The sequence below is a fragment of the Myxocyprinus asiaticus genome, chromosome 3 (assembly GCF_019703515.2).
Source record: "Myxocyprinus asiaticus isolate MX2 ecotype Aquarium Trade chromosome 3, UBuf_Myxa_2, whole genome shotgun sequence".
Taxonomy (NCBI): domain Eukaryota; kingdom Metazoa; phylum Chordata; class Actinopteri; order Cypriniformes; family Catostomidae; genus Myxocyprinus; species Myxocyprinus asiaticus.
In genome coordinates, this window is record NC_059346.1 from 12,690,634 (window position 1) to 12,978,991 (window position 288,358).

General features: G+C 37.6%; 5 protein-coding genes and 1 pseudogene across 13 annotated transcripts; 3 read left to right on the plus strand and 3 right to left on the minus strand.

Moving 5' to 3' along the window:
• The first annotated feature begins 14,938 nt into the window (after positions 1 to 14,938).
• On the plus strand, positions 14,939 to 34,272 carry LOC127424093 (E3 ubiquitin-protein ligase CHFR-like). Of its 8 annotated transcripts, none has more exons than XM_051668878.1 (18): positions 14,939 to 15,049; positions 16,270 to 16,403; positions 18,962 to 19,061; positions 20,347 to 20,456; positions 20,610 to 20,669; positions 20,836 to 21,003; positions 21,715 to 21,891; positions 24,600 to 24,771; positions 24,934 to 25,088; positions 25,406 to 25,568; positions 25,804 to 25,946; positions 28,235 to 28,351; positions 28,447 to 28,530; positions 28,637 to 28,707; positions 30,464 to 30,551; positions 30,662 to 30,769; positions 30,946 to 31,018; positions 32,345 to 34,272. In XM_051668878.1, the coding sequence occupies exons 2-18, from the start codon at positions 16,292 to 16,294 to the stop codon at positions 32,385 to 32,387; spliced, it is 1,944 nt and encodes a 647-aa protein (XP_051524838.1). In that variant the 5' UTR covers positions 14,939 to 15,049; positions 16,270 to 16,291; the 3' UTR covers positions 32,388 to 34,272. The 8 variants fall into 8 exon arrangements, 7 of the variants coding, with proteins under 7 accessions (XP_051524838.1, XP_051524871.1, XP_051524849.1 ...); XM_051668911.1 differs by having other exon boundaries at positions 14,949 to 15,049; positions 16,273 to 16,403; XM_051668889.1 differs by having other exon boundaries at positions 14,954 to 15,082.
• LOC127424087 (uncharacterized) lies at positions 34,080 to 66,625 on the minus strand. The gene is made up of 7 exons (XM_051668862.1): positions 66,498 to 66,625; positions 51,949 to 52,880; positions 45,799 to 45,850; positions 45,324 to 45,459; positions 42,807 to 42,958; positions 39,830 to 40,012; positions 34,080 to 38,822 (listed from the first exon to the last, which is right to left on the minus strand). The coding sequence occupies exons 1-7, from the start codon at positions 66,576 to 66,578 to the stop codon at positions 38,217 to 38,219; spliced, it is 2,142 nt and encodes a 713-aa protein (XP_051524822.1). The 5' UTR covers positions 66,579 to 66,625; the 3' UTR covers positions 34,080 to 38,216.
• A 2,872-nt stretch (positions 66,626 to 69,497) lies between these two features.
• Positions 69,498 to 175,731, minus strand: LOC127418614 (palmitoyltransferase ZDHHC8B-like). Its single transcript, XM_051659256.1, has 11 exons — positions 175,480 to 175,731; positions 86,414 to 86,535; positions 85,602 to 85,759; positions 85,318 to 85,490; positions 84,842 to 84,944; positions 84,461 to 84,552; positions 82,638 to 82,770; positions 82,289 to 82,400; positions 81,919 to 82,028; positions 74,833 to 75,893; positions 69,498 to 72,451 (listed from the first exon to the last, which is right to left on the minus strand). The coding sequence occupies exons 1-11, from the start codon at positions 175,581 to 175,583 to the stop codon at positions 72,292 to 72,294; spliced, it is 2,328 nt and encodes a 775-aa protein (XP_051515216.1). The 5' UTR covers positions 175,584 to 175,731; the 3' UTR covers positions 69,498 to 72,291.
• A 1,472-nt stretch (positions 175,732 to 177,203) lies between these two features.
• Positions 177,204 to 188,405, plus strand: LOC127418759 (activating signal cointegrator 1 complex subunit 2-like; annotated as a pseudogene).
• A 274-nt stretch (positions 188,406 to 188,679) lies between these two features.
• Positions 188,680 to 202,297, minus strand: LOC127418762 (RING finger protein 215-like). 2 transcript variants are annotated; one of them, XM_051659574.1, is made up of 11 exons: positions 202,186 to 202,297; positions 198,337 to 199,038; positions 198,188 to 198,259; positions 197,999 to 198,084; positions 197,784 to 197,838; positions 197,556 to 197,660; positions 196,623 to 196,739; positions 195,817 to 195,966; positions 195,586 to 195,688; positions 192,771 to 192,811; positions 188,680 to 191,617 (listed from the first exon to the last, which is right to left on the minus strand). In XM_051659574.1, exons 2-11 carry the CDS (start codon positions 198,565 to 198,567, stop codon positions 191,567 to 191,569), a joined length of 1,011 nt encoding a protein of 336 aa, XP_051515534.1. In that variant the 5' UTR covers positions 198,568 to 199,038; positions 202,186 to 202,297; the 3' UTR covers positions 188,680 to 191,566. The 2 variants fall into 2 exon arrangements, with proteins under 2 accessions (XP_051515534.1, XP_051515523.1); XM_051659563.1 differs by lacking the exon at positions 202,186 to 202,297 and having other exon boundaries at positions 198,337 to 198,477; positions 198,952 to 199,377.
• A 1,475-nt stretch (positions 202,298 to 203,772) lies between these two features.
• On the plus strand, positions 203,773 to 221,644 carry LOC127418547 (protein HIRA-like). Its single transcript, XM_051659128.1, has 25 exons — positions 203,773 to 204,052; positions 204,730 to 204,792; positions 204,962 to 205,072; positions 205,465 to 205,555; positions 205,742 to 205,836; positions 205,927 to 206,022; positions 207,581 to 207,741; positions 207,916 to 208,083; positions 208,302 to 208,415; positions 211,453 to 211,523; positions 211,640 to 211,745; positions 211,896 to 212,111; positions 212,330 to 212,415; positions 212,503 to 212,679; positions 213,301 to 213,468; positions 213,600 to 213,801; positions 214,026 to 214,124; positions 217,183 to 217,331; positions 217,415 to 217,576; positions 217,680 to 217,738; positions 217,891 to 217,996; positions 219,851 to 219,973; positions 220,105 to 220,268; positions 220,370 to 220,458; positions 221,014 to 221,644. The coding sequence occupies exons 1-25, from the start codon at positions 204,016 to 204,018 to the stop codon at positions 221,128 to 221,130; spliced, it is 3,030 nt and encodes a 1,009-aa protein (XP_051515088.1). The 5' UTR covers positions 203,773 to 204,015; the 3' UTR covers positions 221,131 to 221,644.
• Positions 221,645 to 288,358: the final 66,714 nt, after the last annotated feature.

Consider the following 288,358-nt stretch of genomic DNA (forward strand, 5'->3'; position numbering starts at 1 on the left):
GCTTACCATTCCAAATCAAGGACTTCTCTATGCTATCAAATTGCTTGAAATAAGAGAGGGGGACATCTACAGGGAGAGATTGTAGCAGGTAGTTGAATTTTGGAATACAATTTATTTTAATAACATTAACCTTCCCAATCATAGATAAATGTAATGAATTTTAATGCATGTAATTGCATTAAAATGCAGGCACATCTCATAAATCCATCCACTCTGAGGCTGTTTGTGAGAGATTAAATGTCCATCATGTCTAAAAATGGCAACCGCTCTGTGCCCTGTTGTTGTCTTCCCCTGCATGTGCACAAAATCTCACATTAATTAACGATGCTCTTTCACCTGGTATCCATTTCTCGTCCTTCTGTGCCTTCGTTTGGATTCCTCATTGTTTTCTTTCCCAGAGAAATATGCCTAATACCTACAAGATGTGCACCATCACAATTGGTGCGTGCCTTGGCATAATGTCCTTTGTTGTTACCAAATGGTTTTTTTAATGAAAAGTTTAAGAGGGGCATAATTACATATCTGAGGCTATTATGAAATCCAATATTACAATTAAAGTAATTTTATTTGCTTGTAATCTCCCTTCACCAAGTCTAATAAGCATTGTAAAAGGACAGGCAGGCTTTGAATGGTGATGCATTACTTAATAAAGCTAGGCTAAGGGGGGGGGATTTGTTAGTCTGTGATTGTGTAGACTCACTAACAAATTAGTGAACTTGGCAGAAATGTTACAAGAAGCTTATTTTAAAAGAAATGTTAAAAAGCTCCCCTGCTGAAAAGTTGACAGCCTACTAGTTGTCCCCTCCAGACAAAAGAGTGGCTTGCTAAAACCTCTAAAATGGAAAGATCACATTAGCTGACAAGCAGAACCAGCAAGGACCTGCTACTTCACTCATATATAACCAGTAAAACCTCCTTGGTCAACAAGAAAGACCATGCAGGTCAACTAGCTTCTCCTGTTGAGAACCAGCACTAACCAGCATTAAAAAAAAATGTATATGGTATTTTAGGCAGAGCCTCTAGGAGAGTTCTGCTGAGAAAGAGATGAGCTCTAGCCCTGGTACGCATGCGCACCAAATTATAAACAAATGGCAATGAGATTATGCAAAAGCTGTTTTCCCTAGAAACGACTTCTTTGTGGGGGTAAAATGGTCCATGTGAAGATACAAGTGAAATGGAAATATCCGGAATAATATAAGTGTCAAAAAATAAATAAATAAATAAAAATGGTTACTACTTGCATGTACAGCGAATGCAAATTATAATGTGAACGCATGGGCTTGTGAATAATGTGGTAATCCATATCTTCAAAAATTGCATAGAATGTTTCATCCTGATAAATAATTACTAAAAAAGTAAGTAAACATTCAAAAATATATCGTAAATCTTAGAGGATTGTGTCCTGAAGGCCTATCTGTAATTAAACTGCCATAGACCAACATCTACCCCTGGTGGTTGCTACGAAGATCTACAACTGCATGGTAACATGGAAATTAACTTTTTTTTCCCTCAACATCACGATTTTAGGTTTAACTTAAAGGGGAAAACGTCAGCTATGAAATATGTATAACAATTATACAACAGTTAGAAAATATGATTTCAAATACACTGCAGTTAATGCTTGAAATGTCATGGCAACTACCTACATAAATCTTTCACATACCAAACCTAAGTGTCCTCGTGCTTGTAATGTTATGTTAATTTCTATAACACCATTGCATATCTGAATGAAAATTATATTACTGTAAGTGTCTACCAAAGCAGTGAAAATTAAGAGTTTATAAATAACTGAAAGAACTAAACTGAGGAATATACACTATAAATCACAAAACCATAATCAATCTTTTTATAAACTGAAGGGAACTGACTTTTAGTCGCATGAACCTGCCAGGTTACACATCCCAGATTTCCACAGTGTAAAGTGCAGGGCTTCGTGATATGGCAAAGAATGAATGTGAACAGATAGGCTCTGACATTAAACTGCCCGACTCCTTATCAGAGCCAGACTGCACAGACATGTTTAGATCCCTCTGAGACACTCTATTCAATCTAGAGAGGCCATGAAAAGCTAATTGAAAGCTGGCTACAGGTACTGCTGCCAAAGCAAATGACCACAGTCTCGCACCTTGCACACACTGACAGTCTCTCTCTCTCTCTCTCTCTCTCTCTCTCTCTCTCTCTCTCTCTCTCTCTCTCTCTCTCTCTCTCTCTCTCTCTCTCTCTTTCAATTTTAAGTACTTTATTAGCATGATTGTGTTTACATACAATATTGTCAAAGCATTAATACACAAAACAGATAATGACTAGACAAATAATAATAATAAAACAGTAACAAATAGCAATACATATAGAATTAAAACAAGGTGCCAGGTAATGAATAAAATAAAATAAAAACTATAATATAGTTTTACAATATAAAATAAAATAAGCATTTAACAAGACATTATGAACATAAAAAAATAAATAAATAAAAATACTGTGACTGAAGTACATTAAGGCAGTAAGTGCACTTCAAAAATGAATTTTGCTGCAACTGATGCATGATTGTCCTCCCCCAGTAACACCTGCATTTGATCGGTTTCTGCTGAACTGGAAAACTGTGGCATGAGGTTTGAGAGTTTTTCAAATTATTTCTCTCTCACCTCTGTAAATTTCTCACAGTGAAGGAGAAAGTGTATCTCTGTCTCGACCTCACCAGTGTCACAGTGAGCACAGACTCGTTCTTTCTTTGGAAGCCATGTTTGTCTGTGTCTGCTGTTTTCTATGGCCAGACTGTGATCACTGAGCCTGTATTTGGTGAGGATCTGTCTCTGTTTTGGATCTCTTACAGTGTAGAGATATTCTGCCAGATTATACTTTCTGTTTAGGGCCTGATAACATTCCAATTTGCTTTGGTTTTTACTTTCATTTTCACAGTGGTTCAAATATGACCATTCTCTCTCTCTCTCTCTACATGCAGAGTTTGGTGCTTTTCTCTGTATCTGAAGTATGCTTTTACAAAACTCTGCATGTAGAATTTTAATTGGATGCTTGTCCCATTTTGCCCAATCTGGTTGCATAAGTGGATCCCACACCTAGCTGCCATACAGTGCAATGGGTTCAAATACTGATTTGAATATTCTGAGCCAGGTTTTAATTGGGGTATCTGTGTTAACTGATTTTTTGATGGCACAGAAAGACCGTTTTGCTTTCTCTCTGAGTTCAGTCACAGCCAGGCAAAAGTTCCCAGTGTAAGTAATGGTTAGGCCTAAATATGTGTATTTTGTGGATTGTTCAACAGATTTGTTTTCAATTGTGAATGGATTATTTTGCAGAGATCTTTATTGAAAAATATATATTTTTTATTTTTGACTGTCAGGGCAGGTCGGACAGAACCTTTCTAGCAGAAACAGGTGCTGCTGTAATCCTTCTTTTGTGGGTGACATTAGAACCAAATCATCTGCATATAGAAGACACTCAACCTCTATATCCATTAGAGTGAGACTAGGTGCAGGGGACTTTTCGATTTGTTCGTCCAATTCATTGATATATATATTACATAGTGTGGGACTTTAAGACTTATTGCTCCATTGTATATTTATTTTTTATTTATCTGTTATATCTTTTTTTATGTCACTATATGTATCTATGCTTAAATGTATATGTTTGTACTGTATGTATGTATATATGGTTGCATTGTCTTTGTACTGGAAGCTTCTATCACCATGACAAATTCCTTGTGTGTGTAAGCATACTCTGCAATAAAGCTAATTCTGATTCTGATTCTGATTCTGATTAAGTTGCATCCCTGTCTCACTCCACGCCCTGAATGAAGCTTTCTGTTTTTCAAGTGCTAATTTGGATGGAGCATTTATTATTTGTAAACACTGATTTGATCAAATCATAAACTTTTCCTCCTATGCCACTTTCAATTAATGTAAGATATAATTCCTCATTTTATCATCATTTTTATGTCTGTATTTGTCAATAAGGGTATGCAAAGTAAAAATATGGTCTGATGTCCGGAATTTAGGTATGAATATAATTTGACTTTTGCTAGAGACAATGTGTTTTGTAAGGAAGTCAATAATTCTTGAGTTCATTATGCTGCATATGCTGAATATTCAACCCAGTCTCATCAAAATTCGTTCATATTGTATGAGTTGGCTATTTCGTATGATTTCATATGAGTTCGTTTGTAATTTGTAAGATCTCATCACGTGCAAATGCCCGGATGTCTAACGTGGGAGCAAGCGCGAGTTTGGCGCTAAGGATATGCTTATTAATATTGTGCCCAAACCCCTTATCTAAACCTAACCGATTAGTAGAGTGTGTAAACATGATAGGAAGCTGTTGTGTGTGACAGGAGCAAGTAACTGAGATGTATGAGATGTAAATGATGTCCAGCTACGTCATTGGCTGTAGTGAAAGTCGTACAATATCATACGAATTAGCCAAATTTAGAAAAGTCATATGAATCCTTACGATTTCGCCGTGAGAGTGTGTAGGAATATTGGGCTTATGAGTCCTTGGTTCCAGATCTCAGGGAAGTGATCCACGCTGAGGATTAAGTCGGTTAAGTTTTAGAATGGCCAATCTAAATTTAGAGATTGTGTATTTAAAACTGAAGTATGTAACTTTTTCAGTGTTAAAATTATTTCTCCTATCCCAGCTTAATATGCAGAGACAACTATTATTAAGCCATTCATAGGTTAATTTTCTCAAAAACTGTAAACACGGTGTTTCTCGTAATGATGAAAAAAATCATAATAATGCAATCTGCTCAAAAGTACAAAAATATGTGTACGGTGCTCATTGGTAGGGAAAACAACTTGCGTCATCGAAAAATAGGTTCCAAGGCACACTTCGTTAATTAGATAAAACCACCATTATTGGATTGGTTATTTCATTGTAGAAGCGATTAAAAAATTAAAAACTTTCAGCAATAAAAGAAAGAAATGTGGATTGCAGACCTACGCGTATCGGCACTACTTTTTTCTTTCTTTTTTCAATTTAGATTTACAGGGACAGTGCACATCAATAAACATTTCTGCATACAGTGTATGTGCCAGTTTAGCAATTACAGCTAATTTTCAACTGTAGTCCCTGGGCAGGTATTCTATTAAAAAGCAGGTATAAAAATGGCAATAATTCTTAGAACCCAAGTGAAAATAGACATCATAAAACAATCATACATACATACACAAAAAGAACAAATATCTTATAAGCATTTTTGATTCACAATTGATGACAATTATAGAGTATGATCACACTGTTGATTTTCTTTTAACCATGATTTTAAAGTGCAAATGAAAGAGCGATAGGTTTTACAAGCCCTTATATGAGTAGGCAAAATATTCCAGGTCTGACTTGCTCTCACAGCAAAACTGGACCATCCAAAAGCTGACCTTCGCATACGTACTTCACAGTCCCCTCTAACAATGGATCTGGTGGATCTACATGACACGTTATCCTTGTTTAATAAAATCTGTAAAAGAAGGAGGAGCTAACACATGCAAGATTTTATATACAAGAGAAGAATCTGTTAATGTAATTAAATTACCCCAGCTCAATAGATTTTGAATAGACTGACAGTGATGATATCTATTTGGCTTCATGTCCAGCACCTTGAGAGCCTGATGATATACTGATTGTACATATTTAAAAGTACACAAGTACATATGAGGCTTGGGCCCAGCTAGTTAAGCAATATGTCAAATATGGGATGATTATTGCATTAAAATACAATGTTGCTGCTTTTGTAGTCAAACAGTTTCTGATTTAGCGAACATTTGATAAGTTAAACTTTACCATGTTTATAACTTTCTTAACATGCATTTTGAATGTAAGGTTAGAATCCACAGTGATACCGAGATACTTAAAATGAGAAATTACTTTTAACTTTTTACCCAAGACATAAACATCTGATTCAGAATCATTGGTTTGTCTCTTGGTAAAAAAAACATACAAACTGTTTTCTGTACATTGAGGTTGAGACAGGAATCACTAAGCCATTGTGCAATACATGCCATCACAGCAGTGAGTTTACAGGCGGCTTGTTGTTTAGTCTTTGCATACACATAAACCACAGTATCATCTGCATACATCTTTACCTCACATTCACTGCAAACAGTGGGCAAATCATTGATGAATAAACTAAACAAGAGAGGTCCCAGAATGGATCCCTGAGGTACACCAATATCACAATGAAGGGCCGGCGACAACTCTCTAATTATCTTTACTCTCTGGATCCTTCCGTCCAAGTATGATTCTGTCCATTTAATTGTCTTGGGTGCAAAATTAAACCTTGACAACTTTGTAAGAAGGATACTATTGTCAACTGTGTCAAAAGCCTTTCTTAGATCTAAAAATACGTCTCCCACAACTCCACCCTCATATAATGGGTGGCCAGATAAACTTCCACCAAATGTTTTAGGAACACTGTATCAATCCCATATACAGTACATCCTTTGCTTTTGAGTGCTTAAGGGAACTTATTAACATCCCAGCCTTGGACTCACTAATCTCGAATACTGGTTGGCTATAATTTACAGGTAAAACATCTTATGTATGGTGGGAATGGGGGTTAACTTTTAACTTCACAGATTCCACAAAATAAGAAATAAAAGATGTAGCTATTTTAGCTTCATCTGATATAGTGAATCCATTCACATAGATTCAGAAAACTGCTTTGCAAACAAAGTCTATTTTTGCAATTCCATTTAGAAAGCTGTTTGAGAACAAAGTTTATTTTTGCAATTCCATTTAGTGGCACTATTAGCACAGAAATTACATACTTCAGCTTCAAGCATTTCATTTAAAATGCCATCAGGTCCACTGGCTTTTTTGGGTTTCGATGCTTTTAGTTTTTGTTTTAATTCTATTTCAGTTATTTGGTAATCTTGTGGATTTTGGTGATCTTTAATGACTGTTTCCAATTTTTTCAGTTTTTCTTGTATTTCGGATTGTTCTGGACTGATGGGTGTGTTTTGATATAGTGTTTTGAAATGATCTATCCATTCATCTCCATCTTGGATGGCCAAATTGTCATGAGTCATGATGCTTTTTATTTAATGCATTCCAATTGTCTCAAAAGCTGTTTGAGTCAATTGACTTCAGTTAAGTGGATTTAGTTTTGGAGATTTATTTTGTCTTTGTTTGTTCAGCGTCTCACAAATGAAGTCCTGGTTTTCTGGGGCCCTGTGTGTTTGATTTGATATTTGTCGTAGTCTTTTGCTTATGTTTCTGCAGTCCAAATTAAAGGAGTCATATCATGAGGAATAACATTTTCCTTTTATATATTTTGACATATAGTATTAGGAGTCTTTCTACTATAGAAACATACTGTACATTTCAGAACTCAAATCTTAATCCGCAATGCAATAAACCAAGCAGCAAAAACGGTTCGTTCCCTTCTTCCGCGACTACCCTCCGTCAATAGGGGTACATTAATTCATGACCGCCTCTACAGTGAAATATATCAACGCCTACTTAAAATCATCACACCTTTGGCCCCACCCACTGGTGCTCAGTTCGTACTCAAAGAGAGAGCAGGACCTACTGTGGCCTCACTATTTCTGAACACCAATGGGGGCCCATCTGGACTATTTTGAATTATTTTCATATATTTTTATGCACTAGACTGACATCTTTGTCCTTTTGATATATATCTTGTAACGCTTTTAAAAGATGCGGTGTCAAGTTACAACTCTGAAGAAGAGAAGCAGTTCGGTTTAATTCAGCTGCTCTGCCTCTTGCTGTTTTTGGCACAAACGCATCATGGACACATTCCTTTACCCATCTGTGCTATTTCTAATTGTTGATGTATGAAAACAGATGGATGTCTTTGTGATACGTTTCCAGTGATGTGATGTTGTATGTGTGTGCAACTAGTTCACACTGTGCTATGTGTGTGTGTCATGTGGATGTGTCTTCATCGTATTTCAGTGTGGATTGTATGTTTTTTTGGCTCATGTCAGCATGGATTGCTTGTGAGCCAGTCATAATACGATTCAAGCTTTGCAAAGCAAATAATATTGATGGATGTTTAAAAAAAACACTTGGACCCGATGCAAAACAGTAAACCGTTTCATTCATGAATATTTCAAATGTCATAACTGTTTGGTAGTTTATGGTGCTGAGTGTTAAAAATTGTGCTTGAGATGAGCAGTTTAACTATTAAAAAAAGAGCATTTCATGACCCCTTTAAACCATTTTTGTTGTTAATCTTTTGTCCTTGAATTCAGTTTCTGTTTGGGTAGATTAGACAGTTGGGCCACGTTATTAAAAATAGTAGTGATGTGTTTTGTTGCCAGATTTACTCCTCCTTTACTGTGGGGGTATGTGTGAACTAGAAAAGAATTTAGGTGGGATTGAATTTCTTGTTTGTTGATTGCTTTTTTTAATGTGTCTGATTTGTTTTTGTCCCACTTGAAATGTAGTTTTATGTTGTACAGCTTACTGGGTTTCGGAGGTAGAAGTTTGGAGTCTGTCCATTTTAGATATGCCCTGATTTGACTGTGAATGCTCTAAGATAGAAGGGGTCCAAATCTGTTATGACATCATCTACTGTACTTCTGCCAAGTGCTGAGCTATAGGTGTCCCCTCTTAACCTACCACTGACGATGTACAAAGCGAGAAGGGAATAACTGCAGGCATTGCTCCAAAAAGGGGTGTGAGTTCCAAATCGCCATTAAAGATATAGGGAGCCTTGAACCTAACCCTTTCCCTAACCTTAACTGTCAGTGGAGGTGACGCCCCCTTTTGGAGTTGGTGCAGCCCCCTTTTGGAGTAACCCTGCCCCATTCTGGGGTAACTCTGCCCTCTTTTGGAGATTCCACCCCCATTTGGAAGTCTCCAGCCTGCAAATATACCTACTTGTACAAAGCAGGTGAGTGGCAGTAGTTCCTTCCCATTTTTATTTGTCATTTTGTCTTAATTGTTCCTAGGAGAGAGACAAAGGTAGTTAATATTTTGGTTGTTACTGATATAATTCCAAATAGAAAAATGTTTTGGGAGTTGATAAATAGATATTATTTCCATTTTAGCCAGATATCATTTCTTCATAATTTACCTTGTGGCCCTGTGTGACCCTTGGGAGTTTTCTCGGGGTGACTGCCACTTGAGTTCTCCATTGCCTGGTGGACAACCAGTGGGCAGGTCTTCCTTGTCCCATGTCTCCTGAAAAATTATAATATCACAATTTTGGATTTCTTTCATAAATTCTTTTCAGTCCAAAGGTTGAGGATCTTAGCCCTTTGATGTTCCACTTAGAAATAACAAAATATTCATTTTGTATCATCCTTCTAATCCACTGGCTTGATATTGCTAAAAAGAGTAAATGCCTATTATTTTAAATTGTATTAAGAGGAGAAAAAACTAAAACATCTCTTGAAATACTAGCTTTGATGTTGTTTATGGTTTTTGGGGTGGGAGTCTTTTCTGGTAAGCAGAGTGGACACAATTGTTTTTGCATCTGGAAAAGTATGACTGGCTTTGGCAATCACAGACCTACGTAAACATTATGGCAAACCGTTCAAGCTGGGCTCTCAGGTCATTGGTGCCAGTATGAATTATAATGCGGCTTGGGGTGCCAAGGTGATCCTTTGATAGAAGTTCAAGGGTTTTATTATTAGTCAGACACTATAGTTTAGCCACGTTATATTTGGGGAACAGTCTTTTTTCCTCTAGGAATTTTCCATTGTAATCCATCAGAAAATAATGTCGGCTTTCTTTTTTCCCCTTTTCTTTATATTTGGGTGGAGTGGGCTCAGGTGGGCATTGTTTCACACATAGGGAGCTCTGTGTTGCTGGTAAGGTTGGCTCTGGTGATGTGTGTGTGTTAATAGTCTCGTGTAGCCAGACCTATGACTGCGGCATAGATCTGGGGTCTATATCCGCTTCAGTTGTCCAAGAACCGCACTTTTATACAGGAAAAGCTATCTAACTGACATTTAAAGCGACCAATCACAGTCGATTTTGTCATAATGGGGTGTTTAGGGGCAGGATTATTGTAGATGTATCATACCATAATAAAAGACAGACATGGGGAAATGAATAATTTATATAATAGCACGTGAGTCTCCACGAGCGATTGCACAGAAAACACACGGGAGAAGAGCATAAAATGTGTAGAGAGTCAAAATAAAGCACAGAAATCCTCATTATATAGAATTTCACAGACTTAACTAAGTAAACAAAGCAGAAATTGCAGCTCTGCTCATGGATATCTGCTTCACTTTCTGCTACATGCCTCAAAAGAAACTGAATATCTTTAAAAGATTTGTTGTCACTAACCTGGCAAACTTGGTAAAATTCTGTGATTATTTCGTTCTCAAACACGCTCATTCTATTAACTAGGGACTAAAAACGAAATGTTTTTCATTTCGGTTCGTTCTGAGCAAAAACTGTATTTTTTCGTTCCGGTTCAAAAGTTCCGCATCCTCCTTTCCAAATGGTTACCAGTTAGAACAAAATAAAAGAATGGTTAATAATGTTCATTTTAAAATGACAGTACTCTGCGCTAAGGGGTAGGTGAAATACCAATTGTAGTGTTGCCAGGTCTCACAAGAGAAACAAGCAATCTTGTCTGGAAAAACAAGCTTAAAATAAGCCACTTGCCTCAAAATATACAAAAAATTTGCGATTTATCACAATAGAAATCGTAACAAGCATACAGTTAATTAATAGTTAAGTAAAAATGTTATTAAAGATCTGCTTCTGAGTCAAAACCCAGCAGCATCAAATCTGTATTAATGCATTATATCTAACAATAATTCAATGAAGACTTGGATTCAACTGAGAAAAGTACTTTTTACATCTAATAATGTTTTCCTTATATCTGAATTAGCCATGCACGTATATGTAGTAATTATACATAGTTGTTAAAAAGGTCTTCATTCACAGAATATGACATCCACAACGGACAATTAGCCAAAGAAATGTGTGATGCAGCAGTTTCCTTCAGGTTCAAAGCACGTTTCTTTTTTTCTTTTTTTGGGCAACATGAAGTGGTGTAGTTCCAAAAATATACTGTAAAATATACCCTTTGGCCTTTAGTTTCATGAAGAAATTAGTGGAACAAAACTGGTTTCCAGCATTTAAAAATAATGCTTTCACTCCAGAACAATTGAAAATTACTTTGTTCCGGTTTTCAGTTACGTTCTGTTAAAAATGTTGTGCGTTTTCGGTTTTCGTTTTCCGTTTTCATTCCTTGAACAATTTTTAGTCCCTGCTATTAACGCGGAACCTTGTGAACACATGTCCTGTGTCCGTCTACTCGCTGAAGTTCTATCGAACCAGCCAATCAGATTTGAACTGATTAATCAAGAAAACTTTTCCAGTTTTATGTGCTATAAGCATCAGACGGTTAGTTCACGGACTGTGGCCACTCACTGAGACTGAGACTAGTGTGTTAACAGAGATGCCCTGTGGGTTAAATTTAGGTAAAACTGGTGTGAGGGAAAATGGGGCCGTGAGGAGCTGTAGCTGATCTCCGAGACTTTCCATCTCTCTCTCTCTCGCTCTCTCTCTCTCTCTTTCTCTCTCTCTCTCTTTCTGCAAGTTTCTCAGCCAGTTTAGAGATCTAATTTTTGTTGTTTTCTTTCTCTTGTTGAAGATTCATCACTAGTTCTGTCAAAGTTGCCAGGTCCTACTTGCATGCATCCCTGTCTCGCTGGAGCTCTTTAATTTGGGCAAGGACTCTCTCATGTTCTTTTTTTAGCACTGACAGTTGACTTTGAATGACTTTTGCTGAGTCTTGTAGAAAGTCATTTTGGAGGGTTGATTCCTTCATTTGTTCCAACTCCATTTCAAGTTAGCTGACGTGGACTTTGAGCAAGGTCAGGGTAATATAGATGTGTGAGGAGACAGTGGCAGACAGCTTTTTCTCCTATTGTTATGTGTCTCTTCCACCAAGCTGCTGTGTGCCATTTGTTGGGGAGGGCCTTGTGCATTTGTGTGTTGATGTGGAGGGTCATAGCCAGATTTCTCTTCAGCTAAGGTTTTAAGGGAATCAATTTTTTTTAAAGTTCTTTATGTTGCTTAGTACCATAATGGTCCAATTTTTATAAATGTTACTGGCATACATCTGGGGATGCCTATCCTTCAGTCACTTTATCCATGACTGTGGCCTTTTGCCAGGAGATGATGTCATCAGATGGTACCCAACCTTCATTGCGTGTTTCAACCCTAAACCTTAAGGCCCTCCAGTTGGCGGGCCGGCAGTGGTGGCCAAATCACTGCCCATCTGCTGACCTCCAGCTCATGTCCTCCCTTCTATTCCATAGCCCACAAGAGGCCCGTTCTGCTGCCTCTCCTAGTCTTCTTATCCTTTCCTACTATGCCCAAGGCTGTAAGCATCTTCCACAATGACTGAGCTGGGAATCCTCTACATCCAATCTCAACTGGGAATAACCAAACCTGCCAAACCTTTATCCCTACATTCTTGGACCATTTCCTGATACTTGGATGCTTTCCTTTTAATAAGCCTTGTCACACTCTTCCTCCCATGGGACAGTTAGTTCAATCATAATGATCTTCTTTGCTTGCTCCGATCATATGACCATGTCTGGCCTCAAGGATGTTTAGTCAACAGGATGGAACTGCAGCTTCCTCCACAAGTCCAGCCTCATCTCCCACCCTTTTGCTCAAGATGTCGCTTTTGGTTTTGACGTGAAGCTGAGAGGGACTCCGAGCCACAACTCTTAATTTTAATTAACCTCACCTCTCTTACTTTTAATTTCCATCTATTGCATATACCTAATTTCTCTGCAGAAAGGTGGAGGGATATAATGGCTTTATGTCAGGCACTGGGTCTGTGAAATATATTAAGTTGGTGACCTCTCCATTTTTTTAAAGATCAGCAAACAGTGTCTCTGGGGTTTCTTTAAGCATTTGTTGTTTGAATGTCTTTCTTTGGGGTTAATTTTTTATTTTTATTTTTTTTTTTACCTCAGGAGGGTAGAGGAGCTGGTAGTCTGATGGAGTTGAGCAGTTGGGGAGGAGTGTTGAATTCTTTGATTGGCTCATGTTGAGGGGTTCAATTGCATAAAGAAGAATGTAGCTCTCTGATTTGTCAAATGAGTGGTTGGATCTGCTTTTGATTGGTCTCTGATAAGATCTCATTTCTGCAAAAAATATACTACGAGTACAACGAAAAACCCCAAATAATGCATGCAGAGCAGAATTAGGACTGCACCCACTAATAATTAAAATAAAAAAAGAGACATTAAATTCCATACCTACCTAAAAAATAGTGATACACAGACCCTCCATCACAAGCGGACCCCAGAGGGAAGCCCCCTCAGCGGGTTGGTCTTAGAGTTGACTTTACAATCCAAAACATGTCCAGCTGACCCCAGAACAAAACCCCAGCTAGACAAAATCTAATTATTAAAACACAAAAAGAAAAATATCTAAAACATCGGACAGAAGCAACAGCTCAACAAAGTAAATTGGAATGCTATCTGTCACTAAACAGAGAACATAAATTGGCAGAATACTGGAGCACAGTGATCAACCCTAAACTAAGAAAAGTCCTGACCGTGTACAGACTCATTGAACATAACCTCGCCATAGAGACAGGCAGACAAAGACAGACCTGGCTACTAAAAAAAGACAGAATGTGCCCCAACTGCAATCAAAATGAAGTGGAAATAGAACTGCACTTTTTAACAACAAGCCCTAATTATGTACTAATTAGGGAAACATTTTCCCCCACTTCACAACCCATCACAAAGATACAACAAAAGGACATACTATCATACCTACTTGGAGAAATCCCAGCAAGCTCAAACTTAGCTGCAAAGTATGTCAAGTCCTGCCGTGACAAAAGGACAACCAGCGAAACAGGACCACAACCGGACAATAACTGAAACACTGTGCAACATGCATAAAATAGCAATCATAACATAACAATCTGCTTTAATTTACACATTTTATTACTACTCTATTTTATTGTATTTTTACATATTTTACTTTAACTGAGTGCACTTGTGTGTGCATGTGTATTCATGTATTGTGTGTGTGTGTGTGTGTGTGTGTGTGTGTGTGTAATGTTACTATGCTTTGGCAATGTAAGCTTCTTTTTTACCATGCCAGTAAAGCTTCATAAATCTTGATTCTAATTTAAATGGTTACATTCATGGAGGATGGAGGGGAAATCACTGGAGTGGAAAGCTATGCTAGTTAATTAGCATGATTAAGCATACAGTCAAGAGGACAAACCCAAGTGGATAATCGATTAAAAAAAAAAGTAATCTAGTGTGGATCATTCCTCCCTCTGTTTTCCATGGTTTGATCCTCTCTTGTCCTGTTGTCCGAAGTAATCCTTATTTTGTCTTCATACTGTCCATTTCATTCTCTTTTAAGATTCAACTAGAAATAGGCATTTTACTCGGTTTAAGAAAATCAAACAAGTCAAATAATCTAGGAGATCTTGAAAGTCATGTCTCCTCTCATTAAAAAAAGCTGAAAAATCAAAGGAAATTGAGACCAGTTAATTTAGCATATTTTACTACATAGATTTTTAGCACACTTTCTCTAATACATTAATATAAAATTTTACCAAAATGTAATGTTGGTGTTGAATAATAAACAAGTTCAAATTCATCAACTAGCCAAATAAATATGAATCCAAAGTCATATTTATTCATTCATTATTTAACAGCTTCTGCAGATTAGAAGCTCTAAAACAATCAATTCAAGATGTTTTTCTTCTCCTATGGTTTGTAGTTTGAATTAAAAAGAAATTATCAAAACTTTTTTTTTTCTCATTTCAATCTAAAAGTCCATCCAATAACACTAATAACTTCTCGGTTAGTCCCTAGCAATAGAATGTCTAAGCATCTCCTGTCTAGACACCCTTCCAGACAGGTTTTTGTTCAGGGCTTTCACATGGTCCAGACAGAGGCATGGTGACCCCCTGCCAGCCTCCATTCCCACAGATCTTCCCCTCCACACACTCCCCCCATCTCCTCTACCAGCTGAAGCCAGAAAATGCCACTGCTGGCCAGGAAGTGCCCAAGAAGATAAAAATCGAAAGCACACAGCGGATTAAAGTCAACAAGCGGTAATGCTGCGGGTGGACTCGGGCTTCGGTTAGGTTAATATCTTTAATGTAACATAATCCTAATCTAATTTAGAGATTAGGTCTGTTGTTTTTTGACGGGTGTAAACAATGTGATCGCGAGCTAGCGACTCGCAAGCGTTAGCAGCGTTTCACGTAAACACTGCGCCGTTTTTGTTGTTGACTGGTTCTCTGAAAAGTAAAGTAGAAAGCTATAAAACAGTTGCTTAAAGAAAGGAAGAAACACTCAGTTCAGTTCGCAACAATTCGTTTATCACAGTGTGCTTTTGCTTTACATACACATAGCTTGTCGAAAGCTTCTGTTAGCTGGTTAGCACACGGAGTTCTCCGTATTAAAGGAATGTTCCGCGTTCAGTACAAGATCAGTTCAATCAATAGCGTTTGTGACCACAATGTTGACCACAAAAATATTTGAAATACGTTCGTTCAACGTTCGTCCCTCATTCATTAAAATAAATGCTGTTGCAGTTAGGCACTTACAATGGAAGTGAATGGGACCAGTCTATAAACATTTCAACCACAAGACGTAAATATTATACTTGATAATATGAGTTTAGTGTGACAAAATCGGGGATTTACCAGATTACAACGTTTACGGCGTTATGCCATCATAACAAAGTTGTTATATTGGATAACTTTACACAGATAAGGTTAATAAGCAATGTTATTACTCTCAAATCAAGTTGACACGTATAATGTTTAAATTTTGTTGCCATACATTTGAATCTGTGTGTATTTTGATGTTTATGGACTGGCCCCATTCACTTCCATTGTAAGTGCCTTACTGTGACCTGCAAGTTTTGCTTTTTATACAGGGGAGAAGTCGAAATATTTTTTGGTGGTAACCAACAGAATGCCACAAATGCTGTCAATTGAGCTCAACTTTAATAGAAAATCTAGCAGTATTATTATTTATTTATTTTTTTGTAAATACTGCTGATTTTTACTTTTTTAGTCAAAAAGTAATTCACACCATATTTAAAGTGCATTTCAAACTCTGCTGGCTGTCATCCACACCATCTTTTCCTACTAAACACAGATAGTACCAGGAAACGGGGAGTTTTCTTAAAATTATTATTGCGTCATAAGCAGCAGCTGTGTGAGCAAATGCCATTGCATTTATGTGTATTTTTATGATGTAGCCTAATTGGTTTTGTGTCATTTGTTTAACACATGTCCATGTGGCGTCATCCGCTGTCTAGCAGGTGAAATACAGCAGAGGAGATGGCGTATCAGGGCAGCGGGCAAGCCTGGGGAAAACTGGTGAAAGTGGATGCATCTCCAGACTCTGAAATATTGCTCATAAACAGAGAATGCACAGTGGGGAGAAGAAAAGGTGCGATGTGACGTTAAAATGTTTGATGATATTAATTGCTCAGTCTTGTGTGTTTAGAGGGAGAATATGAAATCTTTTATTTTAAAAGGGATTTTCCATTTGGTTTCTTTTTATCCCTCCTCATTGTTTCACATATCTTATTATCTGAGTTCATACAATTTTAAAACTATTATTAGTTAGCCTTTTTATGGAGGTAATCAGTCTGAAGCAATGTCTACACATATTCATGCCTTTCACAATACTCTCTTTAGTTCAGCAAATGTACCCCCTACCAAATAATAACAATGGCATCTATTGAAGACATGCTCTTGGAATATTAAGTAGTTTTTTGTGTGTTGTGGTGGTGTGCGGGGCAAGGTTGTATCCCTTTGACACTGTCGGTGTCTGTCTGGTTTTGAAGACTGTCTGTTTTCTCGCTTTAATATTAATTAATGTGCCTGCTTTGTTCTGGTGCTTAGAGTAACATTCAACATTGGTTATTAGCTGAAGGGATACAGTGCATTCAGACCCCTTTATTTTTTTCATATTTTGTTGTTGCAGCCTTATGCTAAAATTCTTTAAATTATTTTTTTTTTCACATCAGTCTACACTCCATAACCCATAATGACAAAGCAAAAACCAGATTTTTGATAACTTTGAAAATTTATTAAAAAGAAAAAAAAAATGAAATATCACATTGACATAAGTATTCAGACCCTTTTCTATGACACTTGAAATTTAGCTTAGGTGCATCCCATTTCTCTGGATCATCTTTGAGATGTTTCTACACTTTGATTGGAGTCCACCTGTGGCAAATTCAATTGATTGGACATGATTTGGAAAGGCACACACCTGTCTATATAAGGTCTCACAGCAGAAAATGCATATCAGAGCAAAAACCAAGCCATGAGTTCAAAGGAACTGCCTGCAGAGCTCAGAGACAGGATTGTGTCAAGGCACAGATCTTGGAAAGGCTACAAAAAAATTTTGGGTGCATTGAAGCTTCCCAAGAGCACAGTGGCCTCCATAATGCTTAAATGGAAGAAGTTTGGAACAACCAGGACTCTTCCTAGAGCTGGCCACCTGGCCAAACTGAGCAATCGGGGGAGAAGGGCCTTGGTAAGAGAGGTGACCAAGAACCCGATGGTCGCTCTGGTTGAGCTCCAGAGATCATGTGTGGAGATGGGAGAAACGTGCAGAAAGACAACCATCACTGCAACACTCCACAGATCTAGGCTTTATGGCAGAGTGGCCAGATGGAAGCCTCTCCTCAGTGCAAGACACATAAAAGCCTACTTGGAACTTGCAAAAAAATCAACTAAAGGACTCTCAGACTGTGATGAAAGGAAGACTAAACTGTTTGGCCTCAATTCCAAGCATCATGTCAAGAGGAAACCAGGCACCGCTCATCACTTGCGCAATACCATCCCAACAGTGAAGCATGGTGGTGGTAGCATCGTGCTATGGGGGTGTTTTTCAGCAGCAGGACTGGGGGACTGGTCAGGGCTGAAGGAAAGCTGAACGCAGTAAAATACAGAGATATCCTTAATGAAAACCTGGTCCAGAGCACTTAGGACCTCAGACTGGGCCGAAGGTTCACCTTCCAACAGAAGACATCGCAAGAGTGGCACAGTGGGACAACACTGTGAATGTCCTTGAGTGGCCCAGCCAGAGCCTGGACTTGAACCCAATCAAACATCTCTGGAGAGACCTGAAAATGACTGTTCAACGACGGTCCCCATCCAACCTGACGTAGCTTGAGAGGATGGTAGAAAATCCCCAAATCCAGATGTGCAAAGCATGTCGCATCATACCCAAAAAGACTTGAGGCTGTAATCGCTGCCAAAGGTGCTTCAGCTTTTAACGACTTAATGGTCTGAATACTTATGTCAATGTGATCTGGTTTTTGCTTTGTCATTATGGGGTATGGAGTGTAGATTGATGTGAAAAATTTAAAGCATTTTAGCTTAAGGCTGCAACATAAAATGTGGAAAAAATGAAAGGGTCTGAATACTTTCTGAATGCACTGTAAGCTTCGTTACTTTAATAGGGTAATAATATTTCATTCACATTATATTGCATTACACTGCACTTTAAAACATTGTACCTTGTTTATTTTAAGAGAGAAAGTAAAGGGAAAGGAAGACAAAGGGCTGGGATACAGTGTTTGATGAAATTAGCAACATTTCTAATTAAAGTCAAACATGAAATAATGTTTACAAGTCATTTTACTTTTATAATGTGACATATTTCAGAGAGAAATAGGATATTAGACGAGAAAACAATGTAGGACGGGACTTCATTTTATTGATCAGGAATTTATTGAATCGTGAAAAGTTGTCTACATGATATATGGTTGAAAATGTTAGAGGAACTTGTCAGCTGAAAAGGAAAGTCATACAGGAGGATTACTACATTTTGAATACAAATTACAGAGACAAAAACATTTTTTTCTTGCAATAGCATACATTGATAAATAATTTACAGTAATACCTGGAATGTGCTTTATGAAAGTTAATAGGGTACATTTTTTCTATCACAAAGTTTATCCCAACCTTACTGACATTTTTTGTTTGTAGGCTGTGACCTCTCATTCCCTTCTAATAAACTGGTCTCAGGGGATCACTGCAAAATCACTCAAGATCAGAACTCAGGAAAGGTGTGGCTGGAGGACATGAGGTATGGTCACTTTTTTGACATTCATTTTAAAACTCCCTTGTAGTAAGATGCCAGAAGTTTCCTTTAGGGCATACTTCCTAATTGCACAGACTTGCAATATTAATGTTATATACAGTGCAAGGGAATGTAATGCAGAAGAGGTAGTATACGTTAAATAATATAATTGGCTAGGTTGTGTATTGCATGTAATTATAGTATAGTTTTATCTGTTCATGAGATGGATAGCCTGAGGGAAAAAACTGTTCTTGTGCCTGACGGTTCTGGTGCTCAGTGCTCTGTAGCGTTGACCAGAAGGCAACAGTGCAGTCACTTCACCACCATACTTGACATTGTAAGTGCTCGCTATTTAAAAATGTTAGTTGCTCTGACTTTAATGGCATAAAAGTTGACTTACTTGATTGTTTTAAGTAATCTCAGCTTTTTCTACAATAGATAGTTCAATCAACTTGTAATAAAAAAAATCTTTTAAACTGAAGTTGGATTTTTTTTTATAGTGTAACAGGATATGGAAACCCTGGAAGTATCAGGGAATTTTCAAATGACCAGGGCTGGATAAGTAATGGAAAAAAATATTAAGAAATAAATAATTAAATATTGGAAATTTCCAAAGTGAATGTAAATATGTCTGTATACAGCACAAAACAATTCACTGGCTAGAAATTGTTCTTTGTGTGTTTAATCTGGCTTTTAAAAGTAATGCAACAGGTTGTGTGTCTCCACAAGTAGACACCAATAAAAGCTTTGGTGGTCTGTTGGTAAATTGTTTTTGTTTGTTTTTTTGTTCAACCGAGTTCATGCTAATTATACTAAGTGACTTCTAATTCCATGAGTAAGTGAATTAACTTAATGACAAGCTTGGCTCTACGGCAAATATATATCCAAGACATTTAATCGCTACAGTTTAAAGTCTTTGCTTTTGTGAATAATTAATTGTGATTTGGTTAATTGTAAGTAGTCAGAGATACACTAGTTGATGTTAGTCTGTAGTGATTTTAAGTCTCATGTATTTGAATGTATCCGAGCTTACCATAATTGCAGCTGTATTTCTGTCCAACTAATTAAGTGAGTGTGTCTTTTAGAGAGTCGATATGCAGTGTGTTTTACAGAATGTGTAGTCAGCATGATGTACAGTCCATTCTTCACTGTCACTAAAAATAAATGTTGCCAAAAATGAGTCAGTTTTAAAAAAAGTAACTGTGGCGATGTCAGTTACAAAGGGATGTAAACAGAATCATACTTTATTAACTTCCTGTTTGATGATGGTCTGTGTGTTTGTTTACATCAGCACCAATGGAACAGTGATCAACATGTCCAAACTGGTGAAGAAACAGGCGTACTTACTGCAGAACGGTGATGTCATTTATTTTGTGTACAGGAAGAACGAGCCAGAACAGAGTGCGTTTGCTTTTGTTTCTCACAATTTTTTTCATATTTGTTATGAAATTACTGTTACAAATTCAGTTGTTTCCAAACAAATTTCACACCTTGGATTCATCTGTTTTAATGTGTTTGTTTTTGCACTAGCCACATATATTTTCTGTTTTGCAGACATTGCTTATGTGTATCAGGCCATCATGCCACAGAAAAGTGCCTCACAGGATGTTGAAGGTAAACAAACCTTGAATATAATTTTTTTTATGCAGATATAAAACTTTCACTAAGCTTCCACTTGTTGCATAACGTATAATTATGGGTCAAACGGGCGTGAAACAGCATGAGTAAATTATGACAGAATTGTCATTAAGATCCGGTTTTCTCTTTGTGATATCCGCAGATGATGGGAGAGAAGAAGAATCTGATCTGACAGAAACAGAAAGTGAACCAGCACCAGTGGAGCCAGTTATTGTAAAGCCTCTACCTCAGACTGGGCATGAGGAACCCCAGCCATCTACCTCCACCTCTACCTTCCACTTCTTCAACATGTCCTTATCTACCTGCTCTGGTAATTGCTGTAAACACTGTATGTGCACTTTCTTGCAAGTTGCCTTATATGCTGCTGTCTGGGGTAATACATGAGTCATCTTATTTGCAGTGAGGTTTTAAAATGTACAGTGCTGACACTATCAACGAAAGACCTAGGGAAGCTGGACTTTCAGTAGACTTTGCCATATACCATTGATGAAAAAGATTATTTGTTGCATTATAAATTATATTATCAGTTTAACATTTCTCACAATTTCTCAGTATTTGATATTTCCCCTTTTTGCTTAAATAATAGCACGCACAATAGCTGGCATTATACCCTGTCATCCCAGCATAATTGGAAAATGTTCCAAAGATCATCTTATACAAGGAAATCTGTCCTATTGTACAGAGGAGGTCAATGGTCAATGTCAAAAATTACTTGCATTTGATTAGTGACCTAGAAATAGTGAAGAATCTTTAATAATTGAAAAATAATCCTAAAGCCTTGTGCTTATTTCCAGGTTTAAATGTGATTTAAAACCCCAGACATTCAATAAGGTCTCAGCCTTTTTAGACCTTATATATATTTCTATATATGCAGCATTTAGCAGAAAAACGTCAGTTCTTTGGCCAGTTTCCCTCTTGAATCTAGAGGTTTGTATCGTTTGAGTACGTTTATGTAGTTGAGAATGAAATCTTGCTGTCAGTGGTGAGGGGAATATGTGATGACTGTAATACTCTTTTGCAGGTTATGAAAATGAAAAGCATGTTGAGTCATCAAGCTGTTCCCACAATGCCCCAGCAGGCAGCCCAAGGGAGGCAGTCATGAATCACCCCTGCCTGAAGAGAACTTACTGGACTGACGGAGGGCAGCAGATGCTGACAGAGATGGAAACAGAGAGGAAAAGAAGAAAAACTGAGAGAGGTACATTATAGGGCTGGGCGATAGGACAATGTAATCAGATATCGGCGATGTCTTACAAAGATCCCATTTCCAATTGCGGACAGACAATGATCGACAATATTGGAAAATGGCAAAACCACGGATCTGGGAAGTCGCCATATATATTAAACAGTGGCCAGGGTGTGAAACTAGCACCCGCCACCTGCAAAATGCAACGAGGCTGAATCCAGTTTGCAAACTCCTCGTCCAAATATATTTCATGAGCGGGTAATTTTGCTCATCTGCCCGCAACAGGCGGGCAACCTGTAAGACATCTCGGAGTGACACATGACAAGAAATGCTGTAGTCACAAAGACACACTTGAAGAAACACACTTTATTATATTTTTAAGAACAGACAAAAGAAAAGCCATCATTGCTTGTGTCTGATTCGCTGTTTGTTCAGAGGCATGCAGCACGAGCCTGTCATGTGTAGCACATGCATGTAAAGAGTTTTCACTCTTTTTTTTCTCTGTTTCATTCATCTGAAAACTGTTTGCGAGAATAATGTTGTCTATCAGAATGCTGCAAATTATCTCCGATCATCTCAGGAGGTGCTGTGAGTTTAATTCACTTTATTTCTATTGGTTAGCATGCATTGTAAACGCAACTCTGCAGGTTCAGTAATATATATCTTTGTATTAAAGAAACAAAGACAAAAGTGATTAAATCATAAAGTAGTACAAGACACATTCACCTTGAACCTAAAATTTAGTTTTCTTTTCTTTAGGCAGCATTAACTGTATTACCAAAATGCAATACAAACACAAATTCGATAAGAACACATTTGGCAGCATTATTTTGGGAACACAAGGTCATTTATTAGGCTTATTTATTTGGATTATTATTGTCTTTACATTTATAATTGTCTTTCGTTCTTAATCTGTAGCACAATTAGTCATTTTCCATCTGTGTTGACGGATGCTTGTGTGATGGCAAATGGAGCCATTGGAGACAGTAAATGTTTGGATTTGAGAGCAAAATCAATAAAGCAAAAAACATTCACCGAGCCTTGGCAGGGGGGTTGACAATGTAATCGGATATTGCGAGATTTTTAAAGACAATTATCGCTAAAATATTTTTTACATATCGCCCGGCCCTAGCACATTAACACTGTAACACACTTTTGGTGAAATTAATGCAAGAAGCATTGTAAATAATGAAAATAACTTTTGGATGCCGCTACATATGATTCCAGGAATTGTTTTTCTTTGAGTCTTTAAAGAACTCATGTGTCTCACTTTCCTCCTTTCTTTCAATTTTCAATGGGCTGTATTGACATTACAGTAAGGGTACATTACCAAAACCGTAGCAGATTATAATAATAATAATATATTTTTATAGCACTTTTGAGTGATTTAGCAAAAATTGTGGCACCAAACCATGTAATGCCTTATATCTAATTAATTACATCTTAAAATCGACACTTAAATGAATTGGTAACCAATTCAAAGAAGCTAAAACTGGAGTAATATGATTTGAAGAACTAGTTCATGTCAAAAAGTCTAGCTGCAGCATTTTGCACTAATTGTAGCTATTCTAAAGTGCGTTGATGTAAAGTTGAAAACAGAGCATTACAATAATGAAGACAAAACGAAATAAACGCATGTATAAGCTTCTAAAACTCAAGACATGTCGAATGTGGGAAGTGTTCCTTAACAGATCAAAACAAGACTGAACTAACCTCCTGATGTGATATTCAAATTTAAATTTGTGTCAGAATAAACACCCAAATTTCTCACCACCTGCTGAATATTTGGGACCACCTGTCTAAGTGCTAACTCAATCTGACTTTTTTTTTTTTAATCATGACCGATTATAACAACCTCTGTTTTATCAGTATTTAACTGAAGAAAATTACATGCCATCCACATTTTCATATCTGCTATACACGCTTGAAGAACATTTAAATTAGTCAGATCATTGGGATTTAATGAAAAATATAATTGCAGGTCATCTGTATAGCAATGAAAATTAATATTGTATTTTTTGAATCACAAAACGAAGCGGTAACATAGAGTATATAGTGAAAACAGTATTGGCCCTAACACTGATACTTGTGGAAACATATTTCCTATTCGACAAGTATGAAACAAACCAGTTAAATCAAGCAACACTAAAATCCATTATCCTCTGCCATCAATAAATTATTGATCACCCTAAGAAGGGCAATTTCTGTACTGGGGTTTTCTCTAAAACCTGACTGAAATTTTTCAAAAATATTGTTATCCACTATCTCCAATAGTTGCCGAGCTACAGCTTTCTCTAATATTTTGGAGATGAAAGGTAATCTTGAGATTGGTGTATAGTTATTTGGAACCAAAGGATCTAATGTGGGATTCTTCAGAAGTGGATGAACTGTTGCAGTCTTTAACTAAAAAGATTAGAATATTTACTTAAATGATTTATGTTATTACTGTCATTTTGGAAATTAGATATCTAGGTCGCATTTCATCTCAAAATCAAAATTAATATTTTTAGACAAAAAATGCAGACCAAATATGTTTTTTGAGATTCAGCTGGGTATTTAGATTTACCATGATTTTTTTCTTAAAACAAACTTTGCATCAAAAAACAAGGAGGAATTTTAATTGTTTTACATTGTGTTGATGTTCCATTCTAAAACAAGAACACTTGTAAATCCAACAATTATTGGTTATAGTAACTGAAGGTTCTCTGTCTCTGTCTCAGATGACCTGGATAGATTTGGATCTGCTCACAGTGACTCCGCTGCTTCTGCAAATGTTCCTCAGGCCACTCTCAGAGTAGTGGGGAAAGAGAAAGCAGAGGGAGCCAAAACGGACAAGATGGAAGAGTCCCTCACCTGCATCATCTGTCAAGACCTGCTGCATGACTGTGTCAGGTCAGTCCTGTGTATACAAATGACCACCTAAATCCTAATGGACATTTTGGCAGAAGACACTTTTATTTGTTTTCTTAATTGAAACTTATGCAAATCCTTTAAGAAGGATTTTCAAATGGCGTGTGATGGCTGATTAATTTTAATTTGTATATTTCTGTACAGTCTTCAGCCTTGCATGCATACATTTTGTGCTGCCTGTTATTCTGGTTGGATGGAGCGCTCCTCACTCTGCCCTACCTGCCGATGTCCCGTGGAGAGGATCCGTAAAAACCACATCCTCAACAATCTTGTGGAGGCATACCTGCTTCAACACCCAGGTAACACTCATCATAAATAGCTTCCTGATAAGGCCTGCTCACACTAGTTTGATGAAACTAAATGACACCAAAGTATAAAAACAAAACTGCAGGAAAATTATTTACACCAAATGCGATGCTACATTTCCATCATACTCTAAATGAGAAGATCTTTAAGATCCAAACAATTGACTTGGCCTCTGAATATAAGAACAACATATCTTCACTGTACTATAATGACCGAAATTACATCTATTTCTTCCTATTTTACTCATACCCATATCTATTGGTGTTTGTAAGTGTTCTCACGTATGTCTTCATTTGTTTTTATGTCACAGAGAAGTGTCGCAGTGAAGAGGACTTGCGCAGCATGGATGCTCGGAATAAGATCACACAAGACATGCTGCAGCCGAAGATCGAGCGCTCATTTTCAGACGAGGAAGGAAGTTCAGATTATCTGTTCGAGCTTTCAGACAATGACAGTGACACCTCTGACATGAGGTCAGCAACTTTGCACCTTTTATTCTTTCTCTTTTTAAAACTCTTGTCACTGCTTTCCGTTTTAGTGCACCATATGCATCAGACGTTAAAGGAGTTATGATTACCTCATTTATAAAGTAGCTGATTTCCAGCAGATTCTACAGAGAGTTTAAGTGTTTGATGAAGCCGACCCTACACATCTACAAGAGTGATTTGGCTCATCCACATAAACGTATGTGTTTGTGTGTGTTCACAGTCAGCCCTACATGATGTGTCGGCAGTGTCTGGGCTATCGGAAGGAGCTTTGCTCTGCCCTGTGGATCTGTGAGCCCGCTCAATCAGAGGCGCCAGCTAAAGTGCCTGGAGATGAACCCTCCACATCCTCTGAAACCACCACAGGTTATTAACGCACGTGCTTTAGTTTACACAGTGCACTCATATAATAATGTTTAATTTATATAGCACCTTTCCAGAGCTCAAGGATGCTTCACAATCAAGAACAAATGCAGTTGCATATAGCAGATATCAGATCATGCAAACAGTTTCAATCCAGTACAAGTAAGCATACAAATACAGTGAGCAGTACATGAAGCATATACACATTATGACTGATAATATTGAGAGAACAAATATGTTTTGAGCTGAGTTTTGTATTCAGAGATAGAGATAGTAGTTCGGAGTGCCAGGGGAATTGAGTTCCATATCTTAGATGCCACAACTGAAAAAGACCTGCCGCCCATTGATGAAAGGCAGAATCTAGGAACCAGAAGAAGTTCACACCCAGAAGATCGGAGTGAGTGAATAGGAATATAGGGAGAAAGTAAATCAGAAAGGTAAGAAGGAGCTAGACCGTTGAGTGACTTAAATGTAAGCAGTAGAAATTTGTATGCAATACGGGATGCGACAGGTAGCCAGTGAAGGTTAAATAGGATGGGAGTAATATGTGCAGATCGTTTAGTGTAAGTTAGTACTCTCGCAGCAGAATTTTGAATATATTGCATGTGGGAGATAGAGTGTGCCAGTAGTCCAGAAAAAAGGGCGTTACAGTAGTCAAGGCGAGATGTAATAAATGCATGGACTAATGATTCAGCACCTTTCGGGCTAACGTAGGGATGAATTTGGGCGATACGATGTAGTTGGAAAAATGCTGCTTTAGAGAGTTTGTTAATATAGGCATCTAGGGTCAGTGAAGGGTCAAGAATGATACCTAAGTTTTTGACTGTGGCAAATGGGAAAATTTGAGTAGCATCAATGTCACAGCTAGGGACATTAGTTAGATTTGTGGTTGTGGGAATCAGGGGACCTGGCAATATTATATTGATATCATTTAGTATATTGCAATCATTTACTTTCTTGTTTCTCGTTAATTTCTCATTCAAATGCTACACTTCCTGCTTTACTTAATCGTAGAGCCAAAGAAGCAGCATAGAGCGTCAGTGTCAGTAAATAAAATAAATAACTTGAGGCAATAGCATACCAGAGTGGTTCCAGAGTGTTTATCATTACACAAAAAAACCTTGCAGTCTAGTTGTATGGAGAATCTGTATGTACATCCTTACAAATGAGAAAAGTTTGTAGACTTTTAATAGGGAAGTACAAAACTAAAAATTTTCATAATCGACTAGTCGTGTTAAGGGTAATAATGTATAATAATGCTCCGTAATGTTCACATCCCCGATCAGACGTGTTTCAGAGGGATATACGGACACTGTGTAGCACTACAACATGGTGACTAAGGGATATTCAACAGATAAACATGCTAAATATCTATAACATCTTATTGCACAAAACTATCAAAGTAAGAAATAATAAAAAAAAAAACAATAGCAGAACAAAATCACTTCTATGCATTCTGAACACAGAATGACGCACTTTAATGGAACTTTAGGGCGAGCCTCGCTCCACATTTAAAAGCGCAGAACTGCAAGATAATATTGCGGGTACATATCTAGTTCACAAAATAAAGCAGTTTAAAAACTTTTTTACCACAACTATTTATTTAAGCAGTGTCAGACAGAATCAGCAAAAGACTTTAGTCTTTCCACAGCACCTCACAATTACGGGAACATTACTCACAGCAGAGGATTACATGTCTGACAGTATAATATATCCTTTGCTCATTCTGCACTTTGCTCTGAGTGATCTGTGTCCATGTTTTTTTTCTACAAAAAATATTTAAAAATTGTGAGAAATTAAACAAAAATAGTAATTCTTGGCATTAGGATATTACAATGACATTTAAGTGCCACATTAAAATAAGAAAATAAAATATAAGCTTTTGAGAATAAAGTTGTAATGTGTTGAGAATAAAGGCATAACACTGAGTGAGTGAAGTAAAAATATTTTGAGAGAATAATCACAATATGACGACTTTATTACTGCTTTATTTTCGTGATGTTACAACTTTATTCTCAAAACTTTACTTCTGTAATGTTGCGAGTTTCTTCCTCAATCTATTTTTTTTTTTTTTTTTTTTTTTTTTTTTTTTTTTTTTACTTGACTAAAACGCTGTTGTTGAATATTAAAGTATTGTGAGGTAAAAATAATTACTTTAAAATATCGATATGTTCCCACCACCTTGACAGCAACAGACACAACCAAACAATTTACACATACTGTTTGCAACATCAGAATTCCTAAGTCACTATACTAATGTTCCTCTGTTATCCACTGTGCCCATACTACAGCTCCTCAGGAGTTCAGGTGTCCTCCTCAGGGCAGTCACCTCATCTGCACCTGCTGCCTGCAGCCCATGCCTGACAGACGCGCAGAGCACCTTCCCCCACAGATGTCCCCTCAACATTGTGAGTGGCCTGACAGCTGTCCATCAATGATCTCAGGCCTCATGGAGTTACCTGATCATTTGCTTTAGCTTCTGTTCTTTTGACCTGATTTGCAGGTATGGTGTGCCAGAAGCCTTTCTGTCACGTGTACTGGGGCTGCCAGCGGATCGGTTGTCAAGGTTGCCTAGCACGTTTCAATGGTAGGTTTCTGAGAATGCTTTTCCTTCAGCTAAAATGCTGCATAAAATTGGTTGAACACCTTTTATTTCTTGATCGTTTTATGATTATGGTTATATGTCCTTACAGAACTTAACCTTACTGATAAATGTCTGGATGGAGTTTTAAATAGCAATCAGTACGAGTCAGAAGTTCTTCAGGTATGTCTTGTTTATGTGTTTTTTTTGGGCTTTCTGGAGCTTAGTTCTCCAGTACTCTGTTAATTACAGTGCTTGCAAGGTGAGCATTGTATTTATATTCCTCAAACATTTTCTTCTTTTGCTGCTGCTGCTCCTCCCTCACAGTTTTTGCAATTAATTCAGCTTGATCTGCTTAATCTACAGTCTCCAACAGGGACTAAAAACTAAATGTTTTTCATTCGGTTCATTCTTCGCAAAAATGTTATTTTTTCATTCCTGTCCCAGCGTTCTGTTGCCTCCATTACAACTGGTAACCGTTGAGAATGAAATTAAAGAATGGTAATTATGTTCTATTTTTTAAATGACTGTACTCTGTGCTAAGGGTGGGTACCAGTTGAAGTGTTACCAGATCTCTCATGGGAAAAAAAAGGACCTGGTCTTTTCCCATGTGGGGCAATTATCTGCACTGAATTCAAAACGAAGTATACAGTAGCCTATATAAAATAACGTCTTTTCAATAAATGTATTCTCTCCTGTATGTATGCACACACTGCTTGGGTGTGTTTGGACTAATTGTCATCTTATGCTGGCCGAATTATTTTATTTTAAACATGTAATAATTATTTATTGCATTTTAATTATTTATTTTAATTACAGATCTGCTTCTCAGTCAAAACCCAGCAGCATCAAATCTGTATCAGTGCATCATATCTAGCAATAATTCATTGGAGACTTGGAAACAACTGAGAAATGAACATTTTACCTCAATATTTTTCCTTGTTTCTGGATTATCCGTGCATGTACATAGTAATTCTATATACAGTAGTTGTCTAAAAGGTCTTCAGCACATCACAGAAGGCTACATCCATAACGTGCATTAATGCAGCAATTTCCTTCAGAATCAAAGCACATGCTTATCATGTTTAATTAAAAATACTGAAGTCTCATTTTTTGGGCAACAGGAAGTGGTGTTATTTCTGAAAATTAACTGTAATAAACCATTTAGACTTTGTTTTCATGAAGAAAAGAAAAAAAAAATCTTAATGAAATTAACCAGTTATTAACTGTTTACCAACATTTAAAAATAATGTTTTCACTCCAGAACAATTGAAAGGGACTTTGTTACAGTTTTCAGTTATGTTCTGCATAACATTTTTGTTTGTTTTTGGTTTTCGTTTTCATTTCGTTCCTCGGAACGTTTTCAGTCCCTGGTCTCCAATCAAAGTTTGTTTTGTAGATAATTTCAACTTTAGGTGTGCTGTCTGTTTTTTTTATGCTTTATACTTTTTCTAAGAAATGAAAGATAGTAGTTTGGAATTCTCTCTTTGACTTACATTGCTTGAAAGTTCAGTATTCGCAATTCTCAACCGAATGCATGCTGTGCAACCACAACAATTGTTGTTGTTCTTTTCTTTTTAACTCTATTTAAGCGACAGAAGTTGAGTTGTGTGTTGATTCTCATGCCCAGCCGACAGTATACAAGATGTGTTCAGTGTGTCATAATAACTGCAAAGCGTCTCTGATGATGCACCATTCCAGTTACAGAGAACCAAAGCCAAAAACCTAAACTTACCTAAAACTTAAACACTACTCACACTACTTCCTTGCAAGCACTGGTATTTTCTACTGGAAATGCAAATCAGTTTTATCTTTAGCCTTTATCATTTAGCAGCAAGAAACCACCACGTTTCAAATTCAAGTTTTTGTTAGTGTCTTGTAGGATTTGAGGTAATACAGACAGATCTTTACTCAAAGCTGTTCCCTGTCTTCGTGGCAGAATTATTTGACTTCTAGAGGAATGACCTGGAGGCATATGCTACAGGAAGCACTTCAGGCAGTACAGCAAGGCCGGTACCATCTCTCAGGTATAAGTTGAGACTTCAGCTGAATCATGCTGAACTGTACTGTTCATTAAAATTGACTTCAACTCAGGTAAATGCCCTGTTCTAACTCTCTCTTGTCTTTGTATGTACAGATTACAGAATTACTGCCAACTCCTTCCTGTGCTACTGCTGTGGACTTTGCACTTTTAGAGAGCTCACATACAAATACAGAGAGCACATTCCTCCATCAGAGCTGCCAGGTAAAACTCACATATATTAAAGGTGACACACAACAGAAAGTACAGCCATGTTTAGGTCAAGTGTCTCTCTGCTAAAAGCAGACATCAAGTCAGATCTGTAAACCTTTAGATTTAATGGGAGATGAGAAAACTGAGAGTGTTATTTCATGATGTAAGTTTGCTGTTTTTATTCACAGATGCTGTGACTGTCAGACCAGACTGTTACTGGGGACGTAACTGTAGGACTCAAGTGAAAGCACACCATGCCATGTAAGTGTCTTAATGGTTACACTGGCTTAATGCTTATACTGCAACTACCATTGTCAGGTTTGTATGTGAAAGTATCTTGATTCACTTTTAGTTAGCGCTTTCATCAGCAGGGACGTCACCACTGACTTGATGACTTGTTGGAATGTTGGAATGAACAGAACAATTGAATAGTATTGCACATAATGTCATTCTCTGCAAAAGCTTGTGCAGGCAACACTAACCAAAATTTGGAGAAAATGTGTGAACACTTCTGTACCTTAAAAAAAAAAATTAATTGGTGTCGCTTTTTTGCACGGAAAAATTCACACAAAACAATTCTTTGAATAGAACTCTGCTATGATGAACATGTTTTTAATTTCTGAGAGTTCAGAGTCATTTTGATATTATTTTGGGGGTTAATTTCACAATTGTCAAAGTGGTATAACTGTCCAGAGGCAGAAAAATAAATAAGCATTAAAAGTTGAAATCCTTGAAAAAAGAAATGATGGCCTAAGTCATTTGGAATAATAATGTATCATATTTGTTTTTTTTAATTATTATTTATTTTTAAGAATTTATTTTTAAAATATAAATTTTTGAAAAACTTTTGTTTGAATAAAATCTGATATTTAGATTGTTTTATGAAAGGCACATTTTGTTCAGTTCAAATGGAGTAACACTTAGAAGACTTTTTGATATTCGTGACTCAAAAATTCATATTTATAAAAAAAAAAAAAAAGTTTTATCTTAAAATATGTTTGAAAACAATTTTTTTTAAATTAATGATTAAGATGAGTACACTCGAGTCTTAACTTACCTTTAACATTTTTGCATCACTTGACCTTTTTTTCCCATAATGTTTTTCATTATTAATTATGTTTTGTAGAATATACTTGTAAATGTTTTTCAAAAATTTATGAAACCATCATGGATGCAAATATTACATTCCAACAAATTTAATATATGTTTTAAACTACATTTTTAAAACATTTCTTATTTTTATCATCTCTGACAACCTTATTTTAAAAACAATTTTTAAAGGGCGTAACTAAAAATACAATCTTTTTTACTTATTAATTACTGCCTCAAACAAAACTCGAATTGATTTCAAAGTTTCAAAACATGAGGTTCGCATATTCTTCTGAACATGTAATACTTCAATCCACCAGTAGAGGGCAGCTATTAAACATTTATGTAGTGTCAGTCTGCACTGCAGTACTACATTATAGATCTGTTTGGACATTTATAACGTTAATCAAATTAATTGGCAATATATCTTTATCATTCTCAATAATTCAGGTGATCATAAAACCATAATCATATTGTTTTCTCTTTTTTTTTTTTCAGGAAATTCAACCACATATGTGAGCAGACCCGCTTCAAGAACTAAGATTATTGGAACAGTGTTCGATTCAGCAGCGGTTTTTGTAAGGTTGAAAAGCTCTCTGGCTTCGTCATTATTCCAGTTTCTCACGAAGTGATGTCTTCTGGGTAACAAACCTGCAGTAAGAAGGTGTTATACCTCTTTACTCCTCTAGATGGCAGTTTGTAGTCAAGCCATTTACATATGCAAAGTCAATCAGCTGTAATAACCCAATTATTTTCGAGATAAACAGGTTGAGGTATGGCGTCAGCATATAGAAATACTTTATCTTGATCAGCACTTTGTTTCATTCCACTATGCTATTGATGTTGTTTCATGTTGCATCTCTAGTTTTAATTGTGAAGCATGACAAAGCAGGCAATCAACACAGTAGCTGATGCACTGTAAAAAAAAAAAAAAAAAAAAAGTACCTTTCATGCAAAAAGCTGTTTTAGCTTGAACATTGTACAGTATACAATTAAGAAATCTTTTAATCAACTAACCTTTGGTGCCTAAGAAATGACTGTCATATAAAAACTAGTGGTTCCTTTAATTTTTGGGTTTTCACTTTACAATAAGGTTGTATACATGAACAGTAGTTAATGCAGTAGGTAACATGAAATAACAAAGAATTGTTTTACAGCATTTATTAATCTTGGAAAGTACATTTTTCTCATAGTTCACCCAAAAATGATAATTCTCTCATCATTTACTTACCCTTATGCCGTCTTAAACTTGTATGACTTTCTTCTGTCTAACACTATTACAAAGACTATTTTGAAGGACATATAACATGTTTTTGTCCATACAATGCAAGTCAATGGGGTCTAAAACTTTCAAGCTTCTAAAAGGACATAAAGTCTGCATGAAAGTAATCCATACGGCTCAGATGGTTTAATCCATGTCTTCTGGAGAGATATGACCCATTTTGGGTAAGAAAACTGAGAAACTGACCTCTTTGCACACGTCAAGCGCGAGGAAGTGTGAACGAGTTTCTCTCGTGATCGCTCCAAGGAGACTGTGGATGTCAAGAGTTATTGTAAACAAGGATGTCAATTTTGATCTGTTTCTCACCCAGAAATGATCGTATTGCTTCAGAAGACATAGATTAAACCATCTAAGTCATATGGATGACCTTTAGTTCTTTTTTTTTTTTGTTCTTTTTGGAGCTTGAAAGTTTTGGACACCATTGACTTGCATTGTATGGACAAAAACACATTATGCATCCTTCAAAATATCTTCATTTGTGTTCTGCAGAAGAAAGTCATACGTGTTTGAGACAGCGTAAGGGTGAGTAAATGATAAGATAATTATTTGGGTGAATTATTCCTTTAAACAGATGTATATGTTAACATTGCTTATTGTAACATGAACTAACAATAAATAGTTTATTTAAAAACATTAACCACAATTAAAAAATGCTGTATAAAATTATTCATTGTTAGTTCATGATACCTAATGCATTTACTGTAGTAATGTAAACAAATAGAACCTTAATGTAAAGTGTTTCCATTTTTGGTGTCTCTCTTTGTAACACTATTATAGTAACGATTTGCTCAAGACTTGTTTTATGCTATTGAGGTGATGTAAGGTTGATGCATGTTATATAAAAGGGATGTTTGTGGTAAAGATATTGACCAGTATCTTTATGACAGTGCACTAAACTATCAATGCTATTGAGTATTCAGCATCACTGGCTGCTCTTTTCTTTTTTCTGGCTTTTTCTTTTTTTTTTTTTACCATTAAGTGCATAAGCCATGTGAAGTTGGAGAGAGCAGGTGTGTATTTGCAGGGCTGTTCTGAAGGCATATGAACACAGTGCAGAAAGATTGTTATAATGCAAGGCTGCATTACACTGCAGGGGATAATCAAGTCAAATCTGATTTATAATAAAGTCTTAGATGCTTTCCTACATCCTGTTATGACTATAGCATTTTGCTGTTGGAAAAACACTCAGCGCTCTCCCATTTTGGAAATGGGTGGAAAATTGTTTTTAATTCTTAGTGTCGATAAATGCAAACGAGGCCAGTTAGCTAGTCAAACAATTTTTTATTTTTTTTTAACCTGTATTTGCGGTTATATAAATAATAGATATTAGAGTTTTCCTTTAATGAGATTTCTTTTGTTTTTGGGGGGGGCTATAGGTAGATTTGGCCATATAATAACGTGTTTTTTTTTTTTTTTTTTTTTTTTATATTTTTTAAATAGCCTAGGGCTGCAATTCTGACCTACTAAACCTCTCTGAATAGCTGTATTTCAGTTTGTATGGTTTAAAAAGTTTCGAAAAGAGTATAGTGTACGGATGCCACGATCAGTGTTAAAAACATTTGAGGCCTGAGGTGTCAAGCCTACAAATCCTTAAAGTTCAGAAAATTATTATTATTATTATTTTTTGGCTAGTTTAGGAAGGTTTCTTTTAGGGATGGGCATTTAGAGTAATTTTGTAGTACTCTAACACAAAAAAAACGAGTAATCAATTACTTGAAATTTAGAATTAAAATTCAGCCTTTATTTGTTATTTATTTATTTTTTAATGAAAAAAATGACCACTATGCATAAACTACAAAAATGACAAAATAATGACAGAATTAAAATTTTTGCGTCAACTATTCCTTTAACAACATCATGCAAGATTATTATGGCAAGATTGAAGAAGATTGAAGATATGGTGAGAGAAGCATTTTTATTGTTGACCATGGTAGGCAAAGGCACAAAGGAAGGTCAAATTGCAATATTTGAGTAGTGTTTTTTTTTTTAGACAAACATTTAAAGCTGAATGAGTACTCGATTAATCGGTTATTCGTGCATATCCATAGTTTCTTTAGTATTTAGTCAAAGGCATCGTCCCTTTTTTTTTTTTTTTTTAACGAGCCAATAGGCTTTAGTTATGTCACAGCCATGAACTATGAGTTGCAACTTGCTAGTCTTTTGCCAGGGGAGGGACATTCAAGTTACAGTCAAATACTCTCTAGAATGAGAGTCATCCAAGTTTTTGGTCTTTTTTTCTTGGAACAGAAAGACTGTACATTTTAATAAAAGGTCATTTTTTTCAGCTTTTAGAGAGAACAGTTCTAAGCTGGTAGACATGGACTAAAAGCCACAAAGCTCAAATTATAACTTCATGGGGGCATTAAAACGCACAAAAACCATTGTGTGTCATTTATTTCCAAGTACCTATCTCATTGCATTGTCGTATTCCAGAAATCTTGGAGGCCAGAGACCTTTAAGGGAACAAAAATGATGTTGAGAATTGGAGGAAAGCCCCTTGTAATTGCCATTTGCATGTGCAATTTCTAATATGTTGTCCTTCACACAATGGCATTCCTCAGAGGCTCAGATTAGATTTCCACAAACCCAGAGGCCAATCCTCTTCTACCCTCACCCACAGCCTCAACTGCTCTTTAATGAAGGTGGACATCAGGGCTCGGCGCACTAAAACCACAGACACTAACCTAATGGCACCTGACAAACAGCCACATTTGCCAGATTTGCTGCACTTCATTAGTAAATGTTCTGTCCGTGAAGTTGTGATTTAAAAAGACAGTTCAGCCTGGCGTTTTCAGTTTATCTGATTGTACAATATATGAACCGTTTTAGTGTTTTAGTGCAAAATCCTACTCTCTAAATTGTCATTTGTCTATACATTATATGATGTATAGTGTTTTATTGACACAAACATCAAGATATGTGAAGGCAAAGGTTTTAAAATGTTTTAATGTTTTAAAATATGTTCTCAACAGTGTTGGGAAAGCTACACAAAAAAGTAATCCACTATTAATAATTAATTCTAACATTTTAATTGGAATACTTTACTGATTACTTCCGGAAGTAGTTGCATTACTAATTAAAACAATTCCTAAAACACTTGTTTTTTCACTCATCAAATTCAAAATAAGGTCTATAGTTCCTCCTCCATGTTTTCCGTACAATGTCTTGTTAGTGACTCTTTATCTGTAATAGAAATGCAAACAGATGGTACATTTGAACATATTTCATGCTTAAATTGAGCCTACATAATATTTTAGAAATATGCGAAACCCAGATAATGTACTTAAAAGTAATTTATTGAAAGTCTACAACTGTAATCTGATTACAAGAATACAAAATGTAATGTTACACTACTTTTTAGACAAAAAGTACAGTAATTACTTTGGAATCTGATTACACCCAACACTGGTGCTCTATGAGGCTTACTCGTGTTTCGGGAGCAGAACAAATTTCGGAGAAAATGTAACTCAACAATTCAATGCAACTCTTTATGCAAGAATGGATTTATGAATTGAATTCTGCTCATGTTTCATGAATAAGGCCCAATAATATTGCTTTAATATCCAGATGTCATCTATACTTTAAAGTCTGTAAAATACCCTGTTAATATCGGTTGGCTGATGTACTCACAAACCACAACTGAACTCTTTATGAACTCTTAATATCTGCAGCAAAGGCTCAATGGAAGGGTTTAGGGATTTATTCTGGACTGGTCCTGGCTGTTAGATAAGCTCTCGAGGCTGTGTTGAATGGGAAATGTTGTACTCCACAGCAAATATTTACTCACTTGGGGTGGGAAGGAAATCAGTTTGGAAGGTTTTTTTCCTTCTTTTTCAGAAAATGGGGTGTTTGTCCCACCTCATCAAAGTTTAAACTTTAGGGTTCACTGAGTTTTTGAGTAGTTGATAACTATAGGGAAGCACATATAATAGCACTGTTCAAGTTTCATAGAGTTGATTTGGAGCTTGCTGTGCCTCCTTTTTTAGTAATGCTTAAAAATAAATCTGTTGCTCAGACTAAAACCTTGTCTGATTTACTGCACTAATAAAAAAAAGACATGCATCAAATTATCGTTTCGTCTTTTGTAAGTTTTGTCTGCAATATTTGAGTTTGTGTTCATACAGCATCTGAACAATTTCACTAATATTTATTTGCATTGTGTTAGTTACTGCATTTTAAAAGTTTGTATAGTGATCAGTTCCCTTTATATTTCAAGAGCAAAATCAATACACAGTTGACAGTATTACTGCATTTTTGTTTTCAAATTACAATTGAAACACTGTTGCAGCATATGACATTTTAAACATTATAAAAATATGATTGTATACACTTTCAATTATTGCATCAGTGCAAATTAAGCAGCATAGATGATTGCCACAAGGCACATAGTAATAAGTGAGATATAGGTGGAAAAACAGTTGTGATGTCATAGAACTGTTCAGTCAAAAACAGTTGGAAAAAGTCTTTTTAACCGTATAATTAAAAAGCATATTGGACCCATGGTGAATTGCAAAAAAACAAAAACAAATCATGAATGGAAGTTGCAAGAGATGCCAAGCATCTTTCTACCAGACCTGCTAATTGGTCTTTTACATGTTGCAAAGAGATTAGGAACAAGCCGTATTGTTCATACAGCCAATCTAAGGAATTTCATAATGAAAGTAACAATACAGTCAGCCTACAACTTCTTAAACTCCCACTAGTGAGTGAAGCATTAAGTGTTCACGTTTAAACATTTATCATATACATATGCAAGTTATTTCAAAACAATTGCAAAATATACTGTTAGATGTTATATACTTAACAAATGAACTGTGCGAATACAAAACTGATGGCTCGGAAGAACAATAACAAGTGCTTTAACAAAACAGAATTTTTATCAATCACGGCAACATTTATAATAAACACCTCCAAAAATCAAACACCTGCTTCATGACTTGCTACCAGAAGACATTGAGAGCAGCTCATAAGTGAAAGCCAATCAAATTTCAGTCCTGCTGACATCATCTATTGGCTGAAACTGCTTGACACTGGTTAAAATAGCAAATTGCTTCTCTACATGGCAGACTTTGTATTTCCGAGTCTCTGTTAACCTGAGAGAGTGGAAGAGCCCTGCTTTTCAAGAGGTAACGCCCCACCATGGCTTGGGCCTCGTCCACTCACTAATGAGTGATCTGTTGGTTGGATGTTGGGGATCTGGCTTTTTGATAGCAGTGGCATTTTTGGGCCTTCACACGTGTGCCCATTGATTTTCAAAGGCTTTTTGTGATGTTCTGCTAATACGAGAGGCTGACAATCTTCCTCTTCTGAAATAGCAAATACTGGGACAGTGACATGGACATCCTCTGCACTTAATACTTCACCCTGGGCTTGCTGTTGGCCTGAGGTGGCACTGGTGGTCTCAGTGAGCTGGTTTATGGTCATAATTCCATTAACAATAGCGGCCACTTGTGGCTTGGAGGATTCGGAGGCTCCAGAGAGGAGGCCAAAACATGGTGCGTTGAATCGGGTGCGTCGGAGGTTGCTGGTAGAGTTGAGCCGCCGTTGTCGCTGTGCAGGTTGAGTCAGGGGGTACGAGGCATTACTCATGAAGGAGTCAGATTGGCAGCTATGGTCAGGGCTCTGAAGTGGAGTGTCAGAAAGGACCTTTGCCATTCTACAGTTGTGAGCATCAGTAGATGCACTTGGGAGTCCCTGAGGGCATAAAAAGTCACATAGTTACACTTAGACTGAAGCACAGTTTGCTCGATGAATAGGTTTAAACTGATCTTGTAAGGGATAGTTTATCCAAAAAATAAACACTGTCATTTTCTCACCCTCAAATTGTTTCTAAGCTGTATGACTTTGTGGAAGAAAGTCATACGACGGTGAGTAAATGATGACAGAATTGTAATTTTTGTGTGAACTATGAACTATGAAATGGTTTTTCGAACACAAATTTCTGTCCTGTGTTGAAATAATTCCTGTTGAAACAGGAAGCTTACATATTGAAAAATTATTTTTTTTACCCTTTAAGCTCTGAAGGTGTTTTTAAAGATTCCCTGTTTCAGTGGCATGCCCAAAATTAAAGGTTTATAACTCCAAAGAGCAGTTTTTTTTGGTCTAAAAAACCCAAAGAGGGTAAATTGTTTGGTATCATTTTAAAGAAAAGTTTTAATTTTTTTTTAATGATATAGATGACAAATATATGATAAATTATTAGACTCTCAGCCTACTGAAGAAACTACTAAAAAAAAAAAGAAAAAAAAAAAAAAATCACCAACAAACTTGAAATGTTGAGCTTTTTTTTTCTTACTTTTCTGATTTTACATTATATACTGTATCTCTGGGTGTAAATAAGGTAGCTCCAAAAATTATCCTATGCCTTTAAAAGATTTGGAATAGGACGCACGAGCCACATGGACTTCTTTTGGGTCCTTCTTTAAGCTTTTAAATTAGTCACTATCAATTGCCATTGTATTTAAATCAGCAAACAGGACATTGATTAACATTAATGAATATAAACATAATTCCACATAAAGTCATGAAGGTGAGTAAATGATGACAGAATTGTCATTTTTAGGTATATGTAGATGACCTCAAATATCAAACCTAATAGTCATGGACTAAAATCCAGTCCAATTTTGTTTTCATGTTGTCTTTAAATCTCTCACTTGTGAACTTTTAATAGTGATCAAAAGGTCTTATGATTAAATACTTACATGGTCCACCAGTTTGGTAAAGGGACTGGTGGAGTTCCAACTGCACCATTTCTTATGGAGCTGAGGAAGTGGAGGAAGGAGATCCTGGAAGGTTCGGACGCTCCACGCTCGTGGTCGTGCACTATTGGCCGATCCAGTGCGACTGGGTCCCGTGTCACTGTGTCTCAAGAAACGCTCGCGTTGCTATGAGAGACAACAAATTAAGAGATTAACTTGTTCTTTTTAATTGACAAAAAACTCTCAGTGGTGGAATAAACTTACAACATTCAACTAAACACCTGAATCAATCACACACAAAAAAACCTCTTTGGGGGTTGCACTTAACTAAATTTATATATTTAAAATAAAGTCTTTTCTCGGTTGTCTGTACTTACACTGCTCTAGAATTGTACTATTGGTATAAAATTCGATTCCGCTTGTTTTATTTCATTATTATTCTCAATTGTAAATCATTTTGGATAAAAATTTGGACCAAATGAATAAAAGGTAAATGTAAAAAATAGACAGAATCAAACTGCCTTCAAAAGGTTCTGCATTTTTATAGTTCACTTGCATAATTCTGGTTTCACGGTGTATGGACATTTAGGCTGAGTATTTGATTAACAACCCTAAAGGCTAACATTCTTTTTAAATGGACATAAATCATGTTACTTCACATGCACATTCATCTGCAATTTTCACTATAATTCTACAAAGATTACACCAGTCTTAATTAGAATGTGTTTGCCAGTTACATCAAGTATAAACATTCACAGGAAGTAAATATTTCCAAATATGTAAGAAAAGACATTATTTTGAAAGGATTACTACGATACTATTCTAATGAGCTTGATAATACAATTGGGCAGGAAAGTGGCTTGCAAAGTTCCCATAGCAAACTTGTTGAAGAATTCACTGGAACAGGAACAAAGACTTTGGGGCTTCATAATGGTACAAAACTCTTGAAGTAAAATTACATGGAGAATATACCTGCATTAGTGTATATTAACTTCTTAAATAATGCATGTGGGGCTGTGGCTTGGACCTTAAACTTTCTGTTCAATAATATCCTGCTACTGTAAAGTCAGCGAAGCTGTTCAGTGAGAAAGTTCCTTACAGGGTTGCTTTAGTAGGATTACAAATAATTTACAAAGAGTCCCAGACACTATGGCAGAAATTGAAATCTATACGGGTGTCACAAGTAAAAACTTCTAAATGTATCAGTCAGCTGTTAATCAGGCATAAGCAAAGCATGTGGTTGAGTATCAGAAAGTGTTTTCTAATTGGTTGGAGTTTGACAGTTCTCACTCGTGATCTCTCACAGCTCTGCTTTAGACAAATATTACGAAGAATTTAATCTCGAGCTGTTCTGGCATTGTTATATATTTCAGCCAAGACAATATCAAACTGTCTGGCTTTGGCCAGAGGCAAACAAGGATAAAGAAACTCCAGCACCAAACAGTTAGTGGGCACTCAGTTGGACACAACAGAGATGCAGGTTTCTGATTCCTCTAAAGCCTCTTGGCAAATTGTTCATGCCACATTTCAGAGCCAGTTCAGCACAGACCACACGCACATACACTCGCACAGAACGAGAGCGCTGGAGCTAAGAAACTGGCTATGGGAGGAAAGCATTCATTAGTCAGAGCTATTAGCGGGCCAGCTCAACCTATGGCTGCCAGAGTCTCTGCGTCCCTGCAGTCTCTAGCGAAGAGCCACTTTACACACCACAAAGCTTGGCCTCCATCAGCGTACTACACTGCTATTCATGCTGGGAACAATTCAGTTTAATGAAGAATGCTTGAAACTACCGAGCAAAAGTAAACAGAGATTACAAAACCTTTAAAGTATAAAGTGATAAATAAAAGCTACATTTTTAAAAAACATAAAATTAGATCAGAGTAATACAGTGGCTCCAAAAAGTATTTGGACACATTAAAAATGCATGAATTTAAATGGATTAGATAACAAAATATCCAACCAAGTGGCATTTATTTTAAAGACAGACAGCACAAGGACACTTTTAAAGCAAAACATTCCACAAAAAGTTTGTTAGGTTCTAAAAATAATTGCAAAAATGGCAGAAAACAAATGAATACAAAATAAAATGCTATACAATGCAAGATCTTTTCTCAAAACTACCTTCATATTTCTGAGCCATTTTTGCAATTACTGTTAATGAACTGGTCCCAAGGTCATTTTAGTGGACTTATGTCAGTCAGTTCCTCTCAAGTTCACAAAGGTACGCAAGCAGAGAAAGTTTGAAAACAAGAAAGTTTAACATATATATAGCTATTGTTTTATCAGTAACACCTTACAATAAGGCTGTATTTGTTAACATTAGTATTAGGTATCATGAACTAACAATGAATATTTTATTATTGCAACTACTTGGTTAATGTTAATTTATGAAAATAGAATTGTTCTTTTTTCAATCATGTTTGTTCAAAATGCATTAATGTTTTTATTTTAAAATAATATTACTATGTGTTGAAATTAACATTAAACAAGATTAATAAAAACTGTATTGTTCATTGTTTGTTCATCTTAACTAATGTAGTTAACTAATGTTAACAAATATATCCTTATTGTAAAGTGTTACCATTTTATAATCATTTAACATATTTTTGTGGAATGTTTTGCTTGAAGTGTTATTGTACTGCCTTTCTTTAAAATAAATGTCACTTTTTTTTTTCTTTTTTTTTTAATCTAACGAAATAACATACTGTACATACATTTTAAATGAGGTTTAAAAATACCAAATACTTTTTGGGATCACTGTATACATCATAGTTTTATATCAAACACAAAAATCAGAAACTATTTATAGGGGATATTGTTAATCTTGAAATTACTGGGCCCTTATTTTCTAAAATGTAAAACTACATTTCACACAAACCTATAATTAATTCATGTCATGAAAGGATATCTGAAAAACACAAAAACAATGTTATAATTTTGTTTGTTCTAAAAACACCTATATTTACTGTCTACTCACAGTGTGTGGAGAGAAGTGCAGTTTAACTGAAGCGGGTGTAGAAGCTATCACAAAAACTTCATCTGTGCCCAGCTCTACTTCTGTCAGGCCACTGGAGAACATCTCTAGAGCAGCTTTCTCTGATACATCACATGCTCCATTGATTGATGACCCTTCAGAATGACATAGGATGTCATATATCATATTAAGGAAATTACTGTAAATGCAAAAGTTTCAGCAGATGTAAAAGCTGAATAACATTGAAGTTCGCATTTGTGATGGTGTCTCAAAAACCTCAGCTTAGTGACCTGGTGCTTAATTGCAGGTTAAACGAGAACATTTAAATTCTGTAGCCATTATGACTGGGTTAAGACAAAGAGAGGGATTTTACACTTTAGACTTTTATGTCTAATGAATTCCCATTACGATAGTCACTATAATAAAGAGACATAACATATGTGGCTGAATTTAGGATTTCTTTTTGTTTCATAATTTCATTTGAAAAGATCAAATAAATCTTCATTTACTGGTGAAAAAATCATTTTTTCCCACCTCCCCAAGTACAAGGGCTATAATCATCATAGGGGGAAATATACACTCACTGAGCACTTTATTAGGAACACCTGTACACCTAATTACTCGTGCGATTATCTAATCAGCCAATCATGTGGCAGCAGTGCAATGCATAAAATCATGCAGAAACAGGTCTGGAGCTTCAGTTAATGTTCACATCAACCATCAGAATGGAGAAAAAAATTTGATCTCAGTGACTTCGACCATGGCATGATTGTTGGTGCCAGACGGGCTGGTTTGAATATTTATGTAATTGCTGAACTGCCTGGGATTTTCACACACAACAGTCTCTAGAGTTTACTCAGAATGGTGCCAAAAACAAAAAACATCCAGTAAGCAGCAGTTCTTGCGGATGGAAACGCCTTGTTGGTGTGAGAGGTCAACGGAGAATGGCCAGACTGGTTATCCACCCTGTACAATTGTAGTGAGCAGAATAGCATCTCAGAATGCACGTCGAACCTTGAGGTGGATGGGCTACAACAGCAGAAGACCACGTCGGGCACTTTATTAGGACGACCATAGTGTTCCTAATAAAGTGCTCAGTGAGTGTAGTTTTTCAATGGCCAATTATTAAACTATTACACCCAATCCAAAATATGTGGTTACAGCCTTGCAAAGCACCAATAGGTATTTGTCATAACTAACCCCAAGCCTAAACCTAGTGCTACATTATTTCAACCATGTCACAGTAAGTGTAAAATTCATATAATTTGAAATGATAGAGTAGTATCACTTAGCTTTGGTGTTCCTTGAAATAAATCAGGCATTAACCACCAAATCATAACTAAAACTTCGGGGTTGAATTTTACAGGGTTAAAAGTCAATGCAAAAATGGCTAACGGTCTTAACTAGCAAATATCATCACATCACACATTATTCACAGCCAATATTTTGTACTTTGTCAAGACAAAAATATGTAAATCTGATCAAAGTTTTGTTTACCCATAACAAAGTTTAAATGTTTCACAAGGCCAATTTGGTCAAAAAGACTTATCATGTCACAGAAACCATTATTTTTAAATGGGAGAAATGTCACAAAAATAAGGGGTTAAGAAGAAAGTGAGGGACAAGGACAAATTCCAAATTTTCTCAAAAAAAAAAAATGAAATGAAAACCGAGTGAATTCTGGTAGTATCACTCAGTTTAGATGTGCTTTAATAAATCACACATCATACTGTATCTACAATTGAGGAGTTGAATTTGGGTTGAAGGTCAATGCAAAAATGGCTGATAACAGCCTTAACAAGCAAATATCATTGCATCTCATCACCTTACTCACAGTCAATATTTTGTACTTTGTGTCAAGAAAAAAACTGATCACTGATTTTTGATGGTTAAAAAGACTTTTATGATATCAGACATACCATTATTTTCAAAGGGGAGTAACAATTTGTCTGTTTCAACAGATACATTTGAAACAAATGTCATCATAATGCTTCGTGTTTGATTGTTTAATTTTTTTATTCTTTATTTCTTTTCTTTCATCAAACTGTGAACTTTTATTCAAACCAGATTCATCAAAAAGATTTTAACTGACAACTATTATTACATTTTGAAATTATTTCCATGTTGCTTGAATGTATGGGGAAATTAACTTTTACACAAGCTTCATCCTAATGGAGCTCTTGTAATCTTGTAGTCTTGTTCTTGAATTAATTTAGTCTTTTATTTGTTCCTAGAAAAGACTAATTAATCTGAATGTATAGGTTCAGACAGGGGACAAATGAACTCATCAACATATTTACGGAGAGGAACCCAGTGTCCCTGTTGACTAGGACTGTGTCAATGGAGAGAACAATAAATCTGGGAGTGAAGGAGAAAGAGGGAGAGAGAGAGAGAGAGAGAGAGAAAGAGAGAGAGAGAGAGAGAGAGATGCAGGGTTGTGTTCAGGGATTTGAGGAAGTGATATGGTAGAGAAAAAGAATGAGACAGAGAATTAGAGAGGGATAAAGAGATATTGAGCACCTGTGTGGGACAGACTGTGGTGGAGGGAATGGTTGTTGTTGTCGTTCAATGTACTATGCTGCTGCTCCAAGTGATTAGAAGAAACCATCTGTAGTTCACTCACATCTGCAGCTGAATTCATCACTCCTTCTGGAACCTACAACACAAAACCTGAGCATGAATTCTACATGAGCTACAGCAATGATTTCCAACCAGACATACATGGAAAGTTTTCAGTTTTTCTTTGTTAAACCTATAAAACATAAATTACGACTATAAAATATTGTCAAAAGAAAATGATTCAAAACAATTTGTCTTGTGATTTTTTTCAGTTACTTGTTAAGAAAAGAAAACAATAATAAAGGGGTACTTGAGCCTTACTGATGGGGGCTGTGTGAGTATGTAAGACAAAAAAGGTTTGGGCTACAGTATAAACTCATAAAGTTGAAATACTCTTTGAACAGAACATCACTGGTCTAATTTTTTGACGGTTTACCTCTGAGCTGATGGACGAGGAAGCATTGGCTCCTTTTGCACAAAGTTTAGGTCTGTGAAAACAATAGAGCACAACTAACATCAGTTTGTTTGGGTTTATTTATTTTTATTGGTTCATCAAGTGTTCCATTAAATAACTGTTTACTTCTCTCAGCTCAACAACATTCCAATATCTGCCATGAAATCTGACACATATCCAAACTCATGTCTGTTGTATTCATAGAACATCACAAATTAATTTTGTAGGAGTGAGTCGAGTTGCTTTGTAAAATATGTGCCACATAAAAACATCAAAATACATTCTGTTGGTGAAGGACCATAGATCACTATTTTTATATTCAATTTCTTGAACTGGTTTACAATTGTTAAAAGCCAAATTTTAGTTGGAATGATGTAATAATTTATGTTTGTAATACTAAAAAACTGAAACTGGTCCACAATGGCGCTGCTAACATCAGATATTAAAATCCATCTCAGGGTATCCCATCACAAGCGGACCGCCCAGACAGATGCATGTGTATTTATGTTGAGGAAGTTACTGTACTTTGAAAGTGTAGCTTCCCAATTTACTAGCTGCTCATAATTTAAAGTAGTTATATTACATCAAGCTACTCTTTTTAGAGAGAGGGTGGTTTAGGGGAGCGTGTTTGATTATTCCCACTGCTCTATTGCCGTGTTCGCAATACAATCTGACAAATGTAGCGTTTTGTGACACTACAGCGCTACTTGTTGGAAAATGTAGCTGGTTACTGAAAAGGCAACACTTTTGTGAAAATAGCTTAACTACTATCATGCTACTGAAAAATTTAGTTCAGTTAGTATCTAGCATCCTTAAAGATAATCCTTTCAGAAAAACCTCTCAGTAACTTTGGCCATCAAAACAAACAGCATTCAGTGCAGGGAGTGTCAAAAGCCACACACTCATTCCAAATGGATCAACAAAGAATGAATCTTACAAGATGGATATTTTGATACGTTATGCTTGCGTTTAAACAATTGAAACAACTTTGTGGACAACAGGTCTCTCCTTTTCGCTGTTCTTCCCTTTCGCCCCGCTTCTTATATTTCTTCCTCTCTATTGTGTAGCTGCACTTCAATTCTGTGCATTCAGATTAATGCCAGGTGCGGCAACATGAACATGCTCAGGTATGAATACGTTTTAACATCAAAGTGTTTATTGAAAATGGAGAACAAAGACTTGGTTAAAGCAGACAACAATAGGGAAAAATACCTTCAGCTGTGTCAACACCTACTCAACCAAGACTTTCACATATACGGACATACCGTATATGTGACATCTGAATTCTAAAGACAACTAGTGTCAGACTAATTGCCTTTCTGACAGCTATTTGTAACAGAGATAGCAAGTATGTGAAATAACCATCCTGATATCAGTGACTGGCGATATTACATGGTTCATTACAAGTATAGCGCAAGTTTCGAGGTGAAATGTCCACTGTGAAGTGCTAAATGTTAAATTTTCTCCCAAACAGATGAGGTTTTTAAGCTACTGTAATTGCTCTATCCAGTTTTAAATCAACAAAAACTACCTCCCTACCCTAAACATTCAACCTAAACCTAACCAGTGGTGTCATAAAAAGCAAATGTGGTATGAAAACTGCAATTGCTGAAGCAACATCATTTTGAGGTGACTCTTTCGGAGGACTCATACCTCAGCCCTTTGCATTGAAAGTGCAACACTCTATCAGTTGAGCTATTGCACAAATCGATCGCATGCAAACAAGCTTATAACTGTAGTTGGTTATAAAATGTAAGCCTTAAAATATATTGCCTTAGAAGCCATGCACTATAGTAAAAGTGTTTTGATGTCATATGTGTTCATTAACTGATATTCTGCACTTTTACTCATGATTTGTGTGAAAGGGAATAAAAGTAATTGTTGTAGCACCTCTAGTGTTCATTTCACCAGAAAACGAACAAGCCAGGTAAAAATCATTTAGCAAAAACATAGATAGTAACACGATTCTAAGAGTCCAGGTTGGAAATGTAGGGCCCTATGATTTCCGTAATCCAGTCATAAAAAACATGGAATGTCCATGTTGAGCAGGTATATCACCCTATAGCTCTAGACTGGTTGCCCACTAAAACCAAGCAGGGTTGAGCCTGGCCAGTACCTGGATGAGAGACCTCCTGGGGAAAACTAAAACCTCATTCACACTGGGCTTTGATCCCGATATATCGGCAGGATCAATGCCGGAGAGCCTTCTGTGTGAACGCAAGCTGGTGCCGGAATGCCTGAAAATTTGATCCCGGAACTGATCCTGGCAATGTTACTAGAGTCTGATCCTGGGATCAAATTTTCAGGCATTCCGGCACTGGCTTGCGTCTGTGTGAACAAAGGCTGAGCCGATACCGTGAAGGGGTGAAGACGTATTTATCATGCAAAGTAGAAAGTTTGTGTGCAGAAAGGGATTCAACAATTTTACTGTCATTATAAAAAAACATACGGCTGTCATAAACCATTGCCATTTTTTTAATTTATTTTTTTATTCACGGCATTGTGTGACTGGACTTTCTGATTAGTTTTTTTTTTAAATATACAAGTAAATAAATTAACGTTTCCATTGTAATAGTTAAATAAGAACAATCGACTACATTTACAGCTTCACCAACCTGACATGATAAAATAAATGCATTTTTCATTCAGAGCACAGCACACCGAATGTCGGAACTTTATTTCACACTCATATATGGTGCGGTTGAAGTCTGTGATGTAGGAATACTTTGGGTATTTAAAAATAATAATAATGGTTACCCAGTTTGTAAATTGTGATGAAAAAAAGTGCCGTCTCATACAGGGAACAATCCAAATCTGAAGTAGAGGAGAGCTGTGGCTTTGTTGTGTATTCATTGTCAAGTGTCAAATTACTGCTATATTATACATGACAAATTTAATAAATGACTTTTATTGACATGATATTTTAGTTAATCTTCTATTTATTTTAATTAGATCAGATACAGTTGTTAGAGGGGGATTTTACGCCGTAATATGATCATGTTACAATGTGGGGCACATTGTTACATTTCAGTTTCCTTTTTTCCAGGTAGATGGTGTAAAAAAGTCAACGCCGTATTCATAAAGCAAGACTACATATTTGTACCAGACATGTGTAAAATTAATGTGAAAAAAGAAAAATACTTTGAACCCCAATTGTATTTACACAAACTTAAGAAAACCAAAAAGTGTTAGTTTGTAACCCGCTCTCCCCTACAACCTCTGTAAACAACATCATTCCACAGAATTTTCGAAGATGAATGCAGGCAAAGTAAAAATACAGTAGGTAGGCTAAAGACCACCTTACATAAGAAACAACCAGATACAGTACACTTTTACCAGCTTTGAAATGAGTCAATATAGCTTTTTAGGTGACTAGCTCACCACAGCGCTTGCAGCCTTACAAAAGGCCAACTGTTTGTTCATACATTTATTTCTTAACCCTATAAAGGGCAAGAACATAACGGTACAGAAAATAAATGTATTGATATTTTCCAACACATTAGGCTCCAAATGATACATTTCTGTTTTTCTCCAAAAATAGCTTTTATTTTCAATTTTACAGCTTGTAAAAATCATGATAAAAAGAAGACATTTGCTTAAGGCAACAGAAAAAAATGGCAGTGCTAGTCCAAAAAAATAAAAAAAAATAAATAAAAAATAAACGGCAAATGAATAATCATTTTTGTGCTAATGTCTGAAGGGAAAAATAGTATCACTTTCACTTTCAAACTTTAATTGGCATTGGGAGGCATTTCATTTGGTAGACAGCAGCCAATAACACAAAAACAATTAACATCAGACAAAACAAAAATTATCTTATGAGCTATTTATAAAAGTAAGCCTAACTGCCAGAATAAAATTAATAAAATTGGCTATCATGCAAATCTTATACAGGGACCAGGGAGATTAAATTAACTGTCAGTTTAGTTTTACCTTACGCAATTTATTTGTTTACAAAAGAATGAAAGAGCGGGCTTCTCGAGAGAAAACATGCGGTTATCAGTAAACTTAAGATGCTGTACATTAGACGTCACATCGTGATGTCACTTTGGTCCTTACGATTGTCCCAGGATGTGTGTGAATGTGAGCTCAGATTACAGGAAAGCCTTTGCAGTGTGAATGAACAAATTTTGCAATCCCAGAACAAATTTTGCCGGAACAACTTTTCCCAGGTTTAAAACTGGGATCTCTGTGTGAAAGGGGCTTAAAACTGCTGCTGGAAGAGGTGTTAGTGAGGCCAGCAGGAGGTGCTTTCCCTGCAGTCTTTGTGGGTCCTAAAGCCTCAGTGTAGTGATGGGGACACTATACTGTAAACAATTTCCCCATTGGCCCTTACCAATCATGGCCTTTTAATAAAACCCAACAATGAATGGGCTCTATCACTCCTTCCTCTCCACCAATAGCTGGTGTGTGGTGAGCGTACTGGCGCACTATGGCTGCCGTCACATCATCTAGGTGGATGCTGCACACTGGTGGTGGTTGAGGAGAGTCCCCTGTTCCCTATGTAGGGCGCTATGAGCATAGTGTCAGAAAAGTGCTACATAAATGTCAAATTAATAATAATCATAATTCAATTTGACATCTGGGATAAAAATGAATGTATTAATGCTTGAAATTAAAATTTAGATATGTCCTTGTGTGATTATTAAACCACAAAAGGCTGAGATTTAATTAAATAAACATACAGTCTGAATGTGCTGCACACTTCCAAGGGAATGTGTGAAGTTGGCCACTCATACACTGAAAACACTTCATAAACATCACATGCGCTCTTTGTTTGTAATAGATGACATACGGCAGAGCGTGCATTAACCTTGAAGTGCGCAGCACATGCAGACTATAAATTTATACAATTAAATCGCAGCCTTTTGCGATTTAATAAGCTCATTAGGCCATATAAAGAACTGCTTAGATGTGAAGCTGTTGTCAAAAACATACAAACTCAAAGTACCTTTTTCGATTTTCTGCCAAAATAAAAGCTTTATTTAACTAGAAGTGAAACTAAAGAAATTGCAACAGAAATATAACACTACTGTATCGTAAAATGTAACATTCAATGTAATAATAATAATTATTAAAAAATATATCAATGATAATTACATTATATTTAAGCAATATCTCACAAGCAAGGGTGCTGTTGCATTGAATAAAAGTTTTCATTAATGCTGTCATTAATAGTGTGATGCTCTACTGTGCAGCACTGTATTTTACAAAGAACTTGAATGTTGTGTTTTAGATTGTGCTTTGAGGATCTGTTTAGAAGCACTAAATTTGATAAATAAAATGTAATGGTGTTTAAAAGTAACTGTTTTGTTTTTCATTTGATTAAAATTAAAATTCTATGGGGGCCTGGGTAGCTCAGTGGTAAAGACACTGGCTACTACCCCTGGAGTTCGCTAGTTCGAATCCTAGGGCGTGCTGAGTAACTCCAGCCAGGTCTCCTAAGCAACCAAATTGGTCCGGTTGTTAGGGAGGGTAGGGTCACATGGGGTAACCTCTATAATGTGGTTCGTTCTCAGTGGGGCGTGTGGTGAGTTGAGCGTGGATGCCGCGGTGGATGGCGTGGAAGCCTCCACAAGCGCTATGTGGCAACGCACTCAACAAGCCACGTGATGAGATGCACGGGTTGACAGTCTCAGACGCAGAGGCAGCTGGGATTCATCCTCTGTCACCCGGATTGAGGCGAATCACTACGCGACCACGAGGACTTAAAAAAGCACATTGGGCATTCCAAATTGGGAGATAAAGGGGAGAAAATAAAAACAACAACAAAAAAAACATTAAATTCTATGAATTCATTTGATAAGACAAAATGTTTTTGAGGAAAAAATAAAACGGAATTTTGAACGATTTTATAGGACCTTAGAAATGACGAATATTATAATATCAATAATATCTACTACACTACATGGATAAAAGTATGTGGACACCAAAACACCACACCCATTGTTGAACTTTTAATTTAAAAATCAAAAAAGCATAAATCCATCCCTTTGCTGCTATAACAGAACCACTCTTCTGGGAAGGCTTTCTACTAGATGTTGTAACATAGGATTCGATAGGATGTTTTAGCTGGGTTTTTAGGGTACCTGCCAAAAAACATTCACCTGTAGAAGAACCTTCTAGTCTTACCTGAAAATCACACAGAGGGTGCCAGCAAGGGCCAGAGAAATCACGACAGCTCCACTTACTGCACAGAGCAATGCGCCAGTGCTGCCATCTGAGGTCAACACCGATCTCTGGTGTCCAGTTGTGGCCACATGTGTTTGATTCTGGTAATGGAAGAGCAGAGCGAAACCACGACCCCAGTGGGTTGTGGTTATCAACTCCATGATGACCTCCATCATCTCATCGTCTGACCCAAACACCAACTGGCTGCTAGAAGGGCGTCTAGAGCCACAGAATCGTGAGGAGAAGGTGATGAGATCAGATATATAGAGGACATCATAGGGACAAGCATCAGTTAAAGGTTGTTGGGTATCAGGGCTCATAGTTTCATCCATTTCTGTAGCTGTACTTGGGCTTGCAGAGACAAAGTGACCCATTTCATCTGTAGGGTCACTACCTGCTCTGGATGCCTGTGGTGATGCAGAATTCCTGACCTTATCGTCCACTGTCTGAGCTCCAGATAATGAAAGAGAAGGTTGTGAATCTAAGGGTACTGCAGACAGGGAATCTGAGAGCGTTTTGGCAGAATTGGAAACTTTGGTCATCTCTATTTTGGTGGACTGCTCCGGGACAACCACTTGCTTGACTTCCTCCCTGTGGGCGGAGTGGGGTTCTTTGATTGGACTCCCCATGCTCTGACTAATAGCAAGGCCTTGTGATAGCAGTGTACCTTCATCGTTCGGTACCTCTTCCACAATGTCTGCTGATGTGGTAGGACTGTTGTGACTCTCAAAGACATCAAAATCAAACATCTCCATGATCAGCTGGTGGCCGGCGGGCACAAAAAACTGCCAAACACAGTGAGTGCCAGATGAGTAGTTATACGGGAAGCCGGGTGACAGAATGAGGCCCTGTACATCCACAACATCCACCTTGGCTCCACAGTCAAAGTATACCTAAAGATCAAAGATAAAGGAATTAGAGAAGGTATTTAACGGAAAATAAATGACCCCAATGCATTTAACTATATGGCACAAAGTTTCAAGCTAGCGCAACCAGTCATTACCAGACAATTTGAATGATGTATGACAATATGGACAATGTTGGTGTGAAAATCAAAACAAGATGTACAATATATGATTTACAATAGATCAAAGTCAAAGGGATGTTTGCGTTGAAGCCCTGATATGATTTAGCCTTGCATGGGAGTGAAGGAAAGGTATAAAAACTTCCCACAATGGAAATTTACCAGCCTGATCTCATGAAATTCCAAGACTGTGGTGACATTTTTGGAAAATGACAATACATGGTGCATTACACGTATCACGGCATTTCCCAGGTGAAATGTCCACTGTGAGGCGCTAAAAGAGAGTTAAATGTTCTCCGAAACAAAAGAGGTTTTTAAGAGAGGTGCTTTAAACCGACAAAACCTACCTCCCTACCCTAAACCTTAAACCTAACCGATAGTCAAAAAGGCTAATGTGATAAAATGCAAGACAAAAAACACAAGTTGTTGAAGCAAACACAGCATTTTGTAGTGATTTTATGGCACTTTTGGCTTACGTGTCAACTTATACGGTATTCTGAATTCGTACCCATGTTCTTCATGATCCAAGTGCAATGCTCTATAGGTTGAGCTACTGTGAAACTTTAATGCAATTGAATAAGCTTGTAAATGTAGTTGGTTATGTAATGCAAACGTTAAAATGTATCGCCTTATAAGTCATGCACTATAGTAAAAATGTTTTGATGTCATAAGATAGCACTGTGTTAGGAACAGGTTGAAAGTGTTTATGAACTGATCTCATGAAAAAAGTAATTGTTGTTTTAGTGCCTCTGGTGTTTATTTCACCAGAAAACAGCCGTGATACGTACAACCAACCACTTACAATATTTCTGTGCAAAAATGTAGGTATAGTAACGTGGTTCTATAAAACCAGGTTGAAATTTACACAACCCTTAAGTTTAATATGATGAACATGTTCAGCACGTTCACAAATTATAAAACACTCATAATCAGTAGGAACACAGCAGATAGTTCAAGGAAAATGTAATTCTTCCCAGAACCTGCACTACAGGGTTTATACGGTTTTAAAACATCTTATTAGTCTGTTGTAGTTCTACCATTTAAAGTTCAAGAGGATGGCATGAGTTCAGCAAACCTAGAGGAAAGTCCTTCATGCTGCTCCGGTTCATTGGATGCCACATAAACATTGGTATACAATTTTGGCAAATGTTACTGGTCTGACGGTAAGTTGCCTAGATGCTAGAAAACTGAGTAAAGAAACAGCATTGACCCCATTTCAGCTCAATAACGCCACACAGCTGGAAAGGAAATCCACTGAGCAACAAAACTAAATATTCTGTTGAGAAAATTAGCTTTGTCTGCCTCTTCCAAACCTGAACTATTCAACCATTCCTCATTCATTAGGTATCAAAGCTGGATATGCTGGCTGCTTTGCTAACCCCAGGAGATATTTCTTCAGACATGCTGTTCGTAATATCTCGCAGGTGTGCAGGATAAGGGGACCTCGGTATAATTGGTGGCAGATGGCAATCAGGAGCAGACCACTTCGAACCAGACCTTGGCAGGGGCTTGTTTGTTTATTGGGCTTCCTGTTGGCACTGGTTCTGGACTGTGGGAGAGAACAAAAGAACTGCAAGTCCTCAACAATGCCAGACAGGTAACAACCCTAGCCCCAAGTGATGGCATTATGATACACAGCAAGTGAAATTAAAGCCAACTTAAAGTAAGAATTGACCCAATTTGCTCTCTTAAATGAATAGTTGACCCAAAGAAAATGAAAATTCTGTGATTATTTAATCACCCTAATGTCACTCTAAAACAGTATGACTTTCTTTCTTCTGTGGAAAATGCAATTTTAAAAAGTCTTCACAGTGTAATGTAATGTAAGTGAATAGTGGCTTAGGTTGAATAGTGTCAAGTTCAGGAAAATAAATACACTATTAAAAGCACATTATAAGTAATTGATACCACTCATGCACTGTATTCCAAGTGTTCTGAAGCAATACAATTACTTTTTGCGATGAACAAAACGAAATGTCGTTATTTACTTTCAAATCATATTAATAAAGTAAAGCACTTAAATCAAATATGGAGGCTACATCGATAATCTCAAACCTGATTGGTTCTCATTGTGTCTTGTGACCAAACGTAAAGACATATGTTGCACGTTTGGTCACGAGACGCTACATAAGTAAATAATGACAGAATTTTCCTTTTTTTGGTGAACTATTCCATTAATACATGTTCCTGGTCTTATTGTGCATGATTCATCAGTAAACATTCCAAAATAAGGGTGAAAAGGAAAAAAACAAAAACCCTGCATGTCTTCGTAATCATTTATCGAAGTTGAATAACTTGCTCAACCCTTGAAACACCTTTCCTTTCTTACTGGCATCTATAGCCAATAGCGAAATGGCCATTTAGGCATTGTTTTAAGCTACTGTTGTACGTAATCAGAGACTATTTATCAGAAACATGTTACTTCTATTAAAATGAACGGGCAAAATTTGAACGCCCACCGGTCAATGGATGTAGAAAAGGAAGACCCGCCTTACAGGTAAAAGAGCCAACCACCTTTTAGATACAAACATCACGTCAATCAACTCCAGAACGTGATGTGCAATAGCTAGACAAGCCAGGAATTTAAAAAAAAAAAAAAACGTTTTTTGCGTAATCTCAGCTAAAGCAGCACAATTTATGATTACAGTGTTGTCAGATTTTACTGCTGATTTGAAATATGTCCTTTTATCGTAAACTGTTTTGGAGATTTCTGTCTTTTTCCATTCAAGTATATCGGAGCTGCACTTGTCTGCCACTTGTTTACATAGAAAAATAGCTGCCCAGCCTGACCGAAGGTTCCAAGGATGGCCGCCAAGTGGACTGACTTGCTAAAAAGACTTTGGAGTGGAATGGAGTCTCTCTAAAATCTTGTCAATAGATAAAGCAGTAATAAAGGTTACAGCAACAATAGCAAATAAAAATTGATTTAAAGAAGAAACGTTACCATTGGGATTAGTTGAGAGGGGGTAGTTTGACGTTCAGCCTTTATGTCCCTGTCACCATCTTGTTTCCCAGGAGGCAGAGTCTCAAATAAATATGGCCTGACTTCTACAAAAAAATTGTATCCTCTCCACAATCGACTGCAAACTTGCATTCAGGTCTGCCCACCTTCTGGTATGTAATCCCCAATTTTCACGATCCAGTGACTTCGTAATTTTGTCCCAAACTTTTTTTTTTTCTCATTGAAAATCCTGTTCACTTAGAAATACGTCACATTATGGAAGTAAAATGGGTTGCGAATGCTGTTTCGTGTTGGTTTAATAAAATAAATTTGCCACAAAAAAATATGTAAATAAACAAGGCTGCATGAGGAAAAGTTTTCTGCATTGACTGCATTGCCCACCTGTAGCATTCCATAGACAGTTTATTTTAGCAACATTTTTGGTCTGCTGATCCCCAAAAAAACCAACCCCAAAAACATATCTGTTTTTAGGACAAAATCAGTGCCAAAGCCCCAATAATGGACAAAACAAATAAATAATATTAAATACATCAGATCAACATGGCCCTAAAAACGTTCTTCTCAGAGATCAGTTGGCCAAAGCCTCACGCTGTCCAGGATTTACCTCGAGTTCATTTGCTACTACACTAGTAATTGCATGGCCGGTCAAATTCCACTTAATGCGGGGATGTAAAGTAAGCCGATTTCAGGGTAACACTACAGGAAAACTAAGCAATGCACACTTGTCACAACTGGTCACAAGACACATGAGAGCCAATGGCAATTTAAATGAGTGTGAGATTTAAGCGTTATGGCAGAAGGGATGATTATCAGTGAATAAAGACTACATTTTGGTCTGTTCCATACACAAAGCATTGCATGGCTACAGAAGATTTGGACCAAAGAGCATGATAAGAATGGATTACTTACATTCTGGAAAACAAAAACAAACAAGCAAACAAAAAAAAAAAAAAAACAATTTGGAATGCCCAATTCCCACTACTTAATAGATCCTCGTGGTGGTGCGGTTACTCACCACAATCTGGGTGGCGGACAACAAGTCTAAGTTGCCTCCACTTCTGAGACCGTCAATCCGCGCATTTTATCATGTGACTCGTTGTGCATGACATCGCGGAGACTCCGCATGTGAAGGCTCATTCTACTCTCCACGATCCACGCACAATTTACCACGCGCCCCATTGAGAGCGAGAACCACTAATTGAGACCACGAGGAGGTTACCCCATGTGACTCTACCCTCCCTAGCAACTGGGCCAATTTGGCTGCTTAGGAGACCTGGCAGGAGTGACTCAGCATGCCCTGGATTCAAACTCACGACTCTAGGCAAGGTAGTCAGCGTAAATACTAGAATTTTCAGTCATTTTAACATTTGAAAGTTTAGTCTTGGGTAAAATGATTGCAATCCTCAGAAAAAGTCGAATATGACATCAGAGTGACATTTGAAATATGTTACATGAGTGTTGTTTTGAAAATGCTATTAGCTAAGTAAGGATGTTTAACTGTTTGGCAGCTTCATAAACACATATCTAATGTTTCACTCCATTTAAAGTGTGCTCAACCCATTTGTGATTCAACTCAACTACCCATCTACAAAGATCTGCGCTTTGGAAAACCATTTGTTTCAACAAGTCCAACACAATCTCTTTTAATTCCAAAAGACAACAAAAAAGAAAAGATTGGCAGTGATTTGCGCAGAGATTTTTTAGGTGCCTCCCTCTCTGAACGAATGGAATTGGCTCATTAATGTGGGTCCACCATAATACTGGACTATCTGCTGGTACCATGCATGCTAGACTTCACATGAATGGTGTACAAAGTACCACAGTGTGGACAAGGAAATGGGACATTCTTATAATGCCAAACATCCCAGCGTTGTTACATCATAGTCGTGCACTGGCATGGCGTAATTAGTAAAGCTGTTTTTTCTCTCATAGGGGACATTGGAAGGTTTTGCCGTTTGGTTAAATAGCATTTTAAATTTAAACGGGCGTAATAAGTAGAAGACATTTACACAAGGTTCCTCTGTTCTTTGCGCCCCACGTGGTATATCAAAAGAGATTTGACACACACTTCTCCACATGGAATAACTTTGACAAATCATTGGGTATCATAACAAGTTTTCACTGCCAACTACTAATAGCCAGCTCTCAAATTGCTTTTATATCAAAATAAGGAGTTACTAACTGAAGTTAAAAGGGCTTCACTTGTGGTGCTTTGAAATAATATCAGTCTAAAACAAAGCTCAAACAAGCCTACAGTTTGTGACCATGTAATATACGTCTAGGGATGTCCTCGCACAATTTACCACACTATATCAATACTAGTTCATATAGCACAACATAATTCAGGTGTGAAAAATCTAAAAAAAAAAAATAAAAAAAAAATCTCGCCTCGGTATACTTGATGTTATAATGCTTAAAAATATAAGCTTGACAAATGATGCCACATAAAAACACTTAAAACTATAGTTTAGACTGTAGTGTTGTCATGGTACCAAAATTTCAATACCAGTGAAATTTCACAGTTCTCGATACCAATTTCGATGCCACAGCAAAAATATGCTAATATGATAATGTGCTATTGAAAACACTAGTTTAGTTATTTTTAATAATTTAATAATTATTTGAATATGTTTTAAAGTTTAATTTAATTTAATAATCAAAATGGTGCCTAATCATTTCATTCTTAAAATGTTTAATAAGTGAAAATAACTGATATCATTGCATTTTTTTTTGCCAAACTTTTATTCAACAGCTGTCTTGCTTGTGATAAATCGATTATTTATTGTTATTATTATTATTATTAATATTACAGAGAATATTACATTTTACTATACAGTTGTAATATATTTTTATTCGATTTTTTATTTAATTTCTTCCATTTCAAGCATCTAGCTTTTATTTTGAATCGTGCTTTTATTATGACATGTGTTTTTTGCCAGAAGCTTCACTTTTCCGGATAAACAGTTCGTGGCCCGGTGTGATCACTGAAGACTTTTAAATCATGTCTGAATTCTCATCTCTTTACACTGCCCTTTGAGACTGACAAATTAAATGTAGGACACAGTTTTGGAGTGTTTGTATTTTAGACTACTGGTGTTTGTGTAAGTGGTAATTTTGAAATGTTATGTTTTAAATTATACTACTATAAAGCACTTTGGTCAACTCTGTTTTAAATGCTATATAAGTTGAGTTGAGAATAAAGCGCAAATGCTGTGATTTATTTATATAAATAGATAGCTTACATTTTTCCAACAATTGTTTATAGAGCTGTTGTTTCTGTCTCCTAGAGATGAACGTAGGTGCAAAAAGTGCAAATCAATCCCAGAACAACACCAAAGGACCTTGTGAATATGTTGGAGGAAACAGGTAGACAAGTATCTATATCCACAGTAAAACGAGTCCTATATCGATATAACCTGAAAGGCTGCTCAGCAAGGAAGAAGCCACTGCTCCAAAACCACCATAAAAAAGCCATACTACAGTTTGCAAATGCACATGGGGACAAAGCTCTTACTTTTTGGAGAAATGTCCTCTGGTCTGATGAAACAAACACTGAACTTATGTTTGGAGGAAAAAGGGTGAGGCTTGCAAGCCGAAGAACACCATCCCAGCCGTGAAGCGTGGGGATGGCAGCATCATGTTGTGGGGGTGCTTTGCTGCAGGAGGGACTGGTGCACTTTTCAAAATAGATGGCATCATGAGGAAGGAAAATTATGTGGATATATTGAAGCAACATCAAGACATCAGCCAGGAAGTTAAAGCTCAATGATAAATGGGTCTTCCAAATGGACAATGATCCCAAGCATACCTCCAAATTTGTGGCAAAATGGCTTAAGGACAACAAAGTCATGGTATTGAAGTGGCCATCACAAGGCCCTGACCTCAGTCCAATAGAACATTTGTGGGCAGAACTGAAAAAGCAAGTGCGAGCAAGGAGGCCTACAAACCTGACTCAGTTACACCAGTTCTGTCTGGAGGAATGGGCCAAAATTCCAGCAACTTATTGTGAGAAGCTTGTGGAAGGCTACCCAAAACGTTTGACCCAAGTTAAACAATTTAAAGTCAATGCTACCAAATACTAACAAAGTGTATGTAAATTTCTGACCCACTAGGAATATGATGAAAACATAAAAGCTGAAATAAATCATTCTCTCTACTATTATTGTGACATTTCACATTCTTAAAATCAAGTTGTGATCCTAACTGACCTAAGACAGGGAATGTTTTCCACGTTGTTTTCTATTAAATGTCAGGAATTGTGAAAAACTGAGTTTAAATGTATTTGGCTAAGGTGCATGTAAACAGGTATGTTCCAATATAAAACCATCTAATTTATTTTTTGTATATTTATTTATTTATTTAAAAATTATATATTTATTTTTTATAGAAATTTAAGAAAGAAAAGAAAGAAAGAAATTTTTGAGGGCATGTTCCAATATAAAACCATCTAATTTATTTTTTGTATATTTATTTACTTATATATATATATATTTTATTAATATTATTATTATTATTATTATTATTATTTATTTTATGTATTAATTACTTTTGTGTAGTTTTATTCAATTTGAATGACTGAATCTATTCCTGCTTTAAACTGCTGGTACAAACAACAGCTCTTGAATTAAAAAACAAGCCTCAAATGTGCTCCTAACAAATTGTAGCCAACACATTGCATGAGTGCGAGTAAAACAGTGCCAAATAAACTCACAGCTGTTGCTGGTAACAACAGATTTCACAGTAAGGGCTGCAATGTGACAAAAACACCACGCTAAAACTTCCACTCATATTTGATTTGTTTTGCACATCTGTCCCTTCTTTCCCCCTTAAAATAAACATGGTACTTCAAAATCCTTCCTACTTCCATTTTTACAGAAATCATTCTCAGTTTTTCTTCCCAACATTAATTGCCCTCAGAGGCTTTAAACAACAGAAATATGTGACTCAATACGTAACGTGAGAAGTCAAATAACCTAATAAACTGAAAGTTCATATCTAGTGACTCTATTCCTGGTCTGTTTCGTGCTTCAGATTTCTTTCACAACAGAAAATTCAGAGAAAATATGAGCTGACAATATGACTACCGAAATTGTGCGAGCAGAAAGCTTAAGCCCCTTTACCACACACACACACACACACACACACACACACACACACACACATACACACATTCGCTCAAATGCACAAACACCCCTGTGAGTCCCTCATAAACATCCTATGGGCCCCTGTAAGGGGGCTGGGAGAGGAGTATTGGTTGTGTAAAGTGAGACTGTTCTAAGCACTATCGAGCCCAGAGAGCCCACGATGATGTTACAACCAGTTTCATCAGTCATAACCATCAAATGGACAGTGAGCTAGCAGGACAGGAAGATGACAAACACACCACTGTTTCAACTTCGAATTTTGATGAAGGGACCAATGCTAGCTGTTGTGCAATATCTGACACAGCCCAAAGAAACTGCCTTTCTTCAAACCCATAAAGCTTTGAGACAAGTAATAACTGAATATTGATGGATGAATATGATTTAGCTTTAGTCATCTCCTCAAAAGTAATGGAAGGCTAGGCAAGCAGTAGTAGTAGGCTAAGTGAACAAGTAGTTATCTTAAGACAGGAAACCTTTTTATAGCTCAGCTAAATTAAATACTCAAGTACAATATGCTGAAATACTCAATATGCCACTAAGTTTGATAAATCATTTATACAGTATATGATATAATTTAAGATGCCCACCCTTTCATAAACACTTTGCTATTTGTTGTTTCTTATTTCTGTCTTGCACTGTAAAATCTAATTATGGTAGTTGATCTTACTTAGTTTTTTAAGGCAATCGGTTTGCATGCAGGTAAAGGTATTTGGCTCAAGTAAACTGAACTTAATTTTTTTAAGTAACTTTAACTAGTTACAAGTAAACTTAACTCATCTGTGATTGAAGTATTATTGTTTTTTATATATATTTATATTGAGTTATAGCACATCTTATGCATTATAAGGGAAATTATGACTGAACTCTTGGTTAGCCATATCAGAATCAGAATCAGAATGAGCTTTATTGCCAGGTATACTTACACATACAAGGAATTTGTCTTGGTGACAGGAGCTTCCAGCGTACAACATACAAAACAGCAACAAGACATAGATAATAATAAAAAGTAATTAAAAACTGAGTAAAAATTGAACAGAAAAAGTATATATAGAATATATATATATATATATATATATATATATATATATATATATATATATATATATATATATACATACACACACACACACAAAGTCATCAATTTCAAAAAAAAAATTTGTAATTAAATTTTAGTTTTATAATGAAATAAATTAATATGGTGGCACAATTATATTTTTGTCTATAAAACTAATTTCAAACATTTAAGCATACGCCTTCAGATCAAAAGATTTTTATGATCATGAGAAAAATTTCAGTCAAGTGTTTCAAAACTTTTGACCAGTAGTGTATGTATATATATACATACATATGCCACATTGGATATCAGTACTCCTAGTGCACATAAATCTGCACTTTTATAAAGTACAATTGAGTAAAGAAGAATGGCTTACATTGAACAGGCTTCAAGTTCACCAGAGGAAACACTACTCACCCTTATGGTGACTTCACACAAATCACAACTATTAACCAGCTACAACAATACAACAACAACAGTCATAAGAATTAAAACTATATACTTTTTAAATAACAATCATTACTTTTCTACATAAGTTCCCTTGTTTTGACCAAACATACATCATTATTGAAGCGCAAGGGCTTATGAGTATTCCACACAGCCGCAATTTTGTACTTGATAATTTTTAGTTAGTAGTACTTGAAGCCAAAGTTTAAAGAGCGTACAATGTATATTTGAGTTATGATTTCAAAATGACATTTCATATACTGTTCAGTTAGAAGCACTTAAATGTTTTATTAATGACAACTTTAGGATTTAGAGAGTAACAGTCACTTAATTAAAACTAGTAAGAATAGTAAAAACTTAAGCTTAAGTTGCGTAAACTACTTTTTACTATTTGAGATAACTATTAGTATTTAGGCTTTTCATTAATAACTCAAATGTGTCCTGAATACTACAAAAAGGCAAGCTGAACTAAAAGAAAATAACATTTTAAAATTGTAAATTAAATGGTAAGACTCTTCCGAGAAATATTTTTGAAAACATAATCGATTAAAGGAATGTTCCAATATCAATAAGCTAAATCGACAGCATTTGTAGCTTAATGTTTATTGCCACAAAAATAATAATAATAATAATAAATAAATAAAAAATAAAAATAAAAATAATAATTCAACTTTCCCCCAGCTTTTCTTTAAAAAAAAAATAAAAAAAGCAAAATTCTGAGTTACAGTGAGGCACTTACAATGGAAGTGAATGGGGCCAATCCGTAAAAATACTCAGAGTTTCAAAAGTATAGCCACAAGATGTAAACAATATGCGTGTTAGTATGATATTAGCGTGATAAAATTGCTTTATAACAATTTCTCTATAAAGTTAGCCTATATTCAATTTTACAACTTGGTTGCCATGATGACGTCACCCCATAAACCCTAAAACGACCATAAAAACAACAGTTTAAACAACGAAACAGTTCAAATAATACACAAGTTTTAACAGAAGAATTAAATGCAAGTGGTTTTATAAATTGATAAGCTTCATATTTCTGCCTTTAAACTCTCCAAAAATTGGCCTGATTCACTTGTAAGTGCCTCACTGTTACCTTGATTTTTGCTTTTTTATAAGAAAAAGAGGGATGAGTCAAAACTATTTTTGTGGTAATCAACATTATGCAACAAATGCTGTCAATTGTGCTTAACTTGTATTAATCCCAGAATATTCCTTTAATTCTCATTTTTCATCCAAATGTTATTTGGCGTTTCGGTTGCATCAAATCAGTAAAGAATTTTGATTCTCAGTCAGTTTTACATCAGGGTGACCCTTTAAATAATAGTTAAACAATTATTAATAATAGACAATAATAAACAATGACAGTTTTCAAGAGTGATCCTAACAATAATATTTCATTTTCATAATCATTCACACTCAGACCAGATAACTCATTTGACAATTTCTGCAGCATTTCTGAGGGTTGGTCTCAACAAATCATTTAAAATTGGTTACTGTGAAAGTCATATTTCCAAATTCACACAAAATGTGCTTTGTTGGCCAGGAAATACACATTGGTCAATTCCCATTTAAACTAAGTGAAAATCTCAGAATTGTGTGGATGAGATGCAGCATTATTTGTGAGCTGAGGTTAAATAATTAAGAATCATTCACGGAGTTGCAAGTTCTTTGCATATACAGTACACAAATACATGCATACATGGAGGAATTTCAGACCCACGCAGTGTTTTCCAAATCACAAATAAGAGCAATTAATTCTCCAAAATATTGATAACTAGGCAGCCCTTTACTGCGGCTGAGAGCAAACCCATGACAAGTATCTCAACCTATCATATATGACACGATATGAAGTTTATTAAAAAGTTCCTCTGGTTGGGAGGGGCACGCAGCAAATTCCAAACTTGATTAGTGCAGCTCCGAAAATCAAGTTAATACAAAAGAGGACAAAGAGAGCATTTAGAGGGGCCAGATAATTGCTGAGACGTTGAGCACCTCTGCACACACTCAGTAACTCAGTAAGCTTCGCACATCAACAAAGCAATAAAGCCTTTGTTAGTGGCTCACAATTCTCAGAATTCTGAAAGCTGCCTCATTCACAGAGAGAGTCGTGACTGAATCTGACAGCTTGTCACCTCAGAGAAATAGCCCTTGTCCTCATGTGGCACGGCCGTCGTAGTGACCACAGATGTCCTGAACTTTCCAGCCCAAAAATAAAAAGACCAGTTAGTGCATTGTACTACAAATGTATTTGAGGTAACATGATAATGTTCTACAGTCTCTGCCCATATCTTAGTATGGTTTTAACCCTGCACTGTATATCGATCAATACATGATAGCCATGCCTTGAGAAAGTAATACGTACTTGTGAAAGAAGGCATGTGGAAATATCCACCGAGCAATGTGTTTAATTGCATAAGTGGAGCATGTTTTCCACAGGAATCTGGTAATCACCTCAAGTAAGCCTCCCCTCAACAACATATTTCCCAAACTCTCTGTTTCCAAGCATGCGAGGAACTACGTAAACAGTTTACAGCCTCCATAATGAGGTGATGACAATGATTCTGACCTGTAATATTGACTTGTGCACGCATTCAAAAATTGCAAATCATTTAATGATACTCCAGGTTATTGAGGTAGATTGCTTGCATAGAGTATGCAAAGGAGCTAAACTGGAGATAATACAGTATAAATGTCATATTCTGTAGTGCAGACCGGGACTGTTTATAAATGGATCTGAATCAGTACTGGATGGATTGCAAGCTCTGACAACAAGCAAACCTTATTTGTAGACTTCTGTCATATTTCATTTTAATTGCAATAGTCTTCTGATAATGAATGTGCAAACAATGAGGCAATCAGATTCTCAAAATGACAAAGTTTGCTCAGTTAGCATAGCTTATGGTTGGTTTTAGAGGCTTTGGGTCACCAACATGTATGCAAAATCACTTGGGGTATTCCAGACAGATATGCTCCTTTATAGGGCATATTTCTTAATTAATTATCCAGGAATTATCCAGGATAATCCAGTAATGAATGTGCTCAGCCTCAGAGAAACCACATGTAAAAAATTACAAATACGTACGAAAAAGATTTTATTTCATTTTTAATTTAATTTAAATGTAATCGCATATGATAATTAAAAGTAATGTTATTACTTAATTTATTATTTTATAATAAATATATATTGATACATAAATATTAATAAATATATAATATTACAATGTAATATTAGATTTATATTGTATAATTAAAAAAAACTTAATAATTGCCTTTATTTAATTTTTTTCGATTTTTTCATTTGTGAATAAAAGCATGAATTCAAAAATATACTTTGCAGATGTATAATTGTAATATACACGACTGTAATATTGCAATGTATGATATTGCATATTTTATAAATATAAAAGTAATTAATTTTTTATAATTACAAGTTTTTTTATTTTATTTTATTATTTATTAATTGTATTTTTCATTTGTGAATAAACGTATGAATTCACAAATAAAAAATGCAGATGTATAATTGTAGGATAATATTTGTGCATAGCTACTTGAACCACATAGCAAACGGAACCATCTGACGCGGAACCGCTGGCCCGGGCTGAAGTGACCCCGCACAGCCGAACTTTCTGCCAGAACCGTGCGGGGACCACACAACAAGCTGCTCCACATTTCACACAAAACACACACCTTCCCCGCGCTTCCGAAATAAATACACGTAAAACCAATGGGAAAAATGTGTTTAAAGTAGCTTTAATTACTATATAATCTGTATTGTTTACTATATCTTATATAACATTTTGCAACATTTGACAAGCCGAAACAAATCGCAAACAAACACAAGGGACAATGGGCTGCTGCCACAACACTTGTACTCACTTTTTGCGCGAAACATCCAGTCACCCACAGAAGGCAGACTGTCATGTACACCCACGTCCTGGTCAGTCTGCGAAGCCCCATTTTAATCACTTCAGCTCGGGCAGAGACGCTCTCAGGACTTGTCCTCTCTCCCCATTCACCTGAGGGAACGCGGAGGCGCGCGTCTACATAGAGCGTGGACACGCGCGCAGCAACCGCAGAAGTCTGGCGGTGCGCGTGCACGACGGCGGAGATCAAATAGACATCAGCGAGGAGAGAGAAATGGGAACAATTACTATCATTGCACAGCGCTGCTGGGGGTGGAATTACATTTAATGTACCTCATAATATCCTAAAATTCAAGAGATTATGTTTTCATTTAGGCTACTTTAGTTTTGTGGGGCCTTTCTTCGTCTCTCTGATATTAAGGACAGAAGTCTTTAGAACCAGTGGCACTTTAAATATTTGTTGAACTTAAAATTGAGTATGCCACAAATTGTATCTTGTGTTCTTTGTACTTGTGATGGATTTATACTATGGTCTGTTTCTGTTTATAACTTTTGTTTACAATGGTGTGTAAAGTGTAATGACATTAACCAAACATTACTATTACTAGAATTACTGTGTTTTTTGAACATGGTATGATGGCAATAGCTTGTTTTTGTTGTTGTTTTGTTTTTTTGCACATGTACCTTTATAATACAAACATAATACCAATAACCAGTAATTTTGCAATTAATAATTGTCAGTCTGTCTGTCTATCTACACTGAAAAAGGGGAAGCAGCTGCTCTATTGAAAATACTAAACCAGCACACTTGAAATCAACTTAATACATTTATGTTTGAGATGAAAACATAATTATATTGTGTAGAGTCAAAGTGATATTCAACACCTTCAATAAAAAGTGATACGATCACATTGCTATAAAATGTTCAAATGGATTCAGACTTCTTACGGGTGGTGTTCACTCAACTGATTTTTACTGCTTGCTCATTTAACTTATTTAAAGGGGTCATGACATGAGGAATAATATTTTCCTTGATCTTTTGACATATAAGAGGTCATTGTACTATAAAAACATACTGTAAGTTTCAGAAATGAAAACGTCCTCCTTAATAGAAAAAGAGCATTTATTTAAACCAAACTGCAAAAACGTCTCGATTGGAATTTGTGGAATTGTGACGTCACAAGGACTAAATACATCTGCATATGCAACGCCTATTTTTCCGTCATTGCACCCTTGGCCCCGCCCACTGGTTCTCAGTCAGTCACACAGGTGAAGAGGAGAGAGATGGGGCTGTTATGGGAAATTCATCCAAAGTGGACTTACACAGGACACCATGTGCCTGTCAGGATTTAAATGTTTTTCTATATAAACATGCACAGACAGATGTCTTTGACAGCTTGATATATATCTCCGGCCGCTTTTAAAAGATGCAGTGTCAAGTTACAACTCTGAATTGGAGAAGCTCTCTGTCATTCAGCTGCAGCCTCTTGCTCTGTTGAGCATCATGGACGCGTTCTTTCGCCCATCTGTGCTATTTTTAGTTGTCGGTGTATGAAAACATGATGGAATGATACTGGAAACTGGATGTGGGTGTGTCTTCAGCGTATTTTAGAGTGGATGTATGTTTGGCTCATATCATACCAGTTGTAATACGATTCAAGCTTTGCAAAGGAACTGTTCTTGAAGGATAGGGCAGTTAAAAACACTTGGACGCGATCGCAAAAACCATGAGTAAACAATTTAATTCATGAATATTTCATACGTCATTACTATGTGATAGTTTATGGTTTATGGTAAACACCCTGTTTACACCGGTCGCGTCCGTTGATGCTATGCAACACCTTGAGGCTGTCTACCTCGGGCGGGTCGACACTAACTTTCGAAACTGTTTATTTTTGTTGTTGTCAGAAGTAGTGCCACCGTGTGCAGCACAAAATGGAACGGGACATCTGTTTACTGTCGCCGCAACGGACGCTTCCATGGTAGACAGCATCATTGATTATAATGGGTTCTATCGCTTTTGACACGACTCTCACATACGGTGTGTAGATGGGGTGTGCGTGAGATTAACAGTTTAATATATTCGGATGCAATGTGTTGGATGTGCGTAATGTGTAAACCCTGCCATTTAGTTTTATAATGTTTTGGTTCATTTTCTTCCGACTGAGTTTCAAAAATGTCTCTATTCAAGTGGCTGCACGGTATTAGCCAATCAGAACAGTTGGCATTTACGTTGATGTTTTAAGGAGGCATGTATGCCAAAACCGAGCATTTCAGACAGAGGGCCAGAGACAGGGGGCAAAATTATCATATATTACTATATTATGACTGTTTTAATGCAAAAAAAAATAAATAAAAAAAAAATACCTTAACATTCTAAGTGGACCTCAGGGAAGATAATAAAACTATATATAAAAAAAAAGAGCATTTCGTGACCCCTTTAAAATTAGATAATGCAACACAATTCTTTAGCATTTGGTTTCAACTTAATTTCATTGTGTACAGTCTATCTATGTTCACTTAATCCAATTGTTTTGGGACTGTCAATAATATTTGTTGCATCAATGTTTTGCTGAAGCCGGGCAGGTGATTTCCTGTTCCCAGACTTGTGTTTAATGTTCTGTTATGTTGCGATTTAGATGAGTTTCTGTCATGTTTAATTTTTTTGGAGGTTACCATTGTGAAGAAGAGTGGAGCTAATGGCAGCTCGAGGTTGGGTACATTACTAAACTCATTTTCATTGTGTGGAACCAATGTCTCGTTTTGTCTTTTCTGTCTGTCTGTCTACCTAGTCCATGTCCTGCTTTTTATTGTTCAAGGCATTTGACAGATTTAGACTTTGCACACTTTATCTAACAAGCTAAAATCGAAAAGTTATCATAAAAAAAAACAAAAAACAAAAAAAAACATTCTTAAGCACACAGTTTTAAACATACTGAAATCTTTTTATCTCCCGCCAGCACACTAACTGGTTATGATGGACAGTGGAATGAATAAAGATAAGGCAAAAACGAATGTTCCAGTTATATTTATTCTGTTTATTTTTTCCTTTGATGAACAAAAATAATCAATGTACTGTACCTTGATATGAAACTATAATGTCTTAATTTCATCTGAACAAAATTACTTCATAACACAAAAAAGTCCCATAGTTGTTCTTTTTCTTAAACTGTACACAGATGATGACGCTGTGCCAGACAGCGGCAGTGAATAACACAGAACTCCTCCATCAGGAGTGATGGTGTTATATGGCCTAACAAAGTAAAACATTCACAGAAATGGAGCCCACCAAACTGTGAAGGCCTTTTCATACCCAAATGAATTGTATGTACAAGCTGTTAAAATGGAAAAAGTATTACGGCCCTTTTCACATGGATCAAAATCATGTTTGTACTCTGTCAGTGCGTAAGTTTTATAGTCTGTTAGACATCCAAGGCAGATCTGTGAGAAAATCACTGAATTCCTTGAAAAGACATTTGATGAGCAGCAGAGAACTTTGGGTTGCTCCCAGTGCTTCATCAGTCTGCAAGATCACACAGTTCTCTTTCATATATGCTCTCAATAATACATAACACTTCACTACAAATTGCTCCTTATGAAATTGTTATGCTTTAATGACCACCTAACATCATGAAACAGGCCACGGTGTGCTGTTTGTCAAAAAATAAATAAAAAAATAACAAATAAAAAAAAACGCCCATTTCACCTGTGCTGCTCATTTTAATGAAAAATAATAATTACATTTATTGAGCAGTTGGTATCTTCATATAGGCCTGTAACTATTAAAATTCTAATCAGAATGTTTTCAAATTCAAAGCTCTGTTTATTGAGAAAAAAAACACATTTTAAAATCACTCTACAGTTCAATGTTTCAATGTTTAAGTAATGACTTCACAATCATTTTATGTTGGTTGAAGATTTTTGGGGTAACCTTTTAATATTCTAATATACTGTATGAAAAAGAGGAAACACTCCCTCATTCTGCATTTGATATTGTTACAATTACATTGAATTTTGTCTCAAAATATGTGAAACCCTTGAACATGAATCAAGCAGGGAGAACATGTAAATATGGCAAGCAAAAAGATATTTTTAACATACGACTTTATCATACTTTTATTTGCAACTGATGTTAAAAGTGAAAGGAAAGGTGAAACTGAGGTTTTCTGAACTCCCCGTTCCATTATATCTTGAATTAAACTTCCCTTGCCTGTTATTATTACAAGAGCATGTTGGATATTCCAAAACTGAAAGATGTGAAAGGGACATATAAGAAGCAATGAGCAATTAATAGCTTTTACTTTTTTTTTTTTTTTAAAGGACCAGTAATCACGTTTAATATGTATTCTATTATGACAACTTAAAAAACAAAAGTGTAAAACTATCAAATGGATCCAGCATTTCAAATTTCAAAAAGGCATTTTCACTTCGTGTATAATTTTTTTTAAACTAATTTTCCAAAACTGTTGTACGTATAGCAACATTGCTTCATTCTCTTACATCATTCTTTTACTAAGATCATAAATCTTAACCAGACTTTCAAAAACTTTCAAAAACTCAAAATGGCAATGAATACTAATTCATTTATACATATAAATTATAAAATATGAAAGAAAAAAAATTACAAACCCACTTCTGATTAGAATATTTTTTTTTCTTTTTTTTTTTTTTTTTTGATAAAAATATCGTAATATATACCAAACTATTGAAGGTTGGGTTTTAAAAAATAATAATAATGCAACTTGGAGATTGTGGACCTTAATTTCAGTACACCTGGATCATTCATCTTTAACACAGCACTTCCTTTATGTTATAAAAGATTTTTAAAGTGTTTGTTGAAAGACAAAGAATTTAACTGTAAAACATGGCATATGGCTTTAACATGTGGCCGGTACTGATCGTATTCACTTCTATATCTTTTCCACTATAAAACACTTTTCCAAAGTAAAACAAAGTTTAAAAGAAAGTTTTAACAGACTGGTTATAATGGCCAGTATCCAGTCAACATACTGAATTTTCTTTTTTCCCCCCAGTTTCTTTTTAATATTACATATACACATATATGTTTATTTCTATGGCAGCTTATAGTTTTACATGATCAAATATCTCAATGATCACCATATTCAAAAAATAAAGCTTCTGTGAAGGTTTTTAAAGTACAGAAGTGCTGTTATGGTTAGTTTGGAGTCAGATAGATTAACTGGCAAATTATTTGAAATGAAATGAGGAAAAACCCTGATTGTTAGATCAGTAAAATTATAGAAATACAGTTATAATGGGTTTACTGGCATCTACAAATACTGTACAACCACAGTCAAGTGTGTGGAAAGGTTACTGAGACCAATAGATCAGCATACTGAGCACCTTTGCATTCAATAAGTGACCTTTGACCTTTTATATACAAACAATTGGCCCGGACACTGTACATATTCAGCCCTTAATGGTGTATTTTTTAAATATCAATATTAGGCTTTAAAACCAGTATTTTCTGGAGTGTGTGTGTGATGTCCTCTGATGACTGACACATACAAAAACACACAATGCTCCTTGGTCGAAGTGGCTCCTGTTCTATTTTACATGGGGCCACACGGAAAGTTGCAGGACCGTCTCTTTCAGATTAGAAGCGGCCAATGCAAAACGTTCTCTTATCAGACCTGCCAAAGACTGTGTGCCTCCTGATTGGTCAGTTCAAGTATCATTTTAAAGAACAGTAAAAGGAAAGAAAAACTCTTTCCTTGAGCACAAGTGGAGGTGGTGTTGCTATGGCAGTGCTTTTCCTCACAGGGAGTGGCTCTTCTACCAGTCCATCAAACGGAAATCTCATATGTGGTTCCACCCACGCCTGTGACCTTTTTGACATTGGTGTGTCTGCTGGGACTCAGTGGAGTACCAGTAGATGTCCCTAGATGGCAGTCACGTGCTTGGCCCTTTAGTTGCCCATTGAGTTTACCTTGACCCAGGTCCTCTCTATGTAGAGAAAATATCAGAAAAGAAGTAAAGATATTTGAGGTGTGCATGCCATGGTCTTGGGCCAATAGTTCCAAAATCCTATTTTTGCCTTCATTCTAATATGGACTGAATGAGTTAAAATAGCTTAGCTTAAAGACTTAAAGAGACAGAACAGAAAAATGTTAGAAAGGGTCAGCTATGTTACATGTAGTCTACATATTATTAACATTATTATGTTATAGAAAATATAATGATATAGGTAGAGTGGGTCAAACCATAATACCTAATGTTAGTCATTCTTAACAAAACCCTCTACCCAGCTGTTCTGGGTTCAATACAAGTTAAGCTCAGTCGACACAGAGTTTGTGGCATATTGTTGATTACCACAAAAAAAAAAACAATTGGTGCCCATTCTTTTCTTTAAAAAAATTCAAAAATTGAGGTTACAGTGAGGCACTTACAATGGAAGGGAATGGCACCAATTTTTGGAGGGTTTAAAGGCAGAAATGTGAAGCTTATAATTTTATAAAAGCTTATATTAATTCTTCTGTTAAATCTCATGTATTATTTGAGCTGTAAAGTTTGAAGCGTTATGTCGTCATTGCAACGAAGTTGTAAAAATGGGTATGACATTACAAAGAAAAGATAAGTGACTTTAACAAACTAAAAGCAACACGTATATTGTTTAATGCCTTGTGGCTGTACTTTTGAAATGAGTATTTGAACATTTATGGATTGGCCCCATTCACTTCCATTGTAAGTGCCTCACTGTAACCCAGATTTTTGCTCTTTTGTTTTTTGTTTTTTTTTAAGAAAAGGAGGGACAAGCCAACATTTTTGTGGTGAACAACATTATGCCACAAATGCTGTCAATTAAGCTTAAAGGGGTCATGTGATGGAGAATCTAATTTTCCTTGACACTTAGACATACAGTATGAGGTAACTGTTCTATAAAAACATAATGTAAATTTCAGAACTCAAAACCTCTTCCCCAGTCTAAAAAAAGCATCTATAGTTATCACCCTACTGAAACATCTCGTTTATAAATCTGTGTTTGTGACGTCACAAGACATTGCTTATTTGTTTTTATACATTCCACAATATGCGTCATCGCACCCTTGGCCACGCCCATTAACGCTCAGTTCGAGAGAGCAGGAGAGACAGCCCTAGTGTGGCTAACTATTCCTGAATATCAAAGAGAACCCATCTGGACTATTTTTGAATTATTTTTGTATATACGTAAACATGCACTACACAGACGTCTTTGACCACCATCATGTATCTCGCCGCTTTTAAAAGACGCAGTGTCAAGGTACAATTCTGAAGAGGAGAAGCCATTCTCTTTCATTCAGCTGCTCTGCCTCGTTGTTTTGAGCATCATGGACGCATTCTTTCGCACATCTGCGCAAAGGAACTGTTATTGAAGGATTGGGCAGTTAAAAACACTTGGACCCAGTCACAAAACAGTAAGTAAACCATTTCATTCATGAATATTTTAAATGTCATGTCTGTTTGATAGTTTATGGTGCTGAGTGTTAACAGCTGTGCTTGAGATGAACAGTTTAATATATTCGGATGCAATATGTTGGATGTGCGTTATGTGTAAACCCTGAAATTTAGTTTTATAATGTTGTGGAGCTTTGTTCATTCTCTTATGACTGAATTTCAAATATGGTTGTATTTGAGGGGCTGCACAATGTTAGCTAATCATAACAGTGGCCGTTTACGCAGAAGTTTAAGGAGGTGCTTATGCCAAAACCGAGCATTTCAGTCAAAGGACCAGAGACAGGGTGGAAAATAATAGTATATTATACATTATGACTGTTCTGGTGCAAAAAAAAATGTTAATAACATTATCAGTGGACCTCAGGGAAGATAATTTTTTAAATAAAAAAATAGCATTTCATGACCTCTTTAACTTGTATTGAACCCGGAATAATCATGATGCAATCAAATGTACCCTAGAAATAGATGCCATGCAAACAAAGTCATAAAAAAGCTCATGAATCTGGATGAAAAGGCATTCAAAGTGAAAATGAAAAATGAAAATGAGAGCAAATTTATTTGTGTAAAAATAAAAATACATGATCACATGGTTTTTTCTTCTCTGAATAAAGGCAAAAATAACACAAGAAACATAAGCTTAATTCATGCATTTAAAGTTATATAACAATCTAACTAATAATAAAGAAACCTTTAATTTATTGAAGCACAAAAAAGAAGTACTAAAAAATTGTAACTGTCTTTACATTGCACACGAGTGAAATCTCTTTTCAAAAGTCTCTTGACCCTATTGGATCAGAGAATACATAACTCATCTATCTTATTTAGTCTATACACCATGCACCTTTATTCAGCCTCTGTGCTGACTGGCTAAAAGTGGATGCTATACGTCATACCTTGTACCCAGACGTGGCGAGTCTGCCCTCTCCAGGGCACTTATGAAGGTGACCTTCTGATGCGTGCATGAGGGGGAACGGGGTACAACTGTCGGGGAGTGATGGGCATGGTGCATGGGGGAGCGATATTGGTGTTCCGCTGTTCTGCCCTGCATGTTTCCCCCATTGCTTCCATCAGTGTGGAGAGATGTAGTGGAAGATTTCTGCACTCTTGTGAGCGAGGAGGCTGAGGAACGAAGAACAGGAGTTCGGGGACCATATCCCACCACTCCAACCCCCATCAAGTTATCTCGAGAGCCACACACAGGTGGAGTGGGCTCTCTGGAACCAGGCCCTCTGGGGCCATCAGGGTAGCACGCCCCAGGTGGGAGTCCATAGGCAGCTCCACTGCAGGTTTCAAACACACCCGAATCGTTGCCGTAGGCCACTGGTGTATGCCGGTGCATGAGCTTCTCTCTCTCCTCAAGCTCTTTCCTCTCCTGAATGGATGCCATAATGGTTTTGGAGAGGTTGTCATAGCGGACGGGGGAGGGGTCTCGCTCATGGTCTCTCAAAAGTGGTGACTGCCGCCCGTACATTGCTCCTACATGAACAGGGCTGTAGGAAGGTGGGCCGGCATGCCGTTGAAGCTCAGGCCCTCGCACATGGCACATTTTAGTGGGCAGATAGGGTGAATGGAACCCCATGGAGGGCACTCCCGGGTGAGCAGCACACTCGCCCACAGAGGGCGTTATACTGGTGGTCAGCAAGCTGTCATAGGAGAGACTGCCATTGCGGCCGGATAGTGTTCCAGGGGAAAAGACCCCTTTGTGAGGGGTGGAAGTGACTGTGTCAGGTTTGCTGCCCCCTAGAGGTACACGGTCAGCCCTGTTTACTCCCTGTTTAAGACTGAACGAGCGAGATGTTGTGCTGAAAGAGTCCAGCTGGAACGGGGAGGACTGGTATGTTCGATGGAGTGGAGTGCTGCGGTAGTCCGGCAGATCCAGATTTGGTTCCGAGCGGTAATCATGACCTCTCTCTTCTAAAACTGCTGAGGGCTTAGCATTCTCAGACATTACAATCTGAGGAGAGGGCAAAACATTTTTAGAAAAATGGCAGCAAAAATTTACCTGATAAATGATTTGTTTTTAAATAACAGAAGAAACTAAGTCAAAGTGAAAACCTGTTTACAACCCATTTTACACCAGAGCAACATGCCCGGTTTGGTCGTGACAACCGAAAAAAAGTCAAAAATTTCTTGCAGTCTTATGGCATGGATATTTTGAGTTTTGAGTGCACAACAAATTCTTAGTTTAAATTTAATAATAGTGAAATTATTATTGTTTTACCCCCAAAAGTGCAGTTACCAATATTGCATATTCTGGTTATATGAAATACATATTCAACAGTAAACATTCATTCTGAGTTGGGAAGCAGATGTAAACTTACTGATATTAAGAACAATCTGTAATCTGTAAAAAGTTAATTAATATATAAACAGGGTTCATACAGGCATCACTGAATGAAAATCAAGTCAAGGACTTCCAAGTACTTTATCCAGCACCAATTTTTCATTTTCAAGGACTTCACAGAAGTAAAAACTAGGAGCTTTCATATAATTCTGAGTTCCCAACTTTATGTATTACGCATTACGAGTGATGTGAACAATATTTACAAGTCAAAAATTTGCAATTAAAGTAATTCCGACATGGCATGAATGGAACATACTAATATATATATATATATATATATATATATATATATATATATATATATATATATATATATATACACATATATATACATACACACACACACACACACAGTATAGTGAAAATGTATAATTTATACAGTATAATATATATATATATATATATATATATATATATATATGTATGTATATATATATATATATATATATATATATATATATATATATATATATATATATATATATATAATTATATGTATATATACAATTTATCTCATCATTACTATAAACACATTTTAGCTTTTAAAAAATTTATAGATTCTGCACTGTACACATCAATTAACATGATGTAATAAAACTGCATATTATTAATGATGAGTTGTCACTGTTTGCAATAATATTTACTATTTGCAAATATTTTGCTTTGAGTTTACATTCGTTTGACAAGCACTAAAATGGTACTTTCTCTTTAAGAAATCCGGCACTTTTGACAGACATGTTTTTGGTTGCAAATGAACCCTAACCCTAACGAGAGAAGAGTTGCACAGTTTGATTATCGCATCTGCGCTATGTCTGATTAGAATTAATGTTTCTTTTTACGTTAAAAGACATTATTCAATGAAAACTGACTGCTTGGATCTCATCTTTGATGAAGCACTGTCACATTACACTTGTCTTTAGAGGCATATGTGTAAAAAAGGAGAAGAATCTTGAAAAGTCTGTGGTAAAGATTAATACAAATCAGAGATGACCTCATTAAATGCAGTGTAAATGTAACTGTCATATCACGCCTCAAACCAAAGCGATGGTGAATTCCATGCATCCAATCCATGAGGTAAATTTCCTTCAGAGTACGCATTCATGCGACACAACACATAATGAAAGTATTTTGGTGTTGAAATTCTTCGCCACTACACAACTCAATTACTGGCCAGTGGCTAATGACAGGCATTTTTGTAACCTAACAAAATTTTTTGTCTGATATGCGAGTTGTAGAGCTCTGTGTATCCACACTGACATTTGGCAACAACACAAAACACTATGGCAGGCTCTTTTATTATTTAATATTCATATTTGACTATCCGTAATTATGTTTTGGCTAGTCAAAACTCCAATTTCAGATATCTGTTGTGCATTTTTGACTAGTAGTTATTCACATTTAAAATATCTACAATGCATTTCTGACTAGTCATAATTAACATTGAAGATATCTGCAATGCAACTTTGACCAGTCATTTGTTTCCATAGGATTGCATTGAAAACTATTTTCAGATATCGACAATATAGTTTTTCCAGAGCAGAAATTGTAACTACAGATATCTACAATTGATTTATTACTAGTACAAATTATGAATTAAGATATCTCTAAGTTGTTACAAGTAATAAAATCAATTGTAGATATCTGTAATTGAATTATGACTAGTCAGAAATTAAAGATATCTTTAATATGGTTTTGACTTGTCATAATTCAATTACAAATATCTACAATTCTGCATCATTAAAGATATCCTAATTAAATATTTTGATATCTGAAACTAAGATATGACTAGGTAAAATATAGTTGTAGATACCTTGAACTGGATTTATGACTAGTCAATATTTAATAGGAGATATCTTTAATTTGAATATTTACTAGTAAATTTTCATTTAAAGATATCTAGAATGTATTCATGGATATCTCAAATTGATTACAGACCAGGAAGATCTTTATTTGGAGATATCTGCAATTATTAATCTGACTGGGAAGAATTTTAAAAGAGATATCTTAAATCAACATTCTTACTAGTAAAAATTCCTTTACAGATATCTAAAATGCTCATGCAAATTGCCTCTCTTCTATGCCCCGCCTTAAAAAAAAAACAAAAAGAAAAAACAATCCTACCTTGGAAATTTTTGCCGTCCGCCATTTCGTCTGATAAAGAATTGATCTTTTCATGTTAGTCTTTCATGTTTGGTTTATTTAAACAGAATTACGCAATTAAAAAATAAATAAAAATCCAATAAGGAACAATGATGATGGAGCCCTTGTAAAAATGATTTGTATCAGCCATCATTCCCAAATAAACTCAAATAAAATCAGAAGGGACCCCTACATTAGCTCAAAGGTCAATTACACATTGCATGTCTACGGTGTGCATGTAATTATTAGAAACAAACTTTATTGATCCATGTCTCATCACTCCAACACAGCAGTACTTTTCTTAGTGTTGCTGTTACACACTGCTTCAAGAGGGCTATAATGGTATTGGCAAGTAATACACAAGCATGTTTAATATACTAATTAAACAAATGTATTTAATTGTTAGTACCATTAATTAATATAGGCTATGTATTAATTCAGAATACAGAAGTTATAGTAACTAGGAAATTCACAGCCGCTTAACAGCAGTTATGATCGATTATTTAAATTGTTGAATGAGGCTTCTCTCTTTTCAATTGACTGTAATTTTTAACTGTGTTTAAAGATTTTAACGGATTAAAAAACACGGGTGCCTTGATTCTGAAGCATTACACCACTACATCATGAATTTATTTGCCCAATTTCACATTTTTATATATTGCATAATAATAAATTCAAAAGACCCATTTGTGGTTGTCTTTCTTTATTAATCATTTATATTTAAATTGGTCCCTGCTGCAACATATAACAATCACTTTGCTACACATAGTTAACTGGAGACCTTTTAACATATATAAATGCATCAGGATATTGTTTATTAAGTTGTCAAGCATCGACTTAATCTTGCTGCTAGCAGCTAGTTACTTTAACAGCTTCGTTAGTACTACGGTTTAGCAACAGGAAGTGAGGGGCGGTGCGAAATGAAGAGTCACTGCACGTCACAACACACCAGATCGACTGGGGGTAAGGGCAATTTAGATATCTGAAAATATAATTTTGACTAGTCAAAACTGAATTACATATATCTCTAATCATCTTTATGGATGTGTGACGTGACAAGTTACGAAATCTGTAGATTATCACTGCAGATATCTTAAATGGAATTTCGACTTGGCAAAATATATTGTTCTATATTACTAGTCAAATTATAATTGCAGATATCTCAAATTAGCATTCTGAATGGTCAAATTATAATTGTGACTTGTGAAAGTGAAATTGTAGATATCTAAAATAAAATTACGGATAGTTAGACAAAAGCTTTAAAAGCCAAAATGGTTTGCGATAAAAACACAGACCTTTGTTTATTATCCGCCCCACACGTCACGTAAAAAAAACTAAACGAGCTGTGATTGGTCGCTTTTCATGCCGGTCAGATGGCCCCTTCTACTACAAGCCGTTTTGGCTTTTAAAGCTTTTGTCTAACTATCGTAATTATATTTCAGATATAAAAAAGGATTTTTTTATTTTATTTTATTTTTTGTTTTGTTTTTAAGTGGGGCATAGAAGAGAGGCAATTTGCATAAGCATTTTAGATATCTGTAAAGGAATTTTCACTAGTAAGAATGTTGATTTAAGATATCTCTTTTAAAATTCTTCTCAATCGGATTAATAATAACTGCAGATATCTCCAAATAAAGATCTTCCTGGTCTGTAATCAATTTGAGATATCCATAAATACATTCTAGATATCTTTAAATGAAAATTGACTAGTAAATATTCAAATTAAAGATATCTCCTATTAAATATTGACTAGTCATAAATCTAATTCAAGGTATCTACAACTATACTTTGCCTAGTCATACCTTAGTTTCAGATATCAAAAACATGTAATTAGGATATCTTTAATGATGCAGAATTGTAGATATTTGTAACTGAATTATGACAAGTCAAAACCATATTAAAGATATCTTTAATTTCTGACTAGTCATAATTCAATTACAGATATCTGCAATTGATTTTATTACTTGTAACAACTTAAATAGAGATATCTTAAATTATAGTTTGTACTAGTAATACATCAATTGTAGATATCTGTAATTACAATTTCTACTAGGGAAAACTATTGTAGATATCTGAAAATAGTTTTCAATGCAATCCTATGGAAACAAATGACTGGTCAAGGTTGCATTGCAGATATCTTAAATGTAAATTATGACTAGTCAAAAATGCATTGCAGATATCTTAAATGTGAATAACTACTAGTCAAAAATGCACAACAGATATCTGAAATTGGAGTTTTGACTAGTCAAAACATAATAATGGTAGTCAAATCTGAATATTAAATGATAAAAGAGCCTGCCATACCCCTTCCAATTTTGTGCGGTTCAAATATGTGCGCTGTGTGTAGGGGATATCACGAATATCAAAAGATTTGTAGTACATGAATGCGTTTCTCAGGCATGCCAAATGTATAGAATTTTGTAGGTATAAACCAGTAGAAACCTAATATATATATACAGCTAAATCGAAATATTCTCACAGTGTGACTGAGTTGGGACTACCAACTGATTAAGTGCAGATATCTCTTGGACTCTCTGAAGGCAAACAAAGCTAGTTACATTTTCCTACAGTCAAAGAGCATTAGATTTTAGACAGAAGGAAAACTGATAGCTTGATCCATAATAACTATGGAAATGTATCTTAGTTCTTCCAAAGTATTTATAGTTTTACATTTACATTACATTTACATTTCTTAATGTGGCAGACGCTTTTATCCAAAGCAGCTTACAAAAGAGGAACAATACAACATAAGCGATTCATATTAAGGAGACAGAAAGAAAAGTGCTGCATTGAAATGTTTCAATGTGCTGTGTCATGCGAACACATCTTTTAAAAATGCGTTGTAGCAAATAGTTCTAAAGAAAATATAAAAATGCTTCTCACAAAGTTGCCAGAATTGCACGGGTCAATACCCACGTCCCCGAATGAAGTACGTCCGGAATCTATTCATACTACTCACATGCATACCTAAAGAACGTACTGTTTTACCGACTGAGAAGTGCATCCTTCATCAAATACAGTACATATTGTGGCAGTACGTGATTTCGGAGGCAGGGTATATGCGACCAGGAACATGCATTAAAAAAAAGGTACATATGGTCATGTAACTGATTGTATATTTACAATCCAATGAAATGCAGCACACACAACATGTTAAGACTTCTTGAGCATATTATAAATAATCCTTTTAAACTGCTGTAGAGCCAAGGAGGGCGGGGCCGGGCTGGAATGACGCACGCCCGGTCCCCAATCAGCCTGATGGGGCGCGCGAGGGATAAAGGCGGCCAGGGACGACAGTTCGAGAGAGAGAGAATTACAGGCAGCTGTACTGTGTGTGTTTATGGTTGTGTGTTTTTGTTTAAGTTGTTCATTAAATTATTATTTAAGTTGTCAAGCCGGTTCTCGCCTCCTCCTTTCCCTCGAACCCCCTTACACCTGCATTTACTGAACTCATTATTTAGTTTATCAGCTGCTTGAGTCAGATTGTTGCTCCCACCTTCTCTCCTGTTGCATGATAGTGCACTTTTGGCATGGTGCCGAAGGAAGGTCGGTATTTGTACATGGCTGGGGTGGACGGATTGGTGGGTTTGCTGGACAGGGAACTCTCTAGAAAGTGAGACACAAATTAATTAAATGACTCAACAGTGCTGTAATAAGATGCACCACCAGATGGCAGCAGAAGTGCAGTTTAGAAAAATTAAACAGCCAGCTAAAGGTGGCAAGTCAAATATATTTATTATATTAGAGCACAGAAGTTGTAATTACTGTTTTTAAATGTGGTGCTCACAAAAAAAATCTTCTAAATAACCTGCAGTAAATGTTAAACGTTTGACCATGACTGACTGTTGTTCTTTAGAGCTACTTGCCTTCGCTCGAGGTAAGCTGACTCTTGAGTTGGTTGTAGCGTTCTGCTTTGGGTGGCAGAGGCGGCTGTGATTCCATAACTTTATCATCCACACCATCCAGGCTTGTCTTAGACTGAGGCAAACAAAAAAAAAAAAAAAAAAAAAAACATGATTCCATTTACAAATTCATTTCATTCTTAAAATGGTTCCTTTAAAACAGTCGGCAATTAAAATCTAAGTTATGAGCCTGTATGGATGCAATTATGAACTGCAATTATTGCACCCCCTAGTACAATAACTGAAATGATTAAAAATCATTGAAATTCCAGGATGTAGGCAGACAGAGAATTAAAAGCTTTTGCGGACTCACTTTGGTTCGTAGGATGTTACTATGGATACCATTGTCAGTGACTTTTACATTAATGTGGCGGGTAGAGAGGTCAGGACGGAGGAATGGTGGTTTGATAGTGATGGGAGTTTTTTTCCTGGGATCAGAGATGTACCTGCACAACAGAGATTCACTGTCAAACAACAGCAGCTGACATGATGTATGTTGAAACACCAAGCTTTTCATTGATATCTTCCTTCTAAAACCTTACAACTCAGTTGTTTGTTTTATATAAAGCATAAAAGCTGTGTATACTGGGTATACAACACCCCTCCTAGCAAAAACATTCATTTTAAAACACCTTGTAAGACCAAATCAATGCCACAATCAGACCCATGCAGGTGGGTTATACAATACTTAAAGGGATACAGTAGTTCACCCAAAAATGAAAATTCTTTCATCATTTATTTACCCTCATGCCTTTCTTCTGCTGAACACAAATCAAGATTTTTAGAAGAATATCTCAGCTCTGTCGGTACATACAGTGCAAATGAATGGTGGCCAGAACTTTGAAGGTCCAAAAAGCACATAAAGGCAGCATAAAAGTAATCCATAAGACTGCAGTAGTTATATCCATATCTCCAGAAGTGATATGATAGGTGTGGGTTAGAAAGAGTTTAATATTCAAGTCCTTTTTTACTATAAATTCTCCTCCTTGCCCAGTAGGTGGTGATATACACGACAAATGTGAATCGCCAAAAACAAAAGAAGAAGAATGTGGAAGTTAAAGTGAAAGTGTAGATTTATAGTAAAAAAGGACTTAAATATTGATTTGTTTCTCACCCACACATATCATATCGCTTCTGAAGACATGGATTTAACCACTACAGTCGTATGGATTATTTTTATGCTGCCTTTTTATGTTTTTTGGACCTTTAAAGCTCTGGCCACTAGTCACTTGCAGTGTATGGACCTACAGAGCTGAAATATTTTTCTAAAAATCTTCGCTTGTGTTCTGCAGAAGAAATAAAGTCATAAATATCTGGGATGACATGATTTCATTTGTTTTGTGCCTGACCTTAAAAAGATTGTCCTCTGTTTCTTTTTTGAAGATGCCTTTATGAGTCATAAATCATTAACCTTGGCTCCGATCTGTGTTTATATGGTAGTCACTTTCTCTCCCCATTGTTTCATGAGTTGATTCTAATCTTCACTGCTGTATGCTCTTCCTGCTTGAGTTTTATAATACAGGCGAGAAAAACAGGACACAATCTACTTTCCTATGGACTCCTATTCTTCTCAAAACCCCTCTAGACTATCCTCTGGATAGTCCAACTTCTTTTATCCTCTCTGTCTCTCCGCTGTTTGTTTTTGCGGCACTAATTTGTCTGCCGTTAATATTTATTGCAGTACTTTTTAATGGCTTCAGACATAGAGTATCTTTCTCTTAATCAAATATGATTGCTACATATGACTGAATATATAGATTATATACTGTAAAAAATTATGACAGTAAAATCCTTTTTAAAAACCATAGTGTCATTTTCCTCACTCTGTTAGCCCTTATGATGTTCTTAATGCGATGAACATTCAATGAATTCACTGTTCTATAGCTCTTCCATTAATGTTCCTTGCATCCCATCTGTTTTGCGAACAAAAAACAACACAACCTAATGTAAATTAATTTAAAGTGAAATAAAACGCCCAACTGTCTGCTCCAATATGACTCATAGAGTAAGACAGCTGTCAATTGCCTGTCAGGGGCTATGAAAATGAGCCAAAGTGCCCAGTATCACTACCGACTTTCTCACATTTCTGGTAGGTGTGTGTGTGTAGTAGCCAGTATGTGCCAGAATCTCCTTTACCTAGAAGCGAGCGGACTACACAAGATGTATTTCACGTTGCCACAACAACCCCGAGTAAACGGATTCACTCCTCCTCGAAACTTTCCTGTCACCTGAGAACAGAGAGATAGGATTAATTCTTTCAGCATACTGAGGAGAGTGGAAAACAACTGTCCTTGACTCACAGGATTGTAATGTGTAATAATAATAACAGGCTTTGTAACAAATGTTATGCTCAAACAACAGAAGGCAATCCAGTTGGAAAGATATAAAGGTGATTCTGAGGGGTGTGAAAAGTGTGAAAACATTTGCCCACGATTCCGCCTCTATTTGTGTCCATGTTGTATGCAGAGGACCAGATTTACATATTGCACAGTGTAAATATGTACATATGTGCTTTACCTGTTCATTTGTGGTGCGTCCTCGGGCAACTAGAACCATGTGGAATCCAGTGAGGCCCATAACTGGGATGAAGAACAGCCCAGCCACACACATAACCACCAGGCTGGAGGAAGGAAGAGTCAAGGAACCCACAGTCTCTTTTACAGAACATTAACATCTTGTTCTAACTTGGTGTGTCACGACAAGTTTTCAGCATTCTCACTGAAAGCAAAATGTTGCTTGAAGCGACAAAGTCACAGCCAATCAGAACATTTTTGATGTTCAATATACAGAAACATGATTTTGGACCAATGAAATCTCACTGTGGGCGGGGCTACACAGCGCAATGGAGCAAAAATACAGCGATGGGAGGAAGGTGCCTCAGGTTGTTCCTGGCAGGGTACTATTTGTTCTATTGTTCCTGCTATTTGTTATTTAGTTGTTCTTTCTTTGCCGCAAGGTCTCTTTTTGAATTAACTTCTCTTTTGGAAGGATACGTCACAGTTGTGTGGAGTGCACTCAGCCTCTCAAGGTGGTGCAACACGAACAGCAGGCCAAAGGAAAATACGCCCAGCATGTGAGCACTTAAAGACAGTAGAAACAAGAAGAAATAGCGATAGTTCCTCCGGCCAATGCAGTTGTTCACCCATGGGCAGTGATGGTCAAACTCCTGCAATGAGAAGGAAAGTATATGTGTGAGTGCTTGCCATTTTTGTAATAATTGTAATTTTATATTATTAGAGGAACGCTGGTATGGTATGTGTGTGTTAGTGTGTCTCACCTCTACGCAGTTGTCACAGACACTGCAGTGAGAGCAGCGTGGAGGTCTGTAGAAGTGGCATGTGGCGCACCACTTCATCCGCACCTGAATTCCCTTTATCTCCACATTTTTATAGAGCGGAGCTCGGAAATCATCATCTTTATCCTCGTCCTCGTCCGCTGGGGTTGGAGGAAAGATGGACAGAATTTTGGATATCAACTAGCGAGTGACTTGCTTAGAAATATACAATCACTGAGCACTTTATTAGGAACACCTGTACACCTACTTATTCATGCGATTATCTAATGAGCCAATCATGTGGCAGCAGTGCAATGCATAAAATCATTCAGATACGGGTCAGGAGCTTCAGTTGATGCTCACATCAACCATCAAAATGGGAAAAAAATTTGATCTCAGTGATTTCGACCATGGCATTATTTTTGGTGCCAGACAGGCTGGTATGAGTATTTCTGTAACTGCTGTTCTCCTGGGATTTTCACGCAAAACAGTCTCTAGAGTTTACTCAGAATAGTGCCAAAAACAAAAAACATCCAGTGAGCGGCAGTTCTGCAGATGGAAACACCTTGTTGATGAGAGAGGTCAGTGGAGAATGGCCAGACAGATAACCACTCTGTGCAATTGTAGTGAGCAGAATAGCATCTCAGAATGCACAACACGTCGAACCTTGAGGCGGATGGGCTACAACAGCAGAAGACCACGTTGGGCACTTTATTAGGACTCTAGTGTTCACAATAAAGTGCTCAGTGAGTGTAGTTTGCCTTCATTTATAACAACACAACATGCAAAGATACTTTCATCTGTAGGCACCGTACCTCTGGGAAATACTCCTGGATCCATGAAGGTGGCCATGCTGAAGTTTGCCAACACAAAGAGAAAGACGATGCCATTGTATAAAGGCACAACAGGGGAGATGGCCTTGGTTAACCACGGACACCTGCAAGGGTACAACACAAAGAGAGAGAGAGAGAAAGAATAAGGATTATCAACTAGAATGCTAAAGTTGACAGTTTGAAGAAGAATTTTCTTTGAATGATCAAAGCACAGCCTGTGATTGTTCATTCCTCTTCAATAAATTGCTGCATCTTGCCGATGTTCAACTTTACACTGAACATCAACAGAATATCAAATAAAGTAAAAACAAATATGTGCAATTATATGTACTCAAACTAATTTCTTAAACTCAAAAAGCACAGTAGGGGAATGTCTTCTGGGTAAACCGCATTAGTAGGAAAGCAAATGGTACCCAGTACACACGGACAGCTAAAGTGGGAAAATGGTGATTTCTCCAAACCAGGACCAAGGTGGACGGTAGCGGCTCCTCCACCTTCAAGCGACCGGCAGCGGCTTCTCCCCTTACCGGTGGACGGCAGCGAGCTCCTCTGCCCTCCGGCGGACGGGATCTCCTGGCGGACGGCAGCGGAATCCGCCTTCGGGCGAACCGCTCCAGTACCACCGTATTATACCCCCTCTGCGTTGCGATCCTCCGTCAGCAGCGAGGCTCTCTGACGGCGCGTCTTCCTCCATTCCTGGGTTTTGGCACCAGTGTAATGGGGTTCGGGAAAGGAGGTGGTGGGAACCGGATCAACACTCAACAAGACTTTAATTTTAACATAACATCAAACTGGAACATAATAACAGATGTCGACCACGAACACACACAGCTCCGTGTGTGTTTCTCTCTCTGGCATCCCCGGCTCCTCCTCTAATCTCTCTCCCACTGATTGGGCAACTCAGTGCCAGGCGTGCACCCTCATGGCCCGGCCACGCACTCCTCTTCGTCACACAAACGTAACCCGTATAAAATGTAGTCTGGGTTGTTTTTTACATAGATTTTAATGATGAGGGCATGTCATGCAAGATGTCCATGCCGACAACAGCCTATTTTGGCTTGCTTCTAGAAAGTGACAGATGAATTTGTGCCAAAATAAGGTAGAGTTTAATTGGACCTTGACATCGAACTGTTTTTGTTGTCAACAACAAAAGATATGGGAAGGGTTTTCTCTTCCCTTTCATTTATTTTGCAGTCATAATTATATGCGAGTATATTGCTTGCTGTGTTTTATTATTTGCATAATGCTTTTTTCCCCTGCTGTCTGTGATCAGAACAGACCGGCGATCCATTTTTGGGGTGCGATCCACCAATTGAGAACCACTAGATTCCATAGATGTTAACAGAACATTTAGCAGCAAGACGACATGTTGTAAGCCACTCCTTGTTCCCCTACCTTAAGTCCTTTCATAATAATAGCGCTCTTGCTGGGCCATGCTCAGGTCTTATTTAAGCTGGGTTAACAGGCAGATCAAAGCGTATACTTGAGCAGTTCTATACTTGAACCTGAGGCAATGAAGTCTATTACATTTCTTGTAGTCTGCCAGAACCAGAATTTCTGGCCATGAACTGCCCACTTGACAGACATGTGAAACGACCAACCACAATTTGTATGGTAGATGTACAAAACCTGTCAACATGGTCCTGGTCCTATTGTACTCCAAAATCAAAACAAATAAATAATAAATAATTTTTGCATGTAGAAAATAAAGCCTTTTTAGGGCCATTAAGAATTTTTACATTGTGATATTTTCATGACAGGTACTAACTCTTTACCCTCTAATCTCATTTCCACAATTCAAAAAAAGATGGTCATTATGATATTCTCGTTACCGCAATGTGAAAAAATTATTTATGTATTTATACATAATAGTAGTACTCCCTGGGTACTATAGGTAGACAGATATATCGGTTTTACAGATTAATCGGTGCCAATAGTTGCTTTGATGGAACTATCGGTTATCGGAAAAAAATCTATGCCGATAGTTACCAATATCTTTTTTTCCACATTTGTTTTTTAATTTCTTATCAATAAACTTAATTTGGTGAAATATATACATAAAAAACCATTAATCTGGTGAAACTATAGGCTATAAAAAGCTTAATCTGGTAAATACTTTCATACAGAGCACTGTAATGAAGCAAAGTCTCTGTCATTTCAAAATAAGAGTCCCCGGATTGTTTATAGTTAAAAGTCCCGCATTATGCACCAAATCTTAATTTTTTCTGGTTATTATTGGGATATTGCTTTAAACAATAAACTGCTTTTGGGATTTATTCATTTTGGGATTTACTCCAAAAATAAATAATGGTGTGGCCTTCTCAATGAATGGCTGTACAGAAAACACTGGGAAAAATTGCAAAAATATTTGTAGACTAAATGTTTGTATGATCAGCATAACTGTATCTCCAAAAGTAGTAAGTGGTGATTACTCACCAATAGAAAACAAAGTGAAATTTGCAATACTGCTCATGAATATCTAGTTTACTTGCTTGGTTATATCAACCCGGTACCTTTTAAACACTTTTTTGTTCTTAGGCAGACTGCTAAAAAGTAATTTAGTCCATTGGTCGAACTGTAGACTGTTTATGGTTTCCAAGAAACTGAGCGCATTAATATAGAATTCAATTTATGTGTGGTCACAGGTGTGCAAATATCGGCAATTTTACCATGGCTTTGAACACGGCACATGCTATAAGATTTTTGGAACTAAAGCTATTCATTTTATAAAACTGCAATGCCTCTCGCTATGTCTATTCTCCTTTCTCCATCTCTCTCTATGTAGGCAGTTGATAATGCTACTATTCTCTCAAACCCAGAGAGGAAAGCACTCACTGATACTCTGTTTGCACAGGAGGAACTCCAGGCTCTTTGAAGAGGTGAGGTCTGTCATCTCACATATACACTTAATCTCTCTAAAGCTATACACTGTGCTCATTCCATTCAGTTTTTCAGTCAGTTCATTTTTTTAATGCTTCATTTTATTTGCAGACCTAAAAATAGGAGTCTTGAGAATACAAAGCACTATTGCAGTATGTTATAGCATTTAGACACAGCAGTAATGAAGTGGAAGATAAGAATGATAAAGGGGCCAGATTCACCACCTTCAGACAGAACAGATCAAAAAAGATGCAATAACTACTCCATGTATAATCTAATCACGAACAGATGACCTTGAAAAAATGAAATCTAGTTTTATTGCCCGTGTGAACATCTCCTTGGGGGTAAACAAGAACGTCAAGGAAATTATGGAATAAACACATCGCCTGTGAAATGTAATAACACTTGATCTACGAATATCTGTGAGACAGACAGCAGGAGGCACTCATGAAGCAGTGTGCAGAAAAGCCTGATGCGCCCTGCCACCCTCCATCTGAAAAACAGGGTGGAGATTTTATGAATATGTTCAGCACTTACTTAGTGTGTAGCTTTCTGTTTCTCGATATAAAGAGGACGCAGAAGGTTATGGGAAATGCAGGCCACCTATAATCCATGTAAGGGATGGGACAGGATGAATAACTAGTCCAATAACCAACTCGATTAGTACTTGAGTCAAGTCAGTTTGATTTGTATAGTGCTTTTCACAATACATATAATTTCAAAGATGCCTTACAGAAAGTAGTGTCATAACCTCAGTTTGGCATTTGGCTTGTCTACTGGAGGGATTAAAAGGTCTGGGTTACAGTAAGGTACTTACAAACAATGGAATTATACAAAAGTATAGCCATAAGACGTAATCAATATGCGTGTTAACATGACTTTAATGTGATACAGTCGCTTACTAACCTTTTCTGTGTAAAGTTATATACAATTTTGCAACTTTGTTGCCATGATGACGTAATAAACCCTAAAATCACCATGTAAACAATAGCTCTTTTCAAACATACAGCATTTTCCAGAAAATTTACTGCAATTTTCAGGTTAGAGGTCATGTGTGAACACGACCCTTTTGAAAATACTTGTAAATTTTACTTAATGATAAGTTGTATCATTAGTACCTATAAATGTTCATTTTGATGGTAGGTGTGAACAGAACATGCCATCATTTACCAGTAAAGGCAACTCAACGATTTTCCTGTAATTTACCTGGTTGCATGTGTGAAAGGGGCTACTGATTTAAACACCTTTACAGATCAAATAATATATGTAAGTGCTTTTATAAAATGATAAACTTCACATTTCTGCCCTCCAAAAATTGCCCCACCCCCCGACAAAATATTTTTTGTTGTAATCAACATTATGCCTATGCCATGAATTCTGTTAATATTCCTTTAATTGTGGCGAGTAGTTACTTGTCAAATGGTTTTAGCATGCTTTTATCCACAGTTACTAACATTAACTGTCTTCATGAAACTATCTGGGGTTAAGTGCCTTTTGGTCTGGGCTACAATGTGGATAAAGGATCTTGTCAACTCCCTACTTTATGGGAGATCTAAATAAAGATCCTTGATAGAAGCAGCCCAGATCTTTTACCATTATGCCCAAAGTATACTTTGGTCAGACGCGAACTCTGAGCGCCAGCATATAGGATGCACGATGCAAATTTCATCATCAGCATAGTGCACGAGCACTGAACACGTGCAGCCCGATTTTTCTAACTGCGCATCTTTGAATGTGCAGAATGTGCATGCACGTGGAATTATTTGCAATAATTAGTGGGTGACGGTCCACGAGGTGGCAACACTTACAGGCAGGGTTGGGAGGGTTATTTGTACTGATAAATGTAATCAGTAACAATCCAATTACAGCAATATGAAAGTAATGTAATCATATTACTTTCCATTACTTTTGGATCACCACAAGGGCACATATGTAAATAAAGTCAAGATAAAATCAATGTGATCTCTAAAACTGTAAATTATGCCTTAGTAACGAAACACAACATGTTTGAGTAAAATTATGAGTACTGTTGTAGCTGTTATTATATCTAAGAAAAAGAAACATGTACACTGTACCCGGAAAACGAGCTGTTAATGTAGAACAACTCAGTATTTTTAAAGAAATCATGTGAGTTCTCTGTTTGCAACAGAAAAAGAATTTCTCATAAAGCAAATATAATAAGAACCGATGCACTGAATTATGTCTTGGTTAACATTAAACTGAATCTGACAGGATATACCTCAGATTCAAAAACACTGCAAAGTGTAATTCTACCATGTATTGCAGTTAGTGTGTATAGGCAATTGTAATTTGCACTATTCATTAACTTCAGACTGTATTCAATAGGTAGATCACACGTTATCATCATCATCGTTATTGTTGTCATAATTAAATGTTGGAGAGTGTCTTTCCTCTGCTTGCTCATGATCCAAAGTCACCAGCTAACAGTTTATGGCTGATTTCTATCTTTCTGTTTAAGGAGGATTTTAAAGGAGCCAAGAAGTGTTGATTCCAAAAATATTAAAAAAAAACTAGTTTTAAAGAATAGATCAAAACAGATTTAAATGTTCAGTGTGTCTTTTCAGTAACTTATTCCTAATTACTATAAGTGTTGAACATGTTACATTTGCCAGAATGTATCCCTCACCCAGACATTTGTTCTCAACAAAAATGAATCAAAATCAGACAAATTCTTCATTTAACTCTTTTTTCTAAGAATTTAAAACACATTTTCAATTAATTTGGTATATATGTGTACAATTTGGATTTGTTAATAATGATCAGGGATGCAAAATCATGAGAAGCGAAAAAGGAGATAAAGTCATAGCAGGTTTTCCAGAAGTAGATTTTTTCAGTAGATTTTTGTATTGATGTTGTATTCAAAACTTTTGTTTTCTTAAATGATGAAGGTTAAAGTACTGTTCACCTGGGGGAGGGGTCATTTTTTCAGATTCAATATGGAACAACATACAAAACGTCTTGGCTAATATAGTACAGTTCGCATTTGCAACCATGCAAACCAGGGATTTCTATGCCGTACCAGCAATGATGCGCAAATCGTGTAAGTATTGGCAGCTACTCCTGCTCCCACCAAATGATGAGGGCCACGGATTTCTTTCGGCACATAGGCGAACTCATTTTAGCACATTTTAATATTAACTAATTTTAACTAACCTAGTTAATGTGCTTTCTGTGTGGCTCTTATTACCTTCAAATTCAGGTCCTTGGATAATGAGAGCATCTTCACAGCTGGAAGGCATAAATTCCACTGAACTTTAATGTTGTTTAGTTTTCCTCTTTTAAAGAGCAAATAATGCATGTTCTTCCGTGGCCATTGCAGTGAAGCAGCTGTTTGCCTCGAGAGCAGAATGCTGATGTGAGACAGGTGTTATTTGTGCATGCGACAGTAGGAGGCGCTCCTGACTCCTGAGAGAGAGCCTGAAGAGAATGCGAATCTAAACCATCTCTCACTCTAAACAAACAGCTGTCGGTATCATTTTATGTCAGGAAAATGCACTATTTCTCTTGTCAGAAATTAAAATTTGTAATCCTGACAGTAATCCCAATTTTTTTTTAAATGTAACTAATCTGATTACAATGGGGTTTGTTTGTAACTGTAATGGATTACAGTTAGCTAATTTTTGTATCCTGATTACCTAACACAATTACAAGTAATCCGTTACTCCCCAAGCCTGCTTACAGTTAAACTGTTGCTGTCACAAAGAAGCACTAGGAGAAGATATAATCACCGGTAAACAATAGGAGACAAATGTGGAAACAACAACAGTGGATGTGCACATCACAAACACTCTATGAGGAAGTCAGGAGATACCTGCATTTGTATATCTCCAGTCTAAAGGACTATAAAGACAACTTTGTGTCTAAACTCCTGAGGAGAAATAGTCCAGTATCTCATAGCAGTCGTTGGTCGCATATGCCAACTACCTGTGCGTGCGCGCACAGTTAAATGAAGTATACTTCGACTGTACGCAGATGCTAAGCGTTAGTGTCAAAACCGAAGTATACTTTGGGCTTTAGTCTGCATCCACTCGTCTACAATAAGCCCACCATTTTTGTAAAAAAAAAAAAAACACAGCCATTTTAACAGCCAAAGGGCTTTACTGGAAGTCTGTATTATGTTTAATACAGTAGGTCATGCCTTGCAGGGTGTCTAATACCTAGCTACTACCAGTATTAGCATATCTGTGCCAGAGGCAGCTGTTCTAAGGAGCCATCTATTCATGAGGATTATGATACGTCCGTAAAATCAATATAAATAAAAGAAATGAAATTGTCAACAACAGCTTTAGGAAAGCTTTTAAACTGGGGCTAGTTAATTCACAACACAGTGATTCTTGGATAAAAAGAGAAACAGATTCAAATAGATTCTTCTGGAGGTTTGTTCAAATCCCCAACCAACTAATAAATCCTTAAAAGCACAACTAATAAAAATGTAGGAAACCAATAAAAATTTCGTGGGTTTTAGTTTTTTTTGCTGGGATCTGTCAGTGTGTCATAAGATATCAAACTAATTTTTTTCCCTGTATGGGAGTGTGGCATCATTGATATGCAGCATACATACCTCCAACGATACACACCTCACTGGACTGATGGATGTATTTCAGCAATCCACATCCCATTGACTACACAAATATTACATCTATTTGCCAGCTCTTTATTTTCAATCCAGAATAGAGGCTTTTGAAGCTTTTGAAGTCCAACCTATCATATCTGCCAGAGTGTGTCTGTGCTGAAAATGCAACATCAGTTCTTGGCTTATGTGTAGTACACATTTTTTATGGATGTATGCCATCTTAGGTATTCAGAGATAACAACACCTCCATTCATTCCTGTTTTCAACCCTTTTCTACACTGCTGCTTGAGTTATTACAAAGCACTGTAGACCAATTAGTGAACCTTAGGAGTTCTGTGTCTATAATAAACAACATTCCATTAATCAACATGTGTGAAATCTCCATGATGTATAATGGAGCAGATGTGCTGAGTCCAGAAAAAGAGAAAGATGGTGATGGGTTTGAATGCAGATGATCATTAATCAATCAGACAGGTTCTTACTGATGATGCAAAAGAGGGAATGCTGAGGTGCTAACGCCATGCGGTGAACAGATCCACCCTGGAGCGAAAGAAATCAAACTAATTTTTCATTAGGAACATGTCCTGCATTCTGTACAGCCACACTAAAAGAAAAGTGTTTGGCCTACATCTGCTTCATTAGAATCTCATAACACTAAATAACTATTTTTCAGCCTATGTAAGGCTCATTTTAATTACCACAGAAGCACGTCAAGTCTTAACTATCAGCAAAACGCAGAATGAGACATTCTGTGTGCAAGCGTTCTTTATGTGGAGTTCAAAGCGCCGCTGGCATTGATGCCCTGATGTGAATCATGAACACAGCTTCACGACTGCTGTAGGAAAGCAGATAGCCACAGTCTACTGGCAGATTGTAGAGGATTTGAGTTTAAGAGATTTAGTGCCCATTGCAATGAAAATGCAACCTATGTGGGAACTAGTTCTTTCAATTAGTCAAACTCTCAGTTAGACTTTGGGAATTGTTTAATGTTACTTGAATTGGTGCTATTTTAGTACATTTCTATCTTTATACTGTGGAAGGCTTTGTTTGGAAAATGTTAATAAAGCATTATATTGTTACATATTATTTTATTTCCTTTCCTAAAAGGGAAATAAATGCATTTTGACAAGAAAAGAAGTATATAGTGTCAAATTTCAGCACTTTCAAAACTTCAGGTTTTGAATGATGTATAACATTTTATTATCAATAGTCAGGAACTTATTCAAATGATGATTTGTTTATAATTGTTTTTTTGTTTTTTGTTTTTTTGCTGAACTGCATTTTTATCTGGACACCTGAGACATAACAATGGATTATTTACCCAGACAAGCTGAGAGACAACCTAAGGTAAGAGCTGATAGAGTTTGTGGCTAATTCAGTGTTCATTAAATGTTTATTAAATGCTTGACATGTTCAAATGAGATATAATAAACAAATAAACATCTTTTAAAAAAGTAGAATAAATGAAAATTAAAGTTATTAGTTATTGGATTATTTTGTTCAAATAATCATCAAAAGAGTTTGAAAGTGAAACTGAGAATAAAAAATAGAATTAAAAAAAATTTCATTTCTGCGCCAATCAATACTTCTGTAAGCCCTAAATAGCTGCGCATTGTGAAATAATGTCAACAGTTAACCGTCGTGAATGAATCCTTGTCACATATTTTCTCTGCTAATCTGCTGTCATCTCTGCTTTGCTCTGACAAAATAGTTTAAGTATTGATATAGTACAAAATATGATTTTTTCGTTCCAACATTGCTGTTGTGTTAACCACAAAAATATTTAAGGTATAAACGTTAGACAACGATGACGGTCGGACCACTGATATTTTTTTTTTTTTTATAACAAATTCACAGTTGGAAGCATGGTGATTCGGCCTTCACACCTCAGGATTTGAATACATTTTCAATAATGATCAGAGTCTGCAGAATCACAGAATAAAGTCATAAAATGTCATAAAATGCCATTAGTTATAAAAGCTAGAATGTCATGGAAAATGATATATTTAGGATGAAAATTAATGTTTGAATGCACAATGAATGAAATTAAAATTGCGATATGTCCTAGTGTGATAATTATACTGCAAAAGTCTTTGATTTAATTTAATAAATCTGCAAGTGATGCACGCTTCAAAATGAATGTGTGAAGCCAGCCGCTCATACACTGAAAACACCTCATCATGATCATCATGCGCATTCTTTTGTGTGTGAGATGACAGAGAGCAGAACACTCTGAAGTGTGCAGCACATACAGACTATGTATTTATTTAATTAATTCACAGCTTCACGGGTATTAATAATGGTTTACTGTGAATAGTGAATTTCTACAATGGCATCTGTGACTGAAAATTGTTGATTTTGAATGATGCTACATCCACGCCACTAGGTGTCACTGCAAGTCCTAGATGACAAGCAAAAAGTTACTGAGTGCACCTTTAATACCAGTGTACACATGGCCTCAGACAGTGGAGAATGGTCACGCAGTTGATACACTACAGTCCTAAACTGTGTGCACTAGCATGACGAAAAACAGGGCACCAACTGCAACTCTTGTAGTGTACGCTTGGCTTTAGGAACACTTTAAAATCACTGTCGTAAAATGTACTAATGTGGTCATAAAGTTTCACCCTTCTTGGCTGAAGTGCCAACTTTTAAACATTTCACATGTTCATTATATTTTGAAAATAACCTAGCCCTATGTATGAGCAATAGCCATAGTGATGCCTTGCCTAAGCAAACACCACTAAGTTAAAATACTAAACAGAGAGTTTTAATGTTTGTTAAAAGTTAATCTGTGATTAACATACGGAAGCTGGGTAAAGTTGTGTTGCTTGTGAATTCCTTCTGTCAGGGGCCCAATTTCATTCGCTGATGCTTTCCATAGCTAAATCAATCCAGCACTGGGATACAGCAAATAACTAATTTAGGTAATTATAAGCTGCATGATAGGTTAATTGTTTTTTTTTGTTTGTGTGCGTGTCTGTGTGTGTCTGTGTGTGTGTGCTGCTGGAGGTCTAAAGGAATATTAAGAGATCCTGTGGGTCTCAGAGGGTGAGTTGGCAAACACTGCTAAAGCTGATAAGGGGGAACAAGGTAACTCGGGCAGCCCTGGATGGATTTGTGAAAACTGACTAGTGCCAAACTACAAACAACCCCCATCTGGATGGCAGTGGGGTAAACTGAGATTAGGGTTGTGTGTCTTTTGTGTGTGTTTGCAGGGTTCAAAATTAACCTTTTCACCACACCTGCCAATCCCACATTAATAGAGAAAATGTACCATCCATTAATATTTCCTACAAGCAATGAAATTTATTATACATTATTTGCTTTTCCCTTGCATATTTGTGGCAAACTGTGCAGGGTACTGTGTCACATGCACAACCTTCCGAAGCTTGGACTCTACAAGACCCCTGGGAGGTGTCCTGTGGTATCTAGCACCAAGACATTAGCAGCAGATCCTTCAAGTTCTGTAAGTTGCCATGGATCGGTGGAGGTGGAGCTGCCATGGATCGGACTTGTTGGTCCAGCACATCCCAAAGATGCTCATTTGGATTGAGATCTGTGGAATTTGGAGGCCAGGGCAGCACCTTGAACTCTTCATCATGTTTCTCAAACCATTTCCAAACAATGTGTGCAGTGTGGCAGGGCGCATTATCCTGCTGAAAGAGGCCACTGCCATCAAGGAATACCATTGCCATGAAGGGGTGTACAAGGTCTGCAACGATTTGTAGGTACGTGGCACGTGTCAAATCTACGTCCACATGAATGGCCGGACCCAGGTTTTACCAGCAGAATATTGCCCAGAGCATTACACTCCCTTCACCAGCTTGTCGTCTTCCCACAGTGAATCCTGGTGCCATCACTTCCCCAGGTAAATGGTGCACATATACATGGCCGTTCACGTGATGTAAAAGAAAACAGGACTCATTGGACCAGGCAACCTTCTTGCACTGCTCCAAGGTCCAGTTCCGACGCCCGCGTGCCCATTGCAGGCGCTTTTGACAGTGGACAGGGGTCATCATGGGCACTCTGACAGGTCTGCGGCAAAGCAGCCCCATACACAGCAGGGTGCGATGCACTGTGTGTTGTGACACATTCCTCCCATAACCATCATTACAATTTTCTGTGACTTGTGCCACAGTAGACATTCTGTCAGTTCAGACCAGATGGGATAGCCTTCGTTCCCCTCACGTATTGATGAGCCTTGGGTGCCCAACACTCTGTCGCCGGTCTGTGGTTTGTCCCTCCTCAGACCACTGTTGGTAGGAACTCACCACTGCTGACCGCAAGCACCCCACAAGCCTTGCCGTTTCAGAGATGCTCTGACCCAGTCGTCTGTACATAACAATTTGGCCTTTGTCAAAGTCATTCAGGTCTCTACTCCTACCCATTTCTTCTGCATTCAACATGTTGACTACGAGAACTGACTGTTCGCTTACCATCTAATCTACCCAGACCTTGACATGTGGCATTGTTAGGAGATGATCAACGTTATATCGACGACGATATTGACGATGTATTACAAATGGGAAATGGCAAAACCATGGATCTGGGAAGTCGCCAAATATATTAAACAGTAGCCCAGGTTGTGAAACTAGCACCCGCCACCCGCAAAATATGATGAGGCTGAATCCAGTTTGCAAGCTCCTCATCCAAACGTATTTCATGAGTGGGTAATTTTTGCTCATCTACCTGCAACAGGCGGGCGACCTGCAAGACGTCTCGGAGTGACACATGACAAGAAATGCTGTTAGTCACAAAGACACATGCTTGAAAAAACACAATTTATTATATTTTTAAAAACAGACAAAAGAAAAGCCTTCAATGCTTGTGTCTGATTCGCTGTTTGTTCAGAGGCGTGCAGCATGAGTCATGTGGAACACACGCATGTAAAGAGCTTTCACTCTTTTTTTCTCTGTTTCATTCATCTGAAAACTCTTTGCAAGAATAATGTAGTCTATGAGAAAACTGCTAATTATGTCTGATCATCACGGGAGGTGCTGTGAGTTTAGTTCACTTTATTTCCACGCGGTTAGCATGCATTGTAAACGCAACTCTGCAGGTTCAGTAATATATATCTTTGTATTAAAGAAACAAAGACCAAAGTGATTAAATCATAAAGTAGTACAAGACACATTAACCTTGAACCTAAAATTGAGTTTTCTTTTCTTTAGGCAGCATTAACTGTATTATCACAATGCAATCCAAACACAAATTCGATAAGAACACACATTTGGCAGCATTATTTTGGGAACACAAGGGCATTTATTAGGCTTATTTATTTTGATATTTATTGTCTTTACATTTATAATTGTCTTTAGTTCTTAATCTGTAGGCTATTAGTAATTTTCCATCTGTTGTGTTGATGGATGCTTGCGTGATGGCAAATGGAGCTGTTGGAGACGGTAAATGTTTGGATTTGGGGAGGTGGTTAAATACGATTTTTTTATCACTTCGTTTTTTTATGGCTTTTTTTCGTTTAAAGTGCAATTTTAACTTAGAAATGACTTTTGCTTATGTTTTTCATGTTTCAATAAATGAATAATTTTTTTAAAATTAAATCAATAAAGCAAAATATTCACCAACCCTTCGGCAGGGGGGTTGACGATGTAATCGTACATCGCGATATTTTTTAAGGCGATTATCGATAAAATAATTGATACATATCGCCCAGCCCTAGGATACAGGCTACTATAGTGATTAAAATCATGTATAAATAGGATGCGTATGAATGAGGCATTTACCCCTTTTTAATTGGTTCATTTTGCCTGTGTTCAACTCGCAGCTCAAGCGGAGAAATCCTCAATTATTAATGGGTTAGATTAATCTATATCCAATCTCATCTTCTATATACAGATTCTATAGATGTTTCTTTTCCTTTTCATATCTTGCACTGTTAATATCTTGCAGTACCATTTTTATCATCATATTTTTGTCAATAGTATGCTTTAATCAAATAGTTTAATTATCGTCTTGATGCGCCTTTTGATGCGTCTTTTCGTTGTTGTCAACGAAATCAAAAAACCCTTCCTCAACAAACGTTTTCAGCAGTGATTAACACTGGGTGTTACTAGGGTCATTGCTATGGTGTTGCTTCTAAAGAAAATGTATAAATCTGTTTTAATCTTTCTATGTTCTTTGAGATGCTGTTAAAACACACTCGCAAACAAGAACACAGACACAAGATCAATTCCACACTAACACACCAGGAACCCCCCCACCCCAGATTAAAGCATCAGTCAAAACACAGCCAGTGGGAGTAATACTCCCCTACACTTCCCCCATCCAAAAGGGCCACAGTGCTGTGAATTCACACTGCTAGGAACAAAACTTATACAGTGGTACAATCACTCATGTAATCCCAACAAAGTCTAAAAACAATAATATGCCCCATGGCAGTCAATGGGCATTATAGGATATAATCTCCATCAACAAGATTATCTTCAATGCTAGCTTTTTAAACAATACAGTATTGACAATGAAAAGCAATGTAAATAAGGTCACAGAGCTCCGCACAGACAGTTTATTAATCGAGCTTAAAAAGGACAATAGAAGCAATGACATCTTACTCTTTCCTCATATAGATCTGCTTAAAACAGTAGAATAGCCCCAACAACAAGGGCTCAAATGGATTGGAGCTAAACAGAGGGCTGAACTTGAACGCTAAGCGATCTTGATCTGGATAAATATGACCATGTGGCCAGGTCAGATTTAGAGCAAAGAGAATCTGTCCTCAAACACCTTCTGAGCTGTTCGCAGAAGTTTCTGTAAATATCTCGACACATCATATCCTGGTAGACTCAAAGCAAGTTTATACATACATCCACAGGTGCGTCCACAAAGCACACATATACGCCCAGCCACATTTACGTTCTGTCCTGACAGTGCATATCTGAGTGACAGTTGTTGGCTAACCCCTCATTGCATTCCTTACCATGTGTATTTTAAGGCCAGACTGCAGCTGCTGTGGATACATGTGGCAAATATCTAATAGCCAAACCAGGCCGAACATACAGCACAGAGCAAATTCATGTAAAAACTGGGAAATAAGGAATCTCTGCATAATCTAGAAGCACAATGTGTTGTGACTCACAAACTCGTTTATGAGTTGGTATTATTTGTTTACGTACTCTAAAAATAAATGTTCATTAGTGCAGGTTATTATAAGGAGGAAAAAATAATTTGTTTGCATAATCTTTCATCAAATTGATGTCCGCTGAAAAAAAATGGCTTTTTGATTTCACTACATTTTTTTAAGGTAAGTGGTTGCATGAAACTGAATTATCTACATTTAAGGTATTGATTAAGATATAGATGATAATAATAACTCATGAGTCATTTTTTTTTTTTTTTTTTTTTAATTAGAACAGCTCAATTGTATTATGTGAAGTGAGTAAATTCAACCAGATATTATAATGTTCATTCTACTTAGAGGGATAGTTCAACCAAAATTGAAAATTCCCTCATTTACTCACCCTCATGCCATCACTGATTTGTATGACTTCCTTTCTTCTGCAGAACATGAATGAAGATTTTTAGAAGAATATTTCAGCTCTATAGGTCCATACAATGCAACTGAATGGTGGCCAGAACTTTGAAGGTCCAAAAAGCATATAAAGGCAGCATAAAAGTAAACCATATGACTCCAGTGGTTAAATCCATGACTTCAGAAGTGATATGATAGGTGTGGGTGAGAAACAGATCAATATTTAAGACTTTTTTTATTATAAATCTCTACTTTCACTTTCACTTCTTCTTTTGTTTTTGGCGATCCGTGCATCTTATCACGTGGCTTGTTGAGCGCGTTACCGCGGAGACATAGCGCGTGTGGAGGCCCACACTGTTCTCCACTGCATCCACGCACAACTCACCACGCGCCACACCGAGAGCGAGAACCATATTATAGCGACCACGAGGAAGTTACCCCATGTGACTCTACCCTCCCTAGCAACCGGACCAATTTGGTTGCTTAGGAGACCTGGCTGGAGTCACTCAGCATGCCCTGGATTCGAACTCGTGACTCCAGGGGTGGTAGTCAGCGTCAATACTCGCTAAGCTACCCAGGCCCCAGATCATATTATTTGTAAATGCAGAATTAAACAATATCATCCGACTGTTATACATCTAAAATTATTTTCTTTTTTATATAGCTTCAATTTAGTAAGATACTTTTGAGCTTGTCGTGTAGCGAACTACTTTTTAAAGAGAGTAGCTTGATTGTAGTTTAACTACTTTAAGTTATGAGTAGCTTGTAGCTTGGAAAGGTTCAGTTTCAAAGTAGCTTTCCCACCATTAGTGCTAACCATTAGTCCACAGGTCTTTTCCTAGATCAGTTTCCACAGTCATGTTTCAGTCTAGCAGTTATTTTTCTATCCCTCTGATTTACTTTCCAGCTCTGCATAGCTTCATATGGATTTTACACACACATAGTACACACATACACACACTCCACACATACAAGCAAACACAGTGGGAACCCAATCATTTAAAGCTAGTAGAATGCAGGCGCCTTATTTACTAGCATGTTTGACAGGGGTCATTTCAATGGGCTGAAAACAGCACAATATCATGACACTGGGTGGGTTATGGGAATTTGTACCATCATATTACTGACACTGCATGAGGAAAACAAATGTGACAGAACAATATACCTATTGATAAATATGTTTGTAATGTCAAATGTACCATGCTCATATAGAGGAAATACAGACACTGAAAAGAACCACAGGTTATAAAGATGGCAAAGCAAAATCATAATGACTTTGGGTAATTTCATCTCAGACTGATCACACACAAACAAGACCCAAAATTAAATATGACAATATAGGAGCTGGGATGTTTCGGTCATCTGCATTATCACAGCAGAGCGAACCGTTGGGGAGAGAGAGACCCTCAGAACAATGTGAGGCTTTCACAGGCTGAGGGCTGCAAAAAGATACAACAAAAACTCCATTTAGCAATCAGAAATTAACCACAATAGACAATCTATCTATCATGAACTGCAGAAGGATGGAGAGGGAAAATGTCTGAGAGATAAAGCGAGAGAGAGTTGAGTATAAAAACAGAACTGTCTGTGTTTGAATACACATTGAATATGACTGTAAGCTGAAAACACACACACACACACACACACACACACACAAAAGAAACGCTTAAAGTTATATTATTGGTGCTGGAATAACAGATTGGTCATCCCACCAGAAACAGCAAATAAAAACAAAGCATAAAATGTGATTTTCTATGTGATTTTCTAAAGCAAAGTTGTTGTTTTAGGAATAGTTTGCCCCAAAAATTAAAGTTCATTTACACTCATGTCAACCCAAACCTGCACTTTCTTTGCTCCGTGAAACACAAAAGGAAATGTTAGGCAGAATGTTGGTGCAGCTCTTTCCCTTACAACTCAAGTAAACAGTGACCAGAGGATGTCGAGCTCCAAAGTTTGTATTAGAATTAAGCGCATCGGTGGAGGGGAACACTCAATTGAAATGGACTTGAATCCAGTCTGTTCCTCACACAAAGCTATTATATGGCTTCAGAAGACTTGAAATATAGCACACAAGTGGAGGAAAGCAGACGGTCATTTCAGATGAGCAGGTAAGAATTGTAATTTTCTGAAAGCGTTAATGTTTTTCTGAAATATTAACCCTAATGCTTTTCTGAATGTTATACACAGCATAAAAATATTTAAGAGTCTGCAATGAATATAATTTTCTGTTTATCTGAATATAATTTTCTATTTATCCTATTTGACTATTCTTTAGGTTAAATCAGTCTGTGCTTACCGAAATTTAAAACACTGCCACTAGCGGTGTTGTTGGACAAATGGGCACTTGTGAGCTCCATTTTCCACAGTGGTGCCAAAAGCGAGTTGTAAAGCAAATTGTTTTCAGCATTACAGGCTGGATTACAGTGAAGAGGAATGCATATTTTATAAACTGCACCCCTCAACCCAAACCTAAACCTCAGTGGAGTAAAAATGTAATGTTAGAGGGAAAAATGCAACCTCTGAATTTCGCTTGCCAATGATTATGCAAACACGATTACTTCTTGGTTTCACCGCGGGATTCGAACCAGTGTCTCAAACGCCACTGACGCAACATGCTTCCAGTCGTGCCATAAGGGAAGGTAAACAAACTGGAGCCAATGCAAAAATGTCTGATAGGAGATGCCGCATGTCAGTGGAACCTCCATTGGCTCATTGGACTTTAAAATCCAAATTTCAAAATTAAAACATGTTATATGCATTTAAGCAAGAGGAACTGGCTATTGGCAGTGCACTATTGTGGTTTGGAAAAATACTTTAAGGGTTACTTCACTCAAAATTTCTGTCATTATAAGCTGTATAACTTTCTTTTCTCCTTGTAACACAAAAGGAGAATGTTAGGCAGAATATACAGGCTGTTCTTTTACATACAATTGAAATAAAACATAAAATAACTGGGGACTATAGGTGTCCTGATCGGACAAAAGGAAAAACCACCATAAAAGGTGTGAATGGAAATCCTCCTCTGCACTATCTATAAAAGCATTTTAAAACATCCTCATCCAGTAATAATAAACGACTGTGATTGGCCCATCCTGGCCAGCACAGAGAAAAGTAACAGGTACCACGTGACACCCCCTTCCACGCTAGAGTGGGATTGCGCGACACTAGTTTGGCGATACCAACTTGTACAATGGAGGGGGGACTTTTTTGTGTATGATTATGACAGGACTCACAGTCACGCAATTACAAGGTATCTCATACTGTCTACTGTCATCCCATCACCATCCTCAATTCTACGCCAATGGCTATAAACTGCAAAAAGCCAAAAGGAACCCTTTACACATTTTTGGCTTCATCCTCTTAAAAAAGCTATTACCTGTCCAGTGGCTTTAGATTGATAGATTGAAGCCGATTATTTTAGGTCATTGATAAATGGCTTCTTAGATACTGTTCAACATTATTTAAACTCTGATACTAGTAACTACAATATATATGTCAGAGAGAAAGACAGTGTGAGAATGGCATAAAATTTTGTATCCATAGCAATAAAACTCAAATGATCCTGAGACAGCTGCTGGCAAATAACTTCTCTCGTAAAGCGATGCACAATCCCCTCTTATAATAAGATTAAATATAGATTTGTTAAACAATCAGAGAGTACAAATGCAATGTGCTAGCCATGTGCTTGAATAGTTCAAAAAGCTGAAGAATAAATGGGATAAAAGGGAGTTTTCTAGCAACATTAATAAAATTAAAACCATCTGAAGTTCAAAATTCAGTGTTAGATGTATTAAATGAGTTTTTAAAAGCCTGGTGGCATGGTTTCTTATTAAACTGAATACAGCGAGGTGTGTGTGTGTCTGAAATAATAAGGCAAAACCCAGACTAAGCAATGTGCACCAAGAGAGAGACGGAATGAGAGAGAAAGAGGGCAAGTGTGTGTGTGTGTGTGTGTGTGTATGTGTGCACGCTCAAACCAACCTGATATTATTAATGAAAGACTGAGGCATTGCTGCATGTCTGCAGTGTGATATTTGAGAACTGATGCTTTTTTTTTCAAACTTTCTGACAGTTTAAATGTGTTGGATCAACAGTCCAGCAATACCTCTATAAATGCTCCAACAACCACAGATTACAGCACTCAAAAATGTGAACTGGGTCCTGTAGGCGGTAAGACTTGCAAATGCTCAACTCAAGTGCAAGCCATGAGCTGAGTTACTTTAGCCAGCAGAGAAAGTTACAGTAAATGGTTATAAATAGATCACCACACGTGCCTTTTCAGACACAGACATTTACATGATGATAGTGTGGCAAACAGGGCACCAAAACAAATGTGTGAAACTAAAAAAAAAGTCCAAAATAGGAGATCATCTTTCACCTAAATCGTCACACTAGATTTCTAGAATGAATTAATCGCATTACATTTTCTGTTTTATGGATTGTATCAGTGGCCATATTCAACCATTTAAACATATGCCCACCGTCTGGCATTAATAAATAACTACAGTCACATTATGATGCTCTTTTAATGTACAAAACCTCCCCATGTGTGCTCTACTGTAATTACAGGGACATGGAGTCTCTCTCAGCCACTCTGATCTTCTAACCTCCATCCTGTTCCAATTCCAGGCAGAACACATGTTGGTGCGGCTCTCCTTATGAGGACTCTTCATAGACATAATAACTGTTATACTGTACGACACTATAGATTCTATCCCCTAACCCTAACCCTACCCCTAAACCTGACCCTCACAAAAAACATATACATTTTCCAAAAAACATCGTTTAGCATGTTTTTTAAGCGATTTGAATTATGGGGACACTAGAAATGTCCTCATAAAACCAAATTTATAGCATAATACCCTTGTAATTACCAGTTTGTAACCTAAGAAAATGTCCTCGTAAACCACCCAAACCCACCCACCCACACCCACACACACAGGACACCTCCTTATGCCCAGAACAACCCTTTGCTTCCTGTTAATCCCTGCTGAACAGGTCCTGCTATTTACAGCACACAAATCCATTTAGTCCAACAGATGAATGAGGGATAGAGACAGAGAAATTTGTGAAAGATGAACAAAGCAAAAGAGGGAAAGTCCTGTAATTGACTATGGAAATAGACAAAAAATCTTGAGTCCAACAAAACATTCATCACTCTAGCCCTCATGGCATTAAACTATGCACTTCAAACATAACAGAATGGAGGTGAGAGTCAAACATAAAGAAACAAAGACAGTTCCCACTGAAAATAAGAATGTAATGTGTATATGCAATGTGTAAAAGTTGAATGGGGTATGTCCTTGGCTTCTAGAAATTTCAACAGATTAAACACATACAAAAGCAACAAGTGCAGTAGGCATCAAGTGAAACTCAGAAGAGTGTATTACTTTAGCTAAGGCCACGTCCACACTAATATATTTTAATTTAAAAACACATCTTTTTCTCTATGTTTTGGCCTTACATAGAGAAAAAGACAGCATTTTTTCTCACATTTTGAAATCTGAGCTTTTCGAAAACGCTGTCACAAGCAGATAAATTTGAAAACACCATCTTCGCGTGGTAGTGTGGACAGGGGAAAAGGAGGTATATGAAAACGATGATGTACATGTATTTGTTGTCATGTGACTTAGTTATGTGATCCATTCAACCCAAAACAATCAAGATGGTGGCCCATGTTGTAGCGGAGTTGTTGGGCCTGTTATTCACTTTGATAGCGTTGTCAAAGATAAATGTTATTTTGTACAACCTTCACATTGCATTCCTTCAAACGCGACGGAAAGTTTACTCGGAATTGCTGTCCGGCGACGGAACACAAGGACAATAGTGTTTCAGACCATACATGGAAGAGCAATTAAAGAGTTTTCATACGTTTTAGTGTGGAAGAGCAACTTTTGGAAAACGCTTGAAAACGGCAGTGTGGACGGATAGTGTTTCGAAAACGCCGTTTTCAAAAGACTTAAGGCTTGGCCTGTATGACTCAGTGAGAGATTGAATATTATGCGAGACAATCTAACTTGATGCTGGGTAAAGTATCTAGGATGAAAACTTAAAAAAAAAAAAAAAAAAAAAAAATCAAACACCACCAGTTACACATAGGTCATATACATATCTAAGTATGTACCAGAGTTTGTTCTAATATATTATTAATATAATCTTCATATTGCAAGATTTTAATTAGAAGAACATCTTGATACAGGAAGTACTTCTCTTTGAAGTTTTTGTTTTTAATTTAAATTTGCATTTAAAACCAACGCTGCAAGGATATCATTTTGCATGATAAACCCATATTCTCATAAAAAAAAAAAAAAAAAAAAAAACACTCCAGCCATTCTAACAATGCATAACAAAAGCATATAAATAGCACCAAAAGGCCCACTGCAATTAGTACAGCATTCGAGCTGATCGCCTCTTGTAGGGTGAGAGAATAAAGCCAGAGATGAGAAGGAATGGATGAGGAATAGACATAATCTCCGTCTTCCTTTCTTTCTCTGTCCTATACTTGCTCTCTCTATATCTAATCTAATCATTAAAAAGTGTCGGAGACATTTCCCCACATAAGAATGGTAGGAAATCAGTTGGGCTGCTGCAGTAATGACTGCTCAGTGGAATTCTCTCTAAACTTTACTCTCAAAGAGGAACTGCCTCTGTTCCATGAGGAGTTGCTGATAGATGAGTGTGTGTGTGTGTGTGTGTGTGTGTGTGTGTGTGTGTGAGAGAGAGAAAATATTGTTTACTTTAGCCCTCATGAGATCACCTCCCTTCTCTCCAACAGACAATGACTGACATCTCCTTGAAAGCAATGACGAACAACTCAAAAAATGTGTAAACTAATGTTAAGGAAAGCTGGGCACAATAAACTCTGTTTAACCAAAAAAGTGTGGAATAACATCAGAATACTATCAACAGCAAGTTATAGGCTTTGAAACAAACAAACATGATGACGTAACATGGTAAAATGGTAACACTTTAGATTAAGTTTCCATTTGTTAACATTAGTTAACAACATAAGTTAACATGAAGTAACAAAAGTTTCATAAGCTTCTGTTAAAGGCACCATTGCAACTTTAAAAATTATGTTTAATAGTGGAATTCCTGGTTAAGAACTACACTAGCTACAATGCTGAAGAGAAACAATCCATCAATCAGTATAGTGGCAAACAAACAGCGGCAAAAGAGCTGCACAGTGATCGCCCACTCCCATGAGACACTGTGAATGTTGCAGTTTGGTTGGTCTCAAACTACTTCTACACTCACCCACCAATTTATTAGGAACACCTGTACACCAACTTATTCATGCAATTATCTAATTAGCCAATCGTGTGGCAGCAGTGCAATGCATAAAATCATGCATATTCGGGTCAGGAGCTTCAGTTGATGTTCACATCGACCATCAGAATGGGGGAAAAAATGTGATCTCAATGATTTCGACCATGGCATTATTTTTGGTGCCAGACGGGCTGGTTTAAATATTTCTGTAACTGTTGATCTCCTGGGATTATCACACAATGGCCAGACTGGTTTGAACTGACAGAAAGGCTATGGTAACTCAGATAACCACTCTGTACAATTGCCGTGAGCAGAATTGCAGCTAGTAATGATGTTATTCACCTCAGAGCTGGTTGGTTGGGTTTATGGCTTAAAATATTATTATTATTATAATTTTTAGAAACTTGTAGAAAAAAAGCCACAAACTTCAGCTTTCCAAAAACTGTACTGTAATAATTAAATGCCACATGAATATCGCCGCTGGTCCTGGAGTAGGCACTGCAAAATCTCCCATAATCGCTCTTTTCTCGTGGCATAAGTCCAATTTGTCTCAATTCTGACATTCTGTAAGATTCTCTGCTGCACAAAGACCAGCCTCAGTGCTGCTCAATAAAACATGATGAAAATTAAAACACTCCCTCTGTGAAAGAAGGACTGAAGAAAAAAATTCCATGCTTTAGTTTGCCTCTTTTTTGGTGTCAGTTTGTGACAGTTTTTGGGTCAGAAGACAAATGGCAATAAAAGAAATTTCTTCTGCCACACAACAGACATTCTGACACTAGCAAAAGAGCCAGCATTTCATTCAGAATCACTAGAGATTAATTCATTCACAAAGAGGATATTTCAAAATACAACTATATAAACACACACACACACACACACACACACACACACACACAAAATCTGTTTTAATCAAACCATACAGAATATACTTCGTCTAATCATCTGTCATTCCAAAATAGCAAATTATCAGATATGAGCCATATGAGATAAACTATTAAAGCATTATTTAAAATCTCTATTCAGCTTTGGCACCTGGTATCTTTCCAATACTCACTAATCGCTGCTGTGCTTTTCCTCCAACAAATGCAAATATATTGCCATAATTAAGAGCCAGATTTAGCATCTCCTATACTGAGGGATAAGATACAACCTCAGGAATAGAATCACTCTTTTGATGTCTTAATACCTCAGACACACTCTCCTCATGGGTTTGCTTCAAAATACTTTGTCTGTGCATTAGTTACTGCAAAAGTAAATACTGAGCCTCTCGGACATAAGTGAGCAATTTTCCTCCACATTTAACAGTGTGCAAAGACCAACCAACCTATTAAGTGTCTGCATTCTACACTTTTGTAGCATTTTATTAAGCGCATGTATAATGTTAAGGTTTCTCGCACCAAAAACTTCAGAAAAAGAAATCAGAGATAATTTTCCAATTCAAAGCCCAATCATATATCACTTATGTTGTCTCATGAGTTCAGTGAGATGTCATGATGGACCTAAGCAGATGCAAAATGTTCAAAAATGTCTTTCAAAAATGACAACTGCTGCAAAAGAAAGTCTTCGGCACTGTGCTGATTCTTCAGTCATTATGGTAACAACCAATGTAGATACCAGATATTGACTATTTTGTCTAAACAATTGTATTCGCTTATAACACATAACACAAGTCAAAAGCAAGGAAAGAACAAGGAAAATCCAGGCTGGTAAATCTTGATGAAACTAACACACTTCCTATCCTAAATTAATAGAAATTCTACTAAATCTTTCATTTTTTTTTTTTTTTTTTTTTTTTTTTTTTAAGCACACACTTTCAAGAATATACAGTATGTCTCAAAGACACACAGAATTGGGTAATGAATTAAAAAAACAAATAGTTATGAATTAAAAAAATGGATAGTTAACCCAAAAATAAAAATTGTCAGAATTTACACACCTTAAAGGCCCAGATATTCTTCATTTGAAATCGAAGAACAAACATGTATGATGACATTTAGAACCAAATTTGGCCAAAAATAAATTTTTGCGTTTGTTTGTGAAAGCCATTCACACATCTGCCCAAAGTAAGATATGTCTCTCTTATCATCCATCTTTGCAGTTATATCAGTGTCGTCATAAATTACAATAACAGAGTGTAATCGGTGCATATTATGGCTGCGTATAACGTGTTAGCGCATTAGTGTCATTTATTTAGAATCAAACCAATTAAGACAAATTAAAGCATTTCTACTGCACATACAGTATATTACTTTCAATCATCTTCAAGTGGTTAAAACAACTTTTGCGGACCTCACATAAATTCTACTCATAGAATGAGGCATAAAGTCATTGATAACACATTTTAATGTCACATTAGTTTAGGTTTTACTGAGCGTCCTCATATTTAAATGCTCCTCTAAACACCTTCCACAGCGGTGTGACTGGTGTCTGAATTTTCGCAAGAAGTATACAGTTGCTCGGCTGTTTAGAACTTCTTTTTACCCCTGAACGAAGAAGAACTTCTCCGGAAGTATACTAGGCCCTTAATGCTGTTCCAAACCTGTATGAATTTCTTTCTTCTGTGGAACACAATAAGAGAAGTTTGGTTAGATATTCAGCGTCCTTCACCAATCATAGGGTGCTATGATTTCCGCCATGCGGAAAACACGGACGGAATCGAGAAATCCAGTCATAAAAACGGAATTAAATATAAAATGCAGAATGCCACGGAATTTTACACATTTGGGATAAAATTTTAATATAAACGCACAATTAATCAAATAAAAATCGTGATATGACCTAGTGTGATGATCAAACCACAAACGCTGAGATTTATTTAAACAAATATACAGTCTGCATGAGCTTCAACAGTAAGTGAATGTGAGAAGCTGACCGCTCATACACTAACCGCATCATTAACATCACGTGCGCTCTGCGTGAATATTAATGACAAAAAGCAAAGCACTTTATTCACTGTGATGCGCATGCAGGCTATATATTTATTTAATTAAATCATAGCCTTTTGCAGGTTAATAAGAACATTAGCCCATATAGCTAACTGCTTTTCCAGAGGTAAGAAGGGAAGTCATCAAAAACATCCGGTTTTCCGGCAAAATAAAAGCTCTATTTAACTAGGCACGTGAAATTGAAAAAATGCGACAGAAATATATTACTTCTGTATAGTAAAATGTAATATTCATTTTAGTAGTAGAAGTAATAATAATGATAATAATAATATTAAAAATAATTACATTATATTTAATCAATATGCCACAAGCAAGAGTTTCGTCACTGCTTACATGAAAACTGTGATGCTCTACAAAAAAAAAAAAACTAAAATGTTGGGTTTTGGATTGTGCTGTGAGGATCAGTATTGAAGCACTTAATCTGATAAAAATAATGCAATGATATGTTGACAAGTAATTGTTCTGTTCTTGTTTATTTAAAATTCTATGAATTCATTTGATACATTTTTTTGGACTAAATATATTTCAACTTTAAAACACTGAATTCAGGCTACCACCCCTGGAGTTCGCTAGTTCGCTAGTTTGAAACCCAGGGCATTCTGAGTGACTCCAGCCAGGTCTCCTAAGCAACCAAATTGGCCCGGTTGCTAGGGAGGGTAGAGTCACATGGGGTAACCTCCTCGTGGTTGCTATAATGTGATTTGTTCTCGGTGGGGCGCATGGTGAATTGAGCGTGGTTGCCGCGGTGGATGGCGTGAAGCTTCCACACGCGCTATGTGTCCGTGGCAACGCGCTCAACAAGCCACATGATAAGATGTGCGGGTTGACTGTCTCAGACGCGGAGGCAACTGAGATTCGTCCTCCGCCACCTGGACTGAGGCGAATCACTATGCGACCACGAGGACTTAGAGCGCATTGGGAATTGGGCATTCCAAATTGGGATAAAAAAGGGAACCCCCCCCCAAAAAAAAACAACAAAAAAAAAAGAATTAAAACCCTGAATTCAGAGAAAATAAAACGGAAAACACTGAATTTGGGGAAAAATAAAAAGGAATTTGGAAAAAAATAAAAAGGATTTCATAGGGCCCTACAATCACTTCCACTGTATGTCAGTCCCTAATATTCTGCATAATAACTCTTTTTGTGTTCCAAGAAGGAAAGAAAGTGTTACAGGTTTGGAGCGACATGAGGGCGAGTAAATGATTTACATTTTTGTGTGAACTATTCCTTTAAATTTAAAACTAAAATCAAAAGTTTGAAAGTTTTAGACTACTACCAAATAGGCATTCCATGGGGAACTAGAGATCTGTGTATAAAAGCAGAGTACACTCAACACTCAATGCTTAAGTCTTACATACACAACTCAAACTGAGAGAGACAGATACTATGAGCAGAACAACATTATGCAAGTAAGTGAAGGGTTTGAAACATGCCTGAGAACAGAAAAAGGAACAGAGACACTGAAATACGTCTATGTTGCGAGAGAAAACGGGAAAAAGGAGGTAAAATGGGATGATGGAATTGCAGAAGTATTCCTCTGTGAGGGACAGACAGGACAGAACGTAATGTCTTCCCATGAGAGGAGATAAATTAGGTGTTTGTCGAAGCGGCTCTCTGCTTTCTCTCCCCACAAACACAAAAAATGGGATGCCAGTTCTGAGCACTTTTTTTGTTTGGTCTGCAGAAATTTCAGGGAATGCTGAGGTGCAGAAACAGAGAAACAGTAACAATGTTTGTTCACACAGCTTAATTTGCACAAAATCTGAGCGAGACAAAGAACACAACTTTCTTTTCTCTTTTCAACACAACTTTACAGAGTTGAAAAATATGTCAGTGTTCGACTGCAGTACAAGAAAAAAGAAAAGAAAAAGAAAAAAATCAGCAACATTCTGATGGAAATGTATCTAAACAGATTAAAATGCCACAATTACATATTTATTATCAACATAATGGGGGAAAAAATAGAAAAATAGGCTACATCCTACTTCTATAACAATTATGAGAAGAAGGACCTCAAGGATTCTGCATTTTTGAGGGAATATATGAGCAATTCTGTGGAATGGATTTAAATATGGTAAATTGTGTTAAAGGAATATTCCGAGTTCAATACAACTCAATTGACTTCATCTTTTTCTTTAAAAAAAGCAAAACTCAATGTTACAGTAGGGCACTTACAATGGGGCCAATTTTTGGAGGGTTTGAAGTCAGAAATGTGAATAAAAAAAGTTTTTCTTCAATTAAAACGTATGTATTATTTAAACTGTAAAGCTGGTCACATGGTCGTTTTAGGGTATTACGTTTTCATGGCAACAAAGTTGTAAAATTAGTTAGTAAGCAATTTTATCACACTGAAATCATGTTAACATGCATATTTTTTATGTCTTGTGGCTATACTTTTGAAACAGTTGAGTATTTTAACATTTATAAATTGGCTCCATTCGCTTCTATTGCAAGTGCTTCACTGTAACCATGAATTTTGCTGGAGGGACAAGTCAAATGTATTTTTGTGGTAATCAACATTATGCCATATATGCTGTTAAATTAGCTTAACTTGTATTGAAGCCAGAATATTCATTAAATAGGGCCAAGATTGCTACACTCTTATTGGTAGCTGAAAGTATTATGAAATTAGCCGGCATATTCAATAAAGAAACACGCAAGGGGTGGATACGTTGATTTTTTTAAGGAATGACTGGCTTTCGAAATCTGTGGAATTCTGCTGAGCTTTCTACTGAGATTCCATGCAGGTCTATGGTGCAGGTGGACAATGGATTGCTTACATGTAAACAAAACCACGCTATTCTATGCTTGAAGAAGTTGTCTAACATTAGATAGTGTCTCTTTAAGCACAAATAATTGAATCGGTACCACTTTGGCAAAAGATAAAAGATATATTTCTTTTGCTTTAATTTCAGACATGGTAAAACAAATAAACCTACACAACACTGGCAACATTGTGTGTCTACTCTTGATTTAAAAAAATCTGGTCCCACTTTATATTATTATTACTGCTATTGTACTAACATTAAAATGCATACAACACAATGTACTAATTGTGTTACTACATGCTGTTCTGCAAAATTCTCAGCACATTCACATTTGCTGCTACTAAGGTTAAGGTACGGGTAGGTTTAGGGGTAGGGTTAGGGTTTAGATTAGGGTTAAGGGTAAGGGTTGGGGTAGGGTTAGTTTAAGGATTATGGGTAAAGTTAATAGCATACCTACAGATATAATTAAATGAGGTACTTTAAATGGAAGTACAATGCAACACCATTGTATCAAGACACCAAATATAAAGTGTGTCCAAAAATAATTATATATATAAAAAATAAAAAAAAAATCTCAGTTCTGAGTTGAAATAAAACTACACTCCTCATAAAAACAGCACTCGTCTCATTGACTCTACAGGGGAACTTTTACAGTGTAGCTGGAGGAGATTACTAAGGCATTTGTAGGGATCGTGGGACCACGGCTTGTAGAACAATCCCTCTTCTGCATGGGCACAATGGGAGGCAAAGATTACTCACGCACAAAAGAGCAAACATGTATTGTTAAACGAAAATCTGCCCGTGCTGTCAGCCCAATTTCCCACACTACATGTGGTCCAAACCAACTGCACTTCGCAAAAAATATTGCAAAATGCTGATTACCTTATATCCTCATCTAAAATCAAAACATTGTGTTTCTCTTCTCTTTCGACATGCCTCCAAAATCCAAGTGTGTCATAAGTTTCACCATAGGAGTGCCATTTGCCAATAATACACAATTTCACATGTACAGTTTATCGGCAAATTATATTAATTTCATATTTGTATTACAAAATAATGCACCATGAGCCAACCATTATTCTGTGACTTTCTGAGGATCTTTGGATTCCTATTGTTACAATGGTGTCCACCTGGTGTTAATAATATCATTAGGTTGTGGCAGGTACTATTTACAAGAACTTTGATTGACAGCTGCACAACACAACACAACGGTTACATACATAAGACAAATCACAGAGTAAATGACAGGGAGCAGAGACAAAGGGGACCATCCAACCTGCCTTAATCTGCAAACAATGAACACTAATCTTTAAGCATTTAATATTGTCAGAGCTCTAACCTCTCTCTCCCTTTCACCGCAGAAATGTTTAGTGTATACTCATAAGCAGGAACTCCACTTAGAGTCATATAAACAACAAGGTACAAACAGTTACTGTGTAATGAGGGCATAACTGTGCTACTTATAAAATGAACAATGAGACCAGGGTTCAGATCTTGCCCACACACAGCATGTGGATGAATACAGTGATCAGGGTTTAATTAGGGTTTAATTATCATGTCCAAAAAAGATCCAAGGCCAATGGGAGCAATAAAATAGCATTCCGATCAACATGCACAAATGATCCAAAGATTGACTAATTTATAATTTTGGCTTTTAGAAGTGGAAATACTCAAGTGCACCTGCAAGCATCATGCCCAGTGAGTGACTTACACTGTCTACTTCAATTCCTTCAACATCTCTTCTTTCAGCAGAACGAAGTGATTGACCAGGACACTTAGATGATTACTCATCTTATTTAGTAAAGCTCAGCAGATGTTCATGAGAGTGACATAGAATAAAGCTGTCTTGAGAGGAGAGGGGATGGATGGATGGATGGATGGACGGGGAGACAGACAGACAGAAACAGACAAATGGATAGATTTAATCAGAATCTATCCATCGTGGTAGAATGGACAGACAGAAATGCAGACAAACAGATAGATGGATGGGGATGGGATGGATGGAATCAGAAACTGTTCATCCAGGTAAAATGGACAGTTGGATGGATGGATGGATGGGCGGAAGATCAATTGGATGGATAGATGGATGGATGGACAGACAGACAGACTGAAACAGACAAATGGATGGATTGAATCAGAATCTATCCATCCTGGTAGAATGAACAGACAGAAATGCAGACAAACAGATAGAGGATGGAAATGGAATGGATGGAAGGACAGAATTTGTCCATCCTGGATGGAAGAATGGATGGATGGATGAATGGGCGGATGATCAAGTGGATGGATGGATGGACAGACGGACGGAAACACACAAATGGATGGATTGAACCAGAATCTATCCATCCTGGTAGAATGGAGAGACAGAAACACAGACATATGGATAGATAGATGGGGATGGGATGGATGAAATCAGAAACTGTCCATCCAAGTAGGATGGATGGATGGATGTATGGAATCAGAAACTGTCCATCTAGGTAAAACAGACAGATAGATATGGATGGATGGATGGATGGAAGAGATATTCATTTTGAAGATGCCATAGCATACAATGTCTTTCACACAAAAAAAAATTCCATTCCAAACCATTAATCATGAAACCATCAGGCGGACAGCAAAGGCACACTGCAATTAAACACGCTTCAGAGACCATTTACTGCTGAAATACAATGTTGTCCAATACAGAACCTGTGCAATGTATGACAACAAAACTGCTGCTGGTTAGCCAACTCGCCTCAAACTGAAGTTTAAAGATTTACAGCCAATATTATTTTGAAATATAAAGGAAATGTATGACCTCTGAATGAAAGTTTTATGAGATGGAATTCTGCAGGATTCTTTAGAATTCAGATTACAATGGGGACAACGTCACTCACCATGAGCATTCAATCATTCATGTCATCTCACAAAGGGGCCCACACTGCATTTCAACACCCTTCTTATCTACAGGCTACCTCATCTCTCAAAGTAAAGCATGCACAGCTAACACAAACTCTCTCTACATCCGTCTCAAAAGTGTTAGCATGAATATGGTTCTTTTGAGTGAGACAGCATCCCTCCCTCAGTGGAAACTATGGCAGGCAAGAGCTAACAGCAGGTAGGAGCCAGTTAGCCTCCCCAGTGATGACATGTAGAAATAACCTTTTGGCTGTTTTCATACTAAATAAGAACTGCAGTAAGGAGATGGAGGAGACGTCAATGATTAAAACGTTTAGCACTGTGATTAATACCGCACTGGTTGTTATTTAGGGCTGTGGGTGAACGTGGCAGGTTATACAGTACATAGCATGTTAGGAAAGTTTCGAAGAAGGAAAAAAAAACATGACCTAAAGTTCTTGAGGTCATTATGGCATATAAGCAGCAGGGTTGTGACTTGTGAGTAGGTCCTTGTTTAGGGCCAAGTCTAAAGGCAGGCTTAATTTATAAAAAATAAATAAATAAAAAAAATGACATACAGAAAATTTTAGATTGAAGTACACTGTAGAGGCCTGTTTAGGAGAGCTGCACAGGAATCCAAGTTTAAACCTGATATTAAGTCATCACTAAATCACTGCCTTTAGTGCCCCATACTAGTAGCATCTGTTTAATAAATAAAAGGTTAGCCATCCATGTGACGAACATAAAAGCAGGGTTGGAAATGGGGGGGAACGCGGGGGAACGGGGGAGTGAATTTCATGGGGGAACGGCGTTCCCATTCAAACTGGCTACATTTGTTAGGGGAATAAAGAGTATTTCTATCTTTTCTCCACTAAATAGCCTAAGCTTTGCCGGTTCCGCACATAAATGCATGGGATCTTCTGTGTCTGTTGTTGTGCAGTGTTGATTATCGTGAATGGCCAGAACACATTCACGCATCAGATCGACAGATGCACACGGGAATCCACTGGCAACAGATCCACACGTGCTCAATTTACAAATCCACACACAGAACGGGTTTCTTTGCTCAGAATATCATCTACAAGTACATAAGTGTATGTATAATTTATTGCGCAAACAAATGCTGAACCGTTTGTATTGGTATTCTTCTTCGAGAATGTCTGTTCTGCAGTCTTGATATATACAAACCTGCAATGCTGGGGGCATGTTTTAGCATGGCTGACAGCAAATACCCATTCATTAAAATAGAGGGAAATATCCAGTAGATTTGGCTATTATTTTTTTAAGAACAAAAACGGGGGAAAAAAAGTGTTCAGAATGTTCAGTTTCGACAAAGAATTTTCATTTTTCAAGTGTAATGTGGTTAAAGATTAAAGTGCGGCACGGTGGCTCAGTGGTTAGCACTGTCGCCTCACAGCAAGAAGGTCCTGGGTTTGTGTGTGGAGTTTCCTCCAGGTGCTCCAGTTTCCCCACAAGTCCAAAAACCTTCAGGTTAAGTGCATTGGAGACTCTATATTGCCCCATAGGTGTGAGTGAGAGTGCCCCAGCCACTGGGGGTTGTGTCAGGAAGGGCATCCGGCGTAAAACCTGTGCAAAGTCAAATATGCGGCTCACAGATGGTCTGCAGTGGTAACCCCAAACGGAAGCAGCCGAAAGAAGAAGAAGAAGAATGTTGTTATAGATTACAGAGATATAATCTCTATAATCTGAAATATGTGTTTTTATTTTTTTAATTTATTATAAAATGAATTTTTTTTTCATGATGGCAAAGCCCCATTTTCAGCTACCATTACTCCAGTCTACTAAGAAAATAATGTCACATAATCCTTAAGAAATCATTTAATATGTTAACATTTCTTTTTGTTAGAACGGTTAAAACGGTTGTGCTACTAGTGTGGAAATCGCAATAGAGTGTCTTTTTGCAGCTGTGGTATTGCATTTTTTTTTTTTTTTTTTTTTTTTTTTATTACTTTACACTTGCAAGTCAAATTTCAGTTTTAAAAATAACCAAAAAGAAACATATTTCTCCTCAGATTCATCAGTCTATTGTTCTTATGCGAGATGAAGGCTATTGCATGCACTTCTCTTTTGAAAGAATAAAAACAAACTTGATCTAACCAGGACAGAGAGAGACGTGGACAACCCAGATGCACAACAACAAGAATACAAGTACTTCAGAGTCTCTAATTTGAGAAAAAAACTCCTCACAGGTCCTAATCTAGTGGCTTTAATGAACAGTATATGCCAAACAGTTGCATTGCTGAAAGTAGAGGATTCCTGGATGAACAAAGTTTGAAGAATACAACATTTATTTTAAAAGTATCATTATAAATGCGTTACAGTAATTTTTCAGTTACTTTCAATCAATTTAATGCATCTTCAGTTGTGAGAGAGGACTAGATATTATTCTCATGGACCAAGAGAGGGAAGAGTCTCCATAAAAATGCACAAAAATCTCCCTTGCCTCCCTCCATTCAAATCTGATCTAAGCTGTTCTTAGCACTTAGCAGACCACTATTAAAGCACTACACCCAGTTTTATATTTAAGTTTTGTGAGTCATGCCTTCCCAATGTGAACAAAACTGGTCCATTTTTAGGAATGACAAGCAAGGGAGAACTGAAAAACCTGCACACCATTCAAACATATTAAAAGCCTTCATAATACACAGCCTATACAGTTCAGTGAATAAGTTTGCATCCCCCTTGTCTTATAAGTTTACACACCCCTTTCAGGATTTATACAAATGTAATTTTTTTTAATTTGGTACTGCCCTTCAGAACTTAAAAAACAGATATTTGCAACCTAATCTCAAAGAATGAATGTTACTATAACTAGGCTTACATTTTTGCAAACTGAGTTTTTCGTGCCGCCTTCTACATTTTACTGCAGTTTCCTGGTGAAATTAACACTAAAGGCGCAACAACAACCCACATTCACACATATAACGGGTACTATGGCTGTTTATGACTTAAACACTTATTTTTCGCTGTAATACTCACACCCTGCTATGTTATTACATCAAAACACTTTTACTCTAACACATCATTTGAAAAACGATACATTACAGACTTTTGGACTCGGAGACCGGAGACCGAGCCCAGCCAATGACGCTCGAAGCTAAACTGAAGCGAAAGCTGACGTGGTTGCTTCAGTAAATGTGCTTTTCATGTCAAATGATCTTTTAGGACACTATTGGTTAGGTTTAGTTTAAATTTTAGGTTAGGGAGGTACGTTTTACTCATTAAAACATCCATTTAATATTCACCTTAAAAACCTTGTCTGATTACATCATCATTTCACTCGCTTTTGGTGCCCCCCGCTGGACATTTCACTGAGAAACTGCAGCCAAACGTGTGATGGAGCACATTATTATAATTAAACCAACATAGAATTCAAAGAGGATCACCCGTTTCACTTATGTGTGTGTGTGTATAACTTCATCTGGAGGCACACTTTGAGTTTCATCGCATCTGTACTGTTTGTACTGTGTGTCTATACAGAAAATAAAGTGATTTCTGGATTAGTACAGCTAATTTTTCCTGGGATGACAGATATACAAAATCAGACGTTTACTGAGAGTGGGTAATTGAACTCTATTATACACTAAACCGTCATCATGAAATCTAGTTTACATGAGGGAAGTATTGGGTGCCTGTTACTGTGTGGTAACTTGCAACAAGACATACTTTTTAAGTCAATGAGTGAGTATTTCAGTACAGTAATTTATGTTGAGTCAAAAAAGCTTTTATTGTAAAAGATTGTGTTGATAAATAGGTTTATAGTGCATTTTCAACATGTTATCCACCAAATTCAATGTGTGCTATGTGGTAGTCTGATCGTTCGTCTCTCCTCGCAGCACAAAGCTCCGCACGCACAATTCTCTCGGCCAGTTAAAACTATAGCCTGAAGACACAGACTACTTCCGAAAATGGGAAAATGCTGCCTTCGGGGGCTGTATAAGGAGGTAGGATGAAATTAGGTGCTTTTTAAATTGTTCAGAGACCAGCTGTCGTTTACAGGGTTGGGGAGTAACGAAATACAAGTAACAGGAATACGTATTTAAAATACAAAATATAAGTAACTGTATTCCACTACATTTACAATTTAAATCACTGGTATTTAGAATACAGTTACATTCAAAAAGTATTTTGATTACTGAAGAGATTACTTTGCATTTTATTGTCATTTGTTTCATTTAATCTTTAGTCCTTTCAGATGGAAAACATTTATACATATAAATGATGCGATCCAAAGTGCATTTGAACAGCGGTGAAACACTTTCTTATGAAGTGTTACATTCATACGAGCAGACAGAGAAGTAAGTTTGGAGCAGAAGAAATAGAAATAAACCTTGTGTAAATTGTCAGCTTTACGCTAAGCTAAAATGCTATTTCTAGCCATTTTACATGCACATTACCAGACATGAACATATTTTTTTTTATCAAGAAAATTCACGTTAGATCATAATGCCTTCTTTCTAGTAAGACCTTTGATATTAGGGCAAAAATCGTATTCTTGATAATAATTTTTGTATTGTTTTCCTGTAAAAATATCTAAAAATCCTTAAAACAAGATCAATTTGATTTATCTTGTTTTAGAAACAACACGGTATAAGATATTTAGGTTTTTCAATGAATGTATTTTTAACATGTGTATTTTGTCTTACTGTCCTGTCAGAGTTTTTATAGTCAAAACAAGTGAAAAAAATCTACCAGTGCTGAAGAAGTAATCCAAAGTATTTAGAATACGTTACTGACCTTGAGTAATCTAACGGAATATGTTACAAATTACATTTTACAGCATGTATTCTGTAATCTGTAGTGGAATACATTTCAAAAGTAACCCTCCCAACCCTGGTCATTTAAACCATTAACTGATTAAACAGCTGCCTACATTTTTGGATGCAGCCGAAGCTCGTGTAAAACAGCCCTAACAAAAGTGTAACTCCAATCCCAGCATCCTCTATCAGTGTTGTTGATTTCATTGTTGCTGTTACTATTGAAGTACACATTCTAAACATGTCAGAAGAAAAATGGTTGATACTAGATCATGTCACTATGGTGGTAACGTTTGGGAATACGAATGCAACAGGGGAAAAGTCTCCTCGTGTGTTCCGTTCTTAGTAAGAGTTCTCATCTAGAAAGTTACTAAAGGGAAAGTACCAGAACTGTAGGTGGAAAATGGCCTATATTGTAAAGAACTCCAATGTGCAGAAGACGATGGAAAACCAAAGATTGTGCAGTACCTGGAGGATTTTTCTTAAAAAGAGTGGACAGCTTCACTGCTCAGGTTAAAGTAGGGACTCATGCACAACTATCATAAAAGACACAAAAAGTAACTGATCATCGAGAAAGCAACACCATATTAAGAACCAAGGGGATGTACTCTTTTGATCAGGACCATTTGTGAAAATTCAGTTATTATTTTGTGCTGTGGAATATATGTAAATATATATTACGTCAAATAGCTCATAGCAGTACTAAATAAAAAACTAAATGCAATTCAGTAGGGGTGTAACGGTACACAGAATTCACGGTTCAGTACGTACCTCGGTTTTGGGGTCATGGTTCAATACGAGTTCGGTACAACAGGAAAAAGCAACAAAACCCAAATGCTAGGTTTCTTTTCATTTATTTTGAACAGACAGTGCAAATTACAGTTTGTTCCACCTAGCAGCATTTAGTCCCCCCTGAGGTAGTTGGTACAGTACAGCCTCCTTTAGTGTATTAAGCACTAAGCAGTAAACAGAATGCACTCTTGCATAGGCCATATTTTTTTGTAGGGCTGATAAAAAACAAAAGGTATTTGGTCACAATCAGCTACAAAACTGAAAAGCATCTCTTGTGTTATAAAAGTACAAAATAAATAGAATAATGAAAAATAAAACGTGTGCATTAGGAGAAGCCATTCTTGTTTTGGGTTGGTGCATAGATGGTCTCTTCGTCTTCTGCTCTTTTTCCTGTTGTGGCGGTTAGCAAACAGTGTTGCATTACCGTGCACGCCCCCTTCTGGATTGGAGTGGATCGCCTGTGACTGACTCAGATGTATTCTTCGACTGACTGCATGCACCGAACCGTGACGTCAGTACTGTGACGGTTCGGGACGAATACATGTACCGTTACACCCCTACAATTCAGTGTTTCCCCTAGGATTTTTTTCAGCAGCGGTGCTGCTGTGTGCACGTCCACGAGCCTGCAAAGCCGGACTCATATTTACGCATGTCGGTGGAGTAATAGCTTAAAATGACCTTAGAATAATTATAGATGGGTTATTCATGTGTGTGCTTAACATTTACTGGGAGCTTTTGACACTTGAAGTGCACAGAAAATCACTTTCACTATTTTTATTAAAATTAAACACCAATTGAAAATATAATCCTATCTAACAAAACATACATGTCACCACAGGGCTCCAGACTAACATATGAGAGTGGTGGCACTGGTGCCAACAAGTTCTACATCTGGTGGCACCAGCACCTGATTTGGTAGCAACAGTGGAAAAGTACATATTTTTTGTCCTTAATTTAAAAAAATTAAATAATAATTAATAATAAAACTAATAAAAATAGACATTATTATATATTTTATATTATTTTGCGCTGAAATGCACATTAGACAGTATAGCATTGATTTTTGATTAATGCAACAGTAACATCTGTAAAAAAAAAAAACGAAAAAAAAAAAAAACGAAACAAGTGTATTTATATATAGGCCTACCTTATTTATATAGAGCTAAATTGAAATATTCTGCGTGCGATCCTACTGATTAAGTGTAGTCATCTCTTTGAATTTCTGAAGGCAAACAAAGCCAGTTACTTTTTCCTACAATCAAAGAGTAGATTCTAGAACAGATTTTACACTGAAGAAAAACTGATTGCTTGGTCCATAATAACTATGAAAAGTTGCCATAGTTCCTCCATTATTGTCCATAGTTTTAAGTGATATTTGTAACTAGATCACAGGTAATCACTGGTAAAACCAAGCATGACATCTTACTATGATAGTAAGTAACTTCAACAAAACAAACCATGGCATTTTTTTTATTTTTTATGAAATGACTGAAACTATACATTTAGAAACTATAAAAACAAAATAGAAACTATTTGAAACAGACATAATTGTAACAGAAATTAATTATTTAATAGGACTATATAAATAATATACAAATATTTAGCATGACTATAACACATTGACTGCATGCATTATAAGCGTGCAACTGACTGGTGCTGGCAAGTGTTACATTGCGTCATGGATATTAATGAACCATGTGAAATGTCAATAGATAATAGCGGCGCTCATAATTCAGCAGTGGAGCAGCGCCACTCCTGAATGCATAGAGGGGAAACGCTGCAATTTTTTATGATTCTTTTTTTTTTTTTTAAATGATAATCATCTAAACATTCTGCAAGAGGGATGCAATCTTATGCACTTAAAGTGGACCTATTATGCAAAATTCACTTTTACATGGTGTTTGAACATAAATGTGAGTCGGCAGTGTGTGTACACAACCACCCCACAATGTTAAAAGTCCACCCACTCCTCTTTCTTATATTTCTATTAATCAAAAACAGTGTCTCAAAATTACTGGTTTTCGTATCCGCTCTAAAGTGATGTCACTTTAGAGCAGGCCACGCCCACGACTGGTGACGGACTCCACCCTATTATCATAGATCCTCCCCTGAGTGATCGACACACAGTCCGCCATTTTTTTCCACACTGGAGCAGCTACAGTGAGAAGAATAATGTCTCAGCTTCGTTAGCATCATAAGTGTTCTGTTGTTGGCTGTAAAAGTGAGCATAAGAGTCTTCATGTACTCCCGGCATCAAAGCCACTGAAGACGCAGTGGACAAGTTTTGTTTTTGAAGAAAATGTGCTCCAAAACATACCAAAATTTGTCTATGTTTGTGCAAATCATTTTACACCGGACTGCTTTGTGAATGAGGGTCAATATAAAGCAGGATTTACAAAAAATTTGACTCTCAAGCATGGATCAGTACCAACTGTTCGTGTTCCAGCTTTATATCCAGAAGATGTAAGTATCGCACTTTATATTTTGTGAACGTTTGCAAATCGCCTTTCCGAATGTGCTTGTTAGCTGATTCCGCGGCTAATGCAGCTAAAGTTACCATTGAGACCAGAGCTATGTCGTTATAGCTTGTTTGCACATGACGTCACTGCATTGCTGTGGCGTGAAATGCAGGTGGATGGCAGGAAGTGATTTTCTACACAAGAAGCACTATCACAAACTCAAAATGCCTATGTTTTGCGTTGTTTACGGTTGCTCAAATCAATCAAACCGAGAAACCACAAGGAGATTTTATCGTGTACCAAAAGTTGTTGTTCATAAGAGTTTCATGTTGGGCTGGAGATAAGTAATATATTGAATAAAATTAGAACTTTTGCACAAGGAGTGTTATTTTAGCTAAATCTGCTCATGTATGGAAATCTCCAGAGCCCTAAGCACATTCTGCTTGACGAGCCTATGTCTTGTTGCTAATTAAAGATGTAAATTTTCATTCTCTACCTTCTGTCTTTCCTCATTCACAGATTACTCACCATCTCTCACTCTGTGGTCTTCTTTTCAAGGGGATAACGTTTCACTTCCCATAACATAATTCATCATTATGTAAGTAAATTAATTTACTTTGGAATGCTTTGAAATTCTAATATAGTTTCTCAATTGCTCTAGTTACAGTTTGTCATCAATGCTCTACAAAGTCAGCATACACTTGTGACGTTGCTTTGTTTGAGTACTTGTGTTTTGTTAACACACTTGATAAGGGTCACATATGATTATGGCTTGTCCACAAGTATTGTAATAAGAGCAGTATGGTAGTATGATATTCCAAACATACTGTAGCCTTCAGGGTTGATGCAGATTTTTAATCAAATTTAAGAACTTTAAGATCTGAACAAATACAATTAATACCAAATGTCCATACAGAACAAACCCACACAATCTGAAAATAAATAATGTATCACAAATTCTTTTACTTTGCTAGGGCACACATTTAACAAGGCCTTAGAACTTGTAACAGTGCTCATCAGCGAAACAGATTATCTGCTAGTTTAAAATACTCGAGACATGTTTTCCATTTTCAGTTTTTCATAGAGTACATGGAAGAATTACATTTAATCATATATAATATTAAAAGTGGTTTATGTACCAGTATATCAGTACATTAGAATTAGAGGTTGACCAATATTGGATTTTGCCGATACCATAATAATGTGTTGAAAGAAAGCAAATAACAGATTAATCTGCCTGGATTTTTTAAAATCGATATTTATATGGAATGTGTTAAAATGTTTCCTTCCTGTGAGAGGGCGGCCCAGACAGATGCTACAAGAGTCAACTTTTGTTAAATCCCTGATGCAGTTTATTGTGCATCCAACACTCCAACAATAACCAGAAAACAAAAGATTTTATGCATGAAGTGGGACTTTTAACTATATAAAAGCCAGAAATACTCCGGGGACTCAATATGAATTGTCTGTGCTGCTTCTAGCTACTCATTCAAATAGATAAGGGAAATAAAATATGCAGTCTTACATAATTCATCAACAATAGACCATAGCGATCGCTTGTCATAAATGTCCGGTACTCACTGATTGCGAACCACTCTGAAACCGCTGGAAACACTGTATCACGAGCCCCCCGCATGCTTGGGGAATGTATACAGTGTTGCGTATTAACTTTGAACCCTGCAGCGCAAATAACAATATGTTTATTTAATTAAATCGTAGTCTTTTTAAGTTTAATAATCACATTAGGACATATCGCAATTCCTGTCGTTACGTCCCCAAATTTAAGACCTCTTTAAAGGTGCACTCAGTAATTTTTTCCTCATTAAAAAAGTTTAACTCCTAAAGACATTCATTGTAATTTTGCAATATATGTAGGAAATTATGACCATCCACATTAAAATGAAGACTCCAATCATATCAGTAACCTTATAAAAGCTGATTTATTCTACATTGAGAGGGTCCGCTCATGGGGGCTGCCATGTTAGAATCACATGACCAGCTAAATACTACTCGCTTAATCTCAGTAACCGTCCTGTTATTTGACAATTTCACTCATTGATTAAAGTAATCTTGCTCACTGTGAATACTAAATTCCTACAATGGCATCTGAAACTGAAAACTATTGATTTTAAATGATGCTGCATCCAAGCAGCTAGGTCCAAGATCACACAAAGACAAAAGTTACTGAGTTTACATTTAAATGATAATAAAGGCATAATTAAGCTAAACCATTTCAAGATTTTTTATGACCTTAAATTTTAGAAAACTGAATACAAGACATTTTATGACTTTTTAAGGACCCACGGGATCCCTGAGCCTTAGTCTGAGTCTGGAATGTCTTACTACTATACTACTCTTACCATTTTTGCCGTACAGTATATATATAGGTATGGCAGAAATGGGCCACATCCACACTAATACATTTTCGGTTGAAAGCATTTTCAGTTTCCTAACATCATTGCTTTCCAAAATATGTGGTACTAGAGAGTGTTTTCAAAAGTCTTCTATTCAGGGATGAGTGGCATAACGTAGCAAAATCAATGCGTTTTCAACCGAAAACGTCAGTGTAGATGTGGCCTTAAGGTCCGGTCATATTTACCATTGCACTCTGACATTCCACGGACGAAATACAGTCATCTCAATGGGAATCCAAGCAATCATGAATTTCGCGTGATGGACTTCTGGTGGCACAGAATTTCTCAATATCTGCCCACGCCTTCTTCGCTCGGGGACTTTCGCCATGCAAAGGTTAATGTGAACGCACCTTTAGTCTTTATAGCAGAACAACACAATAAATGAGACAAGTCATGAGATGAATTGAACCAATTAACACTGAGCAAATTATGAAGAGGTTCAACATGAATGGCCGTTCAGAAGGCCCAAATGTTTTTCCTACAATATCGGCAGTAAACCCCAGTCTGCGGTTTTTTATGGAATCCTGTCACCAAGCAACTGCTCTATGTGTGGAAACATGTCATATTTAGTTTCATTTGAACTTTCCTTGTCATTAATTAAACTTCAAATCTTTCAGCCAGCTGAAATGAATTATCTAAAGATGTGGTACAATCACTCCTAAATACGCAGCCTTCTAAAAGCATTAATTCATGTCGTTGTTACGCATACAAGCAACACATTTGTGCATAATATGTTTAGATATAGGCCTATTAATACATAGTAAATCTACATGTAAACATAGGTCACCACTGCTACCCAGTAATGTAGTAGGTAATGGAAAAAGTAGAAGACAGAAAATGAGGGTGAAGAAAACATGAATAGGCTGATGAAGAAAACATGAATAGGCTGATAAAATCTGTTCACTCACTGCATCTGGTTTTCATTATAGTTAGAAAATAAAATAATAAAAGACCCCCCTACACACATAAACACACACAAACGACATGAGACTGCATCTGAGACCGTTCTTTATGATATGTAGGAGGTTTGACACTATGATGAATAGACACTACTTGAACTGTAAGACTTTCAATGGGCTGTCTAGAGATTTTAATTAGTGACCCAAAAGCCTTGCACTCCACTTCCGTTCTGAATTCATCCATCATCAGGAGAGAAAAAGGGAGAGAGAGAGAGAGACAGAGAGAGAAATAAGAGACATGATTGAAGGGCTCTGTATTTAAACCAGCAGCATGAATGAGCAGTAAGCATTATAAATAAAAAGGGGCTTAAAGGTGGTCTAATTTTTTTTTTTAGGTTAAAATACTTTTTTCCTATCTCAACTACATTGCATATAAGCCATTCTTAGGTGCTATCAAAAATTGCACTTTGAGCCTTCAATAATTTTTCATATATTTTAATCTTTATCTTCATCATCACCACACGACCAGAACCAGTGAAACTTGTTTCCTTTCACAGTATATTGCCAAAGAATGGCCATGAACGTATTCTGGTTACCAGCTCTGAGCTTTAACCCCTATACTACACCACCCACACTACTTTTACCAAAATGATGAAGAGACCATGAATGAGCCAGTAAAGTCAAAGTTAATGTAAAACATTCGCACTTGCCGCAATGTTCACGCAAGAACCAATGACACGCAAGAACCAATTGCATTCAGCATCAGTGACATAAAACCTGGCACGATGCGCCTTTATGTGACATAACTGTGGCAGATGGAAAGATTTTCAGTTAATAACAAATTACATTTTAGTCTGTTTCTCAAATAAAGCTATTGTATGACCTGATTTGATGGTGCTTTTTTGTTCTTTTTGGAGCTTGACAGTCCCTGGTCACTGAATGCTTTTATGGTAGGGCATTGTTGGGCACTTTCCTGACCCTGTTACCCCTCAGGAGTTTTTTTTTTCCCATAGACAACCAAAACACACATGCCCTGTGGTGAATTTTGACAACCGCCAACCCTTGACCCTTTGAATAGAGGTCAAACATCATGGCATAAACATAGCAGAACAGAATTAGAACATAAACAACAGAAAACAGGAGAAAGCACTTTCCATTTTCGGGCTGCCTTTATTCTGCCATTATAGCTCTGAACTCATGTCAACTTAGGGCCTAGTCAAGCTTGTTTGATGTAAGAAAACTCACTCTATGAAAAGTGCTGACATGGGTGTTAAATTACAAGAGGGCAGCAAGCACAACATATTAACCATTAGACATAGATTTGCAAACTGTTGCAAAATGACAATCAAGTAGTAATAAAACAATTCTAGACGATGAACTATATTGAAAAGTTGGACAAAAGAAAATCAGACCAGAAAATACTGTAGAACAAATCCCAGTAAACCTATATTACCTCTGTGTGAAGGTACAGTGTGAATAAAAGGCTTTTTCCTTATAATAGGATAAAAAAGACTGACCAAATGGGTGTTTGATTATGATTTGCGGGTACATAATTCAGTCAAATTCTGCATCCAAACCAAGCCAGAAGGTTTGCTATGGTAACTTGGAGTGGCTAACCTTGCCATCCCATTCAGTGGTATAAAAATAACTAAATACTCCTTATTTTGAAAAGGAAGAGAATGTTTAACTGAAAGTCAAAGCTCAAGAATGATTTGATGGATTGGAATATACAGTATGTTTAAAACAAGGACTAAAAACAAAATGTTTTTCATTTCGGTTCGTTCTGAGCAAAAACTGTAAAAAACAAATTCTGGTTTAGAAGTTTTGGAAAGCCTCCTTTCCAAAAGGTTACCGGTTAGAACAAAATAAAAGAATGATTAATAATGTTCTTTTAAAAATGACAGTACTCTGCACAAAAGGGTGGGTGAAATACCAATTGCAGTGTTGCCAGATCTCTCAAGAGAAACAAGCAACATGGTTTGGAACACCAAGCCAAAAATAAGTCACTTGCCTCACCAAAATAATAAAAAATAAGCAATCTTTTTTTTTCGGTGTGGTGGATTTATCGGCATAGAAATCATAACAAGCAGTTCATTAACAGTTAAAGCTACACTACGTAACTTTTGGCCTTCTAGCGGTTAAAAAAATAAAACTGCAAGCATCTTGCGGAAGAACATTGTTTTGGTTGTGCTTCGGCTCTGCTCCTCTGCGTGGATGAATGTGGTTCGAGGCACCGGTGTACACATGAATACAGACATCTTATCAGAGTGAATGGACAAATAAATAACAACAAAAAAAGGAAAGGACGGATATCCGAAAACATGTCATCTGAGCAGGTAAGTGCCATATCTTATGCTGTTGTTTTGACTTATTGGAAACATTGATGTTTTGAAATAAATTACATTACAAAAGTTAGGCAACATTCGTTAACATGAGACATTACGATTGCTAGTCTGATAAGATCAAACGTTGTAAAGTTTTTATAACTGCAGAATATTCTGGCCAAATAGATCATGGTAGTAACTGATTTATAGATTGTCATTGTTACCAACCAGTGGTCAACATAATTTCAAGACTCACATGTCCTTGGCAAGCCTAGGACTAAAGGATTTATTTATATAAATGATTGCCGTTATAAAGATAAATACACACGTGTGCTAGCAAGTGAAAAGTTCTGCACTGATTACAGTATATTGTATTTCAGTACACACACACAGACGTGTGTGTGTGTGTGATTACACAATTATACATAAACCATATCAACAAAATATCTTACCTGTTGAGTAAGAAAAAAGCCATCTCTGGGTCGCTTTTAAATCCTTTCAGATCTCGGAGCTGTCGCCACCTCTGAAAAGCCAAGCCGATGTTGATTCGGGTTTTATTACGGAAATTACGGATTTCTCGGAGGTTTGCCATTTTGAATAATCAATGGTCAGTTTTCTCATTTGTTGTGACAAACTTTCAGCTTCAGCTACTCCCACACCATACATGTGCTACAGTAGCCGGAGCTTATTTTCTCTGTGTACGGATATGACGTGAACACGCACAGGCGAATGACATATGTATGCAATTTCCCGCTAAATCCGTCCCGACAGCTCTAAAATATAAATCATTATTATAGGTTTATCAAAGTGTATTTGGGTAAAGACATGATTTGGAAGATGGATTTTTGTTGTACTCTCTCATTAAAAATAACATTGTTATTTTTTAACAAAATAAAAGTTGCATAGTGTAGCTTTAAGTATAGTTTTATTTACAGATCTGCTTCTGAGTCAAAACCCAGCAGCATCAAATCTGTATTAATGCATCATATCTAACAATAATTCAGTAAAGACTTGGAAACAACTGAGAAATGTAATTTTTACCTCTAATAATGCTTTACTTGTATCTGGATTAACCATGCATGTATATGTAGTATTTATACATAGTTCTACAGGTCTTCATTCAGAGAATGTGACATCCACAACGGGCAATTAGGCAAAGAAATGTGTGATGCAGCAGTTTCCTTCAGGATAAAAGCACATGTTTCATTTTTTTCAGGTAACATGAATTGGTGTAATTAAAAAAAAAAATGACTGTGATAAACCCTTTGGCCTTTAGTTTCATGTAAAAATAATCAGAAAACAATTAATCAGTTATAACCGGTTACCAGCATTATAATGTTTTCACTCCGGAACAATTGAAAATCAATTGCCTATTTGAAAAAGGTGTATATTTTTTGGATAATGCATTGTCTAAGGCAATCTAGGGGTGAACACAAAGGGTTCGCCACATCAGCACAAGCCTTTAAGTTTTCCATGGGAAACAGAAACAACAGGTGTGTTTCTGATGGAGCAGCTAAAATCCCCATTCACATCTGCTTCATTCATTAGTCAGTAAGGCTCATAAGACACACAAAGACATTTTCGAATGTTGTTTTGACAGCAGGTGCTGTGACATATGTAGTGGGCTGGAAAAAATCTGCTCCCATCTCCAAGGGAGAAGCTCAAGAGGTGCAGCAGCTGCCTCAAAACCACACACTCTTCACCCAAGACGTGTGCCTGTGCATGTGTGCGTGTTTCTAGGACTAGGTGTAAATTTTGTAATCTCATGGGCTATCAGACTCCAAAATCAGAGAACATTAAAAAAGGCCTGTTCGCACCACATCCGTGACAAGTTTGCGAAATGAACTGCAGACGAAAGGTCTAAAAATGAAAATGAAAACAATTTCACCCACGTACAGTAGGCGGTCATTGCATTCAGCAGTCGATGCATGAGATCAATATATTTAACGCTGTTAAGGCATATATTTACTTAATTTTCATGTCTTTTATGCATTCTGAGGAATATAGAATCTACTGTTTTTGTGCGAGTGAGATGAGTAAAGAGCGCTGTTGCACACATCCCATGTATTTATATTTATGCATGTATTTTGCTACAAGTATATTCCAAACAGACTCTTGAACCCAGCTTTTCTTTTTTTAATGCCTGGATAATATAACACAAGGTATGAAAACAAATGGAAACACATGGAATAATATACATTACGTAAAACAGGTAAAGCATAAAAAATTATGCATCAGCCTACATTAAAGAAATATAAAAGAAAAAACAGCCTCACGGTCTTTATTTAATTATTGCATATTTGCACTGAATTCAAGGTTTCTTGTGCGTGGTGATATTTAAGTTTTTGACGGTAGTTTCTCACCTCCAGATAAGCAGTTTCCTCCACGGCCCAGTGCGATTATTAATCCCCGTAAAGCTGTGATTCAGTTATATAAATACATAGTCTGTATGTGCTCGTCATTTCACACACAAGAGTGCACATGACAATCATGATGAGGTGTTTTTAGTGTATGAACGGCCATCTCTACACATTCATTTTGAAGCACGCATCACTTGCAGATTATTTATTTATTCAATTAATTATGAGACTTTTTTAGTTTAATTAATTATCACACTAGGACATATCACAATTTTAATTGGATTAATTGTACATTCAAACATTAATATTCCACGACATTCTGCGTTTTATTGCTAATGTCATTTATGACTAGATTCCATGTTTTCCACATACTACATGTGGTAACCGCAGCATAAGCTGACTCTGATTGTTGAATTATTGAAAATTAATTCACATCCTGAGGTATTAAGGCTGAATCACCACACTCACCAAACTCATGAGGGTCGAAAAAGTTGAGACAATCACTGATCCATGTGATTCCAGGGTTTTTGTTTTTTTTTAAGAATAAGCTAAAAGCACCAACTTAAGCTATATTAAGGATTCAAGTATAGAAAATGATCTGCACAATTGTGCAGAATTAGCTGCAAAAATAAAGGGTATTTTGGTGTGGCTTGCTTCTGTTTCACAAATTTGTTCAGTTTCATTAATTGATTAGTTTAGTGACCACTTCTGGAGATGCCACTAAGGGGTGACAAATGAGCACCTTGCGTGCAATGAGTGAGTCATTGAATCATTTTGAGATGTTCACCACCGAAATCTGCCAAGAGACTTTATAGTATTTAAGCATTATAAGAACAAAGCAGATCTATAATTTCCATTCAGTTTGTGAACTGCCAAGCTTGACGTTTCATCAAAAACGTCCTTACCTTCTCCTTTATTAAAATGTGCATGTCATATCTACTGACTTCATTAAAATGTTTAAGCATTATAAGAAAAAAGCAGACCTACTCTATCATTTTCCTGCAGTTTTTAAACTGCTGGGCATGACTTTTATCAGAAAAGACAACAATAATTGCCTAATAATAATAATTTTTAGTTTCAGTAATGTCCTTCCGTCATTGTAAAGCGCATCTTACATGAGTTGGGTCGAGGCGTCAACAATCCGCTCAACGCCAGCATCAAGCGGCACTTTGCCCTCCACATGACAAGCATTGCAGTAGGCGTCACAGAGGGGCAAATTAACGAAAAAAAATGGCAATTGCTTTGATTGCATACAATAAAAAGAGGAGTTTATGTTTATGCCTTAGCGGGTTTTTTACATTTATTTATTTATTTTTTGGTGAATGTATCTGGATACTCAGAAAAGATAAGGTAATCATTAATTCAAATAAATGTTGAGACATTCAATATCTTTTAAGAAATTTGGACAGTTTTTAAATATTTATTGTAGGTTTGCACTCTTAAAGACATCATTTGTGAGGCAAAACGTGTGTGAAAAACACTTTGGTGTGAAGTCGGAGCCGAGGTTGCGCTGACACGTCACTTCTTAGACTTCAATGTATTCGGCAGCGCTGATGCGAGTCATGTGAAAGCCCCTCAATGTGTATAAACATCAGTCACTTTTACACATTAATAGCTCTTCTGCCCTTTTCTCTCCGTGATGAACAAGGTAGACTCACATGCAGATGCTGAAGTGAACGAACAACATGCCCCTCTAATTCAGTCGGACGGTACACGTACCAGATCATTCAGTTTGTTTATGAATGAGAAGTTTCACGAGTGCCACTTCTCACTGTGCATGTGCTGCTGAAGCCAAGCAAGCTGTAACCAATCAAGCGATCTGCCTTGGTTGGACAGCGATTGCCAAGCACACGATTGGCTGCTGCTGTAATCAATCATGAGGGTGTAAGCACCCTTAACCATAGATGTTGTTTCACAATGCGCAGCCGCCGGCAGTGACAAAATTTTGTGTATTTGACTCCTATTCTGAGTCCTGATCGTTACCATGTTTTTGTACATGTAACGGAAACCTTGCTAGCAACACAGTCAAACCGTTTTATTAAAACAATTAAATATTTTCCAGGACAAATAATTATTTTCCAGGACATTTAGGTATTTTTCTAATTTTTCATGACTTTTCCATGACTGCAAAACTGCATTGCAAAATACAGGATTTTCCAGGACGCTTGGGAACCCTGAAGACAAAATATCAGATATAATATATAATATGAGGTATCCGCACATTACATAAATATTCTAACCAAATATTCTGTTTACAGCTTTGATTTATTTAGTGCATATTTAATTCATAGTTTTTGTGCGTGAGACGGGTAAAAGAGCACAACACCTGTGTTTGCCAGTTGATTAGCGCCAACAACACACTGGATTGTACAGCAGCAGTGACTAGGTAAAAAATTACAAAAAGCTCTGTAAATAGCACCATAGAAATCCATTGTTCCTATTCAAAAGCTTGTTCAGAACGAACATTTGCTCCGAAAATTCGGGCTTGTGAATAGGCCATAAGTCATCAAAATGGACATCTTCACATCTCCCTGGACGCAATAAAAATAAGTACATAAATGTTTTTTTCTTGTTGACAAGCCGATGCTGAAACTTTCTTTCTGCTAAATGTGCCAAATAAAGCCAAACCATTGATTTCAGATATATAAGCCTAAATGAAATACAAAACTGCACAAGGCCAAGTGAAAATGTTCCAGGGATCATCTATGCCATTTCCAAATGTGGAAACTATCTATTTAATAAAGTTCTTTTAAGGGCAGCAGAATATTTTGAAACTGAACTTACAGAATGCTTAGTCAAAATGCTATTTTTAGAAGAAAACCAGCTGTCAAGATTAAACAAATAAATCAATATGTAAATACAGACAACTTTGCATAAAAGTTATTCGCATGTGTTTAGCAGACTATAAAGTGCACAGCATCACTCGTGTGATTGAATGAAAGAGAGCGAGAGAGCATTCCTCTGCCAGGCATGGGTAGGGAAATAAGGGTTGGCAGACTGCTGACAAAAAAGTAGCGACAATCTAATTCATACAGAGTCATCTTCACACTATATTATGTGTGGGGGTTTGCTGGTGTGTTTATGTAACACTCTGATAAACTCCACATTTGATCAGTGTTACTTCTGTGAGACATTATATATTACCGTACGTATTTCTACATTTTATACCCTATGAAGTTCAGATCAGAAAGAAAGAGATGATCATTAACTGACAGAGAAGAGACACTGCACACTAAGTGAAGGCAGTCCCATGGATGACTGTTGCCTGCAGGCCTGGTTGCTCCTATGTATTTTAAAACGGAACAGTGTCTTGCTCCCATTCTGTGAGGCTTAAACATAGTGTGCGTTCAACCAGCCACACAACTACCATGCTGTTCCAAAACTAAACTCCTGAATGGTCTCCAAGTGTATGTCATGCATCCAAGTAAACACTTTTGTCCAATGCCTCAGTTAATCCTTGGGTTAAACCCTCACTCTTCACCGTGGGAGGCATTGAGTCACTGATGTTTAATCAGGTTGCAGAAAAAAAAAAGACAACAGAGCTCTTCAGGTAGAATAAGGACACAGTAGGCAGTAAGTAAGAATCATTTGCAGTGTTATAGAGTAGTCTACCCAGCAAGACAAACTGAGAACAGTAGCCTATTTTCCTCCTCGCTGCAAGAATATTAATGCCAGAGATGCATCTAAAAATCAAAGGCTATGTTGTACATACACAACAATCAGAGATAATATGGGGCATATATTTTCTAGTCAGTACATGTAGCATCATAATCAGAGATTTTGGGGTGCATATGCAATAATCAGAGAATATATAGGAGCATATGAGACTACAGGGAATATACAGGTGCATCTCAATAAATTAGAATGTTGTGGAAAAGTTCATTTATTTCAGTAATTCAACTCAAATTGTGAAACTCGTGTATTAAATAAATTCAGTGCACATAGACTGAAGTAGTTTAAGTCTTTGGTTCTTTTAATTGTGATGATTTTGGCTCACATTTAACAAAAACCCACCAATTCACTATCTCAAAAAATTAGAATATGGTGACATGCCAATCAGCTAATCAACTCCTGCAAAGGTTTCCTGAGCCTTCAAAATGGTCTCTCAGTTTGGTTCACTAAGCTACACAATCATGGGGAAGACTGCTGATCTGACAGTTGTCCAGAAGACAATCATTGACACCCTTCACAAGGAGGGTAAGCCACAAACATTCATTGCCAAAGAAGCTGGCTGTTCACAGAGTGCTGTATCCAAGCATGTTAACAGAAAGTTAAGTGGAAGGAAAAAGTGTGGAAGAAAAAGATGCACAACCAACCGAGAGAACCACAGCCTTATGAGGATTGTCAAGCAAAATCGATTCAAGAATTTGGGTGAACTTCACAAGGAATGGACTGAGGCTGGGGTCAAGGCATCAAGAGCCACCACACACAGACATGTCAAGGAATTTGGCTACAGTTGTCGTATTCCTCTTGTTAAGCCACTCCTGAACCACAGACAACATCAGATGCATCTTACCTGGGCTAAGGAGAAGAAGAACTGGACTGTTGCCCAGTGGTCCAAAGTCCTCTTTTCAGATGAGAGCAAGTTTTGTATTTCATTTGGAAACCAAGGTCCTAGAGTCTGGAGGAAGGGTGGAGAAGCTCATAGCCCAAGTTGCTTGAAGTCCAGTGTTAAGTTTCCACAGTCTGTGATGATTTGGGGTGCAATGTCATCTGCTGGTGTTGGTCCATTGTGTTTTTTGAAAACCAAAGTCACTGCACCCGTTTACCAAGGAATTTTGGAGCACTTCATGCTTCCTTCTGCTGACCAGCTTTTTAAAGATGCTGATTTCATTTTCCAGCAGGATTTGGCACCTGCCCACACTGCCAAAAGCACTAAAAGTTGGTTAAATGACCATGGTGTTGGTGTGCTTGACTGGCCAGCAAACTCACCAGACCTGAACCCCATAGAGAATCTATGGGGTATTGTCAAGAGGAAAATGAGAAACAAGAGACCAAAAAATGCAGATGAGCTGAAGGCCACTGTCAAAGAAACCTGGGCTTCCATACCACCTCAGCAGTGCCACAAACTGATCACCTCCATGCCACGCCGAATTGAGGCAGTAATTAAAGCAAAAGGAGCCCCTACCAAGTATTGAGCACATATACAGTAAATGAACATACTTTCTAGAAGGCCAACAATTCACTAAAAATGTTTTTTTTATTGGTCTTATGATGTATTCTAATTTGTTGAGATAGTGAATTGGTGGGTTTTTGTTAAATGTGAGCCAAAATCATCACAATTAAAAGAACCAAAGACTTAAACTACTTCAGTCTGTGTGCATTGAATTTATTTGTTACACGAGTTTCACAATTTGAGTTGAATTACTGAAATAAATGATCTTTTCCACGACATTCTAATTTATTGAGATGCACCTGTATACTATAATCTGTGATTAAAAGGGCATATATACCATAATCAGAGAGACCACATATTACATACCTTAATCAGAGACTATTGGAGAGTATGTACTATAATATGAGATTAACGGGGTATAAATACCATAATCAGAGACTATATAGGTGTATATGTTAATAAGACCCTATAGTGATGATACATAATCAGAGACTACTGTATGGTGTATGTCTTATTCAGACACAGCGGGGCTGTATACACACTTAGGTTCCATACAGGTCATTTCATTTTCCTCTAGGGGGCCTGTATGTCTATTTTAGCATTGACGTAAATAATGAGGAAAGTCTGCAGATCTGAATGGGATTTTTGTTTGACGTGATTACAACTGGGCGGCAGTAAGGAGTCCATAAATTGTCTCAATCTATCCTAGCAGTTTTGACTTTCACATTCATGAGCAGATGTGTTCCTCACAGATGAAAGAAATGTATCATACATCTGCATATATAGTGTGACAGCTTAAAGCTATAGCTATATGGCATAGAGGAAGCCATTTTATCATTTTTTTGTCACACATACTTGTGTTGCACTGCATGCAACAATGAATATATAGGCAGATAAAAATAGTGTTTTTATGTTTTAATTCAGGATTGCTATAGGACCATTGTGTACCAAAACTGCACAAAAAACTGTAACTCACTGCTTTAGGACAACTGCTTTTCCTAACTGGTTAATCCTTCAAATAAAAAATAATAAGTAGAAAAACAAAAAGATAATACTCGTGATGACATGCTAACCAGCACTATATGCTTAAGAAATGCCAGGGTCGAGGGTCAAGGATAAGCACAAGCATACAAGATTATACAGTGTGATAGACAGACTAACAAGAAATTAATATCTGGAAAATTTACATCAGAATGTGTTGAGAGAATAAAAGTAATAAATTACTTACAGAAGTGTTGTACCGATTTAAACAGGGTTCTGGGTTTTGTTTATTATATGATTCAAACTCAGGCAATGAGTTAATAATCAATAATAATCTCTCTCTCTCTCTCTCTCAAACATATCTGAGCTCTATCCATATCCGTAACCTAATTCATAATGATGATTTCAACACACACAAAAAGAACACGCTCCATTTTTCCCACTCAGAGGAACACCACTTTTTTATCCTGAGCCTGCCCTCCTATTAAATCTCATTAAAACACCAGCATTTAAGCACAAATGCTGTGACGATCTTTTCTAACTAGTGACCATAAATTGACTAAAATTATGGTACAACAGAATGATCTCATAGTGAAATCAGAAACAGAAGGTTGACTCAGTCTGTGCTTACCGAAATTCAAAACACTGTCCCCAGTGGCCAAAGCAGTAAGTGTTGTAGGGTTGTATGGTCACGTGTGAGCTCCATTTTCTGGATGAAATGTCCATGGACTGGCACAAAAAGCGAGTTGTGAAGCAGGGTTATTTTTTCAGCTGTAAAGGCTGTAATGCGGTGAAGATGAATGCATATTTTATAAAATCTACCTCCCAATCCAATCCTCAAACCTAAACCTAACCGTCAGAGGAGTAAAAATGTAAAGTTAGAGGGAAAAACGCAACAACCGAACTGTGCTTGTCACTGATTATGCAAACACAACTACTTCCTGGTTTCAACGTGGGATCAGAACATAGGTCTCCCACACTGCTGACATAATACGCTTCCAAATGCACCACAAGGGAAGGTAAACACACTGGAGCCGATGCAAGAATGTCTGATAGGAATACTCGCCTAGACACTTCATTATTAAATCAAATTGATTACATCAATGCCATCTCAATTAACAATCAAAAGCTTCATTAAAATACATTTAAAGGGGCTAAACCCGAGCAATGATGACTCTCTCACTCTTGTCTAAATAAAGTAAAGTGCAGTGTGTATTTTCTATTATCAGGTTATGGAAAGTAAACACATTTTTGTGTTTTCCTATATAGAAAGGCCAACTGACAGCATGAGTTCTGTCAGCAACACTATGAGTCTCCTCTATTTGTTGCAGTGAGTGCAACTGCAAAAACAACCCGACAAGACTGCAGGTTCTGTCTATTTCTTTAGCTGTTGTTTCTACTCATTCAGAGCAATCTTAACACTCATCCACCACAGGGGTCAGCTGTCAACACTATCTTTTTCCCACCAAAATGATCTCACTCTGAATTTGGAAACAGTAGGTTGACTTTTCTTGAGCTAAACTCAGCCTGTGCAAACCGAAATGCAAAGCAGTGCCCCCGGTGGCACTTGTGAGCTCCAGTTTCCAGATGAATTGCCCACAGAGGGGCGCCAAAAACAAGCTGTTTTAATCTGTAAAGAATGTAATATAGTGAAGAGAAATGTTTATTGTATTAACTCTACCCTGAAACACAAACCTCGAGCCTAAACCTAACCGACAGTGGAGTAAAAACCTACGTGAACGCAATTACTTCCTGGTTTTAACGCAGGATGAGAACCTGGGTCTTCCACACTGCTGACGCAACATGTTTCCAGTCGCGCCACAGGAGAAGGTAAACATACTTGAACTGATGCAAAAATGTCTGATGGGAGATGTTGCTTGTCAGTAACTCGGCATGATGTGGCAGGTGCCAGAGTGACACAAACACTCAAACACAAACAAACAGAAAGTACTTGTTTAACACCTTGAAACCTTCAAGCCTCTGTACATAAATAATATTTATAGTAAATATGCCATTAACAACTCCATACAGTCAGAACTAACAGAGCAGGTCTGGCTTATCAAAGTAAATTAGTGAGGAATGTCATTTAAGGGCAAGAACAGTGATAAGCTCTATATTGCAGGCGGGGGGTGCATAAGTGCTGAGCAAATATCATGTAGACGCTTGAAACCAGATATGACATGAGTGGAACTGGATCAATTCATTATGCACACACACAGAGTCAAGCTCTCTGAACTCTGATAGCGAAAGATTAGCCCAATATAAACACAAGCACATAAACACACAGACATAGATGGAAAAATCAATCAAATCAATCCAGCCAGACATGTATAAAGTGTCACTTAACCCAGGTAAAAATCTGTCTGAAATATTTTTCATACATTAGGACCTGCTCAACAATTCAGCAGACCTTGAAAATATTATGGCATGACAGACATCTTCCAAATATCTGCCTTCAGGATCATGGATGTTTGCCACTATAAAGCCCAAAGTATACATCGGTCAGATGCGAATGCTAGGCGTCTGCGTACAGGACACGTGACGCAAATTTCGTCATTAGCAGAGTGCTCGAGCACTGAACGTGTGCCACCCGATTTTTCTAACCACACATACTCTGAATGCACAGTATGCATATGCGCCTGGAAATATCTGCACTAATCAATGGCTCCACAAGGTGGCAACACTCACAGCTGAGCCGCTGCTATCAAGAAGCGCTAGAACAGGGGTTTTCAAAGTCTTAAACAGTTAGCCACCCCTCTGACAAAATGTACAAGACCGCTCCCCCTTACCCCCCCCCCCCCTTTTTTTTTTGTTGCAGATTTATATACATACAATAATGTTGTATATAGGCCTATACAATAGCCAAGTAAATAATAAATACAAATACAATAAATAGCTAAATAAACATCAGTAATGTTTAGTATCAGTCAAATGCTGACCATTAAAATAAAGAATAAATTAAAATAAAATAAATAGCTAAATAAACATCAGTATATCTGTTTAGTATCAGTCAAATGCTGACTATATTAATACTGCTGAGTCAAGATAAACAGATAAGCAGTGGTGTTACACCGTATTCTGCTATACAAGTTCAGAGGAAACTTTCAACGGTGGAAAACCAGACTTTTAAATATTACATTTTATAAATGCAACGACTGGAATTGTTCGGTTGAAGGGGGTACCAAACTGTGAATCCTGAACAAAACAGTTTGGTGAATACATGTTTACACATTAGCTTCCACTCAGCAGTTGCCCTTCTGATATGACTGTAATATTGGTCCTGATGTTGCGCCTATCGCACTGGTTCTGAGCCGAAAGCGAATCGTCATTGCCCTGTTCAAGCTGGCAACCTGCACCAAGTAGTGGGGGAAACTTTCAGTCTTAGTATAAGGACCATCCATCGATGTATGCTGTGTGCACAGCTATTAAAGAAAAATGTATGCGGTGTAATATCAGGGATTACATATGTTACATTCCTGATATTCAACAGGCTATTCTGAATAATCATCTAAAGCATTGCAATCTCAACTGTATTATGTCCCGTATATTTGTCCCACAACTTTTAACGACCAACTGAACTTGATTATCATTTAAAATTAATTTTAGTGTCATAATTCAATTTACATTTTTTGAAGAAGCACAGCAAATGCGAAAGAGGGTTAGATTTAAAATATTTAAACGTTTTAAAAGGTTCAAAAGCTAGTTTTCTGAAAGTGATCTCAGCATTGGACAAATAGTTCTGATAGTTTATAGTCCTGAAGTGTAGAAAATGTCATTCAGCCGACTTTATTCATCTACAGAACAGGGTATGGCTAATTTAAGTTTGTGTTAAGAAAAGGCATATATAGGTCTAAAAATATATATGTTTTTTTTATTTAATTTTTTCGTTTGGTAATTTATTTAATCTAATAAAAGGGAATTTTGCCAGCATTTTTTCAAAAGTAAGCTAAACAATAATTTAATATAAATGGGCTGTTAGTGTTCCAAAAAAGCACACTGACGTTTTTCTCCTAGTATTGTGTATTTATTTTTAATTTAAAACCTCTCTGTGCAAAGAAATGATATGTTTTTTGTATTGTGGGCTAATTCCGTGACTGCCGTCTATTATTTTAAATGGTGTGGAAAAGCAACTTTAATAAATATACGGATGGCTACCGTGATTAATCGCAAACAGTGGCCATTCATTTGTTCTCCGTGCACTTGCCAGTGTGCATGTCTTGATACGAGATATTTGTGTTGGTACTCCTGGAAGTGTCATGTTTGCAGTGATCGGATCTTTATGCCGTTAAGATCAATCCATAATCACGTACAATAAATTGGCTTTCAAGGATCCTATACCTTGTCGTCATGATTAACACAGGCTAATGATTGGGGTAAATTGGGATAAGTTTATGTGCTAGAGTTAAACGGAAAAATATTATGTCGAAACGTGAAATTTTAGTGATAATTTGCGTTTCCATCAGCTTTATTTTGATGCACTAAAATTTGTTCGCAGAAAATCCTTGGATGGAAATGTAGTTACTGAAAGTAGCTACATGATTAGCTAGTTAGCTATAAGCTGGTTGTCATGGAGAGTAAAAGACGGACGTTGTTTATTTTACTTTCCAGCATTGTGTCTCACCAACTACGTAACAACACAGCATGAAATCAACACTCATCAGACACAATCCACCACCGCACTGTTGTCTGTTGAGCTGCAAAAAGATGCTCTGATGTTTACCTTTCAATCTGCTACATTACTTACTGCACTGACAAACTATAGCTGACTAACAGCAAGCAGACATGAGTGACATGTTGTCAGGGACAAGGTTAATGTTATATTAGTTATATTGAAAAGGGAAAATGATGGGGTCATTGTTTATGTTTCCAGTATGTATTTCACAAACTAGTTAACTTACCGAGACAGCTCAGAGTCAGCTCTGTAAACAATGGAGTCGGAGCGCACTCTGCTGGACAAACTATGCTATGACACCAATTCTAAAGCATTGTTTTCTGCATTATATGTTCTGAAAAAAGTTTTCATATCGGCGCATATCGGTAAAATATACGCCGATACCGATATATCGGTAAAAGGCTAATATCGGCCGATAATATCGGCCGGCCGATATATCAGTCGGGCACTAATGCAAACACGGTTTCACAGAAAAGGTGACAACGTTTCACCAGATTTATAATTTGCAATTTGTAAAAATATATGTAGGTAAATATTGCTTTTTATTACTATATTGTTGTATTGGTGCATCTAAATGAATGATTAGATTAGAATGATTACATTTTGTTCTTCCTTATTTTCATTTAATGAAAAACTGTTAAATAATGCCTTCATTATATTTAGACTTTTATTCATTAAACATTTTCAGTGTACTTGGCTACAATGGCTGTTTGGTTGAAATGACGGTTCCTCTGATAAAAAAATAAAATTAAAATAATGCATTTAAGAACAAATACATTATTATTGTGATATATATCAAATATCGTCAATAGGATGAAAAATATTGAGATATAATTTTTGGCAGCTATAATGCCCAGCCCTAGATCTAAAAGAAAAATAAGTGCTCTTTAAAGTTTCAGCCAACCTCTCCTACAGTGATGTCCCAGAAGGGAGAAAAGTAAACAGACCAGGCCCAGATAAGACAAGATTCTCCTTGTATCCGACCCCTTCCACCTATAGAACACAACCCTTGCTGTAACAGCAGAGACAAGCTCTTGGCAAAAGATGCCTTTTACACTCCATATAAAACCAAACAAGCGCACAGAAAATCTATACCAGAGTAAAAACAGCCCTCATTTACATGCAAAGAGAGAAAGTCCTCAAACTAAACTTTTGTGACTGAGAATTATTGGGGTTCAGCTTGTGGCTGTGTCCGAACGCTAAAGTGTGCATGGCTATGTGTGCATAGTTCAGAGCATCCAAACTGTTTAGGAGCAGGTGGTAAGATGTGGCCCTTGGCTTTTTCTAAGATAAGCATTCCTCATATACAAGGTAAATACAGGCTTCTATTCTTTTTATTACCTGCATTTTCTATTGAAAGGAAAACACAAAAAACTTGTGTCATGATGTAGTGTGTTTTGACAGTGCCACAGAATCTGATTCTAGTGTGCCACATACAATGCACATCAAGGCCCAAAATAACATCAGTGTAAGTAAGGAACAAAAGGGGAATAAATCTGTCTACGGGTTACTATAGTTTCTGCGGTCCTATTCAATACAGTTCAATCCAACTGCAATAATGACTACACTAAACCAACAATTCAGAAATAATCTTTTCATTCTACGACGCTTTACATTCTGATTTTAAAGGGTTATCTCAACTAAAAATGAAATTTCTGTTTCATTTACTCACCCTAATGTTGTTCCAAACCAGTATGACTTCATGGAACACTAAAGGAGAGATTTAGCAGAATTTTCCCACTGCTCCTTTTCTATACAATAAAATGTTTAGGGACTGGGGCTGTCAAGTTCTAAAAAGGACATTAAAAAAAAAAAAAAAATTACCATAAAAGTAGAGCATGCTGAAAGTCTTGCCCGCTGCTGTGGCTCTCAAATCTCTCATGACATTCAAAACTTGCATGTCAAGATGTGTCATGCCAGTTTTGATCCAAGATGTGTGAGAGCCAATGAGGTTGAATTTCACTGATGCCAAAACTGCAGTGATTTTCAGTGAAAAATGACTTAAAGAATGTCATAAAGAATACATTTTTCCTTAATATTCTGACATATAAGAGGTCATTCTTCAATAAAAACATACTGTAAATTTCAGAACTCAAAACTTAATCCCTAATGCAATAAAAGTATTTATTGACATTAAGCTGCAAAAACACCTTGTTCTCTACTTCCGCAACGTCCCTATGTCACTAGGAGGCCCATTAATTCATGACCGCCTCTACAGTGAAAAAAACCCCGCCTACTTCACATCATCACATCTCTGGCCCCGCCCACTGGCATTCAGTTCATTCACAGAGAGAGAGAGCAGGACAAATAGGCCTAGTCTGTCCTAACTATTCCTGAACACCAAAGGGGACCCATCTGGACTATTTAGAATTATTTTTGAATATAAACATACACTACACAGACATCTTTGATCGTTGTCATTTATCTCGCCCCACTTTTAAAGAATGCGGTATCAAGTTACAACTCTGAAAAGACACCTTTACAGGCCCAGCTGCAAACACTGGAATCACAGGCGAGCCTCCAGACACAGCGCAGAGGCTTGTGAGTCCCGTGACCGCGTGATGACTGTCTGCTCAGCGTGCACGAAAGACAGGCAGCCAAGTACGAGCAGCTCATCGGCCAGCACTGAAGGGCAGCCAGAAAACTCTGGAGCAGGAGCACCGAGCACTGGAGAGCAAGTCAGGGACTTTACAATCCTCTCTCTCTAACTACTCTCTCTCTACGTCCACTTTGGACTTTGTGAGTGCATTTTTTTGGCTCATATCAGCATGGACTGCTTGTGAACTAGTCATAATAAGATTCAAGCTTTGCAAAGGAACTGTTATTGAAGGACGGGGCAGTTAAAAACACTTGGATGCAATCGCAAAACAGTAAGTAAAGAGATTAATTCATGAATATTTCAAATTTCATGACTGTTTGATAGTTTATGGTGCTGTGTTAACAGCTGTGCTTGAGATGAACAGTTTAATATATTCGGATGCAATATGTTGGATGTGTGTTATGTGCAAACCCTGAAATATAGTTTTATAATGTTGAGGGGCTTGTTCATTCTCTTCTGATTGAGTTTCAAATATGGCTGTATTTGAGTGGCTGCATGATGTTAGCCAATCATAACAGTGGGTGTTTACATTGACGTTTTAAGGAGGCGCTTAGGCCAAAACCACGCGTGACGCAAATTGAGCGCTCGAGCACTGAACGTGTGCGGCACTTTTTTCTAACCACACGTACTCTGAAATTGAAGAATGCGCATGCACCTGGAATTATTTGCACTAAATAATGGGTCCACAAGGTGGCAACACTCACAGTTGAGCCGTTACTAAAATATGTTTTGGTGCAAAAAAAACAAAAACTTTAATAACATCAGTGGACCTCAGAGAAGATAATAAAACGATAAAAAAAAGAGCATTTCATGACCCCTTTAAATGTCTTAACACAAAGCTATCATATGGCTTCAGAAGATTTGGAATATAGTGCACAAGTTGTATGGACTATTACTTTAATGGTGTTTTTTTTTTTAAGCTTGTTGCGCTCAACAAAAGAAAGTGATATAGGTTTTGACCAACATGAGGGTGAGCAAATGATGAGTGAATTTTCCTTTTGGGAAGCATCAGTCCTTTAGAATCAAACCTGGGGCAGCATACAATTAGGCTAGTTCTACATCTTCTGAAAATCAATTGCAATACATTTTAATGCAATCAGAATTGTACAAAAACATTGCATTGTTAAATCTGTTTTGAAAGAAAAGACCAAACCCTGACTCATGATTCCATTCTCTGTACTCTGTTGGTCAGGATAAAGCTGTAATTGTTGGTGTCTTTACTAATTTTACCGTCAAATTCAATGTATTTGCACTGGTGATTTAAATCAACAAAACCTACCTCCCTACCCTAAACCTTAAACCTAACCGATAATGTCATAAAAATTTTATGTTTCGGCTCATGCGTTGCGTGCTATTCAGGACTCATATCCAGACCACTGCATCGCAAGTGCAACGTTCTATAAGTTGAGCTACTGTGTAATTTGAACACGCTTGAACAAGCTTGTAAATGTAGTTGGTTAGGTAATACAAATGTTAACATGCATTGCCTTATAAGTCATGCACTATAGTAAAAGTGTTTTGATGTCATAAGATAGCGTTGTGTGAGGTATAGGGCGAAAAGTAAGTGTTTATGAACTGATAACTGCCCTTTTACTCGTGATTTGTGTGAAAGTGTCATAGTTGTAGCGCCTCAAGTGTTTATGTCACTAGGACACTGCTGTGATACGTACAACGAGCCACATAAAAATAATTTAGCAATTTAGGTATAATAGCGTGATTCTGAGACAAGGTTGGAAACACATATAGGGGCCGAGCTGGCCTTTACATCTCTGTCATCAAAGCACCAGAGACCAGCAACACCTCTGACCTGCTTTCAACAGTTTTAAGTGACAGCGCTATCTCTCTGATGTGACTGTCTCCATATGGACACATCAACTGCTGGGTTTGTATTAACATGCTAAAAGCATTCTAACCAAATGTAACAGATCTCTCAAAAACCACGCAGACGTATGCATGTGCGTTGCTCCGATACCAAAAGTTTTGCTTCGGTATGATACCAACCCTGGTACCTCGGTATCGATACTAGATCGATACTATAATCAACAATTAAAAAGCCTCAGATTTTTGATGAAATTACACAGAAAATGGCCTGATTAAAAGAACTGCATAAAGTCTTACAGTTACAAATTATGCGTTTTCCGTAAAAAAACAAATCTGGATTCCATGTTAAATGTTTTAATTAAATGTTATAATCAAATGGTGTTTAATCAAATTGATACATACAGTTTTGATCAAATAAAAATATAATCATTTTTTTTTTTTTTTTTTTTTTTTACAACAAATTTAAAAAAAAAAAAAATTTGGTAAAATAAAATGCTGCACAGCAGAGCTTCACAGTATTAATGAAAACATTAATTTAAAAAAATCTGATTACCTGTGGCACAAGGCTGCTTGTGTTTGTGATATTGCTTACAGATAATAATAATAATAATAATAATAATAATAATAATAATAAAACAACCATTTAATACTATATAATTGTTATTATGAGTATTATTGCTAGTTTTTGAATATAACATTTTTATACAGAAGTTATATTTTTCTGTCTTCAATTTCACGAATCCATTTGAATTGAGCTTTCATGTTAGTTCATTTAAGAGTTAACAGCCGTTTATACTCTAAACACACCGCATGAAAATTAAACACGAGCAGTGTGTTCAGTTTGTGCGAGTGTGTGCGCATGCGTGCACCCATGTGTCTCTGTGTGTGTGTGTGTGGGAATCATATGACAGAGCGGCACCTTTTGTTCATTCTGTAGCGTGCAGCTCATGTGACTATATTATTTAAATTAAATTACATCCTTCTGCTGTTTAATGATCACACTTGGCCATATCCAGAGGTTTTTTTATTTTATTTTTCAAATTGTCATTTGATTTCATCTCAAATTTGTCACATCTCATATCATTTTGCTAATGACAGCATACAGTAATATGGTACCGAAATTAGCAACAAGATGATATCCTACCGTTTTAATTTTTTTTGGTATCGTGATACTTCGTTAGTACCGGTAAACCGAGCAACCCTAGTGCACATCATGCATTCTTTAGAGCTGTTGATTGAGAAAGAGTGTGAGCAAGTGAAGGACAATGAGCGTTTTGTGTTTTAGCAGACGACAGCATACGTCAGAGTAGCATGAATGGCAAAGACAAAAAAGTATTCAAATCGATAGCTCAGAAAGCCAGCAAAACACAAGAGCTCTTTACCAATATCTCTAATATATGCTAGTTTTTGTCAGTGCTTTGAAATAGAGCAAACGGCAAAAGTCATGGCAGACTTCTTTTTTTAATCAATCAATCAAAAAAAAAAAAAAAAGCAATACTGCAAATGCAGAGCAAAAGAGAAGTGCAAAGAGTGTGCAAGGGAGTGCAGAACGAGTGGAAAAAAATCGAGAGAAAAGAGGGTGGAGACAGCTCGGGTGGGTGAAGCTGAGGTGGTTAAATGTGTTCCACATGTTCTTGAAAGAGTTGGAGGCTTTTCCAGCCAGTGGGCAGAGAAAGGGGGATGGAGAAAAAGGAGTAGCCCTCCTCACTCAGCTCCCTCCCTGCCTGCCATCTCTCTCTCCTGCTCCACTTCCTCCCCTGTTCCTCCATTGTTGCCCTTTTCACCTCAGAGGTAAGCTACATCCTCACACACACACACACACACACACACACAGAGAGAGAGAGAGAGAGAGAGAGAGAGAGAGAGCTCCAGTTACCCCAGCCGGTCTGCAAAGGCAGCCTCTGTGTTTTAGGAAGGTTTCCAGGCAGGCTATGATTACGAAAGCCAAAAGAGGTGCAGCAGAAAATAATTCATGTGAACCATATTTTTAGCTCTTATGTGGGGTCATTAGCCTTTTGTGGATGACACATAACGATCACCTGGTTCAATCAGAGTTAAACATTCTGAATTCTTAAATGTAATATACAAGTACAATCACCATCTGAATGAATGAATAAGTACTAGTCAAAAATGGGCTGCACAAATTATACTGAGTCAGTTGACGCAAACCTACGAACAGCAGGAGAATTAAAGGGAGAGCTCACGCAAAAACAATAATTCTCTCATCATTTACTCACCCTTATGTTGTTCCAAACCCAAATGACTTACTTTCATGAACCACAAAAGGAAATGTTGGGCAGAATTTTAGCCTCACTCACCATTCACTTTCATTGTATGGAAAAAGCAGCTTTCAAAGTGAATGGTGACTTATGCTGTCATTCTGGGTTTGGAACGACATGAGGGTGAACTATCCTATCAAGTTCAATATGAGGCACTGTACAGCAGGGATTTCCTACCTTTAATGAGATGGGGAGCTGCTTGCCTGAAATTCCCTATAAATATCTCATTACTGTCTTGTTATCTTCAAATTATGCACACAGTAATACAGAACATTACAACCTGCTGTGAATTTACAAATGTAATGTCACTATCATATTGGTAAATAATCCATCCTTCAGATGAGATGTTAAACTGAGGTCCTGACTCTCTGTGGTCATTAAAAATCCTAGGGCACTTCTCATAAAGAGTAGGGTTGTAACCCCGGTGTCCTGGCCAAATTCCACCATTGGCCCTTCTCAGTCATGGCCTCCTAATAATCCCCATCCATAAACTGCCTCTATACCTCTACTCTCTCCTCTCCACCAATAGCTAGAGTGTGGTGAGCGTACTGGCGCACTATGGCTGCCGTCGCATCATCCAGATGGATGCTACACACTGGTGGAGGTTGAGGAGAGTCCCCTGTTCACTGTGTAAAGTGCTTTGAGTGTAGTGTCTGAAAAAGCGCTATATAAATGTAACATTCATACATTCATAATTATGTCCAAGTCACAAGATTCGACAAACAAAAATACTTTTTTTTTTTAACACAAGGGCTGCATCCAAAAACTGGAAAATGCTACCTTTAGAGGCTGAATAAGTTAGGAAAAATAGTTAGGAAGAGATCATGAAACGTCTGAATCCAATGTTCGCATCATATCCTGTCTACTAAAATACCTTCATCTGATAGATTTTATGAAGGCAGCATAGACGTATCCTTCTCTGCCTATAAAATCTCACAATCCTGTGCGTGCGGTTCCACAGCGGTTTAACTGAAGAAAGAAAATGGCGGCCGAAAAGGAAATTGACAGCCAGTTTTTTTTTTTTTTTACAACTTTTGATTCCATTTCTAGCAAGAAATTAGTAATGTTGTTATTAAGTATACACTTGGTTATTGCCAAAACTGTTCTAGATTATTAGACCTTTGTGGTCCGGTTGGACGGAATGAATGCTGGTATCTTAGCAACGATATGATGTAGTGCTTCCTCGGAAGCCTGCCCGAAACCAGTTTCCGGAGGTACCTTCACACGCAACGCTGTCTGTTAAGTCATTGACTGATAGGTCAGCAAGGCAACAAGGCAGCTACCTTAGGATTCTGACACAGCCAAATATTAAAAGCTATTTCCTGTGACTTTTAAAGCTAACACAATCAGGAAGATTGCTGCTCTGTGTCACACTTCCAACATTCACAAATATTCATTATCACAAAATAAATATTCTTAAATGAGAACCTGATTCAAGAACTTTAATGGAGTCCTCCCAATTAGGGTTGAAACCATTTCGCACATACAATCAAACCGGTGCGAACTGTATTAGTGTTGCTGTTTACCAGCAAAGAGTTACTGAAGCAACTGTCATAATGAACCAGCTGCTCAAATAGTTTTTTCAACATTCAAACAATCACTAAGTAAAAGCTGTTACCGTTAGCCATTTTGATGCTGTTATGTGGCTATGTCTTCTGACGTCAAACAAAGAATACATAAATTAGTTAGTCCACTCAAGCCTTCTCTCATTCCATCCGTCACTCATTCTCACCACTTCCAGTGCAAAAAAAATGTGGAAGTGCTAGGTTTTTAGAACCTTCTATGCTTGATGAACTCAGAATCCCATGCTGCATTGCATTCTTTACAGCTGTTGATTGAGAAAGAGTGTGAGCAAGTGAAGGACAATGAACACTTTGTATTTTAGCAAAAAATCGATAGTTCATAAAGCAAGCAAAACATAAGAGCTCTTATTAAAATATCTCTAATTTACGCTAGTTTGTCAGTGCTTTGAAATAGAACAAATGGCAAAAATCATGGCATACTCCTTTTTTAATCTATCAAAAAAAAAAAAAAGAGCAAAAGAGAAGTGCAAGGAGCATGCAAGGGAGAGCAGAACGAGTGGAAAAAAGCGAGAGAAAAGAGGGTGGAGACAGCTCGGGTGGGCACAGCTGAGGCGGTTAAATGTGTTCCACATGTTCTTGAAAGAGTTGGAGGCATTTCCAGCCAGTGGGCAGACGAATGGTTGGAAAGGGGGATGGAGAAAAAGGAGTAGCCCTCCTCACTCAGCGGCTTGATGCTTGATGAACTCAGAATCCCATGCTGCATTACAATGTAAACAATATGGCGGTGCCACAATATGTCCTCCAGTGCATCGGCTGTGAAGTGTAAGGTAAGATTTTCTTTAATTACAGCACGCATTAAAGAACTCAAGCTGGGCGATCCGTCAGTACAGGAAAAACTCACGTGCAAAAGGGTTAAAAGTTGACAAATACGGTACATACCCTCCAGTTCCCCCTTGAATGATTTTGCCATCCGACCAAGGTCCGTCTGGGCCCGGCTTAAAAACTAAGGGACAAATCATGTCCCATATTGATCCAATTTGGGACGTATCATTTCATCTTTAAATATGGGATGATCCCATATTTCATGGGAAGGGTAGCAATCGTACCCTCAAAATGGACCACTTATGTAAATGCACATATAAATTTCTTCAGAAAATGCAGGTTTAGATCGACCAAAAAGGTTGAGCGACTTTCACGTCAGCAGTGCAAACACTAGTATTTTTCTGGGTCAACAAGGCTTCAAAATAATGGCCATTTTTACAGCCCATGTGATGAATGTTATTTTGCAGACTGAGGATCTATTTCACTAGAATCCAGGTTAAATGACTCTCTTAGTTGCTCAGAAAGTGTAGAATTCCACTTCCATTTATAGTTTTTAAAGGAATGGGCAAGATCATGTTTATCAAAGTTGGTAAATCTGGCCTCAAATCCTTAGCCAGGCCTGGTAAATAGCTCAAAGTATTTAATTCACAGCTATCAAGGGTCCCAGATGCCAGAGGCTAAGCACTGATGTGGACTCCAAGATCACTTTGATATAATCCAAAAGTGATAAAATCTGTTACAAAATCATTCCTCCATTGAGCCATCACTCTTCCGTGTGAAGTAATAGGTCCCTACGGTCAGCTGACTGCTCTTAAAAAAGTATCTTGAACGACTTGTGCTTGGGAGCAGATGCTGTTTATAATCTTAACAACTGGTGTCATGATGTGATCTAACCCTAATAAATGTCCTGCTGGTTTATGATACAACAGGAATGCAGAAACAGAGAAGTTAGCCTCCTTTACTATGCTTAGTCATAGTGGGGAGTCGGTCTGTCACAAATACTTTTTCAGTGGCATTTATTACAAATGTCAACACATCACACTGTTGTCTTCAAGAGCATAAAAAGTTGCTAGGACATGGTAATAAAATCCACTAATTGGTCACACTGGATGGTGAGCCATTTGAATGCACATGATCACAGTTGAGATCTGTCCCTATTATAGCACGCTTTACAGTTGTGCCACTTGAAAAAGACTATTTGTTTTTCACCAAATAAAGAGCTGTTCTGTAAGAAGCTTCACTTTCAGCTCGAGTCTTTGAGTTTACTTTCAGCCTGCAGCTACTGCTACTTACACTACTAAACACTTGGAGTAGGAGCAAACTCAAACACAATTTTAACTTTTATTTTACTTCACAGAAACTGTATAAAAACCAAAAAATAGAGAATTTAAAGAGAGAGAATTTAAACATGACTGGTATTTTTATTTTTTAGAGTTTGCAGCACTGCTTTAAATTTTAGAAGCTGTTCACATCGAAGGCGTTTTCGCATTCGTCCGTGTTGTTTTCCTATGTAAACCACTGATATATATATATGTATGTGTGTGTGTATATATATATATATATATATATATATATACATACACATACATACATACATACATACATACATACATACATACATACATACATACATACACACACACACACACACACATAAATCATAATGATAACAGAAATCACCCAAATGGCCCTGATCAAAAGTTTACATACCCTTGAATGTTGGTCGAGTTGCCAGAAAGAAGCCTTTACTGTGCCAATGCCACAAGAAACACCTTGACACACCTCACAGCTTCTGGCACAATGTAATTTGGAGTGACGAGACCAAAATAGAGCTTTATGGTCACAGCCATAAGCGCTATGTTTGGAGAAGGGTCATCTAGACCTATAGTGAAAAGAATACCATCCCCACTGTGAAGCATGGTGGTGGCTCACTGATGTTTGGGGGGTGTGTGAGCTCTAAAGGCACGGGGAATCTTGTAAAAATTGATGGCATGATGAATGCAGCATGTTATCAGAAAATACTGGCAGACAATTTGCATTCTTCTGCACGAAAGCTGTGCATGGGACGCTCTTGGACTTTCCAGCACGACAATGACCCTAAGCACAAGGCCAAGTTGACCCTCCAGTGGTTACAGCAGAAAAAGGTGAAGGTTCTGGAGTGGCCATCACAGTCTCCTGATCTTAATATCATTGAGCCACTCTGGGGAGATCTCAAACGTGCGGTTCATGCAAGACGACCAAAAACTTTGCATGACCTGCAGTCATTTTGCCAAGACGAATGGGCAGCTATACCACCTGCAACAATTTGGGGCCTCACAGACAACTATTACAAAAGACTGCACACTGTCATTGATGCTAAAGGGGGCAATACACAGTATTAAGAACTAAGAGAGAGAGAGAGAGAGAGAACTGGATTGGTCATAACATCATAACAGTGAAGCCACTGCGCCGCCATATTGCTATGCCCAAACATTCCAGTGTTCCTACTGACTTAATAGGAAATCATCTCATTTAAGCGAGTAAACATTCAATCACCGATTTTATATCTGAAACCTGCATGTACATCCCTACAACGCAAACACACTACACATGTATTAATTTATTTAAATTATAATATTAATTTTACCTGTTCCTTGAAAGCCTGAGAGAGTTATGTATATCTGTATCAAACAGTATCCACCTCTGACAAATTTCATCAGCAAACAGATCAGCTGAATGTAAACAAGTTCACTGAAACTGAGGTAAGATACAAACAGACATTTTCAGACTTATTTATTGTGAACATCGAAGTGTTTGTTCATAGTTACTTGTTTTATGTTGTCATCAAAAAGTGCCTTTTTCTCGCGGTCACTTGAATAAGAGCGCGCGCTCTCTCTCCCTCTATCACACACGCAGTTGGCACGCAGACAGGGAGACACGCAAAGCAAAGTTGGTTAAAATTAAACTGAAACGCTAAGTTTAAATGGCAAACGAACATGTATTTATGACATGTAACCATGTATGAATACAGAGAGCACTTCAATATGAAAACAAGCAAATGTTTTCAATCGCATATAAGGTGATTTAGAAATCCCAGTCTGTCTTTTTTAAAGTCCCTTTCGGGGGTAAGGACGTATTGTCACCCTAAGCAATCATATATTTCAGCTTTTCCTACTTACAATACAACTTCTGGGCAGTTTTGCCGCTTCCTTTAATGATCATTGTGCTGTTCTGATAGACTGAACACAGGGGCAGGTGAATGCTCTGACATTGCGATCCGTGTACATCTTCCTCTTAATGAATATTATCCATAACAAGCAAATTAAAGATTAAACATGATAGCCACTAGAGGGCGAAATGCAACTGTCATATCCGCAGGTCAGATATGGTGAAACGGGGGCGTTTTCCCTGTCAGTCATTGATGCTCTATGACAGTTTGGGCATACAAAGATGGCCGCTCGAACACTTCCGGTGGATTCACCTCCTGCAGGCAGTTTACCGTTGCGTCAGCGATCCAGTTCTGTGATGTAAACATGTACTAGACGGACGTTTTAGACTGTTGCGCTGCATCTCGAAAGAACGCCATGTTTTTAAGATGTGTTAAGGTAAAATAACTTCACCTGTTAAACACGCATCTCAAGACACCTGCGTTCAACTAGCTTTTTTTTTTTAGCTTAAAGTATGCATTCTGTGTGAATGGCTCCTAAGGTGTAAAATTTAATTTATGTAAAATTATTTAAAAATGCGTTCTATCCAAAGTTTTCCTGAGCAACCACAGGGTGGTGCCATGATGATTCTATTTGCCTGTTTTCTGTTTCTGGTCTTGAGACATAATGCAAATCTAAACAAAACGAGCGATCTAGATGAAGAACAACAACCATTCAAGTGTTATTTTGAGTAAAAATGTATTTCAGGCTCAACTTTTGCAGTTGTTGGCCATCATAACATCTAAAAGTAGTTAATGATATCAACGTAACTAAATTTGGACCATCGCTTCATGACATCTACAACAAAACAACAACAAAAAAAACGGTCATCTCAACTGTGAAGTATCGGCACTATAGAGCCACAAGCTTTTTTGACAGTTTTTACAAATGTAATACTTTAAACATCACATTATCTGCTAAGAATATATGCCGATGTGGGTGAAAACACGGGTGACCAGAAATTGTAAACAGGTGAATCGTGGAACACTTCTGCATTCAGGAAAAATGTGGATAGGCCTTTGAGGCAATGAAAGTTTAATTCATGTCTTAATCCTCTTTCTTTCTCCCTACATGTTCCTGTCCATGAACCAGAACACCAGTAAAGATGTTTACGTGCAGAGCAAAATCAGGGTAATAGGCAAAAATCTAGGTGTACCTATGGTTTTTTTTTTATGACCTTTGCCTGATTAAGGAAAGCCGTTTAAGGCATTTACATGACCTTACACATTGTTGGCTTTTTAACCTAACTGGTGTAAGATTGTGCATGTAAACACACTCATTGACAGGGATTTAGTTGCTAAAGGATGTCAAGTTCCTACTTGACAGCAGTATCCAACTACACTGCCTGGCCAAAAAAAAAAAAAGTTGCTGTTTGGAATTAAAATAACAGTTCACCCAAAAATGAAAATTTGCTGATAATTTACTAACCCTCAGGCCATCCAAGATGTATCGGAGTTTCTTTCTTCATCAAATCAGAATTTAAGACTTTTAGGATTGCATTCCTCCTTTAAACAATGCAAGTGAATGTCCTCCATTTTTTGAAGGTCCAAAATGCATATTTAGGGTGCTTCAAAATAATCCACACGACTCCAGTCGACAAATAAAGTTCTTCTGAACCCAAACGACTGATTATTGTTAGAAACAAAACAATACTTATATACTTTTTAACTACAAACGTTCGCTTCCGTACATCTCTGTGACACGCACTCATGAGAGGGATGACGTAAGCTCATTGGTAAGGTCACGCGTCATGTGAGGAGGAGGCAGGAAGCGTGTCATTGTTTACAAGAGAAGGAGCGCTGTACAAAAGTTGAATCGTCTTTGCTGTAGATTTGTATTGGTCGTTTGACGTGTGTATCCTGGATGCTTCAACCTTCAGAAACCCCAAAGAAAATGCACGCCGGGAAAAATATTAACTTTTCATCGATTGCCTATACATGATCATGAGTATTGAAGCTCTGGCTTATTGAGCTGAAGCTGGATATCAGTACATTCTCTCAAATATTGGAGGGTGTGCAGTGAACATTTTACTACTGAGGATTTCAGACCATCGAAAGAAACAAAGGGTTGATATCTAAATTCATCGGCTATGCCCGTGATGCATTTCCAGCGAGCTCAGGTATGTGTGAAATGTTGTCATTGTCACGCCTCCCTCGGGCTCTGCACCTCCCACAGCGCTCTGCTCATCACTCGATTTCTAATTCACCGCACCTGCACTCAATTCACTCGCTCATCACTACCTGCATAAATAACTCACCTTCATGCCACTTCACTGTCAAGTCTCACACAAAGGACTCGCAGTGTTTATTTACCTGTCTGTTTTTGCTCTTGATCTTCGTCGATATCTGTTTAGTGCTTATCCTACTGTTTTGCCTGTTACCTCTTCTTTAGTTTGTGAAGCTTCTCTTCTTTGTGATATCACCTGTACCATTGATCTCACTGTGTAAACCCTGTAAAACCTGTGAATCTCAGTAAACTCTCTCGCACTTGGTTTCACTAACTACAACTTGTGTGGCTTAAATTCCTGACAGTCATATAGCCTATATATTTCTGCTAAAGAAAAAGCACAAGTAGATAACGCAACGGCATTGCTCCGAAATAAAGGATGGTTATTTACTGCAGTAATGTTTTTTTTATTATTATTTGAAAATTATTATTTATTTTTATTTTATATTGTTTTGAAATTGTTTTGGACTGTTTTGGTTTGTGAACGGCACTTGGTCTCTGGTCTGTGCAAGTTTCTCTTGTAAACAATGACGCACTTCCTGACTCCTCTTCCACGTGATGCGTAACCTTAACAATGAGCTTATGTCATCTCTCTTATGAGAGCGCGTAACAGAGATGTATGGAAGTGAACATTTGTAGTTAAAAAGTATATAAGTATTGTTTTGTTTCTAAAAATAATCAGTCGTTTTGGTTCAGAAGAACTTATTTTGATGCACCCTAAATATGCATTTTGGACTGTCAAAAAAATGGAGTACATTCACTTGCATTGTTTAAAGGAGGAGGCCTGAAATGAAATCCTAAAAATCTTAAATTCTGTTTTGATGAAGAAAGAAACTCAGATACATCTTGGATGGCCTGAGGGTGAGTAAATTATCAGCACATTTTCATTTTTGGGTGAACTATTCCTTTAAATAAGCAGATACTTAAGAGCCTATGATTGGATCATTATTGCAATGATTAATATGTTTCAGCTGGCAGTAATTCTTAATCTCTAACTAATACAATGTGTAGCTTAGGGCTGGGCGATATGACGATATATATCGTGGTGACGATATAAAGTGTCAATTGATAGAGATTTTGCTATATCGTGTATATTGCGATATGTAAATATCCATTTGTGCAGCTTGGGCTAATCTATCAGTGGGCAGGGCTTCACGTGAGACTGAGAGAATCAAAGAGACATGAACAGGGTTTTTCCGGCATTGAAAATTTTTCTGCGGCCACCCAAACAAATTTAATGACCTTCATCGCGCTCTCATATGACATGCAAATGTTTCATGTGACTGTGGCGCACGCTGTCTCTGGAGCTCCGAAGTGCACGAATCCAGCAGGCTTTCTGATATTTGTGCTCCAGAGAAGGGAGAGCTCAGAGTGGGATCACTCATGCTACTCAATCATTTTGACCCAGGAAAACCCCTAATTGTGAAAGAAATCTCCACAGAACGGGACGACTCCCAAACAAGTCAAGAAAATGAAGAGGAGCCTGTTATTAAAACAGGTGCAACATGGTGTACAGAGCAGAAAAAATTATTCTGCAAACTGTTTCATACAATGGTAATCACTCGTAATACAAGCAATCTGTTTTACCACCTCAAAATGAAGTAGGGGTGGGTAAAAATATTGTTTTTCTGATTAATCACGATCTTCATTTGAACAATCTCGATATCGATTCTTTAATCCCAAGATCAAATCTTTCACTCAGTGCGCAACCCTCTACTACAATGAGAGAAAATCACTTGTATTTGCAACCAAATTTCTAAAGACTAAAGTGAATATATTTGGCAACTGGCTGGTAAAGTTTAGTCATGAAGTGTTCAGCAGCGAGATCCTTTCACAGCGTGTTGACAGTAAAAGTTGTTTCGTGTGATGTGTGTTCAAGAATAAGATCCACCCAACACATTTGTCATTGAATACTGTCTCTCTTAATACCCTTTCTCTTCTTTACAGTCAGTTGTTGATAAAAAAACAACTAATTTTTTTTCTATTCTAATCATGCATCGCACAGATGAGAAAGCCATTCGAGTCCTCTCTAGTTAACATGCGCTCATTTAAAGGCGCCGTTTACAGAAATGCCGTTTTATTTTGTTAGACACAGTACCAGTTTTAGCGTGTACTCAACAAATCAATTTAAATACTTTTAAATTATGCAATTTAACGATAAATATTTTAAAATAATATATTAAATATAATATCTTATTTATTGATTGAATACGTTTATTTGTTCATTTTTCATTTATAGATGCCTCGCACGGAAGGCAGGCTGTTCCTTCAGCATTACCAGAACTCGAGAGTGGCATGGTGACAGGAAAGTCTGGATGAAATGAGATTAAATGACCTGGCCTTTATTCATTGGTCTCATTCTCACAGCAATATACACAAAAAATTATGCTGTCTGTTACAGCTCATTGCTGATGGACTGGTTGAAAGTTACATCAAACGGCAATCAATGAAAACCGACTGTTCAGCCATGCATACAGAATCAACAGTTTTGCGATTGCCAGTCTCATTAGTAAAGCAATTACACTAAATAAGAAGCAGTACTCATATCTTGTGTCTTGCTGGATGGACCTATTAGCTAAGGAGAGTAAAAAGGCCCAACCATTCATCTATCAACTAGAAGCCAACAGCTGTGAGTGTCAAGATGTTACGGTACAGATTTATGGTGACATACTGCTGCAACTGATAAAGTGGTATAATTCAATTTCTCGAAGGGAGGAAAGACTACTTTAAGCCTCAAACAATCTTCTTTCACCAAATTAACACTGCCATTTTTATCAATCTTGATGATCCCCCTTTACTTAATGTCAACTAACCAGGGAAGACAGATTTGATCCCATTATTGTCATGTAGCCTCTGGCTAAGAATACATGAGCTATGACGTCCAAAATTAGATTTCCACATCCATTCAAAAGCGAGTCCCACATAGGGTGAGAGTGAGTCATAGTTTTCTCTATTGTTTGAAACAAGAGGTCTAAAGGGGTATGATTTCAATTTTAGGTTTTGCAGTGTTTGAAATTAAGCAGCATTAATTATTCATATGCATAAAGGCTAAATAAATTAATGATCACAGTATGTTTGTGAGCCATGTAGGAACTGAATAGCTGTCAGACCAATTAATTGGCATTTCATATGGATTAACTTGTACCTTAAAAGCTTAATATTAAATGCAGTTCTTGCACTCAGTACACAGATAATGCCGCCACACAACGCATTGAACAGAAACTGCACAGATAAAATATATATTTCAGCCAAGAAATAGTTTCAACAGAGTTTAACAATCATCTTGCATAGTTTCCTCTATGGAATGCAAAGAAATAATGGGACATAGAAAGTACGTAGCCAAATCCACAGACTGCTCATGGTTATAATTAAAGTTTATGGCCTGTATTTACAGAGCTTTTATGAACTGTTACAGATCTGAGGTCAAGTTTTTCACTTTCTGTGCAATTATATGAAGAGAAATGCAATAATCACTAGCACTATTACTGGCACCTGGCCTAATTCTTGAAAGCAACCTATATTCCTAACGAATAATTAGGCCTGCTAAAGCCCAAAGTATACTTCGGTCACACGTACAGCATGCGTGAAGCAAATCTCAAACCACGCGTCTTTGAACCTACAGAGGGCACGTGCGCTTGGAGTTATTTGCACTAATTAGTGGGTCCACAAGGTGACAATATTTTGAGCAGTTGCTGTCACAAAGAAGCACTAAAAGGAGATGTAATTACTGCTAATCATAAGGAGATGACGGTAAAAACAACAACAATGGATGTGCAAGTCAACAGCGTGTGTGTGAGGAGGTCTAAAGATACCTATAACTCGAGTCTGAAGGAATACAAAGACATCTTTATGGGTCTAAACTCCTGGGTAGGGTTGCACCAGCTGTGCGTAAGGTCTCACTTAAGTTGAGACGTAAAGTTCACACTAAGGGCTTAGTAACTACTAGTTCATTTGTAACTAAGTCAGTTCTTAATTTGGTTGCACCACCTGTTCTTAAGGCAAGACTTAACTAGTAGGTCGTAAGCTCTTCATGAAGTAATGCGTAGTTGCATAATATGATGTTTACTTGTATTGATCCAATAAGCTGCCTTCAAAATTTGTACACAGAAGTGTTAAAAAGCCTTGAATTTTGTTACGGTCGATGTTCAAACCTTGATTGCTCACGTAACTGTCAGCTGTAATAAATTATATCCCCATTGAAATACGATACGTAATAAAACAAGATTTCATTAATGGTATATTTAGCCTATGTAAATAACAATATTGAATAACTGTATCTAAAATGAATAAGGGGCAATAAATAGGCTGTAAAAATAGACATTTATTCATTTTAATATCTTATATATTTTGTATATGTTGAAACTTGACACTGGGCGAAGTACACAGGAAAGTGCACCGTTAGATCAGTTTCATGCTGAAGAAGTACGTTTTTTACATAATGTTCTCTCCTGTAAATTTAAATGAGTGTAATGCAACATCATCATGTAGGCTATGTCGAAAGGACTGAAGCCTGTCAACCAAAACACGAGCTCATTGATGTCATTAAATGAGTCTGCTTTTTTATTTCATCCGTTACTCCTGGTCGGAGGCTTCCGTAAATATTTAGTTCAAACGTAGGGTTACGTTCTACCTAAGTGTAATGGTACAACACTCACATGTTTTATAGTGCGTAAATTGTGACTTAGTGCCCATTTACGCCACAACTAGGCTAAGTTGTAATGTATGTATAGCTGGTGCAACTGGCCCCTGAAGAGAAAGTCAGGTCTCATAGCAGTCACAGCACGCATGTGCCTACCGCCTGTGTATGCGCGCACAGTTATATGGAGTGTACTTTGACAGGCTTGGGTTCGACTGTACGCTTAAGTTTGTAAAAAAGTACATTTGTGGAAATATCTACAGCTTAAAGCTGATATGTGTAATCTTTCATGTTAAAATACTTTCTCTTTTCTCAGTTTAATGTGCAGAGAGTAAAGCCCTAGGTATACAGTACGTCCATTTTGATGCTACTGCTCAGCGTCTGCATACAGTCGAACACGAGCCTGTCAAAGTATACTCCATTTAACTGTGCGTGCATACCACAGGCGCCGATTTATGCTTCTGCCCATGGGTGCCCTAAAGCCCTGTTCACACCGCTAGTGACATCATTCCATTCATTTTCAATGAGAGCACAGCGACATGAGCTTTCACGACCGTTGGCAACAGAGATCGCCGTGGGGAGCGACAAGTTGAGAAAATTTCAACTTTATGCAAATGACGAGCGACATTCGCGAGCGACTGCCAATGAGAGTGAAGACAGACGAGCTTACTTCATCCGTCTCCAGGCAAGGTTAGTGTGAGATACTGGAGTCGACTCGAGTGCAGGCAAGACGGTGAAGTTAAACGTTTCTGTGAGCGATTTCACTGTTCTATATCATTTGTCTGTAACCACATACATAGTTATGGCCTAATAAAATGATACATGGAAAACCGTGTTGGCATTCTGAGTGAGTTTGATTCATATATTGATATAACGTTTGTCTTGTTTAATGATATGATGCATTAAGCACTGCTATTTAAAATGCTCTCCCCTGCAAAATGTGCATTGTTAGAGGCAAAAGAACTGATTCATTGTCAGGTTAGTATGATAAACTCACACTCTCATTGATAGTCACTCGTGAATTTCGCTCGTCATTTGCATAAAGTTGAAATTTTCTCAACTTGTCTCTTGCCACGGCGATCTCTGTCTCTGTCAAGCCGTTCTCACTGAAAATGAATGGGATGGTGTGCACATCCACTGTTGTTGTTTTTCCCTTCATCTCCTGACGTTTAGCGGCGATTACATCTTCTAGTGCTTCTTTGTGACAGCAACACTTCAAAATGTAAGTGTTGCCACCTTGTGGACCCACTAATTAATGCAAATAACACGCCTGCACATTCTAAGCGTTCAAAGACACGCGGTAGTTAACATCTGACTGAAGCATACTTTGGGCTTAAGCCATACTGTGGCTCTGTGGCATTTTTAAAACATAGGCATTTTTCTACACAATTGTGGAACTAGTACCTGAACTAAAATCAGTTTGTTGTGAAACTATACCCATTCCAATTAAATTCTGAGTGCCATTTATCTACCAGGGACCCGAAAGCAGGAACTTTATTTAAATGAACTTTGACATAAGCATGCAACGCTGTTGTGGCGGCGACACCTTAACTTGTATGGTGGAATTTGTATGGTGGAAAAACCACAAGAGCCTGAAATAGTTCCAGGATAGTTCCAGGAACTAGGAAAAGTTTCTGCATGGTTTGTTTAAGCAGTCAGACATGCAAACTTCTGGCTCAACCAATGGCAGTTGACCAGAGGATGGGGGAGGGACTACCTGTTCGGGCGAACAATAGAAGACGAGGGAAGTGTTTTAAAAAAATAAAATTAAAAAGAAATCCAGAGATTATCCAGTGTTAATTAAGTCGTTTTTATTATTATTATTTGGCTTCTATGAATAGTTAGCCTACTTAATTACCAAATATTGTTTATGACAAAACTTCTCTGTGATAAATTGGCCAACATCTCCATCCTCCACCCCCTCAACCTACCTGCCTAATTTTTCTATTATCATTTGCTCTCTCTCTCTGCACGCTGCAGGTTCTGAATAGCACACACTGAAAATCTCTGTTATTTTACTCTGTTTGCATTACAAAAAACTAGACAAATTTTTGTGTGCATGCTTATAAGTGTGTAACATGAAACTATAAAAAAGCATATTACAGGCCCACTAACACTAGGCAAGCACAGCAGGGAATAAAGATTAATATGAATGGAGATAAGCATATCATTAAAGTCTTTAAATTCAAACTATGGTCCATTATGTCATTATAATGTTTAGAAATAGTACAGACCACAGGACACCTGCACACACACTGGTGTTAATCCAATCTGTCCACCAACAAAGGGAAAGAGGTTTGACACAATTTAAAATGGGGTCACTATCTCACAGTTCACACTGGATAACTGTAACACCAACTATGAAATAACAGATTTCGAATCACATATATATTTGGCCTATTACTTGGGGGTCATGACATGCCTTTTTAATGATTTTAACATGTTTTTCTGAGGTTCACTTATAATATTATTCAAGCTGTTTACACAAAAAACATATTTATCATACAGTATATTTATAAAAAACAATTTTCCACCCTTATTCTGAACACTCGGTTTTGGTGCTACCTTTCCTGTAAGACTTGACAGTAAACATCCACTGTTATGATTGTCTCTCTGCTCTCGACTGACCTGCTTTCTTCATCTACCACAGTGTGACATCACAATGTGGAGGAAGTAGCAAACGAGTCGTTTTGGCAGCTTGGTTTCAACATATGCTTTTTTTGCAGTGAGGAGGAAGTTTTGAGTTCTGAAACTTACGTTATGATTTTATAGTACATTAACCTCTTATACTGTATGTCAAAAGATGAAGGGAAATTAGATTCTCATGTCATGACCCCTTTAATACATGTGTAACAGAAGCAATCCGAACGTGAATCATTATAAAGCTCAGAAAGCATGAAAAATTGTACACCAAAAATTGACTCAAGATGGCGGCGAGTATGGCTGCAGCGTTGCGAGCTCCGACACAACACTGTCGTTTTTTGTTTGTTTTGTTTACAATTCTTATGTTTTTTGTCTTGGATGTTGTCTGCCTTATTGTCTACGACAGACAAACACTTTTGGATATTAGATTTTAAATTGCGTTGTGTAAATCTGATGTTTATTGAAAATTGGTATATGTCTCATCACTGTCATGACTGCTATGTTGCTTGGAACTGCACCCAAGAATTTCACACACTATTGCACTTATGTATTTGGCTGTGTGACAATAAAAGTGATTTGATTTGACCATAGAGACAGATACCATCTGAACATTTCTTTCATACTCAAGTTCACAATGCTGGAATACTATTTCCAGAAATTACATCAGCAGTGAGCATAGACCTTAAGACTAGGGATACACAGAAATTTCAGCAGCCGAAAATGGCATAAAATGCTATTTTCGGTTTTCAGCCGAAAGAGAAAAAAAAACTAAAATCATGACCAAAAATGTAAACAGAAACCATTGCTTTAATATAATGCAGCATTTATGTAAAAAAAAAATTAACTTGGTTTAATTACATTTAATGTAAACAGCGGATGATTTATTATATATTGATGATAAAAAGACAGGCACACCTCTGTATATAGGACAGTCCCATTGAGATACTAGTTCTATTCTTCCAGGGAGTCTTGGTAGTATATGTGTGTGGTATGACTATCGCAGAGAAATCCACTAGAACGAGCACAACAACATAAAAGTACTCACTAAAGTTCATGAATGCAGAATGTTGTATGCATTCCGTTAGTATTTGCATTTCATAAGTAGCACATTGCCCCCCGACAGCAATAATAAATGGTGGACAGATACAATTAAAATATTAGAAATGTAAATATTTGTCCTGTTGTGTTTTCTTAAGCACTTTATTAGCACTTTGTAAGGTAAATATGTGCTTATATTTGCCAAAAGTCCGTTTTTACATCTATAGAGTTGTGTAATATTTAAAAAATATTATCCGCTATTTGAAAAGTTGTTTGAGCCTAAATGTTATGGTACTATAATGTGTGTTTTCTAAGTGTAATCAATTAGACCGTGGCATGATTGTTGGTGCCAGACAGGCTGGTTTGTCTGTAACTGTTGATCTCCTGGGATTTTCATGCAAAACAGTCTCTAGAGTTTACTCAGTATGGGGCCAAAACAAAAAACATCCAGTTCTTGGTCAGAAACACCTTGTTGATGAGAGAGGTCAACGGAATTGCCAGAATTAAAAAAACTACCCATGAAAGAAGACAATATCAATTTTCCTGAGCTGAAGCTGATGAAGGCACAAAAGGATAAATGCATAAGATCAAAAGGTCTAGGTCAGATGTAAATTACCATACTACACAAAGCTGCCCTTGACACAAGAAGCAGTGATAAACTGAGGATATCTGGGGAAACCCACTAGGAAGCAACTTGTTCCTTGATCTGTGAAAATGCCTGACAACACCCAGATCCCTCATCACTTCTCACATTCATACAGGAAAGTCATCACACAGTCTCTGTTGCCTCAAAGGTCTATAAACTGTTCTCTAGCAAGCATTCAGTGACCAAGGTGGCCATATGCAATGACATAAGCTAACATTGCTGTATCTGATGGCATTGTGGTTTTTGAGGTCTGAGGTTGGACCTTCCCAATGACTTCCAGATGAAAGGGAAACCCAGCCTGTTCCATTATTTGCATAAGGCATTTAAGCCAGAGTATCAAAGAGTGGGGAGAGCTCATAAGAGATCACCCATCTGTTCAGGGCTCATACTCCTCAACCAGGCCCTCAAGAAGAGTAAAGAGAGTTCGCTACAAAGTATATAAGGGTAGGATAACCTAAAGCAGAAATCAACAAATGCAATTCACACAAAAGCAATTTAAATACACCTCTTCTATACTGAACATGTTTTCAATTACTGAATTCAAAGTCATTTTAATATTTTTTTCTGGGGCTTAAATGTATAGCAATTCATCAGCCAATGCCAAGTATTATTTTCCCTCTGACAGTGTGCTAAACAATAGCAGCAATGAACACGTACACATATACGTATGTCTATGTTTATTACCAAACACTTATCTACAGTTGAAGTCAGAAGTTTACATACACCTTTGCCAAGTACACTTAAACTCAGTTTTTCACAATTCCTGATATTTAATCGTAGAAAACATTCCCTGTCTTATGTCAGTTAGGATCACTACTTTATTTTAAGAATGTGAAATGTCAGAATAATAGTAGAGAGAATTATTTATTTCAGCTTTTATTTCTTTCATCACATTCCCAGTGGGTCAGAGGTTTGTTTACATACACTTTGTTAGTATTTGGTAGCACTGCCTTTATATTGTTTAACTTGGGTCAAATGTTTTGGGCAGCCTTCCACAAGCTTCTCACAATAAGTTGCTGGAATTTTGGCCCATTTCTCCAGACAGAATTGGTGTAACTGAGTCAGGTTTGTAGGCCTCCTTGCTCGCACTTTCTTTTTCAGTTCTGCCCACAAATTTTCTATCTGATTGAGGTCAGGGCTTTGTGATGGCCACTCCAATACCTTGACTTGTTTTCCTTGAGCCATTTTGCCACAACTTTGGAGGTATGCTTGGGGTCATTGTTCAATTGGAAGACCCATTTGCGACAGATCTATAACATCCTGGCTGATGTCTTGAGATGTTGCTTCAATATATTCATATAATTTTCCTTCCTCTTGATGCCATCTATTTTGTGAAGTGCACCAGTCCCTCCTGCAGCAAAGCACCCCCACAACATGATGCTGCCACCCCTATGCTTCACAGCTGGGATGGTGTTCTTCGGCTTGCAAGCCTCACTCTTTTTCCTCCAAACATAACAATGGTCATTATGACCAAACAGTTCAATTTTTGTTTCATCAGACCAGAGGACATTTCTCCAAAAAGTAAGATCTTTGTCCCATGCACTTGCAAACTGTAGTCTGGCATTTTTGGAGCAGTGGCTTCTTCCTTGCTGAGCAGCCTTTCAGGTTATGTTGATATAAAACTTGTTTTACTGTGGATATAGATATTTGTCTACCTGTTTCCTCCAGCATCTTTACAAGGTTGTTCTGGGATTGATTTGCACTTTTCGCATCTCTAAGAGACAGAATGCATCTACTTCCTGAGCGGTTTGATGGCTGCGTGGTCCCATGGGGTTTATACTTGTGTACTATTGTTTGTAAAGATGAACGTGGTACCTTCAGGCGTTTTGAAATTGTTCCCAAGGATGAACCAGACTTTTGAAGGTCCACAATTTTTCTTTTTTCTTTGCTGCTTTCTTTTGATTTTCCCATGATATCAAGCAAAGAGGCAATGAGTTTGAAGGTAGGCCTTAAAATACATCCACAGGTACACCTCCAATTCAGTACACCTCCTATTAGAAGCTAACTGGCTAATTGTCTAAAGGCTTGACATAATTTTCCGGAATTTTCCAACCAGCTTAAAGGCATAGTTAACTTAGTGTATGTAAACTTCTGACCCACTGGAATTGTGATATAGTCAATTAAAAGTGAAACAATCTGTCTGTAAACAATAGTTGAAAAAATTACTTTTGTCATGCACAAAGTAGATGTCCTAAACGACTTGCCAAAACTATAGTTTGCTAATATTAAATCTGTGGAGTGGTTAAAAATGGGTTTTAATTACTTCAACCTAAGTGTATTTAAACGTCTGACATCAACTGTATGTATCCCTCTCATTTGCATGACAAACTAAAGATTTACTTATGAAACAAAACAAATAGTCTCCACAAGAACATTAAAATACTCAATTTGCAAGAAGACTATATTTTGTGTGCATACGTATAGGTGTGTATCATGAAACTTAAAAGAACAGCATAAGAATATTACAGGCCCACTAACATGAAGCAACCACAGCAGGGAATAAAGATTAATATGAGTGGAGATCAGCAGGCTTTAAATTCAAACTATGGCCCATTATGTCATCATAATGTTTAGAAATACTACGGACTACAGGACATCTGCACACACACTGCTGTTAATCCAATCTGTCCACCAACAAAGGGGGTCACTATCTTACAGTTCACAATGGATAACTGTAACACAACAACTATGAAAATAACAGATTTCAAATCACATACAATATGTATTATTACTTTTTTGCTTTAAAATTAAAGGGGTCATGACATGCCTTCTTAATTATTTTAATATGTTCCTTGAGGTTCACTTAAACTTTAAGTTATTTTTTTGTTTGTTTTTTTTTTTTTTGCACAAAACAAACAAACATATATTTGTAAAACATAATCATTTTCCACCCTCATTCTGACCCTCTGTCAGAAAAATGTATGGGTCTATAACGTGACGCTCATTATTTTTTGTCCAGATCGATTAAAATATTCAAAAATACATTACAAATGCAATTCACACAAAACAATTCCATTAATACACCTCTTCTATGACAAACACATTTTCAATTACTGAGTTCAAAGTAATTTTGATATTTTTTTCTGGGGCTCAAATGAAAAAATCTCTTAAAAGATTTCTCATTTTCATCTTATTTGTCACTGACCCTTAGATGTCACAAATGAATAGAGAAATCACTCCATAAAACCTATGAATGCCTATAATCATCTCTAAAATAAAACAGAACCATTTCATCAAGGTTACTGTCAATTTCCATAAGAGGGCAAAAGACAAATACTTCCTTAAAGGCATAGTTAATCCAAAATGAAAATTCTGTCATCATTTATTCGACCTTATGTTATTCCAAACCCTTATGACTTAGGCTACTTTCTTCCTTGGAACACAAAAGGAGACGAAAGGCAGAATGTTAGTTTCAGTCACCATTTACTACTTTAATCGTATGGAAAAACATATGCAATGTGAATGGTGACTGAGGCTAGCATTTCATTTTTTGAGAACTAGCCCTTTAAAACTGTAATATATCTTAAAACACTGTAGGGAAGGAGGTATAATCTATGGACCATGATTTAAAAAAACAAAATGGTGACAGTCTTATTTGAGAGACACTACTGGTGTATTTTAAATAAAGAGCATGTGAGTTTATGCCTACAAGCTGATCAAATAAAGTGTACCCTGGAATCTAATCTGAAAGGAAATAGCTAAAACACTGTCTCTCATCTTCCCATTCTTTGAACAACTGCTTGAGTAAATCAAAGCCTGACAAAGTCCGCTCTTCTCACACCATTATGCACTGCTTGATGAATGGCCCTATCTTAAAGCACCTTTCTAGTTATAGATCTACAAAGATCTCTTTAGGATGATCTTTTGAAATGATTTCAGCCTGGCATAGAGTGAGAAAACAAAAGCAAAAGCATATGGAGTGAAAAAATATAACAGATGCCGTTCTACTTGATGCAACACATTAAAGTAATCAAACACATGTACAAAATCATATGCCTCTCTTTCTGTGAAGATACAGGTGCATCTCAATAAATTAGAATGTCGTGGAAAAGTTAATTTATTTCAGTAATTCAACTCAAATTGTGAAACTCGTGTATTAAATAAATTCAATGCACACAGACTGAAGTAGTTTAAGTCTTTGGTTCTTTTAATTGTGATGATTTTGGCTCACATTTAACAAAAACCCACCAATTCACTATCTCAAAAAATTAGAATATGGTGACATGCCAATCAGCTAATCAACTCAAAACACCTGCAAAGGTTTCCTGAGCCTTCAAAATGGTCTCTCAGTTTGGTTCACTAGGCTACACAATCATGGGGAAGACTGCTGATCTGACAGTTGTCCAGAAGACAATCATTGACACCCTTCACAAGGAGGGTAAGCCACAAACATTCATTGCCAAAGAAGCTGGCTGTTCACAGAGTGCTGTATCCAAGCATGTTAACAGAAAGTTGAGTGGAAGGAAAAAGTGTGGAAGAAAAAGATGCACAACCAACCGAGAGAACCACAGCCTTATGATTGTCAAGCAAAATTGATTCAAGAATTTGGGTGAACTTCACAAGGAATGGACTGAGGCTGGGGTCAAGGCATCAAGAGCCACCACACACAGACATGTCAAGGAATTTGGCTACAATTGTCGTATTCCTCTTGTTAAGCCACTCCTGAACCACAGACAACATCAGAGGCGTCTTACCTGGGCTAAGGAGAAGAAGAACTGGACTGTTGCCCAGTGGTCCAAAGTCCTCTTTTCAGATGAGAGCAAGTTTTGTATTTCATTTGGAAACCAAGGTCCTAGAGTCTGGAGGAAGGGTGGAGAAGCTCATAGCCCAAGTTGCTTGAAGTCCAGTGTTAAGTTTCCACAGTCTGTGATGATTTGGGGTGCAATGTCATCTGCTGGTGTGGGTCCATTGTGTTTTTTGAAAACCAAAGTCACTGCACCCGTTTACCAAGAAATTTTGGAGCACTTCATGCTTCCTTCTGCTGACCAGCTTTTTAAAGATGCTGATTTCATTTTCCAGCAGGATTTGGCACCTGCCCACACTGCCAAAAGCACCAAAAGTTGGTTAAATGACCATGGTGTTGGTGTGCTTGACTGGCCAGCAAACTCACCAGACCTGAACCCCATAGAGAATCTATGGGGTATTGTCAAGAGGAAAATGAGAAACAAGAGACCAAAAAATGCAGATGAGCTGAAGGCCACTGTCAAAGAAACCTGGGCTTCCAACCACCTCAGCAGTGCCACAAACTGATCACCTCCATGCCACGCCGAATTGAGGCAGTAATTAAAGCAAAAGGAGCCCCTACCAAGTACTGAGTACATATACAGTAAATGAACATACTTTCCAGAAGGCCAACAATTCACTAAAAATGTTTTTTTTATTGGTCTTATAATGTATTCTAATTTTTTGAGATAGTGAATTGGTGGGTTTTTGTTAAATGTGAGCCAAAATCATCACAATTAAAAGAACCAAAGACTTAAACTACTTCAGTCTGTGTGCACTGAATTTATTTAATACACGAGTTTCACAATTTGAGTTGAATTACTGAAATAAATGAACTTTTCCACGACATTCTAATTTATTGAGATGCACCTGTACAATGTAACTTTGTGAACGCTCAGGCCAATCAGTGTGCATAAAACTGTCTTAAGAGACAGAATGCATCTCCTTCCTGAGCGGTTTGATGGCTGCGTGGTCCCATGGTGTTTATACTTGTGTACTATTGTTTGTACAGATGAACGTGGTACGTTCAGGCGTTTTGAAATTGCTCCCAAAGATGAACCAGACTTTTGAAGGTCCACAATTTTTTTTTCTGATGCCATGGCTGCTTTCATTTGATTTTCCCATGATGTCAAGCAAAGAGGCACTGAGTTTGAAGGTAGGCCTTAAAATACATCCACAGGAACACCTCCTATCAGAAGCTAACTGGTTAATTGTCTAAAAGTTTGACATAATTTTCTGGAATTTTCCAACCTGCTTAAAAGCATAGTTAACTTAGTGTATGTAAACTTCTGACCCACTAGAATTGTGATAGTCAATTAAAAGTGAAACAATCTGTCTGTAAACAATTGTTGGAAAAATTACTTTTGTCATACACGAAGTAGATGTCCTAAACGCCTTGCCAAAACTATAGTTTGCTAATATTAAATCTGCGGAGTGGTTAAAAATGGGTTTTAATGACATCAAATATTTAACAGATGTACAAAATTATATGCATCTCTTTCTGTGATGATACAATGTAACTTTGTGAATGCTCAGGCCAATCAGTGTGCATAAAACTTATAACATTTTAAATAAATTAAGAGAACAGAGATTATGGAAACTTGGGCTTCCACTAAAAGGCAGCATTCTGCAGTTCAGCTCAGTATATAATGTACAGTTGTGGCCAAAAATGTTGGCACCCTTGGTAAATATGAGAAAAGAAGGCTGTGAAAAATATATCCAATATATCCTTTTGGTCTTTCATTCAAAATATTCACAAAACTCTATCCTCAAACAGATATCAAACAATTCCAAACACAACACAAGTTTTATCAAAAAACAAATATTTTTGTCAAATATATGTGTGACACAATTATTGGCACCCTTTTATTCAATACTTTGTGCAACCTCCCTTTGCCAAGATAACAGCTCTGAGTCTTCTCCTATAATGCCTAATGAGGTTGGAGAACACATGGCAAGTGATCTGAGACCATTCCTCCATACAGAATCTCTCGCTGGTGGACTCTTCAGTTCACCCCACAGGTTTTCTTCGAGGTTCAGGTCAGGGACTGGGATGGCCATGGCAGAACCTTGATTTTGTGGTCAGTGAACTATTTTTGTGTTGATTTTTATGTGTGTTTTGGATCATTATCCTGCTGGAATATCCAACCACAGCCCATTTTAAGCTTTCTGGCAGAGGCAATCAGGTTTAGAATCCATGATGCCATGTATCTGAACAAGATGTCCAGGACCTCTGGCATAAAAACAGCCCCACAACGTTAAAGATCCACCACCATATTTAACCGTGGGCATGAGGTACTTTTCCATATGGCTACCTCTCTGTGTGCGCCAAACTCATCTCTGGTGTTTACTGCCAAAAAGCTGTTTTTGTTTTATCTGACCATAGAACCCAGTCCCATTTTAAGTTCCAGTAGTGTCTGGCAAACTGAAGACGCTTGAGTTTGTTGTTGGATGAGAGCAAAGGCTTTTTTCTTGAAACCCTCCCAAACAACTTGTGATGTAGGTGATGTCAGATTGTAGTTTTGGAGACTTTCTGACCCCAAGACCCAACTAATTCCTGCAGTTCTCCAGCTGTGATTCTTGGAGAATTCTTGGCCACTCGAACCATCCTCTTTCAGGCCGATTCGTAACATCTCCAGTTGATTGGCACTTCTTAATTATTGCCCTAATGGTGGAAATGGGTATTTTCAATGCTTTAGCTATTTTCTTATAGCCACTTCCCATTTTGTGAAGCTCAACAACTTTATTCTTGGGTCTTACCCATTGTGATGGATGACTAGGAGAATTTAGCCTGTGTGTTACCTCATATTTATACCCATGTAAACAGGAAGTCATGGCTGAACAATTTCATGTGCCTTGTCACCCAGGTGTACCAAAAAATTTAAAATATGAATGGGAATATATTTCAGATATATTTTACTCATACGAATTTCTAGGGGTGCCAATAATTGTGGCAAAAATATTTATTTTTGTATAGGCAGGGTATCACAGGGAATCAGTATTTTAAGATAACCACACTTTCCTGCTGAACTCGTGACTACACACTTCAAAGCGAAATCTCTATAGACCAATTTCATCTCCTATTTAAGGACCGCACAATTTAAATAAATACCCATAACTGTCTATGAATGAACAGATCAGGGAAATAGTTCAAGGCGTTTAGATAGACTCAGATCACCAGAGGCCTTGAGGCTATTATAACTGTCAAGAAACTTATCCCAGTGATCCAAATACAGCTTATGATCACTGCCAGCGTTTTATTAAATAGGGCATTTAAAATCTCCTCAAACTTACGTGAAAACGAAGAATAAAGTAGTGGATCCCACCAGCAGCGTGGCGGCAGTGGATACCGGGATGTATTTGGTGGGTTTAAATCTTTTTCCAACGCTGTTGGGCATTCTGTAAATCCCACATTCCTCGTTTATTTGATCCCTATCGTTAGATGCATGCAAACCCGAAGACGATCCAGCACCGTTGAGCGTACAACCGGCAAAACGCGTTCGCCCCTTCACGTACACTGTTAAATCGTGATCCTTGCATACGCGATCGTGAATACGAGCGCTCGTACTGAGCCCGAAAATCCCATCCTGCTCAATTCAGCCCACTGCTTAGGTCACTGCAATGCTTGAAAGGTGGAGCCTCCGCTACGCAAATAGAGGAGGCGACACCACACTCCATCAGTGGGGCCTTCTTGTGTCTTTAGGTTTAAGCGGCATTAAGAGACTTTGGGCTTCGTGCTTGAATACTTCGCTGTGATAGAGATATTACACACGGAGTGGAGTTGAAACACAAGTCTCTTTTTATTCCAATGGAAATCAGTGCTATCAGCTTTTACATGTTTTAAAATAAACTCTTAGACCAATCTCACCAATAATATATGGTATGTGGGAATTCACTATGAAAGTTTGTAAAGCATTTTGGAAGCAAGGAGAACCCATTACAAAAGCAAACTTCTAACGTGTTGTAGGTTAGTGAGGTTAGCACTAGCAGCGTGCGACCTCTGGTGGCAGCTTTGGAGAACTACGTTAGCCAGAGTGCTTAAATAGTACACCCAAAAATGAAAATTCTCTCATTATTTACTCACCCTCATGCCGTCCCAGATGTGTATGACTTTCTTTCTTCTGCTGAACACAAACAAAGATTTTTAGAAGTATAGTTCACCTCTGTATGTCCTCACAATGCAATTGAATGGGTACCAACATTTTGAAGCACCAAAAGCACATAAAGGCAGCATAAAATTAATCCATAAAACTCAAGTGGTTAAATCCATAGCTGCATCCGAAACCATGTACTGTCACAGTATGTACTGTATTTGATGAAGGACGCACTTATCTGCTGGCAAAACAGTATGTTCTTTTAGGTATGCATGCGAGTAGTATGAATAGATTTCGGACATACTTCATCCGGGCAGGGTCGGATTAACCATATGGGCAATTGGGCACGTGCCCAGGGACACCACATCCAGGGGGGCACCAAGCAAAGGCATTTGTAAAATTGTCTAAGGTCCGTTTTTAATTGAATGGTTATTAAAGTTTTTCAGTATCATTAATCAGGTGTAAATTATTATCCAGATGTCCGGACCACTACCAAATCAGAGCATAGGTGGCACTGTCACATGGTACTTGTTCCGTTTGTCAGCGCTGGAAAGGATGGGCCAATCACAGTCGTTTATTAATGTATGGGGATTTTATTTATCATGACAAGTTCTGGTGTCAGGTCAGAATATCTAAAAGGCATTTATTTATGGAAACGTGGGAGAAAAAATATTGTATTTCTCTTACACAACATGTGACTAAGACAGACATCTATTATGCTATTTAAAAAAATCCTTTAATATTAAATATTTTAGTACAGTGCATGGTAACCCTGGGCGAGAATTTATTTTAATATGGCCAGACAGCTGCTGTATTTCCTTTTTTCTTTCTCTCTCTCTTTAGGTGGTATTTGATGAGTCATTACAGAGGTTTTTGGACTCTTATTTGAGAGACACACCCCGTGGTCTGGACTCGGCTGGTCTCTCGTCCACTCCAGCTGTAGCCGACATGCAGAGGAACATTCACCGCTCTGTGTTCATGATCTTCCTCAGGATGGCTACACACAAAGAGACTAAGGTGCAGAAATCCTCGCAGATGTTTTTTTAAATTTATTTTTTTTATACAGAATGTGGCATTTAGGTATAGTACATGTATTTAGCCAGCAGCATATCACCCGGCAGCTCTTGCCTGATTACCCACCATCGAAGCTAAGCAGAGTTTTAGCCTGGCTAGTACCTGGATGGTGGGTGAGACCAGTTTGTGTGGGTTGTAATGCCTCAGTATAGTTATGGGGACATAAAAAGACACCGTCTTTTCGGATGAGACGTTAAACGGAGGGCCTGACTCTCTGTGACCATTAAAAATCCCAGGGCATTTCTTAAAAAGAGTAAGGGTCCATCATTGCTTCCTAATAAAACCCTATATACACTCACTGAGCACCTTATTAGGAACACTATACTAATACTCTCAAAAAAGTCTTAATTCTTCATGGCATGGATTCCACTAGATGTTGGAAACATTCCTTTGAGATTCTGGTCCATGTTTACATGATTGCATCATGCAATTTCTGCAGATTTGTCAGCTGCACATTCATGCTGCGAATGTCCCATTCTACCATATCCCAAAAGTCTTATATTGAATTCCGATCTGGTGACTGGGAAGGCCACTGAAGAACAGTAAACTCAATGTCATGTTCATCAAACCAGTTTGAGATGACCTTTTCTTTGTGACATGGTGCATTATCATGCTGGAAGTGGCCATTAGAAGATGGGTAAATTGTGGCATGAAGGGATGCACATGGTCAGCAACAGTACTTAAATAGGCTGTGGCATTCAAGCGATGATTGAATGCTATTGACTGGTCCAAAGTGTGCCAAGAATACAATCCCTACACCATTACACCACCGCCACCAGCCACCATGGATTCATGCTGTTGGTGTCAAATTCTGACTCTACCATCTGTGTACCTCGGCAGAAATCGAGATTCATCAGACCAGGCTATGTTTTTCCAGTCTTCAACTGTCCAGTTTTGGTAAGCCTGTCCCCACTGCAGCCTCAGCTTTCTATTCTTGGCTGACAGAAGTGGAACCTGTCGTGGTCTTCTGCTGTTGTAGCCCATTCGCCTCAAGGTTCAACTTGTTGTGCATTATGAGATGCTATTCTGCTCACAACAATTGTACAGAGTGGTTATCCGAATTACAAAGCCTTTCTGTCAGCTCGAACAAGTCTGGCCATTCTCCGTTGACCTCTCTCATCAACAAGGTGTTTCCATCCGCAGAACTGCCGCTCACTGGATGTTTTTTGTTTTTGGCACCATTCTGAGTAAAAACTAGAGCAGTAGTTCCAAACCCTGTTCCTGGAGGCCCCCCCAATGCTACAAATTTTGGATATCTCCTTAATCAGACACACCTGATTCAACTCATCAGCTCATTAGTAGAGACTCCAAGACTGATTTGTGTGTGTCAGATAAGGGAGATATACAAACTGTGCAGTGTTGGGGGGCCTCAAGGAAAAGGGTTGGGAACCACTGCTCTAGAGACTGTTGTGCGTAAAAATCCCAGGAGATCAGCAGTTACAAAAATACTCAAACCAGCCCATCTGGCACCAACAATAATGCCACGGTCGAAATCACTGAGATCACATTTTTCCCCCATTCTAGTGGTTGATGTGAACATTAACTGAAGCTTCTGACCCATATCTGTATGATTTTATCCATTGCACTGCTGCTGTATGATTGGCTGATTAGTTAATCGCATAAGTAGGTGTACAGGTTTTCCTAATAAAGTGCTCAGTGAGTGTATATAAATTGGCTACATCAATACCCTCCTTTCCACCGATAGCTGGTGTGAGGTGGGCCTTCTGGGGCACTATGGCTACTGTCGCATCATCAGGGTGGATGCTGCACACTGGTGGTGGTTGATGGTCCCCCGCTACTATGTAAAGTGCTTTGCCTAGAAATGTGCTATATAAATGTAAGGAATTATAATAATGAATTATTTATTATTCATTTACTATTAATTGCAGCCTTTAGTGTGGAATGTGGGTTTGGACATGTCCTAATCAGAAGAACAAGTCTGCCTCAAAATGAACGAGATAAATGTGTTTTTAATTTTGTATAAACATTTAAAAAATGTTTATTTTCCCTCTTCAGGAAAACTTTATTACTCCTGCAGTATTTGCAGAGATTATTTACAATAACTACTTATTTGACATTCCCAAAATCCTGGATCTTTGTGTGCTGTTTGGGAAAGGAAATTCACAACTGCTTCATAAAATGATCGGTACGTTCAGACATTTAAAAAAACGTGTGCTTCCATATTTAAAATTAAAATATTTTTTATTTTATGAAGTTTCCTTTTTTTTTCTTCAGAGAACATTTTCTCACAACAGCCCAGTTATTATGGAGACCTAAATGAGACTATACCTTCCATTATCCACGTAGGTTGTGATCCTGTGATGTCATCAGTATTTCCAAGTGTTGATTTGCCAGTTGAAAAAGCTCAAATGTGTATGTGTGCAATCTAGGTGTTCGATACCATTTTACAGAAGTGTGGAATTCAATTAGAGGCAGGTGCAAGTCAGCCCCTCAAACTGAATGCAAACAAATGCTCAACTGCCATGACCATGCCAGAAGAGGTAAGTAAAACCTCTTATTTCACTCTCTCTGTCTTTGTCTCCGTATCTGTCCACTCTTTCTTTTCTAAATCACCCACTATTCACTAGTGTCCTCAGCTGAGTCTGGCTTAAAGGGATTATCATTACTTGATTACATAGTGTTATTGTCCAGGTATGTAGTCTTTGCATGCATGTATTCATATATATATATATATATATATATATATATATATATATATATATATATATATATATATATATATATATATATATATATTTATTTATAATATATAACAACAAATATATAAAACAAAGTCCAGTAAACATAAAAAATCTAAATCAATATTCGGTGTGACCACCGTTGCCTTTAAAACAGCACCAATTCTCCTAGGTACACCTGGACACAGTTTTTCTTGGTTGTTGGCAGATAGGATGTTCCAAGCTTCTTGGAGAATTCGCCACAGTTCTTCTATCTATGTAGGCTGTCTCAATTGCTTCTGTCTCTTTATGTAATCTCCGATTGACACGATGTTCAGTGGGGGGCTTTGTGGGGCTCCCTGTTCTTCTATTCTAATCTTTTCTGTTTGCAAAAGTAATGTTTGGGAGTCTAACATTTATATTTCCTATTGACACACTAAAGCTGAAGATATAAATAACCATCTTAAGACAAATGCTTTTGTGAAACATCTTATGTGCCTAAGACTTTTGCACAGTACTGTATATATTGTGTGTATCTGACTCATAGGAGCTAGCAGACCTGATGTTGTACATGTGTGACACCTGCACCACTATCCACTCTTTCTTGGACATCTTCCCTGAGGCTTGTTCTACCTTTAAACAGCACAATATTCTTAACAGGTGTCACAAATACATCTACAGTACATACTGTCTCTACTTTTATTTCATACAGTGTTAAGGGCAGAAACTCATACCTGATATTACTGACACAAACAATATTAGAAGAAATTTATAGAGCTTCTCTCAATGCAGATTATCATCATTCTATGAGATGGCCATTCCAGACCTGGAGAAAGCAGTGAAGAAGAGAAATTTCAATAAAAGGTTTGAATAGCAAACGTATGCCTTGCCCTTTCTCACAAATTCCTTTAGGAACATGTACATGTTAGTGAAACTAGTTGCAATTTGTCTCAGTTTACAGGAGGACATGTGGAAACGAGTGTCTCATTCCAGAAAGAAAATTGTGGATATCGCTTATCTGCTGCTCCAGAACACGTTTACAGCCCATATTGGAGGGGTGAGGAAAACACGCACACTAATGGACCTCATTATTGGGAAGCGAAATATCCTTGTTCTCTTCTCTTTTGCATACTTTTCATTCAAAGTTTCATTCATTTTTACAGCTCTGAAAACATGCCATCCTTTGTAGAAGATCTTCTACAGACCTTCACAGCTTTGTGAGTTTGCAGAGATGTCTCACCAAATGTATGAATGTACTGTATACAGTTGAAGTCAGAAGTTTACATACACCTTAGCCAAGTACATTTAAACTCAGTTTTTCACAATTCCTCACATTTAATCGTAGAAAACATTCCCTGTCTTAGGTCAGTTAGGATCACTATTTTATTTTAAGAATGTGAAATGTCAGAATAATAGTAGAGAGAATGATTTATTTCAGCTTTTATTTCTTTCATCACATTTCCAGTGGATCAGAAGTTTATATACACTTTGTTAGTATTTGGTAGCACAGCCTTTAAATTGTTTAACTTGGGTCAAACATTTTGGGCAGCCTTCCACAAGCTTCTCACAATAAGTTGCTGGAATTTTGGCCCATTCCTCCAGACAGAACTGGTGTAACTGAGTCAGGTTTGTAGGCCTCCTTGCTCACACACGCTTTTTCAGTTCTGCCCACAAATTTTCTGTCGGATTGAGGTCAGGGCTTTGTGATGGCCACTACAATACCTTGACTTTGTTGTCCTTAAGCCATTTTGCCACAACTTTGGAGGTATGCTTGGGGTCATTGTCCATTTGGAAGACCCATTTGCGACCAAGCTTTAACTTCCTGGCTGATGTCTTGAAATGTTGCTTCAATATATCCACATAATTTTCCTTCCTCATGATGCCATCTATTTTGTGAAGTGCACCAGTCCCTCCTGCAGCAAAGCTCCCCCACAACATGATGCTGCCACCCCCATGCCTCATGGTTGGGCTGGTGTTCTTCGGCTTGCAAGCCTCACCCTTTTTCCTCCAAACATAACGATGGTCATTATGGCAAAACAGTTACATTTTTGTTTCATTAGACCAGAGGACATTTCTCCAAAAAGTAAGATCTTTGTTCTCATGTGCACTTGCAAACTGTAATCTGGCTATTTTATGCCGGTTTTGGAGCAGTGGCTTCTTCCTTACTGAGAAGCCTTTCAGGTTATGTCGATATAGGACTCAATTTACTGTGGATATAGATACTTGTCTACCTGTTTCCTCCAGCATCTTCACAAGGTCCTTTGCTGTTGTTCTGGGATTGATTTGCACTTTTCGTACCAATCTACGTTCATCTCTAGGAGACAGAATGCACCTCCTTCCTGAGCGGGATGATGACTGCGTGGTCCCATGGGGTTTATACTTGTGTACTATTGTTTGTACAGATGAACGTGGTACCTTCAGGAGTTTGGTAATTGCTCCCAAGGATAAACCAGACTTGTTGAGGTCTACAATTTTTTTATGGATTTTTTTGGATTTTCCTATGATGTCAAGCAAAGAGGCACTGAGTTTGAAGGTAGGCCTTAAAATACATCCACAGGTACATCTCCAATTCAGTACACCACCTATCAGATGCTAATTGTCTAAAGGCTTGACATCATTTTCTGAAATTTTCCAAGCTGCTTAAAGGCACAGTTAACTTAGTGTATGTAAACTTCTGACCCACTGGAATTGTGATATAGTCAATTAAAAGTGAAACAATCTGTCTGACAAAACAATTGTTGGAAAAATTACTTGTATCATGCACAAAGTAGATGTCCTAAACAACTTGCCAAAACTATAGTTTGCTAATATTAAATCTGTGGAATAGTTAAAAAATGAGTTTTAATGACTTCAACCTAAGTGTATGTAAACTTCTGACTTCAACTGTGTGTAAACCATTGTGGCCTATGACTAAAATAGTGCATTGATTGTCTTTTTATACCTCAGATTCCTGGCAGATTATGATGAACAGTTTCCGATAGCTGATGACATCAGTCTCCTTCAGCAGGCCTTTCCTCATTTGTATCCTTTATTTTGGCCAGGGGGATCTTTGAGGCTGATTTTGGAATACAAGAATTAAAATGGGAAGCAAAACATCTGCACAGTTTCATTAAATGATTTCTTTTAGGCTGATACTTCAGATAAAATGACCTAAATGATTCCAGTCATAACAATGAGAAATTTGCACAAGTCTTCCTACATGCTTCATAATTAGGGACTGATACCGATGCTCACTTTCTAGTAAAAAATACCAACATCCAATAATTTTACATTGTCATTAATCAGACACTTTTATCAAACTGACTTACAAATGAGCAACTTAAGCAATTCGTTACACAAAAAAGAAGAGAACAATGTCTCTGGCTAAATGTCCGTGCATGCCAATTCAGTACCTAAACTGCCACATTTTCTGTGCCTGAATTGGAATCAGAATTTTCCTAATTTTTACATTTGAGTTATTTTCCTTGATCTGTCCTCTCAGAGATGACACCAGGACGTCCTACCTCTTGAAGGGTGTAGAGTCTGCCTGGGAGAGTGTGGGGAAGAAGAAAAGCTTACCCTCTGCAGTCTCATCAGCCAATCACAGAGCAGGGGCCAAAAGCAAGTCTGGTAAAGATGAGGGAGCTTCCCAGAAGGTAGAAGCAGGAGCAATGGGAGAGGAGTTGAGAGGAGTGGAAGCTATGCCTGACATTCCTCGTAAGGGAGACAATGTGAGTTCAGCTGCTGAGACCTTAATAAAGTTTCATTTGCAAATACACTCATTGAGCACTTTATAAGGAACATCTGTACACCTACTTATTCACGCGATTTTTTAATCAGCCAATCGGCTGCAGTGCAATTCATAAAATCATGCAGATATGGGTCAGGAGCTTCAGTTAATGTTCACCAGAAATGGAAAAAAATGTAATCTCAGTGATTTCGATTGTAGCATGATTGTTGGTGCCAGACGGGCTGGTTTGAGTATTTCTGTAACTGCTGATTTCCTGGGATTTTAATGCACAACAGTCTCTAGAGTTTACTCAGAATGGTGACAAAAATAAAAACATCCATTGAGCAGCAGTTCTGCGAATGGAAACACCTTGTTGATGAGAGAGGTCAACGGAGAATGGCCAGACAGAAAGGCTACGGTATCTCAGATAACCACTCTGTACAATTTTATTGAACAGAATAACATCTCTTTGAACCTTGAGGCGAATGGGCTACAATTGCAGAATACCACATCGGGCACTTTATTAGGACCAAAACGTTCCTAATAAAGTGCTCAGTGAGTGTATTTAATATTTTTATAATATAAAACTCATTGTTGAAAATGCTTTGGAATTTTTCTACTTTATTTACACTACCGGTCAAAAGTTTTGAAACACTTACTCATTCTTTATTATAATTTTTTGTCTTCACATTTTAGAATAATAGTAAAGTCATCAAAACTATGGAATAACATAAATGGAACTATGGGAATTATGTTGTGACTAAACAAAATCCAAAATAAATCAAAACTGTGTTATATTTTAGCATCTTCAAAGTAGTCACCCTTTGCCTAGAATTTGCAGAAATGTACTCTTGACATTTTCTCAACCAACTTTTTGAGGTATCACCCTGGGGTGCTTTTTAAACAGTATTGAAAGAGTTCCCATCTATGTTGGGCACTTATTAGCTGCTTTTCTTTATTATTTGGTCCAAGTCATCAACTTAAAAAAAAAAAAAAATTTTCAATTAAAATTTAGTTTATAATGAATTAAATTAATATGGTGGCACAATTATATTTTTGTCTATAAAACTAATTTCAAACATTTAAGCATAAACCTTCAGATCAAAAGATTTTTAAGATCATGAGAAACATTTCAGTCAAGTGTTTCAAAAAGTTTTGTCCGGTAGTGTAGGTCAAACATACACACTTTTATGACTCAACTTGCTCAATCTATATGACTCGTGTTTTTATTTGCCCTGAAATTGAAATAAATAATAAAAAAAAAATTTCCTCTTTATTTCCTCTGGACCTATAGAGGTCCGTGTGCACAGTGAGTGCTGGAGAATTGGAGTCTCTGTTGTCTCGTATTCGAGAGCTGCTCCCAGATTTGGGAGAGGGATTCATACTGGCATGTTTGGAGGAGTACAGATACAACTGTGAACTTGTCATCAACAACGTCCTGGAAGACAAACTGTCTCCATCACTTGACAAACTGGACAGGGCAATGGCCAGGTAAGCTCTAACCAAAGTATTTGTGGTTTAACTAAACTCCACTTCATTATTGTCTTATGGTTCAGTAATCTTTCCCTATAGGCCTGTGAAGGAGCCTCCTTCAGTTTTAAGCTCCAGATCAAACGTGTTTGACGATGACGAGTTTGATGTATTCAACCGTGACCGACTGGACATGAGTCGTGTATGGAAAGGCCGGAGGTTAGTTCTGTGTGCCTATGTAAAATTAATTACCAACCCTTCCCACTTAGAGAAACATTACCCAATTCACCCTGTTTGCAGTAAATTAGCCTGTGCTTTTAGTTCAGTTTGACTGTTTAGTTAAATATTCATGCAAATCCTGCTGAAAAAGACAAATTGCCTTTAACAAGTCCAACATAAACTGAAATCAGAGCACCACTTGAAAGTGTGCTTATGAAATATGCAGCTCAAGCTGTACAAGATGGTTTGTGTCAGCTAGAAATTAAAATCTATGTGTATTTCAGACAGGGGGAAAGTGTGCGTGCCACACTCAATGACAAACAGCACATTGAAGAGCAGAGAGCGAGATATCAGTCGTACCAGACAGTGGTGGAAGAGATTCCCATCGCAACAGACCCCTCTGGGGACCCTGATAATACTTTCGTCATGGACAATTACGATGACGAATATGATGACACATATGATGTCAACCAAATAGGAGCCAATGATGTGGATGAGGAGGATGAGTTGTTGAACCGCAGGTATGAGCTGATCACAAACCAAGCCTTTTCAACTTCCCGAGAGAAAGACAAATTTTAATTATGGACTTAAATGGTGTATCACCAGTATTTTTCCAAGTTCACACAGATGATCTTCATCCTTTAAATTCCTTTAGGCCTTTCACAATCCCACAAGTGCTCAGAACTGGCAAACAGGCTCAGGCGGTAGAGGAAGAAGAAGATGAGGAAGAGTACAAGGTGCAATCACTCTCTCTTTTCGATATTTATTTTAAAACCTTTCTGACATGCAAAGGCAAAATGCAGTAACTACATATTTTGTCAAAATGGGGTCTTTTATACTATAATCTGTCCAGTGGCATATGGTTTTGGCTATGCTAACTCAGTTTATTTTTTTATTTTTTGGGGGGGATTTTTCCCCTTTTTCTCCCAATTTGGAATGCCCAGTGTGCTTTTAAGTCCTTGTGGTCGTGTAGTGATTTGCCTCAGTCTGGGTGGCAGAGGACGAATCCCAGTTGCCTCCGCGTCTGAGACCGTCAACCCACGCATCTTATCACATGGCTTGTTGAGCGCGTTGCCATGGAGACATAGCGCGTGTGGAGGCTTCACGCCATCCACCACAGCAACCACGCTCAACTCACCACGCGCCCCACCGAGAACGAACCACATTATAGCGACCACGAGGAGGTTACCCCATGTGACTCTACCCTCCCTAACAACCGGCCCAATTTGGTTGCTTTGGAGACCTGGCTGGAGTCACTCAGCACGCCCTGGGATTCGAACTAGCGAACTTCAGGGGTGATAGCCAGCGTCTTTACCACTGAGCTATATACCACGGACCTTATAGAGCTATTCAGGTTGTTGTCCAAAAACCCAGAAGAGAGTTCACCATGGGATCCCTCTGGAATTTCCTAGGGGTTTTTCAAAGGTCTGTGATGAACATTATTTGACGATATGTGGACGTTTTGTTCTACAACCTAAATTACACTTTCACACCTCAAGCATATTTTGAAGCCGTATTGAATTGCACACACGGCGGCTTCAAAATTCACTTTGAAGTATGAAAGTGTGTAATTTATGTTGTAGAACAAAACGTCCACATATCGTCAAGTAAAAAGCCCCATTCTAAAAATCCAGAGGGAACCCATGGCGAATTAGCCTTCCGGGTTTGCCTACAAATTGGCGACACTGCTAAACAGCTCTATAGAAGCTTAAATTGGCCAAGAAACACCCACAGGAAAAGCCCTTTAACTGACATGTAAAGCTATCAATCACAGTTGGTTTTTTCATCATGTGCTGTTTAGCTGCGAGGTTATTCAAGATATATCATACAACAACAAATAGCCATCACGGTGAAATAAATAATTTATATAATTACCCGGCTGTCTCTGTGAGCAACTGCACAGAAAACAGAATGGAAAAAAAGCAGAAAATGTGTGGAGAGTGCAAGTACAGCACACAAAACCTCATCACAGAGAATTTCAGAGACATAACTAAGGAAACAAAGCAGAATATTCAGTTATGCTCGTGGATATCTGCTTTACTTTCTGCTACGTGCCCTAAATGAAACTCGAAATAGCTTTAAAAGATTTGATGTCACTAATCTTGCAAACTTGGACAAATCTGGTGATTTCATCCTCAAAAGCGCTCACTGAATCAATGTGGAACCTTGTGAACATGACTCTTCCTAGGCAAACTGATGAAAAGTCTTGTGTGCTTCTACTGGCAGAAGATCTATCAAACCAGCCAATAAGATTTGCGCTGAGTGGTTTGAGAAAGCGTTTTCCAATTTTGTGGGCTATGTGCATCAGGTGGTTAGAGTACGGTCTGTGGATGTGCTGTCTGAGGCTGAGACTAAGATGTACCCACAGTATGTGTGATGCCATTGATTCCCAATTGATCTCAATGTTCTGTGTGGTTTTGATTAGAATGAAGCCATGAAGAGGGATCACTTCATCCAGGACCCAGCTGTTCTAAGAGAGAGAGCAGAGGCCAGAAGAGCTGCCACGCACAGCAGAAAAAGGTAAATCTGAAGTGATGCATCTGAAGTTTGAGGATGTTGCATAACTGGAATCACTTGTGCTATTATTTAACTAACCTAGACAACAATGATCAGTGAGTCACCAGTTGATTTTATTTTATTTTTCCTTAAAGCTACAGACCTCCTCCACCAAGTCATGTGGTAGGTGGTCCAAAAGGGCAGGGCCAGGCGCCGGAGACTGTTTTGGACAGGCGCAGGAAAGAGATGAACAAGAGCCGAGGAGCCAATCATAATCGCAGGACGATGGCTGACAGGAAGAGGAACAAGGGCATGATCCCTTCCTGATACACTGCATTTACAATAACAACAACAACAGAAAAGCACTGACACATAATGGTATCTGTGAACTGAAGAACCAAGGCAAAGTATCTGAGATTAAATTTTGCTTCTCATTCATATAAGATCAGAGGAGCATCAAATTGACACTGTAGTCTCTTACACAGGCCTTTTATTTCTTTCAGATTGAATACATTTTGATGCGGATCTTAATTTTTGAAGACTAAAGTGACAGGCTGGTTTTGAGTTTGTGAAGTACTTAGTAAAATGCAAAGTGTGTCTATAAGGGAACAAAATAATCATACATATATATATATATATATATATATATATATATATATATATATATATATATATATATATATATATATATATATTTTATTTTTTTTTGTTTGTTCTTTACTGAAGACAGTCAACATATGACAAGAAACCAAAGTGCTTAAAGGCAAAGGTCTTTTGCCATGTAACATACGTTTATTGAACAGAGGAGAGGTACAAACAGTTATTGCACTAAGTATAATTCAATAAATAAAGGAACATTGACTGAGATGTAGACCCTACATATCATCTAAAAAGAGAGTGGAGTATGAACTCTACAAAAGATGTGCTACATAACACTATTGAAGCAAAAATAAAGCTACACATTGCTCATAAGACCTAAATCTGAGCCAGGTTAGTTCCTTAAAGGTTCAGAAAGCAATTAAGACTTATGTGCAGTCCTTCAAAAACCTCACAATCTGAGGCTGTACATCATGGCTGCAGATTCTGATTTCAACAAATTAGTTATGATGTGCCAAAGGCTGTAAGTGTATGCCACACTGGTTACACTTTGAACTTCAGGCAATGTTCTCTTGCCATGTAGAGCAACATATTTCTACTTGCTAAGATAAACAAAGGATTTTCTAACAGAAAGCATATTTATGAATGCTTTTGGAATAAAAAAAACAATGTAAAAATTAGAATGATAAAACATGAATAAATGCTGTTCTTAAGACTGTTTCTTAGTTGTTCCTCTGTGTGTGTGTGTGTTTAATGAGATTTTAACTATACCGGCTTTCTACCTGTTTGACATAAGTACTCCTGAGAAAAGACTCATGTATCATGATACTTGGGAAGATGGAAATTCTTTAGATTTGGCATAAACACAGATTATGCTTCCATACAGATGGGTTTAATTTAACTGGAACGTCATACATACTGACAGCAATTAAATCACTGGAGATCGCCAAGTCACCGAACTTTTGGTTGCTATTAGGTGTTCTTACTCAACTGCAAATTCCAAAGGTATCCACTGTCTTGCGCATTTGTGTAAAGTTGAACTCATCATTGTAGCATTGCCAACAATTTCTGTCGCTCATTGACCATTAATAACTTCTGGTTGTTTTGTTGCTGAAAATCACTGTAAGTGTGAACGCCCCCTGAATGTTCGGTTTTGCTGCCTTGTGATTCCATTTTACTATGTCCCTGTAGGTCCTCTTCACAAGTGACAGTAACGTGGTGAAATTCACTCTAGTTGCAGCAGAAAAGCACAGGGCTTCCCTTCAGTTCTCATTATAGTTTTTATCAATAGTTTATAATTTGTTAAACTACTGATGCTTATCCTTAAGTGTAGTTTTCATCTTATTAAAGTAAGTGTGAAGTGCTTGATTGCTTTTTGGCATACATTTTTTAAAGGATTTAAAGGAATAACTGGAGGCCTGGGTAGCTCAGTGGTAAAAGAAGCTGGCTACCACCCCTGGAGCTCGCTAGTTCAAATCCCAGGGCGTGCTAAGTGACTCCAGCCAGGTCTCCTAAGCAACCAAATTGGCCCGGTTGCTAGGGAGGGTAGAGTCACATGGGGTAACCTCCTCGTGGTCGCTATAATGTGGTTAGTTCTCTGTGGGGCGCGTGGTGAGTTGAGCGTGGATGGCGTGAAGCCTCCACACGTGCATTGTCTCCGTGGTAACACACTCAACAAGCCACGTGATAAGATGCGTGGGTTGATGGTCTCACACGTGGAGGCAGCTGGGATTTGTCCACCGCCACCCGGATTGAGACGAATCACTACGTGACCACGAGGACTTAAAGTGCATTGGGCATTCCAAATTGGAAGAAAAAAAAAAAAAAAAGATTTAAAGGAATATTCTGAGTTAGTTAGTTACACTAAATTGACAGCATTTGTGGCAGAATGTTGATTACCACAAAAATGTATTTAGACTCGTTCCTCCTCTTTAAAAAAAGCAAAAATCGGGGTTACAGTGAGGCACTTACAATATAGGTGAATGGGGGGCAATTTTTTTAACGTTAAAATACTAACTTTTTCAAAAGTATAGCCACAAGACAAAGGATATGCGTGTAAACATGATTTGTGTGATAAAAATCACTTACAAACCTTTTCTGTGTAAAGTTAGACAATTTCGCAACTTCGTTACCATGACGATGTAATGTCAACAAACCCTAAAATGACAGTAAAAATTATAATTTAAACAACTTTCTGTTCAAATATTACATAAGTTTTAACATAAGTCGTAATGCAAGTGCTTTTACAAAATTATAAACTTAAAATTTCTGTTTAATTTGTCAGAATATTGGCTACGTTCACTTTCATTGTCCCCATTTACTTCCATTGTAAGTGCCTCACTATAATCTCGATTTTTGCTTTTTTTTTTTTTTTTTTTTTTTTTTAAGAAAAGGAGGAATGAGTCTGAATTAATTTTTGTGGAAATCAACATTATGCAACAAATGCTTTCAATTGAGGTTAACTTGTGGTGAACCCGGAACATTACTTTAAGTGATAGTTCACCCGAAAATGAAAATGTTATTTCATTATTTACTCATTATGACGTTGTTTTTCCAAACACATTTGACTTTCTTTCTTACATGGAACACAAAAGAGATGGTATGCTGAATATCAGCCTCAATCACCATTCACTTTCATTATATGGGGAAAAAATGCAATGAAAGTGAATGGTGGCTAACAATAACATTCTGCCTAAAACCTCCTTTTGTGTTCAATGGAAGAAAGTCAAGCAGATTTAGAAACAAAATGAGGAAATGACAATTTTCATTTTTAGGTTAACTATCCTTTAATTAAACACAGACTCATCCCATCCCCTCACCCTTGTTTAAACAAACTTGAGAGTGTCTGATAAATCTGATCCCACGTACAAGGACCTACCTTCAAACAACTAATCAAACCAGGGTCTAGTCCTGTCTCTTGGGGTCATTTTATAAGTAAAGGTTCATAGTCTTCAGAAAGGTCAAATATCATTATTATGGAGGCATCCTGACCTTCCAGTACAAAGGAGGTGTTTAGTTGCCATGAACATCTGAACCACTTAATTTCACAAATCCCTAGTCCAGAATCCGTCCAGGTGCAGCTCAATAAAAATTACCTGGGAGGTAGAGAAAGAGGGCAGGTGTTCAGATTCATGGTTATTCATATAATGTTGGCTTAAGTTGACAGGAACATCATGCTGTTAATTGAAATCCATACATGTGCATCAGAGGAGGAGCAAAATTCTGGGGCTAATTCTCACACATTTTACATCAGTGAATACTTCTCAGGGTAGGGTTATTTTTTGAAAGTTAGTTACTGCCCCGACCAATTCTTAAGATAAAACATCTATATATCTATATCTATATATCTATCTATATATATATATATATATATATATATATACACACGCACACACAGTATATTAGAAAATACAGTATGGTAACTCTTTAAAATAAGGTTACATTTGTTAACATTAGTTAATGCATTGGGTATCATGAACTAAAACTGCTATATTTTTAAATAGCATTTATAAATATTTGTTAATGGCATTTGATAAAAACTCAGTTACTCATTGTTAGTTTATGCAAGTTCATATTAACTAATATTAAAGGTGCACTCTACTTTTGCGTTTTACAGTGACACCTAGCAGCGTGGATGCAGAATCATTTAAAATCAATAGTTTTTAGTTACAGGTGCCTTTGTAGAAATTATCTATACACAGTCAGCCATGATTAATTTAATCCAAGAGTGAAAGTGTCCAATATCAAGGCGGTTACTGTGATTTAGCTATTAGTATTTGGCTGGTCATGTGATTCTAACATGGCAGCCCCCATGAGGAGACCCTCTCCATGTAGAATAAAACAGTTACAGGTTACAGATATGACTGAAGTCTTCATCGCATGTGATTGCTCATGATTTTATACCTTTGTTTCAAAATAACTATTAATTTCTTTAGGAGTACAACTTTCGCAATGAGGAAAAGAAGAAGAAAAAAGTGCACATTTAACATGTACAAATACTAATTTATGTTGAAATTAACAGTAACCAAGATTAACAAATGCTGTATAAATACTGCTCATTGTTATTCACGTTAACAAATTTAGTTAACTAATGTATAAATGGAACCTTATTGTAAAGTGTTTCTGTATATTATTTTTTTGTAGGATAAAATTCCTAATTTCCATATTTAGGTACTTGAAACTAACATATATAGCCATCGAAAACAAGCAGTAAGAATAGTTCACCCAAAAATTCAATCATTTACTCACCCTCATGCTATCCCAGATGTGTATGACTTTCTTTCTTCCTTCTGCTGAACACAAACAAAGATTTTTAGAAGAATGTTTCAGCTCTGTATGTCCTCACAATGCAAGTGAATGGTGACCAAATTTTGAAGCTCCAAAATGCTAATAAAAGCAGCATGACGGTATTCCAAAGACTCCAGTGGTTAAATCTATAGATGTGTCCCAAATGACACATAAAGTGTAGTATCATCCCAAAAGGAACACTTAACATTTTTTTACTACACGAAGTATTCACCTTGTAACAGCTGACGGAAGTGACATTTGAAGCACATGTGATGTGTTGCTGCTAGCTTTAGCATGTTAGCCAACCTTAGTTCAACACTTGTTTCTCAAACAATTTACATATTCACACAGCTTGGGGTGATGGTAAAGCATTCAACTCACATTTGTAAGGTGCTGTATCCACTGAAGTTTCACTAGCTGCTAAATTCTTAATTATTTACAACTGTTTGTCAGACCAGCAGTGCAGCCCGGTAACTCCGTGCCTTCCGCTATGTATGGCAAGCCGCATGCGCCGAGTGCATGAAGTGTCCAACATTCCACACTCCATTTTTTGATGGTTAAAAATGTGCATCATCTGGGTACTTCTTTTTGCTGTATTTTCAGTGTAAACGTACTACTAACACTACAAAATGGTGTAGAATAGTGCAAAAGTGTGCAGTTTGGGACACACCTAATATTTACGTTTTTTTTTTTTTACTATAAATTCTCTTCCCTGCCCAGTAGGTGGCCATATGCATGAAGTATGTGAATCACCAAAAAAAAAAAAAAAAGAATGTAAAAGTGTAAATGGAGATTGATAATAAAAAGAGATTTAAATATTGATCTGTTTCTTACCCACACTTATCACTTCTAAAGATATGGATTTAACCAATTGCTGCCTTTACGTGCTTTTGGAGCTTAAATACAGGTGCATCTCAATAAATTAGAATGTCGTGGAAAAGTTCATTTATTTCAGTAATTCAACTCAAATTGTGAAACTCGTGTATTAAATAAATTCAATACACACAGACTGAAGTAGTTTAAGTCTTTGGTTCTTTTAATTGTGATGATTTTGGCTCACATTTAACAAAAACCCACCAATTCACTATCTCAAAAAATTAGAATACATCATAAGACCAATAAAAAAAAACAATTTAGTGAATTGTTGGCCTTCTGGAAAGTATGTTCATTTACTGTATATGTACTCAATACTTGGTAGGGGCTCCTTTTGCTTTAATTACTGCCTAAATTCGGCGTGGCATGGAGGTGATCAGTTTGTGGCACTGCTGAGGTGGTATGGAAGCCCAGGTTTCTTTGACAGTGGCCTTCAGCTCATCTGCATTTTTTGGTCTCTTGTTTCTCATTTTCCTCTTGACAATACCCCATAGATTCTCTATTGGGTTCAGGTCTGGTGAGTTTGCTGGCCAGTCAAGCACACCAACACCATGGTCATTTAACCAACTTTTGGTGCTTTTGGCAGTGTGGGCAGGTGCCAAATCCTGCTGGAAAATGAAATCAGCATCTTTAAAAAGCTGGTCAGCAGAAGGAAGCATGAAGTGCTCCAAAATTTCTTGGTAAACGGGTGCAGTGACTTTGGTTTTCAAAAAACACAATGGACCAACACCAGCAGATGACATTCCACACCAAATCATCACAGACTGTGGAAACTTAACACTGGACTTCAAGCAACTTGGGCTATGAGCTTCTCCACCCTTCCTCCAGACTCTAGGACCTTGGTTTCTAAATGAAATACAAAACTTGCTCTCATCTGAAAAGAGGACTTTGGAACACTGGGCAACAGTCCAGTTCTTCTTCTCCTTAGCCCAGGTAAGACGCCTTTGACGTTGTCTGTGGTTCAGGAGTGGCTTAACAAGAGGAATATGACAACTGTAGCCAAATTCCTTGACATGTCTGTGTGGTGGCTCTTGATGCCTTGACCCCAGCCTCAGTCCATTCCTTGTGAAGTTCACCCAAATTCTTGAATCGATTTTGCTTGACAATCCTAAGGCTGTGGTTCTCTCGGTTGGTTGTGCATCTTTTTCTTCCACACTTTTTCCTTCCACTCAACTTTCTGTTAACATGCTTGGATACAGCACTCTGTGAACAGCCAGCTTCTTTGGCAATGAATGTTTGTGGCTTACCCTCCTTGTGAAGGGTGTCAATGATTGTCTTCTGGACAACTGTCAGATCAGCAGTCTTCCCCATGATTGTGTAGCCTAGTGAACCAAACTGAGAGACCATTTTGAAGGCTCAGGAAACCTTTGCAGGTGTTTTGAGTTGATTAGCTGATTGACATGTCACCATATTCTAATTTTTTGAGATAGTGAATTGGTGGGTTTTTGTTAAATGTGAGCCAAAATCATCACAATTAAAAGAACCAAAGACTTAAACTACTTCAGTCTGTGTGCATTGAATTTATTTAATACACGAGTTTCACAATTTGAGTTGAATTACTGAAATAAATGAACTTTTCCACGACATTCTAATTTATTGAGATGCACCTGTATTTTGCTACCCATTCACTTGCACTGTGAGGACCAACAGAGCTGAAATATTCTTAAAAATATTTGTTTACACAAGTCATACACATCTGGTATGGAAGATAATTTTCATTTTTGGGAGAACTATTCCTTAATGGAATTAGACTTGACCTAAACCTCACAGTAACTGAGATGCCTTTGTGCCAACTTTTTATGTAACAGGTAGCCCCAGTCTCCCTTGTAAATGGAAATAGTAATCTTTTCAATGTAAATAATATTAAAATTGTGTGTAAGAGAGATGGATGTGTGTTACAGACCAAGCACACTGCGTTTGCAGAGAGGACAGGTTTGCTGCAGGAGTAGCCAGGGATCAACACAATCTCTATGGAACTCATGGAGGCACGGCAACACCCTCAAACACTAAAGCACACCCGCACAGAGCCAGAAGTTGCTGTATTAGTCACATATTTATGATTTGAATTGCTTCTTAATAAATCAATAATACATAACCAGAGCAACAGAATAAGAATGAGCAAAGGATATATCACCTGGTTGTTGTTGTACTGCTCCAGACAAACTGCACAATTGTCCATCTCTACAGGCTGTGTCTGAATTGGGTCACACCTCAGTTTAGGCTTCCGGTACATCCTGGTTTTCAGTGCTGATAATCTCTTTAAAATGTCCTGCTTGAGGTGTGACTGTAAGACAAAGGGTTTATTTCCTTATTACTTATATTATTTACACTACCAGTCAAAGGCGCATTTGATTGAACTTGGGTTTCTCAAGATCTGACGTTTAAAAGCTTGAAATTAGTTTTGTAGACAAATATAAACTGTGCCTATGTTTGAATTTCTTTGCGAAACAGAAATTTGAAATGATGATGATTATTATTATTATTATTTGGAGTGGGATGGGAGAGTAAAGGACAAGCAACCAAACAGTGACCAACAAACATGGCACCTCATGAAGTTGATTAAGAGAATGTCCAGAGTGTGCAGAGCTGTAATCTTGCCAAAGGCTGGCTATTTTGAAGAATCTAAAATATAAGGTATGTTTTGATTTGTTCAACAATTTTTGGTCATTACATAATACCCATACTTCCACTTATGTTATTTCAGAGATTTGATAACTATTATTCTGAAATGTGGAAAAATGGTAATAATAAAGAATCAGTAGGTGTGTCCAAACATTTGAATGGTAGTGTATGTTATAAACATTAAATACGCTTACGACAAGATTTCCTACCTGTCTCCACCTAATATTGCTCATTCACATCTGAAATTTTGAAACTTTAAGTTTAAGTCCTAACTTGAACTCATAATAAACCTGTAAAAAAACAGGCCACAGTGTTCACCTCTGAATCATCATTAAACCGGTTGTCCTGGTACTGCCAGCGTGCTTGAACGATGACCCCCGTTAAGAGGACGAGGGCCACTAGAACGACAGTGTTCCACAGCTGCTGGAGGTATTTCTGGACACACAATGGACGGTAGGGACAATTACTGAGTACACCATGAAAACAGATAGAATAGTTCACCCAAAAATGAAAATTCTCTCATCATTTACTCATCCTCATGCCATCCCAGATGTGTATGACTTTCTTTCTTTTGTTGAACACAAATTAAGGTTTTTAAAGAATATTTCAGCTCTGTAGGTCCATACAATGCAAGTGAATGGTGGCCATAACTTTAAAGCTCCAAAAGGACATAAAGGCAGTAATCCATATGACTCCAGTGTTAAATCCATGTCTTCTGCAGAAATATGATAGGTGTGGGTGAAAATCCGATCAATATTTAAGTCTTTTTTTTATATATTAATTCTCCTCCCTGTCCAGTAGGTAGCGATATGCACGAATAATTAATTTGCCAAAAACAAAAGAAGAACAATGTGAAAGAAAAAGTGAAAGTGGAGATCGATTGTAAAAAAGTACTTAAATATTGATCTGTCTCTCACCCCCACTTAAATCACTTCTGAATATATGGATTTAACCAATTAAGTCATATGGATTACTTTTAAGCTGCCTTTATGTGCTTTTTAGACCTTCAAATTTCTGGCCACCATTCACTTGCATTGTATGGACCTACAGAGCTGAGATATTCTTAAAAAAATCTTCATTCATGTTCAGCAGAAGAAAGAAAGTCATATACATCTGGGATGGCATGTGGGTGAGTACATGATGAGAGAATTTTCACTTTTGAGTGAACTCTCTTTAAAACTATTTTTAAGTGTAAGATAATAATATGACAGTAATCCTGGATCATATGAGATGTCTTTATAGTTTTCATACGTGAACCTGAGAGTTGGTCTCCCCGGTGCAAATGACCCCCTGCCACTCTCCATACAGCCCACTTCTTGATCGCCCACAGCTGGACCAAAGGGTCAGGGTGGCCCCCTGTGACACCACATATAGAAATGTCACACTTTTACACTAATAAGCCATGTACCAAGTTGCAACATTCACAAAGTTAAACTGAGCAAAAAAGGATAAGATGTTATATTCAGCAGAACATCTTACCAGGCTTTCCTGTAGACAAGTTTTGTAAGTGATTTTTGCAGTTGCATGAAGGCCCCTAATTGAATAAAAGGCATGTTTCTAAATTCAGTAAATGCAAGAAGGTAGTAATGGCAAAAGGCAATCACATCCAGGCAGAATTCGGATCATTAACATGCCCAACACAATATCAGTAGATTTCATTCAACAGATTTTTAATGTAGTTGAAATCTGCTTACCTGAGGAGTGCTCCAATAAGCTTGGTGACATTTTCTGATGTCTGAATAACAATTATTGGCTTAGAGAGAACCTGAGAGAGGTCCATCTGTCGAGGAAGAACAGCTTGTCTTTAATTTTTCCTTTCCCTTTTCTAATAACCATCACTGCACCATCTAAAAGTTTATGGGACAGAACAGCAGAGCTCTTACCTCTCGGACAGTATTCTGGTTTAAAACCAGTATAATCAAAGCAGATGCACCCAAAACAAGAGCACGCTTCATCTATGGAGGAGAGAGCTGTCAGTTTGATCGCTACCTAATCACCATGTTTTAGTGTTCACAATGTACTTATTAAGTACCTTATTAACCACAGAGGCAGCAAAAGACTCCTGGTTGCTGTTACTAGAAACGGTGCCTTCCTCCATTTGGACAGGTACCACTCCAATCCAGGGGTTCTGATCACTTTTTTCAGTACTAGTTTCAGACGCTTCATCTTTTATCTGCAGAGAAAAAGAAAAGGTGCATGTTTCTGCTATACAGTGAGGTCCAAAAGTCTGAGACCACATTGCAAAGGTGGATATTTGAAACATTTTGGAAGTACAAGCTGTCAACAAGCAAAAAGGGTACTTACCAAATATTTTGACATTTTGAAATTCCTGTTCATCTTTCAATTCAGCTTTTAACTCAAATTGTTATGCTGATAATATACATTGCAAAAAAAAAAAAAAAAAAAAAAAAAAAATAATCTTCCACTTACCAGCTCACATTTTTAACCACTACATCTACACCACCACACATATTTCAGACACAGAGACCATAACATCATATGAAGAAAATGTTAAAATTGCAAATACAGCAGATTATGCATGCTGACTGACAACAATTTTAAAGCCAAAACAATAAACACGCAATAAAAACAATGAAATAAACCTAGGCATTATCAATGTATATGTGTGCATGCGTTGATCACTTACTAATTTGAAGTCTCCTTCGAGGTCATGTTTCTTTTTGCTGTGGTTTTCTGTGGGGTCGTTCTCCAGACTGCCCTGGACCACCTCACCCTGTAAAACATCCTGATGATCTTCCAGAAACACCTCTACAAATGCCATTTGTTTACTGGACACCAGCGGGCAAAACAACATCCAGAGCATTACAGAGAGACCAGCTAATGTGCTCATGGCTCCTGCTCAGCTGATGTCATAAGTCATAGTAAGTCATAGACTGAAAGTTTGAGCCATACTGACAGGACAGGCTCGATTCTGTCCACTCCTTCGGATGTATACAAAGCAGACGTCAAATTGAGTTCTTCTGCGGCTCGTTTTGCTGTAGTGAAACCGAAAAAAAGCTAGAAGGGAAACGTTTTTGTACAGCGGTAGTAAATCTATATATTCCCTCTAGGGGCGCTGTGTGGCCATTCATTCTGACACCTTAAGCTCCGCCCACTTCAGCAATTTTTCCATTTTTTTTTTATTTTTTATTATTATTTTTTTTTTTTTACAAATAAAAACATATCTCTTTCCTAATGTCTCGCACTTACACACCTTACAAAAAAGTACTCTGGCGGTATCATACTGGGAATATTAATTACTACAATTATTACATCACTTTATTACAATTATTGACATATTTAATATTCTTTTTTTCATTTTTAGTATATACCTTTTAATAACTCTAGTTTAATTAATGTTACTGATTACATTATGTTTTTAATTATTGTTGTAAATAATTCTGGTTCACTTTACACTAAAATTGTATTTCTTTACATTAGTTAACTACATTGGTTAACATAAACTGACAATGAGCATTTATTAATCTTGGTTAATGTTCATTTCAACATATAATTATTATTATTATTATTTATTTTTTTTACATTACAGGCTGTATAAATTATGAACTAACAAATGACCAATTTTAGAAATAAATGTTAACAAAGATTAATTCAGGCTAAAAATTGTTGTTCATTGTTAGTTCATGATACCTGGATTTACTAATGTTAACAAGTACAATATTAGCATTATTTCTATTTGTTAAATTTGGCGATGTTAACCGAAAAACACATACATCGGGTCTTTAGAGGTCTTTAGATGTCCTGGGTCTTTAGAGACCATGGGACCTCATTCCACCCCCTGTACCTCATCCATTTTTTGGAGTTGTGCCCAAACCTCTTTAGTATTCCTCAATCTATCTCTTATAAATAGTGTAACACAAAACAAAAAAAGTCAACATTCCAACAATTTTTTTTTAAATAATGGTTTAAGTACCAAAAGTGTATAGGGTCTTTAGAGACTCAAGGTATGTAAGAGTGTCATTTTTTTTCCGCACTTCCATAAATTATATTTTTATGATTATTTCATATCTATTTCAGTTTACAATCACAAGATATATATTTCTTTGTTTATTATAAGAGAAATGAGTACTATATTCATACAAATAAACACTATATCACGTTGACTTTCTGTGCAACAATGAATTATCAACATAGGTGAATTATCAGTATCTCATATGCATGTACACAAACATATCATACTTGTGGTTTCTTACTCAAGGTGGCGCTGATGTTTCAGTGATTGATTTGATTTACATCTGACACTGCTAGCTGAAGCGGTAACAACACTTAAGTAAACTATAGCAAGTGTAACACATGAACAGTACGATATGACTCTTGTCATTCAGGTGTACTATTGAAATTATGTAAATAGTGCATCTATTTAGACTCAATAAGTGCCTGAGAAAATACATATGTGTATTGTATATGTAACATAGGTGTAGCTGATGTTTATCTTATGTGTTATGTGTAGCTCAATATGTTTTTGACAGGCAGTTGCATCTCATGAAATTTCAGTGTGAAAATAATGAATCTTGTTCTAGATTAGTCCTGATTTGTTGCATTAGCTCTTTGATTTATGAAAAATACAACATCAAAATATATTTTATTTTATTATTTTGTAATTGTCTTGAAAATATTTGGAAAATGTGACACTATCTGGGCATTTTGTACATCTATTTTTGATAGATATAAGTGCAGGGACTATAAAGACCCGAATATGTAAGAGTGTGTGGGAAATTGAGTGGTGGTGGCGTAGTGGACTAAAGCACTGAACTAGTAAGCAAAAGGTTGTTGGTTCAATCCCCACAGCCACCACCATTTAACTCCAGGTTGCTCCAGGGGGACTGTCCCTATAATAAGGGCACTGTAAGTCACTTTGGATAAAAGCATCTGCCAAATGCATAAATGAAATTACCATGCATTTAAGGGTTAAAGGAATAATCCAGGTTCAAAACAAGCTCAATGGACAGCATTTGTGGCATAATGTTGATTACCACAAATAATAATTTTGATTCGTCCCTCCTTTAAAAAAATAAAATAAAATCTGGGTTACAGTGAGGCACTTTCAACAGAAGTGAAAGGGGCCAATTTTTGGAGGGTTTAAAGGCAGAAATATGAAGCATGTAATTCAAAGCACTTAAATTCTTCTGTTAATTTGTGTATTATCTGAGCTGTAAAGTTGTTTAAAGGGGTCATGAATTGAGAAATCAGATTTTCTGACTTATAAGAGGTCATAGTACTATTAAAACATACTGTAAGTTTCATTTTCCTGTGGATTCTTTTTCAAACAAGACGCAGGCTATGCAGAGAGACTTAAATTAAAAGTTGATGCAGTGCCAACTATATTGTACCCGACAGTGATGTAAGTGTGAGCCTCCATGTTAATTGTATTGCTTCATATGTTACAGACTGTTAGATATGTACTGAGTATTTGAATGTTTTAACCAAAATGTCCAAGCTTAATATTAAAACGATTCATGAGAATCTATTCGCTAAATGTATGTTGTTTAGTTTACTTTTGATTTGATCCCGGTGATTTCAGTCGAACGTGTATTAGTTTTAATGTGTGCTTCGTGTATCTTGTCGCATCCAGCTTTCAATAATAATTGCCCGTATGTTCTCGTTGTTTTACTTGAATAGTATAGAGTATATCATTTGACAGTTATAAATGTGCTATCACCAAGTATTTAAATTTTACTTGGCACTGTCATGCGTTACAAAGCATTTGTAAAACACGGAAATGTTTCACCGTTGGAAAATGCCCCAACTATGTAACAAGATAAACACCGTTATGTCGCGTCTTTGTTTAAACGAGAATAAAAAAGTAATACCTATTACACAAATAGACAAGGAATAAATATAATTTAGAGTGATTACTTACCACGCTGTCACAGACTGCAGTATCCGTGGTGTTTGTGGAGGGGGTTCATTTTCTTCAGATTCGGGATCAGACTCTGGCTCAAACATGTATGGCTGAATTCCTCCGGTTGCCACTTTTAAACCATCCGAACTTTTCAAAACAATTCCACGCGCGTACTGGCGGGGGCGTTGACACTTATTTCATATGCAAAGATGTTACCCAATCATAGCAGTGGGCGTTTACATTGAAATCTTAAAGGAGACACGACCCGAAAATTTAGCTCTTTAATCAGAGGGCCAAAAACAAGATAGAAAATGGACAATTATTTCTAAATTATGACTATTTTTGATGAAAAATCTTACTAACATTATATAAAATAAAATAAAATAAATTCAATGCACGACACCTTTAAATCATAATTTTTACAGTCATTTTAGGGTTTTGGGATTTGTTGACTACCGTGTCATGGCAACGAAGTTGTAAAATTGGCTATAACTTTGCACAGAAAAGGTTAGTAAGCGATTTTATCACACTAAAATCATGTTAACGCACATATTGTTTATGTCTGGGGGCTATACTTTTGAAACAGTGAGTATTTTAACCCCCCCCCCCCCCCCCCCCCGTCCCGTAAAATACGGGATCGTCCCGTATTTAAAGATCAAATGAAGCGTCCCGTATTGAATTAATACGGGACGCGATTTGTCCCGTATTTAAGCTGATCAGATGGTGTCACGGTGAAATTGTTCCAGATCGCCAATTTAACATTAATATAAGTTGAAAATTTGCCTACGGTGGGTAAGGGACCGTCTGAAAGCTCCACACATTGTGCTAAAACGTGCTAATACTGTGGAGGGTGTGGTAAGGGACCACAAATGGTTAGTTTTTCTATAAAAATGTTCAATAAGATCAAACAATGTATGAATACAATCATAAAGACAAGTACAGGTGAAGGAACAAAATAAAAAAATTAAATAAATAAAAATTATTAAAAAATTAAACAATATGTATAAACCATACAAAATGTATACATAAGATAAAGAAGACAAATAATCGAAAAAAATAAATAAAATACATATATTTTAAACGTAACAAATTAAGTTTTTTTTTTTTTTTTTAAACACTAGCCTCACTGTAACCCAGACTTTTGCTTTTTGAAAAGGAGGGACGAGTCGAAATACATTTTTGTGGTAATCAACATTATGCCACAAATGCTGTAGATTGGGCTTAATTTGTACTGATCCCGGAATATTCCTTTAAATTCTAATTGTACTCTGCTCTGTTATTTTATTTGACACTGTTGTTTAATTGAATTGAATTTTAATATGAGTTTACTAGTTTATTTATTTTACTTATTTTTCAGTATTAATTTTTGTTATGCCAATTAATAACACTCAATTAAAACTGACAATTAGTTTCATATTGTGGAGTTCTAAAATTATGTAATCCGGCACTACTAATATGATTGGATGATTTAATCACTTGTGTATGTATTTTTCCTCATTCATAAATTGCTTTGGATAAAACCGTCCGTTAAATTAATGCATGTAAACAAGGAACACACAAGTTCATTTTGTGTTTCCAAGGGAACTTCGGAGGACACGGCGAACTTCCGGCGTGAGTTCAGTTGCTGCTGCTTCACGTTCGAAGAGTGATGAGAGAGAGACGCACACACACAGGGAGAGAGAGAGAGACAGAAATGGAGTTCAACTGAGCAACAAAGTAACGAATGAGCCGCAGCACTTAAGAGGCCGGGCGGGCGGACGGGCAGGATTCTCATCGCAAGAAAAGAAGAAGATCTCGGGCGGTTGCAAAAGGCAGTTTTATAATAGATCAGCTTCGATCAGCCTGGAGATGAAGCTCTTGAAGCCGAGTTGGGTCAATCACAATGGTGAGATCCACAGTAGCTCGGCTGTGTATGTATGTATATGTATGTATGTATGCATGTATGTATGTATGTGTGTTTGTGCAGGAATCCGTGGCTTCAGCTTGCGCTTTTGTTATGTAGAGAGACGGATCGGGTCTCTTCTGCAGGGCTCTGCTTGCACTCCCATAGTCCGATGCACATTCTGGCGCTAAAGAGTAGTAAAAACCGGGCATTTTTGAGTTTGGCTGATTTTTTAGGAAGCCATCCATGAATAGTGTGATGTGCACACCACCCATTTTGAAGTTGCTTAAGACAGGCAGACATCTGACATGAGTCGATGAAGCTGGGGCTGATGGGTTTAAAGGCTGAAATGTTTGGATAGTTAAAATGTAAAGTCATTTATGTAATTTAAGAGGTTAATTATGATGAAACATGTGGCATTGTTTAAACGTGTACAAGGCTTGTTGAGAGGTTTGTGGTTAATTTGACCTCAATCTTATTTTATTCTTAAAAAATTATGAAGTTCTATTGTATTTGAATATGATGCATTTCCCTCCGATTGATGAATTCGATTTTGTTTCTCTGGTATTATCATATATATAAACTTTGACAATGGTAAACTAACTCTCTTCTCAGCATGGATAAACTTTATAATTTTCTTCCCTTTTTATTTTTATTTTTTTTATTTTTTTTTTATAAAGGTAAACCAATATTCTCAGTTGATATCCATCCAGATGGAACCAAGTTTGCCACAGGTGGTCAAGGTGAACATTCAAATTCTAATGCTTTTAAAATGTTCTGTCAACCTTTAGCTACTTCTGCTATAACTTGGAAATTAGGATTTTAGAACTAAATATGAAACCTATCTTCAGTCTTTATTTAGTCAAATCAAAATAACTTATTGAGAATTTTCTGAAAAATTGTGATTGACAGGTGAGGACTCTGGGAAGGTGGTCATCTGGAACATGGCCCCGGTTATCCGAGAGGAGGACGAGAAGAACGAGAATATTCCCAAGTTGCTTTGCCAGATGGACAATCACTTAGGTATTTTCCTAAATTTGCATTTCACCTGTCTGTATCTAACAATATGGCAATAATTGGGTGAATTAAAGGAAAATGTATGCCTTTTATTTGTCTAGTAAAGATAAAGGTCATTAAACTACATTGTAGACTTAGGCACACGTAGCTTGACCACTTATTTTGTGCAAATGTTTTTTTTTTTTTCATGCATTGAAGCTGCAATTCACAAAACCAGAGAGCTCATTAAAAAGGAATATATCATAATAAATCTGTGTCGTAGATTATTATTTCTTTCATTTCAAACTCCTTTGGATATGTGTCAGATGAACCACATTACCAGAATGTGAGACAGAATGTGCAAGACTGTTGAATATTCAGTATCTAATCAAATGTTTATGTAACTTTGTGCATTTCAGCTTGTGTGAATTGTGTGCGATGGTCAAATAATGGCTTGTACCTGGCGTCAGGAGGCGATGACAAACTCGTCATGGTGTGGAAGAGAGCTGCGTGAGTAAAGCTGACCCATTATGTGTATCACTCTCTTTTTAATTAATTCTCTCCCTTACGCACATGTACTATTTATTTTCATATGCCTGGATACAGAGTAGTCTTTTGTTGCGACACAAAAACACACCGTACATGCATCCACAGACAGACCTTTGAGGCATTATGTGCATTTGCTTTGTTAAACAGTTTAATTGGTCCAAGCACAGTGTTTGGATCCAGCAGTAAACTGGCTAATGTGGAACAATGGAGGTGTGTCACCATTCTGAGGAGCCACACAGGAGGTGAGGAAAAAATGCTGCCCATGTGGATGCTGTCTTTATTTTTGCCATTGTGTGCACCACATGTTTTATTCTCTTTAAATGTGATTTCAGATGTAATGGATGTCGCCTGGTCACCTCACGATGTCTGGCTTGCGTCATGCAGTGTAGATAACACCATCGTTGTCTGGAACGCCAGAAAATTCCCAGGTGGGCCAAGAGTTAAAGATTAGTTGATTTAGTTTTAAAGACTAGGGATGTGCATGAGTAATCGATTAATCGAGTACTCGTTTAGCTTTAAATATTCAACTAGTAAAAACACTACTCTAATATTGAAATTTGATTTTTCTTGAATAAAAAAAATTAAACTGCTTCTCACACCTAAATCTTGCCCTTACAATTCAATGCATTGGTTGGCGCTTTAGATGCATGACATTAGTAATGGAATAGTTCACCTAAAAAGAAAACTCTGTAATTTTTTAAACCGATAATCGCTGCAGAAAACTTTAAATGTATGTTTCTATGTATGAGTTTTTTGTTGTTGGTGTTTTTGTTGTCATTTTTGAATCTAGATGTTGTTGTTGTTTAAACGTTTAAAGGTTGAAGGTAGGGATGGGCATTTAGACTCATTTTGTAGTAAAGTACTCTAAACTTGAACTCGATTACTTGAAATTTAGAATTTAAGTTCAACCTTCTACTTTTGAACCTGTTTTTCATATGAGCACTATGCATAAACAAGAAGATCTAGATTTAAAAATACAATACAAAACAAAAAAATTTAATTTGCACTTACACAGAAACATGCATTCCATGTCTTCTGAAGCGATACAAACACTTTTAATAATGGAAGAATTTTGTTTTTGGGAGAACTAACGGCAAGATTTAGGGGAGAGAAGTAGTTTTAATGTTGCCCACGGCAGGCAAAGGCACAAAGAAAAATCAAATCGCAGTGTTCGAGTAGTGGTTATACTAGCCAGATATTTTAAGCTGAATGAGTACTCGATTAATCGATTACTTGTGCACATCCCTATTTGAAGGTTAAACTTAAATATGAAAATTCAAGTAATCGATTACTCATTTTTTTTGTATTAGAGTTCTCGACTACAAAATAAATCAAAATGCCCAATCCTATTAAAGACATTTTTAAAGTTTGTTTTTAAGGGTTTAGTATGAAGGTTTTGTCAGGGCAATTTACAGAGATTGAGTTATGACGAAGTTCTACATTAAAGGAATAGTTCACCCAAAAATGATAATTCTTACATCTTTTACTCACCTTTATGTCGTCTCACTCATATGACATTCTTTCTTCCCTGAAACACAAACCAAGATATTTTAATGGAGATAAGTTGTCTGTTTGTCCATACAATGTAAGTGAATGGTGACCAAAAAGGAGATAAAGGCAGCATAAATATAATCCATAAGACTCCAGTGGTTTAATCCATGTCTTCTAAAGCAATCCAATCGGTTTGGGGTGAGAACAGACCAAAATGTAACTCCTTTTTTTACTATAAATTTTGACATCAGCAGTCTCCTTGGCGATCATGATAGCTTGATTGCACTTCCTAGCGCCGCTTTCCGCATGTGTCAAGTGCTAGGAAGTCAATACAGGTTTGAGACTGCATAAGGGTGAGTAAATAATGAGAGAATTATAATTTTTAGGTTAACTATTCCTTAAATAAACTCTGGCAGCTCTAAATTGTGTATCCATAGCTGCATCTCCAGCATCAAAGATTTTGTTTGTTTGTTCTTTTGTATGTGCATACCGCAGAGATTGTGATGACTTTAAAGGGACACACAGGGCTGGTGAAAGGCCTGACGTGGGACCCTGTAGGCAAATACATCGCCTCCCAGGCAGATGACCACAGCCTGAAGGTCTGGAGAACCATGGACTGGCAACTGGAGACGAACATCACCAAACCTTTCAATGAGGTACTGTAGGACCATACCACTATCCAAACTTGATCTGTTCACATTCTGTTGGCTAGAATTTCTAGTTTGTGATTGCATGTACTTTGGTTTGTTTGTATTTGTATTTTTTTATTTTGTTTGCTTTTTTGGCTTTCTTTGAATTGTTTACATGGGACTGACTCTGCTTTTGTTTAGTGTGGTGGCACCACACATGTCCTGAGGCTGAGCTGGTCTCCAGATGGTCAGTACCTGGTCTCTGCCCACGCTATGAATAATTCTGGGCCCACAGCTCAGATCATAGAACGTGATGGCTGGAAAACCAACATGGACTTTGTGGGTCATCGAAAAGCTGTTACTGTAGTGGTTAGTATTGGAACATGTTACATTTGACAAAAGATTTGATTTATTTCTGTAGCTTGGCATGCATTGAAGTTTCCAGCATAATTTCGCTTGGTCTGTGTGGTGGTATCTTTGATTTTGATATACTTGTGGAAAAATCATGTTTTGGTAAGTGACTAAGCTTTTTGATTTGATTCTGTTCTGGAATGGTTTATGAATTCCTCTCCTTTGTCCCTTTGCAGAAGTTCAACCCTAAGATCTTTAAAAAGAAACAGAAGAACGGCAGCACGCCCAAACCCAGCTGCCCGTACTGCTGCTGTGCTGTGGGCAGTAAGGACCGCTCGCTCTCTGTATGGGTACGACACTTTTCTTCACCGCCAGTTATTTTACCCATTGTTAGCGTCATTCCTTGATTGTTTTTTTAGTGATCATGTGGTGTCTTGCAAGACTTGCAAGGGAGGTCTAACAGATGGTCATCTGATGAAAGGTTGATAAAATAAGTGAAAAGTACAATCTCTTCCATTTTTATCTGAGGTTTTGTCTTTGCCAGTCATGACAAACAACACTATACAAGGAAATATTGTTGGTTACATGGTTTATATTTTGTTAGGACTGGGTAAAAATATTGTTTTTCCAATGCATTGCAATATTCATTTGAACGATCTCGATATTGATTCTTAAATCCCAAGTCGATCTTTTACTATATGCGCAACTCTCTACAAATTACTCGCAGATGAGATCAAATTTTGCACTATGCGATTAAAAATGGCTGTGATTAGCTAATAGCTGGTAAATGTTTAGGTTTTACTCACCAGTGATTGAGTAGAATATTGGCTAAGAAGTTCAGCATTCTTTCACTGCATGTTGAGAGTAAAAGTTTGGTTTATCTCGTTCCATCTAATGTGTGTCCAAAGATCCATTTAATAATCCATTTGTTACTGAAGAAAGTCTCTTTTTAATACCCTTTCTTTACAGTCAATTGTTGGTTTAAAAACAACCAAACATAAAGATTTAATTATAAACACGAATAGCACGGATGAGGTAATGAAGCCATTCAAGTCCTCTCTCGTTAATAAGCACTCATTTAGGGGGCCTGGGTAGCACAGTGGTAAAATACGCTAGCTACCATCCCTGGAGTTCACTAGCTAGTTCGAATCCCAGGGCGTGCGGAGTGACTCCAGCCAGGTCTCCTAAGCAACCAAATTGGCCCGGTTGTTAGGGAGGGTAGAGTCACATGGGGTAACCTCCTCGTGGTCGCTATAATGTGGTTTGTTCTCGGTGGGGCGCGTGGTGAGTTGAGCATGGTTGCCGCGGTGGATGGCGTGAAGCCTCCACACGCGCTATGTCTCCGTGGCAACGCGCTCAAGCCACGTGATAAGATGCGCGGGTTGACTGTCTCAGACGCGGAGGCAACTGGGATTCCCACCACCCGGACTGAGGCGAATCACTACGCCACCATGAGGACTTAGAGCGCATTGGGAATTGGGCATTCCAAATTGGGAGAAAAAGGGGAAAAATTAAAAAAAAAAAAAAAAAAACGCTCATTTACAGATTACAGATACAGAGTTCGGTTTTCTTAAAGAGACAGTACCTATTGTTAGCACATGTTGTAAAAACCAATGTATTTACTTTTAAATAGTATCAATTATGCATTAAACAATAAACATGTAATAAAATATAATATATGCAGGATGATATATTTATTGATTGAATACGTGGATTTGTAAATTTTTTAAAAGCTAAAATGTGACCTGATGAAAAACAAATAAAATATAATTTGTAAAATTTATATTTTCTTAATGTACCTATTTAGAAGGTCCCCTGTATGATTAACATAATTAGGTGGGAGCGAATTTCTTTCATATGTAAGCAAATTGGACATTATAACTGAAACCTATATTAATCGAATCGGGGAGTCTGTATTAATACCCAACCCTATATTTGTTTGCATCACTCTGGGTAGCTCCACCCACAGTGAAATCCTCATTAGTCCAAAATCCCACAGTCATCGAAAACTTGGAAATATCAGGGAATTTTAAATTGTGTTTTCCCGTCATAGAAATTTATAATATCAAATGTCATGGGTATTTCTATAGTGAATAAATATATTCTACTTTTTCTCTTCTCTAAAATATTTCAAGAGCTAAAAATATTGCATTGAGTAAAACTTGCTCCCAATCCTAATTATTCTCAGGAGTTAGTTTAGTTCAATTAATTAGTTGAAACTGTTAGTAAATGGGTCTTAATGATTTCATTGCAAATCAGTCTGAATCAAAATAATTTTTAAAAATCTGCACCCAGTAATCACAAATGCCTTGGAAGTTCATGGAAAGTCATGGAAATTTAAAGGCCAAAAAGGGTGGAAACCCCGATATACAGTTGCTGTATATGTACTGTGTACACACACCTGTACACCTACTTATTCATGCGATTATCAAATCAGCCAATCGTGTGGCTGCAGTCCAGTGCATAAAATCATGCATATATGGGTCAGGTGCTTCAATAAATGTTTGCATCAACCATCAGAATGGGGAAAAAAAATGTGATCTCAGTGATTTACGCCGTAGCATGATTTTTGGTGCCAGATGGGCTGGTTTGAGTATTTCTGCAACTGCTGATCTCCTGGGATTTTCATGCACAACAGGCGGATAGGCTACAACAGCAGAAGACAATGTGGGGCACTTTATTAGGACCATAGTGTTCCTAAAAAAGTGCTCAGTGAGAATATATTTAGTTGTATATTAACTATCAAATATGTTCTAATTGGCTGTGATTTTGTTGCGTCCTACAGTATTGCATTTTCTTTCAAATTACTTTGCACAGGTGGGCCTGGGTAGCTCAGCAAGTAAAGACGCTGACTATCATCCCAGTTCGCAAGTTCGAATCCCAGGGCATGCTTAGTGACTCCAGCCAGGTCTCCTAAGCAACCAAATTGGCCTGGTTGCTAGGGAGGGTAGAGTCACATGGGGTAACCTCTTCATGGTCGCTATAATGTGGTTCGCTCTCGGTGGGGCGCGTGGTGAGTTGTGCGTGGATGCCACGGTGGATAGCGTGAAGCCTCCACACGCGCTGTGTCTCTGCGGTAACACGCTCAACATGCCACATGATAAGATGCGTGGGTTTGACAGTCTCGGATGCAGAGGCAACTGAGGTTCGTCCTCCGCCACCCAGATTGAGGCCACCACGAGGACTTAGAGCACATTGGGAATTGGGCATTCCAAATTGGGGAGAAAAAGGGGATAACATTTTTTTTAATAATAATTACTTTGCACAGAAAACCTGTCACATCGTACTTGGAATGGATTGTACACAATGTATATATCTAAAGTAAGACTGTAAATTCTGAATTTTAAGATTATAAAAAACTGTATGTGTTTTGCTGTTGTTTTTCAGCTCACCTCACTCAAACGTCCCCTGGTGGTCATTCATGACCTTTTTGATAAGTCAATCATGGACATTACATGGTAAGACAACAGTTTTTCTATTTTCCAAGCTTTGTAAAGCACTGTTATGTCTGTAGTGTGGTAATAATGAAATGCACCTGATAATGCTGATATTATTAATGGTTTGTATCCGTCAGGACTCTGAATGGGTTGGGACTCTTGGTGTGCTCTATGGATGGAACTGTGGCGTTTCTAGACTTCTCTCAGGATGAGCTGGGGGATCCCTTGAATGAAGAGGAAAAGGTAGATGTGCACATTCTAGAGACACACACAGGTGGTTAAAGATTTGGGCTGATACCTGAAAGGTTGCCGGTTCAAAACCCTGGGCAATCCATGAACTCACACCATTGGTTTCTCCAGATTTACTTAATCTCTCTCTATGTTTCCCTGCAGAATGCTATTCATCAGAACATCTATGGAAAGAGTCTGGCAATCACAATGGAGTCACAGCTTTCCAGTACAATCATTGAGAACCCAGAAATGCTCAAGTACCAACAGGAGCGCCAAGGGAACCAGAATCCTAATGGAGCCCAGAGAAGCGGTCCTGAGAACCAGACACCCAAACTTACCAATGTGCTCAACGGAGAGTCCCTGGAGGACATCAGGAAGGTTAGAAGAAAGTATATGGAATAGCAACACACACACTACACATAATGTGGGGGAATGAAATGTTAAATAATTTGCATACACATTACATGACTTTCAAGTCTCCAAGTAACAAATGTATGTGTACATGTAATATGAGAGAGCGAGTGACAGCTATGTATATTTCACTTTGTTCGCTTTGTTAATCAAATCACTAAAAGACATTTGCTTTGATTGGACAGAACCTTTTAAAGAAGCAGGTGGAGACCAGAACTGCAGACGGGAGGCGAAGAATCACACCTCTCTGTATCGCACAGCTCGACACAGGGTAAAACACGACAACATATCTAAAATTTCCTCTCACTTTTATTACTGCATGTATTCAGTGGTTGAATTTCTCTTTGTTTTTATCCAGGGATTTCTCGGCAGCATTGTTTAACAGCGTGCCGATCTTGCCGGGGTCGTCTGCGTCAATCCAGCTGACCCCTCAGATTTCTTCTGATTCCAGCACAGCCAACTCACTGGGCCTACGACCCTCCCTCGACCCCTCCACCACCTCTCCTAACAAAACTACTGAAGACAATAAGGAAGTGTAAGTATGTATATGTACAAGAGTAGTGGTGTGTCTGTGTAAGTGTGTATATATATTTACAAAATGTTTAGTTTTATAATTAATGTTTAAAAATATGAATATTAGAGGTTGACCGATGTCTAAGGTATCGGAAGAAATCTGATAACCTCATATTTGTTCAATTGCTTTGAAAATATTTATATTGAATGTGTTAATTTTTTTTTATTTCACCTCCAATTGGCTGTGGCCACCCACAGGGGTAAATAGATCATCATTGATTTTTGCTGATAAATGATTAATCTGCAAAAACGATAAATCGGTCAGCCTCTAATGAACAATTTACTTACAATAGATTACAATTAATTACAATAGGTCTGATATGTTATATTAAGATTAGAGTCTTTGATGTGTGCTGTGTCTTAGGGGTTAGTGCACATGCTTATGACACGTTGAGCTGTGGTGCTCATGAGGGATACACAAGTTCGAATCTGGCGTGCGTTGTGTCCCGATCGCATTACGTGCTAAGACCCACTCCGAACACCTAGTAACTGGACCGCAGCACCCTGGGATCCTGGCAGCGCGTTTTGCACGGGCAAGCGCCACTCACATTTTTTTCTGTTTTTTCTGGTCTCTCTCTTTCAGTGGCGCTCCACCTGTAAACTCAGTTGGTATGAAATCTAATCTGCTGTTGACGTCCGCCTCCAAGATCGAGCCAATGAAAGCACTGGACTCACGATTCACAGAGAGGTCAAAGGCCACACCAGGGGTCACTAGCGCACCACCAACTATGGGCATCACTCCACTTGACAGGTAATAAAGTCTTTGTGATACACAGTGTTTTTCCTCTTTTGTAGGAATGTTTTTTCTGAAGAATCAGTTCTGTAGGATGTATGATTCTGAATCCAAAAGGCAAACTAAAGTTGTTTTATGCTTCTCTTCAGGATAAAAGACAGCAGCTCTGTGAAGGAGCCGAGAGGGAAAGATGAGACCAGCAGTGACAGTGAGGACAAAATCATGGTGAAAACACTCTCGATGGCTAAGAGGAAGGTAGAGATGGAGGGAGGAGAGGTGGTAGAGAAGAGAAAGAAGGGAAGGCCGAGGAAAGACGCCAAAATGATGCCCATATCACAGCCCTTGCCACTGGTGACATTTCCTTCTTTGTACTCTTTCTTTCCATAAATTAAATGGCAAAGGCACACAAGTATTTAAAATGCAAGTGTTTAAAGACATGCAGATGTGTTGTTTTGTAACTTTTAGTGTTTGTGAGAGCTTGAATCAGTGCATGATTCTGTGAAACAATTAGGCATTTAAAAGTTACATTTTTTTTTTGTGCTAAATAATGTCTTACTGGTCTGTTCGTTTTATAGACTGCAGTTTCAGTGGAAAAGGAGCCAGCTCGATTAGTAACACCTGTTGTGGCATTAAAACTTCCCACCCCATCCATCCAGAAATCATTTAGCACTCAGGTATGACACATGATACACAAATACATGGCTGCAAAACTCCCTATGCCCAGGATATCAGTCCTGCATTTACATTTGTGCCCTTGGCTGAGCATATTGTGTATTCAGAAAGTTTGCATTACAAGTCAAGTACTAAGTCAATAAGAATGCTAATACAATATAATGTAAACAGAGAGCTGATACCATAGCAACTCTAGACACAAGACGTGTCATCTTAATGACTTTGGTAGAAAAAGGTTTAAAACATTGTAGTGTTTATAATAAAAGCAAAATGAGGTATCAGTGAACTCTGTGTAAATGAAAAAATTTGACATTCACATTTTGTTGACATTTCATATTGAAACAAGTTGGGGCAGAACATATTGCTTTGGAACAAAAGTGAAAATTGCTATATAAATAAACTGATTTGAATCGAATTGACATATTGAAGGGCTTGACCTTTTTTAAAATACCCTTTTTTCCAAAACAACAATTTGCTACTTGCTATTGCAAGTCTGTGGAAGAATGTTTTTGGGAGGAGGGGCAATTATATTTCTTAGCACTAGGTAGTGTTATCAAAATTACCAGTACTTCGGTACTAAAATAAAATAAATGTCACATTACCAGTGTTTCTGTAGTACCAATCACCGACTTAATCCGATACCCGCACACTGTCTGACTGACTGCTTATTTGAGCGTGTAGCCTGTTACTCCTTTTAAACTGAAATGCACAATTAATCAAATTAAAATCATGTTAAAACCTAGTGGGATTATTATACTGCGAAAGGCTGCAATCTTAGTCTGCTTGAGCTGCATGCTTTAAATAATTGTGTTAAGCCGACCGCTCATTCACTGGAAACTCCACAGACATTGAGAGTCATTCGCGTTGTATGAGATGGCAAAGCAGAACACTAATCCACTGTGAAGCGCGCAGCACATGTAGACAATAGTTGTGTCTCGTTTTGAAGGCTGCGCGCTAGGTAGGACACGTCCTTTGAAGGCTTCAGTATACCGAGCGTCCTCCTTTAAACAAGCCTCGCTTAAACGAGACGACCTTCATAGAACAAACGGAAACAGAACGTAACATGGTTGCTATGACAGCAAGCCACACTTTAACAAGCGTGAGCGCTTTGAGTGAGAAGGGAACAAAGTCCCTTTGGAAGGGAATGTATGAGGTACATTTTAGGAGAGTTATAATGATATAGAGAGAAAAGAAAATAGATTTTACAGGTGTAATTTTAGTCTATAATACTTAAAGTATATATTACTATAATTATACATATTATATACTCTGCACCCATCTACTGAGGTACTTCAACTTGGGAATTAACATTACTTGCATTTAAACATCATATTTTCGAGCAAATTGGCATCATTTTATTTAGACAAATTATGTTAATTTCCGTTGAAATTGTAGGTTGTGAGAGCCCACAAAAGATACACCTCATGCATCCTCCGAATTCCTGTGAAAGAAGGTCGCATTTGAAGGCTGCATTCGGAGTGTCCTATTCGCTTTTCTGAAATGAGCCTCGATGACGTATGCGGCCGACAAATGCGACCTCCGGAGGATGCAGCCTTCGAAGCAAGACACAGTGTATATATTTATATAATTAAATCACAGCATTGGGGGCCTGGGTATCTCAGCGAGTACTGACGCTGACTACCACCCCTGGAGTCGTGAGTTCCAATCCAGGGTGTGCTGAGTGACTCCAGCCATGTACCCTAAGCAACCAAATTGGCCTGGTTGCTAGGGAGGGTAGAGTCACATGGGGTAACCTCCTCGTGGTCGCGATTAGTGGTTCTCTCTCTCAATGGGGCGCGTGGTAAGTTGTGCTTGGATCGCGGAGAGTAGCATGATCCTCCACATGCGGAGTCTCCGCAGTGTCATGCACAACGAGCCACGTGATAAGATGTGTGGATTGACGGTCTCAAAAGCGGAGGCAAATGAGACTTGTCCTCTGCCACCCGGATTGAGATGAGTGACCGCGCCACCACGAGGACCTACTAAGTAGTGGGAATTGGATATTCCAAATTGGGAGAAAGGGGGATAAAAAAAAAGTAAAATAAAAAAAAATTAAAAATCACAGCATTTGTGTTTTAACGATCATACTGGGCCATGTAGCGAACTGTTTATCCGTCAGAAGAAGTGAAGCTTCCGTCAAAACCACACTACAAAATAAAAGCACAATTCAAAATTGAAGAAATTGCAACAGAAACATATTAAAACTGTAAAGTAAAATGTAATATTCGCTGTAGTAATATTACTAAAAATAATATATGATTAATAAATAATAATAATAGTAATAATAATAACAATTTAGCAACATATGACAAGCAAAATTGCTGTTGAACTGAATAAAAGTTTGTTAAAATGCAATGGTATGTTGAAAAGTAATTGTTCTTTAAAAGTGCAAAAAGTTTTTAAATGTTTTAACAATTCAATTGATTAGACACCATTTTGATGATGAAATTAAACTTAAAAATATGGAATTCTGGAAAAATAATTGAGATATTTTTTGGGGGAAAAATAAAACAGATTTCAGTAGGGCCCTACTTTAAAACACTTAAGCAATGCACACATAATTGAGAAACACTTGATGGATATATTATATTGTATATATTTTTTATTGCATGTTTATTGTTTACATGCATTATTTTTACTATTTACAAGTATTTATCGGTATTGTCTCTTTAAGACTACCGGCATCAGCCAGTGAGCACATATTAACGAGAGAGGACGCACACGATTTAAGAATCGGTATCGAGATTGCTCAAATGAAGATCACGGTGCAATGTAAAATCTATATTTTTACGCAGTCCTAATTATTCTATAGAACATTTTATTAGACAAAAAAAAAACTGTCCACGCCTCTGAGCAGATGGTGTTATTAATAATTTTTTGTCCTGTTTTCCTAGAAGAGAGTTTTTACATTTTAAATGTGTGCATCTGCTAAAAGTAATTTTTGTCAACTTCTAGGAGTATGCTAGCAGATAGATGGCCTCAAATCTAATAGATATGGACTACAAGCCAAGAAACTAAAATTGTTTTATTTCATGGAATCTTTAACCTCTGTGTGTTTAGGTGGGCACAGATGCCGTTACATATCTAGAGGTGGAAAATGAGGTATCGATGGTGTCTGGGGCCCGTCTCAGTCAGCTCAAATGGAGCAGAGAGGGTCGAGAATGGAACACACTTTTACCCAGTCGCATCATCATTGCCACTGGGAGCAGGTGGGCATACACCCATATTACATCAAAAAGGTTTACTCATTTGATCACTCAACTAAGAAGTTTTTTTTTTCATGTTTTCATAGTGATGTTGTTGCTGTAGCTTGCGAGGACCGTACGCTGTCTGTCTTCTCGGCATGTGGACGGAGACTGATTCCCTCAATCATGCTGCCAGCACCCATGTCAATATTGCATTGCTCGGGCCACTTCGTCATGGCGCTGACAGCATCAGCCACATTGTCCGTCTGGTACGGACCCTCACTTTTTCTTAACAGCAAAGTCATTAAAATAAAATTATTTTTGAAAGATTAGATCTTACATGATGTGAAATTGTTATTGTGTCTCCTGCAGGGATGTTCAGAAAAGGAAAGCTCTTGTCAAAAATGAATCTTTGAACTCTATCTTATCAGGTATAACTGTGTGCTTCTTTTGTTTTTTTAGTTAGCATTAGATCTTCTTTATTGACATATTTTTGCTGACCTTATTTATTGTTGATTGTTTATCTTAAAACAATTTAAATCTTATAACTCTCTCTCTCTCTCTCTCTCTCGGCACATTCCAGGCACAGATGCCACAGTAAGCCAGTCTTTTGTGACCCTGCAAGGTGTAGCTGTGGTGGGGTTGTCAAATGGCAAAACCTACTGCTTCAACTCATCACTGGAGACTTGGTGAGACTTCACAATTGACACGCTTTTGCCACCAAAAAAGGTTTGAATAATTTAGGGATGTACTTTATGTTTGTTGCTGTTTCAGTTTTGGTTATAAGAGGAAACTATATGTTACAGATGTACAATACAAGTCAGGTTTGGACACACCTACTCATGACTATTTTCCACATTTTAGAATAATAGCAAAGTCACCAAAACGAGGAATTAGCACAGATGGAAGTATGGGAATTACGCAGTGATCAAAAATGTTAAATGGATCAAAATATATTTTAGCTCCTTCAAAGTAGCCACCATTTGCCTAGATTACAGTTCTACACACTACACCGATGAGCTAAAACATGACAGGTGAAGCGAATAACGTTGATCATCTCCAAACTAGGCCACATGTAAAGGTCTGGTTAGATTAGATGGTAAGCGAACAATCAGTTCTTGTAGTCAAATGTTGAATGCAGGAGAAATGGGCATGAGTAAAGACCTGAACGATTTTGACATGGGCCAGATTGTTATGACCAGATGACTTGGTCAGAGCATCTCTGAAACGGCAAGGCTTGTGGGGTGCTCCCAGTCAGCAGTGGTGAGTACCTACCGACAGTGGTCCGAGAAGGGACAAACCACAAACCGGCGACAGGGTGTTAGGCACCCAAGGCTCATCGATGCGCGAGGGCAACAAAGGCTATCCCGTTTGGTCCGAATCGACAGAAGGTCTACTGTGGCACTAGAAATATTTTAATGATGGTGTCACAACACACACTGCATCGCACCCTGCTGCATATGTGGCTGCGTAGCCACATACTGGTCAGAGTTCCCATGATGACCCCTGTCCACCGTAGAAAGCACCTACAATGGGAAGCGAGCATCAGAACTGGACCTTGGAGCAGTGGAAGAAGGTTGCTTTGTCAAAAGAGTCCCATTTTCTTTTACATCACGTGGATGGCTGTGTACATGTGCACCATTTACCTGGGGAAGTGATGGCACCAGGATGCACTGTGGGAAGACAACAAGCTGGTGGAAGGAGTGTGATGCACTGGGCAGTGTTCTGCTGGGAAACCCTAGGTTTACCTTATTCATGTGGTAAATTTGACATGTGCCACCTACCTAAACATCATTGCAGACCAGGTACACTCCTTCATGGTTATGGTATTCCCTGATGGCACTGGCCTCTTTCAGCAGGTGGACGCTTGCCACATTGTACACATTGTTCGGGAATGGTTTGAGGAACATGATGAAGAGTTCAAGGTGTTGCCCTGGCCTCCAAATTCCTTGGATCTCAATCCGATTGAGCATCTGTGGGATGTGCTGGACCGATCCGACTCTGATCCATGGCAGCTCCACCTTGCAACTTGCATAGCTTGGAGGATCAGCTGCTAATGTCTTTGTGCCAGATACCTCATGACCCCTGGTCTTGTAGAGTCCATGTCTCGGTGTGTCAGCGCTATTTTGGCGGCACGTGGAGGACCAGCAGCATATTAGACAGGTGGTCATAATGTTTTGGCTCATCAGTGTATGCTCTTTAAATTGAATTGGAGTTCCCATGTATGCTGGACACTTGTTGGCTGCTTTTCCCTCACTATTCAGACCAACCATAAAATTTCAGTTTTGCAAAAAGTCATACAAGTTCACAATTTATATTTGTCTACAAGACTAAATTCAAGCACTTAAGCATAGGACTTTAGATCAAAATGTTTTAATTAAAAACTATCTTGAGAAGCAAACTTTCAGTCAGATACATCCAAACATTTGACTGGTACTCAATGTGGTGACAAGAACGGGATTGATAGAACTCCTTAAAGCAAAATAGATATATTTGTTCTCTCTTTCATATTTTGTCTCTGTTCTTTTCCGATCGTGTATTAGGAATTTAATTGCAGATAAGCAGGACTCTCTGGTGCAGTGTGCAGATTTCAGGAATTGCTTGTCTGCTCAGGATGCTCTGGGGTCGATGGGGCCACTCGCCCTGACACAGGGCCGAAATCTGAGGTAACGGCTGAGCTGTGCTCTGATTGGTTAATATCTGCTAGAGCAGTGGCAAAATCTGCCCTCTGATTAGAGTGTGTTGCCTTTTAGAAGCTCTTTTACAGCAAGTGATAATGTCTCTCTGTCTCTTTCAGTGCGGGGCAGTTGGCATCTCGCCTGTCATCTACTCCTCACCAGTTGCAGCAGGGAATGACTCTGGCCTTCCTAGAAAACCAGCTCTCTTCCGCTCTCATCCTCCTCTCAGCAAACGAGTACAGACACTGGCTCCTTATCTATGCACGGTTCCTCGTGAACGAGGGTGAGTGAGATGGAGAGGCAAGGTTGAATTTTTACTCACATTTGGTGCTTGGAGAGTGATAATTTTGGACCCTAGAAATAACTCTGTTTGCATGTCTACAGGTTATGAGCAGAGGTTGAGGGAACTATGTCAGGATCTGTTGGGACCAGTTCACAAATCCAGTAGCAGCTCCTGGGAGCCAACAGTTCTGGTATGGATTTCCAGTTATTTTTCGGACACCTTATCCTTATTTAATGCACCTAGTTCACCTAAAAATTAAAATTCTCTCATCATTTACTCACCCTCATGCCATCCCAGATGTGTATGACTTTCTTTTGCTGAAGACAAATGATGATTTTTAGAAGAATATCTCAGCTCTGTAGGTCCATACAAAGCAAGTGAATTGTGGCCAGAACTTTGAAGGTCAAAATAGCACATAAAGACAGCATAAAATTAATCCATACTTGGTTAAATCCATGTCTTCAGAAGTGATATGATAGGTGTGGGTGAGTAATGCCCACTTTTCATGATCTTTCAATTCCTGAATGATAAAATATAGTCCCCCCTAGATTATCTGCTGTTTCACTTGGAAATGCATCTTATTACAGAAGTAAAACGGGATGCGATGCTTTTTAATGTTGACTTTAATTTCTCAGAATTAATGTAGTGATGCACCTTATTGCACAATTTAACTGCTTAGAGTTTTCAAAGTAAACCAAGTGTCTATGGTTTTCAAATGTCTTACAACCATCCATCTCTATTTCAGGGTCTGAGAAAGAGGGATCTGTTGGCGGAGGTGCTGCCTGTGATTGGTCAGAACTTGCGGTTCCAGAGACTCTTCACAGAATACCAGGATCAGCTTGAATTGCTGCGTCTGAAATAGCACTTCACCTTAGACATTTTGATGTTTCACTCTGACCCCTGCCTTGCCTGTACATGAGTTAATTGTCTGCCTTAGCTTTCCCTGACAGCACTGTTTATACTGCAGACATGGACACTAATTAAAATGGACACAATAATGATGCTTTTAAGAATGAATTTGAATGAATTTGTTAAATAACAGTTATTAATTATGTATGTAAACTTTGTGCCGGTGGTAAGGAGGAAAGGTTGGGATATTGTCTAAAAAAATTTAAGGATCATTTGATCAAGCACAAAGTTTGCACGGAACTCGTCATAAAACTGGACGTTTGTACTTCTCAACTAAGCTGATGAGAGCATTGATCCAAACACTTTCTCCCTCCTTTTCATAATTTTCCTTCAGTTCCAATTTGTACAGCCATTTGTCATTTATTTGTAAATGTTTGTAAAAGGCTATTTCTTTTTTTTTCTGTTTTCTATAAAATTAAGGAAATGGTAAACTTTCAATTAAATAAGGAATAAACAATTGACCAGTTCTTAAAGCTGTTGCTCCATTCTCTCTCCCTTGCATTTAAATAAGATAATATACATACAATTTATAATACACTCACTTGGCACTTTATAAGGAACACTAGTCCTAATAAAGTGTCCGACGTGGCCTGCTGTTGTAGCCCATCTGCCTTAAGGTTCGACATGTTGTGCATTCTGAGATGCTATTCTGCTCACTACAATTGTACAGAGGTTATCGGAGTTACGTAGCCTTTCTGTCAGCTTGAACCAGACTGACCATTCTCTGTTGACTGCTCTCATCATCAAGGTGTTTCTGTCCGCAGAACAGCTGCTCACTGGAAGATTTTTGTTTTTGGCACCATTCTGAGTAAACTCTAGAGACTGGTGTGCATGAAAATCCCAGGAGATCAGCAGTTACAGAAATACTCAGACCAGCCCGTCGCGCACCAACAATCATGCCATGGTCGAAATCACTGAGAACATATTTTTTCCCCATTCTGATGGTTGATGTACATTAACTGAAGCTCCTGACCCGTATCTGCATGATTTTATTTGATGAGTATGTGTGTGTGTATATATAGTTTTTAAAAGTATTTTATAGGTCTTGATGGAGTGGATTTCTATTTGTCTCTCAGGAAGGAATACTAAGAAATAATATATTAAAATTATTACACTTATTATTTCGTGTTCAGATATCTCCGGTAAGACTGAAAAGACACATTTTTCCCATACAAAATGGTTATTGGCTAGTAACATCTGTAATCTGAGTTGCACCATGAATGATGGATTGAATAAAAATATTGAAAAATGAAATCTTGACTTGCAAAGCTTAACTTTGCTTTTCTTACTTTTCATTAACTTCCAAGATTGTATTAATTTCCATGACCTGGAAATCACAGTTTTAAATTCTTAAAATATGTGTTACCTGGTTGGTCATATTTCTGACTTCCTTGTCAGTCAAAACATTACCTTGTTTTGGGCAGTTGGTGGCAGTAGAGCGCTTTGATGTTGTGTGTGCGTAAGTTCCATAAAAGTAGAAGGTCAGCCAGATCTGACCCACCTGTCAGTTTTTATACTAGTGTGTGTACTATGTGTTTGTTTTAGATCACATTTTGTGAGTGGCAGTCTTTAAACTATTTGCCTGTAAATCAGTGCCAGAAATAAGTCAAATACCTCTTTGTCCTCAGATTGTCAATAAAACTGAGGCACACTGTCGCATCAGTTTATAACGGGACTGGTTGTGTCTGACAGTGTGTTGCTCTGAGTGTATAGTTTCTGTATGTGCATGGCTCTCCTGACTGGTCACTGGCAGTTCAAAGAGAAAGCTTCTATGAGATTAATACCGTATACTCAGGACTCAAGCTGAGGGGGGATGCGAGGGGATGCCATCCCCCTTGTTGCAAGAAATACCACATATCATCCCCTTTGTAAAACCACCATCCCCCTTCACAATCCCCTTTAGATCAATTGTGTCATGTATTACTTAGAAATAATGATGCAAGTAAAATATTTAATTCTCTACATTTGATAAATAACAGACTTTATATATTGGCGATTAGCCGACCAGAATTAGATTTCGACATGTTTGGGGTTGCCAGATTTCAAGAGGTGAAATCCCCCAATCAGATCTTTACACTTACACAGTTTGGAAATATTCTGCCAGTGTGACGCTTTAGTTGTGCAATCTGGCAACCATGAGCAGGAGAGCTCTCTATCCACCACAAAAAGGCGCCGGGTTTCTGAAAACACTGGCAAAGAGGTATGTCAGAGTTTAGCGATGATGGGTTGACTTCAGTAGCGGTTCTAGCTTGTATGGCACCGTGGGCGAAACCCGCTTCAACACACCCCCAAAAGTTGTTGACATGGGGGGCGTCTGTATGGGTGCCTCGTGCCGCCCCCCCCCCGCAAGATGCCGCCCTTGGCAACTGCCCATGTCGCCTATGCCTAAATCCACCACTGGTTGACTTCACTCTCAGTGTTCCCAAGAAACTTAAGCCACTGAAGGCAATGCAAGTTTTCAAAAGTTTCGCAGACTTGCAGAAATGGCAACAGCCCAAACTTCCCTTATTGTTCGGTTATTGGAGTAGAAACAAATGTTTGTGTGTGTCTGTTTCTTTCATGATCATAACATGGATTTTATTCACAAAATGAATCATAAAAATACAATAACAGAGGGTAACAGGTTTATATTATGGCCATGTTTAAGGGTTAACGACATGACGCTAATTTATTTTCCTCCAGATCTATTTAACTAAAAATACATAAAAATGCAATTCACACTAAACATTTACTTGAGTACAACTCTTGAGCATATTTTCAATTTTTGAATTCGAAGTCATATTGAAATTTTTTCTAGGGCTTAAAGAAAAATATGTCATGTGGTGTCCAGAAACAGAAAAAAGGCTCATTAAAAGCTGAAATTATTGAAATAAGAAATGTTAGCATGACTAATGCAGAATAATCTTTTATTGTGAAAAAATTGTTTTAAAATATGATTCATTTTTAAAAACACTTTTGTCTGGGTGCCTGGGTAGCTCAGCGAGTATTGATGCTGACTGCCACCCCTGGAGTCGCGAGTTTGAATCCAGGGCGTGCTGAGTGACTCCAGCCAGGTCTCCTAAGCAACCAAATTGGCCCGGTTGCTAGGGAGGGTAGAGTCACATGGGGTAACCTCCTCATGGTCACTATAATGTTTGGTTCTCACTTTCGGTGGGGCGCGTGGTGAGTTGTGCTTGGATGCTGCGGAGAAAAGCTTGAAGCCTCCACATGCCCTATGTTTCTGCGGTAACGTGCTCAACAAGCCACGTGATAAGATGCACGGATTGACGTCTCAGACAGGGAGGCAACTGGATTGAGGTGAGTCACTATGCCACCACGAGGACTTAGCATTGGCAATTGGGCATTCCAAATTGGGCATTCCAAATTGGGGAGAAAAGGGGAGAACTTTTTTTTTTTTTTAAATTAAAGATTAAGTTGTTTATCCTCTCATGTATTCAAGGAGCAAAGAAAGGATAATATTACCTTTTACTCAGTGGTTAGACCACATGACATTTTTAAAATTGTAAAAAAAAATGCTTTAAAGGTTTTTTCAAACATGTATGAGACCAGATTGAACACAAAGATTACATTTCTAAGAACTTGACACAAGTGTTTTAATTTAAACTAGATTTTTCATAAAGATTTCTTATTTTTAACTCCTCAGACAATCTTATTTGTCAATGACCCATACGCATTAGCACAAATAGTATTAGAATACTACTTAAATACTATGTATTTTTGTATTTAAAATATATTTTAAAATAAAAATAACCCTCATCTGCATAAGAGTTATTACCAGGGGTGTTTGTAGACTTTAATCAGTGGTGGGGCACAGGCCCCCAAAGAATACATTAAGTGTCCCCTTTTTTTTGTAGGGGGGTCCAAGGGCTGATGAGGAAAAATGAGAACTTCAAAATGTGTCACAATTTGTCTCTTTTTTGAATAGGAAACCATATTGGTAATAGGTAACCCAGATCGGTAAACGGTTCACCCTCATGATTTATCGGGAAAATGTTACTAGGGCACAGGAAAACTTTACTGGGGCTCGTGCTATCCCCAACTCTAACCCAAATAATAAAAATATTCCTAACACAATGCTAATGCTAATCCTAACCCTAATTTTCATATCAGACATATATTTCCTTTTCAGATGCCATTCAGTTATTACCTTATTTAAACTGAATGGCTGGTTTAACATCATGCAAATGACAGAAAGGTCTCATAAACAGGAACAGCTGAGATTTAACACTGGAGGATAAACACCTGAGATCTGCACATTAACACATGCATACTAATACATTAAGAGACCTCTAGCATGAACAATATGCCTCTTATGTAAGCCTGAAGTGTCTGTGTTCAGTGTTTAGAAGAAGCCTTAATTTGTAATTCACATTTCTCTGTTCAGTAAATCAGTCCAGAAGCCTTGCCTGAGGGGTTTAAGTGTCAGCTCTCTGGGGCTCAACTGCCTTCCAATGTTCTTTTGTTGTGTAATTCAGAGCAATGCCGTCTTTCTGGTAGAGACACAGCTGTAATGTCTCCATCTTGTAGATCTGAACATTTACAAAAATGTTAAAACATGCAAAAATGCCACTTTAAGATGGTGCACAGTTTTTGTTGTGCAGTTACACATTTTTAAATATATAGTTCACCCAAAAATGTACAGTATTTATCACTTACCCTCATGTCATTGTGACCCCACGTTATTTTGTGGTAACACAAAAGAAGAGGTTTGGCTGAATGTTATTTTCCATTCAACAAAAAAAGCACCATAAAAAAATCACAAAAGTAGTCCTTATGACTCATAAACTACATTCCAAGTATTTTGAATCCATACAATAGTTTTCATGCATTCATTTTTTCTTTGACAATTAAACAGCAAAGACAACATAGAAGTAAATATGATATTGGTTTGACCATATTAAATAAGAAATAAAGCAATCCAGCTCTGAACACAACAGTCCAACAGTATAGAGTGAAAATGCTGTACCTTTAAATTGAGAGAGACAGGACAGAAAACAGGGAGAAGAGAGCGAGAGAGACAGGGGGATGAGTGGAACTGACACATGTGCTGCCTGCATCTCACAAGGTCTGACTCTGAGCTAAACACAATTTAAAAGGTGTCCCCTCAAAAACCCCACAGCCCGAAAAGCCCACACACAGCAAATTTCATGATTTACACACTCTTACTCTTTCACCTCTTGAAGACTGATAGCTCACTACTTTGGCTGACTGTGTACAGAGAGAGGGAGGGATAAAATGAGACCGATGGGGAACAAAACATGCTTCTACAGTATATTAGCTGCTGATTGTTAACTTAATTTCTCCTTACATTTAAAGGAATAACTCAGCCAAAAATGAAAACTCTGTCATCATTTACTTACACTCTGTCAAACCGTATGTAATTTTATCTTTTGTGGAACACAAAAGGATATTTTTAGCAGAATGTCCAGACTGCTCTCTTCCATACAACAGAAGCGAATGGGGACCAACACTTTCAAGCTCTAAAAAGCACCATAAATGTAGTCCTTGCAACTTGGGTGCTATATTCAAGTCTTATGAAGCCATACCATAATTTTTTTATGAGAAATAGACTGAAATTCAAATTATCACTAAATTGTCACATTAAAAATCTTCCCCTCCACTACAGTTCTCAAAAGTCATATTTGCACTTCAATCCTTGCACCTACATGGATCACTTTAATAATTTGCTTTGTGACAACCTTAAAACACTTTTTTAGATGACATAAACACAGAAATGACTGAGTGCACCTTTAAAGGAATGTTTTAGGTTCAATATAAGTTAAGCTCAATTGATAGCATTTGTGGCATGATGTTGATTGAATCACTTGTTTATATATATATATATATATATATATATATATATATATATATATATATATACAGTATATAAAGGACAAAATTTAGATTTTTCCATTGGTATTTACAATGGAAGTGAATGGGGCCAGTCCATAAATGTAAAAAATGTACCTTGTTTTAAAAGAATAGCCACAAGACGTAGACAGTGTGTATTTTAATGTTTATAGATTGGCTCAATTCACTTCCATTGTAAGTGCCCAACTGTTACCGCAGGGTAATCATAAATTTGTGGTAATCATTCATTTAATAAATCTCATACATTTCACAATCATAAATATTATGCCACAAATGCTGTCGATTAAGCTTAACTTGTATTGAACCATGGAACATTCCTTTAAATAGTTATAGTAAACTCTTACAGTTGCCTCTGGTGGCCTTTTTAATAGCTTGACATTTAACGGTTAACTTGGTATTTGCAGAGCACTCTATCAGACTAAATTCATGTAATCTCTTTGTGTTTTAATTAGATGAATGGTAGGCCTACCACTCATGTAATACACATTATCTGTGTTGTGAAGACTCTTGCTTTGAGGCTGTTCATTGTGCACAAGCTGACAATATTTCAATTAGAGTCATCTCATCAAATAGACAGACATTGTCACCCATCAGTTATCATGGTAAAACTCCAAAATGCTTTCAGACTTTGAGATGAAGACAGATACTTTGTTGGTGATAAAAGTCCATCTCTGTCAAAGATTAATTAAAATAAGATTTATTTGCTCATATGAGTCTGCATGAATTATGAATGGACAGGTGACATTTGGGTCATGCTGCCTTTAGCAAAGCCGACAGAGGAGGTCAATGAGTGGTCCATCTGTCAGAGAGGAAGCCTCATGGGAGATCTCAGCACAGAGAGGCTGTCCAGGGCTGAGTCTCTTACCATCTCAACCTGTCGACAGCTTTGATGGATATGACATCCGAGCACTGTACTGAAGCAGCAAATTGTTTAACTTAAATCTATTTGAGCACTCACTGGAAAATAAGTTTTGAAGCTATGAATTCCACTCTCATTTATTTTTATTTATTTTATTATATATATTTTTTTTGATCATTTAGATTCCTACTTCAGAACAATTTTACTCCAAACTGCAGAAAAGAAAAGAAAATGTTTTGACTCTTTTTACAAATAAATTGTAGTGGAAGCAGTACATCTGAGATCTAGCACAGTCCCGTACTGATCTGAGAGCAGATTGAGGTTAAATTCATAGATGTCAGTGAAGCTGGCTTTGGGTCAGTTTTGTCTGTTTCTGCAGATGCAACAGACAGCAGAGCCACATGATGGCAGTCCATCTACACCTCTCATTCCTATTTTTTATGTCCTCTATTTTTCTTCTAACCCCCGAGAGAGTTGTGAGAGCGGGACGATGCCATTGCTCTCAAGGTTGAAGTGTGGACAGAAGCAACCTCAGTGTGTCAGTACTGCCTTTAATACAATATAAATCCTGCTGTTGAAAAGGCTTAGAGTAAAATATATTAACAGCGTCCCTCAGACTGCCAAACACAATGACACTGGCCTCTGGCCCCTGTCCTTCTTGACTTAGATAGCTGACTTAGAGAGCTGTGATGTCTCAGAGATGCTACAGTTTATGGGGACTTTATTAACAATAATACTGTACACATAACATGTTTATTCATTAGAAAAACAGTGCAGACCTAAACATTATAAGTTTCAAATTGTCTCACCTATATTATTACAAAAATTATGTTATAAAAATCACATCTTTTTCAATGATCACATTATTTTTTGTAATTATTGTGTTTGTTATTGAGTTCAACTATATTACTTTGCAATAGAATAGATTATTCTGAGTAGTATTATTTAGCAGTAAGCAAGGTGTGATTTCTCAGGACAACTATTTCAGATTGGTGGACAACTGTTTGGTAGTAAGGACACTTTATGAGTTGTATTCTACCCAAAAATTGTTGTTTTGAATAAAGTTTTGAATCAAGTTACAATTTTGAAACTAGAATCAATGAGTAACATTTCATTTAAATGGTTAACTGACATTAAAATACTATAATTGGTTTAATAAATTATCCTTAAATGTTAATAAATCTAGTTTCATTATATTTACAGTTAAGAATAAAAATGATTGCATTTCAAGACCAAAAATTTCCATTAATGGATATAAAATAGTACAGGTTTCATCTACTAAATTTTTTGGAATTTTTGTAGATGAAAATTTGTTTTCTTTAAATCTCATGACTGTATAACTGATGACCTATCTGATGATAAGGACATTTACAGACAGTGTCGTATGATGTATGCACAAGCTAATATGTTGATTCGCAAATTTAGTATGTGCTCAGGATCTGTGAAGACTACACTTTTTAGAGCATATTGTACCCCTATGTATACTGCCCATTTGTGACGGCGCTACAGAAAGAGCAGCATCCAGAAACTCAATGTAGCATATAATGATGGAATGAGGCTGCTGCTTAAGGTGCCACGATGGAGCAGTGCAAGCCAAATGTTTGTCAGTGTTGGCGTGCCCACCTGCTCTGCTGTGCTGTGCAATATCATGTGCAGATGTATGTGTAGGTTATCAGACTCTGCAAACAGTATAATTTCAACAATGACGAACCCGGCACTAAGTTCTGTAAGGTTCTTCTCCAGTATGTGGAACCACTGGCGTTTTAGCCAATGTAAATAGGTTATATTGTGGACTATGTCTGTTTTTTTTCCCTGTTTTTTTCTTCTTCTTGTATTTGTCTGTTTTATTGTTTGTATTTTGGACCGTGTGTGTCCTTAATAAAGCTTTGATATGTCTTTACTATTTAACTTTTGATCTAGTATGTTGTGATAAGGTGAGGTGTTCAAATAAGCCCACAAGGGTTTCTAACCTCTCCTGGATATCTCTTTTCTATTTTGTATTCTTGCCCTGTTCTTTTATCGTTAAGATGCCAAATAAAAAAATAAAAAAATACTGTTCATGTGTTGTACTTGCTATAGTTTACTTCAATGTTGTTTCTTCATGGAATAGCAATGTCAAATGTAAATCAGGTCAGTCACTGAAACTACAGCACCACCTTGAGTAAGAAATAGCATATTATGTATGTGTGCACGCATATGGGATACAGATAATTCACCATTGTTGCACAAAAAAATCAATGTGATATAGTATTCATTTGTATGAATATAGTACTTATTTATCTTGAAATAATAAAAAAAAAAAAAAAAAAAAATAGATTTCCTGTGATAGTAAACTTGAATAGATATGAAATAAACATAAAAAAAATTATTAATGGAAGTGCAAATAAATAAATAAATAAAACCGACACTTTTACATACCTAGGGTCTCAAATGACCCTATAATCTTTTGGTACTTACACCATTATAAACAATTTTGGGCATGTTTTTTGTGTTATACTATTTATAAGAGACAGATTGAGGAATACTAAAGAGGTGTGGGCACAACCTCAAAAAATGGACGAGGTACAGGGGGTGAAATGAGGTCCGGGTCTTCAAAGACCTGAGGTATGCGTTTAAGGGTTAACTGATTTTATATCCCCCATGATCATTTTAATTACAAAGCCTTGAGTGGCTTATAGATAGTGTTGGGTAAATTACTCAAAAAAAAAAAAAAAACAAACAAAAAAAACAAACAAAAAAAACCCACTACATATGACTTCACTAAAATTGTAATCATATTACCACTTCATCAAAATAAATCACATTACTAATTACTTTGTTTTTAAGTTACTTTCTAAAAACATTTTCAGGTCAACAGATTCAAAATGATGTCCATATTTCCTCCATTGTTGCACACCCTTCAGCTGTTACAGAAACAGATGTACATATGAATGTACAAATTCATATTTTAGTGTATAATACATAACATTATTTTAGAAATATGTGTAACGACAGTAATGTACTTCTAATTAGTCACCTTAACTGAAAGTCATTAACTGTAATCTGATTTTAACTAAAAGTAATTAAAGTAACTAATTAATTGTAGGTCAGATTACACCCACTGCTTATTGTTTTATTTTACTATACCCTGCTAACTGACAGTAATTAGAGACTTTGCTGCTTGTAAGAGTGCTATTATTTATTTATTTATTTTTATGTTGTCAGGTGTGGGGGTTAAAGAGGCGAGGACTAAAGCGGCAGGATGCTGACACATGTATTAGTCTATTATAATGTTGTACTGTTATTTGCTTACTGCCTCATCTGAGAGTCCTGTCTAATTTAGGCATCAAGGTGTGACTGTACCAATTGGTATGTGTCAAAATCATTCACCTGAAATAGAATAGAACAACAAGTTAATATACAATCATATACAATTGACTCTTGATTGTCCTTTCATAATGTCATACATTGGCTGCATCCGAAAGCTGCCTAATCACTTAATGGCTTAACCAACAGCGTTTTTGAACAAATAGAAAACCTACCTCCTTATACAGCCAGAAGGCAGCATTTTCCAGCTTTTGACGCAGATATTAAGTATGGATTGTAAATAAGTAACTACAGGTATGATATCACATTAGTGGCTGCTGCACTTAGGTTTTCCACTTAACTCTTTCACCTGTTGATTATAATTGTATGGTTTGTCATATTTGCAATTATGAACAATACCTAAATAATAGATTGCTTTTGGCTACTGAAGGAGCGATGTGTGAATGTTGCTTTGATTAAATTTGACAGAGAGAGAATATTGTTTTGTCGGACAGAGCTGGAGCAGACTACTGGCTTCCTTTCGAACAGAACATGATTTACCCTCTGAGAACTCCAGAACGTCCCTGAGGAAGTTTTCAGAAGCCCTTTGAGGGCAAACTTCTACTGTCAAAACTTTCATGCAGAGATCTTTGCTATTTTGAGAATAACACAAACCATAGTCTATAGGCAGGGTTGGGAGGGTTACTTTTGAAATGTATTCCACTACAGATTACAGAATACATGCTGTAAAATGTAATTTGTAACGTATTCTGTTAAATTATGTAGAATATTTTTATAAAGTTGAATATAAATTAATCAAGTATAATCAATGTAAATATAGCCATTTTATTCTACAATTATTTCTGATGGTCAAGCATGTGTCTTACTGTGTGTGTCTGTGTAGAGGCCTGTGTATGAATGGAATGTGCACACATTTGGTAAACCGAGTCTCCTGTTTTGACACTAGAGAAAATATACGGTGAGGCCCCTCCAAATAGGTTTCCTGTCCATTTCTTAAAAACCAAACAGACTGGAGTCACAGAACAAAATGATAAATAATAGTGACATGTATGGAATGTATTAGCCACGACTTGGTAGATCATATGTATATAAGCGGGTATAAACCCAGATGCTACAGTTGCTCTGCAGACAGCTCGGCTTTTTTATCTCTGATAATAAAGTCTATCTTCTGGCATCAAAACCCCAAGACTTTGAGAGTGATTTTTCACAGAGGCGGCAGAAGCCACGACAATTACTCAAGGTCAGTAACGTATTCTAAATACTTTGGATTACTTCTTCAGCACTGGTAGATTTTTTTCACTTGTTTTGAATATAAAAACTCTGCCAGTACAGTAAGACAAAATACACGTTAAAAATACCTTCTCTGAAAAACCTAAATATCTTATGCAGTGTTGTTTCTAAAACAAGATAAATCAAATTGATCTTATTTTAAGGATTTTTAGATATTTTTACAGGAAAACAATACAAAAATTATCATCAAGAATACGATTTTTGCCCTAATATCAAAGGTCTTACTAGAAAAAAGAAATTATGATCCTGAATTTTCTTGATAAAAAAATATGATCGTGCCTGATAACATGTGCATGTAAAATGGCTAGAAATAGCATTTTAGCTTAGCGTAAAGATGACAATTTACACAAGGTTTATTTCTATTTCTGCTGCTCCAAACTTACTTCAAACTTACTTCAATGTCTGCTCGTATGAATGTAACACATCATAAGAAAGTGTTTCACCGCTGTTCAAATGCACTTTGTATTGCATCATTTATATGTAATGTTTTCCATCTGAAAGGACTAAATATTAAATGAAACAAATGACAATAAAATCTCTTCAGTAATCAAAATACTTTTTGAATGTAACTGTATTCTAATTACCAATGATTTAAATTGTAACTGTAGTGGAATACAGTTACTTATATTTTGTATTTTAAATACGTAATCCCGTTACATGTATTCCGTTATTCCCCAACCCTGTCTATAGGTAAAGACAACAAATTCATATTATTCAGAAAATATATATTATTCATAAAAATATATACACTGTGAACACTGGAAGAAACCACATTTTCAGATTCATGTTCACAAGTACCCTACAGTTACTGTACTAGTTTTAGTGTTAACCTCAATCAGTGCATTATTTTTTTATTAAAGTTTTAGGCTACTTAGACAAATCCTTGTTTCCTCTTCTTTTGTTTTTTTGTTCTTTGTAGCTAATGCCCAGTAACTTCGCTGACCTCATAACTGTGGTTCTCAGCTGTTGGGTCAGGATGAATGACATGCCCTCAACCTCAATAATCATGAACAACTATGCAAGGTAAAAGAAAATACGACAGGTGTTTAAATGCAGGTTTACTCGCAATGAGGATAAATATGTTTTGTTCCAATTTCAACTCCTATTCAGTTCAAGATAATTTGAACACATTTCAATCCATGATATGGTTCACTTTTAACTGGTCAACAATTGGTAGGTTACTGTGCTGAGATGCTTCTTGGGTCTGATGTAAAATCTGGTTCCTGAAGCAAAACCAGTAGAGAACCACTGCTCTATAATATGCTTGTCATTGCTATCACAACTCACTTCAAAAAATAATAAATTTCATCTTTACAAAATGTTTATTATATATTTGTACATATTTATATATGGGGGCCAAACAAGAAATTATTCTATTAATCCAAATATATCATTTGATTTTGCTGCGTCTTTCTGGTATAGCAGCCTTTCTCACCATACTAAAGGCAATTTACAGAAAGCTCAAACAAACTGCTCAGGGTACAGTAATATAAAAAACTCATCCCCATACTAATCTGGATATATATATATATATATATATATATATATATATATATAAAAGCACATAACTGGTAATCAGAAGGTTGCTGGTTCAATCCCCACAGCCATCACCATTGTGTCCTTGAGCAAGGCACTTAACTCCAGGTTGCTCCAGGGGGATTGTCCCTGTAATAAATGCACTGTAAGTCACTTTGGATAAAAGCGTCTGCCAAATGTGTAAATGTAAATATATATATATATATATATATATATATATATATATATATATATATATATATATATATATATATATATATTAGGGATGTGTCCCAAGCCAAATACCTTGTTCGGAAAGGCACAAATAATGACTTCAAAACAAATAACAGATTCATCTGAATAATATAAAAAATATTTGTATGAATGATTATCCATGTGGATAATCCACAAGGATAAAGCAGTGTTTTAAATAAACATCCAAAATTACAAAGAATTTATGAATCTGTGCAGCCAATATTTCTAAAGTGTAAACTTTATGAATGCAAATGCACACAGTGTGATTTCAGATCGGATGGGCGCGGTCTTAACTCCGTTTGTGGTCTCTGTTAACTGTGCGCATCTGGAGCTTGTCAAGTGTAACATTAACTAAGATACGACATAATATACACATTCCACTTCTTGAAATGTCTATGTTAATGTATCACATGATTCACACGTGATTCCCATGTATTTATTTATAGCCTAAACCTGAGCACGATGTTAAATTCCTGATCTGAAGTGATGATTTCACATTGGAGCTCATCTAGCCATCTCTTAAAGTTGACCACATTTATATCCACATCAGTGATTAAAGAAATTATCTGGATAACAGGGTTGGGGAGTAACAGAATACATGTAACGGGATTACGTATTTAAAATACAAAATATAAGTAACTGTATTCCACTACAGCTACATTTTAAATTATTGGTAATAAGAATACAGTTACATTCAAAAAGTATTTTGATTACTGAAGAGATTACTTTGCATTTTATTGTCATTTCTTTCATTTAATCTTTAGTCCTTTCAGATGGAAAACATTTATACATATAAATGATGCGATCCAAAGTGCATTTGAACAGCGGTGAAACACTTTCTTATGATGTGTTACATTCATACAAGCAGACAGCGAAGTAAGTCTGAAGTAAGTTTGGAGCAGAAGAAATAGAAATAAACCTTGTGTAAATTGTCAGCTTTACGCTAAGCTAAAATGCTATTTCTAGCCATTTTACATGCACATGATACCAGGGACGATCATATTTTTTTATCAAGAAAATTCACGTTGGATCATAATTTCTTTTTTCTAGTAAGACCTTTGATATTAGGGCAAAAACCTTATTCTTGTAATAATTTTTGTATTGTTTTCCTGTAAAAATATCTAAAAATCCTTAAAACAAGATCAATTTGATTGATCTTGTTTTAGAAACAACACTGCGTAAGATATTTAGGTTTTTCAGAGAATGTATTTTTAACGTGTATTTTGTCTTACTGTACTTGCAGAGTTTTTATAGTCAAAACAAATGAAAAAATCTACCAGTGCTGAATAACGGAATACATTACAAATTACATTTTACAGCATGTATTCTGTAATCTGTAGTGGAATACATTTCAAAAGTAACCCTCCCAACCCTGCTGGTTAAGGCTTTATTCTGAAAAAAAAAAAAAAAAAAAAAAGTTAAAATGCTCCATAAAGGTTTAAATGCTCCATAGAGCATCTATTAGAAATATTTCTCCTTATGTAAAACGAAGAAACTGAAATATGCTCCATCTTTTTTTCTCCTTCTATAAACTATGCTACCTCTGGTAAGGCACTATATAAATGTAACATTATTATTATTATTATTATTATTATTATTATTGAACTAATTAATGGTGTCCTATTGTAAAAATTCCTGATAGACTTACGGGACTTTTACCTGTTTTTAGGCTATATTGATTTTATTTTCATTTCTTTTAATGTTTGAATTTGTATATGTCATTCACTGAAAAATGTGTGCTTGACATTTCACATTTTGCTTAACACCTCCTGCCTCCAGAATAATGTTGTTATACATGCACAGACAAACAAAAATTCTGTTTCATGCAGATATTATTATCAGAGATTCCAAGAGAAACCAAAGTTAACAACATATTCCACAGTTAATGTAGCCTACAAATTCAGCATCATCTGGTAAGAAAAAAAAAGAATAAAATAATATATTTTTTAAAATAATAGTTGTTTAATAATAATAATAATGATAATAATAATTATTATTATTAGGCTATTATAATGAAAAGGCATATATAAGGCACATTTTATTCATAGAAACTATAAATGTAAGAGTAAAATTTAAAAATGGGCGTTTCATTTAGGTTTGACGCACTTCTGGTTTAAGCCTCGACACAGTCCGAATACAGAGATAGATACAGATACAAATACAAATACAGATAAAGGCTTTGCTGCACACCCCTAATATATATACACTCAAAAGTTTAGGGTCACTTACTCATTCATTATTATTATTCTTTTTCACATTTAAGGATAATAATAAAGTCATCAAAACTATGGAAGAACAGAAATGGAACTATAGGAATTGTGTTGTGACTAAAAAAATAAAAAATAATTCAAAACTATGTTATATTTTAGCATCTTCAAAGTAGCCAGCCTTTGCCTAGAATTTGCAGAAATGACATTTGACATTTTCTCAACCAACTTCTTGAGGTATCACCTTGGGATGCTTTTTAAACAGTATTGAAGGAGTTCCCATCAGTACTTGGCACTTATTAGCTGCTTTTCTAATTATTTGGCCATTTAATTTAAAAAAAAATTTTTTTTTTATTATAAAATGTTAGTTATATAATGAAATAAATTAATATGTTGGCACAATTATATTTTTGCCTACAAAACTAATTTCAAACATTTAAGCATACGCCTTCAAATCAAAAGGTTTTTAAGATCATGAGAACGTTTCAGTCAAGTGACCCCAAACTTGAACGGCAGTGTAAATATACAGTATATATATATGTAGTGGTGGCCAAAAATATTGACACCCAAGGGTTGAACTGAAGAGGAGAGTCCACCATGTGGACATCGGAATTTGAAGGATCTAGAGAGATTCTGTATGGAGGAATGGCCTCAGATCCCTTGCCATGTGTTCTCCAACCTAAAGGCTTGTCAGCACTAATCTGAAATGTCTATATCTCTTATCTGGACTTAAAAGTGTGCACATATCTGCACGGGCAACTTTCCAGAACTTACGATTCAAACAGTTGATAAGATGGATCTGAGAGACAGACGGGGGGAAGGTGGACACAATTCCCCGGAGTTGACCATATATAAATACACAACAGCCTGTGAGGACTGACTGTTTGCTGTGCACCTGTTTGACTGACTGGTAGCTTTCAGACATGGCTGCTTTCCTGCAGATTCACCAGGAAAGCACCAACATGTATTTTGAGAACACTGACAGCACAACTCTGCCAAAAGACAAAAATGGAGCAGTCAATCAAAGGATTTTGGACAATTCCTCAAAAACACATCATCTGGCTGTTAGAAATGCTAGACTCTGTTTATGAACTTCTCTAGCTCAGGTTCAAATTCTCACTTAAAAAGAATCAACTTAAATATAGTTCTAATACACAACCCACATAAAAGAGACTGAAGAACAAACCCCACTGCCAGACACAACAAACAACAACTAACTTCCAGGTCTCCTCTTTGGCACCCTCCCAGCAGGTTCCAGGCCTATGCCTAGAAACAGCCCTGTTAGTGTGGATTTGACCTGAGACAATACAATTTAAAATAAAGGTTCCAAAAAGATTTTTACAGCTTTGTGCCACAGAAGTTCCTATGATGCCCTAGGGGAATTGGTGGCACTAGGGGTAGGCTACATTGGCTTAAGCCTTGAATGTTTTCAGTAAAGCCCTGAATGTTTTTATCATCTTGTAGTGATGTCAAAAGAACCAGAGCTTCAGTATCAAATTGATGCTAAATATAAATATATTTTAATAAGTAATTTGCAGCTGTATGTGAAAGATCAAAATCCCTGTCTTGGTGAGATATTAAAAACTGTGTTAAGTTTGTCCATCCAGATACAGTAAGCACTAAATATTTCGATATATAAGCCTGAAAACAAAGAGTATTACATACAGATGTGCTCAAGGAATTTGCCAACTTTTTTACGAGACAGGACATTTTCAAATCTCTTTTATTCAACCTGGTCTCATAGTGAAAACGTGACTCTATATACATTTTTGCAAAACTTGTTATATGTGTCTTCAGGTACTAGTCCCTGCAGTTTCCAGGTGAAATGAACACTAGAGGCACTACCACAACTTTTATAGAGCTGTTCAGCCATGAGGTCAATTTCACACAAATCATGACTTCAATGGCTGATTATACCTTTATAAACACTTATTTTTCTCTCTATTACTCAGACCCTGATATGTTATGATATCAAGACACTTTAACTCTAATGCATCTTTTGAAAAACTATACATTTTAAAGCTTGTATTACAGACCCACCTACATTTTCAATATGATTAGCTTGCACAGTAGCGCATCTCATAAAGCTTTGGACTAGGAGGACAGCGGTTCAAAACCAGACAAGAACTCAAGCTGACACGCAACATGACAGAGACAAAGAAGCGACACAAACTGATTTGGTAGCTTCAGAGCTTTTCATTTCGCTTCTGCATTTTAAAACACTATCGGTTAAAGTTAGGTGTTGGTTAAGGGTAAGGATGTCTGTTTTGTTAAACTCTCATTTCTCTTTTTGGACACTAGTGGTTTAGGGTAAAGTTTTAGGTTAGGGAGGTACATTTTATTAAAACCTCCATCTAAAATTCACCTTAAAAACCTTGTATAAGTACAACCTCATTTTGCTTGGCTTTGGAGCCCCCTGCTGGAAATTTCACCTAAAAAGTGCAGCCAAATGTGTTAAGAAGCACGTAACTTCAGTTTTGCAAAAACATTGCAATACTCACGTAAATTTTATGAGACCAGTTGCTTTTATTAAGAAACCATACCATGAACTTCGCAAACTTTGGCAAAGCTAGCAACAATTTTTTTTTTCCACATAATTACCTATTTTTGCGTATTTACCTTCTAAACCAGGGTTTCTCAACCACTGGGTAGCGACCCAAAAGTGGGTCGTGGATCATTGTCTGCTGGGACGTGAGATCTTTTCTGTCATGAGTACAAATTACCAATTAGAGGGATAGAACTGTACATTTGCAATGTTTGGGGCAACAGTGACCTCTATTGTTGAATCGTGTTAATATCTCCAGGTTTACATAAACAACCGTAAGTAAGAGGCTGCATTTCTCTTAAGTTCATTATTAGCTGTCCAATTTCATTAGGCCATTAATGCTACGAATCGTTCTTTTTGGACAAGGTCTAGCTCCGTGCATTACCATTCTAGTCTGAATGCAACCCAATCTCTGGACATCATCATTTTAGAGTGGCAATCCCAAGTAGGGTTGCCACCTGTCCCGTAAAATATGGATCACCCTGTATTTAAAGATGAAATGATGCATCCTGTATCGAATCTATACGGGATGCAGTTTGTCCCATATATAAGCTGGTCCTATGGCGTTACCGCAAAATCGTTCAAGATCATTCATTTAACCTTGATATTTGTTGGAAATTGTGCCTACAGTGGGTAAAGAGCCATCTGAAAAGTCCTCACATTGTGCTATAACGTGCTAAAACTGTGGAGGGTACGGTAAGGGACCGTCTGAAAACTTCATCCAGCAGCACCAAAGTTACACATATTGGGCTATAGATAATAGGCCACTATATTATAAGCATATAAACTAACTTAAAACAAACAACGAAACTTTTGTCAATTGTACACAATGTGTGTCAAACTACAGAAAGCCAAAAAGGACAAAAATAGTGTATTTTTATTATTATTATCATTATTATTATTTAAATCATGTTTTAAAGTATATAGTGTTAAAAGCACGTAACTTTTGATCTTTGAGCATATCTGAGGCTGAGATAAAAGTTTGTGGGACCTTCTAGATTTAGTTTCAGTAATATTTAAAGATTTACTATATAAATGACACCCCACAGATAACACAGTAACATTTAAACTTTTATCATAAAGTGTATTATATTCCGATAATTATTTAACATATCCACAGAGGTCTGGGCTAAGCCCCGAATACTGACCCTAGAACCACATGGACCTTTATAAATAGGCCTAGTTTTATTATTATTTTTATTATTATTATTTTTATAAATCCATTGATGTACTGATATAAAAAATAAATAAAAAAAAAAGCAGAAGAAGGATTCACTTATTGGTAGATGAGATAATATTTATGCAAACACTTTAAATTATTCATTTCACAGCCACAAAACCCAATATTTCAAGCTACTTACAAAGCAACCTTGTATAATCCATTGAAATAAGAAGAGTTTAGCAATCATGTGTGTTAGCTGATTTAAAAAAAAAAAAAGACAACAAATATCAGATATGGCATATCAGAGGGACGGGGGTCTATTAAACTGTCTGCAATAGTCTGGATGTGTGTGGTGTCATCTCAGGGGAAAGGCTGACACTAAAATCAAAATTTATTTTGAAAAGCCTTGTCCATATTGATTTTCACTGCAGGGAATTAACAAAGTGGGAATGATGCAAAAGACATGATGATGTGATGTTAGTGCAGGACTGATCAGTTTATTACTTGATGATTTGATTAACTTCGCTTTTTAATATTCTTCGAATGCAGAATGTGTTTTAAATTGAAGTGTATCTGCAGGGTCCCCGAAAAGGATTTGGACACTTAAAGGAATAGTTCACCCAAAAATGATATTTCTCTCACTATTCACTCACCCTTATGCTGTCTCAAACTCGCATGATATTTTTTTTCTGCGGAACACAAATAAAATATTTTTTTAAGTGTTTTTCCATGCAATCCAAGTGAATGGGAATGAAAACTTTGAAGCTCCAAAAAGATCATTAAGGCAGCATAAAATTAATTCATTTGTTTGTGCATGTACTGTACATGTGACTGCAGATGTCAAGACTTGTAGCGAAAAAGGAGTTACATTTTGGTCTGTTTCTCACCCAAAACTGATTGTACCTTTTACAAGACATGGATTAAACCACTCGAGTCTTATGAATTACCTTTATGCTAAAGTTTTGGACCCTATTGACTTGCACTTGTATGGAGAATAACACATCAATTATTCCTCAAAAAATATTTGTTTGTGTTCTGCAGATAAAAGAAAGTCAAGTGAGTTTGAGACAGAATAATGTTGAGTAAATGATGAGAGAATTATAATTTTTGGGTAAACTATACTTTAAAAAAATTATGTTTTTTACTTCATTAGAAAACAAAATATCAATCCAAGTGGCATCTGCAAACAAACTATGAACTTTTAAATGAGGCTTTAGTGTCCAAATACTTTTTGGAGACAGTATGTTTTGTGATGGTTGCATTTCTTAAGTGTTCTTTCGAAAAGAGTGTGATTGCCTCCTTTCACCCATATCACAAATGAGTCAGGCATTCTGTTTTCATTACTTTTTAGCTGCCTATTTCCTCTCATACTTCAAACCTGTTAATCTGTCATTTCAAAACCTCTTTCTAACTAATCAGACATGCAATAGCCCCAACCAGTCCCCCCACACACTCTCTTCTCTCTGCTCCATCTCTGTCCAATTCCCATCATGCATTATTCCCTCCTCTCCTGCTATTTGCATTGTTGAATGTAGGGAAATCATTCACACACATGGATGGAATTATAATTAAATCCATTAGTCTGTTCTCTGCTGATTGTTGTGTGTGTGTGTGTGTGTGTGTGTGTGTCAAGAGTGAGGTACAGAGAAACAAACACAACACAACACTTATTTTGTGTTGATTGTTTCTTTTGATGACATATCAAAACGCTACAGGCCAAGGCCTTCAACAGTGAAGAAGAGATAATTGATATCAAAAAGAGCAACTGAAAAACAGCATTATAATACCATTTATGCAGATATGCAAGGAAAAGAACTTCACAGTGGTTCCCTCACACTGCCATGAGCCAGTTTTCTCCTCTTTAGATGTATGTCTTTGAATGAAAAAAACCTTTAATGGAGGCACAATCACTTCATAATAAGTTCTAACCTCATAAATAAAGCTCCAACTCTAATTGCTTTAAGGGATTTGAAAGAGGTAGAATGGGTCTTATGGTTTTCCTTCTCTCCAGAAGCCACAAGGCCCTTGTATTTGCTATGAATTATGAGAGAACACACAAAGTTGACTCTGAATGTAATTTCTAAAAAGAAAAAAATGTGTTTGTGGTTTAGCGGCAGGGTCTTGTTTATCTATGTGGGACCAAATTTCTTCACAATTATAGCTGAATCATGTCAACTAAGTCATGTAAGTCTTTAGCATGTTAATGTGAGCATGACATACAGATAGGATATTAATCTTGGTGGACTAGATCTGCTACGCTGTTGCTGCTTTCGCTGCACAGCCATCAAAGTTAAGCATGTTGACATGCTGCTGCTGCTGCTGCTGCTGCACAGTTAGACAAAATGCAAGACATGCTGCATTGAGCATATAGGACATACTGCTGCACAAATAGACATGCATACAATCTACATATAGCAGATCTAGACAAGTCATGCTGGGGTGGAGGATGGTTTCAGAGAAAAACTCAGTGTGCTGCAGTGAAACCGGCTTATCTGCAAAACTGAGCTATTTAAATGTCAGACAAAGAGAGAGACACAAGTTGATTGGCTACCCGAATACATGCGGTATATTTATCTCGCAAAGACGCGCAAATGCATAATATACTGGACGCGCAAGGCACAGTTGTGTGCACGCACAAGATCGTGCAGACACCGAACGCACTCTCCTAGCACTGTCTTTGCTCTTTTCCAAGTGTCTTAGCAGCAGCTATTACCAATGTGTAGAAAATAGCAGGAAAAAAACCAACTTAATGAATTTCATAGTGGGATTTAACGTCTTGTGCACACTTTAAGTATCCCCGCACATTCCGTGTTCACAGTGCGCGAAATCCCCACATTTTTCGTTTTTACATGTTGGTGAAAATTAGTAATCCACACATTGGAACACAAGAAATCAACAGTGTCTTTTTATAGGACTGAAAATCCATGTCTCTCCGTGCATATGTCCCATGCAGCGTAAACTGTTTAACATGCATGTGCTCTCGTTAAGGGACAGTGCGCTAGTTTTATTCCCACTGTAAAAAAACACATTTTCTCTCATTAATTCACCTTTAGAGATGAAGCGCTGAATGAGATGTAATAAACTTTGTTAAACCCCAGTTATACATGTGTCTGGAGATCACGAGCTGCTCAATATCCAAAATGTAAGTATACATTTAATTAGGTAATGTTTAAAAACGTAAACATTAATTCGACATGATAATGCTGTTTGATATGACAAGAAGCAAGATCACTATGGCTATTAGGCTATTATTATCAGAGCTGTTCAGCTGCAGGGTGAAGACGAATATTTGAAACCGTCTACTTCATATCATCCTCATTAAACACCTGTTACATGTGTAATTTCTGGATCGTACAGGTATTTTTGTTTTTGTTCTTTGTATATCAGTCAGTGTTGGTGTTGTTTGGGTTGTCTGATTTCATGTTATATACACATTCTTAATTCACAGATTAGGCCTAATATCTACCTACTGTATATTACACATCACAACCGATTTAGTAGCAAGTCTGTTCTCTCAGCCAATAATCAAATCTTAAACTCAGTGAATAATCTTTGATCCTTCTTGTGAAAACACTACACATGGGCAAAAGTTTAATGACAGCATGACTAAATGGGTGACCGAAAACCCATCATCTCCTCCACAGAGCTCTTGGCTTAAAAACACATGTGTAAATGGCAGGACGGCTGAGGTTAATATGATGTATTTATGAATGTATATCTCTAAAGTGCTCATATGGGATTACATAGGGCATAAATCATATCTTGCAAATTATAAATGTGATAACATTTTTGGGGACATTGTATTTTTAATTTTTTTCTCACCTTTTTCTCCCCAATTTGGAATGCCCAATTCCCAATGTGCTCTAAGTCCTTGTGGTGGCATAGTGACTCGCCTCAATCTGGGTGGCGGAGGACGAATCTCAGTTGCCTCCGCGTCTGAGACCATCAATCCGTCTTATCACGTGGCTTGTTGAGCGCATTAATGCGGAGACGTAGCAGGTGTGGAGGCCAATGCTATTCTCCACGGCATCCACGCACATCTCACCACATGCCCCCACCGAGAGCGAGAACCACATTATAGTGACCACAAGGAAGTTACCCCATGTGACTCTCCCCTCCCTAGCAACCAGGCTAATTTGGTTGCTTAGGAGACCTGGCTGGAGTCACTCAGCACACCCTGGATTTGTACTTGCAACTCCAGGGGTGGTAGTCAGTGTCTTTACTCGCTATCCACAGAGTATGTCAATGGAAAGTCCCTCCATGATATAAAACATTTTTTTGTTTATTCAACGCTGTGTTTAAAGACTGTCTGGTTCCCAACCCGACCTGACAAACTGTTGGGTTTTGGGCCAGGTTCAGGTTAGTTTTTAAAACTGGGTTTACATCGGGTTTAAGTATCAAAAATTACTCTGGGGCAGTGGTGGCTCAGTGGTTAAGGCTCTGGGTTACTGATCAGAAGGTTGGGGGTTCAAGCCCCAGCACTGCCAAGATGCCACTGTTGGGCCCTTGAGCAAGGCCCTTGACTCTATTTGTGCCAGGAGTGCCATATCATGGCCTGCACTCTGAAATGGGGGGGTAGGGAAAGAATTTCACTTCATATGTGCAAAATGTATAATATACAAATTCTGAATTTGGTTTGAATAAAATTGTCTTGGTCTTAAAATGTGAAATTATTGGTCAGGTCAGGCCACAGTGTCTAGTTTATGGGCTGGTTCACACTTTAATTGAATGCCCATGCAGACATCTAGTGTGTGTTTGTGTTGTGTGCCCAATTCCTCACGCTTGCCTGTCTCTTAAATCTGAAGACAAGATCAACCATACCATAACACTGGTATATATGTCCTTAAAGAGTATTATGGGACAATGTAAGAATGAACAGTATCAGCTAACTTACTCAGCAAACCCAGAACCTCTGGTGTTGTAATTTGTCTGACTGCTGGCACAAGTGTCCCAGATTGCTCTGTGCGGGGAAAAAAAAAAAGAGAGACAGAAAACAATTGAGAAAGAATGAAAAATAGAAAGAGAAAAAAGAGGAATTGTCAAAGAGCACGTGTCAGAGAATATTTAAATGCAATCATTGTAAATTATACCCTCTGCTGGGCTGCTGATGCACTCAGACTATACAGCCCACAACAAACAAACAGAGCTATACACACACATAATCAGAGTGTAAAAGAAATGTCATGTTCTACACCATATTCATTTTGTACTGCCTCATCTGTTAAAAACATTGGCTGCAGGGTCTTAATCTGACAGCAGTCAGACTGGATCAGTGCTATTATACATCACATACAGATAGCCAGAATGAACCACACCAGCTCTTTCTGCTGTTTTTAAAGGGGTCATATCATTCATTTTTATTTTCTTACATAATATTTATTTTTCCCTGAGGTCCATTTTATAATAAAAATCATAGACTATCTGGTAACACTTTACAATAAGGTTCCATTCGTTAACATTAGTTAATGCATTAGGTTTCATGAACTAACAATGAACAATATACTGTATATATTGTTATTACATTTATTAATCTTTGTTAATGTTAGTTAATAAAAGTAACATTGTTCATTATTTATTCATGTTAGTTCATAGTGCATTAACTAATGTTAACATATACAACTTTTGATTATAAAAATGTATTACTATATATTGAAATTAAACACTAACCAATTGTTCATTGTTAGTTCATTTTAACTAATGCTAACAAATGGAACCTTATTGTAAAAGTGTTACCGACCAACTTTGTATGACCATTCCCACCCTATCTCTGACCCTTATAAATGTCTTGTTTTTTAAAGCTGTGCCTTTAAGACTTTTATGTAAAAAGCCCTTTTCACATGTAAAATGAGAAACATTGCTTTGTTGCACTTTTACTTGCAAGCTGCATATAAATTCTCCTCTTTGCCTAGTAGGTGGCGATATGCACGAAGAATGTGAATCGCCAAAAACAAAAGAAGAAATCTTAGGAGAGATGAGCGCTGAGGGCTGTTTGAATGTAGAGATTTATAGTGAAAAAGGACTTAAATATTTATCTGTTTCTCACCCACACCTATCATATCACTTCTAAAAACATGGATTTAAACACTGGATTCGTATGGATTACTTTTATGCTGCCTTTATGTGTTTTTTGGAGCTTAAAAGTTTTGGTCACCATTTACTTGCATTTTATGGACCTACAGAGCTGAGATATTCTTCTCAAAATCTTCATTTGTGCTCTGCAGAAGAAAGAAAGTCATACACATGGCATGAGGGTAAGTAAATGATAAGAGAATTTTCATTTTTGGGTGAACTATTCCTTTAAATCCAATGTACAGAAGTTTTTAAATTGCAACAAGTTGACAAATCAGTCAGTGCTGAAATGTGCCACAAAAACTATTAAAGTTGGACTGAAATGATCAGGGACCTTGTTGAAATTAAACTTCAGCTACTCATTTCTAACATTGGGATCCTATTGAAGGATATGCAGTGGAAGGTGCAATATTATGGTGTTTTTGAGTTATAATATGTATCCAGCTTTCTCATTACCTCACCATGACTGAGCAGGCCAAGTTTCTGATCACCCAATAGGCATTGTTGATGTGTTTATGTGTTCATAAATTGTGGAAGTTCAGAATGATCGTTTATTGCAGCTGAATATCAATAAAAGGTAAATTCTTCAATTTCTAGTATTTTTCCAAGGTACAATGAACTCTTTTATCTTTATCTCTTTTATGCAATTGGCTGATGCAGTGGGAGTTTGAACAGTGTGGTTTTTTGTTTTTTTGTCTCAATTTTTTATTCCATGATAGGACACAAATACAAATGACAAGATAATCTGTCTTCTTGCTACTTCTTTCTCTCTCGCAACCAGGTAGAGTGATGAGGTGACCCAACTCAAACAGTAGATGTGGTGTATAATCAGGCTGTTAGCTTGCTAATAAGAGCAGGGGGAATTGTCCTCCGTTGGACCCAGCGCAACTCCTCTCTCATTACACAATCCCCATGGGAGATCTTCAGCCCTAACGCTCACACCTAGCAATGAAAACATCCTGTCTTCTCTACTTTCATCCCTGATCTGAGACCAGCACCTTGATATTGCACCACAGCGTGTCTCAGCTGGGATTTTTCAGACAGGGGAAAGGGAATGCTGATCTGAAAACCGTGCCACGGAGGTTTTCCTTATCTAGCCAAGACCAATTAATGCCCTTGAGAAATACAGTGGGATGCAAGTCTGAGTTTACTAGTGAAAATTGCTCTATTGTGCTCTCTTTAATAATTTACTACAAATTTTTTCATTATGAAATACACTTACTGAGCACTATATTAGGAACACCTGTACACCTACTCATTCATGCAATTTTCTAATCAGCCAATCATGTGGCAGCAGTGCAATGCATAAAATAATGCAGATATGGGTCAGCAGCTGCAGTTATTGTTCACATCAACCATTAGAGTGGGGAAAATGTGATCTCAGTGATTTTGACCGTGGCATGATTGTTGGTGCCAGATGGGCTGGTTTGAGTATTTCTGTAACCGCTGATCTCCTGGGAATTTCACACACAACAGTCTCTAGAGTTTACACAGAATGGGGCCAAAAACAAAAAACATCCAGTGAGCGGCAGTTCTGCAGATGAAAACGCCTTTTTGATGAGGAGGTCAACAGAGAATGGCCAGATTGGTTCGAGCTGACAGAACAGTAACTCAGATAACCACTCTGTACAATTGTAGTGAGCAGAATAGCATCTCAGAATGCACAACACGACAAATCTTGAGGCGGATGGGCTACAACAGCAGAAGACCACATTGGGCATTTTATTAGGACTATAGTGGTCCTAATAAAGTGCTCAGTGTATAATGTGTGCTTCAATGGAAGCAATGAAAACTTACCTTTAGTACAAAGTAGTTAACATGTTCAAAGTCACGAATGCTTAACAAACAAACTTAATTCAAAGGGAAAACAAGTTGTTGTTGTTGTTGTTTTTTTTTTTTTGCTTACCCTATTGGTCGATTTTTTTTCTTGTTTGAAGTCTAAAGTCCACTAAATTGTGTCAGATTTATCTTAAAACAAGACTTAATATCTTATCCCATTTTGCTTGACAAATAAATAAATCATGTTTTAAGAATGTTTAGATAATTTTACAGGAAAACAAGACAAAAATACTTGTCTTGAAAATATTCTTTTGCAGTGTAACCATGATAACATCTTTGTACAAATGGCTAGATGTCTTTGCTTCCATTGAAACACAGAGTCCAGTTTGAGTCTAAGCTGTCATAAAACCAAATAAGTACATGCTAAATACTAAAAAATATATATTCTCAGATTTCTGTAAATTTCCCAAACTTTTTTCAAATTGTTATGTTGATAATTTGATTTGTAATTAATTTATTTTGTATTAAATTATGCAAGAGTGCAAAATAAAAACATTTTAAAACATTTTACACATCAGTATACCCACTGTATTTTTCATATGGTAATGCTGATTTGTATTTAAAATGGTACATATCAAGTCAACTTTAGTCATTTTTATTAGTATAGCACTTTTCACAATACACATAGTTTCAAAGCAGCTTTACAGAATGCCATGCCTTAATGTCTTAATGTCCCTAGTGAACAGCTTTATAGAAAATCATGCCTTAATGTCTTTAACCCCCAATGAGCAAGACAAATATGACTGTGGCAAGGCAAAAATACTTCATAAGATTTTTAGTTAGAGAAGAAGAAAAACCTTGAGAGGAACCAGACTCAGCTGGGGAGCCAGTCCTCCTCTCTACATCAATACTGCTATTTGAAATTGTTATTCATATGTTTAACAACCCTTGAGAATGAAATATAAATTGCAGTTCACAAAAATCTATTGTTATTTGAATAAATGTTGCACTTTGTTATGTACAAACAATTATTGTGCATATGTCAATGTGCATATTATTAGCATATAAACATTTCAGTTAGTGCATAACGCACTAATTGCAGCAAGCAGCTGTGATTGGCAGTCTAAACACGTTACACACTTGCAATGTTAAAATGTATTTATTTTAGATGATGAATCTGCATACCAGAATAGCTCGGGCTGTATGTCATAATAAAAGAGTCTCAGTTGTGCAAGAATAGCACAGGTCATTTAAGTGATCACAGAAGGGGTTTATGGGTAAAAGCATATGTAAGGGAACAGGATAATTTATCTCATCCTGATGAGTTGTTAAGCTGTACTATCTGCCTCGTATAAATAATTAGTTGCTGTTTCAAATCCATTGCCACATCATAAATAATGTATGAGGAAGGTGGAAAAGGGCGGGTACCAGTATAGAAGATCAATTGATTGACAGTGCAAGACAGTGTGGCCAATGTCACCTCTGTGTCTGATGGGAAATATATTGCTCTCTTCTCTATTCCTTTATCAAGAGCAACCGATCCTGCTAACTCTTCAACATGAGTCATCACTGGGTAGCTAAAGATACAAAAAACTCCCACTTTAATGCTTAAGTGTGCATCTTTTTCTGTGAAGAGACTATAAAGGTTCGGTCACACAAGGCTTTAAGCCAGACTGATCGCACTGTAAATTCAGCGACAGTAGGCCAAAAGTTCTGCTGCTGAAATCGGTCTGTGCTTACTGAAATTCGAATCACTGCCCCCCAGTGGCTGAAGCTGGAAGTGTTTTTGAACATATGGGCCCATGTGAGCTCCAGTCTCCAGGTGAAATGTGCACAGAGTGGTGCCTTGTATTTTCAGTTGTAAATAAGGACTGTTTTCTGTTTTCAAACAGGTTTCATGAGCACTCCCCCCATCTGCCATTGGTCAGAAAACAGATAGTCCCACCCCAAATTCACGTGTTTGAGTCAATGTTGATGTGTCAAGCTGGTCGGGATGCTCAAACAATCAGAACAATGTTTTGACCGTGCCTCAGAGATATAGTATTTACACTTTTCAGGCAAATCAGCCTATACATTTCTTACTTATAGCTGTATCTGCAAAATAAGCTGGGAAAAGAGAAAGTATTTTAACATAGAAAAAAACACACTTCATCTTTACACAAATAAACTTTGCAGTAAACTGTTCCATGTTAATACAACAGGATTGAAACCTAAGGGCCGAAACATACTCTTCGCAAGTTCGTGAACCTAGACTCATCTTGCAATTCATAACTTAACGCGTTGCATTCTCAACACTGCAGCAAGGGGTGGTATAGCGAGATTATAGTGTGAACTGTCCACTTCTACGGTGATTTTTCTCTTTCAACATCTTCTGTCATGCCGGAGCAACAGTTTGAAGAGAAAATTGCTGAGCAAGCAAGTTAAAGTCAATATATTTAAAGCAACTTGCCTGAATAATAAGACATCTAGTTTAATGGCACAGACATTTGAAGGTAGCTCTATCGCCCCCCTTGAGGACTGAAATTTGTTCCCGAAATGGTAATGCAAGAACGCACGTTAAGCATGTTCATCCAGACCATGCGTTGGCAATGTGGTGGCCAAGCACTTGGAGCTGCGTTCACGTACATTCGTAGAGTATGTTTCAGCCTTAAATCTCGCCTCAATGCATATATTTTGTCCATGTTTGAATAGTGAACAGAATGTATTATAAAAGCATGTTTTTGATAAAGGACAGCAGAAATAGCTTGCACATAGTATAAATGTCAGCATTAAGTTCTGAACAGGAAACGCATGATAATTCACACTCTTCAGAAACCATTGTGATCAGTTAGAACGAATGAAGGCTAGTGCAGCCACAAATTGCCTGTAGAGTGTTCGCTCTAAACTCAACAATACCCTCAAAGCAATAAGAGAGGGGTTAACAATGGCCTGTACAAATGGAAGCCTTGCTTGAAACTGAACAACAGAATGAACAATGCAGTTGTTCATGCAGTCCCAGAGGAAAAATACTGTATATTACTCAATTGCTTAAAAGACATAACGGAGTTCTCAGATAAAAAGTAGAAACAAATGAGACAGTTGCTGACATACAATAAGAGTGTTGATCTATAAAATCAATGGGGATATTATTAGCTCAGACAATTTTGTCTTGGATGAATTTGATGAAAATGTTTTGAGTTCATATGAGATCTCTTACTTTGGTATCTGGTAAATCTGAGCACATACTGAGACATTGTTGAGAAATCTTCTGAAACTCTAGAAGAGACGCATGTCAGATTACCGGGGTCTCAGAAAATAAATCTGAAAAATGGGAGTTTAGCAAAACTCTTAATTTGTGCTCCATTTTATCTCACTGTTAGGAGAAACAATTGAAGTACCATGTACAAGGAGATCTTCTTCATGACTTTTCTTTCCTATGGGATCATGCAAACCATATTTTTAATTTACACTTTCAGAAAAAAAGGTACTGTTTAAGGTACAAGGCCGTCACTGGGGTGGTACCCCTGTTTTGAGTATTTGCAAGTATTTGTACTTTTAGAGAGACAAAAAGAATAACATATAAATGTCCCTTTAAAAGTATAAAGGTACACAATAGGTCCTTAGGGTATAATAATGTACCCCAAGCATTTTTACAGCTTGATCTCATGAATATTACGGGATCGTGGCATAGGGCTGGGCGATATGTCCCAAAAAAAATGATCACAATATTTTTTTTATATTGTTCAATATCAATATTTATCACAATATACATTTCATACCATTAATGGGAGTGGAACTGCATTCCACCAGTTTGTTTGACCTCAAGAATTAATTAAACATAACTTGTTTGTTTACAAGTATACTCCAGAGGGTAAGCTACCTTTAAAGGACACTCAGTTTAGTTTTTACATATCCTACATAAGGTGTGTGACCTCTACTTGATGAAATTTAGCTATAGATGTGTGTAGAAAAGCCATTATCTGTATTTGTATCTGTATCTGTTCATATGACAAAATTATCTGTCTCTGTATTCGGATAGAACCAGGTGTGGGTGGGGATTAAACCAGAAGTGCGTCAAAACTATATTTAACTCCTATTTTTAAGTGTTACTCTTACATTTATAGTTTCTATTAATAAAATGTGCCTTGTATATGCCTTTCCATAATAATAATAATAATTATTATTATTAATATTATACAATTATTATAAAAAAAAAAAAAAAAAATCTTCTTTTTTTTTTCCTTATCAGATGATGCTGAATTTGTAGACTACATTAACTGTGGAATATGTTGTGGTTTCTCCTGGTATTTCTGATATTAATATCTGCATGAAACAAAAATTTTGTTTGTCTGTGCATGTATAACAACATTATTCTGGAGGCAAGAGGTGTTAAGAAAAATGTGAAATGCCAAGCACAAATTATGCAGTGAATAATAAATACAAATTCACAAACATATTATATATTATAATAATAATAATAATAATAATAATAATAATAATTATAATAATTATAATAATAATGTTAAAGGAATAGTTCACCCAAAAATTTACTCACCCTCAGGCCATCCAAGATGTATCTGAGTTTCTTTCTTCATCAAAACAGAATTAAAGACTTTTAGGATTTCATTTCAGGCCTCCTCCTCTAAACAATGCAAGTGAATGTCCTCCATTTTTTGACGGTCCAAAATGCATATTTAGGGTGCATCAAAATAATCCACACGACTCCAGTCAACAAATAAAGTTCTTCTGAATGCAAATGATTGATTATTTTGAGAAACAAAACAATACTTATATACTTTTTAACTAGAAATGTTCGCTTCTGTACATCTCTGTGATGTGCACTCATGAGAGGGAAGATGTAAGCTCGTTGGTATGTTTCAGTTTCTTTGTTTTACATAAGAAGGAATATTCCTACTAGATGAATACTCTATGGAGCATTTAAACCTTTATAGAGCATTTTTTTTCTTTTGGAATAAAGTCTTAATCAGTTAATTACCTTAATCGCTGATATGGATATAAATGTGGTCAACTTTAAGAGATGGCTAGACGGGCTCCGACGTGAAATCATCACTTCAGGTCAGGAATTTAACATCGTGCTCAGGTTTAGGCTATAAAAAAATACATGGGAATCACGTGTGAATCGTGTGATACATTAACATAGACATTTCAAGAAGTGGAAAGTGTATATTATGTCGTATCTTAATTAATGTTACACTTGACAAGCTCCAGATGTGCACAGTTAACAGAGACCACAAACGGAGTTAAGACCACGCCCATCCGATCTGAAACCACACTGTGCGCATTTTCATTCATAAGGTTTACACTTTAGAAATATTGGCTGCACAGATTCATAAATTCGTTGCAATTTTGGATATGTTTATTTGAAATGTCGTTTTATCCTTGTGCTTTTTGGATAATCAGTCATACAATATTTTTTTATATTATTCAGATTAATTAATTATTCTTTTTGAAGTCATTATTCGTGCCTTTCCAAATAAGGTATTCGGCTACGGGCACATCCCTATTTAGCCAATTTCATCCTCTTCAGCTAATGTTTCACTCCACTTAAAGACTTTCTTGTGAAGGATGAAGAAGAAACACTCTCTTGCCTGTGACAGCGCAATGGATCATGAAAAAACGTTTACCTAAATAGTAGATAAATAAACAGCATTGGTGTTTTGTCATTTCAGAGTTGTTGTTTTGCTCAGTTGACAGCTGTATTGCATTGTCAGTGATGTCTTGTTCAGTACTCAAAGAAATGAAATGAGCCGGATAGCTAGCTGTTAGCTAGCGGCTACTGAGCCTCATTTCCAGTTGCCATGACAGTCGGGCTGCCTGCTAATACTTCCTAACAGGCTGATTTCATGACAGTGATTCAGTTAGCTAGTGTATAACTTTGTTGAACTGCTTGCATTTTTAGCGACACGTACCTGTTTCGATCGTTTAGATGTAGAATATACTCAAAAGTCTATCATCGATATCGAACATTTATTTTTTTCCAATAAATATTTATATCATTTTATCGGCCAACCCCACCATGGCACCATTTTTGCAAAATGAAATTATATGCTTTATTACATGTTTCCCTGCAGTTTCCTTGTGAAATGTCCAGTGGGTGGCACCAAAAGCGAGTGAAATGGTGTTGTAATCAGACAAGGTTATTAATATATTTAATAATACAAATATTAGAAAAAAAGAGGATATCTGGAGCAGATGTATACAAAGTTTAATTTTACCTCAGGCTGCGCGTGCTTCTTCCCTCTCTCACTCGTGGCACGCACAGAAAAATGTCCTCTGGTAAGACCAGCAAAGTAGCTTTAGAAATCACACAGATCACTTTGGTTGTGGTGCGGGAAGTGGATTTCCGAAATGTTGGCTTTTGTGTCTCAATGGATGTTTATATATTTGAGTCTTTGAATCTGTGCATGCTTGCAAGTTATCATCGGAATTCCAGAAGATGAAGAGGGTCAGGATATGGTGAAATTCCTGGATGAGCTTTTTCCAAATCTGCTTGACATAACAGGCCACAAGCTGGAAATCGAGTGAGCTCACAGGGTTCCAGTTCGGCGATCTGCTGAGGGAGACAGGCCCCGATCAATTCTGGCCAAATTTCTGAGATCATCCGATAAAGATCTTGTGTTGCGCGAGGCAAGGAGTAAAGGAAGGCTTCCGCAGCATTTCTTGTTCCCAGACTTTGCGAATTCGACAAGAGAGAAACGTGATCGATTCAAGGAATGCAAGAAAACTCTTACATCAACAGAAGGTCGCTTTTGCACTGATGTTCCCGGCCAAATTGAGAATAGATGCTATGGGTGGCTGCAAAACATTTACATGTCCACAGCAAGCAATGTCCTTCATAAAGTCAGTGGAGTAAGTTATTTTGTGGTACTCATGTTGTAGCCGAATGGACTGACTCACTGAACATTCACTTGACTGTTCAAGGAACTGAGCGCCTTTTTTGTTTCTTTTTGTGCTGGGTCCGCCTAGTGGCTGGAGTTTGTTTTGTGTAGTAACACTCCTTCGGGCCTGTTGAGTGGATGAATCTGCACGTTCTTTGTGCTTATGCCTTCTATTGGCTGGAGTTTGTTTTGTGGAGTATTTCTTGCAAGACATTGGAGTGATTAGGTCATTTGTTGCACTCATGTAGCAGCTGAATGGGCCGGCTCACTTAACATTCGTTTGACTGTCTGAGGAAACTTTTTTGCTTTATTATTTGTGCTGGTTCCGCCTAGCAGCTGGAGTTTGTTTTGTGGAATAACACACCTTCGGGACAGTTATGTGGATGAATCTACACGTTCTTTGTGTTTATTCTGCCTATTGGCAGGAGTTTGTTTTATAGATTATCTATTGTTGTGTAACTCTGTCTCACAAAATTTGTATAGAAACACCGGACTTGAGCAATCCAACAGCAAAGTTGTCGCAGGGGCTCTCATAGGCGTACATGGACTGTTTGAGTTTAGAGGGATGGATGCCAGTTGGGGCTGTCGTGTGCAGGGTTAATGTGAATGTTTTTTTTTTCTGTTTGTTTGGTTCTGGGGGAAATTCAGGGTTTGATTGTTGCATTAATGTTGGAATGTGGCCTTTATAATTTAGTTTTTGACACACAATCTTTTTTTTCTCATATGTCAAAATGTCAAATGTTATTATGAGCGGATTGTCTCTCTCCACGTGGAATGTGAATGGGTTGGGGCACCCCATAAAAAGAAGGAAGGTTATTTCTCTTCTTAAGAATAAGAAATATGATATAGTGTTTCTTCAGGAAACGCGTCTTTCCCCGCAGGAAGCTGAAAAATTTGGGAAGATATGGGGTGGACATGTTTTCTTTAGTGCTGGCTCAAGTAAGAGCAGGGGAGTCATTACACTGGTAAGTAGCATTTACAATTCAAATGTCTCAAACAGATTAAAGATAAATTAGAAAGAGTCATTATTGTTTTAGCAGAAATTCAGGGGCAAAGTCTTTTTTATAGATCTGGAAGGGAAGTTGCAAGCCGCTGGCACCCCTCATGATATAATATTGGGAGGAGACTTTAATCTTTTGATGGACTCAGTCCTTGATTATAGCGAAGCAAAAGTGTGCAAGCCCCCTAGAGCAACATTGACGCTTCACAGGATGTGTAAAAATCTTGGTCTTACAGATATTTGGAGACTTTTGAACCCATCTGGCAGGGACTATACATTTTTTTCATCAGTCCATAACATTTTTTCTAGAATAGATTCTTTTTATTTTTTTTTATACCTAAGTCCCTCGTTTCATCTGTTATTTATTGCTCAGTTGGAAACATTTTAGTCTCAGATCACGCCCTGGTGAGTTTAGAGGTGCTGCCACATATGGAGAAAAAGAAATCATAGAGTTGGCGCTTTAATGTATCCCTTTTGCAAAATCCTGAATTCAAACAAATGTTAAAGGCTGAAATCAATGTTTATATGGAGACCAACTGGTCCTCAGTATCCTCTGTGGGTGTGGCTTGGGAGGCAATTAAGGCGGTTCTTAGGGGCCGGATCATACAGTATGCCTCATTCACCAAAAAATCCAAAGCTTGAGAACTCGTGGAGTTAGAATGGAATATTAAAAGTGCCGAGGCAGAGCTGAAGTGCCAAATGTCGTCTGATGGCCTCAGAGAATTGACCTGATTGAAATACAGATATATCACTATTTTGTTACAGAAGGTGGAGTTTTGGCTATTCAGGGCAAGACAATCATACTTTGAGTTGGGGGATAAGGCAGAAAAACTTCTGGATAGATATATAAAACAAAGAGAGTCTTTTTCTGTCATTCCCTCAGTGAAATCTGCTGATGGTGAAATATTTACCTCGGCCATTGATATTAATAATGCTTATAAAGAATTCTATCTTGATCTTTATTTTTCCACGTCTTCATCTACTGATGAGGATATTAGAAACTGTGTAAGTGTAAGAGTTACCGTCCAATTTCCCTGATCCAGCTAGAAATTTTGGCTAACTGATGAAGTAAGGTTATGACATCTCTTATGCATATAGATCAGGTAGGGTTTATTCGGGGCCGTAGCTCTTCTGATAACATTAGGCGTTTCATTAATATCATGTGGTCAGTGGCAGATGATCAGACTCCGGTCGCTGCCATCTCACTTGATGCCGAAAAGGCGTTTGATATGGTAGAATGGGATTATCTTTTTAAGATTTTGGAAATGTATGGGTTTGGGAATAATTTTATTGGTTGGATTAAGTTACTTTATAGACAACCGGTAGTGGCGGTACAAATTAATTATTTTACTCGGCAAGGTTGCCCTCTTCCTCATTATTGTCTTGCCCTGGAACCATTAGCAGCTGCGATAAGAAAGGAAGATGATTTTCCAGGGGTGGTGGCGGGAGGTGTGGCGAATAAACTTTTGCTTTATGCAGATTATATTTTATTATTCGTCTCTGACCCCACTAGATCTATGCCTTACCTCCACAGAATTATTAATTCCTTCTCTAAGGTCTCAGGATACAGAGTCAGTTGGTCTACATCTGAAGCTTTAGCTCTGAAAGTGTACTGCCCAGTAACGGCTTTTCAGCCGGGCACCTTCCAGTGGCCCAAACAGGGCATTAAGTAATTGGGCATTTTATTCCCAGCAAATTTGTCTGATTTAGTTAGAGTTAATTTTGACCCCTTAATAAAAAGGTTTTTGAGCAATGTGGGCAGGTGGGCTTCATTACATTTATCTATGATTGGGAAGAAATGAATTGTATTCCAAAATTTTACTACCTGAACTTAAGTTACACCCCATTATCTCACATTTGCACTCGGTATGGAAAGAAAGTGTCCAGAGTGTTTAATTTGGACATTTATTTAAATGTTGCCTCGAGCATATGGCTGAACCCCAAATTATGTATTAATAAGTCCCCTTTTTGCTGGTTAGAGTGGATCGTGAGGGGGGTTACTACACTCGTGACATATATGAGAGTGGAGTGTTGAGATCCTTTGAAAATATGGTTAAACATTTTGGGATTCCCAGATCTCAGTTCAGTAAGTATTTACAGCTGCACCACCTGCTTCGTACTGTTTTTGGGAGTAGTTTACACCCCCCTAAAGTGGCAGATACTCTGGGAGAGGTGATTACTGCTTTTGGAAAAGGTCATGAGCTGTCAGTGTATTACTCCCTGCTAATTCAGAGTCTGGGGGACGAAGCTTTAACTTCTATCAAGAGAGTATGGGAGAAAGATTTAAACTTGGTATTGGAGGAGGGAGTGTGGGCTAAGATTCTTAAAAACATCAAGTCTGCACCTAGAGATGCAAGGTTGTGCCTTATGCAATTCAAGATTTTACATAGATTCTATTGAACCCCCTCTAGATTGTATAGTCTTGGTCTTAAAGACACACCCACCTGCTGGCGATGTCAATCAGAAGATGGAGACACAACCCATGTCTTTTGGGGGTGTGTTAAGATCCAAGAATTTTGGTTGAAGATTCAGAGTTTTATGTGTGAGGTATTGGGCACTTGAATTTTATTTTGCCCCAGACTCTGTATTTTAGGCGATGGGGCGATCATCAATATAGAGAATAAGCACAAAAAAAAAAAAAAAAATTGGGTCCTAACCAGCGTTATGATATGTTCTATATTTAATGTAGCCTACAATGATGATAATGCAAGTAAAGCATGTCACAGATAAATGCCAATTTTTCAGTGGAATTTAGCATCAGATTTGTCCATTGGAAGTATTTTAAATGGGTTTTTTGACTGTTTCCTGAGGGTTTCTTTCTTTTTAGACTAGTCGACTCCAACATTTTCATTTAAACGTCAATGAAATTAGTCATTCTGCACATCCCTAAAACATACCTCCCTAACCTAAAACTTTAACCTAAACCTAACCAATAGCATTCAACATGCAAATGAGAGGTGAACAAAACAGACATCCTTTACCAACAGCTAAACCTAACCGATAGTGTGGAAAAAGCAAATGCGACATGCAAAGCACATTTTCTGAAGCAACTATTGCCTAGTGGACACTATACGATTAAGCTCATCTCCTTTGATGTTCTGAGTCGGCGAATGGTCTGTGACGAGAAGTTTCGGATCTCACAACGAAAGGTCTTGTTGTGTGCGCACTCCTGCGACAGGCCGAGATGAGTCCCAGACTCTGTGACAGTTTTTAGAACTGCTTGATATCTAAACGTCTTGTCATCACGTGTGCGCACTGTCCCGACGAGTGAATGACCGACAATGAGGAGGAGGGCAAGGTATTAGGAAGCAGAAGACAATTATAATAAAATGAAACTTCACCCACATCTCCCTATACCCTCTTTATTATTTTAATATACTTTTCTTAAATGTTTATTTTTGCAAATAGCAAAATGGGTGGGAGCCGTTCTTTTATGTTTGTTGAAAGAGGAGAGCAAGATTTGGGTTGCAGGAGACAAAATTATTAGAAAATAAAATGAAAAATCATCCACATCTCCCTACCCGCTGTCTTTATTATTTTCAGCTGTTTTTTAATATTTTTTTTCCTTTGCAAATGGTGCCAATGAAGCACGAATATGGGCAAGAGATGTTTTTTGACAGAATAAACTGCACGAGTTTGTAAATTAATTTCGTTTTCTTAATTTTAAGATACATTTTTGGCGATCCGTTTGAAACGGGATGGCACTAAGGGCAGCTGAAATGGCCGGTTTTTCCAACCTGGTCTCATGAAAAGTCATACATAATTTACAAGTTGGCTATTTTGTATGATCTCGCACGATTTTGTTAGCATAAACTCGTACGACGTCATCACGTGCAAATTCCCGGATGTCTAATGCGGAAGTAAGTGCGAGTTTCATGCATGAGGCTTTAAGGACATACTTGTTAATAATAGAAGCAAGTAATTGTCGCATATTAGATGGAAATGATGTCCAGCGATGTCATTGGCTGTAGTGAAAGTCGTAGGAATTCAAGCCAGTGCAGTCGCACGATGTCATACGAATTAGCCAGATTTAGAAATCTGACGAATCCTGATGATTTCGCTGTGAGAGTGTGTTGGTTTTTCACCGGTTCTGTGCAAATTTCAAGGGAATAAGTGTACAGTCAGAAATGTTAAAGCAAATGCATGAACATGCACAATAGGGACACTGATATGAGCAGCACGTACACTAGAAGCTCAGTTACAGGTACTGCAGTAAAATAACTCTGAATTCTGCACTAATTAAACGTCATTTTTGGGAATATTAAATAAACTGTGCTCCGGTTTTCCGCGCTTTCTTCTTTCTTTTACTTTTTTATGCTTTATGATCATTCCGTAAAACACTGACATAATGATTGATGTATGTCCTCATGAAATCAAAGACTCTCTCCTCAAAATCCAAATACAAATGGTCAAAAGAGCCGACCAGGTGTAACGGTTATGTCTCACTTGTATATTTGTGATCGGATCACCCAAAACTCATCTTAATACTCGGTGTACACATGGTCTCATTCGGGGACGAATGGTCGTGTAGTTGATACACTACAGTCCTGAAGTGTTCACACCAGCACAATGAAAAACCAGACTGTGAGTCGCAGGACGCCAACTGCAACTCGTGTAGTGTAGATTACACTTGGCTTATGTCGTTTCGTGTGGCTTCTATGACACTTTTAGCTCACGTGTCAGCTAGTGTGCTTGGCTGGGCTCAAGCCTCTGTCCTCTGAGTCTGAAGTCCAACACGCTATCAGGTGAGCTACCTTGGAAGCTAATCACTTTGGTATATGTGTGTAAATGTAGTTGGGTCTGTAATACAAGTGTTAAAATGTATCATTTTTCAAATGATTAAAAGTAAAACACTTTTACTATAAGATGTGTTAAAGTAAAAGTGTTTTAATATCATAACACAGCAGTGTTTGATTAAAAGTGTGAAAAATAAATATTTATTAAGTCATAATTAGCCATTGCAGTTGTGATTGGTTTGAAAGCGAATAAAACGCACAGTTGTTGCAGCACCTCTAGTGTTAATTTCACCAGGAATCTGCAGCAAAATGTAGATCGCTGCACATAAAAGTCAGTTAGCGAAAATTAAGTTATAGTAACGTTCAATCTATGTTTTTTTTTCTTTTTTTTTTTTTCTGAGAGTGCACATCTTCCAATTCCAATCAGTCTTCCATACTCTTCTCCAATAAACAGTTGCTGCTTCCTCCTCCTGCAAAGTTTTGAACTTCTGGACAACTAGTCACTTAATTTGCCCTCAACTCTTGAGCACTTGGGACATGCTGGATTTAGCATGTGCCATTTTTCAGTATTGGCTTAGTGCTTATTTGTTATATCCTTGCTTGAATGGATATCTCTCCACATGCTGAGGGAAAAATGGAGAGACCAGGTGTGGTGTAAATTCTTTCTCTTGTTTTTGACCTCCTTTATCCATCTCTGTGGCTCTTCCCCTTCACTTCACTTCAGCGTTGTTCATGCTCTGTGGCATAACTGTAACCTCTGGTAAAACGCGAATGAGGGGAGGTAAATCATTCAGACTGCATCTGGGCTCACTCACCCTGTGGTACTGTATTTCAACGCAAGTCTGACCTGAAGACTAATAGCAATGTTTTAAAACCATAAAGCTGCAAACCACTTTCCGATTACCTGTGTAGATTGCTCCAGTGCTTTACTTCCTGAACTGTGTAGCTTCTTTTTAGATGAATAGATTCCATTGTTTACCTGTGTGTGACTGAGAGACATATTACAAATGCAGTCAACATGCAGCGACAACTACACCAATATCACAATCCTAAAGCAAGGGAATATGTTTCTTTAAGATAATATTTCATCCTAGTAACAGTGCACAAGGATTTTCTGTATTTTTATGTTAACACAAAATGCCTGAAGCAGATTTTGTTGTAGAGAACTTTCAGATTTAAAAACAAGCTTTCAAAGATTTGTGGCCGGCATTCAGAAGTGCATTTGATAGCCATCAGCTTGCGTGTCATCACGGAGAGTGATAATATTGTATCATTATTCAAATGTCTTTATCTCATGCAGGGGAAATCAGAACCATTTCAATGTGGAAAATATGGAACAGGATGAGGGCAGGATATTCTTTCATGGATCAGCATATGGCAATTGGGTTTGAAATATCTGGATCAAAATTGTGCTCTGCTGAGAGCTGTATGCATAAAAATTAAGGGGCGTTCACACTGTGAATGATTTGCAGTGACAAAGTGACCAGAAGTCATTCATGTTTTATGAGAGTTGGTCATTTGAAGTTAAATGACCGATAGAGACTGTTGGCGAGTTAAGCAGAGCTTTAATTTATGCAAATGTGCTGCTGCAGACTTCACAAAACCATGGCAAAAGAAGCAATATCTTCAACTATAAGAGTTGTGAGTTTTCAGTCTGAATTCAATTTGATGAGATTTGTTTACTGCAAAATAATACGAAGACAATATATAGACAACATGTCTTTCTATTGCGTTGTTTATGGCAATGTATAATGTTAAATCCAGTGTTGTTCTAACAGTGTTGTATTTGGTGTTGTTGAAAATAGACCAATTTGGCAACGTCACAGTTGGAAATAGTGGCAAAAAGACCGGTGTCGCACCGACGCGAGTAGTAAAACAAACCTGTAGTTAGCTGACCATCAGTCCTCAAAAAGTAAGCTGTGACCTTTAAATTGTGTGGTTAAACTAAATGAAATGTCGTGCTGCACTCTTGGCTGTGAAAAATCGCAATGACTAAAACCGAGGGCTTTTATCGGATCATCAGAGCTGACTTGACTGAGGAGATCATTTCTAACTTCCATTGTTTGCAGAGAACATTTTATTACAGGTATATTATTAACTCATCATTATAATTATAGTATAGCTATGAATATTTATTAGTGTCATACTTTCGTTTAATCGATTATTATAACTATATGTGTTACTAGCAATAGTGTACCCAAACCTAACTTTGTACCTGAAGGCTAATTTTATTCTATATTACCTTTTTAGAGGAGCCAGCAAGCTGTCTAATCTGTCAAATCTAAAACAAGCTTTCTGCCACCACTTACTGCGCATGCACTCTAATGTGTCATGGCTCCGGTGAGTTTGCCGGTTTGTTTTGTATGTTTTGTTATTTTCTCTCCCTCATGTCTTGCAGGCGCAGCCAGCATGCATGATTGGTGTTTCCATGGGAACATTGATTGTTATAGTATATGATCATGCCACTGATTAGACTTTAAATATGCAAAAACAGACTTCTATAGGAAACAACAGAAAATGGAACAGCGTTTGATTCATCACAACTTCCTTGGACTGAACAGGACTGCTGCAAGACTTCTCCATTATGCATTGCAAGAATCTGTCTTCAATGTCATTCAAAAATCTGACATCTAATGTCACACACCAAACACACTGCCAGAATAAGCACAGGGAACAAGCTAATCTCTGCTTCCTGACTGAATTCTGTGGTTTTGACAGAGATGAACTGCTGAACAGGAGATGACTGCAGTGTCCATATCTGTGGCCGCTCAATAGTCATGGAGTAAATTACCCAGAACGTGAACGTGAGAGTGGCCTCTTACAGATCCACAGTTTTTTAATGGCAGAATAGAAGCTTTTCAAGCTCTCATGGACAGCGGAGAGATGCTTCAACGGACATTCACTAACATCCGTGTTTACTCGCTCTAACTCACATCCGTGCGGCGACACCTAACGAAAAATCAATGAAACAAGTTTTCTGTAATTGAATATGGGATTTTCCTGCGGCTGAGAAGCTCCAGAGGAAATATGGCTGTAATCAATGTAAGTGCCGTGATACAAAACCATTTCGGTGTCCATTTGAGGTGCAAAGCCAACAAGCTTGGTACTGGGCAGGGGAAGGAAATGTCAAAATCTGACCCTTGTGTGATTGGCAAGCTCCTTATAAATTGGCTCGCTGTCTTTAACTGGATTTTAACTGGACTGAGTGGATGTGCTGGTTACAGGTCATCCTGTCAGTTGACATCCTGTAGTTTATAAAAAAGGGAGGAATTCTAGCAACTATGCAGCACTCTAATGTAATGATATACATGTTGACCATGACTTTGCCAAGGATGTAAACTGAAAACTGCAGTACTGTAATACTGCATCCAAATGACCACAGTTGTACTACAGTTAAAAAATATCAGTAATACTGCATCCAAATTACCACAATAGTACTGCAATACTGAAAAACATTTTCATGCAGTAAACGTTTAACTGCATAGATTAAAGCAATACTAAAATACAATCCATGTAAGCTGATGTTGGTCCTGCACTATAAAAAAATAAATTAAAAAAAAGGCTTAAAAAAACTGCCTTGTGTTAGTGCTGCCTTAAAATTTTAAGTTGTGTCAATGTAAGGGAAAGTTTCTTAAACAAAACATAAGGTTGACTTGAATTAATATAACTTGTTAAATGAGCTTAATGTCTTAAGTAAACTTCCATCCATCTATCCATCCATCCACCCAGCTGTCTCGGGCCAAAGGCAGCTAAGTAAACTCGATTTTCTTAGTTCAATCAACTTCATTCCAATTCAAAATAACCTGACAATAGAAGTTATATTATCATTTGACCATCCCATTCTCAGAGGTTAAATAACTGTTATTTGATGAAAAATGGCCATTTGATGATCAGAGACCAACATTCGATCCCTCTAACATATTCAGACTTGAGGATGTCTATGAGACATGATGGATCTCAACACTGTACATGCAAATCACAATGATGTTGATAATCATCAAACACATTATTGAGTAAAAAGATGAGCTTTGAGTAATTGCTACATGACGAATACCTGAAAGTGACACTGAAAACAACAACCAATGGCATAAAAAAGCAACAAAACAAATACATTTTTTAAAAGACAGGAACACTGAAATTTGCACAATTTATTCATACCGCAGTCAGGGGTTAAATTGGGGCAGAACGGTTCGTAACGATGTTGTGGCACCTCCGATTAAAAAAAGAAATAAATATAGCCAATTTGTTCGTCACTTCATAATATTTTCTGCAGCCAGGCTCCAGTTATTTTTTTTATTATTCATTCCGTCTCCATTTAGCAATTGTGTGCTCACTTGAAAACACCTTTAAAGTAGTTAATTACATAAGCATTATGCTTTCGTCTAGTCTGTGTCAGAACCTGGTCTGCTATATTCGCCTAGAGCGGCACTCTTTTAACAGGGTGCGCTGCCCACCTCTGTTCCCGTTAGATCACAAATTAACCAGTGCTCCAAGTGGGAAGAAATGTGTGGTGGCAGCGGCTCCCCCTCCTCAAAAATCCAAATTTAACCCCTGGCCACAGTGCATGCCGGGAATCTGAATACATGAGTGTGATGTGCGTAGTTCTCTTGAATTACATTTTTTTTATTTCAAGTAGTTTTTCTAAGTTCAGTAACTTCAATAACAAGTTCAGCCAACAAAAACTTGAATAATTGAGTTATCTTAACAAGATCAATCAAGGGCAGTTATTCTAACTCTACATTTTATGTTATGATACCTAAAGGGCAAAATAAGTTTTTTGGAACAACCTTCCTGTCAACCTTCCTTTCTCATTCCATGGTTTCTATTTATTGTGGATTTGTTTAACTCCATTCAGGGAAACAAGAACAAATTAGATGAGAGATTATGTTTTTGGTACAAAATGAATAAATCCGGAACCAATCGATGAACCAATCAAGAGTTTTTAGAAGTACTTTGGGTGTGTGTGTAGGTGTGTGTCGTAGTACAGCAGAGCATGAAAGGTCATAGAGGGGAATGAGCACTAATCTGCCGAGGAGATTAGAGTGAAATCAGAATCGGATGCGCTTCACTGGTGTGCATCTGTGTTTGCTGGTTTCCACTGGTCTGTGACTGTTTAGGGTTTGTTTGAACACTGCTCTTTCCAATAATCCTGTTATTAAATGTGAGGTGGATGCAAAAAACAAATTCAGCCACTACCCTAACATTAAAATTTAACGAGAATGGCTTTTCAGCACAAATAATAATAATAATAATAATGTAAAAATAATAATAATAATTTAAAAAATCATTTGAAGTTCTCGCAAAATGGAACTGAATCTGAGACGTCTGAAATTAACTGCACGGCTAATCCACAAGAGGGCGCAAGAAAGCCACAGAATACACATTATAGTTATTAAAAAAAGAAATTTACTTAGGGCTGTCCAGAGCAAGGTTTTCAATTGGAAAGTTATTCCACATAAATTTTTAGAAAAGTTTATACAGTCAGAAGCTTATAAAATTGCTGAAGGTGTTTTTTGTCAGTATTTTTATAGTCTGCTCGGAAAAACCCCAGTATATTCAATCAAATTGCTGAAAAGAGACCTAAAATCTGGTCTGGGCTGCTCCAACTAAACAAGAGACCTCATATCAGGGCATCACGACCTGATTAAACTTAAGAAAACATCATTTGAGAGAGTTCTTTTGAATTTATTTTTAACAGCATCCACTGGTGATGAGGATTTGCAGTGTGTTGTTATTTCTCAGAAACATATTTCTTGCCTATAGAACCTTTACATACAGTATGCATCAAGTGAAAGTCAAGTTGTGTAAAGAAAAAAGAAAAGAAACCTAACAGTGTGCAGTTCTAACTGTACTGTATTACAGTGGCGGGCCGTACATTTAAAGTCTAGGCCTTCAGTGTGATTCATGCCATTAAGAAAACACAGTTTCACAATGAATAAGACACCCTTTGCCCATCATATATTATATCGCAGCTAACTAATAATACCAATTGATATTTTAAAAACACGTCCACGCATGAAAGCCAGAACTTGAAACGACACTTAATGCTCAAGCAAGCCTAATTTTAACTGCAGCATGACTGTTTTGTGAAATGAACATCTCCTGAACAGACATTCAAAATCATAATTTTTCATATGAATCTACCAAGAAGGTGTATAATACGTGGAAAAATCTAGCTAATAATATTTGCGATTTAAATGTTGCTTGCAATAAATTTCTTTTCATCAGGGTACATAGTTATGCTGCGTTCCATTCAAGTTGGATGTGGGATATTCCTACTTGATATCTCCGACCATAAATGCATTCCATTCCCCGATATTCGGAACTGCAACGCTCCCGTTAGCTTAGCAGGGGTTTGACTCTCATTAGAGATGTCTCCTATTTCTGCAGGTGTTTGTTAAACAAGCTTTAATAACATGTAATGTGGAAACAAACTCATTTATCGATATTTCTTAATAAAGTGAATGTTTATCACTTACTTTGTATATCTCCCTGAGTGTCGACATGTTTGTGTGACATCATGCCCCTGCATCTCGGCGAAATTGAGTTGAGAATTTCTACATGAGCCTACAAGTTGTAATTCTGACTTCAAGCTGCATTCCATTGCACTTTTCCTAGTAGGAAGTTGTAAAATCCAACTTTCCGAGTTGAATGGAACACAGCACTACTTTTCAAAACTTGATCCAACGCTGAATGCTCAAGCAGCCTATTTACACTTAGAAAATTCCTGATGTTGCTATAACAATGCAAAAAGCACTTACAAATTTACTTGAAGTGAAAATCAGTCCTCCTTTCCTGTTATTATAATAAATTAAGCAATAACACGGTCATGCAGAACATCTCGTGTTTTTAAATCCATAAGGATCTCTTTCTCAACGGCGATAGCAGCAGTGATGACAGCCGACTCATCAGCAAGATCTCGAGCTCTTCGCTTTCAAATTACGTACATCACTTAAAGCGTGATTGAGTCACTCAAGGCCAGCTAGAAGGCCTCGACCGGGACATATCCTAAAGATCACACCCACCAAGAACAAATAAATCAATCTGATTGGCTGATGAATCTGACAAACTGACATTAGATGTGCATTAATTTGCACTGTTCAGGGATTCTGTGGAAATTCTGAAGGCCTGAGGGGGTGGAGCTCAGACTCACGCGCTGCTTCAGGCTTAGGGCTTCGGGCATGCGATTTGTGAAACAGCTGTCATGCTTCGCTTGTAAGCATCAAGGAATAAATTCTGACTAGATGAACTTTTAGTTTTTCTCTGTTTGTAGATTAATTAAGAGTGGAAAGTGATTAAAAATACATAGGCAAAAAGGTGATTGAGAATGAAAGGATGAAAAATATTTATTTATTTGGCATGTTAGTCCAGAGAAGGCTTTGCTGGCCCTGAGAATTCGCCACTGCTGTATTGTTGTACTGTAACAATCATGAAGATTTGTGTTAAGAACTTAAAACTGCTGAATACCTAGCCCTTTGTGATACCTCAGTGCAGTATGTATAGTAATAAACACTCACATATCTATTGTTTTGTTTACATTCTACACATTGGTAAACAGTTTTCAAGGCTAGCCGTATTGTACAGAAACTTGACCTATTAGCATTGCCAACTCATGCAAACAACTCATCCTTGCATGCACTTCAATGATGTTCAAGGTCACCAATGGATACTAGGCAATCAAGATATAAATATTTTGTATTATTATACCATAAACAGCAACTGGGCATATTTAACATATTTATTTTAACCTCGTGAGACCCTGCATACACATGAATGGACGTTGTATTTTGGCTTTGCTAAACGCAATGCATTTAAATTCATTTAAACCGACTGGTCTCAGTTCAGGAGACTCTGTGCTGTCAGTAAAGGGTTAAACCTTCGATGCATGGAGTCATGTGACCAAACAACATGGCGCCGACCACAGTGGAGTTTGTCTTTGGGAGAAACGGCAACAAAACTACATCTGGTAAGAAACCTAATTAAGTTTTTACATTGAAAAATGAGTCAAAAGATTAGAGTCTCTAGTTTCATCCGATATGCCATTAGAAACGTTTAACATGGTTTGCAGTGATTGGGTGATGCTGGCCATCACTTTGTATTGGAATTATTTATGCTAATTTCTGATGTAATGTCTGTTATGTCTCAATTTGATAAAAAAATCGGACTTCTATAGTTTGGTATTATTTAGAATTTCACAACTTAGTTGATGTTAATTTTACACTCGACGTTGTGTCGATGTAGTGACACTAGGGGCACTAGGGGTTCGATCTTGAGAGCCCCAATAAACTTTGCTTAAACTAGAAAAGGCCAATGAGAACTGGCGAGTGGAATTTGTATGCCACTCTCCGCCCCGGACATACGGGTATAAAAGGAGATGGTGTGCTTCTTGCCAGAGCCGTTCCCCTGCGGTGCCGGCCCCAGCTCCTGTACCATCGGAGCCCGTACACCGGCCTCAGAGAAAGAGATCCTCCACCTGTCCATCAGCCGGCCCCCAAGAACCCCAGACGGGCTTTGAGGTGGTCCTGATATGGGCAGCCCAGGGATGAGGCAACTACTTCTGACCGGTCTGGCCTGGGTGATCTCTCCAGCCCCACCATCGCCCTTGGGGCAGCGTGTGGTGAGTATTCAATCACCGAGTGCCCTCTGGGCCTCGGCACCCACATGGTAATAAAAGTGCAGTTTCCTCATTCCCTGGGCCAGCGCACTCGCAACGGCCAGGTGCTGGAAGTCTTTCCGATCAATCAGGCGAATGCGAGTACCTCCCGTTCCGTCGTTCTTTGTCGAGAGAGGTAAATGTGCTGGTCTCTGGGGTCGCTCGCCCCCCCAGTCACCGGCCACCGTTGCGGGCTTGCGGAGAAGCACGTCCCCCCTGGGCTGTCTTCTTGCCGCGAACCACCCTGCCCAGGCACGGTAAGTCCAGTTGTCCCCTTGGTGCCGCTGTCGCAGAGGCTGGAGGCCTGGTTAGCGCTCTCCAGCCCCTTGCGGTGGCTCATCAGGATGATTCGTCTCGGCTATGTGATCCAGTTCGCTAGACGCCTGCCCAGGTTCAGTGGCATCCTCTCCACTATGGTGCGGGGCGAGGGTGCCTCCCTCCTCCGGGCGGATGTTTCCATCCTTCTGGCGAAGGAAGCAATAGAGCCTGTCCCTGTAGCCGAGTTGCGTAAGGGCTTTTACAGCCCTTATTTTATCGTGCCCAAGAGAGGGGGAGGATCATGCCCAATCTTGGATCTGCATGCCTTGAACAAAGCCTTACTCCCTCTACCCTGAAAGTGTACATGGCTGCCATAGCACATACCACAATACACAGGACGGGAGACCCTCATGACAGTGCGACCTGATCACAAGGTTCCTGAAGTGTGCGAGGAGGTTGAATCCTCCTAGACCGCACCTGATTCCCTCTTGGGATCTATCTGTGGTCCTATCTGCCCTACAGAGAGCCCCCTTTGAGCCTCTGGAGCAGGCCGAGCTCAGCACTTTGTCTCTGAAGATGGCCCTCCTGGTGGCACTCACTTCCATCAAGAGGGTGGAGGACCTGCAGGCGCTCTCTGTCACCAGCAAATGCCTGGAGTTTGGGCCGGCACACTCTCACATGATCTTGAGACCCCGGTTACGTGCCCAAAGTTCCCACCACTCCCTTTCGGGACCAGGTGGTGAACCTGCAAGCACTCCCTTCAGAGGAGGAATACCCGGCCTTGTCATTGCTGTGTCCAGTTCGCGCCCTGCACATCTATCTGGACCGCACGCAGAGCTTTAGGTGCTCGGAGCAGCTCTTTGTTTGTTTTGGAGGGCAGCAGAAGGGGAAAGCTGTCTCCAAGCAGAGGCTGGCCCATTGGATTGTGAATGCTATTTTTCTCGCATACCATTTGCAGGACTTGCCGTGCCCCTTGGGAGTCCGGGCGTACTCCACTAGAGGTGTTGCGTCCTCCTGGGCACTGACAAGTGTGGCCTCTCTAGCAGATATATGCAGAGCTGCGAGATGGGCTACACCCAATACCTTCACAAGGTTTTACAACCTTTGCATAGAGCCGGTTTCGACCTGAGTGTTACGTGGTAACAGCAGGTAGGCCGGGCGGCCAGTTGGGTGTACCGCTTGCATTGCGCCTTTCCTCTTTTTCAAAGGTGATAATGTGCACCTTTTGTCCAAAACAGTTCCCCGTATCCGGTGAACCCCGGATGCCTCTTTAATTCTTAAGCAATGTTCTGTGCTGAACTTGGTGGAGGAGTTACGGCACCAGGCCCAGTACTCGTGGTATGCCCCTTTTCAGGTGAGCCTGTGTGCTCGGGCTCAGTGCTCCATACGTGGTGATTCCCCTTGGTAATCCCATATGATGAGTTTCCACTGTTTGGTTTCCCCGTAGGTGAACCCTGTGTTTCCCCTCGCTAGAGCTTTCTCTGCCTTGGCCACTGTTGCTGCGTACCCTCTCTGTAGATAGGGTCCTCCGGTTGTATCATTCCATATGTGAACTTCCCCATTGGTAAGTCCATGTGAGGTATTCTCCACATGTAAACCTCCCTCCGGTAGGATGTGGTCTCCGTAGTACCCTCCCTCCTGGAGAGGGAAGAGCACTTCCCAGTGCTATTCTAGAAAGTGCTCGACGGGAAATTGCTTAACAGCAAATCAGGAAAGGCTCCGCTGGTAGCGTCCTTGGGTAAGTGCCTCCTCCCCCCTTAACGGGACGCAGCAGCTTGCCCGTGTCCACTCTTCCGTACCTCTTGACACGGTTCAGCGCCGTTTCCTATAGGAACCCCTAGTGTCACTACATCGACACAATGTCGAGTGAGTGACAGACAGGGAACGTCTTGGTTACTGATGTAACCTCTGTTCCCTGATGGAGGGAACGAGACGTTGTGTCCCTCCTGCCATGGCGCTGAACCGGCCGCTGACATGGCCGGGACTCTCTATTGGCTCCTCAGTATAAATCTGAATGTGTGGTGCACGCCATCTCCTTTTATACCCGTATGTCCGGGGCGGAGAGTGGCATGCAAATTCCACTTGCCAATTCTCATTGGCCTTTTCTATTTTAAGCAAAGGTGATTGGGGCTCTCAAGATCGAACCCCTAGTGCCCCTAGTGTCACTACATCGACACAACGTATCGTTCCCTCCATCAGGGAACAAGGTTACATCAGTAACCAAGACGTTTTCGGGTGAATCAACCTATGAATGGTTACATTTTTTTTTTTTGCTTATTAAGCTGTAAGGAGAAAGGATTTTCAAAGAATGGTGCACATAACCTTTATTACTAATTCTCGTTCAAAGCAACTGATAGCTGAAACTTGTTAGACAGAGACTTTGAAAATCTATGCCAAACTCTGCCGGGTTTCCAGATTATAATTCATATCCAGCTGGATCCATGCTGATCGAACACACTGTATAAGCGTGTTGATTACCATGTGGCATGCTCCGTCCTGTAGGACAGTGTTAGTCAAGACGAGCTGTGGGTCTCTGTCTTTGTTAAGACAGAATGGCTCTTGCGTGGTGTGGGCATAATCTATGGATCGGATTGCTGGCACTGGAAAGAACAAAACTCAATTCAGAATCTCCCTACCAGCATGATTTGAGACAGAGAGAGAGAGGGGCTCTCAAAATTTGATAGGAAATTTAAGCTACTTTAGCAGTCATCACTTCTACATTTTGGTAATTGTGTAGGAACATGTTCTGGAAAGTGAATTGGGTGTGTGCCTTGTTCTAAATTAGACACTAAATTGTTCTGTTTGGTTGGTAATTTGCTGGTTTTGCTTTTGGAGGACCACCAAACGTTCAGTAAAAAAATGGAGCCCCGGAGCCTTGAGAGGTTTGTTAATATCCACTGCATTAAAATAATGCTTTTCATCATGGGATTTCACAAGTGCGATTATACTGAATGTAGTCATTGCAGGCCTTTAATCTACTAGCCCCCTGCTGCTTTGTAATCACACAGCTAGAAACAGGCCAACATTTTTCCATTACGAGTGTTTGATACTGATAAATTCTGTAAAAGTCTTCATGAAATTGAAATGAATTTTACTTTCTTTATACACATTATTGGTCTTACTGAGTACACTAATATTAGGTGAACTATTCCTTTAAAGACCATTCAATAATCTCTGTGTATGATGAAAGTCGACTTGAAATGAAAAAAAAAAAAGTATTTTTATTTCAACAAATGTATACTTTAATTATAAATATAACACTACTGCTAATATTAGATAGTCAAACTGATAGCAGACTTATCCTACAGCAGATTTATCAGCTGATTTTTATTCTGCTTCGCTCTCTGTGTTGATTGAAACTTTAAAGGCTGTGTCCTGCTGCTACAGCTGTTGTCCGTGCTCCTTTATGTTGAAGCGCCCTGTCATCTGTACATATGTAGCACTCAGTTATCTGGACCCCTATCTCCCCTCACACTGTGCATTTCATTACTCCTGCTATCGAGGAGCTGCCCTGCCCCTGGTCACGATTAATGAGCCCAACACCTCCTGGGTTAACAGAAATTAATAGGCAGACAGAGATTTACATTTCTATTTGAGGGCAAGAAAGGAGTGCAGGATTGATGTAGCCCATTACTAAGGCAGCTTAGAAAAAGAGAGAGAAGGATAGAGAGAAAGAGAGAGAGGAATGGGGACATGCCATAAAAATGTATGAGGTGGATTTACAAATGATCAAGTGTGAGGCCTAGTGGTCTGGTTATATTAAGATAATCATAAGGCTTGTTAAGGTGTTGACCAGGTGATAATAAGCTGATGTGCAGTTGATGACACTTTCCCGAACTCAAGGTCCTTCATTAAACAGACGGTTTTTAGGTTAATGAATGATTGCTCTCTTCACAGTTTGATTAATTTTCTCATAGGAAGGTGAGAGAGTGTTTAATGTGCCTATTTGAATTAGAGCTGTGGGTTAATTTGTCTTTATTAGCATGGTCGATATGGCAGAGCATTGGTTTTGCTTCAGGACCCAGTGCCCACCTCCCAGTCGTCCAATTGTTATTCTGTGAACATGCACTACATGGATGACTTTCACTGTTGAGCTTTGTCTCTGTGTTTATTTCAGTGTCTCCTGCTGAACATGTTTAGATGCGCTCCTTCTGTGAATGTCGACTGGGGAGAATAGGATAGTGGATGCCACGAATGGTCCCCCTGGGAGTTGGAGGCCCCCGCGCTACTGTGCGGATGTCACCGGTCCTACTCGATCCGCCCCAAGTGGAACTTGAACCGGCGATGGGAGTCAGACACGCTAGCAAGGAGGCTATAAAAGCCATGGCCTTTAGCCTCCGTCGCTAGTGCGTCTCTTAAGGCCAGGAGAGTGAGGTTTACATACTGTACAGTTATCACGTACCAGCTGGCTACCATTACACTTACCCCCCTAAACCTCACTCCCATCTGGGTCATGGCACCAGTGTCACTGGTCCTACTCGACCCACCCCGAGCGGGATTCGAACCGGCAATCCCCGGCATGGGAGCCGAACATGCTAGCAAGCAGGCTACAAAAGCCATGGCCTCTAACCTCGGTCGCTAGTGCATCTCTTAAGGCCAGGAGAGTGAGGTTTACACACTGCACAGCTATCACGTACCAGCTAGCTACTGTTACACTCACCCCACATAACCTCACTCCCATCCACGTCATGGCACCAGTGTCTGGTCCTACTCGACCCACCCCGAGCTGGATTCGAATCGGCGATCCCCTGCATGGGAGTCGAACATGCTAGCAAGGAGGCTATGAAAGCCATGGCCTCTAGTCTCGGTCGCTAGTGCATCTCTTAAGGCTAGGAGAGTGAGGTTTACACACTGCACAGCTATCACGCACCAGCTGGCTACCATTACATGGATATCAAGGGCCCTATTTTCTTAAGTGCGCAAAGTGCAGTGCTACGCTCTATGACCATATGCTATGTCTTATCCAAAATGTTGTGCCGGCGTAAAGCGCACATGGGCAAAATTGACTGGTAGAAGTTGAAGTGGTACTGCGTGTGGATAAAATCAATGTTAATACTACCCATGATTTGTATGTCAGTAGATGAAAATGCTTAATAATACCTACATTCTCTATTTAATGGAACCTACATCCATATACTGAACCACATTTTCCATGTGTATATGGACTGGACTGGTCCCATTCAACAAAGATGCAGTTATTAAATAAAGTAAGTCCATATTTCTATTCTTCTAATTCACTACATACAGTCCATTTACACTACCAACTTCTTATGAATGTGTTGTCTTTGTTTATATCCTTGACAGGGAATGGACAATACTTTTGATCCACTGTATACTTGTATATTGGCTGGAATGACAATAAAACTTGAAACTTGTAACTATATAATAGGATGCAGATGGTGCTGGAGAATAACCTTGCACTTAAATTGCACTTGAACCGATTAGCTCCTTGCACATGCGATTCCGCCAAAACCATTTGCGCCTATATTTGGTGCATGCTTGCACAAAAATACAAAAACTTCATGGCCATGTCCATTGACTTTGCACTTATGACTTAAGGCATACTGCTGCGCTTAGTGCCAGCACTCTTAAAATAGGGCCCCAAGTCTTAGCACAGTACCAAAATTGTTTACAAAGGTAAACAAAAATGTCCACTGAAATATATTAATATTTTTACATTATTAATATTACCATGAACTGTATAGGCCCAGCAACATGCAAAATTATTAACATGAGATATAGGCTGAAGAGGAAAATAAACAATCTTGGTTTCTAAACATCTCTTGGATTCTGATGGTTCCAATAATTCACTGCACAAAAATTGTGGTTGCCACAAACCATGTTTATCCTCACTGCAAGTGAACCTGATTGAACCTAATAGTTCTATTCATGGTTTATGTTGTGAGGATGTCATGCAAACTGTCCATGTTTTACATCTGCCTAATTTGTGAATTTATGTGCATGAAAATACAAAGTATGAGTAAACTCATGGCCACTGACTTCAGCCAGAAACAATCCTGGAAGCATTTTCTCCCTTTTAAAGGCAAATAATCTTATTTATTTTACTATCCTAACTATGCATGGTTATATGGTTAGTTGCATTTTATTATTAGCATTTAGCATGATTTCTATTTCACTACTATCTGTGACCCTATCAGGGCAGATCTATGACCCCAGAAATTAGACTGTAATTCAAACATTTTTGATGTGTTCTGAACAGAAAGCAAGAGCCACAGATTCTTTAAGCTGAAAACACACCCAGTTTCAAAAAGAGAAAGTTATATATAGAGTTAAATAATTTGTTCAGAGTGAAGTGCCAGATCAGCAAGAATTTAATGGAAGACTTATTAATTGGGTCTTTGCTGTTAATTGACATAACTGAAATGTGTCTGCACTCCAAAACTACATGAACTTCATCACCATCATCAGAAAGAGCTCAAAACTCATCATCTTGGTGTCTCTACAGATATTCCTCTTTCTTCAACTCATTTCCTGCTTATCCAATCAGAGCAGAGCCCATAGTTTTCCCCTTCAAAATTCTGAAAGCAAAGTGACATGCCTCTCTACCCGCCAATCTTTTAATGCTTGTTTTATATAATTCAAACACAAGCAGGAATTTTTTTATTTAATTTTTAATGTGCATGGAAACTATAAGCCCAGCTGGAAAACATAATTATATTGCTCCATGTAGCTCTTCCATGACAATTATGGGACATTAATAATTGGGCAAAGGTTTAATGCTCCATTTACATATCAGTGACATTCAATGGTGAGGAAAAACTTTCAATGCTTGACTTGTCAAATGCCCATTCAGGTGAATTATCTGCAGGGGCCAACAAGCCCACATTTAAAGGTTTTATGTTCACTGGAAAGGAAATTTACATTCATAACATGAAATGTGATAAAACATTACCATCAGAGACAGAAAGACCACCAACTATCAGGGAGCGACCACCCAGACTCTTTCAAATGGAATACTTCTAGCGAATTAAGGCAAAATTGCAATGGTTTCACATGCGCATTTTACTAAAATAGACATAACTAAAACATATAGAATGGAAATGGCTCATTTATATGTATTTCCCATTGTAACGGTAGCCAGCTGGTATGTGATAGCTGTACAGTGTTTAAACCTCACTCTCCTGGCCTTGAGAAAGGCACTAGCGACTGAGGCTAGAGGCCATTGCTTTTATAGCCTCCTTGCTAGCGCGTTCAACTCCCATGCAAGGGATTGCCGGTATAAATCCCGCTCAGGGCGGGTTGAGTAGGACTAGTGACACTGGTGCCGTGACCCGGATGGGAGTGTGGTTTAGGGGGGTAAGGGTAATGGTATAGCCAGCTGGTTCATGAAAGCTGTGCAGTGTGTAAACCTCACTCTCCTGGCCTTAAGGGACACACTAGCAACCAAGGCTAGAGGCCATGGCTTTTATAGCCTCCTTACTAGCATGTCCAACTCCCATGCCAGGGATCACCGATTTGAATCCCGCTCAGGGCAGGTTGAGTAGGTATGGTAACACCAATCCTAGTGAGTTTTTTTAAAGCACACTGAAAAAAAGTGGTATCCTGCAATTGTTACCTCAAGGACCTATTTATACTTGATTTAATACATACAAATGACTTAATATGTCAGGTTCATTTAGTCAGATTAAATAACATTTCTGACTTGAATAAAAACAATTACTTTTGATGTTTCCATATAAAATATATTTTTAGGTTACCTGAAGACAACAACAAAAAAACAAAAACAAAAACAAAAAAAATTTTTTTGCAGTGCACCTCAATGGCTTACTGCACAACAAAGTGTTTTGTCTAATAACCTAAATCTACTTAAGTGGTTTTATTCAAATTCAGTTTAATGACTGACTCAAACTGAAAAGTGGTAACCTGCAATTGTAACCTTTGGAGCTATTTCTACCTGATCTTACTCTTAGAATTAGGTTTGTTGGTGTTCAGGTTGATTCAGTGATGTTAAATAATATTTTTTACTTAAAACCTGTTAAATGAGATGTCACTACATGCACTTTTTTATGGTTAGGTTTTTTTTCCATGTATAATGGGTCACATAAATGAAAATATTTTTAATAAAAAATGTTATGAGTCAGATCAGGTAGCAATAAATGTTTAAAAACTACATATCACTTGTTATACTGTAGGTGGACTCAGTTCCAGCATTGTATGCAATGGTAACAATCATGAAATGCAACCAAAACAATATGGCTACCTACTTGGTTGAATGTTGCATAATGTGCAGCCCAGTGCAACTCTGTTTTCTTTATAAATGAATCATCTCTTTCTTAAGAATCTCGCATCATGCTGAAAGCACCCTTACTGTTTCTACATCTAACATGCCTCACTAAGTGACTTGCACACCAGGGAAACTTTCTGTTGTCCCCAAATCTCTCCCAGCAGTGTTAGAAATGAACAGGTATTGTTAAAATAGTGCAATTTAGGAAAGCAGTTAAGTGGACCTTTTTCTATTTGTATGCATAGTCATCTCCTCATAGCCACAGAACAATACCAAGTGTGTAACTCTGGATTGCGGGTCTTATCTCTTTTGTGTCAGAACTCCATTTCAGCTGAATATTTGGACCAACTCATTACCAGTCAGAGCACTGAAATAATGGAAATGCTTAACTGCAAAGATGCCATCGGTTTAATTGAATTACCTGCCAACAAAGCAATAATATAATTCGTAATGGCACACAGAGGAAGGCTCTTCGGATAAGGACTAACTCTGTGTGAGAGGAGACAAGAAAGATGTCAGATTTTTTTTTCTTTTGAGGGACATGAACCAGCATGTCAGCTTTACAAAGTCATTTGTATACAACTCCTATCTCTTCTTCTTTACATTTACAAAGAGAAAATCCTTGGCCAAGAGCCCCGGGTCGTCCTCTATTAAGAGCCAAGTGAGGTGTATCCTATTCCAGGATAATTAATGTCTATTAATGTACCTTTGAAGCCTATTCTGAGTGAGTGATCCCGTATTACAGTACTATTGGATACAGGGCTGGTTTTCTTGTTCTATACTCTTTTCAAAGTACTGTTAAAACTAACTCTTTCTCTCACAAAGGTAACCATTGCTATAACGAACAATTTTAAACTGCCAAATTACAAATACTTGCATTACAATGTTATTACATTGTAATTACATAAGTTCAGGTGGTTTGATATAAACCAATAAATTTGTAGAGGAAAACAAGGTGTGAACCTCTTGACAATATAATCTTATTCTCAGACTGATTTAGAATATCTCCTTCTTAAACCCTCTGAATGTTACTGTCCCCTTTTACATGGATTACAACAGAGTTAGTGATATTCATAACCATGTCTTTTGCGTTTTGTCACAGTTTGTCTTTTGAGAAAGGCCCCCAGAACTCTGAGAGTGTGACTTACTTTCTCTGCATTAAAAGTGGAGGGAAAAGCTTGTCATTTTAGTGGTCTTCATTGCTGATTGGCTGCTGAGCTGTAGCCGTGAATGCTGATTGGTTGTCTTGCAGGACTGCTTATTGGTTGTGTGTTGTAACAGTAGCCAGCTGGTACGCGATAGCTGTGCAGTGTGTAATCCTCACTCTCCTGGCCTTAAGAGACGCACTAGCGACTGAGGCTAGAGATTGTGTGCCACCTTTGACTGCGGTAGTATTTGGCATAAGAGGGTCAGTTTTCTCATATGTAACTTGTTTACAGGGCACTAAACAATTCACCAGAATAGTATAGAGGAAATTGCCATGGTCATCTAATTTACTATAGAAATTCAGCATTGCAGAACTGGTAATATTGTTTGCTCCATTATAATAAATTGCTTGTGTTTTTCCTCATATGTAAGATTCTTTGGAAAAAAGAATCTGCTAAATGAATAAATAATTGAAATGTAATGTCATATCACACACAGAAACAGGTAGCATATTAGCTTTGAGAACATGAAAATGCATATTGTTACTCATGTCTCAGAACAAATATTCAACTTCTGTGAATTTTTATATAGGCATATATACTGTATAAACTCAGTGAGCACTTTATTAAGAACACCTGCACACCTACTCATTTATGCGATTATCTAATCAGCCAATCATGTGGCAGCAGTGCAGTGCATAAAATCATTAAGATACGGGTCAGGAACTTCAGTTAATGTTCACATGAACCATCAGAATGGGTAAAAAATGTGATCTCAGTGATTTCGACCATTGCATGATTGTTGGTGCCAGACGGGCTGGTTTGAGTATTTCTGTAACTGCTGATCTCCTGGGATTTTCACGCACAACAGTCTCTAGAGTTTACTCAGAATGGTGCCAAAAACAAAAAAAAACATCCAGTGAGTGGAAGTTCTGCGGACGGAAACGCCTTGTTGATGAGAGAGGTCAACGGAGAATGGCCAGACTGCTTCGAGATGACAGAAAGACTACGGTAACTCAGACAACCACTCTGTACAATTGTAATGAGCAGAATAGCATCTCTGAATACACAAAATGTTGAACCTTGAGGCGGATGGGCTACAATAGCAGAAAACCACGTCAGGCACTTTATTAAATCCATAGTTTTCCTAATAAAATGCTCAGTAAGTGTATGTGTTTGTGTGTGTGTGTGCGTGTGTGTGCACTCAGCATAGCTGTAAAGAATGGTACAGTGTTAAGTTTATCTGTGATAATTACACAGTGTTTTCAACTGAAAAATGTATTGTGTATCTTTTTGAATAGGAGTGCTATTGGATGCAACGGTGGCAAGGATATTTTGGTCTTTAAGTAAAGGTGATCGACTATCCTGCTCACTTTTTAAAGCCTGCGTTTGGCAAATATAATTTTGCCCTGTAATTTAGAGCTGTGCTCTGTGTTCAGGTAACAGTAAATTGGAAAACATTCAATGCAGTGAAATACGAAGAGCAACAAAACTGATTCTCCCTTGCATTTTACATTTAAATGTTTTTTTTTTTTTGAAGATGCTTTCTTACCAAAGTGAGTTGGTAAACATAGCAAGCATACATTTCCTTAGAATACTAATTTACTGGAGTTTTCTGCCAGAATTGCAATTGTTGTTATCTGACCTGTGAGAGCTCCCGGAAGGGGCAATCTTGTATTGCATCGATTTTTTGGGAAAAAGCAAAAGTATCAGTGTTTGTAAAATCTTGCCTACCAGTTTGGGAAGTGACTGAAGATACTTCCCAGTTTGACCATGGGCGGCCCAAGAAACCTATAATGAAGACACTTGGGCATGTCCTGGTTCACTACCCTATGTGGTTCTGATACAACTTCAAAAATCAAACCAAGTACTCACTCTTGCGCAGTCTTTGAGAACATGTTTCACCTAAGTTAATTTTGTTTCTTCATCCCTTACCACAATATCTCTCTCCCTGTGGAGAGTTTCTATGTCATGGTTTTAGGTTTTAGTTACTCACTACAAAGCAGGAAAGTTTCCCTACATTGCTTAGCCGAGCTTCAGGAGGTTAGAGGTGATTAACATGCCTTTTTGTTTCTAATAAAGGATTACACCATAGAGTTTAAAGTAACTGAGTAAGATATCATTCATCTTCATAAATAGCTGCCACAAGTATCAGTGCATCACAAACAAAAATACACCTTTCAACAAACTAAATCGTTTACTCTCTTGTGAATAATCTCAGAGGTGAAGCATCTTGTGAGGTCTGTTTGTGTGATCAGATATGCTGACTATAACAGCATAAAACTGGGTTGGAGCCTCTGCTTTGTGGTAAGCTAGCAATCACAAAGCAAAGAAAGTTGCTTGTGGTTTGTTTTGGAGGCCTTTTCAACATTTTGTTTTCAAGCTTTTTAATTGATCAAAAAAGGTGCCAAAATAAACATGAAAATATCTCCATTGGATGGATGGCCACATTGGGTTGTGAGTCCATGGTGAGTTCATGTCAGTATGACACAAATAAGTCGGAAAATGAAGATGGCGACAAAAAATTCAGAAACAATTATGTTTCTCTATAAACAATATACTGGTGAGTTAACCAACATGTTGTAATTTAGTCAAAAGAAATCATATAGATATGGTAATTAGCAAATTTTTAACTCTTCTCCAACAGCAAAGTCTCTGCTTCCACTGGTAGAAATGGTTTAGATGCGTTGCAAGAAATTATAATATTGGCAATCTTCACTACCAATGGGCAACCTAATGTGCCACAAAAACATATACTGAAATATATATACTGGCAAACATTAACACATTTTTCATCTATTCAAGAACTATCAAAATAGTCATTTGACAGTGTCTTGAACCCACAACCTCTTGCACTTAAAACAAGACAAAAATGTCTAGACTACAACACAACATACTGTAGTCTGATAGGGGCTGAGACCCCCTGATGTTGAATTCCTAGAATAGCCCCTGGTAACACAAAAATGAACTGAAATACACTTTAACAACTTAAAAGCCAGATGGCTCACTGACTGAGTGAATGCTTTTGCTTTTACCTGGCCTTTGGCTTTTTAATCAAGGAGGGTGAGAGACAGTGGGGAAGTACAGTATATGCCAGTGTAAAAGTCTGTGTAGACACTGCTGTGTGATTGAGTGGCTGAGATGGATAAAATGGAAATTCATGGAGAAATCTTTACCTGGGGCTTTTCCTTTTGGGATGTAGAATGGGAAGAAATTTCAGACTCACACGAATGCTTGGTGAAAATATAAAAGTAAAAATATGATGATTTGTACAGTGACAGAATGCCATATTTCATATACGGTGGTGTCCAAAATTGGAGACTTAATTGAAAATCTGGGGATTTAACCTGAAACTAAAGTTTTAGGATTTTGAAAAATGTAAAGGAAAATAATAATAATATTTAAGTTTTGTACTTTCTAGGTCACTAATAAAATGTAAGCGTAACATCAGCCACCTGGTATGTGATAGTGCAGTGTGTAAACCGCACTAGTGACCGAGGCTAGAGGCCATGGCTTTTATAGCCTCCTTGCTAACATGTCCGACTTCCATGCCAGGGATCACCGGTTCAAATCCCACTCTAGGGGGTCGAGTAGGACCAGTTACACTGGTGCCATTACCCGGATGGGAGTGAGGTTTAGGGGGGTGAGTGTAGCAGTAGCCAGCTCGTACGTGATAGCTGTGCAGTGTGTAAATCTCACTATCTTGGTCTTAAGATATGCACTAGCGACTGAGTCTAGAGGTTGCATTTTCTCTCAAAAATTACATTTTAAGGGTTAAGGGTTGGGGTTTGTGTCAGGGCAAATGATTAATAAATACAACTCACTTTTGGGTTCTGATCCTGTGGAAACCAAGAAGTAATTGTGTTCATATAAACAATGATGTGCATGATTCAGAGGTTGCATTTCCTCTCAAAAATTACATTTTAACACCCCTGAAAGTTAAGGGTTGGGGTTTGGGTCAGGGTGAATGATTAATAAATACAAATCACTTTCGGATCACACATGGAGAAGGATATAGCTGCAGACAGAATTCCAAAAAGGGGGTGGGAGCTCCAATTCACCAGCAAAGATGTAGGGAGCCCCTAACCTAACCCTTTCCCTAACCCTAACCGTGAGTGCATGTGACGCCCCCTTTTGGAGTAACCCCATCCCCTTCTGGAGTAATTCCACCCTCTTTCAGAGATTCTGCCCCCATTTGGAAGCCTACAGCCTACAGCTATACTTACTTGCACACATGCCCACGCGTTCAACAACACCTCTAGCTTCGGCCACTGTGGGTAGTGGTTTTAATTTCGGTAAGCACAGACCAATTTCAGCAGCAAAACTTTCAACCTACTGTTACCGAATTCACAGTGAGATCAGTCGGGAAACTATATGGATCATCAGACTTCATCAGGATTTGTAGAATCCATGCCCCCTCAAATGCATGCTGGCCTTAAAGTAAAGGGGGACATATACCACTTTTCACTAAAACTTTCCCTCAAATTGTTAATAATAATTCTTTGTTGATAATAATACTATAATCTATAATGAAAAATTGAGAAATGAGTTAGAAGAACAAAGAATAAAATTCACTAGTGATCTCAGATATTTAGACCCCACTGTATCAATGTACAGCGTGTGTGTGTGAAGATTAGGGTGGCGTTGTACACACACATCAGAGACAGAGGGTCACTATAATCTCTGTGGTCTTTAGCTGCTATGTGTGGAGAACTACATTTCTTTTGCATCACAAATACAAACACTTTCACTGTGACACACATACCACACACACAAAACAGCATACACACTGCGATTAGTGTGAGCGGACATGTGAGAAAGCCAAAGGAAAACCACTCACTGTCACCTTGGTGATTCTCCAGATGCCATTGGCACTGAGATTGCCTATCAATCACGGAACAGTTTTCCCTTTTTCTCCCTCTCCTCTCCCCGATCCACCTATCTGCTCAGGTCCAGTGTATGGGGCAAGTCAGCGGAGACAAATAGGGCGGTATTTAGGGAAACAGAATATCAATAAACAGCAAGGGGAAGCGCATCTACATCTCACTGAGAGAAGAGCCACAGGTCTTAAACAACAGCTCTGAAAAATGAGCCAGCCATAGGCCAAGAGAGCGATTAATCACACACTTGTCTGTCTGACACACACACACACACACACACACACACACACACACACACAATGTTACCACAGTGGATGCTAACCAATAAAGGAAGGACATAAAATGCAGTCCTTGTAAAGTCAATCTTCATAAACCACATCAATGTGAGGTAAGAGTGTCAAAGATGCAGTGGATGGTTAAAATGTTTGTGTGTGTGTGTGTGTGTGTGTGTGTGTGTGAGAGAGAGAGAAATTAAGGGTTAAAGGCCTAACGCTGGGGAACATAGTCACTGAACAGCGAGTAACAGATATGCTCTCTGCCAACATTCAGAAAGCATAGTTCCCTCAGATTTTTGAGCCAAGTGGATTTTGAATGCAACTTTCAATGCAAAATTTATTTGTAACCAAGAAAAGCAGCATTAGTCCAGACCATTGCAAATGCTTATGAGACTGTGGGTCTGTTCAAAAACTTGGTGAGCTGCCTTGCTGTCTCCTGCCTACATAGGCAGCTGTTTTCTATGACAGCATCCTTACTGAAATGATGCCACAAAAGAGAGCGATTTGGAATGCTCTACATAGATGGCAGCTCAGCGCATCATTCAAATAGAGCTCATCATGCGGAGCACATGCAAGACTCGACTCACAACTGATTTCAATAGAGGTGACGCGATAGGTCAACATGATACTTTAATGAGTATAAATACACATAGTACACACACATTTTGGTTAAAATAGTGAGTTTTCTATCATATTAAACACCTTTTTATCTATACTTTTCAGTGTTGAATGTATTAAAAATATATTTGTAATCCAAATTTCTCATGCTTCGTCCGCCATCTTGGATTTATTTTTCTGCCGAGCTCATCAAGGTGCATTCTGGGATCGAAGGATACATGCGATGATACCCTAAAATTTGTCCAAAACGAGGTATCTAATGAGGCAGCATAATTAAGATACCTACGTTTTGGAACAGCGTTCACATCAGGAGCGCGCCTATGATGTCTTAAAATGCTGCCTCCAGAGGGAGCTCACTAGGTTTTGGAACAGACACTATCTTTTCATTCTTTTACTAGAGCTACTTAAAAGTCCAAGCAGCCCATGTTTGTATCTGTGATTTTTACACAGTTATTGAAGGTACAAAAGTGTTTATCTAAAACAGATAGAGAGTTTTTGAAAATAACCCATTCACACATATCTGGTCTAAAATCTGGTCAGTCGAATCAAGTTGCACCTTCCATAGATAATTTGCTTAAACTAAAAATTGTCATTGTTGGTATGCCCACAGAAGAGTCATCTGTTTGCCTGTCTGTGGAATTTCCAGGATCCAGTCAGGAGGGGGAAAGACAGGGACTGATAAGGTGATGGAACAAAGGCTGCTTTGCTTCACGTCTCAAGGTTGAAACTGCTAAGAGTTTTTGAACAAAGATGGCTCTTGCCTTGCAACCTATAAAAGGCTGTGTGTTGGTGCACTGAAAAAAATGGTGCTGGATTTACTTAATGGTGCTGTAAGCGATTTTAGCCGTTCTGGATTTTTCCTGAAATTAGCCACGCCCCTCTTTCCAAAGCCCTGCACTCCAAAGATGCTATCTGAGCTTTATTTGAGACCTACACCGAGCAGAAGAGTTTGTCAAAAACAACAGCAACAAAATAGCGCCCTCAACTGACAACTGTTATGAACAAAAATGGCATTAAACCTCAATAATTCACTGCAACTACAATACTATGAGAATGTGCAAAATGATTGGCAGGCAGAAAGCACCAGAGACAGCGGCCCGTGGACACATTTTTGTTTGCGGTTTACAGAGTCTAGTGCTGTCACAGAGACTGGTGAGATATCTCACGACACTTATTTCATTAATATCTTCCAGGTAGTAGGAAGAATTTTCCATGAAAAAATTACTTACAGCATCTTTAAAATATATATGTAGCATTTTTGCCTCACACTTTTTAAGTTAATTAAATTTATGGTCATTTTATGTCAGCATAACTAGAAAACCTTACCTTACTATATTTCAGTTAGGACAACTCTCTGAGATAGATTAAAGATTTTTATTGATTATAATTACAGTGAAGTAAGCTTAGCCTTGGCGGACTAGATCTACTTTACGCATGCTGCTGCTGCTTGACATGAGTCAATATGCTGCTGCTGTTAGCATGAAAACATGATGCTGTTGGGACAGAAGAGACATGCTGCTGCTACTGTACCAACATCAAGATAAAGCACCCCAACAGCTATATTTAAAGATAGATAATACAAGCAAACAGCAATGTCTCCCCTCCCCTCAGCAGATCAGACCATCAGACATGGGCTGCAGTCAGGTGGATTTCAGTTGCGTGTAGCTTGCCATGTATCTCTAAATGTGCTCTCAGAAGGTTTATCTAGTGACCCAAAAAACTATGAGTATGAGTGACTGAAACTAAAATATTAGTAACTATGAGCAACAAGTGCCCTTTTGAGTTTCCCAACTGAACTTAATTGTTATTTCTGTTAGGACAACTTGATTTAGTTTAAAGATTTAAGTTGATGCAAGACAGTGGAGTAGGCTTGGTCTTGATGACTGATCTGCTTAATGCCTGCTGCTGCTTGACATGAGTCAATATGCTGCTGCTGTTGGCACGAAAACATGATGCTGCTGAGACAGAAGAGACATGCTGCTGCTACTGTACCAACATCAAAATAAATCCCCCCAACAGCTATATATATATATATATATATATATATATATATATATATATATATATATTTTATCCCCCTTTTCTCCCCAATTTGAAATTCCCACTACTTAGTAGGTCCTCATGGTGGCATGGTTACTCAACTCAATCCAGGTGGCGGAGGACAAGTCTCAGTTGCCTCCGTTTCTGAGACAGTCAATCCGCACATCTTATCACATGGCTCATTGTACACGACACCGTGGAGACTCCGCACGTGGAGGCTCATGCTATTCTCTGTGATCCACGCACAATTTACCATGCACCCCATCGAGAGCGAGAACCACTAATCACGACCATGAGGAGGTTAAACCATGTGATTCTACCCTCCCTAGCAACCAGGCCAATTGGTTGCTTAGGAGACCTGGCTGGAGTCACTCAGCATGCCCTGGATTCGAACTTGCGACTCCAGGGGTGGAAGTCAGCGTCTTTACTCGCTAAGCTACCCAGGCCCCCCCAACAGCTATATTTAAAGATAGATAATACAGCAAATAGCAATGTCTCCCCTGTCCCCCTTCCCCCCAAGCAGATCAGACCAACAGACGTGGGCTGCAGTGAGGTGGTTCTCTTTTTAACAATCATTCGGTATCTCACTAAGGGGAGGGAGGGAGAAGAGGTTATGGAGAGTTCTCAAAGCCTGTGCACATGGGGGTAGTTGATGGACGAGGCATTCTCAGCTCTTCCCCTTCTCATTGAAGACCGGTTAGCGGGAGAGGAAGATGATGGCGAGGATGATGTGTCACAGGTATCCTCGAGGAAGATGAGAAAGACAATGAGGGTGCTATTCTCCACCGAAATTTGTTGCCGCTTCCCCTGTGTGTTGCTTCCCCTGTGCAAGCTGATCTGGATCTCATTGATATCTTTCGCAGGGCTTCAACCTGAATGTCGTTAGAGTGGCCAACCCAGCCGGCAGGCCCAGAAGCTCTTCGAGATCTGTATGACTGAAAAAGGCTCCCATCACGTCTCCCACCAGGGAAGCAATTTATTCCATCTGTACCGGATTGTGTGGCTGAAATGAAGAGATTTTGTGACAAATCCTTCTCACACCAGGTGCACGTTAAGGGTTTCTTGAAACTGGATTTTCAGGACATGGGGGAATTGGGTATGAGTATTGGGACTTTCAGACAAAGAAAAAGTTGAGTTTTTGGATGCCTCCATGGATCCGAAAGCTCTGTTTGGTGCCACTGTTTTGGCTATGCGGCAACAGTGCGACATTTGGAAGAAGGAGGGAGAGGCGTTTGAAGTTTGTCTCCCGAGAAAGCCCACTCCGCAATCTTACCAGCCAAACCGAGGAGGTTTCAGGCCCTCTGAGAGAGGAGGACAGTCTGTCTACCAGCCTTTTTGTCTGGCCCTGCCTCAGTAACGGGGTAGTACACCTCCGCCACAGAAACCGAGCCACACTAAACCCAAACAATCCTTTGCGGCTGCAGCTGCAAAGCACCATCCCGCTAACCCTTGGGGGGAAGAAGAGACGGGCAACCTGAGGTCAGTCAATTTTCCAGGAGGGTTCTGGAGAAAGCACCCAGCACTTCTCGTACCAGTCCCTCACGTGACAGACAACTTTCTCCCTCCCACGGGGAAACAGAGAAGGGATGTGTCTA

Coding starts and splice junctions, on each gene's coding strand:
- LOC127424093 (XM_051668878.1), top strand. CDS start 16,292: ATGGCGTATCAGGGCAGCGGGCAAGCCTGGGGAAAACTGGTGAAAGTG. Junction 24,772..24,933: donor CTGCTGCATGACTGTGTCAG/GTCAGTCCTGTG, acceptor ATTTCTGTACAG/TCTTCAGCCTTGCATGCATA. Junction 31,019..32,344: donor GTGAAAGCACACCATGCCAT/GTAAGTGTCTTA, acceptor TTTTTTTTTCAG/GAAATTCAACCACATATGTG.
- LOC127424087 (XM_051668862.1), bottom strand. CDS start 66,578: ATGGGGCTTCGCAGACTGACCAGGACGTGGGTGTACATGACAGTCTGC. Junction 42,959..45,323: donor CCACAGTCTGTCCCACACAG/GTGCTCAATATC, acceptor GTCATTCTGAAG/GGTCATCAATCAATGGAGCA. Junction 38,823..39,829: donor TTACCAAACTGGTGGACCAT/GTAAGTATTTAA, acceptor TTATGCCCTCAG/GGACTCCCAAGTGCATCTAC.
- LOC127418614 (XM_051659256.1), bottom strand. CDS start 175,583: ATGCCCAACAGCGTTGGAAAAAGATTTAAACCCACCAAATACATCCCG. Junction 85,760..86,413: donor TCCAGGAGTATTTCCCAGAG/GTACGGTGCCTA, acceptor CTCCAACCCCAG/CGGACGAGGACGAGGATAAA. Junction 85,491..85,601: donor TCTGTGACAACTGCGTAGAG/GTGAGACACACT, acceptor TTCTCATTGCAG/GAGTTTGACCATCACTGCCC.
- LOC127418762 (XM_051659563.1), bottom strand. CDS start 199,155: ATGAGCACATTAGCTGGTCTCTCTGTAATGCTCTGGATGTTGTTTTGC. Junction 195,689..195,816: donor AGCAGTACAACAACAACCAG/GTGATATATCCT, acceptor GGTGTGCTTTAG/TGTTTGAGGGTGTTGCCGTG. Junction 191,618..192,770: donor ACATCTGGGATAGCATGAGG/GTGAGTAAATGA, acceptor TCTACCTCCCAG/GTAATTTTTATTGAGCTGCA.
- LOC127418547 (XM_051659128.1), top strand. CDS start 204,016: ATGAAGCTCTTGAAGCCGAGTTGGGTCAATCACAATG. Junction 212,680..213,300: donor ACTGAAGACAATAAGGAAGT/GTAAGTATGTAT, acceptor TCTCTCTTTCAG/TGGCGCTCCACCTGTAAACT. Junction 214,125..217,182: donor AGAAATCATTTAGCACTCAG/GTATGACACATG, acceptor CTGTGTGTTTAG/GTGGGCACAGATGCCGTTAC.